Source organism: Phyllobates terribilis, unplaced genomic scaffold, assembly GCF_046119375.1.
Source record: "Phyllobates terribilis strain yellow unplaced genomic scaffold, ASM4611937v1 Scaffold_304__1_contigs__length_2301189, whole genome shotgun sequence".
Classification (NCBI taxonomy): Eukaryota; Metazoa; Chordata; class Amphibia; order Anura; family Dendrobatidae; genus Phyllobates; species Phyllobates terribilis.
Window position 1 is genome coordinate 392,464 of NW_027363064.1, and position 288,358 is coordinate 680,821.

The following is a 288,358-nucleotide window of genomic DNA, read 5'->3' on the forward strand; positions in this document are numbered from 1 at the left end:
CTCCAGTCACCTCCAGAGCTGCACTCACTATTCTGCTGTTACATCATGTTTTATCCGCCAGTCACCTCCAGAGCTGCACTCACTATTCTGCTGTTACATCGTGTCTTATCCTCCAGTCACCTCCAGAGCTACGTCACTATTCTGCTGTTACATCAGGTCTTATCCTCCAGTCACCTCCAGATGTGCACTCACTATTCTGCTGTTACATCGCCTCTTATCCTCCAGAGCTGCACTCATCATTCTGCTGTTACATTGTGTCTTATCCTCCAGTCACCTCCAGAGCTGTAGTCACTATTCTGCTGTTACATCATGTCTTATCCGCCAGCCACCTCCAGAGCTGTAGTCTCTTTTCTGCTGTTAAATCGTGTCTTATCCTCCAGTCACCTCCTGAGCTGTAGTCACTATTCTGCTGTTACATCAGGTCTTATCCTCCTGTCACCTCCAGAGCTGAAGTCACCATTCTGCTGTTACATCATGTGTTATCCTCCAGTCACCTTCAGAGCTACACTATTCTGCTGTTACATAGTGTATTATCCTCCAGCCACCTCCAGAGCTGCAGTCACTATTCTGCTGTTACATCATGTCTTATCCTCCTGTCACCTCCAGAGCTGCAGTCACTATTCTGCTGTTACATCAGGTCTTATCCTCTAGTCACCTCCAGAGCGGCAATCATTATTCTGCTGTTACATCGTGTCTTATCCTCCTGTCACCTCCAGAGCTGCAATCACTATTCTACTGTTACATCCTGTCTTATCCTCCAGTCACCTCCAGAGCTGCACTCACTATTCTGCTGTTACATCATCTATATTCCTCCAGTCACCTCAAGAGCTGCACTCTCTATTCTGCTGTTACTTCATGTCTTATCCTCCAGCCACCTCCAGAGCTGCACTCACTATTCGGCTATTACATCATGTCTTATTCTCCAGTCACCTCCAGAGCTGCAGTCACTATTCTGCTGTTACATGGTGTCTTATCCTCCAGCCACCTCCAGAGCTGCAGTCACTATTCTGCTGTCACATCAGGTCTTATCCTCCACTCACCTTGTGAGCTGCAGTCACTATTCTGCTGTTACATCATGTCTTATCCTCCAGTCACCTCCAGAGCTGCTGTCACTATTCTGCTGTTACATCAGGTCTTATCCTCCATTCACCTCCAGAGATGCACTCACTATTCTGTTACATCGTATCCTATCCTCCAGTCAACTCCAGAGCTGCACTCACTCTTCTGCTTTTAAATCATGTCTTATCCTCCAGCCACCTTCAGAGCTGCACTCACTATTCTGCTGTTACATCGTGTCCTATCCTCCAGTCACCTCCAGAGCTGCACTCACTATTCTGCTGTTACATCGTGTCCTATCCTCCAGTCACCTCCAGAGCTGCAGTCACTATTCTGCTGTTACATGGTGTCTTATCCTCCAGCCACCTCTAGAGCTGCAGTCACTATTCTGCTGTTACATCAGGTCTTATCCTCCACTCACCTCCAGAGCTGCAGTCACTATTCTGCTGCTACATCATGTCTTATCCTCCAGTCACCTCCAGAGCTGCTGTCACTATTCTGCTGTTACATCAGGTCTTATCCTCCATTCACCTCCAGAGATGCACTCACTATTCTACTGTTAAATCGTGTCTTATCCTCCAGTTTCCTCCAGAGCTGAATTCACCATTCTGCTGTTACATCATGTCTTATCCTCCTGTCACCTACAGAGCTGCACTCACCATTCTGCTGTTAAGTCATGTCTTATCTTCCAGTTACCTCCAGAGCTGCAGTCAGTATTCTGTTGTTACATCAGATCTTATCCTCCAGTCACCTCCAGAGCTGCAATCATTATTCTGCTGTTACATCGTGTCTTATCCTCCTGTCACCTCCAGAGCTGCAATCACTATTCCACAGTTACATCATGTCTTATCCTCCAGTCACATCCAGAGCTGCAGTCACTATTCTGCTGTTACATCGTGTCTTATCCTCCAGCCACCTCCAGAGCTGCAGTCACTATTCTGCTGTTACATCAGGTCTTATCCTCCAGTCACCTCCAGAGCTGCTGTCACTATTCTGCTGTTAAATCATGTCTTATCCTCCAGTCACCTCATGAGCTGCAGTCACTATTCTGCTGTTACATCATGTCTTATCCTCCAGTCTCCTCCAGAGCTGCAGTCACTATTCTGCCGTTACATCGTGTCTTATCCTCCAGTCACATCCAGAGCTGCAGTCACTATTCTGCTGTTACATCGTGTCTTATCCTCCAGCCACCTCCAGAGCTGCAGTCACTATTCTGCTGTTACATCAGGTCTTATCCTCCACTAACCTCCAGAGCTGCAGTCACTATTCTGATGTTACATCAGGTCTTATCCTCCAGTCACCTCCAGAGCTGCTGTCACTATTCTGCTGTTAAATCATGTCTTATCCTCCAGTCACCTCATGAGCTGCAGTCACTATTCTGCTGTTACATCGTGTCTTGTCCTCCAGTCACCTCCAGAGCTGCACTCACTATTATGCTGTTACTTCATGTCTTATCCTCCACTCATCTCCAGAGCTGCAGTCAGTATTCTGCTGTTACATCATGTCTTATCCTCCAGTCACCTCCAGAGCTGCACTCACTATTATGCTGTTACTTCATGTCTTATCCTCCAGTCACCTCAAGAGCTGCACTCACTTTTCTGCTGTTACATTGTGTCTTATCCTCCAGTCACCTCAAGAACTGCACTCACTATTCTGCTGTTACCTCATGTCCTATCTACCAGTCACCTCCAGAGCTGCACTGACTATTCTGCTGTTACATCGTGTCTTATCCTCCAGTCACCTCCAGAGCTGCACTCACTATTCTGCTGTTACATCGTGTCTTATACTCCAGTTACCTCCAGAGCTCCTGTCACTATTCTGCTGTTACATCATGTCTTATCCTCCAGTCACCTCCAGAGCTGCACTCACTATTCTGCTGTTACATCATGTCTTATCCTCCAGTCACCTCCAGAGCTACAGTTACTATTCTGCTGTTACATCATCTATTATCCTCCAGCCACCTCCAGAGCTACAGTCACTATTCTACTGTTACATCGTGTATTATCCTCCAGAGCTGAATTCACCATTCTGCTGTTACATCCTGTCTTATCCTCCAGTCACCTCCAGAGCTGCAGTCACTATTCTGCTGTTACATCATCTATATTCCTCCAATCACCTCAAGAGCTGCACTCTCTATTCTACTGTTACATCGTGTCTTATCCTCCAGTTACCTCCAGAGCTGAATTCACCATTCTGCTGTTACATCATGTCTTATCCTCCACTCATCTCCAGAGCTGCAGTCACTATTCTGCTGTTACATCATCTATATTCCTCCAATCACCTCAAGAGCTGCAGTCACTATTCTGCTGTTACATCATGTCTTATCCTCCACTCATCTCCAGAGCTGCAGTCACTATTCTGCTGTTACATCATGTCTTATCCTCCAGTCACCTCCAGAGCTGCACTCACTATTCTGCTGTTACATCGTGTCCTATCCTCCAGTCACCTCCAGAGCTGCACTCACTATTCTGCTGTTACATCAGGTCTTATCCTCCACTCACCTCCAGAGCTGCAGTCACTATTCTGCTGTTACATCATGTCTTATCCTCCAGTCACCTCCAGAGCTGCTGTCACTATTCTGCTGTTACATCAGGTCTTATCCTCCATTCACCTCCAGAGATGCACTCACTATTCTACTGTTACATCGTGTCTTATCCTCCAGTTACCTCCAGAGCTGAATTCACCATTCTGCTGTTACATCATGTCTTATCCTCCAGTCACCTACAGAGCTGCACTCACCATTCTGCTGTTAAATCATTTCTTATCCTCCAGTCACCTCCAGAGCTGCAGTCACTACTCTGCTGTGACATCGTGTCTTATCCTCCTGTCACCTCCAGAGCTGCAATCACTATTCCACTGTTACATCATGTCTTATCCTCCAGTCACCTCCAGAGCTGCACTCACTATTCTGCTGTTACATCGTATCTTATCCTCCAGTCAACTCCAGAGCTGCACTCACTATTCTGCTGTTAAATCATGTCTTATCCTCCAGCCACCTCCAGAGCTGCACTCACTATTCTGCTGTTACATCATGTCTTATCCTCCAGTCTCCTCCAGAGCTGCAGTCACTATTCTGCCGTTACATCGTGTCTTATCCTCCAGTCACCTCCAGAGCTGCAGTCACTATTCTGCTGTTACATCGTGTCTTATCCTCCAGCCACCTCCAGAGCTGCAGTCACTATTCTGCTGTTACATCAGGTCTTATCCTCCAGTCACCTCCAGAGCTGCAGTCACTATTCTGCTGTTACATCATGTCTTATCCTCCAGTCACCTCCAGAGCTGCTCTCACTATTCTGCTGTTACATCATGTTTTATCCGCCAGTCACCTCCAGAGCTGCACTCACTATTCTGCTGTTACATCATGTCTTATCCTCCAGTCACTTCCTGAAGTGCAGTCACTATTCTGCTGTTACATCGTGTCTTATCCTCCAGTCACCTCCAGAGCTGCGTCACTATTCTGCTGTTATATCAGGTCTTATCCTCCAGTCACCTCCAGATCTGCACTCACTATTCTGCTGTTACATCAGGTCTTATCCTCCAGTCACCTCCAGATGTGCACTCACTATTCTGCTGTTACATCGCCTCTTATCCTCCAGTCGCCTCCAGAGCTGTAGTCACTATTCTGCTGTTACATCATGTCTTATCCTCCAGCCACCTCCAGAGCTGTAGTCTCTTTTCTGCTGTTACATAATTTCTTATCCTCCAGCCACCGCCAGAGCTGCAGTCACTATTCTGCTGTTTCATCGTGTCTTATCCTCCAGACACCTCCAGAGCTGTAGTCACTATTCTGCTGTTACATCGTGTCTTATCCTCCAGTCACCTCCTGAGCTGTAGTCTCTATTCTGCTGTTTCATCGTGTCTTATCCTCCTGTCACCTCCAGAGCTGAAGTCACCATTCTGCTGTTAAATCATGTCTTATCCTCCAGTCACCTCCAGAGCTACACTAACTATTCTGCTGTTACATAGTGTATTATCCTCCAGTCACCTCCAGAGCTGCACTCACTATTCTGCTGTTACATCATCTATTATCATCCAGCCACCTCCAGAACTACAGTCACTATTCTACTGTTACATCGTGTATTATCCTCCAGTCACCTCCAGAGCTGAATTCACCATTCTGCTGTTACATCATGTCTTATCTTCCACTCACCTCCAGAGCTGCAGTCACTATTCTGCTGTTACATCATGTCTTATCCTCCAGCCACCTCCAGAGCTGCACTCACTATTCTGCTATTACATCATGTCTTATCCTCCAGTCACCTCCAGAGCTGCTGTCACTATTCTGCCATTACATCGTGTCTTATCCTCCAGTCACCTCCAGAGCTGCAGTCACTATTCTGCTGTTACATGGTGTCATATCCTCCAGCCACCTCCAGAGCTGCTGTCACTCTTCTGCTGTTACATCAGGTCTTATCCTCCATTCACCTCCAGAGATGCACTCACAATTCTCTGTTATATGGTGTCTTATCCTCCAGCCACCTCCAGAGCTGCAATCATTATTCTGCTGTTACATCGTGTCTTATCCTCCTGTCACCTCCAGAGCTGCAATCACTATTCCACTGTTACATCATGTCTTATCCTCCAGTCACCTCCAGAGCTACACTCACTATTCTGCTGTTACATCGTATCTTATCCTCCAGTCAACTCCAGAGCTGCACTCACTATTCTGCTGTTAAATCATGTCTTATCCTCCAGCCACCTTCAGAGCTTCACTCACTATTCTGCTGTTACATCATGTCTTATCCTCCAGTCTCCTCCAGAGCTGCAGTCACTATTCTGCCGTTACATCGTGTCTTATCCTCCAGTCACCTCCAGAGCTGCAGTCACTATTCTGCTGTTACATCGTGTCTTATCCTCCACTCACCTCCAGAGCTGCAGTCACTATTCTGATGTTACATCAGGTCTTATCCTCCAGTCACCTCCAGAGCTGCTGTCACTTTTCTGTTGTTACATCAGGTCTTATACTCCGTTCACCTCCAGAGATGCACTCACTATTCTGCTGTTACATCTTGTCTTATCCTCCAGTCACCTCCAGAGCTGCAGTCACTATTCTGCTGTTACATCGTGTCTTATCCTCCAGTCACCTCAAGAGCTGCAGTCACTATTCTGCTGTTACATCATGTCTTATCTTCCAGTCACCTCATGAGCTGCAGTCACTATTCTGCTGTTACATCGTGTCTTGTCCTCCAGTCATCTCCAGAGCTGCAGTCACTATTCTGCTGTTACATCATGTCTTTTCCTCCAGTCACCTACAGAGCTGCACTCACTATTCTGCTGTTACATCGTGTCCTATCCTCCAGTCTCCTCCAGAGCTGCAGTCACTATTCTGCTGTTACAAGGTGTCTTATCCTCCAGCCACCTCCAGAGCTGCAGTCACTATTCTGCTGTTACATCAGGCCTTATCCTCCACTCACCTCCAGAGCTGCAGTCACTATTCTGCTGCTACATCATGTCTTATCCTCCAGTCACTTCCAGAGCTGCTGTCACTATTCTGCTGTTACATCAGGTCTTATCCTCCATTCACCTCCAGAGATGCACTCACTATTCTACTGTTAAATCGTGTCTTATCCTCCAGTTACCTCTAGAGCTGAATTCACCATTCTGCTGTTACATCATGTCTTATCCTCCAGTCACCTACAGAGCTGCACTCACCATTCTGCTGTTAAGTCATGTCTTATCTTCCAGTTACCTCCAGAGCTGCAGTCACTATTCTGCTGTTACATCAGATCTTATCCTCCAGTCACCTCCAGAGCTGCAATCATTATTCTGCTGTTACATCGTGTCTTATACTCCTGTCACCTCCAGAGCTGCAATCACTATTCCACTGTTACATCATGTCTTATCCTCCAGTCACCTCCAGAGCTGCACTCACTATTCTGCTGTTACATCGTATCTTATCCTCCAGTCAACTCCAGAGCTGCACTCATTATTCTGCTGTTAAATCATGTCTTATCCTCCAGTCTCCTCCAGAGCTGCAGTCACTATTCTGCCGTTACATCGTGTCTTATCCTCCAGTCACCTCCAGAGCTGCAGTCACTATTCTGCTGTTACATCGTGTCTTATCCTCCAGCCACCTCCAGAGCTGCTGTCACTATTCTGTTGTTACATCAGGTCTTATCCTCCGTTCACCTCCAGAGATGCACTCACTATTCTGCTGTTACATCGTGTCTTATCCTCCAGTCACCTCAAGAGCTGCAGTCACTATTCTGCTGTTACATCATGTCTTATCCTCCAGTCACCTCATGAGCTGCATTCACTATTCTGCTGTTACATCGTGTCTTGTCCTCCAGTCACCTCCAGAGCTGCACTCACTATTATGCTGTTACTTCATGTCTTATCCTCCACTCATCTCCAGAGCTGCAGTCACTATTCTGCTGTTACATCATGTCTTATCCTCCAGTCACCTCCAGAGCTGCACTCACTATTCTGCTGTTACATTGTGTCTTATCCTCCAGTAACCTCCAGAGCTGCACTCACTATTCTGCTGTTACATCGTGTCCTATCCTCCAGTCACCTCCAGAGCTGCAGTCACTATTCTGCTGTTACATCATCTATTATCCTCCAGCCACCTCCAGAGCTACAGTCACTATTCTACTGTTACATCGTGTATTATCTTCCAGAGCTGAATTCACCATTCTGCTGTTACATTGTGTCTTATCTTCCTGTCACCTCCAGAGCTGCAGTCACTATTCTGCTGTTACATCGTGTCTTATCCTCCTGTCACCTCCAGAGCTGCAGTCACTATTCTGCTGTTACATCATCTATATTCCTCCAATCACCTCAAAAGCTGCACTCTCTATTCTGCTGTTACATCGTATCTTATTGTCCAGTCAACTCCAGAGCTGCACTCACTATTCTGCTGTTATTTCATGTCTTATCCTTCAGTCACCTCCAGAGCTGCAGTCCCTATTCTGCCGTTACATCGTGTCTTATCCTCCAGTCACCTCCAGAGCTGCAGTCACTATTCTGCTGTTACATCGTGTCTTATCCTCCACTCATCTCCAGAGCTGCAGTCACTATTCTGCTGTTACATCATGTCTTATCCTCCAGTCACCTCCAGAGCTGCACTCACTATTCTGCTGTTACATCGTGTCCTATCCTCCAGTCACCTCCAGAGCTGCAGTCACTATTCTGCTGTTACATCATGTCTTATCCTCCAGTCACCTCCAGAGCTGCTGTCACTATTATGTTGTTACATCGTTTCTTATCCTCCATTCACCTCCAGAGATGCAATCACTGTTCTGCTGTTACATGGTGTCTTATCCTCCAGTCACCTCCAGAGCTGCAGTCACTATTCTGCTATTACTTCATGTCTTATCCTCCAGTCACCTCAAGAGCTGCACTCACTTTTCTGCTGTTGCATTATGTCTTATCCTCCAGTCACATCAAGAACTGCACTCACTATTCTGCTGTTACATCATGTCTTATCCTCCAGTCACCTCCAGATGTGCACTCACTATTCTGCTGTTACATCGCCTCTTATCCTCCAGTCGCCTCCAGAGCTGTAGTCACTATTCTGCTGTTACATCATGTCTTATCCTCCAGCCACCTCCAGAGCTGTAGTCTCTTTTCTGCTGTTACATAATTTCTTATCCTCCAGCCACCGCCAGAGCTGCAGTCACTATTCTGCTGTTTCATCGTGTCTTATCCTCCAGACACCTCCAGAGCTGTAGTCACTATTCTGCTGTTACATCGTATCTTATCCTCCAGTCACCTCCTGAGCTGTAGTCTCTATTCTGCTGTTTCATCGTGTCTTATCCTCCTGTCACCTCCAGAGCTGAAGTCACCATTCTGCTGTTAAATCATGTCTTATCCTCCAGTCACCTCCAGAGCTACACTAACTATTCTGCTGTTACATCATCTATTATCATCCAGCCACCTCCAGAACTACAGTCACTATTCTACTGTTACATCGTGTATTATCCTCCAGTTACCTCCAGAGCTGAATTCACCATTCTGCTGTTACATCATGTCTTATCTTCCAGTCACCTCCAGAGCTGCAGTCACTATTCTGCTGTTACATCAGGTCTTATCCTCTAGTCACCTCCAGAGCGGCAATCATTATTCTGCTGTTACATCGTGTCTTATCCTCCTGTCACCTCCAGAGCTGCAATCACTATTCTACTGTTACATCATCTATATTCCTCCAGTCACCTCAAGAGCTGCACTCTCTATTCTGCTGTTACATCGTGTCTTATCCTCCTGTCACCTCCAGAGCTGCAGTCACTGTTCTGCTGTTACATCATGTCTTATCCTCCAGCCACCTCCAGAGCTGCACTCACTATTCTGCTATTACATCATGTCTTATCCTCCAGTCACCTCCAGAGCTGCAGTCACTATTCTGCCGTTACATCGTGTCTTATCCTCCAGTCACCTCCAGAGCTGCAGTCACTATTCTGCTGTTACATGTTGTCTTATCCTCCAGCCACCTCCAGAGCTGCACTCACTATTCTGCTGTCACATCAGGTCTTATCCTCCACTCACCTCCAGAGCTGCAGTCACTATTCTGCTGTTACATCATGTCTTATCCTCCAGCCACCTCCAGAGCTGCACTCACTATTCTGCTATTACATCATGTCTTATCCTCCAGTCACCTCCAGAGCTGCAGTCACTATTCTGCCATTACATCGTGTCTTATCCTCCAGTCACCTCCAGAGCTGCTGTCACTCTTCTGCTGTTACATCAGGTCTTATCCTCCATTCACCTCTAGAGATGCACTCACAATTCTCTGTTATATGGTGTCTTATCCTCCAGCCACCTCCAGAGCTGCAATCACTATTCTGCTGTTAAATCGTATCTTATCCTCCAGTCAACTCCAGAGCTGCACTCACTATTCTGCTGTTAAATCATGTCTTATCCTCCAGCCACCTTCAGAGCTTCACTCACTATTCTGCTGTTACATCATGTCTTATCCTCCAGTCTCCTCCAGAGCTGCAGTCACTATTCTGCCGTTACATCGTGTCTTATCCTCCAGTCACCTCCAGAGCTGCAGTCACTATTCTGCTGTTACATCGTGTCTTATCCTCCACTCACCTCCAGAGCTGCAGTCACTATTCTGATGTTACATCAGGTCTTATCCTCCAGTCACCTCCAGAGCTGCTGTCACTATTCTGTTGTTACATCAGGTCTTATACTCCGTTCACCTCCAGAGATGCACTCACTATTCTGCTGTTACATCTTGTCTTATCCTCCAGTCACCTACAGAGCTGCACTCACTATTCTGCTGTTACATTGTGTCCTATCCTCCAGTCTCCTCCAGAGCTGCAGTCACTATTCTGCTGTTACAAGGTGTCTTATCCCCCAGCCACCTCCAGAGCTGCAGTCACTATTCTGCTGTTACATCAGGCCTTATCCTCCACTCACCTCCAGAGCTGCAGTCACTATTCTGCTGCTACATCATGTCTTATCCTCCAGTCACTTCCAGAGCTGCTGTCACTATTCTGCTGTTACATCAGGTCTTATCCTCCATTCACCTCCAGAGATGCACTCACTATTCTACTGTTAAATCGTGTCTTATCCTCCAGTTACCTCCAGAGCTGAATTCACCATTCTGCTGTTACATCATGTCTTATCCTCCAGTCACCTACAGAGCTGCACTCACCATTCTGCTGTTAAGTCATGTCTTATCTTCCAGTTACCTCCAGAGCTGCAGTCACTATTCTGCTGTTACATCAGATCTTATCCTCCAGTCACCTCCAGAGCTGCAATCATTATTCTGCTGTTACATCGTGTCTTATACTCCTGTCACCTCCAGAGCTGCAATCACTATTCCACTGTTACATCATGTCTTATCCTCCAGTCACCTCCAGAGCTGCACTCACTATTCTGCTGTTACATCGTATCTTATCCTCCAGTCAACTCCAGAGCTGCACTCATTATTCTGCTGTTAAATCATGTCTTATCCTCCAGTCTCCTCCAGAGCTGCAGTCACTATTCTGCCGTTACATCGTGTCTTATCCTCCAGTCACCTCCAGAGCTGCAGTCACTATTCTGCTGTTACATCGTGTCTTATCCTCCAGCCACCTCCAGAGCTGCTGTCACTATTCTGTTGTTACATCAGGTCTTATCCTCCGTTCACCTCCAGAGATGCACTCACTATTCTGCTGTTACATCGTGTCTTATCCTCCAGTCACCTCAAGAGCTGCAGTCACTATTCTGCTGTTACATCATGTCTTATCCTCCAGTCACCTCATGAGCTGCATTCACTATTCTGCTGTTACATCGTGTCTTGTCCTCCAGTCACCTCCAGAGCTGCACTCACTATTATGCTGTTACTTCATGTCTTATCCTCCACTCATCTCCAGAGCTGCAGTCACTATTCTGCTGTTACATCATGTCTTATCCTCCAGTCACCTCCAGAGCTGCACTCACTATTCTACTGTTACATTGTGTCTTATCCTCCAGTCACCTCCAGAGCTGCACTCACTATTCTGCTGTTACATCGTGTCCTATCCTCCAGTCACCTCCAGAGCTGCAGTCACTATTCTACTGTTACATCGTGTATAATCTTCCAGAGCTGAATTCACCATTCTGCTGTTACATTGTGTCTTATCTTCCTGTCACCTCCAGAGCTGCAGTCACTATTCTGCTGTTACATCGTGTCTTATCCTCCTGTCACCTCCAGAGCTGCAGTCACTATTCTGCTGTTACATCATCTATATTCCTCCAATCACCTCAAAAGCTGCACTCTCTATTCTGCTGTTACATCGTATCTTATTGTCCAGTCAACTCCAGAGCTGCACTCACTATTCTGCTGTTATTTCATGTCTTATCCTTCAGTCACCTCCAGAGCTGCATTCCCTATTCTGCCGTTACATCGTGTCTTATCCTCCAGTCACCTGCAGAGCTGCAGTCACTATTCTGCTGTTCCATCGTGTCTTATCCTCCACTCATCTCCAGAGCTGCACTCACTATTCTGCTGTTACATCATGTCTTATCCTCCAGTCACCTCCAGAGCTGCACTCACTATTCTGCTGTTACATCATGTCTTATCCTCCAGTCACCTCCAGAGCTGCACTCACTATTCTGCTGTTACATCGTGTCCTATCCTCCAGTCACCTCCAGAGCTGCAGTCACTATTCTGCTGTTACATCATGTCTTATCCTCCAGTCACCTCCAGAGCTGCTGTCACTATTCTGTTGTTACATCGTTTCTTATCCTCCATTCACCTCCAGAGATGCAATCACTGTTCTGCTGTTACATGGTGTCTTATCCTCCAGTCACCTCCAGAGCTGCAGTCACTATTCTGCTGTTACATCGTGTCTTGTCCTCCAGTCACCTCCAGAGCTGCACTCACTATTATGCTGTTACTTCATGTCTTATCCTCCAGTCACCTCAAGAGCTGCACTCACTTTTCTGCTGTTGCATTGTGTCTTATCCTCCAGTCACATCAAGAACTGCACTCACTATTCTGCTGTTACATCATGTCTTATCCTCCAGTCACCTCCAGAGCAGCTGTCACTATTCTGTTGTTACATCGTTTCTTATCCTCCATTCACCTCCAGAGCTGCACTCACTATTCTGCTGTTACATCATGTCTTATCCTCCAGTCACCTCCAGAGCTGCAGTCACTATTCTGCTGTTACATCATCTATTATCCTCCAGCCACCTCCAGAGCTACAGTCACTATTCTACTGTTACATCGTGTATTATCTTCCAGAGCTGAATTCACCATTCTGCTGTTACATTGTGTCTTATCTTCCTGTCACCTCCAGAGCTGCAGTCACTATTCTGCTGTTACATCGTGTCTTATCCTCCTGTCACCTCCAGAGCTGCAGTCACTATTCTGCTGTTACATCATCTATATTCCTCCAATCACCTCAAAAGCTGCACTCTCTATTCTGCTGTTACATCGTATCTTATTGTCCAGTCAACTCCAGAGCTGCACTCACTATTCTGCTGTTACATCATGTCTTATCCTTCAGTCACCTCCAGAGCTGCAGTCACTGTTCTGCTGTTACATCATGTCTTATCCTCCAGTTACCTCCAGAGCTGCACTCACTATTCTGCTGTTACATCATGTCTTATCCTCCAGTCATGTCCAGAGCTGCAGTCACTATTCTGCCGTTACATCGTGTCTTATCCTCCAGTCACCTCCAGAGCTGCAGTCACTATTCTGCTGTTACATCGTGTCTTATCCTCCAGCCACTTCCAGAGCTGCAGTCACTATTCTGCTGTTTCATCAGGTCTTATCCTCCACTCACCTCCAGAGCTGCATTCACCATTCTGCTGTTAAATCATGTCTTATCTTCCAGTCACCTCCAGAGCTGCAGTCACTATTCTGCTGTTACATCATGTCTTATCCTCCAGTCACCTCATGAGCTGCAGTCACTATTCTGCTGTTACATCGTGTCTTGTCCTCCAGTCACCTCCAGAGCTGCACTCACTATTCTGCTGTTACATCGTGTCCTATCCTCCAGTCACCTCCAGAGCTGCAATCATTATTCTGCTGTTACATCGTGTCTTATCCTCCTGTCACCTCCAGAGCTGCAATCACTATTCCACTGTTACATCATGTTTTATCCTCCAGTCACCTCCAGAGCTGCACTCACTATTCTGCTGTTACATCGTATCTTATCCTCCAGTCAACTCCAGAGCTGCACTCATTATTCTGCTGTTAAATCATGTCTTATCCTCCAGCCACCTCCAGAGCTGCACTCACTATTCTGCTGTTACATCATGTCTTATCCTCCAGTCTCGCCCAGAGCTGCAGTCACTATTCTGCCGTTACATCGTGTCTTATCCTCCAGTCACCTCCAGAGCTGCAGTCACTATTCTGCCGTTACATCGTGTCTTATCCTCCAGTCACCTCCAGAGCTGCAGTCACTATTCTGCTGTTACATCGTGTCTTATCCTCCAGCCACCTCCAGAGCTGCAGTCACTATTCTGCTGTTACATCAGGTCTTATCCTCCACTCACCTCCAGAGCTGCAGTCACTATTCTGATGTTACATCAGGTCTTATCCTCCAGTCACCTCCAGAGCTGCTGTCACTATTCTGTTGATACATCAGGTCTTATCCTCCGTTCACCTCCAGAGATGCACTCACTATTCTGCCGTTACATCGTGTCTTATCCTCCAGTCACCTCCAGAGCTGCAGTCACTATTCTGCTGTTACATCGTGTCTTGTCCTCCAGTCACCTGCAGAGCTGCACTCACTATTATGCTGTTACTTCATGTCTTATCCTCCACTCATCTCCAGAGCTGCAGTCACTATTCTGCTGTTACATCATGTCCTATCTTCCAGTCACCTCCAGAGATGCAATCACTGTTCTGCTGTTACATGGTGTCTTATCCTCCAGTCACCTCCAGAGCTGCAGTCACTATTCTGCTGTTACATCGTGTCTTGTCCTCCAGTCACCTCCAGAGCTGCACTCACTATTATGCTGTTACTTCATGTCTTATCCTCCAGTCACCTCCAGAGCTGCAGTCACTATTCTGCTGTTACATCATGTCTTATCCTCCAGTCACCTCAAGAGCTGCACTGACTATTCTGCTGTTACATCATGTCTTATCCTCCAGTCACCTCCAGAGCTGCACTCACTATTATGCTGTTACTTCATGTCTTATCCTCCAGTCACCTCAAGAGCTGCACTCACTTTTCTGCTTTTGCATTGTCTTATCCTCCAGTCACCTCAAGAACTGCACTCACTATTCTGCTGTTACATCATGTCTTATCCTCCAGTCACCTCCAGAGCTGCACTCACTATTCTGCTGTTACCTCATGTCTTATCCTCTAGTCACCTCCAGAGCTGCACTGACTATTCTGCTGTTACATCGTGTCTTATCCTCCAGTCACCTCCAGAGCTGCACTCACTATTCTGCTGTTACATTGTGTCTTATACTCCAGTTACCTCCAGAGCTGCTGTCACTATTCTGCTGTTACATCATGTCTTATCCTCCAGTCACCTCCAGAGCTGCAGTCACTATTCTGCTGTTACATCATCTATTATCCTCCAGCCACCTCCAGAGCTACAGTCACTATTCTACTGTTACATCGTGTATTATCCTCCAGAGCTGAATTCACCATTCTGCTGTTACATTGTGTCTTATCTTCCTGTCACCTCCAGAGCTGCAGTCACTATTCTGCTGTTACATCGTGTCTTATCCTCCTGTCACCTCCAGAGCTGCAATCACTATTCTACTGTTACATCCTGTCTTATCCTCCAGTCACCTCCAGAGCTGCAGTCACTATTCTGCTGTTACATCATCTATATTCCTCCAATCACCTCAAAAGCTGCACTCTCTATTCTGCTGTTACATCGTATCTTATTGTCCAGTCAACTCCAGAGCTGCCCTCACTATTCTGCTGTTATTTCATGTCTTATCCTTCAGTCACCTCCAGAGCTGCAGTCACTGTTCTGCTGTTACATCATGTCTTATCCTCCAGCCACCTCCAGAGCTGCACTCACTATTCTGCTGTTACATCATGTCTTATCCTCCAGTCATGTTCAGAGCTGCAGTCACTATTCTGCCGTTACATCGTGTCTTATCCTCCAGTCACCTCCAGAGCTGCATTCACTATTCTGCTGTTACATCGTGTCTTATCCTCCAGCCACCTCCAGAGCTGCAGTCACTATTCTGCTGTTACATCAGGTCTTATCCTCCACTCACCTCCAGAGCTGCACTCACTATTCTGCTGTTACATCATGTCTTATCCTCCAGTCACCTCCAGAGCTGCTGTCACTATTCTGCTGTTACATCAGGTCTTATCCTCCATTCACCTCCAGAGATGCACTCACTATTCTACTGTTACATCGTGTCTTATCCTCCAGTTACCTCCAGAGCTGAATTCACCATTCTGCTGTTAAATCATGTCTTATCCTCCAGTCACCTCATGAGCTGCAGTCACTATTCTGCTGTTACATCGTGTCTTATCCTCCAGTCACCTCCAGAGCTGCACTCACTATTATGCTGTTACTTCATGTCTTATCCTCCACTCATCTCCAGAGCTGCAGTCACTATTCTGCTGTTACATCATGTCTTATCCTCCAGTCACCTCCAGAGCTGCACTCACTATTCTGCTGTTACATCATGTCCTATCCTCCAGTCACCTCCAGAGCTGCAATCATTATTCTGCTGTTACATCGTGTCTTATCCTCCTGTCACCTCCAGAGCTGCAATCACTATTCCACTGTTACATCATGTCTTATCCTCCAGTCACCTCCAGAGCTGCACTCACTATTCTGCTGTTACATCGTATCTTATCCTCCAGTCAACTCCAGAGCTGCACTCATTATTCTGCTGTTAAATCATGTCTTATCCTCCAGCCACCTCCAGAGCTGCACACACTATTCTGCTGTTACATCGTGTCTTATCCTCCAGTCACCTCCAGAGCTGCAGTCACTATTCTGCTGTTACATCGTGTCTTATCCTCCAGCCACCTCCAGAGCTGCAGTCACTATTCTGCTGTTACATCAGGTCTTATCCTCCAGTCACCTCCAGAGCTGCTGTCACTATTCTGTTGTTACATCAGGTCTTATCCTCCGTTCAACTCCAGAGCTGCACTCACTATTCTGCTGTTACATCTTGTCTTATCCTCCAGTCACCTCCAGAGCTGCAGTCACTATTCTGCTGTTACATCGTGTCTTATCCTCCAGTCACCTCAAGAGCTGCAGTCACTATTCTGCTGTTACATCATGTCTTATCCTCCAGTCACCTCATGAGCTGCAGTCACTATTCTGCTGTTACATCGTGTCTTGTCCTCCAGTCACCTCCAGAGCTGCACTCACTATTATGCTGTTACTTCATGTCTTATCCTCCACTCATCTCCAGAGCTGCAGTCACTATTCTGCTGTTACATCATGTCTTATCCTCCAGTCACCTCCAGAGCTGCACTCACTATTCTGCTGTTACATCGTGTCCTATCCTCAAGTCACCTCCAGAGCTGCAGTCACTATTCTGCTGTTACATCATGTCTTATCCTCCATTCACCTCCAGAGCTGCTGTCACTATTCTGTTGTTACATCGTTTCTTATCCTCCATTCACCTCCAGAGATGCAATCACTGTTCTGCTGTTACATGGTGTCTTATCCTCCAGTCACCTCCAGAGCTGCAGTCACTATTCTGCTGTTACATCGTGTCTTGTCCTCCAGTCACCGCCAGAGCTGCACTCACTATTATGCTGTTACTTCATGTCTTATCCTCCAGTCACCTCAAGAGCTGCACTCACTTTTCTGCTGTTGCATTGTGTCTTATCCTCCAGTCACCTCAAGAACTGCACTCACTATTCTGCTGTTACATCGTGTCTTATCCTCCAGTCTCCTCCAGAGCTGCAGTCACTATTCTGCTGTTACATCGTGTCTTATCCTCCAGTCACCTCCAGAGCTGCAATCACTATTCTGCTGTTACATCGTGTCTTATCCTCCAGTCACCTCCAGAGCTGCACTCACTATTCTGCTGTTACATCGTGTCCTTTCCTCCAGTCACCTCCAGAGCTGCAGTCACTATTCTGCTGTTACATCATCTATATTCCTCCAATCACCTCAAAAGCTGCACTCTCTATTCTGCTGTTACATCATATCTTATTGTCCAGTCAACTCCAGAGCTGCACTCACTATTCTGCTGCTTTCATGTCTTATCCTTCAGTCACCTCCAGAGCTGCAGTCACTGTTCTGCTGTTACATCATGTCTTATCCTCCAGCCACCTCCAGAGCTGCACTCACTATTCTGCTGTTACATCATGTCTTATCCTCCAGTCATGTCCAGAGCTGCAGTCACTATTCTGCTGTTACATCAGGTCTTATCCTCCATTCACCTCCAGAGATGCACTCACTATTCTACTGTTACATCGTGTCTTATCCTCCAGTTACCTCCAGAGCTGAATTCACCATTCTGCTGTTAAATCATGTCTTATCTTCCAGTCACCTCCAGAGCTGCAGTCACTATTCTGCTGTTACATCATGTCTTATCCTCCAGTCACCTCATGAGCTGCAGTCACTATTCTGCTGTTACATCGTGTCTTGTCCTCCAGTCACCTCCAGAGCTGCACTCACTATTATGCTGTTGCTTCATGTCTTATCCTCCACTCATCTCCAGAGCTGCAGTCACTATTCTGCTGTTACATCATGTCTTATCCTCCAGTCACCTCCAGAGCTGCACTCACTATTCTGCTGTTACATCGTGTCTTATCCTTCAGTCACCTCCAGAGCTGCAGTCACTATTCTGCTGTTACATGGTGTCTTATCCTCCAGCCACCTCCAGAGCTGCAGTCACTATTCTGCTGTTACATCAGGTCTTATCCTCCACTCACCTCCAGAGCTGCACTCACTATTCTGCTGTTACATCATGTCTTATCCTCCAGCCACCTCCAGAGCTGCACTCACTATTCTGCTATTACATCATGTCTTATCCTCCAGTCACCTCCAGAGCTGCAGTCACTATTCTGCCATTACATCGTGTCTTATCCTCCAGTCACCTCCAGAGCTGCTGTCACTATTCTGCTGTTACATCAGGTCTTATCCTCCAGCCACCTCCAGAGCTGCAGTCACTATTCTGCTGTCACATCAGGTCTTATCCTCCACTCACCTCCAGAGCTGCAGTCACTATTCTGCTGTTACATCATGTCTTATCCTCCAGTCACCACTAGAGATGCACTCACTATTATCTGTTACATGGTGTCTTATCCTCCAGCCACCTCCAGAGCTGCAATCATTATTCTGCTGTTACATCCTGTCTTATCCTCCTGTCACCTCCAGAGCTGCACTCACTATTCTGCTGTTACATCGTATCTTATCCTCCAGTCAACTCCAGAGCTGCACTCACTATTCTGCTGTTACATCGTATCTTATCCTCCAGTCAACTCCAGAGCTGCACTCACTATTCTGCTGTTAAATCATGTCTTATCCTCCAGCCACCTTCAGAGCTGCAGTCACTATTCTGCTGTTACATCATGTCTTATCCTCCAGTCTCCTCCAGAGCTGCAGTCACTATTCTGCCGTTACATCGTGTCTTATCCTCCAGTCACCTCCAGAGCTGCAGTGACTATTCTGCTGTTACATCGTGTCTTATCCTCCAGCCACCTCCAGAGCTGCAGTCAATATTCTGCTGTTACATCAGGTCTTATCCTCCACTCACCTCCAGAGCTGCAGTCACTATTCTGATGTTACATCAGGTCTTATCCTCCAGTCACCTCCAGAGCTGCTGTCACTATTCTGTTGTTACATCAGGTCTTATCCTCCGTTCACCTCCAGAGATGCAGTCACTATTCTGCTGTTACATCTTGTCTTATCCTCCAGTCACCTCCAGAGCTGCAGTCACTATTCTGCTGTTACATGTTGTCTTATCCTCCAGCCACCTCCAGAGCTGCAGTCACTATTCTGCTGTTACATCAGGCCTTATCCTCCACTCACCTCCAGAGCTGCAGTCACTATTCTGCTGCTACATCATGTCTTATCCTCCAGTCACCTCCAGAGCTGCAGTCACTATTCTGCTGCTACATCAGGTCTTATCCTCCATTCACCTCCAGAGATGCACTCAATATTCTACTGTTAAATCGTGTCTTATCCTCCAGTTACCTCCAGAGCTGAATTCACCATTCTGCTGTTACATCATGTCTTATCCTCCAGTCACCTCCAGAGCTGCACTCACTATTATGCTGTTACTTCGTCTTATCCTCCACTCATCTCCAGAGCTGCAGTCACTATTCTGCTGTTACATCATGTCTTATCCTCCAGTCACCTCCAGAGCTGCACTCACTATTCTGCTGTTACATCGTGTCCTATCCTTCAGTCACCTCCAGAGCTGCAGTCACTATTCTGCTGTCACATCAGGTCTTATCCTCCACTCACCTCCAGAGCTGCAGTCACTATTCTGCTGTTACATCATGTCTTATCCTCCAGTTACCTCTAGAGCTGCTGTCACTATTCTGCTGTTACATCAGGTCTTATCCTCCATTCACCTCCAGAGATGCACTCACTATTCTCTGTTACATGGTGTCCTATCCTTCAGTCACCTCCAGAGCTGCACTCACTATTCTGCTGTTACATCGTATCTTATCCTCCAGTCAACTCCAGAGCTGCACTCACTATTCTGCTGTTAAATCATGTCTTATCCTCCAGCCACCTTCAGAGCTGCAGTCACTATTCTGCTGTTACATCATGTCTTATCCTCCAGTCTCCTCCAGAGCTGCAGTCACTATTCTGCCGTTACATCGTGTCTTATCCTCCAGTCACCTCCAGAGCTGCAGTCACTATTCTGCTGTTACATCGTGTCTTATCCTCCAGCCACCTCCAGAGCTGCAGTCAATATTCTGCTGTTACATCATGTCTTATCCTCCAGTCACCTCATGAGCTGCAGTCACTATTCTGCTGTTACATCGTGTCTTATCCTCCAGTCACCTCATGAGCTGCAGTCACTATTCTGCTGTTACATCATGTCTTATCCTCCAGTCACCTCCAGAGCTGCTGTCACTATTCTGTTGTTACATCAGGTCTTATCCTCCGTTCACCTCCAGAGATGCACTCACTATTCTGCTGTTACATCTTGTCTTATCCTCCACTCACCTCCAGAGCTGCAGTCACTATTCTGATGTTACATCAGGTCTTATCCTCCAGTCACCTCCAGAGCTGCTGTCACTATTCTGTTGTTACATCAGGTCTTATCCTCCGTTCACCTCCAGAGATGCACTCACTATTCTGCTGTTACATCTTGTCTTATCCTCCAGTCACCTCCAGAGCTGCAGTCACTATTCTGCTGTTACATCGTGTCTTATCCTCCAGTCAACTCAAGAGCTGCAGTCACTATTCTGCTGTTACATCATGTCTTATCCTCCAGTCACCTCATGAGCTGCAGTCACTATTCTGCTGTTACATCGTGTCTTATCCTCCAGTCACCTCATGAGCTGCAGTCACTATTCTGCTGTTACATCATGTCTTATCCTCCAGTCATCTCCAGAGCTGCAGTCACTATTCTGCTGTTACATCATGTCTTATCCTCCAGTCACCTACAGAGCTGCACTCACTATTCTGCTGTTACATCGTGTCCTATCCTCCAGTCTCCTCCAGAGCTGCAGTCACTATTCTGCTGTTACATGGTGTCTTATCCTCCAGCCACCTCCAGAGCTGCAGTCACTATTCTGCTGTTACATCAGGCCTTATCCTCCACTCACCTCCAGAGCTGCAGTCACTATTCTGCTGCTACATCATGTCTTATCCTCCAGTCACCTCCAGAGCTGCAGTCACTATTCTGCTGCTACATCAGGTCTTATCCTCCATTCACCTCCAGAGATGCACTCACTATTCTGCTGTTACATCATGTCTTATCCTCCAGTCACCTCCAGAGCTGCACTCACTATTCTGCTGTTACATCGTGTCCTATCCTTCAGTCACCTCCAGAGCTGCAGTCACTATTCTGCTGTTACATGGTGTCTTATCCTCCAGCCACCTCCAGAGCTGCAGTCACTATTCTGCTGTTACATCATGTCTTATCCTCCAGCCACCTCCAGAGCTGCAGTCACTATTCTGCTGTTACATGGTGTCTTATCCTCCACTCACCTCCAGAGCTGCACTCACTATTCTGCTGTTACATCATGTCTTATCCTCCAGCCACCTCCAGAGCTGCACTCACTATTCTGCTATTACATCATGTCTTATCCTCCAGTCACCTCCAGAGCTGCAGTCACTATTCTGCCATTACATCGTGTCTTATCCTCCAGTGACCTCCAGAGCTGCAGTCACTATTCTGCTGTTACATGGTGTCTTATCCTCCAGCCACCTCCAGAGCTGCAGTCACTATTCTGCTGTCACATCAGGTCTTATCCTCCACTCACCTCCAGAGCTGCAGTCACTATTCTGCTGTGACATCATGTCTTATCCTCCAGTCACCTCCAGAGCTGCTGTCACTATTCTGCTGTTACATCAGGTCTTATCCTCCATTCACCTCCAGAGATGCACTCACTATTCTCTGTTACATGGTGTCTTATCCTCCAGCCACCTCCAGAGCTGCAATCATTATTCTGCTGTTACATCGTGTCTTATCCTCCAGTCTCCTCAAGAGCTGCAGTCACTATTCTGCTGTTACATCATGTCTTATCCTCCAGTCACCTCATGAGCTGCAGTCACTATTCTGCTGTTACATCGTGTCTTGTCCTCCAGTCACCTCCAGAGCTGCACTCACTATTATGCTGTTACTTCATGTCTTATCCTCCACTCATCTCCAGAGCTGCAGTCACTATTCTGCTGTTACATTGTGTCCTATCCTCCAGTCACCTCCAGAGCTGCAGTCACTATTCTGCTGTTACATCATGTCTTATCCTCCAGTCACCTCCAGAGCTGCTGTCACTATTCTGTTGTTACATCGTTTCTTATCCTTCATTCACCTCCAGAGATGCAATCACTGTTCTGCTGTTACATGGTGTCTTATCCTCCAGTCACCTCCAGAGCTGCAGTCACTATTCTGCTGTTACTTCATGTCTTATCCTCCAGTCACCTCAAGAGCTGCACTCACTTTTCTGCTGTTGCATTGTGTCTTATCCTCCAGTCACCTCCAGAGCTGCACTCACTATTCTGCTGTTACATCGTGTCCTATCCTCCAGTCACCTCCAGAGCTGCAGTCACTATTCTGCTGTTACATCATGTCTTATCCTCCAGTCACCTCATGATCTGCAGTCACTATTCTGCTGTTACATCGTGTCTTGTCCTCCAGTCACCTACAGAGCTGAATTCACCATTCTGCTGTTACAACATGTCTTATCCTCCAGTCACCTCCAGAGCTGCACTCACTATTATGCTGTTACTACATGTCTTATCCTCCACTCATCTCCAGAGCTGCAGTCACTATTCTGCTGTTACATCATGTCTTATCCTCCAGTCACCTCCAGAGCTGCACTCACTATTCTGCTGTTACATCGTGTCCTATCCTTCAGTCACCTCCAGAGCTGCAGTCACTATTCTGCTGTTACATGGTGTCTTATCCTCCAGCCACCTCCAGAGCTGCAGTCACTATTCTGCTGTCACATCAGGTCTTATCCTCCACTCACCTCCAGAGCTGCAGTCACTATTCTGCTGTTACATCAGGTCTTATCTTCCATTCACCTCCAGAGATGCACTCACTATTCTCTGTTACATGGTGTCTTATCCTCCAGCCACCTCCAGAGCTGCAATCATTATTCTGCTGTTACATCGTGTCTTATCCTCCAGTCACCTCAAGAGCTGCAGTCACTATTCTGCTGTTACATCATGTCTTATCCTCCAGTCACCTCATGAGCTGCACTCACTATTATGCTGTTACATGGTGTCTTATCCTCCAGTCACCTCCAGAGATGCAATCACTGTTCTGCTGTTACATGGTGTCTTATCCTCCAGTCACCTCCAGAGCTGCAGTCACTATTCTGCTGTTACATCGTGTCTTGTCCTCCAGTCACCTCCAGAGCTGCACTCACTATTATGCTGTTACTTAATGTCTTATCCTCCAGTCACCTCAAGAGCTGCACTCACTTTTCTGCTGTTGCATTGTGTCTTATCCTCCAGTCACCTCAAGAACTGCACTCACTATTCTGCTGTTACATCATGTCTTATCCTCCAGTCACCTCCAGAGCTGCAATCACTATTCTGCTGTTACATCGTGTCTTATCCTCCAGTCACCTCCAGAGCTGCACTCACTATTCTGCTGTTACATCATGTCTTATCCTCCAGTCACCTCCAGAGCTGCACTCACTATTCTGCTGTTACATCGTGTCCTATCCTCCAGTCACCTCCAGAGCTGCACTCACTATTCTGCTGTTACATCATGTCTTATCCTCCAGTCACCTCCAGAGCTGCTGTCATTATTCTGTTGTTACATCGTTTCTTATCCTCCATTCACCTCCAGAGATGCAATCACTGTTCTGCTGTTACATGGTGTCTTATCCTCCAGTCACCTCCAGAGCTGCAGTCACTATTCTGCTGTTACATCGTGTCTTGTCCTCCAGTCCCCGCCAGAGCTGCACTCACTATTATGCTGTTACTTCATGTCTTATCCTCCAGTCACCTCAAGAGCTGCACTCACTTTTCTGCTGTTGCATTGTGTCTTATCCTCCAGTCACCTCAAGAACTGCACTCACTATTCTGCTGTTACATCATGTCTTATCCTCCAGTCACCTCCAGAGCTGCACTCACTATTCTGCTGTTACCTCATGTCTTATCCTCCAGTCACCTCCAGAGCTGCACTGACTATTCTGCTGTTACATCGTGTCTTATCCTCCAGTCACCTCCAGAGCTGCACTCACTATTCTGCTGTTACATCGTGTCTTATACTCCAGTTACCTCCAGAGCTGTTGTCACTATTCTGCTGTTACATCATGTCTTATCCTCCAGTCACCTCCAGAGCTGCACTCACTATTCTGCTGTTACATCATGTCTTATCCTCCAGTCACCTCCAGAGCTGCAGTCACTATTCTGCTGTTACATCATCTATTATCCTCCAGCCACCTCCAGAGCTACAGTCACTATTCTACTGTTACATCGTGTATTATCCTCCAGAGCTGAATTCACCATTCTGCTGTTACATTGTGTCTTATCTTCCTGTCACCTCCAGAGCTGCAGTCACTATTCTGCTGTTACATCGTGTCTTATCCTCCTGTCACCTCCAGAGCTGCAATCACTATTCTACTGTTACATCCTGTCTTATCCTCCAGTCACCTCCAGAGCTGCAGTCACTATTCTGCTGTTACATCATCTATATTCCTCCAATCACCTCAAAAGCTGCACTCTCTATTCTGCTGTTATATCATATCTTATTGTCCAGTCACCTCCAGAGCTGCAGTCACTGTTCTGCTGTTACATCATGTCTTATCCTCCAGCCACCTCCAGAGCTGCACTCACTATTCTGCTGTTACATTATGTCTTATCCTCCATTCACCTCCAGAGCTGCTGTCACTATTCTGCTGTTACATCAGGTCTTATCCTCCAGTTACCTCCAGAGCTGAATTCACCATTCTGCTGTTAAATCATGTCTTATCTTCCAGTCACCTCCAGAGCTGCAGTCACTATTCTGCTGTTACATCATGTCTTATCCTCCACTCACCTCCAGAGCTGCACTCACTATTCTGCTGTTACATCATGTCTTATCCTCCAGCCACCTCCAGAGCTGCACTCACTATTCTGCTATTACATCATGTCTTATCCTCCAGTCACCTCCAGAGCTGCAGTCGCTATTCTGCCATTACATCGTGTCTTATCCTCCAGTCACCTCCAGAGCTGCAGTCACTATTCTGCTGTTACATGGTGTCTTATCCTCCAGCCACCTCCAGAGCTGCAGTCACTATTCTGCTGTCACATCAGGTCTTATCCTCCACTCACCTCCAGAGCTGCAGTCACTATTCTGCTGTTACATCATGTCTTATCCTCCAGTCACCTCCAGAGCTGCTGTCACTATTCTGCTGTTACATCAGGTCTTATCCTCCATTCACCTCCAGAGATGCACTCACTATTCTCTGTTACATGGTGTCTTATCCTCCAGCCACCTCCAGAGCTGCAATCACTATTCCACTGTTACATCATGTCTTATCCTCCAGTCACCTCCAGAGCTGCACTCACTATTCTGCTGTTACATCGTATCTTATCCTCCAGTCAACTCCAGAGCTGCACTCACTATTCTGCTGTTAAATCATGTCTTATCCTCCAGACACTTTCAGAGCTGCAGTCACTATTCTGCTGTTACATCATGTCTTATCCTCCAGTCACCTCCAGAGCTGCAGTCACTATTCTGCTGTTACATCGTGTCTTATCCTCCAGCCACCTCCAGAGCTGTAGTCAATATTCTGCTGTTACATCAGGTCTTATCCTGCACTCACCTCCAGAGCTGCAGTCACTATTCTGATGTTACATCAGGTCTTATCCTCCAGTCACCTCCAGAGCTGCTGTCACTATTCTGTTGTTACATCAGGTCTTATCCTCCGTTCACCTCCAGAGATGCACTCACTATTCTGCTGTTACATCTTGTCTTATCCTCCAGTCACCTCCAGAGCTGCAGTCACTATTCTGCTGTTACATCGTGTCTTATCCTCCAGTCAACTCAAGAGCTGCAGTCACTTTTCTGCTGTTACATCGTGTCTTGTCCTCCAGTCACCTCCAGAGCTGCAGTCACTATTCTGCTGTTACATCATGTCTTATCCTCCTGTCATCTCCAGAGCTGCAGTCACTATTCTGCTGTTACATCATGTCTTATCCTCCAGTCACCTACAGAGCTGCACTCACTATTCTGCTGCTACATCAGGTCTTATCCTCCATTCACCTCCAGAGATGCACTCAATATTCTACTGTTAAATCGTGTCTTATCCTCCAGTTACCTCCAGAGCTGAATTCACCATTCTGCTGTTACATCATGTCTTATCCTCCAGTCACCTACAGAGCTGCACTCACCATTCTGCTGTTAAGTCATGTCTTATCTTCCAGTTACCTCCAGAGCTGCAGTCACTATTCTGCTGTTAAATCATGTCTTATCCTCCAGCCACCTCCAGAGCTGCACTCACTATTCTGCTGTTACATCGTATCTTATCGTCCAGTCAACTCCAGAGCTGCACTCACTATTCTGCTGTTAAATCATGTCTTATCCTCCAGCCACCTCCAGAGCTGCACTCACTATTCTGCTGTTGCATCATGTCTTATCCTCCAGTCTCCTCCAGAGCTGCAGTCACTATTCTGCCGTTACATCGTGTCTTATCCTCCAGTCACCTCCAGAGCTGTAGTCACTATTCTGCTGTTACATCGTGTCTTATCCTCCAGCCACCTCCAGAGCTGCAGTCACTATTCTGCTGTTACATCAGGTCTTATCCTCCACTCGCCTCCAGAGCTGCAGTCACTATTCTGATGTTACATCAGGTCTTATCCTCCAGTCACCTCCAGAGCTGCTGTCACTATTCTGTTGTTACATCAGGTCTTATCCTCCGTTCACCTCCAGAGATGCACTCACTATTCTGCTGTTACATCTTGTCTTATCCTCCAGTCACCTCCAGAGCTGCAGTCACTATTCTGCTGTTACATCGTGTCTTATCCTCCAGTCACCTCAAGAGCTGCAGTCACTATTCTGCTGTTACATCATGTCTTATCCGCCAGTCACCTCCAGAGCTGCTGTCACTATTCTGTTGTTACATCGTTTCTTATCCTCCATTCACCTCCAGAGCTGCACTCACTATTATGCTGTTACATCGTGTCTTATACTCCAGTTACCTCCAGAGCTGCTGTCACTATTCTGCTGTTACATCGTGTCTTGTCCTCCAGTCACCTCCAGAGCTGCACTCACTATTATGCTGTTACTTCATGTCTTATCCTCCAGTCACCTCAAGAGCTGCACTCTCTTTTCTGCTGTTGCATTGTGTCTTATCCTCCAGTCACCTCCAGAGCTGCAGTCACTATTCTGCTGTTACATCGTGTCTTATCCTCCAGTCAACTCAAGAGCTGCAGTCACTTTTCTGCTGTTACATCGTGTCTTGTCCTCCAGTCACCTCCAGAGCTGCAGTCACTATTCTGCTGTTACATCATGTCTTATCCTCCTGTCATCTCCAGAGCTGCAGTCACTATTCTGCTGTTACATCATGTCTTATCCTCCAGTCACCTACAGAGCTGCACTCACTATTCTGCTGCTACATCAGGTCTTATCCTCCATTCACCTCCAGAGATGCACTCAATATTCTACTGTTAAATCGTGTCTTATCCTCCAGTTACCTCCAGAGCTGAATTCACCATTCTGCTGTTACATCATGTCTTATCCTCCAGTCACCTACAGAGCTGCACTCACCATTCTGCTGTTAAGTCATGTCTTATCTTCCAGTTACCTCCAGAGCTGCAGTCACTATTCTGCTGTTAAATCATGTCTTATCCTCCAGCCACCTCCAGAGCTGCACTCACTATTCTGCTGTTACATCATGTCTTATCCTCCAGTCTCCTCCAGAGCTGCAGTCACTATTCTGCCGTTACATCGTGTCTTATCCTCCAGTCACCTCCAGAGCTGTAGTCACTATTCTGCTGTTACATCGTGTCTTATCCTCCAGCCACCTCCAGAGCTGCAGTCACTATTCTGCTGTTACATCAGGTCTTATCCTCCACTCGCCTCCAGAGCTGCAGTCACTATTCTGATGTTACATCAGGTCTTATCCTCCAGTCACCTCCAGAGCTGCTGTCACTATTCTGTTGTTACATCAGGTCTTATCCTCCGTTCACCTCCAGAGATGCACTCACTATTCTGCTGTTACATCTTGTCTTATCCTCCAGTCACCTCCAGAGCTGCAGTCACTATTCTGCTGTTACATCGTGTCTTATCCTCCAGTCACCTCAAGAGCTGCAGTCACTATTCTGCTGTTACATCATGTCTTATCCGCCAGTCACCTCCAGAGCTGCTGTCACTATTCTGTTGTTACATCGTTTCTTATCCTCCATTCACCTCCAGAGCTGCACTCACTATTATGCTGTTACATCGTGTCTTATACTCCAGTTACCTCCAGAGCTGCTGTCACTATTCTGCTGTTACATCGTGTCTTGTCCTCCAGTCACCTCCAGAGCTGCACTCACTATTATGCTGTTACTTCATGTCTTATCCTCCAGTCACCTCAAGAGCTGCACTCTCTTTTCTGCTGTTGCATTGTGTCTTATCCTCCAGTCACCTCAAGAGATGCAGTCACTATTCTGCTGTTACATCAGGTCTTATCCTCCACTCACCTCCAGATCTGCACTCACTATTCTGCTGTTACATCATGTCTTATCCTCCAGTCACCTCCAGAGCTGCACTCACTATTCTGCTGTTACCTCATGTCCTATCTACCAGTCACCTCCAGAGCTGCACTGACTATTCTGCTGTTACATCGTGTCTTATCCTCCAGTCACCTCCAGAGCTGCACTCACTATTCTGCTGTTACATCGTGTCTTATACTCCAGTTACCTCCAGAGCTGCTGTCACTATTCTGCTGTTATATCATGTCTTACCCTCCAGTCACCTCCAGAGCTGCACTCACTATTCTGCTGTTACATCATGTCTTATCCTCCAGTCACCTCCAGAGCTGCAGTCACTATTCTGCTGTTACATCATCTATTATCCTCCAGCCACCTCCAGAGCTACAGTCACTATTCTACTGTTACATCGTGTATTGTCCTCCAGAGCTGAATTCACCATTCTGCTGTTACATCGTGTCTTATCTTCCTGTCATCTCCAGAGCTGCAGTCACTATTCTGCTGTTACATCAGGTCTTATCCTCCAGTCACCTCCAGAGCTGCAATCATTATTCTGCTGTTACATCGTGACTTATCCTCCTGTCACCTCCAGAGCTGCAATCACTATTCTGCTGTTACATCCTGTCTTATCCTCCAGTCACCTCCAGAGCTGCAGTCACTATTCTGCTGTTACATCATCTTTATTCCTCCAATCACCTCAAGAGCTGCACTCTCTATTCTGCTGTTACATCGTATCTTATTGTCCAGTCAACTCCAGAGCTGCACTCACTATTCTGCTGTTATTTCATGTCTTATCCTTCTGTCACCTCCAGAGCTGCAGTCACTTTTCTGCTGTTACATCATGTCTTATCCTCCAGCCACCTCCAGAGCTGCACTCACTATTCTGCTGTTACATCATGTCTTATCCTCCAGTCATGTCCAGAGCTGCAGTCACTATTCTGCCGTTACATCGTGTCTTATCCTCCAGTCACCTCCAGAGCTGCAGTCACTATTCTGCTGTTATATCAGGTCTTATCCTCCACTCACCTCCAGAGCTGCACTCACTATTCTGCTGTTACATCATGTCTTATCCTCCAGTCACCTCCAGAGCTGCTGTCACTATTCTGCTGTTACATCAGGTCTTATCCTCCATTCACCTCCAGAGATGCACTCACTATTCTACTGTTACATCGTGTCTTATCCTCCAGTTACCTCCAGAGCCGAATTCACCATTCTGCTGTTACATCATGTCTTATCCTCCAGTCTCCTCCAGAGCTGCAGTCACTATTCTGCCGTTACATCGTGTCTTATCCTCCAGTCACCTCCAGAGCTGCAGTCACTATTCTGCTGTTACATCGTGTCTTATCCTCCAGCCACCTCCAGAGCTGCAGTCACTATTCTGCTGTTACATCAGGTCTTATCCTCCACTCACCTCCAGAGCTGCAGTCACTATTCTGATGTTACATCAGGTCTTAACTTCCAGTCACCTCCAGAGCTGCAGTCACTATTCTGCTGTTACATCATGTCTTATCCTCCAGTCACCTCATGAGCTGCAGTCACTATTCTGCTGTTACATCGTGTCTTGTCCTCCAGTCACCTCCAGAGCTGCACTCACTATTCTGCTGTTACATCGTGTCTTATCCTCCAGTCACCTCAAGAGCTGCAGTCACTATTCTGCTGTTACATCATGTCTTATCCTCCAGTCACCTCATGAGCTGCAGTCACTATTCTGCTGTTACATCGTGTCTTGTCCTCCAGTCACCTCCAGAGCTGCACTCACTATTATGCTGTTACTTCATGTCTTATCCTCCACTCATCTCCAGAGCTGCAGTCACTATTCTGCTGTTACATCATGTCTTATCCTCCAGTCACCTCCAGAGCTGCTGTCACTATTCTGTTGTTAAATCGTTTCTTATCCTCCATTCACCTCCAGAGATGCAATCACTGTTCTGCTGTTACATGGTGTCTTATCCTCCAGTCACTTCCAGAGCTGCAGTCACTATTCTGCTGTTACATCGTGTCTTGTCCTCCAGTCACCTCCAGAGCTGCACTCACTATTATGCTGCTACTTCATGTCTTATCCTCCAGTCACCTCAAGAGCTGCACTCACTTTTCTGCTGTTACATTGTGTCTTATCCTCCAGTCACCTCAAGAACTGCACTCACTATTCTGCTGTTACATTGTGTCTTATCTACCAGTCACCTCCAGAGCTGCACTGACTATTCTGCTGTTACATCGTGTCTTATGCTCCAGTCACCTCCAGAGCTGCACTCACTATTCTGCTGTTACATCGTGTCTTATCCCCTTGTCACCTCCAGAGCTGCAGTCACTATTCTGCTGTTACATCGTATCTTATTCTCCAGTCAACTCCAGAGCTGCACTCACTATTCTGCTTTTAAATCATGTCTTATCCTCCAGCCACCTCCAGAGCTGCACTCACTATTCTGCTGTTACATCATGTCTTATCCTCCACTCACCTCCAGAGCTGCAGTCACTATTCTGATGTTACATTAGGTCTTATCCTCCAGTCACCTCCAGAGCTGCTGTCACTATTCTGTTGTTACATCAGGTCTTATCCTCCGTTCACCTCCAGAGATGCACTCACTATTCTGCTGTTACATCTTGTCTTATCCTCCTGTCACCTCCAGAGCTGCAGTCACTATTCTGCTGTTACATCATGTCTTATCCTCCAGTCACCTCATGAGCTGCACTCACTATTCTCCTGTTACATCGGGTCTTGTCCTCCAGTCACCTCCAGAGCTGCACTCACTATTATGCTGTTACTTCATGTCTTATCCTCCACTCATCTCCAGAGCTGCAGTCACTATTCTGCTGTTACATCATGTCCTATCCTCCAGCCACCTCCAGAGCTGCACTCACTATTCTGCTGTTACATCATGTCTTATCCTCCAGTCACCTCCAGAGCTGCAGTCACTATTCTGCCGTTACATCGTGTCTTATCCTCCAGTCACCTCCAGAGCTGCAGTACCTATTCTGCTGTTACATCGTGTCTTATCCTCCAGCCACCTCCAGAGCTGCAGTCACTATTCTGCTGTTACATCGTGTCTTGTCCTCCAGTCACCTCCAGAGCTGCACTCACTAGTATGCTGCTACTTCATGTCTTATCCTCCAGTCACCTCAAGAGCTGCACTCACTTTTCTGCTGTTACATTGTGTCTTATCCTCCAGTCACCTCAAGAACTGCACTCACTATTCTGCTGTTACATCATGTCTTATCCTCCAGTCACCTCCAGAGCTGAACTCACTATTCTGCTGTTACCTCATGTCCTATCTACCAGTCACCTCCAGAGCTGCACTGACTATTCTGCTGTTACATCGTGTCTTATGCTCCAGTCACCTCCAGAGCTGCACTCACTATTCTGCTGTTACATCATGTCTTATCCTCCAGTCACCTCCAGAGCTGCAATCACTATTCTGCTGTTACATCATCTATTATCCTCCAGCCACCTCCAGAGCTGCAGTCACTATTCTGCTGTTACATCAGGTCTTATCCTCCAGTCACCTCCAGAGCTGCAGTCACTATTCTGCTGTTACATCGTATCTTATCGTCCAGTCAACTCCAGAGCTGCACTCACTATTCTGCTGTTACATCGTGTCTTATCCTCCAGCCACCTCCAGAGCTGCAGTCACTATTCTGCTGTTACATCGTGTCTTATCCTCCAGCCACCTCCAGAGCTGCAGTCACTATTCCACTGTTACATCATGTCTTATCCTCCACTCACCTCCAGAGCTGCAGTCACTATTCCACTGTTACATCATGTCTTATCCTCCAGTCACCTCCAGAGCTGCTGTCACTATTCTGTTGTTACATCATGTCTTATCCTCCATTCACCTCCAGAGATGCAATCACTGTTCTGCTGTTACATGGTGTCTTATCCTCCAGTCACCTCCAGAGCTGCAGTCACTATTCTGCTGTTACATCGTGTCTTGTCCTCCAGTCACCTCCAGAGCTGCACTCACTAGTATGCTGCTACTTCATGTCTTATCCTCCAGTCACCTCAAGAGCTGCACTCACTTTTCTGCTGTTGCATTGTGTCTTATCCTCCAGTCACCTCAAGAACTGCACTCACTATTCTGCTGTTACATCATGTCTTATCCTCCAGTCACCTCCAGAGCTGAACTCACTATTCTGCTGTTACCTCATGTCCTATCTACCAGTCACCTCCAGAGCTGCACTGACTATTCTGCTGTTACATCGTGTCTTATGCTCCAGTCACCTCCAGAGCTGCACTCACTATTCTGCTGTTACATCGTGTCTTATACTCCAGTTACCTCCAGAGCTGCTGTCACTATTCTGCTGTTACATCATGTCTTATCCTCCAGTCACCTCCAGAGCTGCACTCACTATTCTGCTGTTACATCATCTATTATCCTCCAGCCACCTCCAGAGCTACAGTCACTATTCTACTGTTACATCGTGTATTATCCTCCAGTTACCTCCAGAGCTGAATTCACCATTCTGCTGTTACATCATGTCTTATCTTCCTGTCACCTCCAGAGCTGCAGTCACTATTCTGCTGTTACATCATCTATATTCCTCCAATCACCTCAAGAGCTGCACTCTCTATTCTGCTGTTACATCGTATCTTATCGTCCAGTCAACTCCAGAGCTGCACTCACTATTCTGCTGTTACTTCATGTCTTATCCTTCAGTCACCTCCAGAGCTGCAGTCACTATTCTGCTGTTACATCGTGTCTTATCCTCCAGCCACCTCCAGAGCTGCAGTCACTATTCTGCTGTTACATCAGGTCTTATCCTCCTCTCACTTCCAGAGCTGCACTCACTATTCTGCTGTTACATCATGTCTTATCCTCCAGTCACCTCCAGAGCTGCAGTCACTATTCTGCTGTTACATCAGGTCTTATCCTCCATTCACTTCCAGAGATGCACTCACTCTTCTACTGTTACATCGTGTCTTATCCTCCAGTTACCTCCAGAGCTGAATTCACCATTCTGCTGTTACATCATGTCTTATCCTCCAGTCACCTACAGAGCTGCACTCACCATTCTGCTGTTAAATCATGTCTTATCTTCCAGTCACCTCCAGAGCTGCAGTCACTATTCTGCTGTTACATCAGGTCTTATCCTCCAGTCACCTCCAGAGCTGCAATCATTATTCTGCTGTTAGATCGTGTCTTATCCCCTTGTCACCTCCAGAGCTGCAATCATTATTCTGCTGTTACATCGTGTCTTATCCCCTTGTCACCTCCAGAGCTGCAATCACTATTCCACTGTTACATCATGTCTTATCCTCCAGTCACCTCCAGAGCTGCACTCACTATTCTGCTGTTACATCGTATCTTATCCTCCAGCCAACTCCAGAGCTGCACTCACTATTCTGCTTTTAAATCATGTCTTATCCTCCAGCCACCTCCAGAGCTGCACTCACTATTCTGCTGTTACATCATGTCTTATCCTCCACTCACCTCCAGAGCTGCAGTCACTATTCTGATGTTACATTAGGTCTTATCCTCCAGTCACCTCCAGAGCTGCTGTCACTATTCTGTTGTTACATCAGGTCTTATCCTCCGTTCACCTCCAGAGATGCACTCACTATTCTGCTGTTACATCTTGTCTTATCCTCCAGTCACCTCCAGAGCTGCAGTCACTATTCTGCTGTTACATCATGTCTTATCCTCCAGTCACCTCATGAGCTGCACTCACTATTCTCCTGTTACATCGGGTCTTGTCCTCCAGTCACCTCCAGAGCTGCACTCACTATTATGCTGTTACTTCATGTCTTATCCTCCACTCATCTCCAGAGCTGCAGTCACTATTCTGCTGTTACATCATGTCCTATCCTCCAGCCACCTCCAGAGCTGCACTCACTATTCTGCTGTTACATCATGTCTTATCCTCCAGTCACCTCCAGAGCTGCAGTCACTATTCTGCCGTTACATCGTGTCTTATCCTCCAGTCACCTCCAGAGCTGCAGTCACTATTCTGCTGTTACATCGTGTCTTATCCTCCAGCCACCTCCAGAGCTGCAGTCACTATTCCACTGTTACATCATGTCTTATCCTCCAGTCACCTCCAGAGCTGCACTCACTATTCTGCTGTTACATCGTATCTTGTCCTCTAGTCAACTCCAGAGCTGCACTCACTATTCTGCTTTTAAATCATGTCTTATCCTCCAGCCACCTCCAGAGCTGCACTCACTATTCTGCTGTTACATCATGTCTTATCCTCCACTCACCTCCAGAGCTGCAGTCACTATTCTGATGTTACATCAGGTCTTATCCTCCAGTCACCTCCAGAGCTGCTGTCACTATTCTGTTGTTACATCAGGTCTTATCCTCCGTTCACCTCCAGAGATGCACTCACTATTCTGCTGTTACATCTTGTCTTATCCTCCAGTCACCTCCAGAGCTGCAGTCACTATTCTGCTGCTACATCGTGTGTTATCCTCCAGTCACCTCAAGAGATGCAGTCACTATTCTGCTGTTACATCATGTCTTATCCTCCAGTCACCTCATGAGCTGCAGTCACTATTCTCCTGTTACATCGTGTCTTGTCCTCCAGTCACCTCCAGAGCTGCAGTCACTATTCTGCTGTTACATCATGTCCTATCCTCCAGTCAACTCCAGAGCTGAAGTCACTATTCTGCTGTTACATCATGTCTTATCCTCCAGTCACCTCCAGAGCTGCTGTCACTATTCTGTTTTTACATCAGGTCTTATCCTCCAGTCACCTCCAGAGATGCAATCACTGTTCTGCTGTTACATGGTGTCTTATCCTCCAGTCACCTCCAGAGATGCAATCACTGTTCTGCTGTTACATGGTGTCTTATCCTCCAGTCACCTCCAGAGCTGCAGTCACTATTCTGCTGTTACATCGTGTCTTGTCCTCCAGTCACCTCCAGAGCTGCACTCACTAGTATGCTGCTACTTCATGTCTTATCCTCCAGTCACCTCAAGAGCTGCACTCACTTTTCTGCTGTTACATTGTGTCTTATCCTCCAGTCACCTCAAGAACTGCACTCACTATTCTGCTGTTACATCATGTCTTATCCTCCAGTCACCTCCAGAGCTGAACTCACTATTCTGCTGTTACCTCATGTCCTATCTACCAGTCACCTCCAGAGCTGCACTGACTATTCTGCTGTTACATCGTGTCTTATGCTCCAGTCACCTCCAGAGCTGCACTCACTATTCTGCTGTTACATCATGTCTTATCCTCCAGTCACCTCCAGAGCTGCAATCACTATTCTGCTGTTACATCATCTATTATCCTCCAGCCACCTCCAGAGCTGCAGTCACTATTCTGCTGTTACATCAGGTCTTATCCTCCAGTCACCTCCAGAGCTGCAGTCACTATTCTGCTGTTACATCGTATCTTATCGTCCAGTCAACTCCAGAGCTGCACTCACTATTCTGCTGTTACTTCATGTCTTATCCTTCAGTCACCTCCAGAGCTGCAGTCACTGTTCTGCTGTAACATCATGTCTTATCCTCCAGCCACCTCCAGAGCTGCACTCACTATTCTGCTGTTACATCATGTCTTATCCTCCAGCCACCTCCAGAGCTGCACTCACTATTCTGCTGTTACATCGTGTCTTATCCTCCAGCCACCTCCAGAGCTGCAGTCACTATTCTGCTGTTACATTAGGTCTTATCCTCCAGTCACTTCCAGAGCTGCTGTCACTGTTCTGTTGTTACATCAGGTCTTATCCTCCGTTCACCTCCAGAGATGCACTCACTATTCTGCTGTTACATCTTGTCTTATCCTCCAGTCACCTCCAGAGCTGCAGTCACTATTCTGCTGCTACATCGTGTGTTATCCTCCAGTCACCTCAAGAGATGCACTCACTATTCTGCTGTTACATCATGTCTTATCCTCCAGTCACCTCATGAGCTGCAGTCACTATTCTCCTGTTACATCGTGTCTTGTCCTCCAGTCACCTCCAGAGCTGCACTCACTATTATGCTGTTACTTCATGTCTTATCCTCCACTCATCTCCAGAGCTGCAGTCACTATTCTGCTGTTACATCAGGTCTTATCCTCCAGTCACCTCCAGAGCTGCAATCACTGTTCTGCTGTTACATGGTGTCTTGTCCTCCAGTCACCTCCAGAGCTGCACTCACTATTATGCTGTTACTTCATGTCTTATCCTCCAGTCACCTCAAGAGCTGCATTCACTTTTCTGCTGTTACATTGGAGGATAAGACACAGTCACCTCCAGAGCTGCACTCACTATTCTGCTGTTACATCGTGTCTTATACTCCAGTTACCTCCAGAGCTGCTGTCACTATTCTGCTGTTACATCAGGTCTTATCCTCCAGTCACCTCCAGAGCTGCAATCATTATTCTGCTGTTACATTGTGTCTTATCCTCCTGTCACCTCCAGAGCTGCAATCACTATTCTACTGTTACATTATGTCTTATCCTCCAGTCACCTCCAGAGCTGCACTCACTATTCTGCTGTTTCATCGTGTCTTATCCTCCAGTCACCTCCAGAGCTGCTGTCACTATTCTGCCGTTACATCGTGTCTTATCCTCCAGTCACCTCCAGAGCTGCAGTCTTATCTACTGTTACATCCTGTCTTATCCTCCATTCCCTCCAGAAATGCACTCCCTATTCTGCTGTTACATCGTGTCTTATCCTCCAGTCACCTCCAGAGCTGCTGTCACTATTCTGCCGTTACATCGTGTCTTATCCTCCAGTCACCTCCAGAGCTGCAGTCTTATCTACTGTTACATCCTGTCTTATCCTCCATTCACCTACAGAGATGCACTCACTATTCTGTTGTTACATCGTGTCTTATCCTCCAGTTGCCTCCAGAGCTGCAGTCACTATTCTGCTGTTACATCATGTCTTATCCTCCAGTCACCTCCAGAGCTGCACTCACTATTCTGCTGTTACATCATGTCCTATCTACCAGTTACCTCCATAGCTGCACTCACTATTCTGCTGTTACATCCAGGGCTGTGGAGTCGGAGTCGTGGAGTCAGAGTTAGTTTTGGTTGGAGTCGGAGTCGGTAGAAATGTACCGACTCCGACTCCAGCTTTAAAAAAATGTATTAATATTTCATAATTGAACTTTCATATGAATTTTATAAATGTTACTTAAATATATATGTTCTATCAAACTATGAACAACAGTGATAAGCAGTTCTGCTGGAGATAGAGACATTTCTTACTTTTTGTGTGTCACTGTTCTCCACTGCCCTTATCTAATCTTATACTTGGTTAACCTCATGCTGCCCCAACCCCCCTACTTACAATGTATGAAACTGAAAGTGAAAATGTGTTGCAAATTCTTAGTAGTAAAGCTCCTCCTCTAGACTAGATGTTTACTAGGTGTGCGTCTTCCAAGCATCTCACAGCTGCTACTCAGAAGAGGAAGACTGTAAGAAGTATAATCCTTTCAACAAACTTTGCATCAGTTAACTGTGAGTACATGAGGAATAACAGTATTACTGACCACTATATCAGTTGTACGACCTGGCAATAATTTTGTACAATTGTTTTTAGGAAAAACAATTGTCATTTGGATTGTGAAACGCAGAATTAAAAACCTGAGAATGTCAAAGAAGCGTCACATTAAATCAGCTGTATTTGAACATTTCACCATCACTCAAGATAGAAAACATTATGTCTGTCAGTGTATGACAAATGATCCAGACGAAAACAAATGCTGTGAAGCCAAGATCAGTGCATATTCAGGCAAAGATAAAAATGCTCCTACCAGAGCTTCTAATCTAAAGAGACATTTACAGTGCTTTCATCCAGAAGTACTGAAAGCAGTGGATGAGAGAGACTGCATCCAAACCAATGAACCAGTGCCCAGCTCTTCCAGCCAAACAAAGGAGCAGAGAACTTTGCAGCCACCATTTGCAAGATATTTTGTCAGTGACAAAGTTACTGTGACAATGACAGTAGATACATTTAAAAAACAGATCATAGAGCTTGTTGTAAAGGATAGTGTGCCTATTTCATTATTTTCACGACCAGCTTTTATGTGTCTGAATGGGGAAATGGCCCGCAAGCTTGGTGTTTCTCTGGAGAGAGAGAGTATTAGAAAATTAGTAATCGAAGAAGCTTTTAAACAAAAGGAAGAACTTAAAAAAAACTCTCAAGGGACGCTTTCTGCTTCTTAAAATGGATGCCTGCACACGTCACAGAGTGAACTATTTTGCCATCAATGTCCGATTTGTTTGTGACAAAAATGAAATAGTTACCAAGACATTGGCAGTAAAAGACACCAAAGCGCATCACACCAGTGAGTTTCTCCAGGTCTTGGTGGAAAAGGTTCTGCAAGACTATGAACTTAAAAAAGAGCAAGTTCTTTCTGTCGTAACTGACAATGCTTCAAATATGATAAGTACTATTAAGCTAATGAATGAGAGTAATGATGGTGACCAGCAGCTAGAAGAACATTCTGGGTCCACAGACACAGAAATGTTTGAAATAGAGGAACACCATATTGTAACTGAGGAGCAAACTGAAGTTGCTTCAGATGAACAGCAACATGATAGTTTAGATGATCTTGTTGAAACTGTGTCAATCCGTTCTTTCATTCATCACATGCGCTGTGTTGTGCGTACGCTACAGCTGGCTATAAGAGACAGTCTGCAAGAAGGACATGCTGCTGCACTGATTGGCAAGGAGAGAAAATTGGCTACTGTTGCCAGAACCCCTAAAGTTGACTCAATTTTGAAGAGACGTGCTGGAAAAGGGGCAATTATTGATCAAGCCACACGATGGGGCAGTACTTACTTAATGATGCAGCGCTTGGTTGAACTGAAAACCTTTCTTGTAGACATGGCTAACCCTCAACTGACGCTAAATGAAAGTCAGTGGAATCAGGTGACTGAGCTGGAAAAATTGCTAGAGCACCCATTTACAGTGATTAAAAAATGACAAGCAGAGGACTTAACTCCAGGTATTTTCTTAAAGGAGTGGAAGAACCTGATGTTTCGCCTGTCCCAAAGAGGAGGGTTAATTGCAAGTGGCATTGCTACATCAATGAAACGGAGAGAGGAGCTACTATTACAAAATACCATTCTTTTGGCAGCTGTTTATGTAGACCCAATGCATCGGATTCTTCTAGATGATCAACAGCTAACTAAAGGAAAAGAAGCTCTGTTTGAAATAGCAGTAAGGATGAAAGGGTTGCAGAACAGTCAGGAGGAACAAGAAGAGCTTGGTCGTCCTGCCACATCTTCACCCTCATCATCAACTGATGAAGAATTTAATTTCGAAAAATATTTGAATCACAAGGACCGTGCAAAGCGTTCCCGCATAGAAGAAGAGTCATCCCCATCAAAGAACACAGCCAGTGCATTTCAGCAGAATTTTTCATGTGCACTAAAAGAAATTGAGAAATTTGACCGTTCATCAAAAATAACAGTGAAACAAGCGATTCCTCTGTATCCTGACATTGTCAGAGATGTTGCCCGAGTGGTTACTGCTTTGCCACCAACCCAAGTTAGTGTAGAGAGGTTGTTCTCTGCTCTCAAAATAATTAGATCAGATTTGAGGGCATCCATGAAGGAGGATCTGACAGAGGCAATACTTTTTCTGAGGACAAATTTATAGATTTCTTCTTATTATCTGCATAACAGTGTTTATTGCGTATTTACTTACAAAAGTTTAGAAAAGTTTATAAAAGTTATTTGCTATATTCTAATTGTATTCTAATAAATATAGTTTTTGCTCTAAGTGGTCTGATTACTTATATGATGGTGAGAAACTGAATAAGCACGATGTTAATATTTTACAACAGTAAATTTATTGTTACGAATTGGCCATTTATGAAGGAGTCGGAACCTGATAAAATCCAGGAGTCGGAGTCGCAACTGTGGCTTACCGACTCCACAGCCCTGGTGAGCACGCAGCCTAAGTCTTCAAAGGTGTTGTCCATGATTAGAAACTTGTGTTTTTTTGTCTAAAAACAGCACCACAACCTGTCTACAGGTTCAGTGTGGTATTGCAGCTCAGCTCCATTTATTTCAGTAGAGCTGAAGTCCAGTGCCAGTCACAATCTATAGACAGATGTGATATTGCTTTTGAAAGAAAACAATAATGTTTTTCTAATCCTGTATGTGAAGATCTGAGGTTGTGGGTTGCAATAATCACCTAGACAAGTTAATGATGCAACAATAGTTTATCTCTTACATCCAAGGTTTTACTACAACTCTAGGTAAATGGCCAAAATACATTGCCCCCAGTGCACAAGATACCCTTCCTGGGGCGCTAGTTCAACTGCCTTTGTACCAGGCGATACTCACTATTTCACCACTTTTGGTTGGCTCACAGATTTCGTATCGCCAACCAGTATAGTTTGTATTCACATTCCTCGCTCCTCCAGACGACAAGATAAAACAATAGAGACACAGGTATCCAGTAGCAACAGTCCTTAAGAAAGTTCATCAAATCCAGACGACAGATTCCACAACTGTAGCATATTTATCCAGCCTAGTGATCAACCGATCTTCAAACTCCATAGGCCATTCATCCATGGGTCCAGGACCTCTGCCTAGATCCTTTCCCTTCAACGTCATTTCACCAACTTCCTAAACATGGGGCTTTTTTTCCTCCCTTCATGGGAGCATTTGAGGGTCATCAGAGAGGTTCACATACAGCAATTTGAATTGGTTTTAAAAATAATATTTTTATTTCATATATTTTCACGTTTTGGATGCAGTTTTTGTTTATGTCCTAGATCATATTTATGTCTTTTTAGCATTGTATAAATAAAGGTTACATTTTATTATTAGATCCCTTTATGATTTCTGACTTTTTGAGACCTCTATATACATTTGACCATTAACCTGCAGATTAACTGCATATCTGCAGGTTAATAGCCTTTCTTTCACGTGACTGGTTCCCTTGTAGGGTTGTCGTATGAATGCAATTCTTAATAATCCCAATCCTGTCTATGCTATATATACCCCTGTCCAGATCTATATTATAAAAGTATACAGTTGACATCTATCTGATGGACACATTTTTTTGCCAAACCTGTTTTCTAGTTCGCCCGTTATATTCATGCTGCAGCGTGGACTTACTTTACAGAGTGTTTTTTATAGCAGCGTGCTTTAGTAGAGGCATTTCCATGGGGATTTTTCACTTGATGTGATATGCATGTAACATTTTACTGTATATGCCGTGCTGCCAATGTGGTTTTCTGTAAAAAGATGTAGTAAATTAATTATTAAAACACTGCGCTACGACAGCCATCAATTAGATCCCATAATGATACAATAACCAGTACAGTTCTATTATCCTCATTAGACAGCGGTGTACACAGTTTATTGTATAGACCTTTGCTGCACAATGGGACAGTGTTCATTTATGTAAAATAATCCATAGATGTGGGACAGGTCCATAGGGATATGTACAAACACCCTCCATATAAATGTGCACATATAAGCTAACACTGCCCCCTACAGCTTCAGTGGCTGATCTCCGGTGCCCACAGGGAATCAGTGCCCGTGTATTGTTAGTAGACTTCCATTGTAGTCTTTATTAACACATCTACAACCCTTTGTATTATTCTGAACCTCCATAGAAGTGAATGGAGAAAGCCTATCATGCACAGCCACTTCTATGTTCATATTAACTAGAGATACAGCCTTATCTCGATAGCTGCGGGGGGCTACAGAGGTGGAGCCAACATCTATTAGCCATTTATGGCTTATTTGGTGGATATATCTGAGAGGGAAATAACCCTTTAATTGGGTTATCCACTACTAGACACCAACTATTGATGGGCCAAGGGAGGTGAGAAAACTAAAAGAAATTGATATCTCCAGACCAGCGCTGCATACCCCACTGGTTACATGAGGTGAACAACCGGTGGGGGCAACGCATGAGTGTTGCAGCTTCTGATTGGTTGCAGCATTCATATTTCATCTAAGCCAGAAGAAGTAGTGCTCACATGACACCCCTGCCTGATGTGGATGTCAGAATAATGGCGGGATACACAACAATGAGTATAAGAGGGCACTGGTTTGGGAGGTGATTTGGGGATTTTTTAATATTTTCCCTTCCTAGGTCCACAAATAAGACCCTACAAGTTCCAGGGAACATAGGTACACAGAACACCCTTTTTGGGCTGTGCATCTTCTCTATATACAGTGGGGAAAAACTAAACTGCTCAAAAAAATAAAGGGAGCACTTAAACAACTGAATATAACTCCAAGTAAATCAAACTTCTGTGAAATCAAACTGTCCACTTAGGAAGCAACACTGATTGACAATCAATTTCACATGCTGTTGTGCAAATGGAATACACAATAGATGGAAATTATTGGCAATTATTAAGACACCCTCAATAAAGGAGTGGTTCTGCAGGTGGGGACCACAGATCACATCTCAGTACCAATGCTTTCTGGCTGATGTTTTGGTCACTTTTGAATGTTGGTTGTGCTTTCACACGCGTGGTAGCATGAGACGGACTCTACAACCCACAGAAGTTGCTCAGGTAGTGCAACTCATCCAACATGGCACATCAATGCAAGCTGTGGCAAGAAGGTTTGCTGCATCTGTCAGCGTAGTGTCCAGAGCCTGGAGGCGCTGCCAGGAGACAGGCCAGTACACCAGGAGACGTGGAGGGGGCCGTAGGAGGGCAACAACCCAGCAGCAGGACCGCTACCTCCGCCTTTGTGCAAGGAGGAGCACTGCCAGAGTCCTTCAAAATGACCTCCAGCAGGCCACAAATGTGCATGTGTCTGCACCAACGGTTTGAAACAGACTCCATGAGGGTGGTATGAGGGCCCGACGTCCACAGATGGGGGTGGTGCTCACAGCCCAACACCGTGAAGGACACTTGGCATTTTCCACAGAACACCAGGATTGGCAAAGTCGCCACTGGCGCCCTGTGCTCTTCATAGATGAAAGCAGGTTCACACTGAGCTCATGCGACAGACGAGACAGAGTCTGGAGATGCCGTGGAGAGCGCATAGTGGGTAAACAACCTTACGCGGTGAAATGAGCTGCATCTGGATCTCGTCCACCTAAAGGGACTGTCAGCACAGAATGACTGTTCAAACTAAGCCCAACTCTCGGTGCTTCGGGGCCAATCATTTATATACACCTTCCCACCTGCTTGTTTTCCCTCTATCCACACCCTCCTCTTCTTTGATTGACAGCTCTGGCTTCATAGAACCAGAGAAGGAAGGAGACAGAGGTAAAACAAGCAGGTGGGAAGGTGTATATAAATGATTGGCCCACGCCGTGATCCATGGAGCGCTTGTACTTGGTTTCAACAGTCATTCTGTGCTGACAGTCCCTTTAAAATCAATGTTTCCCAAACTCCAGTCCCCACGGCCCCCCACAGGTCATGTCTTCAGGATTTCTATAGTATTGCACAGGTGAGAGAATTCCTGATTCCTTGATGATACTTTCATCACATGTGTAATACTGAGGAAATCCTGAAAACCTGACCTGTTGGGGGCCATGAGGACTGGAGTTTGGGAAACACTGCCTTAAATGGAGCGGTGCTGCAGTTTTATTATTCAGCGATTAGCAGGATCCCCCAACAATTTCTTAAGCAATGAGAAAATGCAGTCCCTAATGATGTCCTCTGACAATAAGCGGATCACGGACAGCAGATGCATTGGGTTCTGCATTTCTTGGAGAATGGGATGGGGCAGCTTCTGTCTTCTCAGTGATACAATCAGGAAGGAGATGCAGCGTGAGACAATCCCTGTCTAGATCTTTGATCTGATCATCAATACAGAGGGCTGATTGGTGAAGACAGAGGGAAAGGCTAATAAGATTGTTAAAAAAAACTTAGTTTTTCAGCTGGTACTTCCTCTGGGGTCAGTATGCCAACCTCATTGACTTCATAGCACTTGCCAGAGTGGGCAGACACGATTTATTGCCTTTACACGCGTCACCTCCACACAGGGCGATGCTGGCTACCACGCCTCTGTAGTGATCAAACGTTGAGTCAAACAGCAGGGCTTTAAGAGGGCTGCCCTTTTCAATCTTGGGACTAAAACACAAAAATAAGACATCCTGTTAAGGGGTATAAAGGTAAGTAAACCGCGTTCAGTCCGGGGTGATGAATTCCAAAAGACAAAGTTTATTCTGCCATCACATAACGTTTCGACCTGTTATAGGTCTTTATCAAGTATATACAAAGACATACAGGGATACTGATCCCCCTGGTCAGTGGCCAGAACCCTGTAAATTCCCCTTAAATGGTCCAAAACTGAAACTGTGGGAACAATCGAATCCACTTAGGGTTCAGCAAACTTACAGTCAAGGGTTTGATAAAGTTATCTACACCCTTGTGTCTCCGGAAAGCATGGCGTACGTTCACGTGCTGAAAATGCCGACCAGTGCTGGAGTGAGCGGAGGTCCGCAGCTTGTGACAATCCTGCTGTAGTGAAACTACAAATCCCAGCAGGCTGACGGTCTCTCATCAAGTTATGCTGGGAGTCGCAGTTTCACAAATAGTGCTAGAGGATCCATGTCAGAAATATGAGGCTGCCACTAGGGTTTCTCCCACAAATATGTAATCGGACGTGGAGAAGATCCGCACGTGAATGAGCCATATTCTCTATCTGTGAACATACTACTCTCCTTCACTCAGATTGTAAGTGGTTCTGCAGCGCATCTGTGCAGAGCAAGCTGTCAATCAAAATCCGGGCCAGGTTTACAGCCGTCACCTCCGATATAGTGAGCGGTGCTGTGATCCAAGACTGTAGCCGCTCCGTGCACAACGATGAGTGAAGGCCGGCAGCTGCAGGGAGGAAAGAAGTTAATTTTCTCCCGGTACCTGCATTATCAATAAGGCGGCCGGGCAACATTGTAACAATATTTATCTGCAGATTAACCCTATACCTGCAGGTACATAGCATTTTTCAAGGTGACAGGTTCCCTTTAATAAAGAGAAGATGGATAGAGCCGCATTAGTCCATACTCACGGTGGAAGCCTCCTGACAACTTCTTGAAGAACACTTTCCACATTTGTTCCAAGCTTCGCCGAGATCTAATAGAAATAAACAGAGAAATTAATTTCTTAATACAGTTTAGACCTCGGCTCCAATGAATCACAAGAAATTAAACCTGTTTGAAGCTGACAAGCAATCAAGCCCCTCCGTAAGCCACACAGAACATGGCTACTTATGTCATCTGCAGGTGATTAAAGGAACCTGTCATGTTGAAATGGTATAAGATCTGTAGGGGGATGTTGTAGAGCAGAGAAGTTGATCAGACTGATAGACATATCTGTGGGAAGAGAGTCAGTAAGACTTGCATTTTATGCAGAGAAAGTCCTGCAGTATGTACACTAGTCCAGTGGGCGGTCCTAAGTGATTGACAGTTCCCTGTATGACCATGCAGGCAAAGATAGCTGTCAATCACTAGCATGACCGCCCACTGGACTCATCTATACAAACAGCAGGATTCCACTGAATAAATTGATACAGGAAAAATATTTATCTTTGTACTGTGTTAGCCAGTAGATAGAAGAGTATTTAGATTTGAGAGTCCTCAGTGGTTGATACCTTTTAATGGCTAACGGAAAAGATGGTAACAAATTGCAAGCTTTCCAGACTACTCAGGTCTCAGGTCTGCCTGATGAAGAGGCCTGAGCAGTTTGGAAAGCTTGCAATTTGTTACCATCTTTTCAGTTAGCCATTAAAGGTATCAACCACTGAGGACTCTCAAATCTAATGAATGAATTACAATTTATACTGAATCTTCTCCCACAAACCTATATATTGTTCTGCTCAGTTTCTCATGGGTAAAACCTGTAAGTCTGAATGGGGCTGTAATGTTATTACAATCATGTTGTAATGGGGTTTGGGAGGTGGAACCTCTGAGCAACTATACAAGGGGGCGGTCCTTGTAAGGAAGCGGGTGGCTCCCAGGGAAGACGGGCAGGTAGTCACAGCAAGTGACAGGGACAGTCTCTGGGTAGAAGGGCAGGTAGTCACGGCAAGTGACAGGGACAGTCTCTGGGTAGAAGGGCAGGTAGTCACGACAAGTGACAGAGACAGTCTCTGGGTAGAAGGACAGCAGGCAGGTGGCTGGTGAGCGCTCCCAGGTGAGCAGGCGAGAGTCTCTGGACAGGCAGGTGGTCACGGCAAGTGACGGCAGAGCCTCCAGGTAGACTAGCAGACAGGTAGCAGGTGGACGCTCCCAGTTGAGCGGGCAAGAGTCTCTGGACAGGCATGTGGTCACGGCAAGTGACGACAGAACCTCCAGGTAGACTAGCAGACAGGTAGCAGGTGGACGCTCCCAGTTGAGCGGGCAAGAGTCTCTGGACAGACAGGTGGTCACGGCAAGTGACGGCAGAGCCTCCAGGTAGGCTAGCAGGCAGGTAGCAGGTGAGCGCTCCCAGGTGAGCGGGCAAGAGTCTCTGGACAGGCAGGTGGTCACGGCAAGTGACGGCAGAGCCTCCAGGTAGGCTAGCAGGCAGGTAGCAGGTGAGCGCTCCCAGGTGAGCGGGCAGGCTGGTCCATAGACAGACTGACAGGTGTCGGAAGGCAGACCGTCGGACCGCAGTCTTGCAAGCAGGTAAGCGGATATCAGGCAGGTATCCAGCAGGAATCTGGCAGGTGACTGGCAGGTAACAAGCAGGAATCTGGCAGGTGACTGGCAGGTAACAAGCAGGAATCTGGCAGGTGACTGGCAGGTAACTGGTAACGGGACCTGAGGGCTGAAGCAGAGTGAAGGCTTTGCAACAACATTGCTCGGGCACCTCCATTTTGGAGGAGGTGCCTTATATATGGTGAAGTCCTCCGGCCATTGGCCGGGGACTCCTTAGGACGACGCACGCGGCCCCTTTAAGAGAGGGGGAGCGCGCCCGCGCGCGCACTAAGCACCGTGGCCGGGAAGCAGCGCGCGCTGCCAGCAGAGCGGGAGGAAGACGCTGGGCACGGAGCGGAGAGGTGAGGGGAACAGCATCCCTGCCTAGCAGGAGGCAGGGACGCCGACGCTACAGTACCCCCCCCTTTAGGCCCCCCCTTTTTTAAGCCAGAGAGAAATTTATCAAGGATGAGAGGGGCATGGATGTTCTCCCGGGGCTCCCACATTCTCTCCTCGGGACCAAACCCCTTCCAATCTACCAGAAAAAAGGTTTTTCCTCTTACCCATTTGGTGGCCAGAATGTTCTCTACCTCAAACTCATTCTCAGCGGAAACCGGAGCAGGGGGCGTACCTGTAGACTTGGAAAAAGAGTTAAGTACCACGGGTTTGAGGAGAGATACATGGAAGGAGTTAGGGATCCGTAAGTTGGCCGGGAGTTTCAATTTATAGGCCACCGGATTGATTTGTTTGATAACTTCCAGTGGGCCGATGAACCGAGGCCCTAACTTGTCGGAGGGAATCTTGAGCCGGACATACTTGGACGAGAGCCAGACTTTATCTCCAGGACGGAATTGTGGAGGATCCAGTCGTTTTTTGTCAGCGTGTTTTTTCATCCGCTCGGACGACTGAAGGAGTGCGGATCGGGTACTCTCCCAAATGGAGGAGAATTTGCTAATGAGAGATTCCGCAGCCGGATTGTCCACCGAGGTGGAGACGGGAAATGGGATCCGAGGATGCTGACCGAAGACTACAAAAAACGGGGATTTGGAGGAAGATTCACTCTCGTGATTATTGTAAGAGAATTCAGCCCATGGTAGGAGATCCACCCAGTCCGAATGGTGGGCATTAACGAAGTGCCGGAGGTAACTGGTCAGGATCTGATTGATCCGCTCCACTTGGCCATTGGACTGTGGGTGGTAAGTGGAGGAGAAGTCCAGGGTAACGTCAAGCAGCTTACATGTGGCTCTCCAGAAGCGTGAGGTGAACTGAACCCCACGATCCGACACGATGTGGAGGGGCAGGCCATGGAGACGGAAGATGTGGCGGATAAAGTCTTTAGCCAGTTCGGGTGCAGACGGGAGACCCGGCAGGGGAATGAAGTGCGCCATCTTGGAAAAGCGGTCAGCGACCACCCAAATGACCGTACAACCGGCAGAGACAGGGAGATCCGTTATAAAGTCCATAGCTATATGCTGCCACCAGGCAGCAGGTACTGGAAGAGGAAGGAGGCGACCGGCTGGCAGGTGTCTCGAAACTTTGTTGCGGGCGCAGGACACACAGGCTGAAACAAAGTCTATTACATCCTTGTGCAGGGTAGGCCACCAGTAATGCCGGGTAATAAGCTGGAGGGTCTTTTTCTGACCGGCGTGGCCAGCTAGCTTAGATGAGTGACCCCAGAGTAGGACCTTCTTCCGATCAGGTACTGTTACGAACGTCTTACCGGGACGGAGACGATTTAGATTCACGGGAGCCACCTGCATTACTCTGGCGGGATCAATGATGTGCTTCGGTTCCTCCTCTAGGTCAGACACCAGGAAGGATCGGGACAAGGCGTCAGCTTTGATGTTTTTGTCTGCCGGGCGAAAATGAAGAACGAAATCAAAGCGGGCAAAAAACAAGGACCACTGGGCTTAGCGCGGGTTAAGTCTCTGGGCGCTCTGGAGGTAAGCCAAGTTCTTGTGGTCCGTGTAAATAATTACCGGGTGAAGAGCCCCCTCGAGCAGGTAATGCCACTACTCCAGTGCCAGCTTAATGGCCAATAACTCTCGATCTCCTATAGAATAATTGCGCTCAGAAGAGGAGAAGAGTTTGGAGAAGAAGCCGCAAGTTACCATTCTTCCGGAAGGCGACTTTTGGGTAAGTATCGCTCCGGCTCCAGAGGAGGAGGCGTCAACTTCCAGGAAGAATTGTTTGTTGCCGTCCGGACGATGCAGCACCGGGGCGGAAGAGAAAGCCTGTTTTAAGGAAAGAAAGGCTTCCTCTGCTTCGGGCGGCCATTTTCTGTAATTAGTGCCCTTACTGGTGAGCGCAGAGATTGGGGCAGTCCGGGAAGAGAAGTGCGGTATGAAGAGGCGGTAGTAGTTGGCGAAACCCAGGAACCGCTGAATAGCTTTCAACCCCTCTGGTCGGGCCACTTCTGGATGGCAGACAGTTTCTCAGGATCCATTTGTAGGCCGGTCTGAGAGATTATGTAGCCCAGAAACGGAAGCGAGGTCTGCTCAAAGAGGCACTTCTCATATTTAGCGTAGAGGTGGTTCTGCCTGAGCCTGAGCAGAACCTGACGAACATCCCCCCGGTGTGTGGAGAGATCCGGAGAGAAGACCAAGATGTCGTCCAGGTACACCACTACGCAGGAGTAGAGAAGGTCCCAGAAGATGTCATTGACCAACTCTTGAAAGACGGCGGGAGCGTTACAGAGACCGAAGGGCATTACCAGGTATTCATAGTGGCCGTCCCGGGTGTTGAATGCCGTCTTCCATTCATCCCCCTGACGGATACGGACCAGGTTATACGTCCCATGGAGGTCCAGCTTGGTGAAGATTCTAGCCCCCCTCAGACGGTCAAATAATTCCGGAATGAGCGTAAGGGGGTATTTATTCTTCACCGTGATCTGGTTAAGGCCTCTATAGTCTATACAGGGACGGAGTGAGCTGTCCTTTTTGATGAAGAAGAAGCCTGCTCCCGCCGGGGAATTAGATTTCCGGATGAATCCCCGGGCCAGATTCTCCTCAATATATTCTGACATGGATCGGGTCTCAGCAGCGGACAAAGGGTAAATGCGCCCACGGGGAGGAGTAGCGCCGGGCATCAGGTCGATTCGACAGTCGTATGGTCTATGAGGGGGTAATGTCTCTGCCTGCTTTTTATTAAAGACGTCCGCATACGACCAATAAGGAGCCGGAAGACCAGGTAGATTGGCTGGAGTAGGAGAAGGACGGACAGGATGGACGGGAACTAAGCAAGTCTTATGGCAGTCCTGTCCCCAGCGAAGGACTTCTCCGGTCTGCCAATCAAGCATGGGTGCATGTCTCTGAAGCCAAGGTAGGCCTAATAAGAGGGCGTGAGAGAGTCCAGGCAGAACATGAAAGAAGATGCTCTCAGAGTGCAGCATTCCCACCTGCAGGGTTATGGATTCGGTGATGAGTTGGATGGGATGTGGTAAGAGGCCCCCATCCACGGCAGCGACAGAGAAGGGTACAGCTAGAGGTTTGGTGGGAATACGGTATTTCTCTACCAGAGACTGAGAAATGAGATTTCCGGCAGCTCAAGAGTCAAGTTGGGCTAGTTCAAAATAACGGTTCTCCCCGCAGATGATAGAGACCGACAGCAACAGAGATGGAGAGGGTTTACTCTTGTCTAGGACGACCTCTCTGAGCGATCCTAGACACAGGCGTTTCCCGACCTCTCCGGGCAGGAACGGATCCGGTGCAACTTACTGCCACAGTAGAAGCAGCTCCCCTCGGCTCGGCGTAACTCTTGACGGGTTTTGACCATCTTGGTCTGGTCGACCTGCATAGGCTCAGGTGAGTGCGCCTGGGTAGTAACGGGAGAAGTGACAGGTTTCTGGAAGGTAGGGGCTAGACGTGGAAACCTCCTCTCACGGGTGACCTCTTTGGCGCGCTCCTGGAACCGGATGTCAATCCGGGTGGCAAGTGTTATTAAGTCGTCGAGAGTGGTAGGAATGTCCCGACCGGTGAGTTCATCTTTAATACGGCCGGACAGACCCTCCCAAAAGACAGACACCAGGGCGTCGTTATCCCAGGCCAGCTCCGAAGCAAGGGTACGGAACCGTATGGCGTATTGGCCCACGGAGAGATTTCCTTGACGGAGGCGTAGCAGAGATGATGCGGATGAGGTCTTCCGTTCTGGTTCGTCGAAGACTTTCCGGAAGGCCATGAGAAAGGCTGGCAGGTTGGACACCAGGGGGTCTCCTCTCTCCCATAGAGGATTTAGCCAAGCCAGTGCCTCTCCCGTGAGATGGGACATGATGAAGGCTACTCTGGCTCGGTCGCTGGAAAACTGGTGTGTCAACAGTTCGAAGTGCAGAGTGCACTGGTTAATGAAGCCCTGTGCCTGGCTGGGATCTCTGCCAAAACGAGGAGGGGCGGAGAGGCGGGGACCGGGAAGAGATGCCTTGGTGTTGATGGGCTGCGGCGGTGCTGGGGTAGTAAGTGTGCGAGTGGAGGCAGCTCCCGAAGAGGTAGTCAATGTGTCCAGGCGGGAGTTAACACCACGCAGGTGACTCAGGATGGACTCCTGTTGGGACCTCTGACGGGAAAGTTCATGACATAGGTCCGAGAGCGAGGGAGCTTGGGTGCCACCGGGTTCCATGGCCCGAGCAAACTGTAACGGGTCTGGGAGGTGGAACCTCTGAGCAACTATACAATGGGGCGGTCCTTGTAAGGAAGCGGGTGGCTCCCAGGGAAGACGGGCAGGTAGTCACAGCAAGTGACAGGGACAGTCTCTGGGTAGAAGGGCAGGTAGTCACGGCAAGTGACAGGGACAGTCTCTGGGTAGAAGGGCAGGTAGTCACGGCAAGTGACAGGGACAGTCTCTGGGTAGAAGGGCAGGTAGTCACGGCAAGTGACAGGGACAGTCTCTGGGTAGAAGGACAGCAGGCAGGTGGCTGGTGAGCGCTCCCAGGTGAGCAGGCGAGAGTCTCTGGACAGGCAGGTGGTCACGGCAAGTGACGGCAGAACCTCCAGGTAGACTAGCAGACAGGTAGCAGGTGGATGCTCCCAGGTGAGCGGGCAAGAGTCTCTGGACAGGCAGGTGGTCACGGCAAGTGACGGCAGAGCCTCCAGGTAGACTAGCAGACAGGTAGCAGGTGGACGCTCCCAGTTGAGCGGGCAAGAGTCTCTGGACAGGCAGGTGGTCACGGCAAGTGACGGCAGAGCCTCCAGGTAGACTAGCAGACAGGTAGCAGGTGGACGCTCCCAGTTGAGCGGGCAAGAGTCTCTGGACCGGCAGGTGGTCACGGCAAGTGACGGCAGAGCCTCCAGGTAGGCTAGCAGGCAGGTAGCAGGTGAGCGCTCCCAGGTGAGCGGGCAAGAGTCTCTGGACAGGCAGGTGGTCACGGCAAGTGACGGCAGAGCCTCCAGGTAGGCTAGCAGGCAGGTAGCAGGTGAGCGCTCCCAGGTGAGCGGGCAGGCTGGTCCATAGACAGACTGACAGGTGTCGGAAGGCAGACCGTCGGACCGCAGTCTTGCAAGCAGGTAAGCGGATATCAGGCAGGTATCAAGCAGGAATCTGGCAGGTGACTGGCAGGTAACAAGCAGGAATCTGGCAGGTAACTGGTAACGGGACCTGAGGGCTGAAGCAGAGTGAAGGCTTTGCAACAACATTGCTCGGGCACCTCCATTTTGGAGGAGGTACCTTATATATGGTGAAGTCCTCCGGCCATTGGCCGGGGACTCCTTAGGACGACGCACGCGGCCCCTTTAAGAGAGGGGGAGCGCACCCGCGCGCGCCCTAAGCACCGTGGCCGGGAAGCAGCGTGCGCTGCCAGCAGAGCGGGAGGAAGACGCCGGGCACGGAGCGGAGAGGTGAGGGGAACAGCGTCCCTGCCTAGCAGGAGGCAGGGACGCCGACGCTACACATGTAAACGCAGATCACAAAATCTTTCAGATGATCTTTTTTTTTTAACACTCAAATCCCCTATGGATATTTATGTTTACTAAAGGATTCCTTACCCATTCTTCTGACAGCTCTTCTTTAGGTATGGACACATACCGGCATCCGGCATAAAAACATCTGGAGACTTTTCCTTTTTCTGTGATATTGGATAATCTTGTTCATTTCTAACGCTTTAAATCTTTCAAATTCTTTCCGAAAAATGTATCATAAAGCGACTTCCTCAGGTCAGTTTTGCTTGTGGTTGTGTTACCATTATTTGTGCCAAATGTATCAAAGAGTTGCATGATGTTTGATAAATGTTTATGTAGCACTTCCATCTTTATTTATTCATTTTACTCACTTATATAGCATCAACCTATTCCGATGCGCTTTACAGACATTATCATTGCTGTCCCCATTGGGGCTCACAATCTACATTCCCTATCAGTATGTCTTTGGAGTGTGGGAGGAAACCGACGCAAACATGGGGAGAACATACAAACTTCTTGCAGATGTCATCCTTGGTGGGATTTGAAACCAGGATCCCAGTGCTGCAAAGCACCAATGCTAACCACTGAGCCACCGTGTATCTTTATCCACTGAGCCACCGTGTATCTTTATCCACTTTTAACGTCACCCGTCGTTCTTAGACCTGTGTAGCTTCCCAAGCCCAATTTCTAAAAGTTGCAAGAGTGCTGTAAAATAGGAAGCTGCACATTTTTGCGCAAAAATGATGCGTCACAAAATAGTTTCGTGTTTTTTTAACACCAAAAATTGATGTGAATTCCTCGCTACATTGCCCCTTTTCCAGCCAAATTTTGTAGAAAAAAAAAAAAAAGACAAGGTACAGACAGCGAAGTTAAATTTGCCTACAGGAATGATTTTGATCTGGAGCGCATTGTACCCGGATACAGTCACTAGCAGGAATGTCAACCATCTTCTCAATTTGTTTCTCCACCCTCTCCGGATCTGCATTCTTCAAGTCTATCTAAAAGCAAAAGTATAAATACTAATTATTTATCAAAGCTGGACAAAATCTAGAAACCATATAATAAAACTGGCATAAAATATAGTGCTGAACAAGAGTTTAGGGAGAGATGTACAACTGGCACTGGCCTTTAGAAGGGATTGTGTAATCGCACAAAACTAGCAAAAATGTAAAGTGCCTGTAAAACAAGGAACGTGCAATTTACCTCTTAGTAAAAATCCTATTCTTTCTCAAGAACGGGAGGAATTTTAATTTCATAATTTTTTTTAATCAAATTATTTTTATTGAAAAACTCCAAATACAAATTTTCCATCTTTCAAATAACATACATGACATAGTAATTCCATAGTATAAAACATGAACAAAGTATCTGAACTTCAATTCCCTAACCCACCCTAAACCCAAATCCCAACACTCCAGAGAGAACCATTTTAGAGCAGTTCTAGAATAACGGACTACAGCATTCGTAGAAGGGGGAAGAAGATAAAAAAGTGACTAACAAAGGGATAGCAGCGTTTTAATTTTATCATTTACTGCTTGATGCCTGAGCCGGGAAGTGCACGCTTGAAAACTGTTGCAGGCTGCTGTAATCACAGGACACAAGCAAACAGCATGGCATTTCCTATCAGCAGGGAGGAAGTAAAGGGAACAGTAATGAAAGTCTCCTCCTACTCCGCTCCATAATGAAATGAACAGTGTGCATGCTACAAATGCGATGCATACAGCAAACAATTCATTTTCCATACACAGGTTTTGAGTTGACCACTGGATATACACATGTGTATAACTAATTACCAGAACTGGAAATCGAAAAAAAAGACGAGCAAGTTTGGGGTGAATCCTGCCTTCATTACTGCACAGCCGCTCATAGAGGGATCGGTACTAGGAACAGCAGGAGTGCCGGCGATGTTCACAGATTTACCTGCTGCGGGACTGAAGGAGTCTGATAGTGTTCGGCTCTAAGCTTTTTACCTTGTTTACGACAGGAATAATTGAAAGCTGTGCTTCAAAGGCGAGGAAGAAGTTGGTCACCGTCTGCGCTTGAATACCCTTAAGAGGGGAAAAAATATATATACATATATACAAATACTGAAACATCTAAATGCATTAGAACATCAAACCTGGTGAAGCGGTAAATGACTTGTCCTCCAGGGATACAGGCTACTGTCATTCAGTAATTATTTCATAGGAATTTTACATTTTATGTGATCACCACGCTAGAATGTAAATGATGAAAACACAACACAACTCCTCACCATATGAAGATATTTTGTGTTTTATAGAACAGCATTTCTGTGGAATAACACGACTGATTTACTGTGTATGTGACGCGCCCCCTGGGACATATTCCTTTTTGAGGGGAATACCCGGCACCGGATCAGATGGGGGGTTGTAGTCTCCGAGCGGCTGTGACCCGGCCCCGTGCCCAGGGCGTCAAGCTCAGTGTTATGTGGCAGTCCTACGGATGTTATTAAGAGTTCTTTCCTGCCGACTACGCCAAAGTTGACGCGCCCCCTGGGACATATTCCTTTTTGAGGGGAATACCACTTACTGTCACCTGTCACCTTGCCCCAACTCTGCAATTCCCAATATCAGTCCATGACCTCAATGGGGTCACTATAAAATTCTAAAGAGGACTGGTCATGTCTCTATTAGAAAATAGATAAACTTAGGATAGAAACAATATGAGCATATACCCTGCTATAAGTAAGTAAAAAGCAATAGTGAATATATATAATATAGGGTACTTAGTAAACATGGTTTTTGATTTAAAAAAAGCCATCCCACCCGCACCAAGGTGTACCCAGTCAGTTATGTGAAATATATAATAAAATACACTTTAGTACAATATTAGTGTTTTGTCCCTTTAAATCTGCTGCTACTTCTGTCACCATGGTAACTGCATTCATGCTCAGCCAATAGGATTGCTCGGTTTGAATTTGGGAAAAAAAAAAAGTCCTATATCGTCAGTTTGTTCCTTCTCATCTGAGTGTGAAGACAGACACCTGCGATCAGCGAGAGATTATAGGTATAAGACGTGATATAATATAACGGACGGAGCCACATCCCATCACACGCACTCAGCGACCACAACTGACAGGAGTCAGCACATTTACCAGACAATAAGTTATTATTCCCCAATACATGATACGCTGAGACACCAGTGGGGGGCGCCGCACTCGTTACATCTCCCATCTGGATGGATCCAGCGACGAGATCCTGATATTTCCCCCCAGCTCCGCTCCTCCATAGGGAATGGCCCAGATGCACGCAGAACGGACCGAAGTGTAATACTGCTAGAACTCTGCATGATATCACATCCTCCATATATACCACATAATAAAGGGGTGCTCCCACTGGGACAGGTCATCACCTATCCAGAGATCAGTGATAACTTGTTCCAACTAGACATCCCCTTTAATGGAAGAGATCACATCTCTAACAGTCAATACGCTATTCATTCCCAATCTTCCCTGGCCCCAGTAATGCCCCTGAGTATATCGCCAATATGAGCCAATCATCAAACCCTCTGCTGACTGTTCCCGATGTTTTATAGAGTTTGGAGACGTTGCTACAAGAGAAGATATCAGCGGACACCATGGGGGTGGAGTATTCTGCCAGCGATGGAGCAGGTAGTATCCACCAGTCTGTGATATCTGACCTTCCTCCATATTCTGCTCTTACATGCGTTTCTTCAGCTTTACCCCTTCCCGACATAACCAATTTATGTTTTTTTTATGTTTTTTCCTCCGCTTTTTCCAAGGGCTATAACTTTTTGATATCTGTCCACATAGTGTGAGGTCTTGTTATTTTGTAGGATGAGCTGTCCTTATAAATGACACCATTCATTTACCACATAGTCCTAGAAAACGGGAAAAACATTTCAAGTGCAGTAAAAGTGCGAAAAAAAAAGCCTGACATTGTGTTTCTGGGAACGGTTTTAACGGCGTACATTGTGTGGTAAAAATGACCTGGTAATAGGATCCTACTCCTCAGTGTGATTACAGCAAGACCAAACTTCTCCAATAGTTTTGGCAAAAGAAAAAAACTTTTTTTTGATGCTGTCACCATTTTTTCTGAGACCCGAAACATTTTCAGTTTTCGGGTTGATGGAGCTGTGTGGGGACTTATTTTTTGAAGGGCAAGAGGACTTTATTGATAACATTTTGGGACACATATGTCATGGTCATCGCTTCTTACAGGATTTTCTGCAGTATTGAGGCGAACGAAAAAATGCAATTTTGTCTTTTTGAATTTTTTTCTGTGTTCACTGATCGTTTTTTTTTTTTTATATTTTGATAGATTGTATTTCTCTGAAAGAGACCAAACCACAAAATGTGTATATTTTTATTATCTTTATTTTTAGTGGGAGGTGAGTTGAACGTGTGGGGTTTTAATAAATATATATATACTTTTTTTCACTGTATTTGTATACATCATCTGATTGCTTGTGCTATATACAGCGATACCACAGTAATGCTCCATATAGCAAAACCACGGTCTTCTTTACAGCCCAAATGAAGCTTTATGATGACAGGCACGGAGGCTTCAGCAGACCCCCGGATGTCATAGCAGTCCATCGGCGCCCTATGATCACGTCACAGGAGCGCCGGTGGGCATATGGAACGACGCGTCCCAATGCTGGCGCGCTGTTAATGCTGCTGTTAGAGATTGACAGCAGCACTGAACAGGTTAACAGTGGTGGGCAGATCTTCACTCCACTCGCAGCTGTTAGAGGCAGGTCCTGGTTGTTTGTCACAGCCATTATCTGCCATGTACGCGGCGAGCTGACCCTGCTCCATACACCCGCTACTGACTTATACCATACATGTACGGCAGATGTTGGTAAGGAGTTAAAGCGGTTGTCCAGCTTTGGGGCCATTTTTTTTTACTTTAATGCAAGTATTTGGGGCTAAAATTGATTTCTGTAATTGAGTTTCATTAAAAATGTTGCCTTCTGTAGCATCTGTGCTGCACTGTCTATTGCTGGCTGCAAAATTAGCTAACTGAGAATCTATCAGTGAGCTCCTTAGTCTTAAGGGAGAGTTTGTAGATCTTTAATCTGTTTTTTTTTCCTGAGTGCCTATTAGCTGATCTATGCCCAAAGAAAACACAAAACTTGAATGTGCAGGGAAACAATAAGTCTGTAATAGCCGGTGAAAAACACTTAATGAAACCTAAATGTAAAAAATTACTTTTAGTAGTAAATACATGGACATGAGAAAATATACACTGCTCAAAAAAATAAAGGGAGCACTTAAACAACAGAATATAACTCCAAGTAAATCAAACTGCTGTGAAATCAAACTGTCCACTTAGGAAGCAACACAGATTGACAATCAATTTCACATGCTGTTGTGCAAATGGAAGACAATAGAGGGAAATTATTGGCAATTATCAAGACACACTCAATAAAGGAGTGGTTCTGCAGGTGGAGACCACAGACCATATCTCAGTACCAATGCTTTCTGGCTGATGTTTTGGTCACTTTTGAATGTTGGTTGTGCTTTCACACTCGTGGTAGCATGAAACGGACTCTACAACCCACAGAAGTTGCTCAGGTAGTGCAGCTCATCCAGGATGGCACATCAATGCGAGCTGTGGCAAGAAGGTTTGCTGCGTCTGTCAGCGTAGTTCCAGAGGCTGGAGGCGCTACCAGGAGACAGGCCAGTACACCAGGAGATGTGGAGGGAGCCATAGGAGGGCAACAACCCAGCAGCAGGACCCCTACCTCCGCCTTTGTGCAAGGAGGAACAGGAGGAGCACTTCCAGAGCCATGCAAAATGACCTACAGCAGGCCACAAATGTGCATGTGTCTGCATAAACTGTTAGAAACCGACTCCATGAGAGTGGGATGAGGGCCAGACGTCCACAGATGGGGGTTGTGCCCAATGCCAGACCTCATGTGGCTGGAGAGTGTCAGCAGTTCCTGCAAGATGAACGCATTGAAGCTATGGACTGGCCCGCCCGTTCCCCAGACCTGAATCCCATTGAGCACATCTGGGACATCATGTCTCACTCCATCCACCAACGTCACATTGCACCACAGACTGTCCAGGAGTTGGTGGATGCTTTAGTCCAGGTCTGGGAGGAGATCCCACAGGAGACCATCCGCAACCTCATCAGAAGCATGTCCAGGCATTGTAGGGAGGTTATACAGGCACGTGGAGGCCACACACAATACTGAGCCTCATTTTGACTTGTTTTAAGGACATTACATCAAAATTGGATCAGCCTGTAGTGTGTTTTTCCACTTTAATTTTGGGGGTGACTCCAAATCCAGGCCTCCATTGGTTAATACATTTGATTTCTATTGATGATTTTTGTGTGATTTTGCTGTCAGCACATTCAACTTTGTACAGAACAAAGTATTCAATGAGAATATTTCATTCATTCAGATCTAGGATGTGTTATTTGAGTGTTCCCTTTATTTTTTTGAGCAGTGTGTATATATAATATAAACAATTACTGCAGCTTTAATGCTATTTATTACGTCTCAGGAGGAGGACGGAAGAGGAAGAGGACGGAAGAGGCGGAGGACGGAAGAGATGGAGGACGGAAGAGGCGGAGGATGGAAGAGGAGGAGGACAGAAGAGGAGGAGGACGGAAAAGGAGGAGGACGGAAGAGGAGGAGGATGGAAGAGAAGGAGGACGGAAGAGGCGGAGGATGGAAGAGGCGGAGGATGGAAGAGGCGGAGGACAAAAGAGGCGGAGGACGGAAGAGGGGGAGGACGGAAGAGAAGGAGGACCGAAGAGGAGGAGGACGGAAGATGAGGAGGACGGAAGAGGAGGAGGACGTAAGAGGAAGAGGACGGAAGAGGAGGAGGACGGAAGAGGCGGAGGACAGAAAAGGCGGAGGAAGGAAGAGGCGGAGGACAGAAGAGGCGGAGGACGGAAGAGGCGGAGGACAGAAGAGGAGGAGGACGGAAGAGAAGGAGGACGGAAGAGGAGGAGGATGGAAGAGGAGGAGGACGTAAGAGGAAGAGGACGGAAGAGGAGGAGGACGGAAGTGGAGGAGGATGGAAGAGGAGGAGGACAGAATAGGAGGAGGAGGACAGAACTGCACCTTAAGATCCCTAGGGGGAAAGGGATGGTAGTAATATAGTGGTAGTATATCCATATTAGTGTAATATGAGTAATAATACTAGTGATAATAGTAAGAAAGTAATAAAATAACAGTAGTAATAGTAGTAGGTAGAATAGCAGTGTGATCCAGGGTCCTAGGACTGATCGCCTTTTCTCGGGGTCAAGAAGGAATTTTTCCCCTGTGACACAAATTGGCTGAAGGTGTCCTGGGGTTTTTGCCTTCTTCTGGATCAACACTGTAGGTATAGGGCAGTATTAGTAGTGATAGGAAAGAAGAATAATACTGTAATAAGATAGCACAATGTAATAATAACCATATCAAATAGATTTATAAAAACAAATTAAAATAACTCCAGTAGTACAATAATTAGTGTAATATTATATAACTTCTAATAACATTATTAGGTTTGATCCAGGGTCCTAGGACTGATCGCCTTTTGCCGGGGTCAAGAAGGAATTTTTCCCCTGTGACACAAATTGGCTGAAGGTGTCCTGGGGTTTTTGCCTTCTTCTGGATCAACACTGTAGGTTTAGGGCAGTATTAGTAGTGAAAGGAAAGAAGAATAATACTGTAATAAGATAGCACAATGTAATAATAACCATATCAAATAGATTTATAAAAACAAATTAAAATAACTCCAGTAGTACAATAATTAGTGTAATATTATATAACTTGTAATAACATTATTAGGTTTGATCCAGGGTCCTAGGACTGATCGCCTTTTGCCGGGGTCAAGAAGGAATTTTTCCCCTATGACACAAATTGGCTGAAGGTGTCCTGGGGTTTTTGCCTTCTTCTGGATCAACAGCTTTAGGCATAGGGATTTTAGTAATACCATTATTAGAATCACAAGATTAATAAAAAAAAAATAGAATTACATTTTTTTAATTAGTTTTATAACAGTTACAATTAATTGCATTAATGCAATAATAATAAATAGTAAAAATGGTGGTAATAATAATAATACAAAAAACTAGTCCCAGTTAGTAAGTTAGTGTAATGTTAGTGTAGGGACCCATCTGAAGAGGTCGCCTTGACGTTGGCAGATGGGCTCGCACAATTTGCTCAAAATGTGCGCTAAGAACCTCATATTTCTATGTACAGGAGATCTAGCAGTAATACCATTCAGGAGATAGATATCTGTGTACACACATTCTGTTATATACTTTTGTGCAGCACACAGGGCAGGTATACAGGTACAGGGCGAGAGTGTTACAGTGATATTATAACTCGGCCTTAAGGATAAAATGCTGATAACTACAGATCCTGGAAACACATCCGAAACTAGACCTTGTAAGTAACTGGTTCCCAGCTAGTGGTAAATATGTACAGGGCAGTCCGGTACCAAGACCTGCTCTATAGGACACATTATCATCAGGCAGGTCCTTACAAGATCTGCGGCAGAAGTGTGGCTGTATAACACAGTTCTGCTCCTGCCTCAGCTGCCCACAGTGGAGCCAACCTTGATCCTGGCAGCTTAATCCATTGTATGACACAGTAGGGGGCTTCCACAGCATTTAGGCACTTTAGACAGGAGAGGGAGGCATGATCATGGTGCCAATGAGTTTCTATGGCAGCTGAGATCTAACAATGGACCCCATGACGGCCATCTTACTGCTCCTATTAGACCCCGGCTGAGAAAAGGTCTATGAGGACACCGGTCAGACTTATGTCGCCTGCTCTGCACATATTAGAAATACCTAGGGCTGATTAGTTTGCCATTTGTAAATCTGATCCAGCAGCGCTGGGCTACCACTGACGTGATCAGGGCTATTGAGCTCCTAGATTGGGCAGAGGAGCTCAGTATTCAGCAGGAGCTGGCCGAGGAGAGCAGAGCAACTTGCATGGGGCTACTGCACAAGAAGCAACTCACAAGGTGGAGATTTACCCGGAGATGCTGTGCTCGGGCTGTGATCTGCTGTGCAGGCTGCATAGTAGATGCCTCGAAGGACCCGAACTTCACCCCTAACAGGCACAGCAGAGCTCGGACGGCTGCAAGTGAAAGGAGAGCGGCTGATTAGTAACTGCTGCGTCTCCTGCAGCTCAGATAAGAGCCGCACAGAGCGGGAGTTCAGTAATGATGAATATGGGAAGTGTCCGCCCCTCACATGCCCTATATGCGGCCTCCAGAGGTAGCGCCTCCTCCCACCTTCTCTGCTGGCATGCTCCATTACTTAAAGGGGATGTCTGAAGAAAACAAGTTATCACTTATCCACAGGCTCGGTGATCACTTACTGATCGTGGGGTCTGACCGCTGCGAGCCATCGTCTGATCGGGAAGGAGTGGAAAGTCAGGGATCAACTGCAGCTCCATTCATTCTCTATGGGGCTCCGGAAAAGCCGAGCTCAGCGCTTGAATGCCACATAGGGAATAAATGGAGCGGATCCTGGAGTAATAACATGTCCTCCTCTCCTCAGCTTTCTGTCTGTGTAAGTGGCTCAGCCCTTGTCTCCCCTTCTGCTCCGGCTTCTGTGCTGGTCCTTGTGAGGAAGAGGAAACCCTCTGCCCTTCTGCTCCGGCTTCTGTGCTGGTCCCTGTGAGGAAGAGGAAACCCCCTGCCCTTCCGCTCTCAGTCCTTTGCGACTTTTCACAATCGTTCAGTGCAGGGCCGGCGTCAGCACCCAGCGTACCCGGGCAAGTGCCGGGGCCCTGGAAAATCAGAGGGGCCCACCCAGCCGCCCACTCACTGTCGGGGCCGGGTCCACACACCCACCCGCCCACTCACTATCGGGGCCGGGACCACACACCCACCCGCCCACTCACTGTCGGGGCCGGGCCCACACACCCACCCGCCCACTCACTGTCGGGGCCAGGCCCATACACCCACCCGCCCACTCACTGTCGGGGCCGGGCCCACACACCCACCCGCCTACTCACTGTTGGGGCCGGGCCCACACACCCACCCGCCCACTCACTGTCGGGGCCGGGCCCACACACCCACCCGCCCACTCACTGTCAGGGCCCTGGCCGCATCTTCGGCACCTGTTCAGTGACGCAGGCGCTGCTTGATTGCCGGCACTCCCCCCAGACACGGCCACGCGCTATGCGGCTGTGTCTGCTAGTAATGACGCGGCAGGGTCGACGGCACTGCACCTTTAATTGTGCTTGTGTGTCGCCCCTGCCACGTCATTACTAGCAGACACAGCAGCACAGTGCGCGGCCGTGTCTGGGGGGAGTGCCGGCAATCAAACATCGTCGGAGGTCCTGCACAGATGGGGGGGAGCGACCCGGACCCGACCGCAAGTGGGCCCCTCTGATGGTCCAGGGCCATGATGTCTGTGACATGCCGGGGGCCCTGCACTGCCCCAAACCTGAGGAGCTGCTGGACAGGACACTGGACCGGGGACAGGTGAGTGATGCTTCCCCAATCCCCATATTAAAAATACTTGTAATGGGTCTGTGTGAGCGCATGTACAGTATGTGAATGTCAGTGTGTATGACTGTGTATATAAATTTGTCTGTTTTATATATGTCTTTAAGAATTTGTGTAAAAATGTGTATGTCTGTATGTGTACATATCTGTGTACCATGTGTGCGTGCATGTGTCTGCGTACCATGTGTGCGTGCATGTGTCTGCGTACCGTGTGTGCGTGCATGTGTCTGCGTACCGTGTGTGCGTGCGCGTGTCTGCGTACCGTGTGTGCGTGCATGTGTCTGCGTACCGTGTGTGCGTGCGCGTGTCTGCGTACCGTGTGTGCGTGCGCGTGTCTGCGTACCGTGTGTGCGTGCGCGTGTCTGCGTACCGTGTGTGCGTGCGCGTGTCTGCGTGCCATGTGTGCTTGAGCGTGTCTGCGTACCGTTTGTGCATGTGCATGTCTGCGTACTGTGTGTGCTTGCGCATGTCTGCGTACCGTGTGTGTGCGCATGTCTGCATATGTGAAGGATGAGGTGGCAGGCTGGGCCCTGTGTACTATATATATATTTCTCCGCCGTATCTGTGCATCATGAATCGTGTATGTGTTAAAAGGGCCCACTGAGACTTTTTTGCCCGGGACCCAGAAAAACCTGGAGCCGGCCTTGGCTTAGTGCACCCATTATATGTAATAAGGATCATTCTTCATCCCTTGTCCAGCTTTCATCCCCCCCAGTCTGACCAGCGGACAAGATAATAAACATGTGAGTGGAAGGTTCACAATTATTAGATGTGTTGTGAAAAGTCTCCACAGCATTATCCGGAGAAAACTGCAGGGTGACCGCTTGTGAAACCAGCACAAAATCCAGTGGACAGCGCTTCCCTGCCCCCCGCCGGTCTCTGTATCCTGGCATTCAGCTATTCCATTTGGTGCTTATTCTGGAAGGAAAACAAAAATGTGATGTTCTTACAAAGACGCCTGAAGACGCAGCTTTTCATCATCCATGTTGGGCTGTTGTATGACGTGTGGATTACTCTGCTTGCTGGATTCTTGCATTACCACAAACACTGCCTTTATTTTGTGATTTCTGTGCCGCTTCCCACTTCTATTGGCAGTGTGATATATCAGCACGTGAGGGCTGCCACAATCATGTGTCAATAGGTTATTGCTGGAGCCTGTGATATAGAGACCATCCTGGACCAGGGATGAGTTGGTACAGAAGCACCTAGAGAGGGGGGTACAGGGGCTTCATTTCAATTTTAAACTTGGCTGGATTGTGTTTAGCTACAAGAATGGAAAGTAAAATAATAAAATCTTAATTTTTTTTTTCTATTTGGCAAAATCGTCCATCAGAGGTTTGGCCACTACCGAAAAGTTTTTGATGAACTTACAGTAGTAGCTGGCGAAACCCAAAAAACTTTGTAACGCCTTTAAGTCTTGAATATAATACCAATCCAGTACCGTCCGGACTTTGGCCAGATCCATGCAAAAACGGTGAATGATAAGAACTAACCTTGAATGGAGAACATACATTTCTCTGGTTTGACAAATAATTTATTATCTTTGAGTATCTGTAAGACCTGCCTGACATGTACCTGATGTGACTGGAGGTAAATAAATTAATATGTCATCAAGATTGGTTTGTTATGATCTACCTGCCAGATGACTAAAAATGTCACAGTGTTGAAAGAAAGCGGGAGCATTAGTCAACCCAAATGCCATCACATCTTTTCATAGTGCCCCTCAGGAGTATTGAAGGCCATCTTCCACTCATCTCCTCAATGTGAATGAGATTATAAGCCCCCCTGAGGTCTAGTTTAATCAAATCGTAGGAGCCAAATTTTTTTCTAAAGAGGTCGGGGATGAGAGGGAGAGGATATGCATCCCAGACCGTGATCCGATTAAACTCGCGAAAATCAAGGCGGGGGCGCAACCCCCAGTCTTTTTTTGACAAATAAAAACCCCACTGCAACGGGAGATGAAGAACGTCTTATATGGCCCAATGGTAGACTGACTGACCATGCTGTTCTGAACTGCCACCCTAAGATGGCTTCCCATTATAAACCTACTGTATAAGTGCTCCCTCTAACGGCTTCCTCCACCCACACCCACTACTGGTTCCCCCTACCTTTGGGTTCCCCCCACTCCAGCCAGGGACAGGGCTCAGCAGCTGCACTCTGCATGTTGGATGCAGGTGTTTTGGGGGGTTCCGTGCAGCACTCCCATCTTACCTGAGTGAAGGGAGACACCACACCTCTGGGTGAGGTGCAGTACCGCTGTGGCGACTGAACACTCAGGGGCGCCACATTCCCCCCCCCCGGTAAAACACAGCACGTCCGCGGGCTGGAACAGAGCAAAACCAGGCATAACTGACATGCAAAATTTTTAAGATGCATCCGCATATAAGACCATAAAACAACATTTCTTCCCTTTATGGGAGGCACATTTCTTTTAACGTTACTGGTTACATTATAAAACATCATAAGAGCATTGTCATATAAAACAATTTTCAAGACAGTTCCAGCACCAGGGTGCAACAGTAGCAGCATGAGGAACCCGTCCACAAACCCTCAACGTAGGCCCTGGGCATGGCTGCAAGGCATAGACGATCCAATCCTGGACCTCGTCTTCCGCCACGCCAAACGAGTTTTTGTTCTGAGGTATATTTGTAATTATAAAACCAATAGGATGCACTTTAAGAAGTGCTAAACTATGTACAATGTCAACGTCTGGCTTCTCACAGTCCTCAGCCTGTCAGTCTCTGTACCCTGACGGGTAACTGGGTAGCAAACATGAAGTCAACTGCACCCTTCCGGGCAACTTATGTACAGTCCAGTTAACTAAAACAGTTTAACAGTGGGGCCCCCTCCGGGGGAACCCCTGGTTTCTGCAGGCTGACCCAGCCTGGTCATCAGCCTCAGGCTGCAGGGGGACCAGGGATGGAGCAGCGCCAGCTGCATTTGGGACAGGGACATCACTCCTACCTGCTCCCGTGACTGCGTCAGCTCGGTCTGACACCTCCCGGTCTTTACGCAGCTTCTCTCCACCTCCTCTCCTCTTTCGGGGGCGGTCCCATGGCACTTTGCTGTCGGTCACTCCCTGTGTCGGCCTCCCCGCTTTGACGGACACATCTATGCGGACAGTCACTGTTGCAAGGGGCAGGGCCTGCTTTTGGCGCCATTCTGGGACTCGGCCCACGACGGGAGGTTCCATTCTGTTGTTCTTTAGCACGCACATAATGGCGCCCGTTCTTCTGGGGCGGGCGCCACATTCAAGGCAGAAAACACTTCTTTAGGCGCACATTACCCGCAGATGGCGGGCTGGTCACGTATCCTGTTCGTGACGCCAAGTGGTGACTCGCTGCCCCCTGGGCCGCGGGGCACACGGCAGCCGGGCCTTATGGCTGCTTTGGGGAATATCACGGTGGCTGGCCCGGGGCGGTCAGTTCAAAAGGGATTATTTATAGGATTTGTCATGAAGCCACCTGTGGTGTCTGGTGAGGATCACCAGTGCTGCAACAGTCCTCTGAGGCAGATGTTAGGGCAGCTAGAGATGGAACGGCTCCCCACAGGTGGAGCGGGCCTCAGGGCAGTGTAAATTGATGGAGGGTGCGCTGGGCATTGTAGTGCAGGGAGGGAAATGGCACCAGTGAAGGAATAGACGGAGGCAACTCAGTGCAGTCGTCCAAGATTTTTATTCACAGTTCTTCAGGAAACACACAAGTGCACGTTACAGGTGAAGGCCTCCCACATTGCGCCGTGTTCACCCTGGCAGGGGTTCAATCCTTCCTCAGGAAGTTTAGGAATGCTTGGCAGAACCCCACTTTCTCGTGTTCCTACTTTGACCGTCTTCACACTAGGTCCTTCTCCCTGCTTCCCTGCGCCTGCCCACTCTCAATCCCGCTCGGGTATGCTGTAGTCCTTCCTGTACGTCGGATCCGGGACCAACCTGACCCCCTGGAGATTAGAATGCGGAAACCGATCCCTCTGTCTTCTGACAGATGCGGGGCGTACGGGTGCTGTCCTGCACGCGCCATACCCCTGGGATCCCTTCTTAGAATGGAGCCTACTCCCTGCTCCCCTCCGGGGCCTCTATCCCGGGCCCTTCTTGTGGAGCAGAGCTCCTGCTGAGCCTCTGCTCCCAGACAGTCCTCACTGACCGTCTGTACTGTACTGACTGACCATTCTGTTCTGAACTGCCACCCTAAGATTGCTTCCCATTATATACCTACTGTGTGCTCCTTCTAACTGCTTCCTCCACCCACACCCACTACTGGTTCCCCCTACCTTTGGGTTTCCCCCACTCCAGCCAGGGACAGGGCTCAGCAGCTGCGCTCTGCATGTTGCCCTTCCAGCCGGTCTGAAGCAGTGTAATGTTGGATGCAGTTGTTTTGGGGGGTTCTCTGCAGCACTCCCATCTTACCTGAGTGAAGGGAGACACCACACCTCTGGGTGAGGTGCAGTACCTCTGTGACGACTGAACCCTCAGGGGCGCCACATGCCCACGATGCAGAAATGCTCCGGATTTTTCCTGAGTGTTTCTGCATCTCCCTGGCAGAAAAAACGCATGCAGATTTTACATGCGTTTTTCCTGCCAGGGACAAACGTAAGTGAAGCGTTTTTCACATGCATATCCGCATGCGGGTTGTCAACCGCTTTCCAAGCGATTTTAGCATCACTTGGAAAGTGCTTGACAACTTGGTCACACTATATAAATCCTTGCAACCGGCATGTATTTATATAGTGTGAACAAGTTAATAGTTGAAAAAAAGAATAAAAATGGTAAAAAAAAAAAAAATAGAATTAGACTTACCGGTAATTCTGTTTCTAAGACCCTCCACGACAGCACACCTGGAGGTAGCCTCCCCATCCTAATTAGGGACAGGAAAACAAGATGTTAAATAGCCCCTCCCTGCTACAATCCCCAGTGTTTTCAAAGGACCACACAGTATGAATGCTCTAAATATTTATTAACACTAAGGATTTTTCCAATCAAAGAAATGGAGGGAACTACCCATGCTGTTGTGGAGGGTCTTAGAAACCGAATTACTGGTAAGTCTAATTCTATTTTCTCCAATCCCCTCCATGACAGCACACCTGGAGTAATACCAAAGAATGAATTTTAGGGAGCGACAACAGCCTGAAGGACTTTCCTTCCAAATGCTAAGGCTATGTGCCCACGTTGCATTTATGAAGCAGAAAATTTCTGCTTCATTTCTGCAAGTCCTCTCCCGGAAAAACGCATGCGGAATTCCGCACGCGTTTATCGCGCATTTTTCGCGCGTTTATCACGCGTTTTCCACATGCGGAATTGCCTTGCGTTTTTTATGCATTGGACAAAGGCAATTCTGCTTGCGGAAACTCAAAATTAAATGACATGCTGCGGATTTTTGAACGCAGCATAAACGCTGCGGAAAAATCCGCAGCATGTGCATAGAACTTGCGGAATCCCATTGGGGACCATGGGGTGCGGGTTACCAAGCGTCTTACAAGCGTTTCCGCTGCGGAAATTCCGCATCAAAAACGCTTGAAAAACGCTACGTGGGCACACAGCCTTAGTCTCTATTAGATATTACATCTAGTCTATAATGTTTAGCAAAGGTATGGACAGACGACCATGTAGCTGCCCTGCAAATCTGCTCAATGGATGCACTAGCTTTTTCCGCCCAGGAGACCGACATAGCACTAGTAGAAAGAGCTTTCAAGGATTCCAGAGGAGGCAAATCTTGAACTATGTATGTTTCACAAATTGCTTTCTTAATCCAATTTGCTAGCGTATTTTTGCAATTTTCTTTCCTTTATTGGGGCCTCCATATTGGACAGATAGGTTCTGATCCTTCCTCCAGGTTTCAGTCTGCCTCAAATAGCGGATTATAGTCCTTCTTACATTCAACGCGTGGAATTCTTCTTCCTTGCTATTTGATGGATTTTGACAGAATGACGGAAGAATTATGGGCTGAGACATATGAAAATTAGACGACACTTTAGGTAGAAAAGAAGGATCCAACTGGAGGATGATCCTGTCCTCCAAAATACGACAATAAGTCTCTCTGATAGACAGGGCTTGGATTTCACTCACTCTTCTGGCTGTAGTCAGAGCTATAAGCAATGTCACTTTCCAAGACAATTTGTCTATGTGTGCCTCGGCTATTGGCTCGAAAGGATGCATAGTTAGGCCTTTAAGAACTACGTTGAGATCCCAAGGTGGAACTATTTTAGCTCTTGTTGGAATAATCCGAGAAGCAGCTATCATGAACCTCTTAATCCATCTGTTTTGGGCCAAATCAGCATCAAAATAGGAACTTAAAGGCGAGACTTGGACCTTCAGCGTGCTTGGTCTTAATCCTTTAGACAGACCGTTCTGTAGGAAATCCAAGATTCTGGCCACGTCAGGCCGAAAGGGATCTAATGGACGAGGCTCATACCATAGCTTGAAAGCTTTCTAGATTTTTCCATAGATGGAATTTGTGACTGGTTTTCTGTTTTTCTGCAGTGTATGTGACTCGCCCCCAGGGGTGTCGCGGGGCACCCGGCAGCCGGGCCTAAGACTGCCTGCGGGGATTATCGCGGTGGCTGGCCCAGGGCGGTCAGTGCCAAAAGGAATTATTTGTAGGGAATTTGTCGTGACGCCACCTGTGGTGTCTGGTGATGATCACCAGCGCTGCAACAGTCCTCTGAGGCAGATGTCCCGACAGCTTGAGATGGAACGGCTCCCCACAGGTGGAGCAGGCCTCAGGGCAGTATAAATGATGCAGGTTGCGCTGAGGGTTGTGGTGCAGGGAAAGCGATGGCACAGCAGGAGTAACGGACAGAGACAGGGGATTTGCTTCATTACCTTTACTGGTACAGCTGTTAGGTACGGTCCAGGGTACTCCAGATGAAGGGCGCACTTTTGGACTTCTCCCCAGGGAGCGGTTATAGGGCCTCCTGATCTGTGTCTGTCCCTATGTATGCTCCTGGCCAGCCTGCAACTGGGCCTAGCTTATGTGTCCTGCTTTTACTTCACCTGATGCTCAGAAATAGGACCTCTGGTTGGTAACCACTTTCCCTGGATGTCGGGGCCTTCGTGGTTCCTGATCCTGTGTGTGTCTAGCCTTCAGGTTTGCCAGGGACTTGTAGTCCTCCTGGGATTCCGGTTATCCCCACTGGGTGTAAAGGGTCCCTGCAGGCGCGGACCCGGTGTCCGGTAGATATAAAGGGGTGAGCTTACTGTGCTCCTCTGCCCCCTTGGTTTCACTCCCCTTTTTCTCCTTGCCGTCGGCCACACTCGGGGCCCTCACTACTAGGCAGCTGACGTGCTGCGTCTTCACCGCTATCTGAGCGTCGGCACGCTCTCAGGCTCTCTCTCAGCCTGCCTGCTCTGCTCTGACTCTGAGCACTCACTAATCAACTGAGCTGCCTGGCTCCACCTTCCCTATATATATCCCTATCCGGGCTCCCTCTGCTGGTATGAGGTGGAAGGTAGAGATGTTTGTATGTAGTGAGGGCCTCTTGTGGAGAAATCCATCCATGCACCCTTCTGAGTTCTGTGGCACCAATGCACAGCAGGGCGCCACATTTGGATCACCTGTACTGAGAAGCCTCTGGCTTTTCAGAGGGCAGTCTCAGAAGCCAAGCTGCTAGAGCCAAATTCTGAGGGGCCGGATGGAAAATCTGGCCCTAATGCAGCAGATCGTGGATTCGAGGAAGCATCAATGGATCCTCCATTCTTAGACTGCTCAATGTTCCAAACCATGCTCTTTTTGGCCACATTGGAGCTATTAGGATAGTCTTGACCCCTTCCGACCTGAATTTTTGTAAAGTCCTTGGTATTAACAGAATCAGGGGAAAAGCATTAGCGAGCCCAACTTTCCAAGGGTGAGCGAATGCATCTATCCCTGTTGCTGAATCCTCGAGGTTCAAAGAGAAAAAGGCTCTTACTTTTGCGTTTTCCTGGTTCGCAAACAGGTCCACATCTGGGTATTCCCTCTTTTGAACAATCATCTGAAATATCTTCGAGTTCATGCTCGTCTCCCCTGGATGAATGTCTTTTCTGCTCAGAAGATCTGCATGATAGTTGTCGGAGCCTCTCAGATGCAGAGCCGATAAGGATAGTAGATGATGCTTCGCCCAGTGGAAGATCCTTTCGGAGATCATCTGTAACCTCCTGCTTCTTGTACTTCCCTGATGTCTCAAGTGGGCTACAGTTGTCATATTGTCCGAGTAGACTCTGACATGCGACCCCTGAAGCACAGTATTGGCTGCCCATAGGGTTTCTTCCACCACTTTCATTTCTCTTAAGTTTGAGTACTGCTCTGCTATTTCTTGCGACCAGACCCCGTGGAAGGCCACGTGGGAGACTACTGCTCCCCATCCCCTTTTGCTTGCGTCTGTTTTGACGGATAACAAGGGAAGTTTAATCCATGCTGAACTTTTCTCCAGATTTCCTGGACAGAGCCACCAATTTAAAGATGCTTTCACCTTCTCTGGCAGATGAATTCTGTTGGAGAGGGAACTTGGAGATCTGTCCCAACAGGAAAGGATGTAGTTTTGAAGGACCCTTGAATGCGCTTGAGCCCAAGGTACCGCCTGAATAGATGAGGTCATGGACCCGAGGACGGACATGGCGAATCTTAATGACACTCCGCTCTGGTTCTTTAGTGCATAAACTTTCGACCTCAACTGAATCTGCTTCTCTTTTGGCAGAAAAGAGGCTTGTTGCTGAGAATCCAGGAGAATTCCCAAGAAGGTCTTCCTGGTGGAGGGAATCAGATCTGACTTTTGGTAGTTTATCAACCATCCCAAGGATTCCAGGATCTGGAGGGTCATCTGGAGGTCTCTTTCCAAACTTGAAACCGAGGGAACCATCACCAAAAAATTGTCTAAATATGGCACGATGCAGATATTCAGTTTCCTTAGATAAACCTACTACCTCTGCCATGATCTTTGTAAACAGGCGGGTTGCTGACGAAATGCCGAAGGGGAGTACATTGAATTGAAAATGAAGTACCTCTCGGTTCTGAGTTACAGCAAATCTGAGAAATTTTCTGTAATCCGGATGAATTGGCACGTGGTAGTAAGCCTCTGGCTGGTCTACTGTTGCCACGACAAATCCTTTTCCAATCAACGGAATCGTGGACTTTATCGACTCCATCTTGAACCTTCTGTATTTCACATATTGGTTGAGATGTTTCAGATTAAGGATTATCCTGTAAGAACCTGAGACCTTCCTTAGCAGAAACACCCGAGAATAGTGTCCTTCTCTTTGTTCCATGGATGCACTGGTGAAATGACTCCCGAGTTTTGAAGCTTCTGAAGACCTAACTAGAGATGAGCGTTGTTCGACTCGAACTGTTCGCCAATCTCAAATTCGAGCTGTTTTGGGCGGTGTTCGAGCCGTTCGGCGAACACGAACGATTTGAAAAAAATTCGGCTGTTCGAGGTTATGTTCGATAACTGTTCGTGCACCAAAATCATAACTGGATTTTTTCTCAGTCATGCTGAAAATTAATGTTAATACGCAGTTTGAGTGTACAGCGGGGCGGGGGGAGGGGCAGGGGATGGATCTCTGCAGGAATAATGAAGATCTCCATTTTTCTTTCTCTTTCCCGCATTTACAGTGGGGAGGTGCAGTCTGTCAGCCTATCAGCAGCGCACACACGGAGCGAAGTGCTTTTTTTCACACAAGCAAGGGCATGTGTCATTGGCAGTGTATGTCACATGTCCTTGCCCTATAAGACCCAGCCATTTTCCCCGTCGCCACCATTTTCTCACTGTTGCAGCTGCGTGTTAGACGGCACCGCTGTAGCTGTGTGCGCTATACCTTGTTAATTTAAAGCCAATTTTAGCACAAATCTACAGATAGCTTGGGAGTAGGGAAGAGTTGTGATTGCAGTCCTTTTAAGGACTAGGTTACAGCATTTCCTACGACTTTTATCAGGCAGGTCTGTGCTCTTAAATAGATAGGTTGGGAGTAAAGACTAATTGTAATTGCAGTCCTTTTCAGGACTAAGTTAGATCAGTTCCTATCAGTTTTTGCCAGGCAGGTCTGTGCCAGTGCTCTGCAAGTTTTTTTCACAGCATTTGGCTAAATCTAGCAAAGCTAATCCTTTTTGGCCTATTGCAGAGTGTGTTAGTCAGTGGAGTAGCCTATCTTTGTTGCAAGCTACACCACCTGTGTATAGAATACCATTTTTTTTACTGTACCTAGTGAAGTAAAACCTTTTGGGCATAGCATCATTCTATTAGTCCATCTATACTAACCTCCATCAGGTTGCAAACTGAATATAATTTTTTTCTGCATCTAGCTCTGAAAAAATATTTGGGCTTCTAGCAGTGTGTGGGACTTGTTCTATTAGTCCATCTATACTGACCTCCATCAGGTTGCAAATTGAATATAATTTTTTTCTGCATCTAGCTCTGAAAAAATATTTCGGCTTCTAGCAGTGTGTGGAACTTGTTCTATTAGTCCATCTATACTGACCTCCATCAGGTTGCAAATTCAATATCATTTTTATCTGCATCTAACCCAGCCAATAGTTTTGGCCTAATACCACAGTTTGGCCACTCAGCTCTGCTCGGTTCCCATCCATTGTTTTTTTGTGCAAACAACTCCAGAGTTGTGAATTAGTTAACCACCAAAATGAGTGGAAAAAGGCCTGCTGCTGGTGGAAAGGGGAATAGGCGTGTTGGGAAGGGGAAAAAAGGTTGTGTCTGTGGGGTAGGTGTTAAAGCAACAGTAACATCTGCAGAAGAAAGACCATCTTCCAGCCAAACTAAAATGTCTACTTCTTTTAGCGGACAATGCGATAAGATCCCTTTCTTACGGCCACGCCAATCGCTACAAATTCCAGATGAGGCACAAAAACAGCAGGTGCTTCAATGGATATCAAGTGCTCCTTTAAGTGGGCTCTCCTTCACCTCAACTTCAACATCACAAATACTCCAGTCCTCAGAGGTGTCACCCCAATCGCACTTGCTTCCTCACAGCTCCCAAATCTCCAGCTGCCCGTCTGAGTATGAGGTAGAACAGATGGTTGAGTCTGCAGAGCTGTTTACTCATACTATAGCCTGGGAATCAGAGGTCGTCTCCAGCGCTTCTGTGAATCCAGACGAGGAAATGATCTGCACTGATGCCCAGAATCTTTATGAGTCGGATCCAGGACCAGACGCAGAAGGTTCTGACCATAATGTAGACCCTCATTCCCAAACTGTAACTCCTGTTGGTGGAGACAATGAGGAAGACGATGATGAGACTCAAATACCTGATTGGAGCGACAACTTTAGTTTTTTGTCAGGGCAGGAACAGGTTGGCTCTGAGGACGACGGGTGTGATAACGCACAGGGTGATGATGATGAGGTTGGAGATCCCACTTACTGTCAACCCACAGTCAGCCAGTCGATGAGGTCAGCAGAGGAGGTGGAGGAGGATGCTAGTGACGACGAGGTCAGGTTGCGCCTTCCTGGACAGAGACGTAGTACTGGAAGCACGTCAACAACTGCATCCTCAAACACAACTCTGCCTCTCACCACAAGTCGTGGTGGCTCTTCAGGTCGCATGGGTGCTAAGCCTTGCATAGCCTGGGCATTTTTTCAGATCGATAAAGATGACCCAACTCGTGTTATCTGTAACATTTGTCAGCAAAAGCTAAGTAGAGGCCAAAATATACATAGTTTGAGTACTTCATGCATGAACCGGCACATGGACATGAAGCATAAGTTGCAGTGGGAAGCTCACTGTGCTACAATGCGGCCTAGCCGGCCGGGCCAACCACCGTCTGCCATATCTTGTGCATCCGCGGCCTCTGTGACTGGGGGGACAGCAGTCACACCTGTTTTGGGGCGAAGACCTGCCACCTCTTTACCCGCAACAGCCAGCGTGATTGGCAGGTCATCATTTTCTTTGGAGGTGGTAACACCAGCTGGTGTTGAGCGCTGTCCGACATCGATAGCACCACCTTTGGATCAAGGCAACCTAACATGTCCGCCTGCATCTTCCTCACAGACCGGCAGTTTGCCGGGGACACCCTTATCAACCCCGTCTAAGCACAATAGCCAGCCCTCGGTCCCTCAGATGTGGACAAGTAAAAGACCATTTCCTCCTAGCCATGAGAAAGCTAAGAGGTTGAATTTCACCATCTGCAAGCTCTTGGCTACAGAAATGCTGCCTTTCCGCCTGGTGGACACACAGGATTTTCGAGACCTTATGTCCGTCGCAGTGCCCCAGTACCAGATGCCCAGTCGGCACTACTTCTCAAAGAAAGGTGTGCCTGCGCTCCACCAGCATGTCGCACACAACATCACCGCTTCTTTGAGAAACTCTGTGTGTGACAGGGTGCATTTCACCACAGACACTTGGACGAGTAGGCATGGACAGGGGCGTTACATGTCGCTGACTGGGCACTGGGTAACTATGGTGACAGCAGGACAAGGGGCTGCTGTCCAAGTCTTGCCGTCCCCACGAGTTGTGCGTCAATCCTCTTTATCTCAAAGTTCCTCCACTGCTTCTGCCTCCTCAACCTCCTCTCGGTCCTCCACCTGCACCCAAAGCCTGTCTGGTCATGCCACAAGCTTTCTAACTGTGCAGAAGGGATCCTGCACGCCTCCTTACTATGCTGGCAGAAGGGCTCAACGTCATCAGGCGGTTTTTACTTTGAAATGTCTGGGAAATGTGAGTCACACAGCTGAGGAGTTGTGGTCAGCTCTGGAGAACCAATTTCATGAATGGTTGTCTCCACTGGACCTGAAACCAGGGAAGGCTGTGTGCGACAATGCTGCAAACCTGGGTGCGGCCCTTCGCCGGTCAATGTCACACACGTGCCTTGTATGGCTCACGTGTTGAACCTGGTTGTCCAGCAATTTTTAGCCCACTATCCCGGACTAGATGGCCTTCTGCAGAGGGCACGGTCGCTGTGTGCTCACTTCCGCCGTTCGCATCCCGCAGCTCAGCGACTTACATCTCTACAGAAGTCGTTGGGCCTGCCACTTCACCGGCTAAAATGCGATGTGCCTACCCGGTGGAATTCAACTCTGCACATGTTGCAGCGACTGTGGCAGCACCGACAAGCCCTGGTGCAATACGTTCTGACGTATAGCCTGGGCCAACGAGATCCAGAGGTGGGGCAAATCACGCTGGAGGAGTGGTCTCAGATCAGGGACCTATGCACCCTTCTGCACAGTTTTGAAATGGCGACAAAGATGTTTAGTGCTGACGATGCCATTATCAGCATGAGTATTCCGGTGATTTACATGCTGGAGCACATGTTAAACAGAATTCGGAGTCAGGTGGTGGCACAAGAGGAGGTGGAGGAAGTAGAGGAGGAGGAGTTGTATGCGGAAGGGCTAACATCTGCAAGGTCCAGACGGTCGGCAGCACCAAGGCAGCAGGCATGTGAGGGTGGGGGAGATGGTTTTACCAGGGCGCATGGTAGCAGCCAAACTAGTGAGGAAGGTGCAGGAGCCCAGGAAGAAGTGGAGGACGAACTGATGGAAGACTCATCAGATGAGGGAGACCTTGATCACATTTCTGTTGTGCGAGGTTGGGGGGAGAGGACAGAAGAAGGAAGCATGATTGTTACCTTGCCACCAACACAACAGGGACTTGGTGCTCCTGGATGCGCAACACACATGAGTGCCTTCTTGCTGCGCTACCTGCAACATGACCCTCGAATTGTGAGAATTAGAAATAATCCTGACTACTGGGTTGCCACACTGTTAGATCCCCGGTACAAAAGTAAATTTGCAGAAATTATTCCTGCCATAGAAAGGGATGCACGCATGCAGGAGTATCAGCAGAGACTGTTGCAGAATCTTACATGTGCTTTTCCACAAAACACCAGTGGTGCACGTAGTGAATCTCACAGTTCCAACTTGCCAACCGTGGGACCGTCGAGTGTTCAGCACTCAAACCGTAACAGAACCACAGTATCTGCTGGTAACATCAATTTTGCGGAATAATTTCACCACTTTTTTAGCCCATCCTTTGCAAGGCCACAGGAGACAAGAAGTCTGACACATAGTCAACGCCTAGAGAAGATGGTACAGGAGTATCTCCAAGTAAACATTGAAGCCATGACTGTGTCACTGGACCCTTGCTCTTTTTGGGCTTCCAATCTGGATAAATGGCCGGAGCTAGCCACTTACGCCTTGGAGATCTTGTCATGCCCCGCAGCCAGCGTTCTGTCTGAACGTGTGTTCAGCGCTGCTGGTGGTGTGCTGACAGATAAGCGCACGCGGTTCTCCACTGATAATGTAGACAGACTCAGGTTCATAAAGATGAACAAATCATGGATCCGAAACGACTTTTCTACCCCTGTGTCATCCTGGGGAGAGTAAAAGCTTGATGATTGGTTAAAATCACCTCACCAACCGTTTTAAGCTTTCAAATTACTAATCATGTTTATCTGTATCTTGGCTGGAAAATAATTTGGGCTTTGTAGCAGTGTGCAGCACTGATCCTATTAGGCCATCTATACTAAGCTCCACCAGATTTAAAATTAATAATAATTTTTAGCTGCATCTAGCCCGGAAAATAATTTTGGGGCTCCGAGATGCGCAAGACACATAAGTGCCTTCTTGCTGCACTACCTGCAACATGACCCTCATATTGTCAGAATTCGAAGTAATCCTGACTACTGGGTTGCCACACTCTTAGATCCCCCAAACTTTTCGATCAACCTTTTCATTTTAATAAAGACCAAAAAAATGGTCATTTTTGAAATTATAAGCATTAGCAGGTTATTAGAAACTGAAATCAAACAGTTTTCAACTCAAAACTTTATTCTAGGTGATGTTACATTTGCACATAGGACCCCTTGTTCGAAAGGAGCTTCTGAACTCTCTCGTCCATTGAATTTGTCAGGTTTTGGATGGTTTCTGCTTCAATTGTTTTGCATTGGGACAGAATACCCTCCCAGAGCTGTTGCTTAGATGTGAACTGCCTCCCGCCATCATAGACACTCCTTTTGATGATGCTCCAGAGGTTCTGAATGGGGTAGAGGTCAGGGGAGCATGGGGGTCACACCATAAGTTTGTCCCCTTTTATGCCCATATCAGCCAGAGATGCAGATGTTTTATGTGCAGCATGAGATGGTGCATTATCATGCATAAAAATGATCTTGCTGTGGAATACACGGTTCTTCTTCTTGAACCATGGCAGGAAGTGCTGTTTGAGAAACTCCACATACATTATGGAGTTCATCTTTACCCCTTCAGGGATCCTAAAGGGGCCGACAATCTCTCTCCCCATGATTCCAGCCCAAAACATTACTCCACCTCCTCCTTGTTGGCGCTGTAGCCGTGTTTGCGGGGGGGTGTCCATCAACCAGCCATCCTCCACTCCATCCATCTGGACCATCGAGCGTTGCACGGCACTCATCCGTGAACAAAACAGTTTTGAAATCAGTCTTCATGTAATGTTTGGCCCACTGGAGCCGTTTCTGCTTGTGTGAAGTGGATAGAGGAGGTCGACAGGATGGCGTATGCACAGCTGCAAACCTCTGAAGGACCCTGCATCTTGTTGTTCGGGGGATGTTGGAGGCACCAGCAGCTTCAAAAACTTGTCTGCTACTATGACAAGGCTTTTTTGCCGCTGCTCTTTTAACCTGACGTAATTGCCTGTAGGAAAGAGTCCTTAATTTGTCCTTATCAGCACGCACACGTTGGTACTGTGAATCAGCTACATACTACTTGATTGCCAAGACACTTCATCCTGATCATCGCACAATGTTGATTGTAGTCATGCCTTGACCTAAACACTCCACAATTTCTTGCTTCTCAGCAGCCGACACATCCTTTTTCTTTCCCATTTTGGCAGAAAATGTAGGCTGCTTAATAATGTGGGACAGCCTTCTTAAGTAGTCTTGCCTTTCATTGGACACACCTGCCAAACTAATTAGCACAGGTGTCTGCAATTGCTTACAGTGATATAAAGAGCCCTGACACACATCACCATCAATGAGTTTAACTGACAAACAAGCAAATTCTTCCCTTATCACTCCTAAACACTTTTTGCATAATAATTTGGAACACAGTGTACATGTGCTTTTCCACAAAACACCAGTGGTTCACGTAGTGAATCTTACAGTTCTAACTTGCCAACCGTGGTCTGTATGGAGTTGTTCAATAAAGGGCCCAAAATTAAGATAACATAGATGGGAGAGGTCTCTATGAATAGGAATTCCTAAGTATTTGATACCCTGTGAGGGCCAGGCAAAGGGAAAGTTGGACTGGATGGAATCCTGTATGGATTTGGGGAGGGAGACATCGAGGGCCTCAGACTTCGCTGCATTGATTTTAAAATTTGACCATGTAACAAAGTGATCTATTTCAGCCATAACAGCATGGATGGATATATGTGATTGAGTGATATATACTAGGACATCATCAGCAAATAGAGAGCACTTGTACTCAGTGCCTCCCACCTCAATCCACCTTATATTGGGGTTATGGCGAATTGCTGAGAGCAGGTGCTCCGTCACTAGGATGTATAAGAGAGGGGACAGAGGACATCCCTGCCTTGTCCTATTGGTGATTGTGAAAGGTGATGAAAATGTTCTGATGCACCCCCTGGGACTTGGGACACCCGGAGCCGGACCCTTTTTGGTGGATGCTGGTGGTTGTAGTCTCCGTGGCGGCGACCCGGTTCCGTGGCTCAGGGCGGTCAAACCAGTGGCGGAACTATTTATGTGGTTTTGATGTTTAAATGTCCGACTACGCCACCCGTGGATTGCGGTCAGAGTGAACCGCCGCTGCAGGGCAGACCGCTGAGGCTGGTGTTGTGGGTGCAGCAGAGCGCAGTATAACTCCCCACGGGAGGAGTATAGCCTCAGGGCAGTGTATGCGGAGGATAGGGGTGATGGTGCAGGGCAGGAGCAGTAACGACACGGAGTCAGTGATGCAGTCCAGGGCCTTTACTCACAGTTCTTATTATCCAGACCACGTCTGCAGGTAACGGCTGCCCACGTCATACTGTGCTCACCAGGTGAGGGACTCAGACAACTCCCAGATAACTTTGGAGCGCTTCACAGGACCCCCTTTGTGTGTCCTTTGTCTGGCCTTTCTTACCAACCCTTCTGTCCGGCTGCCTCGGGCCTCCTCTTGGTAAACTTGGCGCCAGTTTCCCTGACCCTATGTGGTGCCTTGCTAGCGGATGTAGTGAGGGGCTGCGCCACATAAAATGTCACAGCCTCCGGTTTCTAGCTGAGGGTCGTTTCCTGCCTCCACTAGTTTCGGGGACCGGTCTCCCCCTTTGGCCTGACCCCTCCACGCAGGTGGATTTGGGCGTGCGGTGGCGACTCGCCCGTCCGCACCCCTGGGATCCCTTCGTTCCTCGTTCCTGGAGCCTTCTCCGCTCCTCTTCCTTCCTTCTCCCTCTTCCAGGCCTGGGCCTCTGTTACTAGGCCCGCCTCCGGAGCAGAGCTCATGCAGAGCCCCTGCTCCCTGTCACTTCTGCTCAGACTTCTCTGCACTGAACTAAGATGGTGCCCACCTTTTATACTCCCTTCTCAATGCACCCAGGAACTGCTTCCTCCCTGCTCCTGCACTACAGGGTTCCCCTTCCTCAGTGTTCCCTCCCCCCACTCCAGCCTGGGACAGGGACTGTCGTGCCCATCTCAGGGGCATATTGGTCGCCCTGCCCCACGGCAATGTGGTGTAATGCATGCAGGTGTAGGGTCCTGATCCACACTCCATCCTTACCTGAGAGTGAGATATCACACCTCTGGGTGAAGTGGAATACCTCTGTAGCAACCGAGCCCTCAGGGTGCTACAGTTCCATTTATCTTCAGCCTAGGTGATGTATTGCGATACAGGGCCGTGATTTTGGCTATAAAAGGGTCCCCTAGACCCCTACCCCAAGCTTTTTAAGAGAATCATATATGACGTGCCAGGAGACTCTATGGAATGCTTTCTCAGCATCCAACGAGAGTATCTAATTACAAATTTTTAACTGCATCTAGCCCAGGAAATACTTTGTGCCTAGTAGCAGTGTCTGCTAGTCAGCGGATTATCCCGGCTGTTAAGCAAGCTACACCACCTGTAGTTTGGACACTTAATTTTTTCAAAGGAAATGCTTCGGGACCACGGGATACTCAGTGAAGAGCATCAGGAGGCACCCCAAGGCATAGGGGCTGGGACTGGCGGTAGGATGCCTTGCGGTGGACAGCCGAGCTCGATCCTTATAAAAGCTTTTTAATTGCAGCAGCTTTAGTGGACGATACTGGAGCTGGAATTACGCGGCTGCTGGCATGAGACTTGCCCTCCAATAGATCCTTGTAAATGGATTTAAAGTGTATTCATTCAAATTAGAGAGACAATTTAAATGAAAAAGCTTAGAGCTGCCTCCACCACAGGGGGGGCTCGCTCGACCCACCAGCGGACAGGCACCAATATTGGGAGAGGGGGGCTGGCCGTCAGGGTTCACCGCGGCTCTGGCACAAACCCGGCGACACGGAGATGGCACGGGCAGGAGCGGACTGGCCGTGTCGGCTTCTCACTTTTTGGATTTTAGAAGGGCATGACATGCCTATATCTGTGTCTCCCCCTCCTTTTACTCCTCCACCTCTTTTCTTTTCGCATGACTATATGTACTTGTCACTTTTCCATGTGTTAGTTGTGTCTTCTGAGCAGTTTGTCAGCTTTTGGACACCTTTGAAGGTGTTTTCTATGTGTTTCTATGTGTTTTTGTTTGCCTGCCATTGGTTTTAACGGTGTTCGAAGGTGTTCGACGAACAGTTCGACGAACAGTTCGGCGAACACACGGGTGTTCGACGAACCGAACCGAACCCGAACACTACGGGGGTGGCTCAGCACTACTGTTGACCCATGTGTGATCGTGACTCATTAGGAAGCATCTGACTTTAATGAACAACTATAACTACGCATGACCTGTTACGGCCAATGTGGTTTCCTACCTGATGGCTTCCCTCTTCCCAACATACCAAGGGATCCCATGATCCCGTCCCTGAAATAAAGACGCTACAACCTGTTATTCGTTGAATAAATTTGGCCGTTTATTAACAAACAACAAATAACAAACAAAATAACAATGAAATATATATATATATATATATATGGAGGGAGGGTTCTTGGAGCTAATAGATGTGGCTTTAAATTAACTTAAAAAATCAACCGCCATGTTACCCTCAGCCGTTCAGCACCAGCTCAAGGGCACCAAAAACTTCCACATTCCGTGAAAGACCAACCAACTAAATGCTCCCCAGGTAAAACCCCGTCCAGAGCCCAGAACCGACTGCCAGATCACCCCCCACTCAATTTAAACGACCTGGAATTTTCCCAATTCCTTCCACCGACAATTCGGTACCAACTCCAAGAACCCCACCCCCCGCCAACCACAAACAGCCCTGAAACCTTAGGCTCGTGAATGCCTCAAAGCTACCAACGCCCTTCAATCCCCTCCTGTATTGCAAGGGCCCAAAGATCGATACCGATATCATTGAGATGAACACCATCCTTCAACCAAAAATTACCAACCCCCGATTCCAACTCAAAGTGCCTAAAACTTATCCCCCCATTCCTTGACACAAAGCTAGACACGGCCCTATTTAATTTCACTCTTGCTCTATTTATACCTTTTTCTGATCTGACCACCCGCCATTTCTTCCTGGGCTCTATATCTGACCAAACCGTCAGAACCCCCGGGAACGAAGTCCACAATCTCAAAAAATCAAAACGGATATCCCGAATTAACTCTCTCACGGGCCTTGCCCCCAAATCGTTCCCTCCCAAATGCACAACCAGAATATCCGGTGTTCTGTCCAATCTTGCCGCTTTATGAAACTCCGACAAAAACCGGCTCCATACCATCTCTCTAAAACCTAGCCACCTTATAACCACTTGTACCCTCGGAAAGCCCAATTGCCTGCCGTCACGCCTTACGTCAGCATGCAGCGCCCCCCAATGCACGTACGAATGTCCGAAAATCCAAGCTAACACGGGAAAGCCACCTAAAAGAATAATAAACAAGCATATTCAACAACTCACAAATGAACAAAGTCCTGCGTTATTTAACGGCGAACATACGTCAAATAACGGTCCGAACTCCACCTTCCAATCCGCTTTATCACCTCCGCCCCCAAACCGCGCCTATCAGCCTCATACACTGTCCCAATCCTAAAGGAATGTGAACCATAAACACCCGGGCTAAGGCCCAACTCTTGCACCCCCTTTTTTAGGACCACTATACACTGGAAACGGGAAAGAAATGACCCGTTGCAATGACGTAACAGTAGGCCGGATCTACACGACCACACTTGCCAATAAACCTCCAAGCACCTTCTTGGACACATCAGAGCCCCGTCCACTCTACCTCAAACGACGCGCTTACCTCTACCCAACTGATCAGTTTTTGCGCGTCTAATCCAAAAATCGATACCCCAGGCCCAGCAACTCGTGTCTTCGGCTAATAAACCTCCCGTCCTATTCCTGCTGGGGGCGACCAACTCGCCTATTCTCATCGCCCCGAAAAAAGCTAAGGAAAAGGCTAACGTAAACAGAGCCGCCTCAAAAGTAGAACAACAAATCCTTTCCAAAACCAGACCTAACCTTTCCAACATACTAAACGTGACTGGCCTACACTTATCCAAACTCTTGCTACCTTTTCGAAAACCTCTAAGTGCCTGCTTGACCAAAAAGGATTTAGTAACATCAGTCAAACACTGTAACTTGAAACCGAATGCGAGCCTAGCAACAAATTTACTAATTCTAGATGCCGACCACCCTAAGTCCGCAGCCTTACCAACCAAAAACAAGACTGCCAACGTCCTATCCTCGTCACTCTCTATCGCCCCCCAATGCGACACCCAAATTACCACAGACAAACGAATCTGGGGGACCTATGAACATAAAATCATCCAGGTAATGAATAACGGACTGCACACCTGCAACATCCCTGACCACTCATTCCAGAAAAGTACTGAAAGTTTCAAACAATGAACATGAAATAGAACCACCCTTAGGCAAACACCTATCTAGGTAATAACCTTTGTTCCAAAAACAACCCAATAGCGGAATGCTAGCCGGGTGAACTGGAAGTAGCCTAAAAGCTGATTCAATGTCAGTTTTCGCTAACAGTGACCCAGGCCCGTACCTACGAACCCATGACACAGCCGCATCAAATGATGTGTATTCAACCGAACATAATTTCGGCGCTATACCGTCATTGACCGAACAACCTTTTGGGTACGACAAATGCCGGATCAGGCAAAATTTATTTGGCTCCTTCTTAGGCACTACCCCCAAAGGAGAAATGATCACGCCTTCAACCGGTAGACTATCAAAAGGCCCCGCCATACGACCTAACTCCACTTCCTTTACCAACTTAACACCGACAACCTCTGGATGCAACAAAGCAGACCTCAAATTCTTAACAGAGAATGGAACCATATGGTCAGGAGGCGGGATCCTGAAACCCTCCAAAAAAACATCATTAATAATCCTGGCCTTCGATTGATCGGGATATCTACTTAGAAAGGGGGCCATCCCTAGCAGATTCACTGGAGTCACCCCCTTGACCGGTACCACACGACATCCTTCCTTTTCCTTTTTTGAAGCATTTTGCAGCCCCATGGGAGCTCCAGTTGCAATGGGAACAAACGTGCTTGAACTTACAGCTGTTCCCTTATTTGCACTGGCCATCATTAAATTGCCAGCACGTTCTCGACTTCTCTTTTCCTCCCTGTGTTCCCTGACTACCTCCCCCCTGTCCCGACGATTGACTCCCGCTTCCCCCGCACCGGTGAAAGGACTGCCCGTATCTAGCAGGGGCCATCACTTTTAACCAAAGGCCAATATCTTTCTGGTCCCACTTAATCTCAGGCTGCACCGCCTTCCTCTGCCTGAATTGCTCGTCGTACCTCAGCCATGTTTATCCCCCGTAAGTACGATGCGCTTCCCCAATCGCGTCTAAGTAACAGAATAGACCCGAGCAATTTTCAGGAACTTTTCCCCAATGACACCGGCCAATATAGCGAATGCTTGAAGCCAATTTGCAAAAGTCTGAGGGATCCTCCTCTTCCTTTTTGCTATTATCCTTCCTCCCCTTGTCTAAATTAAACTTCTCCAAGGGAAGGAGGGAGAAAATTTTGACATATTCTTCACGCCAAATTTTCTCCTTCACTTCTTCCCCAGTGGCCCTTCGAAGCACACATACACCTCACCCTTTGCCCTATCATCCAGCTTCACCGTATCGCCCTTGTCCTTTTCCGTCTGAACCGATACTGAAACGCCCGTAGATGCTACCTCTGTGCCCGCCGCAGCACCTACCGTAACGCAACTGGGTTGCAGCAACACCTCCTGGCCTGGTAACCAAGCTCCTACGGGGGATGGCCTTGCCCCACCCGCTGCACCTCTCTCCATTCTAAGCAAAATCTGTGACATGCTATGCAAAATATCCCTAATCCCCGATACCTCTGCACCCCCGGGACCACCTAAACTCCTCCCCCCTGGCCCTACAAACTGACCACTACCTCCCCTTAGCAAAACAGCCCCTGCGGGCGACAAACAAGACATAGAATCATACTCACGCAGTTGCGCAGGTGCTGTGTTCCCGCCAGCCGGAATTCCTCAGTCCTGACGATCACTTCTTCCGTCACGGTCACTGCTGGAATCGGATCCTTCTGTGTCCATTCGCCACTCAAGGCCCGCGCCCCTGGCCTCTGCGTCACCAGGGGGGACCTGAACAGTCACGGATGCTGCAGACTGGCTTCTCCCCGACGATCGCCTCCCGCCAGACCGTCTTGCACTACTGGATGCAGCTCTGGGCCTCCTCCGGCAACCAGACCCAGACGCACAGGCCTGGACGCTGCCAGGCAGAGCGGTGTCGCTGCCCGCCGCTCCTTCCCTTCCGCGTCGTCCATGTGAGCCAGGCAGCAGTGGTTCCCTGGACTGCTGCCTGCCCGCAGATGCTTGCCTCCCTGGTGTCACATCTCTGAGCTGGCCCACCAGGGATTCGACGGACGCCATTTCTGGGTAAATCACTCTGCTGCTCCTCAGGGAATGGCGGTTTTCCCACACTTTTCCCTATATATGCGCCTCTCCCACTACCCACCCCCCAACTTCCCATTATCCAATCCCCAAGGCTGCCTCATTCAAAAGGGGGGGGGGGGGTGAAACCTCAAGACCAATCCCGGTCATGGGTGGCTTCCCCCTAGCTGTGCTGTCTCCAGCCCCCTCCTTGCTGATAGTTTTTGGTTTGCTTTCTTATTGCCTGTAGCATTTTACAAGATATGGGTATATTCTGTGAAACAGGAGAAGTTTATCTTGGGATATGAGTTTTTGAATGCAAGATTGTTGTAGATATGTGAAAGCTGACATTGATTTTGAATTTAAGGCTGCATTCACACTTTGCTTTTGCAGGGTTTTCTTCGTTTTTTTGTTGCTGCAATCGAGATAGAAATGGCAAAAAAATGCAATGCAGCTGCAACATGTGAACTTTTTTTTTATTTTACTTATAGAGCGTCATTAATTCCACATCTCTTTACAGACATTATCAACACTATCCACATTGGGGGCTAGCAATCTAGATCCCCTATCAATATGTCTTTGGGGTGTGGGAGGAAACTCATGCGAACACGGGGATGTGGAGCCCCTGAGGGTTCGACCGCCACAGGAATGCTGCACTTCTCTAATGGAGTGTAGTGTTCCTCCTCTGAGGTAAGAACAGTGTGATGGTCAGGACCCTTCCTTCACATCCAACACCACACTTCTCCCACCAGAGGGGGCTAGAATGCACTATGTGCTGCCCTCCTGGTTACAGGGAGATTGGGGAACCAAGAGTTAGGGGAACCATTTAGTGGGTGAGGGTGGAGGACTCACATTTTAGTGACACTTTAAATTTCATATTTAGTAAAAAGCCATCTTGGTTCATGGTCTTTTGGGAGGTCCTTTGGTCTTTGATCAGTCTTGTAACTGTGAACACTGTGATCTCCGACCCTGAGTGTGGATCCTGTGTGGACCTGCAGCGGATGGAGACACAGCCCTCGTACCTTGGCCTTGGGACAAGGGGCTGGCTGCAGATGATGAACGTCTCAGCCCGGTCAAGGACCATGACCAAGAAGGCCCGGAGCTTAAGAGTGTAGCTCCATAGCAAATGTATCCCAGGGAAGATGCAGATGGAGCGGTAGACGCCACCTGTCCTCGCCCATCTGATATATTCAGAGGGAGTCCGGCTGCAAGAGGGGTACCGGCCCCCGACACCCGACCTTGCTACTCCACGTCCTGGTCGGGAAAGCCCGGTAGGCCCTGAGGATCCCACCGGGTATCGGAAGGAGCGGAGCTGCCACCCGTACCCTTTTTCTGAGAGGAGCTCAGAGGGAGACCCGGCCTATCCACACACACACAGACGGGAAAGGACCCGGTCTGAAGTCTAGGAAAACTCTGGTGCAGGATCCTGATTTAACACTGGACTTGCTCGGAGGTTGTCGGACCCCCGTCCCTGGTGGCCGCAGAACTCCGCGAGGAGCAGGGAGTCGCCTTCCTTCTGCCATCTCTTATGTGAGTAAAGCCTTGGAAGTTCACCCCTATGGCCTCCGGACTTTCTTTAATCGGCGCTACACCGCACGACACAGACTTTCTAGACTACTACCCCGCCTCCGTCCTGTCTCTCTGCCCTGAGGCCTTGCTCCGCCTGTGGGAAGTAGTAACAACGCCAGCTGCCCTAACACCAGGCCTCAGCGGACTGCGGTAGCGCTGGTGGCCTTCACCAGGTGCCACAGGTGGCGTAGTTGTAATCAGCCACTCAACCCGGATGAGCCCATACCATCCCTTTTAAATTGTGACGGCCCTGAGCACGGAGCGGGTCCGGGCCACGGCTGCACCCCATCTCTCCATCTTAGGACCCGACTCCGAGTCCCCCATCTCCCAGGGTAAAGAAAAGGGCTTCCGAGAAGAGGCGTCACAGGGAGAACATACAAAATCCTACATTCATGCAATAATGAACCCTTTAAAAATGTTTTAAAATATAGCATCAACCACAAGTATTAACTTCTATCTATTTTAAGGGTTATTCCCATCTTCAAAGTCAGGTATAATTGGAAAGCGCTTGTAAAAACAAGCAACTTTCTAATTTACTATTTATTTAATGCGGCTCAAGCTGACAATATAAACTTAGCACATAGACGGGTAGATATATTTAGTGGTACAAATCACTGCCTCTTTTCTTGAGAAACTGAAGTTTAAAGGGAATCTGTCACCTGTTTTTGCTCTGTAATTTGAGAGCAGTATGATGTAGGGGCTGAGAGCCTGATTCCAACGATGTGTCACTTATTGGACTGTGTTTTGCTGTTTCAGTACAATCAGAGTTTTATTAGCAGGAGATTATCACTATAGGACAAGCTGCCCGCATGCCTCCTAGGCCATCCACACACCCCAACATTGAATGGCAGCTTTTTGTCAATATACATTGGCAGCTTTCTGTGTACAATCAGTGGTATGGGCTGGATTACATAGGGCTCAACATTTCAAGGTCCGCTAGACCTTCAGCAGAGAAAATTGTGACCCTATCATAAGTGCTGGACCCAGTAACTAAGTTATACATTGCTGGAATCAGGGTCTCTGTCCCTACATCATGCAGCTGTCACATTACGTAGCAAAAACCTGCTGATAGATTCTCTGTAATCATATATGCTTATTATAGTTCACTGTGCACCCTTAGAGTGGTCTAGAGGCTCAGTGCACCGTTCCGTACACTGGTTTTGCATGCCCCGCCTCCCTCATTAGTGATCGACAGCGCTGCCTTGCCTGGAGCTAGAACTGTCTGCAGAAAAAGCTCAGGCTGACAGTCACCAGTGAGGGTGCAAAATCAGTGGGAGATCGGTTTGCAGAGCCTCTTGGTCACACTAAGGATGCATTAAGCTTCCTAATTTGCTTATTTGATTAAGCTTCAATTACTGCAGAATAGAGGCAGGATTTGGAACTATAGGTGTAATTTTTCGAGTGACTATATCCCCTACAGGGTTTTGTTTTATAATGTCAGATTGGGCTGACAGATTCCCTTTAATATCTGCCCCCTGATAATTAAAATTGCATTTTTTTATTGTTTACTGTTCATAGGCTAAACAGTAGCAGTGGCTAAAGATGCACTTACAAGCTCTTACATAGTGAGCTTGCAAACACGGCACTGAAACTGGACAGGATCTTTGGAACTTGCTATTAGTTCCGATTCTGGCCAGCTTCAGTACCACTGCACTTCTTTAATGCTGCCTCATATAACATCAGGGAGCGCTAGATTCACATCTGGCCTGAACTGTCAATCAAGCAGGAGCGCACTGCTTCTTAGCAAGTAGGTAGCTGTGAGCCTGGAGAGCGGTGCGCTCCCGACAATAAATCACGGGACAAGTTCTTTAATTCAATTTATGTTGTGCACCATTTTATTTGACCAATAAATAACAGATTAGCAGAATTTCGCGTGCTGCTAACACACCCTCCAGGAATGCATTAGGGCAAGCATAACTAGCGGATTGCCAGATATAGTGGTGCTCATCTTGAGATAAAACAGTACAAAATTATGAGCAAAAACAGCATGAAAAACTGAATGAGAGCGGCACTCACAATTGATACGTGAAAATACAGCACAGTATTGTGGTCGTCATATGAGGAGTAGTGTTGAGCATTCCGATACTGAAATATCGGGTATCGGCCGATATTCGCGGTATCGGAATTCCGATACTTAATTCCGATACTATTGCAATATCGTATACCGGAATCGGAAGTTCCCATAATGCAATGAGACATTTTCATTTTATTCAGCCAATGAGGATCCTAAGAAGTGTGGGCACATCCTGTTAGGCATGTAGGCATCTTAACTAATGGCATGGCTGTGATTGGCTGCTGAAATGATGTCATGATGCACTATAAAAGCCACCGCCGCCATTTTGAGCTCACTCTGCTGTGAATTCAGTTAGGGATAGGACGCTGTTGTTCTGAGGGACAGTTTTAGCTACCTATTTGCTCTATACTGCTTTACCCAAGCTACTTTCTAAATCACTGTGCCTTGCAGTGCTAGTGCACAGTTCCCTGTGCTGTTCACCGCTATCTGCAAGGTCTGTGTGTGTGAGTGCAGCTCACCCTGTAGTGTGTGCTTCAGCCAAGTCTGGTTGTAGTGCACTCAGTGTGTGTCACTGCCTCATACATTGTCCTTTATTGCCAATTCATAATTTTTCCTGATATCTCCTATTAGTGTGGTGGTTCCATCTGTATTCAGCTAAATTGGTTCCAAACACACTATATAGGAGTAGATAGAGAATTTTTTTCCGTCTTGCAGCACTAGTGCACAGTGCTCTGCATCTGTACTGTTCACCGCTGTCTGCAAGGTCTGGTGTGTGAGTGCAGCTCACCCTGTAGTGTGTGCTTCAGCCAAGTCTGGTTGTAGTGCACTCAGTGTGTGTCACTGCCTCATACATTGTCCTTTATTGCCAATTCATAATTTTTCCTGATATCTCCTATTAGTGTGGTGGTTCCATCTGTATTCAGCTAAATTGGTTCCAAACACACTATATAGGAGTAGATAGAGAATTTTTTTCCGTCTTGCAGCACTAGTGCACAGTGCTCTGCATCTGTACTGTTCACCGCTGTCTGCAAGGTCTGGTGTGTGAGTGCAGCTCACCCTGTAGTGTGTGCTTCAACCCCGTCTGGTTGTAGTGCACTCAGTGTGTGTCACTGCCTCATACATTGTCCTTTATTGCCAATTCATAATTTTTCCTGATATCTCCTATTAGTGTGGTGGTTCCATCCATATTCAGCTAAATTGATTCCAAACACACTATATAGGAGTAGATAGAGGAGCCTTTCTGCAGCATTGTGCCCTGCAGCCCCAGCCAGATTAGTATTAGCCTATTTTTTGCAGCCTCATCTATTGCATTGTAGGTTACCTTCCTACATTGTAATAGCTACAAAAAGTTTGTGATACTATCGTTATTACATCTTTAGGCACATCCAGTGTCTTTTTGTGACAAAAAAAACCTAAATAAAGTTCACCAAACACTCCACTTTACAGTTGTGTAGGCCACATTAGCTCATATTAAAGTCTAGTCCACACTTTATAAAATTAGTGTTTCTTATACCTGTTAGCAGCTGTTCAGGAATAAGCACACTAAGCCCTTAGTACTTTTCTGCCTATCTTTATCAGTCTACCAAGATGAAGAAGGCAGGGAGTAAGGCATGTGGTCGTGGTCGTGGGCGTGGGCGTGGAGTTTCTGCAGGGAGAGGACGTGAGGATTCTGTGCCTGCAGGGAGAGGACGTGGGGATTCTGTGCCTGCTGCGGGCACCAGTGACTCAGCATCCCCCAGTTTTACCAGGGAACAGTCCTTTATGCGCAGCTTTGTAGGAGCTAGCCGTACCCCACTGCTGCGCGAGGACCAAATTGAAGCCGTTGTCGGATGGATGGCAGCTAACGCATCGACTTCAATTAGTTCCAGATCCTCTCAGGTCCTGAGCACTGAAGAGCACCCATCTGTCTCTTCACCACCTGCCAAATTGCCCAGGCAGTCAGAGAGCCCTGGACAGGAGCCATCTCTACTTCTGTTCTCTGAATCTCTTGGCTTGGAAAGAGGGGGCCAGCCAAGCAGAATTCGAGAATTTGAAGAAGAGGTAGTATGCAGTGATGCGCAACCGTTTTGTCTCTCTGAATCTGAAGAGGCGGGTGGGCCAGTGCCTATGGTCAGCAGCACACCTCAGTACGCATCTGATGATGAGACTCAGGTGCCACTTTCTGGTGCGTACTGTGCTGTCGAGACTACCCAGGAGAAGCAGTTGTTTGAAGAGGGTGGTGTAGATGATGAGGTCCTTGACCCATCATGGCGTGAGGGACAGGAAGGTGGTGGGAGCAGCTCTGAGGAAGAGATTCCCCGAACGGCCCAAAAAGGAGGGAGAGGGAGGGGGCAGACTTGGTTGCCTGTAGCCTCCACTTCGGCACCCATTAGGAGCATGGCTCTTCCAAAATCCAAAGCGGGCGCTCCCAAGACTTGCAGTGCCTGGTCCTTTTTTGACACAGTTGCAGATGACATTTGCTTTGTCAAATGCAAGCTGTGTAATCAGAAGGTGAAAAGAGGGAAAAGTGTCAGCAACCTCAATACCACAAATATGTGGAAACATGTGCGGACCAAGCACGTGGTGGAGTTACACAAACACACTGAAGACCTAGGCCAACCTACAGCGCCACCTACCACCTCTTCAGCTCGTGTTGTAGCCTCTTCCTCCAGCTCACACACAGCTGGTTCGGCTTCCTCACAGGATCGCCATGGAAGAATCTCTGGCACTGTTGTACAGAGACACAGTGTAATTCCACCCACAGCACCACTTTCCCAGTCATCCTCACACTCCCAGGCCAGTCTACAGCCATCGTTAGCACAGGCATGGGAGAAAAGGCGCCCATACTCGGCAAACCACCCCCGAGCACAGGCTCTGAATGCTGGCATTGCTAAACTACTGGCCCTTGAAATGCTATCATTCAGGCTGGTGGAGACTGACACATTCCGTAACTTTATGGCATTGGCAGTCCCACAATACAACGTGCCCAGCCGCTTTTATTTCAGCAGGCAAGCCGTCCCTGCCCTGCAACATCATGTGGAGGGAAAAATTAAACATGCGCTACAAAACGCCGTCAGTAGCAAGGTCCACCTGACCACTGATGCGTGGACCAGTAAGCATGGACAGGGACGATACCTTTCCCTCACTGCCCATTGGGTAAATGTTGTGGAGCCGGGTACAGATCTTGAGAGTGGCGCTGTACGTGTTCTGCCAACTCCAAGGATTGCAGGAATCCAGTCTGTACACATTGACTCCTCCTCATACTCCAGTTCCTCTGAATCAGCGCTGCAGGAGCCGTCACGGTCTACCTCCACATCGACCCGTGAACGGTTACCTGTTATGATGACCGATATGAGCACAGCCGTGGCCAAACGTCAACAGGCCGTATTAAAATTAATTTCTTTGGGGAATCGAAGCCACACAGCGCAGGAGCTCTGGAATGCCATCAAGCAGCAGAGTGACGTGTGGTTTGTGCCAGCGAATCTCCAGCCAGGCATGGTAGTGTGTGACAATGGCCGAAATCTGGTGGCAGCTCTGGGCCTAGGCAACCTCACTCACATCCCATGTCTGGCACATGTGCTCAACTTGGTCGTGCAGAGTTTTTTGAGGGACTATCCGGATCTTGATGCACTGCTTCACAAGGTCCGCATAGAGTGCGCTCACTTGCGGCGTTCCAGCAATGCAAGATCACGCATTGCAGCTCTGCAGCGCCGATTATGTCTTCCGGAACATCGCATCATATGTGACCTACCCACCAGGTGGAATTCAACGTTACATATGTTGGAGAGGTTGTGTGAGCAGCAGGCAGCAGTAATGGAGTACCAGCTGCAGCAGGCGCAAACAAGTCGCAGTGCGCGCCGTTCACACTTCACCACCACTGAGTGGGCCTCTATGAAGGACATTTGCCACGTTTTGCGTGCCTTCGATTATTCCACGCGGATGGCGAGTGCAGATGATGCACTAGTCAGCATGACTATCCCCCTTATCTGCCTGCTTGAAAAAACACTGCAAGCACTAAGGGACGAGGTTTTGGAAGAGGTGGAGGATGAGGAGTCACAAATGCCATCTGCTTCTCTACAGTCTGCGCAACGTGGTTCCTCACAAAGGCCTAGGCAGGGGACACTTTGTGAGGAGGATGAGGAGGAGTCAATGGATGAGGAAGACATCTGTCCAGAGGAGGGAGGTACACAATGCTCTAGTAGTCAGTATCTAGAGCGAGGGTGGGGTGATGCAGAGCAGGCAGAGATCACGCCTCAAGCAGGGGACAGCGTTTCTTGGCCAGTTGGCAGTCTGCAGCACATGGTTGATTTCATGCTGCAGTGCCTCAGAAACGACCGCCGCATCGCCCACATTCTCAACACGGCTGATTATTGGGTGTCCACCCTCCTAGATCCTCGCTACCGGGACAACTTACAAAGCCTCATAACACCATTGAACCGGGAGCGTAAAATGCGGGAGTACCAAGACGCACTGGTGCATTCCATCATGTTCTCCATTCCAACCGAGAGCAGTGCTGCTAGTGCTTTACAAAGCAGCTCAGTGCGTCGAGGCAGTGGAGGAAGCTCTGCACAAAGAGGGAGCAGAAGCAGCGCCTCAGCACAAGGCAAGACCAGTATGGCCGAAATGTGGCAAAGTTTTGTGTCCCCGCCGCCACAAATGTCTACACCATCACAGACAGCTCCAGTCAGCAGGAGGCAACGTTTCCGTCAGATGGTGACAGACTACATGTCTTGCCCTCTTAGTGTACTCCCAGACGGCTCTTCTCCCTTCAAGTTTTGGGTCTGTAAGCTGGATACATGGCCAGAGCTTAGTCAGTATGCACTGGAGGTGCTAGCTTGCCCTGCTGCTAGTGTATTATCGGAACGCGTCTTTAGTGCCGCAGGTGGTGTACTAACAGACCGTCGCATGCGACTATCCTCCGATAACGTTGACCGGCTTACTTTTCTCAAAATGAACAAGGCCTGGATCTCTCATGAATTTGCCAGTCCTCTTCCAGAATAAATAATTGGTTGGCAACAGTATCCAGGTCTCCTGTTCTGTTCATGTTTCTACCACCTGAACTGTAATCCCTGAGCTCCAACACCGCCAGTTGGCGCTCGGAAGTGCCGTCTGCACAGTCAACACTTGCTGCCGTGTTATTGGGGTTCAGTAACGTCAGCTGTTCTCCTGCTGTGCGGACGGCAATTTCTCCTGATTTGTCCACATCCACTGTACTACACATTTTAAAGTTGCTCCAATTACTCCTCTGGCTCCTCTGTTTTCATTCTTATCCCTGGGCTCCAGCACCGCCAGTTGGCGCTCGGAAGTGCTGTCTGCACAGTCAACACTTGCTACCATGTTATTGGGGTTCAGTAACGCCAGCTGTTCCCCTGCTGTGCGGACGGCAATTTCTCCTGCTCTGTCCACATTCTCACTACTACAGATTTTAAAGTTGCTCCAATTACACCTCTGGCTCCTCTGTTTTCATTCTTATCCCTGGGCTCCAGCACCGCCAGTTGGCGCTCGGAAGTGCCGTCTGCACAGTCAACACTTGCTGCGGTGTTATTGGGGTTCGGTAACGTCAGCTGTTCCCCTGCTGTGTTCACGGCAATTTCTCCTGCTCTGTCCATATTCACTGTGCTACTTATTTAAAACTTGCTCCAATTACACCTCTGGCTCCTCCGTTTTTAGTATTTACCCTGGGCTCCAACACCGCCAGTTGGCGCTCGGAAGTGCTGTCTGCACAGTCAACACTTGCTGCCGTGTTATTGGGGTTCAGTAACGTCAGCTGTTCTCCTGCTGTGCGGACGGCAATTTCTCCTGCTTTGTCCACATCCACTGTACTACACATTTTAAAGTTGCTCGAATTACACCTCTGGCTCCTCTGTTTTCATTCTTATCCCTGGGCTCCAGCACCGCCAGTTGGCGCTCGGAAGTGCCGTCTGCACAGTCAACACTTGCTGCCGTGTTATTGGGGTTCAGTAACGTCAGCTGTTCTCCTGCTGTGCGGACGGCAATTTCTCCTGCTTTGTCCACATCCACTGTACTACACATTTTAAAGTTGCTCGAATTACACCTCTGGCTCCTCTGTTTTCATTCTTATCCCTGGGCTCCAGCACCGCCAGTTGGCGCTCGGAAGTGCCGTCTGCACAGTCAACACTTGCTACCATGTTATTGGGGTTCAGTAACGTCAGCTGTTCCCCTGCTGTGTTCACGGCAATTTCTCCTGCTCTGTCCATATTCACTGTGCTACTTATTTAAAACTTGCTCCAATTACACCTCTGGCTCCTCCGTTTTTAGTATTTACCCTGGGCTCCAACACCGCCAGTTGGCGCTCGGAAGTGCTGTCTGCACAGTCAACACTTGCTGCCGTGTTATTGGGGTTCAGTAACGTCAGCTGTTCCCCTGCTGTGCGGACGGCAATTTCTCCTGCTCTGTCCACATTCTCACTACTACAGATTTTAAAGTTGCTCCAATTACACCTCTGGCTCCTCTGTTTTCATTCTTATCCCTGGGCTCCAGCACCGCCAGTTGGCGCTCGGAAGTGCCGTCTGCACAGTCAACACTTGCTGCGGTGTTATTGGGGTTCGGTAACGTCAGCTGTTCCCCTGCTGTGTTCACGGCAATTTCTCCTGCTCTGTCCATATTCACTGTGCTACTTATTTAAAACTTGCTCCAATTACACCTCTGGCTCCTCCGTTTTTAGTATTTACCCTGGGCTCCAACACCGCCAGTTGGCGCTCGGAAGTGCTGTCTGCACAGTCAACACTTGCTGCCGTGTTATTGGGGTTCAGTAACGTCAGCTGTTCTCCTGCTGTGCGGACGGCAATTTCTCCTGCTTTGTCCACATCCACTGTACTACACATTTTAAAGTTGCTCGAATTACACCTCTGGCTCCTCTGTTTTCATTCTTATCCCTGGGCTCCAGCACCGCCAGTTGGCGCTCGGAAGTGCCGTCTGCACAGTCAACACTTGCTGCGGTGTTATTGGGGTTCGGTAACGTCAGCTGTTCCCCTGCTGTGTTCACGGCAATTTCTCCTGCTCTGTCCATATTCACTGTGCTACTTATTTAAAACTTGCTCCAATTACACCTCTGGCTCCTCCGTTTTTAGTATTTACCCTGGGCTCCAATACCGCTACTTGCTGCTCAGAAGTGCCGTCTGCACAGTCAACGCTTGCTCCAGTGTTATTGGGATTCAGTAACGTCAGCTGATCCCCAGCTGTGTGTCCGGCAAATTCTCCTGCTTTGTCCACATCCACTGTAGTACGGATTTAAAACCTCCTCCAAATACACCTCTGGCTCTTCTGTTTTTAGTATTTACCCTGGGCTCCAGCACCGTCAGCTGGTCCTCGGTAGTTCCATTTGCTCTTGTATCTTCTGCTACCCATCCGGGTTCCAGTACCGTCAGCTGGTCCTCGGTAGTTCCATTTGCTCTTGTATCTTCTGCTACCCATCCGGGTTCCAGTACCGTCAGCTGGTTCTCGGCAGTGCCTTTGGATTAGGTGCCTCCTTCTCGGTATCCAAGTTCCACCAACGTCTGCTGGTCCTTGGTAGTGCTTTCTGGCACAGGTACCTCCTGCTTAGTAACCGAGTTCCAGTAACATCAGCTGGTCCTCGGTAGTTCCATTGGCTCTTGTACCTTCTGCTACCCATCCGGGTTCCAGTAACATCAGCTGGTCCTCGGTAGTTCCATTTGCTCTTGTATCTTCTGCTACCCATCCGGGTTCCAGTACCGTCAGCTGGTTCTCGGCAGTGTCTTTGGCACGGGTACTCCCTCCTGCCCAGCCTGGTTCCAGCACGCCAGCTGTTTCCGGGTAGTGTCAACGTCACTTTGCCTCCAATGCGTTGTCCTGTCGTGTTGCGGTCGGGTTAGCCGACTCTATGGTGCCTGCAGTTTAGGTGACTCCTATGTGGGCTGCGGGATCTGGCAATGAAGGCTGGTTCCATAGTGCCAATAGGACAAGCACCCTCTGTAGGACTGTGGGTTTTGGTAACTGCGGCCGGCTCGCGGCCTTGAACTTTTTTTTTACATGGGTACCTTCTGCTACCCATCCGGGTTCCAGTACCGTCAGCTGGTTCTCGGCAGTGCCTTTGGATTAGGTGCCTCCTTCTCGGTATCCAAGTTCCACCAACGTCTGCTGGTCCTTGGTAGTGCTTTCTGGCACAGGTACCTCCTGCTTAGTAACCGAGTTCCAGTAACATCAGCTGGTCCTCGGTAGTTCCATTGGCTCTTGTACCTTCTGCTATCCATCCGGGTTCCAGTACCGTCAGCTGGTCCTCGGTAGTTCCTCAGCTTTCTTGTACCTTCTGCTACATTTCCAAGTTCAAGCTTTTTGAAATGGTTCTTGGTAATCACTCTGGATCTCCCTGACGAGGACCCTGAAGACGAGGACCCTGAAGACCAACCCTAAGAAGACGAGGACCCCGAAGACAATGACCCTGAAGACGAGGACCCTGAAGACCACCCCGAAGAAGACGAGGACCCTGAAGACCACCCCGAAGAAGACGAGGACCCTGAAGACCACCCCGAAGAAGACGAGGACCCCGAAGACGAGGACCCAGAAGACCAACCCGAAGAAGACGAGGACCCCGAAGACGAGGACCCCCGAAGACGACGACCCTGAAGACCACCCCGAAGAAGACCAAGAAGATGACCCTGAAGAAGTTGACCAAGAAGACAAAGAAGAGAAGACAAGCACCAAGATACAGAAAAACAAGAGACAGAAAACCAAGAAGCAGAAATACAAGAAGCTGCAGAACAAAAAGCGGAAGAACATTAAGCATAAGACTAAAAATCAGAGCAAAAGATAATATCTAAATTATAAGCAGAAGATGACTAAGCAGTGTATGGGGGTGAGTCCGTTCCTCCTCGTGGTGCCCCTGGAAAAGACCTGCTGCTGCAGGCCAAACTGAACGCGGACAAATCCTGTTGTAAATCTTTTGTGACGGGCAGAACGAAAGGTGTAATGTCCAACCTTTTATAGATAACAACTACAGGAATGCCTGTCACAAATAAGAATATGATGAAGAAGAAGAATATGAAGAAGATGAAGAAGTAGAATATGAAGAATGTAAAAAAAAGAATAATACGAAGAAGGTGAAGAAGAAGAAGGTGAAGAAGAAGTGGATGAAAAAGATGCTGAGGATGATGAAGGAGAAAGTGTGGGAGAAGTAAAAAAGAAGGTGAAGAGCATGGAAGTAGTGAAACATAAATATCTGACAAAATATAAAAATACTTAACATAGTTAATATTTCCGTAACTCAGAACATAATAAAAAAATATTAATTCCTGCTATTCCATTTGACTGGGCTAAACCTCTATGCCTTTATTGTCTCCCCCACCTCCCCCAATACATTCTACATTATTCTTAGTTGTTTTCCTTCATGTAGAAATAACCTACAAGGAAAGAAAGGGTTTATTTTAATTCCGATATTTATGTCCCATTGACTTGCATTGGTTTCCGGTATCGGAATCGGCGATATCCGATACTTTTTCGGTATCGGTCCGATCCAATCCGATCCGATATTTCCCGATATCGGAAGGTATCGCTCAACACTAATGAGGAGACATAAAGACAGTGCCGGACTGGGGTGCCAAAGGCCCACCAGTAACATTGACTTTGGGGGACCCACTTTTCAACTGCATGCTAATATTACACTACCCTTGTTCACAAATTTACCTATACCTCTATATAATAATAAACTGGGTATTTTGGTGAATGAATGATGGTATGCTGCTTTTTTTCTGTTCCAAGTAAATTATGCCAAGTACTGCCCATATAGTGGAGTTGGGGCCCACCAGAGGATTTCCCTGCTGCCCTATGGGCCAGTCCGAGCCTGAATAAAGAGGAATGTAAGCGACAGCTGTTTCGCATAAACTACACTTCTTTAGGCTCAGCCGGAAAAAGCGTAGTTTACGTGAAACAGCTGTCGCTTATTTATGTCTTTATGTCTCCTCATGTGACAACCACAATAAAGTGCTGTACTTTCATGTACTAGTGGTGAGTGCCGCTCTCATTCAGTTTCAATCTGTTTTTGCTCACCATTTTATTTGCAAATTCTTATGAATGACAGTAAATCACGTCTTATAAAAGCGCTTTGTGTTTTTCAGCCCACTGAAATTGGCATCAGAAACTGTTGGCCAAATGTAAAATTCTGCCTTTTTTTACCATCCTTGGCCATTTATTGGCTGTGTTCTTTTGTGCAAAGAACTGGGTAGATGGGACAGATAATAAGTTGAAATTTCGGCATGTGATGTATTTTAGTCTGTGTTGGTCATCGGTAGCCCAGCAGTTATAGATTAACGTACATCATTACAACTAGAAATCCTATTTATACAAGCAATACATATAAAAACCCAGGATACAATGATTAGAATAGTGTAGAAGCTTCATGGCAGTAGATCACTACGTTGTGGGAAACCTCTGCTCCTGAATGGAGTAAATCTATAACACGAGGCCGATCTCATCATAGAACAGAAGTTCCTCCTGGTTCTTTATATTTCTGGGGAAGTCGACTGAGTACTTATAATACTGATGAAAAGAATAAATGGCCGTGTATAAGACAGAGAAGCTGTTTGACCGTATCCAACTTGAAGAGAAAGAGATGTCACTTAGTTGATAGATTTGTTGCCATATCTGTATTTTATCTGTTAGATGTTGAAGGCTTTGATTCCCTTGTGTCAACTGGAGAGAAACTTAGTCCTCCTACTGCTTCAAGGCCTAAATCCAGCGGGAGACGTCCACCTTCCCAGTCTCTGACGTCGTATGTATGTGCCGCAATTCATGCTCCACACAACTAAATGCTGCTCATGACTAAGGGACGGCCTATAATGCAATCTACAGAAGTGTCCTACAGAATAGGAGACCTGAGCGGCAGGGATCACTTTACACCACTGACAGACCCAGCCTTACACATTCTTCTCATTATTCTGTTTGTCCTGGTTATAAGTCGTCACTCTCCTGAACCCAGCTGGTAAATGTATAGACACGTGCAATTTTCAAGGAGTGTAAAGACTTCTCATGAGTACAGATGCCTTAAAGGGAAGGTGCCATCAAAAAAAAATTTTTTTCAACATTTGCGAAAACGTAAAGTATTATTGTTTTGATTCGTTTCTCCGATATTATCATATTTTTTTAATGGAGTAAAATATGAAAAATAATTTAAAAAGTTTGACATGTTCCACTTTGAAACACTAGGGGGAGCCGCTACTGAAATTTGGCATGAAAACCTTGTGTAGAGCTGGCATGCATTACGACTGCTGAAAATCTGGGCTGGATTTGCTCCATGTCTGATGTCTCCTCCTCCCCTCTCCCTTTCTGGGTGTTTACAAATGGATAAGAGACAATGAAGTTTAGGAATTAGGATCTCTCACAGTGAGGAGCCATTTTGTTGTAGACACAAAGTGATACCAACACACAACTACATGCAGATCCTTATGCAGCAAGGTCTGATATTAGGCTATGTGCCCACTTTGCGTAAATTAAGCAGAAATTTCTGCATCATTTCCGCATCCCCCTGCTGCGGGAAAGCACAAGCCTAATTCACATGCGTTTTCCCGCAAAACACAAGCGCAAATCCAGCGTTTTTGCATGCATTTTAGCATGCACATTGTCAAGAGCTTTCCAAGCGATATTAGCATCACTTGGAAAAGTGCTTGACAGGTTGGTCACACTGCATAGTGCTTGACAAGTGTGACCAACTTTTTACTATTGATGCTGCATATGCATGTAAAAAATAATAAGTCTCCTCACCGCTCCTCCCCGGTAGCTTTGTTCCCATAGATACAGAGCGGCAGGACCTGTGAGGACCTCACGGTCACATGACCGCAGCGTCATCGCAGGCCGTTGCCGCAATGCATCTCTGGGTCCGGAGGCAGCGGCGGTGAGGAGATTGTGGGCTGACAGAGGGTAAGTATATTGATATTTATTATTTTCATTATTTTTTTACAACAGGTTTTATGGTACCTGGGCCTGGAGGTGAGTCTCCTCTCCTCCAGACCCGGGTACCATACACATATTGAAGCGCACAATATACACATGGTGGGCATGGACATACGCATAAGGCGGCGATTACTCCGCGTAACCGCAAAATTAATGGACATGCTACGTGTTTTTACACAGCGATAATACGCAGCATGTGCTCATGACTTGCGTTCTCACATAGGGGACCATGGGGGGCATATATACTAGCGTTTTTCAAGTCTTTGCGCTGCGTAATTTACGTGAAAAAAACTCTTAAACGCTATGTGGGCACACAGCCGTAGACACATAGTGATACCAACACACAACTACATGCAGATCCTTATGCAGCAAGGTCTGATATTAGAGCGTCAGCTCTGCGGCCCAGGCCTGGATATACAGGAGTATATAGTACAGAGCGGTCACTGAGGTCTGATATTAGAGCGTCAGCTCTGCGGCCCAGGCCTGGATATACAGGAGTATATAGTACAGAGCGGTCACTGAGGTCTGATATTAGAGCGTCAGCTCTGCGGCCCAGGCCTGGATATACAGGAGTATATAGTACAGAGCGGTCACTGAGGTCTGATATTAGAGCGTCAGCTCTGCGGCCCAGGCCTGGATATACAGGAGTATATAGTACAGAGCGGTCACTGAGGTCTGATATTAGAGCGTCAGCTCTGCGGCCCAGGCCTGGATATACAGGAGTATATAGTACAGAGCGGTCACTGAGGTCTGATATTAGAGCGTCAGCTCTGCGGCCCAGGCCTGGACTGAATATTGTCCTTGTGTTCTTACTATTTATTTTGTATATAATGTATTTAAATGTTTCAGTTTTATTTAGTAATTTGCATTTTCATTATTAATGCAAATATAAAGGGTCGCTGGTCATGTGACCTCTCATGTTATGGATTAGGTACCAGTGACAAGTAACAGTAGAATAGTGACTGCAGTTCTGGAGGTGACTGAAGGATAAGACGTGCTGTCTTATTCTTCAGTCACCTCCAGATCAGAATTCACTATTCTGTTACATGATGACACAGAATAGTGAGCGCAGCTCTGGAGGTGACTGGAGGATAAGACCAGATGTAACAGCAGAATAGGGAGTGCAGCTCTGGAGGATAAAACCAGATGTAAAACCAGATGTAACAGCAGAATAGTGACCGCAGCTCTGGCAGATAAAACCAGATGTAACAGCAGAATAGTGACCGCAGCTCTGGAGGTGACTGGAGGATAAGACCAGATGTAGCAGCAGAATAGTGACCGCAGCTCTGGAGGATAAGACAAGATGTAACAGCAGAATAGTGAGTGCAGTTCTGGAGGTGACTGAAGGATAAGACCAGATGTAACAGCAGAATAGTGACCGCAGCTCTGGAGGATAAGACAAGATGTAACAGCAGAATAGTGAGTGCAGCTCTGGAGGTGACTGGAGGATAAGACCAGATGTAACAGCAGAATAGTGACCGCAGCTCTGGAGGATAAGACATGATGTAACAGCAGAATAGTGAGTGCAGTTCTGGAGGTGACTGGAGGATAAGACCAGATGTAACAAAAAATGAATACAAAAAAAACAAAACTGCGGCACCTTCACTTTAATGCTGTGAAAATAAGAAGGAAGCTGGGGATGGAGGAAACTCAAATGGTCCCAAAGGGTAGACTATAATAAAAAGCGCAACACAGCACTTAGCTAACATATTAGTGTTGTTCTCTAGTCAATTCATTTTCACTAAAGAAGGGGGCTGGAGGCAAGGAACCTAGATGGAAGCCCCACATGACCGGGAGGGGACAGGAGGGTGTAATTTGAACTTAAAAGGATAGGGATTGGATATAGGTTGAAGGGCGGGCATTTGAGGGGGGGGGGGTAGATAAAGCAGAAAGGGTGGGGTGAGAAACGGTCAGTTCAGAGAAGAAAGCATTGGAAAAGTCCCAGAGACAAGACCATTGGAGAAAGTCCTTTTGTGTGAAGACACTTACCAAGAATATGGAAACTGTAGATTCCTTGAGCGCAAGACTGAGGGAGGCTGCAAGATCCAGAAGTGGAGGGTGGCTGGAGTCCCAGCTGTCTGGATTGCTGGGGAGTGATGGGGCAGAAGCACCTCCATCGAGATCTGGAAGGGCCAGCAGGAGGACGAGGCCCCCCGTTAGGATTTCTCCGGACACGGTTAGTGCGGGCAGCAGGCGCAGGCCGCGGAGCCCCTCAGGGGACCCTGCGTCCGGTGAGCGTGTTGTTGGAACTCCCCGTCAGCGTGCCCGCCGCGGCAGGAATCCGCCTAGCCGCCCTGCGGGCTCCATCTGCAGTGTATCGCAGTCCTCAACTGAAAGAACCCGGTCGGCTGTGCTGCGGCCTGCTCCGGTGTCACGCCGCAATACCAGGGCCCGGGCCGCGCCAAAAGCAATGCCCACGATACAGCCACGTCAGCTTCCGGTGGGCGGGACATCACCGGAAGTGCTAGCAACGTCACTTCTGGAACCGGCATCACGTGACGGGGCTACTTCGGAAGTCTTCGACGGAGATATGCACACGCCCCCCAGTTCAAGAAAAGGCACCAATTCAAAGCGCCGTGACCACAGAGGACGCGTAGCGGGGGGAGCAGCAGAAGGATCATTTGCACGGCAGGTACACGTGGCGATGCTCCAGTCGGGGTGCCTGCTAGAAACAATGGGACAGGGATGCAGCAGCAGAATTTCACGGGCAGGCAGCGGCAATTTGAAGATCTGCTGCCTGGCTCGATGCAACACATTCAAGGCGGTGGAGCGGCGGGCATTAGCACTGGGATGCCTGGCAGTCAAACTTGGAACACGACAGGCCGGACACGAGAGTCGGGGTCTGGAAATCAAGGAAGGTCACGGACGGCAGGAAGGACCAGAGCCAGGATTGACTGAGGATGAGCAGCGGAGACGGCGGCGAGTGCTCAGGTCCCCCCTGGTGACGAGGAGGACAGGGGCGCGGGCCTTGCGCTGCAGCAGGAGTCGGACGGATCGGAGAGTGGGGAGGATAGAGGTGAATCCAGGCGTCGGCAGGACACAGGAATTTTGGCTGGCAGGGACACAGCACCTGCGCAGCTGGGTGAGTTTGCTTCTATGTCTTGTTTGTCGCCCGCTGGGTCATTACTGTATGAGGGAGTTGATAGGCAGTCGGCGGGGCCCAGCGGGCAAAATATTAGGGGAGGTTGCGGGTCTGATATAATGGGTCTTAGAGACATTTTGTTTAATATGTCGCAATTTTTGGCTAGAATAGATAGTGGGGGGAGTTAATCAGGGTGGATTGGCATCCGCGGCAGCGACGTGGGTGCCTAGTCAACCGGTGTCTTTGCAGGTGGGAAGCGAGATGGGCAGGTCGGGGGTCAGTGCAGGCATTATACCTTCTGGGGTATCGGTTTGTGTGCAGACAGAAAAGGACAAGGCGGATAATGTAAGACTGGGCGATAGGGCAAAAGGGGAAGTTTATGTGTGCTTTGAGGGGCCGTTGGGGGCACACCTAAAAAAAGAGGTAAAGGAAAAAATTTGGCGGGATGAGTACGTAGAGATTTTTTCCCTTCTTCCATTGGAAAAGTTTAACCTGGATAAGGGAAAAAGGGATGAGAGTAGAAAAGAGGAGGAGGAGAAGCGTAGGTGGAGGTTGATTCCTCAGACGTTTGTAAATTGGTTACAGGCTTTCGCAATATTGGCTAGTGTTATTGGGGAGAAAGCTCCTGATAATTGCTCAGGCTTATTCTGCTAGCTTGATGCTATCGGGGAGGCCCAGAGGACTTACGGGGGTCAGGCGTGGTTAAGATATGATGAGCAATTTCGGCAGAGAAAAGCAGTCCGACCGGAGATCAGATGGGATCAGAAAGACATTGGGTTGTGGTTGAGGGTTATGGCTCCAGTGAGGTATGGGCAGTCCTTTCACGGGAACAACAGTAGCGGGAATCAATCAGCGGGACATGGGGGAGGTAGTAAGGGGGCGCAAAACATTAAAAAGGAAGCGGGAACTTGCTGGCAATTTAATGATGGCCAATGCAAGTACGGGAACTCCTGTAAATTCAAGTATGTGTGCTCCCATTGTAATGGAAGCTCACATAGAGCATCAAAATGCTTTAAGAGAGGAAAAGGAAAGCCGTCGGTGGTTACCGGTCAAGGGGGTTACTCCGGTGAGGGTTCACGCGATGGCCCCCTTTCTAAATAGGTATCCGGATCAGTTGAAGGCTAAAGTTATTGAGGATGGGTTTTTGGATGGTTTTAGAATACCAGCTCCTGATCATGTAGTCCCTTTTTCGGTTAAAAATTTAATGTCGGCTCACCGTTATCCAGAGGTGGTTAAGACGAAGTTAGCTAAAGAGGTTGAATTGGGCAGGATGGCGGGACCGTTTCAGGAATTGCCTAGCAACAAGGTGATTATTTCACCGTTAGGAGTTGTGCCCAAGAAAGAGGTGAATAAGTTTCGCTTGATTCAGCATTTGTCATACCCTAAAGGGCTTTCAGTGAATGATGGCATTGCGCAGGAGTTGTGTTCGGTCCAATATACATCTTTTGATGCGGCGGCACAATGGGTACGGAGGTATGGGCCAGGCTCGTTGCTAGCTAAGACTGATATTGAGTCTGCTTTTAGGTTGTTGCCAGTTCACCCGGATAGCATCCCGTTGTTGGGATGTTTTTGGGAAGGGGAGTATTATGTTGATAGATGTTTGCCAATGGGTTGTTCAATTTCGTGTTCTTTGTTTGAAACTTTCAGTAGTTTTTTGGAATGGGTAGTGAAGGACCTGGCTTCTGTGAAGTCGGTCATTCATTATTTGGACGACTTCTTGTTTATAGGTCCCCCGCAATCATTGTTGTGTAGGAATTTGTTAGGTACTATGGAGTGGGAGGCAGAGCATTTTAGCGTACCTTTGGCAGTAGAAAAGACGGAAGGCCCTTGCACAACCCTAAGTTTCCTGGACATTGTAATTGATACTGAAAGGATGGAGTGTCGGTTACCAGATGATAAATTGATTTTGCTTAAACAGGAGGTCGATAGGATCGGGAGATTGCGCAAGGTGACACTGAAGGAGTTACAGTCACTGTTAGGGCGTTTGAATTTTGCAGGCAGGATTTTGCCAATGGGTAGAATATTTTGTCGCAGGTTGGCTGGAGCAACAGCAGGAGTGCGGGCTCCGCATCATTTTATTCGCTTAAATAAAGAACACAAGGAGGATCTGAAAGTTTGGAAGTTGTTTCTGCAAAATTATAACAGAAGATCGTTAATACAGGAGGAGTTTTTGAACAGTTATGATTGTGAGATATTTACGGATGCTGCAGGAGGTGCTGGTTATGGGGCATACTGGAAAGGGCGGTGCAGTGTAGGTGAGTGGCCGAATTTGTGGAAAGAGAGGGGTCTTACGAGGAACTTGGCATTTTTGGAGTTGTTTCCTATTGTTGTGGCGGTGAATATTTGGGGGGAGTGTTTTGCCAACAGGAGAATTCGGTTTCACTGCGATAACATGGGAGTTGTATCGGTCATCAACAGTTTGTTGGCCTTGTCGCCGCCTGTGATTAGGTTGCTGAGGGAACTTGTACTTTGTTGTCTTAAGTTGAATGCTTGGATTACAGCAGTCCATGTGCCAGGTGTAAAAAATTCCATAGCAGATGCCTTGTCTCGTTTTCAGTGGGATCGTTTTCGGGCACTAGCACCAGAGGCAGAGGACGTGGGTCAAGAATGCCCTTCGCGGTTATGGCAGATGGTTATGGAGGAGTGGGACGGTTAATACAAGAGTCTATCACAAGGCAGACCTGGGCATCATACGAGGCATCGTTGCGAGTATGGCAAAGTTGGATTCGGGAGTGGGGTGGAGTGGAGAGTGAGGTAGATAGAGAGACGGCTGTGTTGTTTCTGCTGGGAAAGGGCGGCAAAGAGCGGATAGTCGATTTCAAAAGTTGGCAAGTTTGTGGCAGGATTAGCATTTGGTTTTAAATTGCTGGGTACGAAGGATGTTACGAAGGCCTTTTTGGTGAAGCAAGCTTTGAAGGGCTTTAGGAAAGGAGGTAAAGTGTTGGATAAACGTAGGCCGGTAACCTTTAGTATCTTGGAACGTTTGGGTTTGGTAATGGATAGGATTTGTTGTTCATTTTTCGAGGCCACATTGTTTAGATTGGCTTTTGCTTTGGCATTTTTTGGTGCACTAAGGGTAGGTGAATTGGTGGCACTAAGCAAGAATAAGGTTGGGGGTTTGTTTGCTGAGGATATGAGCGGTCGAGATGGGGGCATTGAATTTTGGATAAGACGGGGGATGACAGATCAATTGGGCAGAGGAAAACGTGTGGTCTTAGGTGAGGTTAAGGGATCTTTGGTTTGTCCTAGGACATGTTTAATGGCTTACTGGCAGGTTTGGTCAGGGAGGAAGGGCCCATTATTGTGTCATGAAAATGGTGAATTTTTATCGCGTTTCCAGTTTATAGCAGTGTTTAAGAAGGGTATTGCTGAGTTGGGCCTTAGCCCTGAGGTATATGGGTCACATTCCTTCAGAATTGGCGCGTCATCGGAAGCGGATGGTTTGGGGTTAGGCAAGGAAGTGATAAAACGCATTGGGAGATGGAGTTCCGATCGATACCTGTCTTATGTAAGGAATTAGGCATTCGGTCTAATGTAATTATCTTTTGGTTTTAAATATTTTTGGTTGTCTTGTTGCAGGTGGAGTCCCGTTGTTAGTGTGGATTATGGGGCACTCTTTTGTCCACTGGGGGGCACTGCGGGCGGACGTGAGGCCCGACGGTAGGCAATTGGGCTTCAGCCGAGAGCAAGCCATGGTTCTGTGGTTGGGTTTCCGAGGGATGGTGTGGAGAAGAGTACTGCCAGAGTTCCATAAAGCAGCTCATTTGGATCGGGCATCGGATATTTTAGTGCTGCACATGGGAGGGAATGATTTGGGGGCTCGACCGGTCAGGGAATTGATGAGGGACATTAAAATTGATCTTTTAAGGCTATGGAGATCGTTTCCTGAGGTGTTGACTGTTTGGTCTGAGGTGGTGCCCAGAAAAACATGGAGGGAGGCCAGATCATTGAAGGGAATTAATAGGGCACGTATAAAGTTGAACAGAGCCATATCAGCTTTTGTTAACAGGAATGGGGGAGTAAGCGTACGGCATCTTGATCTGGAAGCGGGAGTTGGAGAATTTTGGGCAAAGGATGGCGTGCATTTGAATGATATACGCATCGATTTATGGGCATTGGCCATACAAGGCGGGATTGAAAGGGCTTTGGCGGTGTTGGGGCGCTCACGAGCCTGAGGTGGTCAGGGCTGTTCGTTTGTGGCGGGGGAGGGGGGGGGGGTTGTGGCCAAATTCATCCAAAGAGAAAATTACAGGTGCAGTGTTTTATTTGGTATGGGTGAAAAGGGGAGGGGGAATGTGAACCATGGAACCCGGGTTGGCCGTACATGGTCAAGAAGGGGGCTGGAGGCAAGGAACCTAGATGGAAGCCCCACATGACCGGGAGGGGACAGGAGGGTGTAATTTGAACTTAAAAGAATAAGGATTGGATATAGGTTGAGGGGCGGGCATTTGAGGGGGGCGTAGATAAAGCAGAAAGGGTGGGGTGAGAAACGGTCAGTTCAGAGAAGAAAGCATTGGAAAAGTCCCACCCACCCCTTTTTTCGGTTGTTTGTTAGTTTCTTTTAAATTGCATTGGAAAAGGGCGGGTTTTGTAGGAAGAAGAACAGGGAGGTCTAATAATTAGGGTGTATTAGGAGGGGTTTTATATATATATATATATCTATATATATATATATAAAAATTTTAGTGATGTGTTAAGATGTCTTTGTCACAGTGGCTGGCGGGGGGGGTTGGGGTTCTTGGAGTTGGCACGGAAGTGTCGGTAAAAAAGGAGATTATCAAGTTACAGGCATTGGCTTGATTAAGGGGGGTGATCTGGCATTTTGGTTTTGGGGGCTCTGGACGGGGTTTTACCCTTGGAGCTTTTGGTGCCCTTGAGCTGGCGTGGTACGGCTGAGGGTAACATGGTGGTTCAAGTACAGTTTGGTTTATGCCAGATCAATTTTTTAACTCCAAGAACCCTTACCCTTGTTATTATAATGTTTATATGTTTAATATTGTTGTTTGTTAATAAAACGGCCGCTGTGGCCAAATTTATCCAAAGAGAAAATTACAGGTGCAGTGTTTTATTTGGTATGGGTGAAAAGGGGAGGGGGAATGTGAACAATGGAACCCGGGTTGGCCGTACACGGTCAAGAGTCTCTTTATAGCTGTGCTGGTAAGAATGGAGATGGCTGGCTTATTACGCATCTTCTTGTCATGTAGGAAATATTGTTACATTCAGTATACTTTTATTCACTACGATCTTTTGTAGTCCTCCCTTTCCAGTCCTGATTTCTTTGACTCTCCAAGTCCAGAAGATGACAAGGATGATATCAATCACCTGTCACAGAGACCTATAGACTCATCCAAGAAAGCCCCACGTAGTCTTACATCACAGGTAAGTAAGGGGAGCGTGCTCTCTGTTGTGGATCAATACAATTAGGACTGGGAGGGTTAAAAGTCAATGTGTAATCTTACCATGGAGGAAAGGTGTAGATGATCCATGCTTATCGGGGAGTATAGCAATATAGCTGCCTACTGTAGCTGCTCTATTTCCTGCTGCGCTGATGGTCCCTAATGTCACGGGTGTACTCTCTTCCCTTATAAAAGCTAAATAAGTAATTGTGGGAAAACCTTTTTCTAGAAGTAGATTTTTACCATTTTATCATAGATTGCATGCTTTAAGGCATTGTCCAACTTGACTAAGTTATTACCCATACATGGAATGGTGATAATTTGTTGATTAGAAATTATCAAAAAGATTTGTAGGACCCTAGTCCAGCTGCCATATTGGTAGTCCATGGCTGCCAGAGCAGAGCCCTGTGAACCTCCTCCTACCTGCTGGTGTTCCCAGTGTCTCTTCTGATCCGTAGGCCTGGCTCACTGTCATTGTTCTGGTACAACGCACACATGACACTTAGCCAGGCCTGCCGATCAGAACAAGTGACGCGCCCCCTGGGACATATTCCTTTTTGAGGGGAATACCCGGCACCGGATCAGATGGGGGGTTGTAGTCTCCGAGCGGCTGTGACCCGGTCCCGTGCCCAGGGCGTCAAGCTCAGTGTTATGTGGCAGTCTTTACTGATGTTATTAAAGTTCGTTTTGTCGACTACGCCACCCGTTGTGATGCGGTCACTGTGGCCGCCGCTGCTGCTGGGTCCGCTGAGGCTGATGGTGGGTGCGCAGCTTGGTGGGATAACCCCCAACGGGAAGGGTATAGCCTCAGAGGGGACAGGCGCAGAGGATGGGGGTTGTGGTGGTGCGGTGCAGCCGGTAATGATGACAGACTCGGGTTGTGCAGTTAAGGGTCTTTACTTACTGCAGTTGTTATACGGGTCACTCTAGCTCCAAGTGACCACCCGAGCCGTGCTGCGACCACCAGGTCCTGGATCCGGCCAACCCCCAAACAAGTCCGGAGCGTGGCCCTGAGCTCTCTCTCTCTCTGTCCTCTCTTCAGCCGTCCCCACCAGTGATTCACCTAAATCCAGCTCCCTCGGGCCTTCTGTTGGGCAACCTTTGGCCTCAGGTTCCCTGACCCTCCGTGTGGTGTGCCTTCAGGGTGAATGTAGTGGGTGACCGTGACAGACACTGCCCACGGTCTCCGGTCTCTGGCTGGGGAATGTCTTTACCCCCACCAGCTTGGGTTCCGGTACCCTTCTGCTGACTCCTCACCCGGTGTTCTTATTTGGGTTCTTGGGTCCCTTCTTTGTCCCCCCTCTGGGTCTTTCTGCACTCCACTCTCTCTCCAGGGCTGTTGTTTCTTTCTCTCTCTTGCTGCAGGCTTGTCCTCTGCATCTGACTTCCTCTCTGCGTCTGACCCTGATCTTTGATGGTGCCCACCTTATATACACCCTCTATGTGTGAGCTCAGGTGACCAGCACCCAATGAGCTCCTAACACTACCCAGACTGCTCCCCCTATCTGCCCCTACACTACATGGGATGTTCCTCCCCCCTCCCACTCCAGCCAGGAACAGGCTCGGTCGCACCTGCACATTTCTAAGTGGGAGTGCCGTCGGCCTGCTCCTCTGGAATGGGATGTATGTAGTGCATGCAGTCTATCTGAGCTCAGTTCCACACTCCTTCCTTACCCGGGAGTGGAATATCACACCTCTGGGTTGAGGTGCAATACTCCTGTAGCAGCCGAATCCTCAGGGTGCTACACAAGCACCAGGGATCCTGGCCGTTAAAAGGAGGTTCACAGAGCTCTGCTCCGGCAGCCATTGACTACTGAAGTAGTCGTTGAACAAGGATCCCGCAAATCTTTTTGATCATCTCTATTGCAGATTGCTTGAGGTCCCACTGCTGTGATTACCACACTCTCAAGATATGAGCACAGCACCACTCCATTCATTGTCTGTGGAACTCTGGCAGGCCATAGAAATTGAATGGAGCAGCAGTGCACATGCACAGCCATCATTCAAATCCTGTACATAGGTGGTAACTTGCTACTTGGGACAACTCCTTCAAAGGAATTATCCTACAAACGAGGTGCGGACATATCATTGGTGCAACCTATGGGGCCGCACAGGGGCCCAAGAGATAAGGGGGCCCATTTCTACCTCCAAAGCAGGTGCAATTTTGCATTCTTAGGAGCTCTTGGACTGCAAAGGGCCCATATATTGTTCTTGTACCCGGGCCCTTTTCTGTCTGTATACACCAGTGCTACAAACAACAGGTGATTATATGATGATGCAGGGTCCAACTGCTGGGAGTCCCACCAATCCTGAGGACTGTATTTCACATGTGAATGGAGCATTAGGGCATATGCATGACCGCCGCTCTGTTGACTGCCTATGGCACAGGTGGTCACACATACTGCTGTTCCACAAAACCATAGAAGTGAATGGAGCTGTGGTCACACACTGTGGTGCACTGCTGCTCCATATTGCAGAAATAAGACCCCTGTTCTCATGACTGGTGGAGGTCCCAGTGAACAGACCCCCAGTAATCTTACATTTATCCCCTATCTAATAGATAGCTTATGCTGCATTAGCCAAGTCAGCTCTGTACCATCTATGGGGGTCACTGTATACATTAGAATATTAAATGAAAGTGTTTTTTTTGTGTTTTTTTTCTCTTTAATCAGAGCATTGCCTATGACTGAGCTGTAATTGTGGCTGCAGTTGTGCCTGCATTTTCTTAATATCTTTCAATAATGAAGACCACCTAATAGCACATATAATACCGCTGTATTTAGGCAATGATTTACCAGCATATGGGAAATATTCATTTATGATTACTACATGTGTTCTTTTAATAATAACAGTTTTCTGTACATATTCAGTGTATTCCTGTCTTGTAGGTACCAGAGAACAGAGCTGCATTGCCCCCCAAACCAGGAGGCTTGATTTCAAGTGTTAGTTTCTCACACGGCGCTCCTGGAGCCCCATCAGCATTTCACATTGTCACCTCAAGTAGTCACAGGTCAAACTCTCCGTCCTTTGGTAGCTCCGATGCAAGACACACAGTTGAGCATGGCCAGTCATCACTAGAAGAGCTGCAGGCACAAGTCAAGGAGCTTCGAAGCATCATTGAGACAATGAAGGACCAGCAAAAGTAAGCTTTATTATACCAGATGCCGGCAGCCGGGAATTAAAGGACTTGTTCTGATTTAATGTTTTTGTGTAAAGTTTCAAAAATGTCATGGATGACTTTTTTATAATGTGCAAACCAAATGAATGGCTATCATGTCATACATAGATAGCCCGAGTCCACAAGATGGAGAGCCACTGCTTGTCAGGGCTCAAAAAAGAGGTTCCCTGGAGGTTGTCCTCTCTAACAGGTTTTCCTGATGAAAGAAACTCTTAAAATGTCATGATACATTGTATTATTTATGGAGTATTTGTTTATTAATAATTAATCCATACCATTTTTTCCCTCAGCGTGAATTCAGTCGGAGCTTATTTTCATCAGATCGGTGCTAAGAGACACTATAATTGTCACAGTCAGTGATTTCCATCTGGCTAAAAGAAGAATGTGCAAAAGACGAAAAACAAATCTGCAATTATGTTCAAAATATCAATTTAGCAGAGAATAGGAAGTAATTAACACAAACTATTCACACTCATCTAATAACAGCCTGTAATGGATGTTATAAGACTTCATTCAGCACATTGGAAGCAGACAATTTTGCTATACGTTCAGAAAATGGACCTTTTCTCTAGATGGATCTAAAGGTGCAGTGAGCAAATGTACAGCCATATACTTAGGTCCATTTACTATTAGCTTCCAGCATTAAAAGAAATGAGTTGAGATGCTGTTTATGACAGGGCAGAATAAAGCCTCAGACTGTGTGACTATATGACTATATTTTTGCTATAGTTTTTCATACTTTTTACATTTAGTACATCCCAGTTTGCAAGTTCCGTGAATGTACCTATCTTTCTTCTGCTGGTATATAGTGAGATCCACTGGGAATCTAAAACATTGGGACAGTGCTCTAAGAGGAGAAAAAGAAAAATGAGATCTTGTACAGTACAAGGTGTAGAAAAGGGCTCCCCAACCTGTGGCTCGCAGACCTATAATGTGTGGCTCGCGGCTGTGTGTCAGCTTGTTGCCTTAGCACCATGTCTAACAAACAGATATGAAGAGCAGGTCTCTAGTTCCTGACGTTTGTGGATAACCCCATACAGAAGAGCAGGTCTAGATGCACATATATAAGAGGTTGTCCACTACTAGGACAACCCTTTATCACTCTGAATGTTTGCCCTCGTTAAAATAAAAACCCCTGTCCTCACCTCCCGTGCTGGCGCAGTTCCAGTGGTGTCGGCACTCACGTTCTGGGGCTCTCGTGCGGTTATGTCACGTGAGCCCTGCACCATATCAATACTGGTGTCCTAGTCCTAGTAGTGGACAACCCCTTTAAGAGTTGGAGAGATAAATGAAGTCTGGAGATGAGACTGGAGATAAGATGATACTGCTAGTTAAAGGGTTGCTTGAAGTTGGATGCAATAATGTGGTGGGAGTGCCTGCTGCGAGAATACCGAATATGAGTGCGGTGAGAACCCCTGTATGTAAGCACACTGCCTTGGTTTTATTTCTATGGGGAAGTTCTGGCTGTTATTATACCAGTAATGGGGCTCTGGGTGTAACTACTGTGGGATAGGGAGCGGGATCTGGATGTCACTAGTCGGGGGGCTCTGGTTGTTGCTCATGACCCTCTCTCAGAGCTGAATGCGATTCCCAAGGTAAGAAATGTTGGGGATCACTGATCTAGAATTACTCAGGCCTGAGTGCAAAGGGGGGGTAGATTTCTTGATGGTAGTGACTGTAGACGTCACTATGGTGGAGCATTTGGGACAGACTAGTTCTTTCTTGGTAGTGAAATTCTGGGATGCATGATATATTATAATCTATACAATCTGTGAGTTCTATTTGCCAACGATAGGTAGCACCAAAGTAATTAATTTCAATAATTTAAATGGATGGTCAGTGGAACAAAAACGTCTTTATATTTAGTGCCATATTAAAATGCGAGAAGGATGGAGTAAATTGAAATATAAGACAGTGGAGTCTCTTGGCTAATGTGATGTAGTGTCTGAAGCAGGTCGTATAGTCACTGAGCATATCACCAGACCAGCAATAAGGAGCCTGGTGTATCTGGCAGCAGAGTAGAGGAGATGATAGGGTAGCACATGTAACTATGGCACAGCAGGGATTGACCTAGGTGTGATTATAGTGGACGCACATAAATACATAACTGATTGGTTCAGTTGATTCTCACTTGGTTGCCTGAGTCTCTCCTGGAGATGAATACTGTGTCGCATCTCCTCCTAGGGATCCAGTACAATCATCATAGTGGGTAATCCTTTTGTGGACTGTCACTGCCATGTCTCCTCAGAACCTGCCCCCTTGGGTATTTCCAGCCTCAGAGGTCTCGCAAGCCAAACAAACCAAACTCCAACCCAAAGATGAAGGGTTTTTTAGGTGGTAGGTGTAGGTTGTACCACTGGTATCTTGCAATGGGGTGAGAGCTCAACTATGAATTTGAGGCTTCAGCATCAGAATTATTCAGATCCTGTCCAGACTAGGCTTGAAACATTGGTCCATGCGTAAGCAGTAAATTCATGGGCTCTATGCTTAAACATATGTAGGCCTAGGATTATTAAGAGGCTCGATGTGGAACCCAGGATGATGTGTCCACATCAGCTGACTGTTATTTTTTTATATATATTTGTTTTTTTTGCAAATGAGCATTTGTCATCTGAACATTTGTTGCTTTTCTGGTGAACATTTGTCTGTGTCCAATATAAGCACAGGGTGATATATTAGATGAAAATTATCTGAAAATAAGATGCTTCTCCCTATGTATTATTCAGTATATGCAAAGAAGACTGTGAAATAGATAATCTGTGGAGCACATATCATCTCAGATCTCAGCACAGCTTACCCCAAGCAGTATTTCAGGAGTCAGATTCCTACTCAAACTATTTGGTTATTCGGATTCTCCACATGTTTCATTGTCCTTGTTCTTCACTTTGCCGCCTTTTAAAGTATAGTTTAGTATACTCGAGGTTACCCCAGAAAATTAATTCCATCGTTCTTGTATTTTTATTTTAGAAAAGAAATAAAACAATTACTGTCCGAGCTGGATGAAGAAAAGAAGATTCGTCTTCGATTACAGGTACACAATATTTGACTTGAAGCCCTTCCGAAATAGTAGTTTGGAAATGTATGCTGTAGTTGTGCTCTGACCACAGGTTCCAGTGATATGATAAAAGTCTGAAATTCTCAGAGTCCTGTTAGTACATCATCAATCATAGGCTTACTCATTAAAACGGTGTAAAGAAAATCCAGTTGTCTTTTTTCAATAATATACTTTTTATTAAGGGATGTTTTACAAAAGAAGGGAAAGGGAAAATAAAATATGATAAAGACAGTATAGTAGTATTACAACAGTTACATCATCCTAACAAAACTTTTAACTTGGAGGAAAAATCTGGAAAAGGATAGCCGGAGAGGAAGAAAGGAAAGAAAGGAAGGAAAGAGAGAGAGGAATGGGATGGGGAAAAAAGGGAAGGACGAATGAGGAAAACAGGGGAAAGGGAGGTGAAAACAAAATAGATCATCTATAGTATAAATCCTTGTTATGGCATCACAGGATTTCAGTTTAATTATGTTAAAATAATAAATGATTTGTATACTTTCTGGCTAAAAGATGTTATTTGTTTGGAGAGGTATTCTTATTCAGGGAAAAGTATCCAGTATCCAGATCCAGAAAGACCATATAGAATAGTATTTCTTAAGAGAGCTGTTTCTTAACGCATAGGAATGTTCTAAAGAATTGTGAACTAACATCTTATCTATAATTTCTGAGATAGTAGGAACATTAACTGACTTCCATTTAGATTCAATAAGTAGCTTTGTTATAGCCAATATATGAATGGAAATATGTTTTATCTTCTGTGGGAGTAAATTTGAGTCAAGAGATAGAAGGGCTAGTTGTGGTGAAATATTAACTGTAGAGTTGTTGATTTTATTCAACAATTTAAAGATCTCTTTCCATATTAATGCAGCTTTAGAACATGTCCAAAAGATATGAAATACCGTATTTTTCGGACTATAAGACGCACCGGACCATAAGATGCACCTAGGTTTTAGAGGAGGAAAAAAAAAAATTAAGCAAAAAATGTGTTCATGATGCACTTTTAAGGGGGAGGGGGTCTTCTGCTGACACTGGTATAGGGGTAATGTTCCCCAATTCTGACAATATCCCCCATCCTGGTATATATGTCTCTCCCCTTCCTTTTATACGTGGTCCCCATCCCCATCCTGGTATGCCTGGCATCCCTCCATCCTGGTATGCATGGCACCCCTCATCCCTATCCTGGTATGCATGGCACCCCTCATCCCTGTCCTGGTATGCATGGCACCCCTCATCCCTGTCCTGGTATGCATGGCACCCCTCATCCCTGTCCTGGTATGCATGGCACCCCTAATCCCTATCCTGGTATGCATGGCACCCCTAATCCCTATCCTGGTATGAATGGCACAGCAATCCCCATCCTGATATGCATGGCACCCCTAATCCCTATCCTGGTATGCATGGCACCCCTCATCCTTATTTTGGTATGTATGGCCCCTCATTCTAATCCTGGTATGTATGGCCCCCTCATCTTTATCCTGTTATGTATGCCGCCCTCAGCGTTATCCTGGTATGTATGGCCCCCTCATATTTATCTTGTTATGTATGGCCCCCTCATATTTATCCTGTTATGTATGCCCCCCTCATCCTTACCCTGGTATGTATGGCCCCCTCATCCTTACCCTGGTATGTATGGCCCCCTCATCCTTACCCTGGTATGTATGGCCCCCTCATCCTTATCCTAGTATGCATGGTACCCCTAATCCCTATCATGCTGCACATTAAAAAAAAAACACTCCTACTCACCTTTCTTCTCTCCTCCAGCGCTTCATCCTGCCTGCCCACTCTGATCTCTCCATGTGAGCCACGCATGGCGTCACTACCATGCGCAAGGAGAGATCAGCTGCCGGAAGTCACTGCTCCCAATGCCGGTACTGTGTGCACGGGGAGCAGTGACTTCATGCTCCTTCATAGCCGACACACAGCGTAGCCGCGCTGCGGCTCCTGCTGCTGCCGGGCTACCGCGTGATCCTGCTTATTAAAGGGCATGAATATTCACCCCCTCTCCATGCCCATGGGCGTGGAGAGAGGTTGAATATTCATGCCCTTTAACAGCGAGCACAGGCAATTCTGGCAACAGCAGGAGCAGCGCTGCGTCTATACTGTGTGCTGCTAGTAAGGAGCGTGGGGAGCACTGAATATTCATTTTCTTTAGCAGCGGGGACAATGTAGGCTGCAGCGGGCGGCTGCTGCCTCCTGTTCCCCGCTCCTCCACCGCTGCTGCTCCCCCCACACCCCACATATATATACAACCCCCCCCTCCAACATTTGGACTATAAGACGCACCCCCCATTTTCCTCCAAAATTTTGGAGGAAAAAAGGGCTTCTTATAGTCCGAAAAATACGGTAAGTTGGCTTTTTGTCCACAGTATCTCCAACATGAATCAGAGTAGTCCACAAAGGCTTTCTTTAGTCTGGCTGTACAATTCCTCTTCTGGAAGATTATGAAAAGTTTTTAGGGAGAGGAAGTCTATCATTGATTCGTTTTCTGCTATTTTCTGCTTTGAATAATAATATTCGCTTCAGAAGAAGCCTGGATATTTGGTAGGGCAATTCCCCCTTTTATTTTTGAATAGTAACATTTTTGCAATTCTCTGAAACTTTTTTTGCCATCTATAATTTGACAGTTGTTTATGAAGAGATTTAATCCATATTTCTGGGACTAGGATAGGAATTGTTCTGAAAATATATTGTAATTTTGGTAGTATAATCATTTTGTAGATAGTAATCCTACTCATCCACGAAGTGTTAGATTTATCATAGTTGCCAATGCTTATTTGGATTTGCTTTTGCAATATGTTTAAGTTCTCATCTAGGATTTTATGTAAAAGGTTAGTGAATTTGATTCCAAAATAGCGATTATGGGATTTTTCCATTAATTTTGTAAATTGATAATCTAAGAAAAAAATTAACATTTTTGATTTTTTTGGCATTTATTTTATAATTGGAAACCGCTGAAATTTCTTTGATATTTTGGGTAATAACTCTTAGTGAGTTGATAGCGTCAGTAATGGAAATGAACGTGTCAACCGCAAATAAACTAATTTCATGTTGTCTAAAATTAAGTGGGATTCCCTTTATGAGGTCGTTGGTTCTGGTAATTTCAGCAAAGGGTTCCATTATGAGATCAAATAAGGGTGGAGATAATGGACTTCCCTGACGTTTACCATTAGTAATAGTAAAGGTTTTAGAGAGTAAATTGTTAATTTGGATCTTTGCTGAAGGGCATGAATAAAGAGCAGTAATAGTTTTAAGAATTTGTTCTTGAAATCCAAATTCGTTTAAAGTGGCGACCATGAAATCCCAGTTGATGCGAACAAATGTCTTTTCGGCTTCTAAAGATAGTAGTATGGAAGACAATTTTTGTTTTTCCACATATATAAGTAAATTTAAAAGTCTTCTTGTGTCATCTGAGGCTTGTCTTCCCTTAATAAAACCCTACTTTATCAGAATGAATTAGTATAGGCATAATTTTGTTTAATCTTTCAGATATTAGCTTAGCGTATATTTTCAATGTCTGTATTTAGAAGAGATATCGGCCTTTGGTTCGACATCTCCTCAGAATTACTATTTTGTTTAGGTATAACAACAATGGTGGCTATTAGGGATTCATTTGAGAATAGGCCATTGTTGGTCGTTTGATATAACAGAAGTTAGGGGGTTAGAGAGATGATGTCTAAATAATTTATAATATTCGGTGGGTATTCATCAAGTCCGGGGGATTTATTTTCCTGCAATTTCTTGATGTCAATATCAGTTTTGTTAGTAGAGAAAGGGGAATTTAATCATTTAATTTGCTCTGAGTTTAATTGCGGGAGTTCTTCTGAAAGGAAATTATTTATTCATTTAATATTTAATTGGGTAGTTTCTTTGTCGTCTTTCAGATTGTATAGGGAAGAATAAAATGTAGCAAATTGTTCCACTATAGCTTGCGGGTGTATGTAGTTGATTCCATCTTGGATTTAAGTTCAGCTCTAAGACTTATTATGGCAAAGTGAGTTTTTTTCCGTCGGATTTTGTTGTTGTTTTGCCACTGCCTTGCTAATCTTTTGGGTGATTTTTTTTATATATTTTCTTTTGTTTTCCTTTTGTGTTGTGCATTGAGTTGGATAAGGATCCCTCTAAGTACTGCCTTATGGACATCTCAAATACTAGTATTTGCGCAATAAAATAATGATGTAGCCACTTATGGTTAGACCTTTAAAATGAATTTACTCTGAGGGTCTACTTTTCTTCCTTGTTCTGGATTGTGACCATTCTCGGACATATTCCGTCCGTCCTTTGGGTCTTGAATAAGGTTGGCTTTTCCATTGAAGAAGACTATGAGTCTAGCAGAAAAACACCACTATACGAAATGTTATTCGCTCTTAAGATGCTAGTTATGCCAGCAAAGGATTTTCCTAGCATATCTCTTTTGAGAAGTCCAGAAATATTTTTATTGACTGGTAAGGAGGAGGTAGATATTAATTTTTCTTTAGATAGTCCAGAAGGCGACCGGTCCTTAGTCTGGAAGAAATGTATTCTCGCAATTGCTTCTCTTGAAGTGTCTCCTGACAGAAAACTAGGTTTTGGTAGCCTATGGGCTCTGTCTGTTGTCAGTTCTGCATTAGGAACCGATGGTAGTGTTTTATATATTAAGTCTTTAATATATGGAACCATTTGTGACGGGGAAACATTCTCAAGTATTCCCCTAAATTTTAGATTGTTCCGCCTGTTGCGGTCCTCTAAATCTGTAAGTTTTAATTTTAATGTTTTAACTTTGCTTTTAAGTAAACAATGATCCTTTTCCAAAGCGTATTGTGTGCCAGATATGGGGATTTTACTTTTTTATTTGTGTCATTGATTTTCTGATTAATATCTTTTCAGTATTGCATTTAGGCTTTGGAATCCATTGACCATAATTATGTTCAGCTGTTGAATGAAAGATGAATGGAGGTCTAGCAAGTATTTTTCTGATGGAGAAAGATTAACAGGTTTCTCTTTTATTAAAATTGTGTTTGCGTTGTCACTATATCTATTAATGGGTATCAGAATAGGAGACATATCAGGAGAAGTTGTATGGTCCCTTTTAGGTCTATGTTTAGAGGGGGTCAAATTGGGAGATATGTCCACTGAACCATCATCTGTTTCAGATGAGTGTAAGTCCTTTTTATTATCATTGTTACCCTTTATGCCACTTGCCTGCTTCTTTCCTTTATTCCTTGTATGAGATCCACCTAATGTGAACGATGTGTCCATATTAATAGGGGCAGTACGGGAAGTATATGTAATAATATTATCAGACAGTTCCTCATCTTTGCCTGTCATCATTTATCTTGGAGCTGCGCTGTATGCTCAGTATCCAGAAGCTCTGCTATTAAACAGCGTGATTGCGGCGCGTTGCTAGTGTCTGTCAAGAGGGGATTCTCCAAGTGCAGGGACTTCTCCTGAGCTGGTAAGTAGCCCGGCTTCTGAATGACATTGGCGCTGCCCGCTCTGTTGCTGGCACGGCGCTCCGTGTCATTAGTGAGGCGTGCGGTGCTGCTCCGGGGTAGAGGGAGTTTACTCACTGCTGCTCTTCAGTGATTCCTGTCAGCGCTGGGCTTTTGCTTCCCACGGTGAGTTCCTTTCTTTTTACCTCAGGTGGAGGTAGTGGTCCCATTGGATCTTGATGGTGGGCCTCAGAGGTGGGTCCAGGACTATCTTGAAGGTCCAGGGGGTTCTTCTTTTCTTTGTACAAGAAACAGTTGTTGCTCTAAACATTCTCTATCCATTTTTATTCCAGATGGATGTCAATGAAATTAAGAAATCTCTACAATCCAAATGAGAACAATGGACATGTCACAGCCCACATCAGAAGTCCTACAATCATGAACTTTTCTTCCCTCCAAGGCCAAAATACTTTTGGTGCCAAACGATCTAAAATTTGCCTCAAACGCGACAAGCACAACAGCCGTTCACCTACCAAGGACGCCCTGGTGACTTTTCTAGCTCTCACCCACGTGAATATCGGTGGACTCCACGTTGTGCTCAAGTGTTCCTCCTCGAAACTGCGCATGAAGGAAACTCCGGCAGTTTTACTTCAGAGTGGTACTTTTTTATGATATTTTTCCATGAATAAAGAGTATTTCCAATTGTCTGTTTACAAGCTTTATAATTTTATGGTTGTTTTTTCTTTCCTTTTTTATTACGTCTTATATCTTGGATTTTCTGAAATCTCTGTGCAGCTGAGTAACCCTTTCCTGTCCTTTCTGTTACCTTCTGAGACATACTATATGGGTTTGGATCTCTGACTGGAAACGTTCATGTGCAAAGTACTGTTCATACAATGTGATGAAACGCTTTGCTTTTCACTGTACTTTACGAATGTGTTCCCTAAGAGAGAAAAGTATGGCGTTTACAGATAATTTGTGCCTTTTTTTAATTCTTGATTCCTGCAGAAACATAGTAGTTACAAGTTGGCCCTAACTACACTGGTGATCGGACCGGCCAGACGAAGCTTGTAGGGTAAGAACGCCCTTCTCCGGACGTCACCTGAGACAGGAGGTTCATAGGACTATTATAATAATAGAAAATGCAATAAAATAACTTAAAAATAAACTTTATCATTTAGGAAGTACGGTTACATTTATTTTAAAGAGACAGGATGCAAATTAAAAATACAAAAAAAAACGATTATCATTCTAGTAATGGAGGAAGAATTATAGATTTATGCTAAAAGTAAAATAAAGATGCAAATGGTTGGTGAGAAATAAGTGACCACATTGAATATTTCTTTAGATTCAGTAGTAATGGAATTCTAATTGGACAATACTTTACAATAGTTAAGTATGCATTACAAGGGATCGTAAATGTATTTTAGGATAGGGCTTTGGATTAGTTTACATTATCTTTCCAAGTAATGAAATAATAAGAAGCAATGAAGAAAGACAATGATTGTGAAAGCCAAGGCGTCCCTTGTTTACAAGCAGCTGAGATTTCTGAATTTCACTCTAGTGGTGACGTTTGGTACTGCGTGCAGCGTATTTGAAGCCACTGGATAGAGTACAACAGAGACCTCTAGTGGTACAAATTGTAAAAGACATGTTATACGAATGACTATATTTTTAATTGCATAGTGCGCAAATGTTTAAATCAAAAACAGCAATATAAGTATATACTGTATTGATGTCCAACATGTTATAGAAAAAATGTATAACAAAACCCAAAAATAAGCATTAATAATCATATTCGTAGACAAACTGGTTAAGATTCTACTCAAAATAGCTTCTTGTGTTGGAGGCGACAATTGTGTGGAGTATCGGTGTTGCCATGAGGTCGGTTGCTGCACTTGTATTATTAGACTTGCCTCTTTAGGTTGCAAGAATGAAGAAGATGCTGAATATGTCTCATTTTCTGTCATCCTCGAGTGAACGCAAGTGGGAAAGTATAGAAGACAAATCTAATGTGACATGTCTCTCCCATATTTATATGTGACGTTGCCCTTTCTCAAGCTGCACCCCACATGGGGTCTAAGAATCAGGACAAACCCCTAGAAATCTGGGTGCTTGAGTGTTGTATGTATATATACAATAAAATGTCTTTAATTCAGCTTTGATGGGACCTGAGAGGTGACAGATGAACTAATACACTGGATTATTGGACTGCCATGTATATGTTGTGGATGAACTCTACCTAGAGAATCTCTAGGAAGAAAGTCCAATGTACAGGTCAGATGCCAGATAATCAGAACTTCTGGACTATCGGATGCCCGATTAAAGGGATTTTGTTGTATGTATATATTTCATCATTTGTATGTAAAGTTAATGTGCAACCAAGTGATCTCAGTGAGAGCAGTGCATGGGGTTATAAGGAATTGGTGACGTTTATATAGATGTGACCCATTTTGTATATCACGGTATAACGACGCACTGGTTTTTGCCGTCACTCGCTGTTTCCGTAATTGGCAAATACCACAAGTCAGTGCAGACGATGTGAAGAGGTGGAAGATGACATTACTGCTGAGAGAGTTACGCTAGTTTCTCATAGCATGGAATGAATGTCCCATCATTACAACATGTTATACTTACAGGAACGTCATTGTGTTACCAGTGTATGTTCCTTATTATAAGTTACCACTTCACTGTCATTTATACTCATCACCCAAAACTAAGTGTGAATTATGTTTTACATTTTTTGCTCCCCTTTTCCTATTTTGAGCAAATAAAAATACAGTCTCTTGGCTCGTACAATCGATTCCCTGCATATTTAGTGATGCTGTTTTTAACTTGGATTTTGATAATATCTCTGGTATTTATGTCTTGTCACTTGCCACTCTGTTGTAAGCTTCATAATGAAACAGAATGTTTTTTATATGGATGTGCTGTCATTGTGTGATTTATTTCTTCCATGAGCCGTGATGTGTCCAAATAGAATATCCAAACTATTCAGAAAGTGGCCGGACAAGGGGATTTGGAGGATGGTTACTAATGCAAAATGTAGATGATAGATAGATTAACAAAAAAAGGAGCTGGAAAAGCATAAAGAAAGGCTCCAGCACACAGACTGCAACCCACCAAGCTATGGCACATAAGTCAGCGAAAAAGAGGGTAGCACTTTATAGAAAATTACATCAAAAATGGTGTATTTATTGGCCCATGTGAACAGGTGGAAATGCTTCAGCTCAAAAGCAAGTGGATTTTCAACGTAACTAAACAAGCCTCATCGGGTCTAAGAAATCTATGTAATAATGTGAACAGCTTGTATTGTGGAGTCTGCTCCACTTCAGAGTTATCACATATATTGGGAATAACCCTTTCCCGTCTAAGGTAGTTTTCACCTTCCTGACCAGGCCAAATTTTTTAAACCAATGTGCTATTTTATGTGGTAATAATTTTTTTTTTGACACGTTGTATTTTATGTTAGTGGTAGATTTAGGTTAATATGATTGGCATTTATATTAAAGAAATAGAAATTTGATGCATATATTTTGAAAAAATCTCCATTTTTGAACTTTGAAATTTTTATGTCCCTAAAAACTTTATTTTTGTGCCATACTGCAGAATTTTTTTAAATAAATAACATTTACCATATGTCTACATTAAATACGCTCTATTTTTAACTGATATTTTTTTGTTAGGATTTTTTATAAGGGTTAAAAGTTTAGCAGTAATTTTTCTTTTTCTCAATGAGATTTCCAAACTCTCTTTTTTTAGGGGCCCTTTACACATTTGAAGTGATTTTGAGGGGCCTATGTCACGTGTACCCCTCAAGATATTCAAAACTGTATTGAGAAATTTTGTATACCCCACAGGGCTTCATGCTGTTAAATGAAAAATTACTTTTTATGCACAAAAATGTTACTTTAGCTCCCAATTTTGTCATTTCAGTAACGGAGCAGAAGAAAATAGACAATTAATTTTGGGCCAACACCCCACATGTGGCTGGAAGATACTTTTTGGATAAACGGCAGGGCTTGAAAGGCAAGGAGCAAAATTTTACATTGGAGCACAATTTTGGCTGGAATAGATTCCATATGCCATGTCACATTTGCAGAGCTCCTGAGGTGCCCAAAGAACGGAAAGCCCCTAGAAAAGGCCCCATGTTAGTTACTGCATTCCTCAAGGAATTCAACTAAGGGTATGCTGGCCATTTTAGATCCAAAGATGCTTCACAAAAGTTTATAACATTGGAACAAGAAAAATGTTTTCTATGAAAATGTTACTTTAGCCCCAAATGTCTCAGTACACTGAAATCCCATAAGAGGCTGAAACCTATTTTTGGGGCCCATAGCTGGGTTCAGAAGGAAAGGAGCGCTATTTGGCCTTTGTTAAGCTATTTTGGAAGAGATAGACTATAAACATCATGTTACATTTGCGGAGCTCCTGAAGTGCTAAAATCCAAAACCTCCCACAATTACCCAAATTATAAAAACTACACCCACTATGAATTCATTTAGGGGTGGGGTGAGCATCTTGAACCCACAGGCATTTCAGAGAATTTTATAACACTAGGCTGTGAAAAAGAAAAAAAAAGTTTTTTTCCACTAAGATGTTGAAGAAGCCACAAATTTTCATTTTTACAAGGGTAACGTTGAGTACATCAATACTCCATATGTGGTCGGAGACTACTCTTTGGGCTCAGAAGGGAAGAAGCGCTATAAAACTTTTGGCTCACAATTTTACCTGGAATAGATTGCAGATGACATGTCACATTTCAAGAGCCCATAAGGTGAGAAACCCACAAAAACTCCCATAATTGAACCCATTTTGGAAACTGTATCCCTCAAGGAATTCATTTCTGGGTGTAGTGAGCATCTTAAGCCGGGTGACAAGTCACTAAACACTTGGAGGTGAAATTGAAGGATGACATTTTTTCAACCAAAATGTTGGTTTAGCCCCAACGTTTTGCAAGGATGACAAGAAAAATTGGACCCTATAAATCATAATACAATTTTCTCCTGAAAATACAAATCTCCAGTATGTGGCCAGAATGGTTTGGGGTGCCATGTCACATCAGCAGAACGCCTGATGTACCAGAAAAGCAGAAACCCCCAAAGTGACCACATTTAAAAAAAAAAACTGTACCCTTCAATGAATTTAGAGGTATAGTGCACATGTTGACACCACATGTGTTTCACTGAATTTTATTAATTTATCAGCAGGAGATTATCACAGCCTGACTAGGTCTCATGTGCAGGCCAGTCAGGTTAATCTGTGTAACCCCGCCCCTACCACTGATTGGCAGTTTTCTGAAACTGTACAGTGTACATAGGAAGCTGCCAATCAGCGGTGGGGGAGGGGTTACATCGAGCTCAGCATTTATAGCGCTGCTATATCAACAGCAGATAAAGCATGGATTATATCAAAACTGTACCAAGCAGTCCAGTCAGTGATACATTGCTTGAATCAGGCTTTCTTGCTCTATATTATGCTGCTTTCAGATTACATAGCAAAAACCTGCCGTCAGATTCCCTTTAATAGTATATATAAGTAATAAGTTGCTTGTAAACTAAAATTTGGTTATACTTTTTTGTTGGTGCCTTAAGTTTTATTCAGTTGAGGCTTCTCTGTGTACATTTAGAAGCACATTCATTTAGACTGGCGTTACGCACATAAGTTTTAATGAAGGGGCTTGCTGGAGTACAATGTGCCTTATTCATTAAGTAGAGTATGACTCTTCATGGACTAGGTGTATCTGATAACCAGCATGCGCTGTAGCCAAACGTGTCCTCCAATTAGTGACTGGAGTACACTTCTGGAGTAAGTTACACCACTAGAGTGGCATAATGTATCATGATTTGAGTAGCCGCGCCCCGTCCATATCCTGCACATTCTATCTCATAATAGTGGAGCTGGCGTTTATGCTAAACATTGCAACTTATTAAGGAGTAGTGATGAGCGAGCACTAAAATGCTCGGGTTCTAGTTGCTCGAATCAAGCAAATTGGAATGCTCGAGTGCTCGACCCCAGCAATGAGCCTAATTTAAGTCTATGGGAAACTCGAGCATTTTTTCGGTGGCACCCCCTCCACCCCGGAGGTCTGCAGGGGGCCAAAAACTGTCCATGCTCAAATGGCATGGGAACAGCATGGGGAAGACCCCTGGAAGCATCTCTGACTCCCAGGTCACTGCTGTGAACAATGTTGTCAGAGTATTACCCCACTTTTACGGATTCACAATGAAACATACAAAAACTAAACCAAAATGGATTTTCGTGGGAAAAATGTCAAGGAACATCCTTTCCAAGGTAATGACTTGTATATAAGGCAAAATAAATAACCAAAAACAAAAATGCTCCTCAATGCGCCCTTGTGAATAGCTTAACTGACACACTGCTACAAACTGTAAATGGAAGACAATATTTTACACGCTCGCTACAAATGGCTGGATTTGTACCGCAGTTATATGTGATATGTCTGATGGACGCCTACTGTTTTAAATAGCGGGCTTGTAGTTTCCTATTATTCACAGCGACCACGTGTGAATAGCTTCACTGACAAACTGCTACAAACTGTAAATGAAGGATAATATTTTCCACGTTCACTACACATTTCTGAATTTTTATCGCTGTAATATGGGATCACGTCTGATGATGGAAAAGATCTGGCTGTATTCTGCAGTGCTAACAAGCAAATGGAGAAGTAAAATGGTGTACTCTGGATTGCTTTTTTAAGCAAATGATCAGGATTAACATAAAAAAAAATAGCTCTGGCCCCTGATATCTGGGGCTATGTCTACGGATATCTGTAACAGCAGGAGCAGACAGAACGTGCAGTGGACCCTCTTGTGCTGTGTACACTGCCACAAACCCTGCCTGCCTGCCTAACTCGTGCTATCAGGATTAATATATGCAGCTGGATTAGTCCTCAGAAGAACTGTTAGTTCAGATGGATATATATATATACATACTCCTGGAGTACCACTACCTATATGTAACTATTACACCGCCAATTCTCTCCCTCACACAGCAGGACCTCTCCTTACTCTGCCTGTTTCCGGGATAGGCTTTGATGAGCATAGCGGCGCCCGGTCTTATATAGACTCGATGACGCTATTCGGCCAGCCAATCACTGTAATGCCACAACCAACATGGCTACGACATTACAGTGTGTGGCAAACAATCCCTGCATGGTCATTGGCTCTCTAAAGAGAGCCAAACATGCATGGCGGGGAACAGAGCTCCCGCCCGAGCAACCCCGAAAATACTCGCCGAGCATGTCGAGCAGGGTGATGCTCAGGCGAGTACCGAGCAGTGGTGAGCACGCTCGCTCATCACTGTTAAGGAGTTTTACACAATTTCAACATAAACCCCTTAATGAATCAAGCCCTTAGTCTATATAAGGGTTGTCCACTACTAGGACTAACCCTTCTCAATTACTGTTTCCACAAAGTAAAGTAATAGCAGCTATACTCACCTCCGGTGGTGGCGCCATTCCAGCTGGATCACTGAGGGGCTCCTGCAGGAACTGAGCAGTCAATGTCTTTGATCCTAGCTGTTATCTTTAATTTACCTCTTTGATGCCGCAACCTATAGTAACAGTGGCATCTAGGTTGTTAAATAAAGTTAGGGGGCTTTCTTAGTCAATAAACCTACACAATGGCCCCCACAGCTGCAATGTTAAATCATGCCTCGCAGCATCGCGCAATGAAGCAACCAGGTTCACGTTCTGTATAGGGACTAAAATAAAAAAAGTAAAACAATAAAATAAAATGTTTATAAAAAAAATAACATACATCCCTGTTCTTTGATGTGGACTTGGGAACTGAGCTGGCAGATGACGGCTGTGTTATTCAGCTATCATCTGCTTCTAACAGTAGTGAATGGAGGGAAGCTCCACCTGCGGCTGCTACACCCCCCCAGCATCTTAGTGCACGCTGCCTTAGATCTTATCTTTATGGCACAAGGTAATGGAAATCTTTGACAATGACGATATCTTTTATAATGTAACCTCTGAATCTATTGTCTATTATTACCTTTTCTTGTTACATGTTATACCTACTATTGTCACTGACTTACCTTATAAGGTTATTACCTTGAAAGCCACATGTTATACCTACCTTTGCTATCAATGCTCCTTATGTGAAGGTACCTTTTGATACGATCTATGCTTGGTTTTTTACCATTATATTACCTGGCCGGCAGCTTACACTCACATTTGTGATACAATCTATGCTGGTTTAGGGATGTTAGTCTCCTTGCAGGATCTTTACCATCTCATCCTGCCTCTGTAGCTGTCCTCTCCTATCCCCAACCCCTCCCCTCCTTTCCTTATTTATTGTCTTTGTATAACTTTAAATATCATTCAATAAAATTTATATTTTATGATACAAAATCGCTTTTATGTCATTTTGGGTCTACCAACAGGCGGATTGAGATACAAATTGTTATGATCTGCTACAGAGACTAAGGAAAGACAGGAGATCTGTCCCTACAATAGAACTAAACTAGATCCCTACGATGTAACGGGGAACCTGATCCTGCGATCAGACCCGCTAAAGTCCTCGGCTAGTCTGTACGAAGACCTATAGATGTGAGGGAGGTATCCCTACAAGAACTAGGGACTGGGATAAGTTGGACACCTCCTAGCAGAAATAGTAGCAGTCAAAGACAAACACACAACAAAAAGCATAGAGGTCAGAAGACCTAGCAAAACTAACAGAGAACGGCAACAGAGCACCAAGCTAGCTCAAGAGTAGTAAATACAATGAAGTCCAGCAAGGCAAGGAGGGCGGAGCCGGATTAAATAGTGACCAGCAAACTCAAAAAAACCTAACAGGAGAGTTCTAACAGTACCCCCTCTTCTAAGAGGATCCTCCGGATCCCCTAGGCCCAGGCTTACCAGGAAACCTCCTGTGAAACGCTCTGACAAGTCTGGAAGCAGAAACATCATCCGCCCTCACCCATGAGTTATCCTCAGGTCCTAAACCCTTCCAAGCGACGAGATACTGCAAACTCCCTCTATACTGTCTAGAATTTAGGATGCGGGAAATTTCATATTCCCCGTCCTCCACCACCGGAGAAACAGTGGCAGAGGCGTCACCATCCGACACATCAGCTTTTTTCAATAGAGAAACATGAAACACCGGGTTAATCTTCCAGGACGTAGGAACCTCCAACCTAACAGCAGATTGGTTAACTATCTGAAGCACCTTAAAGGGCCCTACGAACTTGGGACCCAATTTTTTAGAAGGAATCCTCAATCGCAGATTCTTAGAGGACAACCAAACCATGTCACCAACAGCAAACAAAACCTCTTGCCGTTTCCTATCAAAGTACCTCTTAGATTTTTTGTTAGCCTCCTGAAGATTACCACGCACATCCGTCCAAACTCTCTCCAAATCACCGGAAAAGCTCTCCTCCTCAGGCACAGCCGAAACCAATTTGGAGAATGACCCAAAAGACGGATGTCTCCCAGAACAACAAAAAAAAGGCGAACACCCAGCAGAAGAGGATGTATGGTTGTTAAGAGCAAATTCAGCAAGTGGCAGAAACTCAGACCACCCCTCTTGATTGTCTGCCACAAAACAACGCAAGAACTGCTCAACATCCTGGTTCTTCCTTTCAGTCTGGCCATTAGACTCAGGATGATATCCGGATGAAAACGACAAATGAACTCCCAACCTGTCACAAAAGGCACGCCAAAAACGAGCCACGAACTGAGGTCCCCTATCAGAAACAATGTCAGTAGGAACACCATGTAGTCTGACAATTTCCTTGACAAAAGCCTTAGCGAGTGTCTTAGCGCAGGGCAGTTTGATGAAGGGAACCAAGTGACACATCTTGCTAAAACGGTCCACGACCACCCAGATGACCGTGAAACCTTCAGAGGGGGGAAGGTCAGTAATAAAGTCCATAGCCAGATGTGTCCAAGGTGCACTAGGAACCTCCAGAGGGCAAAGCAACCCCGCAGCAGGAGCATGCGAAGACTTGGATCTTGCACACACAGTACATTGGCGCACCCACTTAATGACTTCCTTCTGCCATCCAGGCCACCAAAAACTGCGACCCACAAGTCTCTTGGTCTCAGAAATTCCTGGATGACCTGCCAACCGAGACTCATGACACTCAACAAACAAATCTCTCCTAAAGGTCCTAGGCACAAACAACCTCCCATGGGGAGTGTTAGATAGGGCATTCTCCTGATCTTTAAGAATCTCATCCTCCAAAACGGAGTCCAAAGCAGCAATCACAACACCTTCTTGTAAAATGGTCTCCTCTTCCTCCTCAACACCGACCATGGGAGAAAAGCTGCGAGACAAAGCATCCGCTTTAACATTCTTGGTACCCGGGATGTAAGTAACGGAAAAATTAAACCACGAGAAAAAAAGTGCCCACCTAGCCTGACGGGCATTCAAGCGCTTGGCAGCATCAAGATAGATCAGATTTTTATGATCAGTGAAAACCTGAATGGGAAATTCAGCACCTTCCAAGAGGTGACGCCAGTGTTCAAATGCGAGTTTAATCGCCAGCAATTCCCGATTACCAATATCGTAATTAAGATCAGCCTCAGAAAATTTCTTTGAAAAAAAGGCACAGGGATGTACTCCATCCTTGTTTTCCTGAGACAACACCGCACCGACCCCCACCGAAGAAGCATCAACCTCAACCAAAAACGGCTTAGTCACATCAGGCTGCATAAGGATGGGAGCAGAGGTGAACCTCTCCTTTAGAAACACAAAAGCTTCAATGGCCTCAGAAGTCCACTGAACCGCATTAGCACCTTTCCTGGTGAGATCGGTCAGTGGTTTGACAATAATAGAAAAAATTTTTATGAATTTTCTGTAATAATTGGCGAAACCCAAAAACCTCTGTATCGATTTCAAACCAATAGGCCTAGGCCATTCCTGCACAGCTTGAACTTTAACCGGGTCCATCTCAAAACCTTCACTGGAGATAATGTAGCCCAAAAAACTAATTCTCTGTACAGCGAACTCACATTTCTCCAGCTTAGCAAAAAGTGAATTGTCCATTAATAACTGTAATACCTCACGTACGCTCCGCCAATGAGACTCCAGATCAGGCGAATAAATCAGAATGTCATCCAAATACACAACCACATTTTTGCCGATTAAAGGTCTAAGGATGTCATTAATAAGATTCTGAAAAAATGCTGGAGCATTGGTAAGACCAAAAGGCATAACCAGGTTCTCAAAATGACCCACAGGAGTGTTAAAAGCAGTCTTCCATTCATCACCCTCCTTCATGCGCAACAAATTGTATGCCCCCCGGAGATCAATTTTAGAGAACCACTTGGCCCCCACTAACTGGTTAAATAAATCAGGAATCAATGGCAGTGGGTAAGGATTGCGTACAGTAATTTTATTAATCTCACGAAAGTCCAGACTAGGACGTAAACCGCCATCTTTCTTTTTTACAAAATAAAATCCAACAGCCACAGGAGACTTGGAAGGCCTAATGTGACCGGCGGCCAAGCTTGTCTGTATGTATTCCTCCAAAGCCTTTCTCTCAGGAATAGTCAGATTAAATAAACGACTTTTAGGAAGAGTCGCTCCAGGGACAAATTCAATGGTACAATCATAGTCTCTATGGGGAGGCAAAATTTGCGACTCCTCCTCAGAAAAAACTCTCCAAAAATCCTGAATAGGTACAGGTAATTCCCCTTTTTCCACAGCAGCAATGCGCCCATTACAACACTTGTCATAACACTTAGGGCTCCAGGACTTAATTTCATTGGTAGACCAATCCAATACAGGATTGTGCAATTTTAACCAGGGTAACCCCAATATTACTGGAGAAGGCAAATTATCCAATACCACCAAATCCAAATTCTCTTGATGAATACCATTAATAGTGAGGGGAAATTCACAGACCTTGTGAGTAACACTCTTCAAGGGAGAGCCATCAACAGAAACCACAGAAATAGGGGATGACAAAGTTTTAGGTTCTAATCTAAGTTTTTCCAAGAATCCCCCATCAATCACATTCAGAGTAGAACCACAATCCAAAAATACCCGAAATTCAATGAATTCATCCTGAGCAGCAGTAGTGGCAGATAGGAATACTCCCTTAGAATTTAAACAGGCAATACGGGCATGACTGACCATTTTTTTTTCTTTCTTCATACGAAGCACACAGCTCTTAATAAAATGACCAAGATTTCCGCAATAGAAGCACAAGCCTTCAGAAAGCCTGCGGTCTTTTTCCTGAGAGCGGGGTGCCATCGCCCCAATCTCCATCGGCTCTCCATTGTCAGCACAGACCCTCTCAAGACTCGGAGTTGACATAGCAGAGGATTTGCTTTCATTAATCCTTGCACGAAGTCTCCTGTCCACCCGTATAGCTAATTGCATTGCCTCCTGCAAGTTTCCAGGTGTGGGATAAGCAATCAGTAAATCCTTAACCCTTTCACCTAGCCCTGCAAGAAACAAGCTTTTCAAAGCTGAATCGTTCCACCCCACCTGGGCAGACCACCGACGGAAGTGAGAACAATATTTTTCCACATTACCCGATCCCTGCCTCAAACGTCTTAATTCAGACTCAGCAGATGAGACACGATCAGGATCATCGTACAACAAACACAAAGCAGAAAAAAAACTATCCACTGATCTAAAGCACGGATCACTAGGTTGGAGAGAGAAGGCCCATCCCTGAGGATCTTTGCGCAAAAGTGACATTATGAACCCTATGCGCTGTGACTCATCACCAGAGGATCCGGGTCTCAAACGAAAATACAATAAACAAGCATTTTTAAAAGAAAAAAAATCTTGTTGTTCGCCAAAAAATAAATCAGGCAGACGTACCTTTGGTTCAACAAAATGTGCTCCAGGACAGCTACTCACGTGTTGTTGGAGCTTGACCACCTCCAGAGAGAGTCCCTGCAAGCGTTGAGCCAAATCTTGAACCGAGACCATGATGGAAAACTGGAGGTCTTTCCTTAGAGAAAATTTTTTTTTTTTTTTTTTTTTTTTCTTTTAGGGCTGGACTTACTGTTATGATCTGCTACAGAGACTAAGGAAAGACAGGAGATCTGTCCCTACAATAGAACTAAACTAGATCCCTACGATGTAACGGGGAACCTGATCCTGCGATCAGACCCGCTAAAGTCCTCGGCTAGTCTGTACGAAGACCTATAGGTGTGAGGGAGGTATCCCTACAAGAACTAGGGACTGGGATAAGTTGGACGCCTCCTAGCAGAAATAGTAGCAGTCAAAGACAAACACACAACAAAAAGCATAGAGGTCAGAAGACCTAGCAAAACTAACAGAGAACGGCAACAGAGCACCAAGCTAGCTCAAGAGTAGTAAATACAATGAAGTCCAGCAAGGCAAGGAGGGCGGAGCCGGATTAAATAGGCAAAAATGGTCATGTGGCCAGCAAACTCAAAAAAACCTAACAGGAGAGTTCTAACACAAATAGAGGAGATTCTACCCCTATATTTAACCTCTTCTTCCCAAAATAGTTTACACGTAGGGTTGCCATGACAGCCTTGGGTCTGCTGAACACGCCAGTGCTTGTCATGACAGTACTCCTTTGAACACCAGCCTATGGAGAGTAGGAGACTGTGATTTTTGATATATAAAGAAGCAGGGCTGTCATGAGGAATTTCAGCACCCCATTCTGGCAAAATTTTCGAGCCCCCTTGAAACTCCACCCCAGCTCCGCCTCCATCTCTTGAATCTTCCACACTCCCACCACCCAATCTTGGAAAAACTCCACTTCTGCACCACGTCCTTACCAATCACACATTAACAGTTCCCATCAAACACTATATCACATACATAGCCAGCAGCTTTTGTTTTGGCCAAAAGATTTTTTAAGCCTGCCACCACGACAAGGTAGACTCCTTTGGCAGGGCCCTACTCTACTCTAACCTATTAAACATTTCTTAAAATATCCAATTCTCTGTTTAGTGATATTTTCTTTATTTTTCTTTAAGGGAATGTGTCACATACATTTTTAAACTAATTGAAATCAGATTGTGATAATTTTTTATAATCTGTATTTCTGATTGCAGATTATTGTATTCTGTTTTCTGTACATTTATGGAAGCTGCTCTCTTGCCTATTTGGAGATATGGACATTAGACATTATAGGGGACTCTATGTATTTCCTTGGGACAGTTTTCTTTACATGTTCTTATATTTAGTGACATGCAGATGTCATTGTGCAGGAAAGGGGAAAAGGTGAGCTGTGACACTACCTAATGTGAATGTTGGATTCTGTTATCTCTCATTGTAATCCTGCTTGTTATAATAATGAGGTGACTGATGAAAAGGGATCTCTTCTGGATGTGTCAGTCTATTAGAAAAGCAGTTTCTGAATATTTATTATTTTGTGATATAAGGGGTGACAAACTTTAAAGTAAATTCTTCCAAAACTTTAAGCTATGATTAAAAGGATTGGCCATTTTCTGGTTATTGTTGACCAATGTGTTTGAGATGATGATAAGGCACTTACTAATATGGCCTTTCTTGAATTTTGGCACTAAATATGAGATATGGGAAATAGAAATATAGTCTATGTTGAATTTTGTCACTAAGTGCCTTTTATTCCTCTCACAAACACATTGGTTAACAATAACCAGAGAGTGGTCAATGCCCTTAACATAAAAGCTTCGGAACACATTCCCACTAAACATTTCGCTCTTTTTCATAAGAGTCATTTAGTTAAATCCTTTGGTCAATTATGTAAAGTGCAAATTATAGTGTCAGTAACAAAACAAACAGAAAACAAAACAATGACAAGATGTATAACCAATTAATACAATGAAAATAAGGTCATTTTGTGAGGTCAGGAAAATGCAATATAAAAACAACAAACAGTATTGCACACGATCTAAGGAACTGAACCATAATAATAAAAATGTATTTCCATAAATCTAAGAACAACAGACAATAGTGCACTCTATCCTTAGAACTGAGCCCTAATAATAAATGGGTATTCCCATCTGGGGCACTGATAGTACATCGCTGGGTCAGTCAGGTGCAGGTCCCACAACTGAAACATTACTAACTGATCTGTTACATCTCTCTAATACTAGGACTTTGGGTCAGTAATCCGGCAGTCAGGCTAGGATACTCATCCATAATACAGGGGAACATTCATGGCATAAATACACTAATGTAAAACTGGCTGCAATGTAGAAGATGTGAAGATGCAAATTGACATATGTGGAACAGGCAGTCGTCTTACCTTCTGGTTAGCAAAATCATTAATCAGGTCTTTAATATTCAGGCGTCTGGAGAGCTCATGCTCAATTGATAGAAGGGCTAGGCTGTTCAACCGTTATTCTGTCATTGTAGGACGCAGATAGTTCTTTACCAATGAGAGATTGCTAAATGCTATCTGTACTTCTGCTACTGAAAGTGGTAGGATGCTAAAAATTCTGAGTGCAATACACACCTCTCCATATATTCCTTGAAGCTTGAATTTGTAGATGGCGTTTAGTAAATCCAGTGGACCCATATTTTCTGTAAATGTACCTTCATAAACTTTCCGAAGATGTTGCAGCTCAGAAAGTAACGATGATGTTTAGATCCTTAGGGTATGCAGAGATCAATTCTTCAGTGGATGCCACCAGATTTTTTTTCACTAATTGTCCTCACCTTAAGAGCTGGAGCAAACAACTTGCAGACATATTCCATTGATCTGAGGCTCTGGTGAAAATGAGAAATTATAGTGTCCATTGCCACAAGAAGGCCATTAGCTTTGAAGTGCTCTTCAGGATTTGCAGCTTCATGATGCTTTGACTTTCTTTGGCACTATTGTTGAGCATTCAATAGGTCCTTTGCAATCTGGAATCTGCTACCAAACCAGCTTCAGAAAGCAGAGTGGGACACTTTTCCCTGAGTAATATCGTTTCTTCAGAGAGAGGTTTAATGTTGGCAGCTCCAACTTCCAAAAGAGACAGATCTAGATTGTAGTATTTTTTTTCTCTCCTCAAAAGTCGTAAGAACTTTTACCCAAAATGTTGCTAAAATCACTGCCCTGAAAGACAAAAAATAGTCTTAGACATCTTCAGCTTCTGAATGTGCATCATTTGTAAGTTTTCCGTAAGAAAGAACTTCATCAAAAAACTTCAAAATGCTTGGCAGCCTCTATTCTTGAGCTCCACCGGGTGTCACTTAGACCATGTAAAGGCCTTCCAACTGCATCAAGTTGGAAGACCGTTGCTAAACAGAATGTATAGCCGGTTTAGGCTTCCAAAAAAGTCTTCATTTCAGGACAGCTTGCAACAGCATGAACACCCACAAAGTTTATACAATGGGCAGTACAAAGACAAAAGAGAGCCCTTGGAAATTTCACTAGAATTTTGGCCCTTACACCTTTAATCCTACCAGACATGTTTGCTCCTTTATCATATACCTGGCCTCTGCAGTTTTTAGGTCAATGGCATGCTCATTCAGTCTTGATATAACCATGTCCTCAATTTCTTCTCGTGTCTTCTGAAAAAAAAATGTATGTCTCTCTGGAGACATACCTCAAAAGTACAACGCTCTGTTCAGTGCGTGAGACATCTGAAGTAGCATCACAAATAAAAATAAATAGCTTCTTTCCTATCTGAAAATATGGCATCCAGGACATGTTTTCTATAAATATTTATAAATTTATTTTGTATTGTCCAAGATAGATAATGAGCTGGAATTTTTTTGCTTTTCTTGACTAACCTTGAATTTTCTAGATGCTCTTTTAGTACACTGTCATATTGTGACAGGATTTCCAAAGTTCCAAGAAAATTGCCGTTATGTAGATCTCAAATTCTCTGCAATATTCCCCTGAAAGCCATGTTGCATTAACCTAATTGCAGTGTCGCATCCAAAAGTCTTTCTAGAAGAGTCACGAGCTTCTCCGCTTCCTTCGCTAAACTTCATTGCATCTCAAAGTCAACAGCATGGCCACCTAGGGCATTTTGGAGGGTTCTCCAACTCCAGTAGTGCTTCCTGTTCTGTGCAATATGTTCATGCTCTGGTAACTTGAGGTACAGGCGATTCCATTTGAAAACCAAAGGATTAAAACCTTCTTTACGATAAAGTCTGCTCCCAGTCTTGATTCTCTGATCAACAGAAAATGCCATGCACGCTACACAATACATTGCTTTCTTACTTGGGCTCCATGTTAGCCAATCCCTGAAAAAATGTTCACGCCCATTAGATGACTTGGCATATAGGAGAAAGTCACTAAAAGAACGGTCATCAACATCCTTAGGCAGAGATTGTACTATCTGCTTCAATACTTCGTTATTAGAAAGCCCTGAAAATACAATCTTCTCCCTTTCCTTGTCCATGATGACATCTGGCCACATTGCTGGGTCTTTCCAATCGATTTCTTCTCCTTGTAATGTTACATGAATGCACTCCTCTGAAGAAAACGACTCTGTGTAGTAGAGGCGAGAGAGCCTTTAAGAGAACTCTTACATGATGCTTCAAAGATGGAGGGAGATTGCCATCTGCTGTCCAGACACAGTCAAGCGGAACCAAGATATACAAGAAAAGTTGAAGAGAGAGCAGATTTAGATGCTGGACCCGGTCAGGTGACTTCCAGGAAGGAGTTCCTGGAGATAAGAGGCCAGCGCGCCAAGCCTGAGGAGTTTTTGGCGCCAAGCAGCAGAGAGGAGCTGACGTGCTCCCTGCATGCTGAGAAGACCTGCGTGGCAGGCCTAAGCCGGAGGCCTGCCAGGTGCCATAGCCGGGCAGCGGTGGATGAGCTCCGGATCCCTCACAGATGTGACCCAAGTGCTGTACGTACTGAGGAGAGTCGGAACCTGCTTGCGGTGCTGAGTGAGTTTGCGGAACCCGACGTCGCCCGCCGACAGACGAGATCTGGACCCCCCTATCCCCGGCTTGAGAGACTGCCTCCAACGGCCAGGAAGAGAGGAGTTGAGAGACTGCTGAGCCAGGAAAGTCACGCCAGTGAAAGCAGAAGAGCTGCATACGTGAACAGGGCCGTCACTTCATCTGTTCACTCACGGTACCGGGGCCAGTTGGGTTTAGGTACTCAGGTTGGGAGGGGAACAGTTGGGGCGGAAGAAGCTAAACTTGCTTTAATTGATTTTGTCCGGAAAAGACTTGCGGCCTAGCGGGAATAACCGGTGACCCCCACTAGAGCCATATACAGAGATAAAGAACTGACGTGGTGACTCCCCTGACTGGGTGCACCACATTACTTTGAGAGACTTCGTATTTTGCTAATATTTCAAATTACCGTTCAATACCCTTGTTGCTATCCCCTTGCTCAAAATACCTGTTTTATATATACATAAACTGTTTATAATCATCTCTGACTGTCCCTGCCTTGTGTCTCTGTGCGTTGCATTCCGGCAACTGCATTACATCTGCACTTTGGCAGCAAGATTGTCCTTCATATACATGTTCTAAAATGGAACATGACCATGAAGGCATTGGCTCTTCTTCCATCTCCATAAAAACAGTGGGAGGGAGCATTTTGTGAGAAGGACTCTTTGGTGACATGGTACTGGACCGTGTTTCCGCAGATTCTTCTGTTACTGCACCAGTTGGCATAGCTGCACCCTCTTTTTACAAGTGGGTGTGTGCGTGCACCTCATCACTTTGGGGCTCTCAACTCCTATTGTGCCGCAAGAACCAGGGTGCACCGGCAGCTTGGGAACAAAGAGCGGGTCAGCAGTGTCTGACGTCACTGATGTCAGATGAGGCCAGCCCACTCTGCTGCGGCCATACAGTGTAAGTAGCTGCGGCTGTGAGTGACTGGGGCCCAGATCTTAATAAAGCCGACGCGGCTTCAGTCACTGCTCAGTACATAGTAATCGGCTGCTCTAACCGCGCACCGGCACTGACTGACAGTGTAAAATGTTCTGCGTATAGCTATGATTATAATGGAGTGCAGATATTGTGGTGCATATACTTACCGCCAGTTTATGAGTAGATCTGCTGACTCCTTTATCTTCGATGTCTTCCATTGGGATCCGCTGTCAACTTTATGCTCAGCTGCATAAAAAAAAAATCCGGCCTCCTTCCTCCCCTTAATAGCCGGCCATCACACACCTTTTCCCAACACCCATGACAGCTTTTTCATGAGTGTGAGGAAATCTTACTACCGGTAATGGTAAAAATGATCATAGACATGTGCAATGATGTTTGTTTAAAAAAAAAAATCCGGCCTCCTCCTCCCCTTAATAGCCGGCCATCGCACACCATGTTATTTCTTCTCAGCCCAAGACAGCACCGAAAGATGGAGCTGTCATGAGCAAGAGGAAAATCCAATTACCGGTTAGTGTAAAAAGTTCTGCACATGTCTATGATTATAGTGAAGCGCAGGTGTTGTGGCGCTTATACTTACCGCCAGCATATGAGTAGATCTGCTGGCATCTCTTTCTTCCACTGGGATCCACTGTCATCTTTATGCTCACCTGTAAAAAAAAAAAAAAAAAAAAAAAATCCGGCCTCCTTCCTCCCCTTAATAGCCGGCCATCACACACCTTTTCCCAACACCCATGACAGCTTTTTCATGAGTGTGAGGAAATCTTACTACCGGTAATGGTAAAAATGATCATAGACATGTGCAATGATGTTTGTTTAAAAAAAAAATCCGGCCTCCTTCCTCCCCTTAATAGCCGGCCATCGCACACCATGTTATTTCTTCTCAGCCCAAGACAGCACCGAAAGATGGAGCTGTCATGAGCAAGAAGAAACCCAATTACCGGTTAGTGTAAAAAGTTCTGCACATGTCTATGATTATAGTGAAGCGCAGGTGTTGTGGCGCTTATACTTACCGCCAGCATATGATTACAATATCTGGCTTCTCCATCTTTAAAGTCTGTCTTTGGGGTCCCTCAGTGTTGTGTCCATGGTTATCTTCATTCCAGCAGTTTTTCCAGATGATCAGTGATGTTCACTCTTCGGTTCTTCAAGGTCTTCTGGAGGCTGAGGAAGACAGCTCGCTCTGGTGACTATGGAGCTGGTGTCTTGTCAAGGGTTTCCATGTTGACAAAAGAAAATCCCTTGAACATGGCCTGGTCCTTTGCTGATAGAGGTGACTTTTTGGCCTCCGCTGCTTCTAATTTCTCCAGATGGTGTGGTCGAGAACGGTGATGAGCTTTAGTTGGCTATAAAACAAAAAAAGAATCATAACATTAAGAATATGACTTTTTATCACATTCCTGGTTTTAAACTGCACTAAAATTACCAAAATCTTAATCCTTCTGGAGAAGGATGATGTCCACATTAACTTGAAAGTGAAAAGTGAAATGATCTGAACCATCAGACCAGGACCAGCAGCTCTGGATGATGTTGGTTTAACAATGTTAGTGTCAGCGGTAAATAATACTCAACAGAAAGTCAACACCAAAAAATGATAGAAACAACTATCAGCTTTCAATAAGTGTTCTCTACCCATCATTGTTTCCCCTATGCAGAGATGATGGTGCAATGTGATCTGGACATATACTTACTACAGGGATGTGTGGTGGAGGCACTTTCAGGGCTTCCACAGAGACCCAGTCAATACACTGGAAAAACACCTGCTCTCTGATGTTACCATGGACTCCTAAGCGTCTGGCTGGATCTTTCTGTAGGAGCTAAAAACAATAAAGTAAAACCCATGAAGGTAAGTGGTAGAGACAATAAAACATTCTCACGACATCACCATTTAAATGAATATTATACAACCCCTAGTACTAATAACTTGGAGTTATACTGACCTGTTTAATGATGTCATCAATGCCGGAGGATGCCTCATCGAGTGTCAGATGGAACGTACACTCACTGGTAACCATATCTTTTAAGATGACACCAAAAGAATACCAGTCTACACCGGCGTTATACTCCTTGCCAGGAAAAATCTATCATGGAAGAGAGAACAGAAAGGTCAAAATGTTAACACCCCATGGACTATAATTTTTGTGAAAATTAAATAGGAAAGCACTATTGTCTGCACCTCAGGAGCCATGTAGCCCGGTGTTCCAGCGTATTCGGTGGCTGTTCGGTCTCCATGCATGTTGTCAATTGCGAGACCGAAATCTGTGATCTTAATATGGCCCGTTTCAGCCACCAGGATGTTCTCGGGCTTGAGGTCTCTGTGGATGACGCCCTTGGAGTGGAGGTACTGGATTCCACAGACCAGTTCAGCGGCATAGAATCTGACAAAAAGACATGAATGAGTGTAGCTTCCCGAGGAGAAGACAAGAAACACCAAGATCCAGCCAATATTATCTACATGATCAACCAGAACAAGATGACTATATACAGGACATACAACAAATCCTGCCAGATCCCACTGATGAATAATGAAGCCACTCAGGTTTCTGTCGCTGCAGTCTACAATATTTTTGATATAAAAAGCACCAGAACCCAAAGGCATATAATACAGCACCGAAGTGAACAGAACCAACCCTAGACATTTATGTACAGTTATGATCAGGATTGTAGGTAACATAAAATGTACCTTGCGCTGGGGATGTCAAGCCGCCCCTTCGTCAGTAGGAAGGTGTTAAAGTCCCCGCAGCTCACGTATTCCAGACCAAGCAGCACATAGCGCTGTAGCACAGAAAAACGTATAAGTATATTTATATGCAGGTAAAGTTGCCAAAAGATTACAATATCTACACACATATTACAGAATAGGTCAGTATAACTATAGGCAACAGGATAAATGGAAGGTTGATAGTATACATTTCCCATTTAAGAGGGATTACATTTCAGATGTCCCAACATTTTTTCAATGTTCTAGCTGACGACCATATGAGGCACCTCTAATGACAAATGACACCTTAGGGATCATAATGATGCTCCTGTGGAGGGTTATTTAAATATGCGGTTATGTATAATGATTTTCTTTAGAGTGGCATACGGAGATTTAAAGGACTGCTGTACATTTTGTTCAATTAATATTCAATGTAATTTTATTTCAGACATTTACAGGGGGTGCCCTGTTATTACTGAGGCTCGGGTCAAGCATGGTGCCAGTCAGAGGTTTACTGCCTCAGAGGGGTTTTACTGCAGGGGGATATTTACTGCCTGGGGGGTATATTTACTGCTTGTAGGGGGGGTATTTGCTGTGTGTGTGAGGGCATTTACTGTGTGTGTGAGTGCATTTACTGTGTGTGGGGTTGGTGCAGACACAGTATGGTTAGTGGGGGGATGAGTGTGGACATAGTATGAGGAGCAAGGGGAAAATGTATGCGGACACAGTATTGGGAGCGAGTGTCATGGGTGTGTCAGAGGTGACAGACAGTCGCCCTGCAGTTGGTTGCAGGAGATCTCTACATTTGGCATTACAGACAACTTGCTAGAGGCTGGCTGTCTCTAGGACCCAGCGGCTACCTCCCTCTGGCTAATTATCTCCCTCGTGTGGGTGTATAATTAACTGCTGTGTCTGAGAGGGAGGTGCCGGCGATATTCATTACTACTTGTGAGGCTTTAGCAAGAGCAGTACTTCATCCTCTCTGGAGCTTGAGGCCGTGTGTTCATTTGTCTGGAGTCGTCTAAAGCTAAGAATCTGGGCTCCCTTTTACTTTTCCTTTTGTGTTGCACTAGTCTTTCCCACACCAGGCACGACATTATCACCGGCCGAGCACGTTTTGAAAAGGAAAAAAAAAATCTGCCTTTTTTTTTTCTTTCTCTGTGTTTTTGGGCGTGGACCTTTTTTTTTTCCTTTCTCCCTACGTACGGGTTCAGTTGCAGAGCTCGCAGAGCAGTTTCACAGTCTGCCTCTGGAGGTGAATGACTTCAGCTGTGAGGTTTAGCAGCAGCATCAGCGGTTACAGGTCGCCAATCTGAAGGTCTCTGCAGGTAGGCCGGTCCAGCCTGAACCCAAGGTTGTCCTCCTGGACAGGTTTTCAGGAGGTAGGGATACGTTTTTTTGTATTTAAGGAGGCATGCAAATTATACTTTAAACTTCATCCTTACTCCTCTAGTAATGAGGAGCTACAGATTGGTATTGTGATATCTCTATTACAGGGAGATCCTCAGTCATGGGCGTTTTCTTTACCGCAGGACTCTGTTTGTCTCCAGTCTGTGGAGGGGTTTTTCGAGGCTCTGGCCCTCAATTATGATGACCTTGACCGAGTCGCCTTGGCTGAGTCTAGGCTACGTCGCCTTAAGCAGGGAAATAGGTCAGTGGAAACATTCAGTTCGGAATTCCGCAGATGGGCAACGGATTCCAAATGGAATGACTCAGCCCTTAGAAGTCAATTTTGTAAGGAGCTTACTGAAAGGTTGAAAGATGCCTTGGCAGTATATGAAACCCCTCAGTCCTTGGAGGCTGCCATGTCTTTGGCCATACGTCTTGATAGACGCCTTCGGGATTGACAGGTGAGACCACCTTCTCCGGGGCCTTCTTGTTGGGGTTGTGTATCTCTGCCAGGGGAGCGGTCTGGGGGTGAACCAGTATTGGGGGAGGTGGAAGAACCCATGCAGTAAGGGGGTGTATCTGCATCATACATCTCCCCGGAGATTCACAAGAAAAAAGGCATTGTTTTTTTTGTGGGGAAAATATTTCTCTGTTTGCTGACAGTGGAGCCGGAGTCATCATTTTGGATGCTGAGTTTGTGAAAACTCATGGTCTTGTTTGCTGTACTTTAGATAAACCTATTTCCATTTTCGCCATCAACTCGATGACCCTTGCAGAGAGAGCATTTACTCAGATTGTACATAATGTAAAAGTGAGTGTGGGGTCAGTTCATTGTGAAATCATCCCTTGCTATGTTCTGGACAATCTTCCCACACTGATTGTCTTGGGTATCCCTTGGCTTGTTAAACATAATCCGTTGGTTGATTGGAAAACTGGGGAGATTATTGAATGGGGAGATTACTGCCATGACAACTGTCTAGATATTTCCCTTGCTACTGTCTCTACGGAAATATTACCTGCTTTTCTGTCTGGTTTTGAGGATGTTTTTTCTGAGAGGGGATGTCAGGATTTGCCCCCTCATCTTGCTTATGACTGTCCTATTAACCTGACCCCCGGAGCTAAACTACCGAAGTCCAGACTGTATAATCTTTCTGGCCCTGAGAGACAAGCCATGAAGGATTTCATTGCGGAAAGTCTGGAGAAGGGACATATCAGACCCTCATCTTAGCCCGTGGCTACAGGTTTCTTTGTGAAGAAAAAAGATGGCGGTCTACGTCCCTGTTTAGATTTCCAGGAATTAAATGAAATTACCATCCATGATCCATACCCTCTTCCTCTGATTCCTGATTTGTTCAGCCAGGTTGTGGGAGCTAACGTATTCTCCAAGTTGGATTTAAGGGGAGCCTACAACCTGGTTAGAATCAGAGAAGGGGACGGATGGAAAACAGCGTTCAATACCCCGGAAGGACATTTCGAGAGTCTGGTTATGCCTTTTGGTTTGGCCAATGCACCTGCGGTATTCCAGAATTTCATAAATGATATTTTCCATCATTTGATAGGGAGGTTTGTGGTGGTCTATCTGGACGATATTTTGCTTTACTCCACTGATTTTGAGACTCATCAGGGGCATGTTAAACAGGTACTCCAGATATTAAGGGATAGCAAACTTTAAGCCAGACTAGAAAAATGTGTTTTCGCTGTTCAGGAGGTGCAGTTTTTGGGGTACTTGTTGTCATCTTCGGATTTTCGGATGGATCCGGAGAAGATCCGTGCAGTCCTTGACTGGGAACGTCCCGAGAACCTGAAGGCTCTACAACGTTTTCTGGGCTTTACTAATTTTTACCGGAAATTCATCCAGAATCACTCTGTTACTGTGAAACCCCTTACTGACATGACTAAGAAGGGGTCTGATTTTTCCAAATGGTCGGATTCTTCCATCCAGGCTTTTTCTTCCTTAAAGAATCATTTTGCCACTGCACCTATACTCATTCAACCCGATGTTTCTCAACTCTTTATTGATGTGTCTGATGTCGGGGTTGGGGCTGTGTTGTCTCAGGATTCGTCCCCTGGTAAATGGCGTCCATGCGCCTTCTTTTCTAAAAAAAATGTCTTCGGCTGAGAGAAATTATGACGTGGGTAATAGGGAACTTTTGGCGATCAAATTGGCGTTCGATGAATAGCGACATTGGATGGAGGGGGCTGTCCATCCTATTACTGTTATTACTGACCATAAGAACGTGTCATATATCCAGTCAGCTAAACGTCTCAACCGTAGGCAAGCCAGATGGTCCATGTTTTTTACTAGGTTCAATTTTGTTGTCACTTTTCATCCAGAGGTCAAAAATGTCAAGGCTGATGCTTTGTCCCAGAGTTTCACTGGTGGTGGTGACCATGAGAACCCTGCCGCGATATTACAGAAAGGTGTATTCATTTCGGCACTTTATCCTGAACTGGAGGGTGAGGTGCTGGAGGCACAGGGGGACGCCCCTGCCTCCTGCCCTTCAGGAAAGTTATTTGTACCATCCAATCTGCGCTGCAAAGTAATTAAGGAACATCATAACTCTGTGCTTTCTGGGCATCTAGGTGGTAAGGCAACGGTAGACCTCCTCGCTAGTCGTTTTTGGTGGCCGGGGTTGCATCAGGATGTAATTGAACACGTAGCTGCTTGTAGTATTTGCACGCGTTCTAAGGTTTCGCATACCCATCCGTCTGGTACTCTTCTTCCGCTACCTATCCCTAGTAGGCCATGGACACAATTGTCCATGGATTTTATTACTGACCTACTGGTTTCTGCAGGCAAAACGGTGGATTTGGTGGTAGTAGATAGGTTCAGTAAAATGGTTTATTTTGTCGCATTGCCTGCACTTCCAAATGCCAATACACTTGTTCAGGTGTTCATAAATGAGATTGTGAAGCTTCATGGGGTTTCCTCCCATGTGGTGTCAGATCGGGGGACCCAGTTTGTTTCCATGTTCTGGAGGGCATTCTGTTCTCGACTGGTGGTGCAGCTGTCCTTTTCCTCTGCCTTCCACCCTTAGTCGAATGGACAGACCGAGCGTGTCAATCAGAATTTGGAGACCTACCTCAGGTGTTTCGTTTCCGAAAATCAGGAGGATTGGGCATCCTACCTACCGCTGGCAGAATTTGCCATTAATAATCATCGTCAAGAATCCACTGGCATGTCACTGTTCTTCGGTGCATACGGTTATCGCCCACAGTTTGATACCTTTAGTGGGGGAGAAGCTTCAGGAGTTCCTAAGGAGGAACGGTTTGCTTCATTGCTCTCCTCAGTATGGCAGGGTGTGCTGAGTAATTTAAAGATCATGGGAGACAGGTATAAATGTATGGCTAACAGAAAAAGCTTGCAAGGTCCGGACCTGAATGTGAATGACTTTGTGTGGTTGCCTACCAGGAATATAAGATTGAAAGTTCCTTCTTGGAAGCTGGGACCTAGGTTTATTGGTCCCTATAAAATAACCGCCGTCATTAACCCAGCAGCGTTTCGTCTTGAACTTCCTCAGGCCCTTAAATTCCACAACGTGTTCCATAGGCCCTTACTTAAAAAACATGTGGAACTTCTTGAACCCTCGCCTCTACCACCGCCCCCAGTAATGGTTGATGTTAATTTGGAGTTCCAGATTTCGAGGATTGTAGATTCTCGTGTCCAACGTCATTCTCTACAATACTTGGTGCACTGGAAAGGCTATGGTCCAGAGGAGAGGATGTGGGTTTCAGCATCAGAGGTGAACGCTCCCAGATTGGTTCGCTCATTTCACACCTCTTTTCCTGAGAAACTCGGTCCTGAGTGCCAGGAGGCCACTCGTAGAGGGGGGGGTACTGTCACGGGTGTGTCAGAGGTGACAGACAGTCGCCCTGCAGTTGGTTGCAGGAGATCTCTACGTTTGGCATTACAGACATCTTGTTAGAGGCTGGCTGTCTCTAGGACCCAGCGACTACCTCCCTCTGGCTAATTAGCTCCCTGGGCTGGGTGTATAAATACCTGGTGTGTCTGAGAGGGAGGTGCCAGCGATATTCATTACGACTTGTGAGGCTTTAGCAAGAGCAGTACTTCGTCCTCTCTGGAGCTTGAGGCCATGTGTGCATTTGTCTGGAGTCGTCAAAAGCTAAGCAATATCCCCCTGTTTGACTACCCTTGTTGTCTATAGAGTTTAGTGGAGATCTACTAGTGCTCATCTCCTCCCGTCCCTAGCCTTAGCCATACGCCAGGGAAAGTCAGGGCGAGGCACCCGTGTAGCGATTGATGAAGAGCCAATATAGGGAGGGTAGTTGAGACAGGGTGACACTAGACCAGACTAGCAGGTCTCCCCTTCCCCCTTTTCCCTAGAGTCTGGACTCCCTTTCCCTTTTCCCTTTGTGTTGCACTAGACTTTCCCACACCTGGCGTGACAGTGAGGGTGATGGGATGGGTTCAGACACAGTTTGTGGAGTTGAGGAGATGTGTGAGGAGGCAGTATTGTTTAGTGGGAGGGTAAATGTATGAGGAGGAAGGGGTAAATGTGTGAGGAGACTATTGAGGGGAATAGTGAGAGGAGACAGTAAGGGGGGGATAAAAGTGTGAGTGGGCACAGAATAGAGACTGAGTAGTGTAGGGGGTACCATAGGGGGACAGTGTAAGAGCACAGCCAGGAGGGGACAGTATACCAAGGAGGGGATGAGCAGTGTGATGAGAAGGCACAGAATAGAGATTGAGTAGTTGGGGGTAAGCATTGGGGAACAGTGTAAGGACATAGCCAGGAAGAGATTGTAAGCCAAGGAGGGGGAGAGTATGGTGCAGGGGCATAGTATAGACACTGGGCCCTATAAGGGGGACACAGTGTGAGAGGACAGTGTGAAGAAGGGGCCCAGTATGGAAAGGAGAGTGCAGTGTACAGAGCATGTACCATAGGAGGGACAGTGTGGGGGTGATAATTCATGCCTGGAATATAGTGAGGGGCAATTATTTATTCAGGGGTTCAGCATAGGACACATATTTTTATTCAGGAGCATTATAATGCCATTGTTATCTTTAAGGGCATCGTGTGGGATGTGCTGCAGAAGATCAGAGAAGATAGAAGTCTGCAGAGACGAGCTTTGGATGAGAAAACTCATCATGGAGTCTGGACAAGATGAAGAAGAAAAGAAAGAGAACGACTAGAAACAACATCATCTATAAGGTACCTGGATGTAAATGTTATTTGTGATTCTAACTCAGAACTGATTCTCATATTTTTATTTATGTTAGAAGCATTAAAAGGATTGTCCAAGTTTGTGGTGAGTCAGCAGTCACTCTATGTGACTGCAGGCTTCTGAATTCTAACAGTGCACTGCACACTGTCAGGATTTTCTTGTGCTGGCGATTTTCATACATGCGGTCACATGCCGACTAGACATGTGTGGCCTAACTCAATGAAAATGAATTGAGTGAGGATGGATACGTCTAGTCAGAATGTGGCCAGAAGTATACAAATCGCATACTTGTGCAAGGGAGACTCCTAAAAGTGTGTACTGCATGTGCTGTGGCTGCAGACTTTCATCTCAAACCTGAACAAACCCTTTAATTATAAAATGAAGCCCTGTAGCATGCCAATCCTAACAGTGTGTAATATACTCACTGTCAGGACTCAGCTCTGCTTGCAGGTTCCAGCAGTCATCACACAGTCACTTCACTCATATGTGAGCAGGGGAGGGCTGGGTCAGGGGGTAGAGGGGCATATGCCCCCTGGGCCGGTCATTAAGCAGCTGATTAAGGCCACTGGTGGGTTGATGCTGTTGTATACAGTAAGTGCAGGCCGGTGGCATCACAGTGGAGCAAACACGTCCACTGAATGGTGTGTGCGTCCGTCTGCTGAAGTAGAGGGAGCGTGGCTGCATCTTCTTACTGATGGAGAGGAGCATGTGGGCGGGACAGACAGGGGGCATCTGTGAGTAGGAACTTCAGCTCTCTGTGTGGTGAGGAGATGGCAGGACGCTGCTCACCTGCTGATAAATACAGGGCCGGGACCTGTATTGTGTGGGGTCCTGGATTGTGTCTGTGGCCGATCTGATGATTTCCCCTGAGATTTATTGCAGGAGTCTGAACCCTCAGGGTCGCTCTGTCAGTGCCAGCTCATCGGCTCCAGCGTCATCAGATCCACAGGAAAGTTCAGTCTGCTGCAATAAATCTCTGTCCCTATACCTCAGAGTGACCAGAGACACAATACAGAATCCTGCACTGGACTGATCAACCCTGAGTATGGATACTGGACATCACATGTTATATACAGGTGCTTCTCACAAAATTAAAATATCATCAAAAATGTAATTTATTTCAGTTTTTTCAATGCAAAAAGTGAAACTCATATATTAAATAGAGTCATTGCAAACAGAGTGATCTATTTCAAGTGTTTATTTCTGTTAATGTTGATGATTATGGATTACAGCCAATGAAAACACAAAAGTCATTATCTCAGTAAATTAGAATAATTAACGAAAAAACACCTGCAAAGGCTTCCTAAGCGTTTAAAAAGATCCCTTAGTCTGTTTCAGTAGGCTCCACAATCATGCGGCAGACTGCAGACTTGACAGATGTCCAGAAGGCAGTCATTGACACACTCCACAAGGAGGGTAAGCCATAAAAGGTCATTGCTAAAGAAACTGGCTGTTCACAGAGTGCTGTATCCAAGCATATTAATGGAAAGTTGAGTGGAAGGAAAAAGTGTGGTAGAAAAAGGTGCACAAACAACCGGGATAACCACAGCCTTGAAAGGATTGTTAAAAAAAGGCCATTCAAAAATTATTGAATCACTGTGTATCACTGTGCTTGATTGGCAGCAAACTCTCCTGACTTTAACCCCATAGAGAATCTATGGGGTATTGTCAGGAGGAAGATGAGACCCCAGACCCAACAATGCAGACGAGCTGTAGGCTGCTATCAGCACAACCTGGGCTTCCATAACACCTCAGCAGTACCAGAGGCTGATCGCCTCCATGCCTTGCCGCATTGATGCAGTAATTGATGCAAAAGGAGCCCCGACCAAGTATTGAGGGCTTTTACTGAACATACATTTCAGTAGGCCAATATTTCGGATTTTAAAAACATTACAACATTTTTCAAGCTGGTGTTATATAGTATTCTAATTTACTGAGATAATGACTTTTGTGTTTTCATCGGCTGTAAGCCATAATCATCAACATTAACAGAAATAAATGTGGCACCCCAGGGGTCTGGTTTTCCACAGTAATGTAATGTTATGTCTGAGAGCAGGTGGGAGGTCCTTTGGTCAGGGATCCTGTGCATGCCACACCTCCTGCCCAGTCTTGGGAGGGGAAGAACTTCCCCTGTATAAACCCGGGGCTGAGGCAGGGTGAGTCAGACAAGGAGAGTGGAGACAAGAAGCAGCATAGGAAACAGCAGAGTTCCAAGGAGTCAGGGGCTGGCAGCTGCAGCGCTCGCCCTGACTAAGAAGATTCTTTACCGGACCCGGAGTCCGAGGCTGTGGGGACTAACTTCTACCCAGCAGCAGAATCCGTCAGGCAGGGGATTTCAGGTCCTCTGGCCCAGAAGCCCGAAGGCACGGTCACACGCGTGGGACCAGCACCGCCATCGTGGAGCGGAAGCCATTAGAAGGCCCCGAGTCACCGGCCATACGGGTGAGCACCACACGGTACACTCAGGGACGTGGGCTACTTACATCAGCTTCTAGCAAGGTAGCCAGAAGAGTACAGTCAGTTTGTGAGGCCTACAACTACGCCTGGCCAGGGGAGATCCCATCTGCTCAAAGACTGACCAGGCCCCGTTTGCTAGCAAGTACTCCGGGAGGGTCTATTGTTGTTACCAGTAAAGACCCTGAACTACACCGTACCGTCTCTGAGTGGTTCCTGCTACCCCATCATCCACGTCGGCTGCCCTGAATCCATACCCCTCCCGTTGGGGGTTATACTATCACGCTGCACAATCCTACCACCGGCCTCAGCGGTCTGCCCTGCAGCAGCAGCTCCCTGGCTGCACTCAACGGGTGGCGTAGTCATCAACTATTTACTACTAATAGACTGCCGTCTAGTTTGACTCCCTGGGCACGGACCGGGTCACCGCCACGAGACTACAACCCTCCACTGATCCGGCTCCGGGTAGGCTCCCGCATGCGCAACGCAGCGCGACACAGGCCCAGGGGCGCGTCAACTTTGGCGTAGTCGGCAGGATTTCGTGCCCGCAACCACCGGGTACTGCGTGCCTGAAAAGCAAAGACTGTTCAAACTTACCAGTGGTGAAGATTCCCGCTATCCGTGGAGGTTTCCCGCCATCCGGCGCCATCTTCTACCTTCTTCCCGCCATCGGTGAAGTTTCCCGCCATCCGGCGCCATCTTCGGCCTTCTTCCCGCCATCCGTGGAGTTTTCCCGCCGTTGGACGCCATCTTGGGGACGCCGCGCGGGAAGAATAGGGGCGTGGACTCCGAAAGCGCGCGAGAACTGAAGCCCCGCCTCACGTCCGGACGTTGCGTAAGGTCCTGGAAGGAGCCCAGCAGACGCCGACGTCACAGGAGCGCGACGGAAGGTCCTCAACCCTGACGATCCACTGCGGAGCCGCGGCCTACGGAAGAGGATCATCGCAAGGTAGGCCACGGTCCACTAGGGGGGAGGAAGATGTCGGATACGGAGGAGAGCTTCACTGCCCCAACCCCCGCCAGCGCTACCGCTGCTGCAGTTATGCCCTTCACCATGCCCTATATCCCGGGAGCAGCTTGGCTACCCCAGTATTCAGGGGAGTCACATACCCTGCATGACTTTAGAGAAAAGCTGGATAGCCTCTTCCAGGTGTACCCCCTCACAGAAGAGCAAAAAGTGAGCATCCTGGTGGCCCAACTAACCGGGGCAGCCAAAAGGGAAGTAAAATCCTGGCCACCTGGGAGGAAGACTGTCGCAGGGATACTAACCCGGCTGAAGGACACCTTTGATACCCGCACCTCAGCCGAGATTAAGCTTAGATTCTACGGGTGCAAACAGCGGGCACATGAGAGTATAAGGGACTATGCACTAAACCTACAAGAGGCCCTGAGGGCCATAAAGCAGACCGACCCTGATGGGGTGGGAAACGAGGACAGGCTGTTGACTGAACAATTTATAGAGGGTTTATATTGCAATGCCCACCGAACCCAGTTGCGGGCAATGGCCTTACAGGATCCCCATCTGGACTTTGCACAGTTCAAGGACAGAGCCATCCGGGTGCTCCGAGAACCGGCACCAGGTGGCGTTGTGACCCACAGACGCCCCACTACCACTTACTACCAGGAGGCGGCGCCCTTGTCAGCAGGGCCTGTGGGAGCTGATGCGCAGGCTTTGGACAATGACCCGGCTCCAGACCTACACCATCAGGTCCAAGAGCTAGCTAAGAGCGTTGCTGCGCTAACCCGAACTGTGCAGTCTTTACAGGTTTCCACCCCAGGGAAGATCCAGCTGGCATCCGGACCGGAGGACATCCCGTGGCGTCGACCAAGGAGGACCCCACCGGCCAGAGGAAGACCCAGTGACCGATACAGCGAGGACGGACGACCCATCTGCCGCCGCTGCAATCAACCCGGACATATGGAAAGGTACTGTTCTTTAAACGGGCACAACCTGGGGTAGAGGGCCAACCCCCAGGAAAAAGATCACCAGGCCCATCGAACTGGCGCGACAGATATGTGGGAGGACGTCCAGTCTTGCCTGTGGTACTGGATGGCATTCCCATGAGTGCCCTACTGGATACCGGGTCACAGGTCACCACCATCCCGTACGTGCTCTTCAAGCAGTACTGGAATGACTCGGATATTACCCACTACCCTGACGACGACTTGAGTATCATCGCCAGCAATGGCCAGCCCGTGCCACAGATCGGATTTAAGGAGGTGGCCCTCAAAATCGGTAGAGTCGAACTGGCCGCACAGGGACTGATCATTGTAGATATTGATAAACATGAGAGTCACCCAAAAATAACTCTAGGAACTAACGTAATTGAAAATTGTCTTGCAGAGGTGATTTTCCTTTTACAGCAGGTTGCCAAGAACGCCAGCTCCGGCGAGCAGCGGGTGCTCCAGAAAGAGATCCGGGCACTGATGCAACGGCAACAAGTGGAACTCTCCGGCGGTGAGATTGGTAGCGTAAGAATGTGTGACCCTTTTCCTATTGCCATGCCCCCAAAAAGTGAAATGATGATTTGGTGCCGGGCAGCTATTGGTCTGAGAGGAAGAGATTACCAGGCAATGGTAGAACCAGTTTACTCAGACAGTAGGCCCACCATTTTGACAGCACGGGGGGTGGTCAATGTACGCCATGGGAGGGTGCCCATTCGCATAATAAATATCGGGGAGAGGGAAGTGTACTTGCCCCGGTATGCCACGCTAGCCAAATTATATACCACTAATCAAAATTCTATACAATCTGTGGAACCCTTGCCTCCATCTCACCCGGAGGAAGGTAACGGCTCTAAGAAAGACATGGAGGACTGGTGTCAGCAACTACATTTGGGTACTGATTCCACTCCCTCACATCAGAAACAAGGAGTCTATCGGGTGGTTCAAGAGTATGAGAGAGTGTTTAGTAAACACCCGTTAGACTTCGGGCGAGTCAAGGGGGTAGAACACCGCATCCCCACGGGAGATCATCCTCCCATAAAAGAGAGGTATCGACCCGTACCCCCTGCACATTACCAACACGCCAAGGGGATGCTTAGAGACATGAAGGAGGCTGGGGTAATCCGGGATAGCTGTAGCCCCTGGGCAGCCCCACTAGTTTTAGTCAAAAAGAAAGACAACACCATGAGGATGTGTGTAGATTACCGGAAAATCAACCGTATCACACACAAGGATGCGTACCCCTTACCAAGGATAGAGGAGTCATTGGCTGCTTTAAGATCTGCTAACTTCTTCTCTACCTTGGATCTCACTAGCGGGTACTGGCAGGTTCCTGTAGCAGAGGCGGACCGGGAGAAGACCGCATTTACCACCCCGATGGGACTTAGTGAGTTCACCTGCATGCCGTTCGGACTCTGCAACGCCCCAGGAACCTTCCAACGATTAATGGAGTGCTGTCTGGGCCACAGAAACTTCGAGACGGTCCTGTTGTACCTGGACGATGTCATCGTATACTCCAAAACTTATGAGGACCACCTGAAACACCTGGCGGAGGTGTTCGAAGCTCTGGCGAGTTACGGCCTAAAGGTGAAACCCTCCAAGTGTCACCTCCTGAAACCAAAGGTGCAATACCTGGGACACGTGGTGAGCGCTGACGGAGTGGCTCCCGACCCCGATAAGATCACCGCAATTAAGGGATGGCCAAGCCCCTCCAGAGTAAAAGAAGTGCGGCAGTTCCTAGGGTTGGTAGGCTACTACCGAAGGTTTATTCCCGGTTTCACCAAAAAGGCAGCGCCTATGCAGGACCTCCTGATAGGCCAGTCCCGGAAGGCCAAGAACCAGAAGCCGCCCTTCAAATGGGAAGAGCTAGAAGAAGAGTCCTTCCGCCAGCTGAAGATGGCCCTCACGGGGGATGAAATCTTGGCGTACCCAGACTATAGCCAGCCCTTCATCCTCTACACCGACGCCAGTAACATCGGGCTAGGAGCCGTACTATCCCAGATTCAGCAGGGGAGAGAACGAGTGATCTCCTATGCCAGCCGAAAACTGCGACCCACCGAAAGGAACCCCGAGAATTACAGCTCATTTAAGCTAGAGTTCCTGGCCGTGGTATGGGCAGTCACCGAGCGCTTTAGGCATTACCTCGCTTCTTCCCGGTTCACCGTATACACGGATAACAACCCGTTGATACACCTGGACACGGCAAGACTCGGTGCCCTGGAGCAGAGGTGGATGGCCCGTCTGTCCAACTACGAGTTCACAATCAAATACCGGGCAGGACGCTCCAATACTAACGCGGATGCCCTGTCCAGGATGCCCAACCTGCCGGACGAAGGAGAAGATCCGGAGGGACTGGAAGAAGTTGAACTCCCTGCGTTCCACCGTCATGGGACTATCCAGTATTCCCACCGGGTAAGGGGTAAACAGGCTGCTACGTTGAACCCCTTACCCCACTACAACTGGGCGGAAACGCAAGACAGCGACCCTGCCGTCCGACTGGTGAAGGAGATGCTGACTCGGCCGGAGGCTCGACTTGAACCAGACGCTCCGGAGGAAGCCAAACAACTATGGGCGGAGAAGAGTCGACTATTCCTTTACAAGGGGAAGTTGTGCCGCAGAATGGTCAACTCCCGGACGCATGAACTACTCTGGCAAGTAGTGGTGCCACGAAGAGACGCAGCCATGGTGATGGAGGCATACCACGACGGAGCTGGACACTTCGGGTGGAAAAAGCTGGAGTTCCTGCTGCGCGAGCGGTTCCACTGGGTAGGCATGAGGGGAACCATCGAGAAGTGGTGCAGAGACTGTGGCCCGTGCAATCTGAGAAGGAAGGACCGGGCCAGCCAGAAGACTCCCCTGCAGTCCATCGTCACCCGGCAACCGTTGGAACTGGTAGCCTTGGATCATGTAAAACTGACCCCAAGCAGAAGTGGCTACGTCTACGCGTTAACCATCGTGGATCATTACTCCCGGTTCTTGGTTGTCGTCCCCGTCAAGGACTTAACGGCTCAAACAGCAGCTAGAGCCTTCCAGCAGCACTTCTGCCGTCCACACGGGTACCCGGACCAAGTGCTGACGGACCAGGGACCTGCCTTTGAAGCGGAGGTCTTCCAGGAATTCTGCAATCTGTATGGCTGCCGGAAGATAAGGACGACACCCTACCATCCGCAAACTAATGGACTTTGTGAAAAAATGAACCAGGTGGTAATGGATCTGCTAAAAACATTGCCCCTGGAAGAACGCAGTCTGTGGCCTGAGAAGTTGCCCGATCTGGTGGACCTATACAACCACATCCCGGTAGGTTCCACCAACTGTACCCCGGCTTACCTAATGAGGGCGAGACCTGGTAAGTTACCTGTTGACCTGGAAATGGGAGTCCTGACACCTGAGGACACTTCACCAGAAACAGACTGGGACACAGAGAGGCAGCAGCAGTACCGGAGAGTACAAGAGAGCGTGGAGCGAAGTCTCTGTCAGGCTAGGGAAAGACAAGAGAAGACTTACAACCAGTATGCTCCCGCTGTTCCCCTGGTACCCGGAGAGCAGGTCTTGAAGAGGAAAAGACGGCTCCACAAGTTGGATGACCAGTGGGAGGAGGACCCGTACACCGTACTGCCCTCAAGCCACGAGAACCCGAAGGTCTGTACCATCAGTAAAGACGGAGGGGAAACCACAGCCATTGTATCCCGGGACCACCTGAAGAAGTGTCCCGAACAACTGAGGAACCCTGAAGAGGAACAAGAAGACCATCGACCCGTGGAAGAAAGGGAAGATATGGTTAGTACCGTGCTCGGGGACTTCCCTCAGTCTTGGACTCAAGTCAATGGTGCAGTTGTGGTACCCGTACTCACCTTCCTCCAACCATCATCCCAAGAACCTACGGAGCAACGGGTAGAGCTGGAAGAACAGCCGGTCCAGGAGGCAGAAGACTCCACACAAGCAGAACAGGAGAATCAACCCTCTGCTTATAGTGAGCCTGCCGTACCCCTAGTGAGACAAAGAGCCGGTAGACAGCTGCCCAGTTTACCCTTGACAGCTCCTACACCCTGTAGTTCAGGGCCAGACAGTCAGCTCCGTAGGTCCACTCGGGCCACTAGAGGCCAGTTACCCGCACGCTGGAGAATTTAAAGTGTATAAATTGTTTTATTTATGTTTTTCTGTGTATTGTTGCTTGTGAATAATTTTGTGTTTCCAGTTGTTTTTAGGAAACCTTGGTGGATTTACCGGGAATCCTTGTATATAGTTGGAGCGTAACCCAGGATGGACTAGAGACTGTTAAGGACTCGGGGTAGGACAGACCCCTACCTGGTTACGTCTCCCTGTGTTGGTGAAATGGACACCTTTGCTTTTCTTCAAAGACTGCACCCGGTTGCGGACACGCCAAACCATCTTATGTGTTTTTCTTATTGTGTTGTTATTGTTATACTTTGTTATGTTTTTTCTAAATGTGTTTAGTCCCGGAGTACTAAATTTCACTAGGGGGGAATGTGGCACCCCAGGGGTCTGGTTTTCCACAGTAATGTAATGTTATGTCTGAGAGCAGGTGGGAGGTCCTTTGGTCAGGGATCCTGTGCATGCCACACCTCCTGCCCAGTCTTGGGAGGGGAAGAACTTCCCCTGTATAAACCCGGGGCTGAGGCAGGGTGAGTCAGACAAGGAGAGTGGAGACAAGAAGCAGCATAGGAAACAGCAGAGTTCCAAGGAGTCAGGGGCTGGCAGCTGCAGCGCTCGCCCTGACTAAGAAGATTCTTTACCGGACCCGGAGTCCGAGGCTGTGGGGACTAACTTCTACCCAGCAGCAGAATCCGTCAGGCAGGGGATTTCAGGTCCTCTGGCCCAGAAGCCCGAAGGCACGGTCACACGCGTGGGACCAGCACCGCCATCGTGGAGCGGAAGCCATTAGAAGGCCCCGAGTCACCGGCCATACGGGTGAGCACCACACGGTACACTCAGGGACGTGGGCTACTTACATCAGCTTCTAGCAAGGTAGCCAGAAGAGTACAGTCAGTTTGTGAGGCCTACAACTACGCCTGGCCAGGGGAGATCCCATCTGCTCAAAGACTGACCAGGCCCCGTTTGCTAGCAAGTACTCCGGGAGGGTCTATTGTTGTTACCAGTAAAGACCCTGAACTACACCGTACCGTCTCTGAGTGGTTCCTGCTACCCCATCATCCACGTCGGCTGCCCTGAATCCATACCCCTCCCGTTGGGGGTTATACTATCACGCTGCACAATCCTACCACCGGCCTCAGCGGTCTGCCCTGCAGCAGCAGCTCCCTGGCTGCACTCAACGGGTGGCGTAGTCATCAACTATTTACTACTAATAGACTGCCGTCTAGTTTGACTCCCTGGGCACGGACCGGGTCACCGCCACGAGACTACAACCCTCCACTGATCCGGCTCCGGGTAGGCTCCCGCATGCGCAACGCAGCGCGACACAGGCCCAGGGGCGCGTCATAAACACTTGCAATAGATCACTCTGTGTGTAATTGACGCGCCCCCTGGGCCATATTCTTTAGGGGAATACCCGGAGCCGGATCAGATGGGGGTTGTAGTCTCCGAGTGGCTGTGACCCGGTCCGTGCCCAGGGTGTCAAGCTCAGAGTATGTGGCAGTCCTACAGATGTTACAAAGTTCGTTATGTCGACTACGCCACCCGTTGGATTGCGGTCACTACGGCCGCCGCTGCAGCAGGGTCCGCTGAGGCTGATGGTGTTGGTGCAGCTTTAGATAGTATAACCCCCAACGGGAGGGGTATGGCCTCAGGGGGTCAGGTGCAGAGGATGGGGGTTGTGGTGGTGCAGCGTAGATGATAATTAAAGACAGAGTCGGGTTGTGCAGTTCAGGATGTTTACTTACTGCAGATATTCCGGTCACTCCGGCCTTGAGTGACCACCCGAGCCGTGCTGCGTCCACCAGGTCCTGGATTCAGCCAACCCCCAAGCAAGTCCGGAGCGTGTCCCTGAGCCCTCCTTCTTGTCCTTTCTTCTGGCCGTCCCCACCAGGGATCCACCTAGGTCCAGCTCCCTCGGGCCTTCTGTTGGGAGACCCTTGGCCTTGGGTTCCCTGACCCTACACGTGGTTTGCCTTCAGGGTAGATGTGGTGGGTGGCCGTGGCAGATCCTGCCCACGGCCTCCGGTCTCTGGCTGGGGTATGCTTTAGCCCCCACCAGTTTGGGATCCGGTACCCTATTGCCAACTCTTCACCCTAGGTTTGTATGTGGGTTCTCAGAGTTCTTTCTTGTTTCCCCCCTCTGGGTCTCTCTTTCTCTCCTCTCTCTCTCTGGGGCTGCTCTGCTCTCTGCTCTCTTCCACTGCTTCTCACAGACTGACTCCTCTGCAAAGACTGACTGACTGACCCTGATCTTAGATGGTGCCCACCTTAAATACTCCCTCTATGTGTGAGCTCAGGTGACCAGCACCCAATGAGCTCCTAACTTTACCCAGGCTGCTCCCCCTATCTGCCCCTACACTACTGGGATGTACCACCCCCCTCCCACTCCAGCCAGGAACAGACTCGGTCGTACCTGCACATTTCTAAGTGGGAGTACCGTTGGTCTGTTCCTCGGAAATGGGATGTGTGTAGTGCATGCAGCTTTCTGAGCTCAGTTCCACACTCCATCCTTACCCGGGAGTGGAATATCACACCTCTGGGTTGAGGTGCAATACCCCTGTAGCAGCCGAATCCTCAGGGTGCTACATAATGACTCTATATAATATAGGAGTTTCACTTTTTGTATTGAAGAACTGAAGTAAATTAAATTTTTGATGATATTCTAATTTTGTGAGAACACTTGTACAGTATATCCTGTGCCAGGTGCAGGAATGATCAGTCCAGTGCATAGTTCATTGTATATCTTTGCACATAGTATACCACTATAGTATAAAGAATAATACAGACATCAGCTGTTATACAGTATACACATTGTGATATATCTGTATAAACATGCAGCAATGTATATACTGTATAAGTCATATATTATCCTGTGTGTTAGGACCTGTGCACACATTGCAAAATTATGACAGATTTTTCTTAACATATTCGTCACAAAACTTGAAGGGCAAAATATCTGCAGCATGTAAATTTTTTAAGTATTTTTGCTGCAGATTTCACCCATACTAATGAGTGGTGAAAAATCTGCAATAAAAACGCAAGTAAAAAAAACACATCAAAAACGTGTCTACTATATGCAGCATTTTTTCTGCCAAGAGATGCAGAAAGGGTGCAGAAGTTTCTGCACCAAATACTTAAAGCACCACTCCAGCATTTTTTTATTGCATTGCTGGAGTGGTGCTTTAAATGTAAGTCCCCTGCCCCCTGTCTGATACCCACCTGTAGCCTTCATCAGTTTTCGACACCGCGCCCGTTTGTTTCCTGTGAAAAGTGACCTGCTTGCAGCTCCTGTATTTCAAGGAGTGCGCTGGAGGTCACAACTTAATACAAGTCTATGTGAGCCTCGTTCTGGCTCTCATAGACCTGTATTGAGAGCTTGTGACGTAACTTCTGACTTCCGGACACTCAGAAGCTGCACTCACAAGATGGCGCCGCTGGACCGGAGCGGTGTTGAAAACCGGGGAAGATGCTGGAGGAAGAGTATATGACCAGGGGCAGGGGGCTTACACTTAAAGCGCCACTCCAGTGCTGAGAACAAACAAACGCTGGAGTGGTGCTTAAACGTGTGCACATACCCTTATACTTTGTGTACAGACATGAGATGTTATACAGTATACACACTGTCAGATATATGAATATACATACAACAATGTGTATCCTGTATAACATCTGATGTTTGTATAACAGTACTATATGCAAGTAATATATTATTCTGTATGTGCTAGCCCTCTTTCACACGTCCTGATATTTCCTGTACTGGACAAAACAGTACCGGAGATGTCCGTGTCTCCCTGTGTGGCATACGTGTGGCAACCATGTGCTGCCCATATGCCACAGCAGGAACACACGTACCGGCGCCTGGGAATCAGCGGTATAGTTAGCACTGTTCCCAAGCGATGGGTGATGGAGGCAGCTCTCATCATTGTCCCCTGCTGGCGCTGAGATCAGCGCGAACAAGGGACAATGTTGAGAGTTGTATTCTGCCCCCACTGTCTACAACAAGTGTAAAAATAAGAATAAAATTAAAAACACATTATAAAATCACAGTAAACGATCTATATACACTGCTCAAAAAAATAAAGGGAAAACTCAAATAATACATCCTAGATCTGAATGAAATAAAATATTCTCATTGAATACTTTTTTCTGTACAAAGTTGAATGTGCTGACAACAAAATCACACAAAAATCATCAATAGAAATCAAATGTATTAACCAATGGAGGCCTGGATTTGGAGTCACCCCCAAAATTAAAGTGGAAAAACACACTACAGGCTGATCCAATTTTGATGTAATGTCCTTTAAACAAGTCAAAATGAGGGTCAGTATTGTGTGTGGCCTCCACGTACCTGAATGACCTCCCTACAATGCCTGGGCATGCTCCTGATGAGCTTGCGGATGGTCTTCTGCTGGATCTCCTCCCAGACCTGGACTAAAGCATCCGCCAACTCCTGGACAGTCTGTGGTGCAATGTCACGTTGGTGGATGGAGCGAGACATGATGTCCCAGATGTGCTCAATCGGATTCAGGTCTGGGGAACGGGCGGGCCAGTCCATAGCTTCAATGACTTCATCGTGCAGGAACTGCTGACACACTCCAGCCACATGAGGTCTGGCATTGTCTTGCATTTGGAGGAACCGAGGGCCAACTGCACCAGCATATGGTCTCACAAGGGGTCTGAGGATCTCATCTCGGTACCTAATGGCAGTCAGGCTACCTCTGGCGAGCACATGGAAGGCTGTGCGGCCCTCCAAAGAAATGCCACCTCACACCATTACTGACCCATTACCAAACCGGTCATGCTGAAGGATGTTGCAGGCAGCAGATCGCTCTCCACTGCGTCTCCAGACTCTGTCACGTCTGTCACATGTGCTCAGTGTGAACCTGCTTTCATCTGTGAAGAGCATAGGACTCCAGTGGCGACTTTGCCAATCCAGGTGTTCTGTGGCATTTCTTTGGAGGGCCGCACAGCCCTTCATGTGCTCGCCAGAGGTAGCCTGACTGCCATTAGGTACCGAGATGAGATCCTCAGACCCCTTGTGAGACCATATGCTGGTGCAGTTGGCCCTGGGTTCCTCCAAATGCAAGACAATGCCAGACCTCATGTGGCTGGAGTGTGTCAGCAGTTCCTGCACGATGAAGTCATTGAAGTTATGGACTGGCCCGCCCGTTCCCGAGACCTGAATACGATTGAGCACATCTGGGACATCATGTCTCGCTCCATCCAACAACATCACGTTGCACCACAGACTGTTCAGGAGTTGGCGGATGTGTGGCACCCCAGGGGTCTGGTTACCACAGTAATAGAGATATTATGTCTGAGAGCAAGTGGGAGGTTTCTCTGGTCAGGAGCCCTAAACATGCAACACGGCCCACCCAGACCTGGGAGGGGAGGAATCTGCCCTTATAAACTGGGTCTGGGGCGGGATTAGGCAGTGAAGCTGCAGACAGAGACAGAGCCTGCAGAACAAGCAGAGCAGTCAGAGCCTGGAGAGGGAAAGTGAGAACAGGAGCTCTGTAGGAGCAGCAGCAGAAGACCAGGGGCTGTGAGCAGAGATATAGTTCGCCCTGGCTGAAGTTACTAAAACCGGACACAGGAGTCCGAGGCTGTGGGGACTGATATATACCCAGCAGCAGAAACCAGCCGGCAGGGGATTCCAGGTCCTCTGGCCATAGAAGCCCGGAGGCTCAGTCACAAAGAAGGGACCAGCGCCGCCATCCAGGAGCGGAGGCTAACAGAAGGCCCCAAGTCGCCAGCCATACGGGTGAGCACCACACGGTATACTCAGGGACGTGGGCTACTTGTAACCGCTGACAGCAAGGTAGCCAGGAAGAGTGCAGATAAACGGGGAGGCCTACAACTCCACCTGGCCAGGGGAACTCCTGCTTGCTCGCAGACTGACCAGGCCCCTTATACTAGCCAGTACTTCCGGGAGGGTCTGCCTTGTACCATCAGTAAAGACCCTGAACTGCACCTCACGTCTCTGTGATTCCTTGCCGCACCAGCACCATTAGCACTGGTACCCTCACACCATCACTCCCATCATCTCACACTAGCTGCCCTGAGGCAATACTTCTCCCGTGGGGAGTTATCCCATACTCGGCTGCGCAAACAACATCAGCCTCAGCGGTCGGCAGCGCAGCGGCGGTCCCCACTGACCGCAATCCACGGGTGGCGTAGTCGGACATTTGCTATACATTAAGACTGCCACTGGTTTGACCACCATGGGCACGGACCGGGTCACCGCCACACGGAGACTACAACCCCCAGCATCCTACAACAGGCCCGGTTCCGGGTTCCCCTGCACAGCACAGGCCCAGGGGGCGCGTCAACTTTGGCGTAGTCGGCAGGATTTCGTGCCCGCAACCACCGGGTACTGCGTGCCTGAAAAAGACTTTTGAACTTACCTGTGGTGAACTTTCCCGCCGTCCGGAGTCGTTTCCCGCCATCCGGAGCCGATTCCCGCCATCAGACGCCATCTTGGACCGTTTCCCACCGTCTTCTGCCTTCTTCCCGCCATCCGCAGCTGATTACCGCCATCAGATGCCATCTTGGACCGTTTCCCGCCGTCTTCTGCCTTCTTCCCGCCATCCGCAGCTGCTTCCCGCCTTCGGACGCCATCTTCGGGACGCCGCACAGGAAGAAGAGGGGCGTGGACGCCGAAAGCGCGCGAGATCCGAAGCTCCGCCCCACGCTCCGCCCCACGCAAGGTCCTGGAAGGGGGGAAGAGCGACGCTGACGTCATCGGAGCGCGACGCCAGGTCCTCCACCCCGACGATCGACTGCGGAGCTGCGGCCTACGGAAGAAGGGCATCGCAAGGTAGGTCACGGTCCACTAGGGGGGAAGGAGGATGCCGGACACCGAGGGGAGCTCCACTGCCACAGCCACCGCCAGCGCAACCGCTGCTGCGGTCATGCCCTTCACCATGCCCTATATCCCGGGGGCAACCTGGCTACCCCAGTACTCAGGGGAGTCACATACCCTAAATGACTTTAGAGAAAGACTGGATAGCCTCTTCCAGGTGTACCCCCTCACAGAAGAGCAAAAAGTGAGCATCCTGGTGGCCCAATTAATCGGGGCAGCGCAAAGGGAGGTAAAGTCCTGGCCACCTGGGAGGAAGAGGACTGTCAGAGAGATACTAGCCCGGCTGAAAGACACATTTGACACCCGAACCTCAGCCGAGATAAAACTAAGATTTTATGGGTGCAAACAACGGGCACATGAAAGTATAAGAGACTATGCTCTAAACCTACAAGAGGCCCTGAGAGCCATTAAGCAGGCAGACCCTGACAGCGTGGGAAATGAAGATAAGCTGTTGACTGAACAATTTATTGAGGGTCTACTGTGCAATGCCCACCGAACCCAGTTGCGGGCAATGGCCTTACAGGACCCTGACCTGGACTTTGCACAGTTCAAGGACAGAGCCATCCGGGTGCTCCGAGAACCGGCACCAGGTGGCGCTGTGACCCACAGGCGCCCTGCTATCACTTACCACCAGGAGACGGCGCCCTTGTCTGCAGGGTCTGTGGGAGCTGATGCGCAGGCTTTGAACAATGACCCGGCAACAGACCTGCACCATCAGGTCCAAGAGCTGACTAAGAGCGTTGCTGCGCTAACCAGAACTGTGCAGTCTTTACAGGTCTCTTCTCCAGGAAAGATCCAGCTGGCATCCGGACCGGAGGATGTCCCGTGGCGCCGACTGAGGAGGACCCCACCAGCCAGAGGAAGACCCAGCGACAGATACAACGAGGACGGACGACCCATCTGCCGCCGCTGCAATCAACCTGGACATGTGGCAAGGTACTGTCATTTAAACGGGCACAACCTGGGGTAGAGGGCCAACCCCCAGGCATAAGACCATCAGGCCCATCAAACTGGCGTCATAAATACGTAGGGGGGCGTCCAATCTTGCCTGTGGTACTGGATGGCATTCCTATGAGTGCCCTACTAGACACTGGGTCACAGGTGACCACCATCCCGTACGTGCTCTTTAAGCAGTACTGGAATGACTCGGACATAACCCGCTACCCAGATGACGACCTGAGCATCATTGCCAGCAATGGTCAGCCCGTGCCGCAGGTGGGATTCAAAGAGGTGACCATTAAGATCGGTAAAGTCGAACTGGCGGCACAAGGACTGATTATAGTGGACATAGACCGTCATGAGAGTCACACTAGAATAACCTTGGGAACTAATGTGATTGAAAATTGTCTTGCAGAGGTGATTCTCATTTTACAGCAGGTTGCCAAGAACGCCAGTTCTGGCCAGCAGCGTGTGCTCCAAAATGAGATCCGGGCACTGATGAAGCGGCAACAGGTGGAACTATCTGGTGGTGAGATAGGTAGCGTGAGAATGTGTGACCCGTTCCCTATTGCCATGCCCCCAAAAAGTGAGATGATGATTTGGTGCCGGGCAGCCATTGGTCTAAGAGGTAGAGACTACCAAGCAATGGTAGAACCCGTCTACTCAGACAGTAGGCCCACCATTTTGACAGCACGGGGGGTGGTCGATGTACGCCATGGGAGGGTGCCCGTTCGCATCATAAATATCGGGGAGAGAGAAGTATACCTGCCCCGGTATGCCACGCTAGCCAAATTGTTCACCATAAACCAGAATTCTGTACAGGCCGTGGAACCCTTGCCTCCATCTCAACCAGAGGAAGGTAACGGCTCTAAGAAACCAATGGAGGACTGGTGTCAGCAACTGCATTTGGGTACTGACTCCACTCCTTCACACCAGAAACAGAGAGTCTATTGGGTGGTTCGAGAGTACGAGAGAGTGTTTAGTAAACACCCGCTAGACTTCGGGCGAGTAAAGGGGGTAGAACACCACATACCCACGGGAGACCATCCTCCCATAAAGGAGAGATACCGACCCGTACCCCCGGCACACTACCAACACGCCAAGGGGATGCTTAGAGACATGAAGGAGGCTGGGGTAATCAGGGACAGCTGTAGCCCCTGGGCAGCTCCACTAGTCTTAGTGAAAAAGAAAGACAACACCATGAGAATGTGTGTAGACTATAGGAAGGTCAACCGTATCACACACAAAGATGCGTACCCGTTACCAAGGATAGAAGAGTCCTTAGCTGTATTAAAATCTGCTAACTTCTTCTCTACTTTGGATCTCACTAGCGGGTACTGGCAGGTTCCTGTAGCAGAGGTGGACCGGGAGAAGACCGCATTCACCACCCCGATGGGTCTCAGCGAATTTAACTGTATGCCGTTCGGGCTCTGCAACGCACCAGGAACCTTCCAACGGTTGATGGAATGCTGTCTGGGACACCGGATCTTCAAGACGGTCCTGTTATACCTGGACGATGTCATCGTCTATTCCAAGACCTACGAGGACCACCTGAAACACCTGGCAGAAGTGTTTGAAGCTCTGGCAAACTACGGCCTAAAAGTGAAACCCTCCAAGTGTCACCTCCTGAAACCAAAGGTGCAGTACCTGGGACACGTGGTGAGTGCTGACGGAGTGGCTCCCGACCGTGATAAGATCACCGTGATTAAGGACTGGCCAAGACCCTCCAGCATAAAGGAAGTGCGGCAGTTCCTCGGGTTGGTAGGCTACTACCGAAGATTCATTCCCGGTTTCACCAAAATGGCAGCCCCTATGCAGGACCTCCTGATAGGTCAATCTCGGAAAGCCAAAAACCAGAAGCCGCCCTTCAGGTGGGAAAAGCTGGAAGAGGAGTCCTTTTGCCAGCTGAAGATGGCCCTCACGGGGGATGAAATCCTGGCATATCCAGACTACAGCCAGCCCTTTATCCTCCACACGAACGCAAGCAACATCGGGCTAGGAGCCGTACTGTCCCAGATCCAGCAAGGGAAAGAACGGGTAATCGCTTACGCCAGCCGAAAGCTACGGTCCACGGAGAGGAACCCTGAGAATTATAGCTCATTCAAGCTGGAATTCCTGGCAGTAGTGTGGACAGTGACCGAACGTTTCAAGCATTACCTTGCCTCCTCCAAATTCACCGTGTACACGGATAACAACCCGTTGACACACTTGGACACTGCAAGGCTCGGTGCCCTGGAACAGAGATGGATGGCCCGCCTGTCCAACTTTGAATTCACCATCAAATACCGGGCAGGACGCTCAAATGCCAACGCGGATGCCCTGTCTAGAATGCCGAACTTACCGGACGTAGGGGAAGATCCAGAAGATCTGGAAGAAGTCGAGCTCCCTGCGTTCCACCGTCATGGGATTACCCTGTATTCCCACCGTGTGAAGGACAGGCGCTCCGTGACGTTCAATCCCTTGCCCCACTACAACTAGGCGGAGACGCAAGACAGTGATCCCGCAGTCCGTTTGGTGAAGGAAATGCTGACCCAGGCCGATGCCAGTCTTGACCCAGACGCTCCGGAGGAGACCAAGCAACTGTGGAAGGAGAAAAATAAGCTGTTCCTCTACAGGGAGAAGCTGTGCCGGAGAATGGTTAACTCTCGAACACATGAGTTGACCTGGCAGGTAGTGGTCCCAAGACGAGATGCGGCTATGGTTCTGGAGGCATACCACAACGGAGCAGGGCATTTCGGATGGAAGAAGCTGGAGTTCTTGTTGCGTGAACGGTTCTACTGGGTAGGCATGAGAGGAGCCATCGAGAGGTGGTGCAGAGACTGTGGCCCGTGCCACCTGAGAAGAAAAGACCGTGCCAGCCAGAAGACTCCCCTGCAGCACATCATCACCAGACAGCCACTGGAACTGGTAGCCCTGGACCATGTGAAACTGGCTCCAAGCAGATCTGGGTATGTCTACGCCCTCACAATCGTAGATCATTACTCACAGTTCCTGGTGGTGGTCCCGGTCAAGGACTTAACGGCTCAAACAGCAGCTAGAGCCTTCCAGCAGCACTTCTGCCGTCCACACGGGTACCCGGACCAAGTGCTGACAGACCAAGGACCAGCCTTTGAAGCGGAGGTCTTCCAGGAGTTCTGCAACCTGTATGGCTGCAAGAAGATAAGAACAACGCCCTATCACCCTCAAACCAATGGACTCTGCGAGAAGATGAACCAGGTGGTGATAGATCTGCTAAAAACATTGCCCCTGGAAGAACGCAGTCTGTGGCCTGAGAAACTGCCCGATCTGGTGGACCTGTATAACCACATCCCTGTAGGTTCCACCAACCGCGGCTTACCTTATGAGAGCAAGACCTGGTAAGCTGCCTATTGACCTGGATATGGGAGTCCTGACGCCTGAGGACACCTCGCCAGAGGCAGACTGGGATACAGAACGACAGCAGCAGTATCGGAAAGTACAGGAGAGCGTCGAGCGAAGTCTGTCTCAAGCTAGAGAGAGGCAAGAGAAGACTTATAACCAGTATGCTCCCGCTGTTCCCCTGGTACCTGGAGAGCAGGTCTTGAAGAGGAAGAGGCGGCTCCACAAGTTGGACGACCAGTGGGAGAAGGACCCGTACACCGTACTGCCATCAAGCCATGAGAACCCAAAAATCTGCGTAATCAGTAAGGATGGAGGAGAAACCACAGCCATTGTCTCCAGAGACCACCTGAAGAAGTGTCCCGAGCAGCTGCAAAGCCCTGAAGAAGATCAAGAAAACCCTCAACCCGCAGAGGAAAGGGAAGGAATGATCAGTACCGTACTCGGAGACTTCCCCCGGTCTTGGACACAAGTAAACGGCGCTGTCGTGGTACCCGTCCTCACCTTTCTCCAGCCAGTCCCGCAAGTGCCTACAGAGGAACCGGTAGAGCTGGAAGAGCAGCCGGCCCAAGAGGCAGAAGAGTCCACACCAGCAGTACAGGAGGATCAACCCTCTGCTAGTAGTGAGCCTGCCGTGCCCCTAGTGAGCCAAAGAGTGCGCAGACAGCTGCCCAGCTTACCTACAACCTCCCCTACACCCTGTAGTGCAGAACCAGTTAGTGAGCTCCGTAGGTCCACTAGAGTCACTAGAGGTCAGATGCCCGCTCGCTGGAGAATCTAAACTAATGCACTGTGAATTTATCTGTTAACTGTTTATGGTTTATGTTTGTTGCCTGTTACTAATTATGTTTCTCAGTTACCCTGCAGATTTATTTGGACTAACAGGTTATGGACACTGGATAACCGGAACAGTTTTGTAGATAGTTGCACCTTGGTGCCTCTTGCGAAGATGGTCGCAGAAGAGAAAACCTGTCTGGCGTGGCCTCCTTGCGGCCCAAAGTAGTTAGTCTACCCTTGCAGCCACGCCCAAGGCCAACGCAAGGGGTTTGCTTTGGACAGGTCCCCTACTTCGCTTAAAGTTTCACCTTGGGTGACATAGACACCCCCTTGTTTTACAAACTTCACCTTGGGTGATATGGACACCCGGTTGCGGACACGCCGTGACCCCTACAGACTAAAGTTTATTTTAAATATGTTGTCTTGTTATTGTTATACCCTGTATTTATGTTTCTTTAAAAAAAAAAATGTGTTTAGTCCCGGAGTACTAAAATTTACTAGGGGGGAATGTGGCACCCCAGGGGTCTGGTTACCACAGTAATAGAGATATTATGTCTGAGAGCAAGTGGGAGGTTTCTCTGGTCAGGAGCCCTAAACATGCAACACGGTCCACCCAGACCTGGGAGGGGAGGAATCTGCCCTTATAAACTGGGTCTGGGGCGGGATTAGGCAGTGAAGCTGCAGACAAAGACAGAGCCTGCAGAACAAGCAGAGCAGTCAGAGCCTGGAGAGGGAAAGTGAGAACAGGAGCTCTGTAGGAGCAGCAGCAGAAGGCCAGGGGCTGTGAGCAGAGATATAGCTCGCCCTGGCTGAAGTTACTAAAACCGGACACAGGAGTCCGAGGCTGTGGGGACTGATATATACCCAGCAGCAGAAACCAGCCGGCAGGGGATTCCAGGTCCTCTGGCCATAGAAGCCCGGAGGCTCAGTCACAAAGAAGGGACCAGCGCCGCCATCCAGGAGCGGAGGCTAACAGAAGGCCCCAAGTCACCAGCCATACGGGTGAGCACCACACGGTATACTCAGGGACGTGGGCTACTTGTAACCGCTGACAGCAAGGTAGCCAGGAAGAGTGCAGATAAACGGGGAGGCCTACAACTCCACCTGGCCAGGGGAACTCCTGCTTGCTCGCAGACTGACCAGGCCCCTTATACTAGCCAGTACTCCCGGGAGGGTCTGCCTTGTACCATCAGTAAAGACCCTGAACTGCACCTCACGTCTCTGTGATTCCTTGCCGCACCAGCACCATTAGCACTGGGACCCTCACACCATCACTCCCATCATCTCTCACATTAGCTGCCCTGAGGCAATACTTCTCCCGTGGGGAGTTATCCCATACTCGGCTGCGCAAACAACATCAGCCTCAGCGGTCGGCAGCGCAGCGGCGGTCCCCACTGACCGCAATCCACGGGTGGCGTAGTCGGACATTTGCTATACATTAAGACTGCCACTGGTTTGACCACCCTGGGCATGGACCGGGTCACCGCCACACGGAGACTACAACCCCCAGCATCCTACAACAGGCCCGATTCCGGGTTCCCCTGCACAGCACAGGCCCAGGGGGCGCGTCAGATGCTTTAGTCCAGGTCTGGGAGGAGATCCCACAGGAGACCATCCGCAACCTCATCAGGAGCATGCCCAGGCGTTGTAGGGTGGTCATACAGGCACGTGGAGGCCACACACAATACTGAGCCTCATCTTGACTTGTTTTAAGGACATTACATCAAAGTTGGATCAGCCTGTAGTATGTTTTTCCACTTTAATTTTGGGGGTGACTCCAAATCCAGGCCTCCATTGGTTAATAAATTTGATTTCCATTGATGATTTTTGTGTGATTTTGTTGTCAGCACATTCAACTTTGTACAGAACAAATTATTCAATGAGAATATTTCATTCATTCAGATCTAGGATGTGTTATTTGAGTGTTCCCTTTATATTTTTGAGCAGTGTAGTTACGGTACCAACCAATCTAACAATTCACAGAGCTCGTACCTCTTCAAGACAAATTCTAAAATATAACTTTTAATATCTGTATTAAAATATTGACAGCCATAAAATAACAAACCACAACATCAGTGCACAATAAGAGGAGGGGATAGTGCCTCACCCTATTTAGGCCCTATTTCACCCTACCTTGCCGCGGAGGTTGCCACCCTATTTTCCTGTGCAATGGCGCCCCCGCTCAACGATGACTCTCCCTGGGATCCCTATAACACCCTATATTGACGGCCAGTGGGGTACAGGGATTCTTAGTGGAGAACACACAGTTTCTTGTGACAAATGGAAACAATGCAAAAAATACTCAAAAAGTTTTTATATATCTGCAGCCCTGATCAGTACAGTTTGACCACAGATACAGAAGGGTGCATGAATATAATCAAAGCGCATAACATGGATCAATTTTTAAAATCTTTTTTGCTTGCTCGAAATCATGCCACATAGAAGGATAAATCTTAAAGTGCACTACTTAATTTCCATGACATGGACAGAGGATCCATCTACTATATAATCGGCTTATCCCGTCTGTCTGTCTGTCCAGGAAATCCCGTGTCGCTAATTGGTCCGGCCACGGCCAATCAGCGACGCGGGATTTCAGAACAAGATGGCGGCTGTTAGCGGCTCATCTGCCGCATGGAGGTCAGCGGCGATGCAGCCGGGAGATGACCTGCGCTAGCCGGTCATCTCCCGGCTGCTCGCAGCAGAAGTACCCAGACCGGCGGCCAAGGCGGTGCCGCACCCCCCCTTCACACTTGCCGTCGGGAGATCAGCGGCCCTAGCCGCTGATCTCCCTACGGTAGCCGCATGGAGGTCAGCGGCGATGTAGCTGGAAGTACCGGATGTAGCCGGAGGTCAGCTGCTCGCTGCGGAAGTACCCGCACAGGCAGCGCCGCTCCCCGGTCCTCACTAGCACAAACTTCATTAGGGGCCCCGGGAGGATGCATTAGGGGTTAATTTAAAGTAGTGCACAACCCATTTAAACACTGCTTCGCTGATTAGTCGCGCCCGGTCGGCCGCATACATATTCTAGAATACCCGATGCATTAGAATCGGGCCACCGTCTAGTTTCAAGATAATACTCAATGCCCGATCAGTTTATATATAGCTCACGATCTCAGTTAATAAATTGTCCTGGACCAGGGATCCATTTAATACAAATAAATATTGCTTAGTAGATGTAACCACAATTAAATGCCCAAATAGCTCAAGGCAATTCATATGTAGCTCATGGCCACTGTTTAACTGTCATGAATCAAAATATATTACCAAATCTATACATATATGACTTAATGCCTCCACAACTAAGATTACATGTCATGAATGAAAATATATCGTGCATATATGACTCAATGCCTGTACAACTCAACGCGTTTCCCCTTTCTATGTGGCATGATTTAGAGCAAACAAGATTTTAAAAATTGATCCATGTTATGCGCTTTGATTATATTCATGCAGCCTTCTGTATCTGTGGTCAAATTGTACTGATCAGGGCTGCAGATATATAAAAACTTTTTGAGCATTTTTTGCATTGTTTCTATTTGTCACAAGAAACTGTGTGTTCTCCACTAAGAATCCCTGTACCCCACTGGCCGTCAATATAGGGTGTTATAGGGATCCCAGGGAGAGTCATCGTTGAGCGGGGGTGCCATTGCGCAGGAAAATAGGGTGCCAACCTCCGCGGTAAGGTAGGGTGAGATAGGGCCTAAATAGGGTGAGGCACTATCCCCTCCTCTTATTGTGCACTGATGTTGTGGTTTGTTATTTTATGGCTGTCAATATTTGAATACAGATATTAAAAGTTATATTTTAGAATTTGTATGGAAGAGGTACTAGCTCTAAAAACACATTATACTCACTACTCACCTGTCCAAAGTTGAAATAATCCAGTGTCCCACGCTGTAATCCATCTGACCGACATTTCTTCATCAGTGTGATCGGTAGCTTGAGGCGACCGCACGCGCTGAGGAGCAGAGGAGAATGACTCTCTGCAGCGAGCGGACCCCTGAACTGCTCTGAGCTTAGTGAGTGACAGGACACTGGTCAGTGAACTCAGCGCAGTTCAGGGGCCCGCTCGCTGCAGCGAGTCATTCTCCTCTCCTCCTAAGCCATCGATCACGCTGATGAACAAATGTCGGTTAGATGGATTACATCATGGAACACTGGATTATTTCAACTTCGGACAGGTGAGTATAATGTGTTTTTTATTTTATTCTTATTTTTACACTTGTTGGAGACAGAAGGAGCAGAATACTACTCTTAACATTGTCCCCTGCTGGCTGATCTCAGCGCAACCAGGGGACAATGATGAGAGATGCCTCCAGCATCCGGCACTTCGTAACAGCGCTAACTGTACGCTGATTCCCAGGCGCCGGTATGTGTCATACTTATGACACACAGATGTGTGCGCGTGTGTTGGACATCTTCGACCCGTACGGTGTGCAAAAAATGGACATTTCAGCATGTTTTGCCTACGGACACATGGTCCGTGGAAACACAGTGACATGTGCACAGGCACATTAATTTAATGGGTCTACATGTGTAAGTGTCTCCAGTTCGCGTGAAAACTGTCACCACACGTACCGGACACACTGACGTGTGAATGAGGCCTTATACTTTGCGTACAGACATATGGTGTCTGTTCACATTGTGTATCACACACCAGTCACATATTCCTCTGTATACTGTATGCAACATACTAAGTGCACAGACATTAGATATTATATATAGATAATATGTGATAGTGTAATATCTGATGTCTGTTGTCATACTATAATATATACCAGACATATATCCTGTATACTGTATGTGCAATACTGATATATACTGGTATATACAGCATAATAAGTTAGTCATATATAATATACTTTTACCCGTTTCATGTTGTTGAGTTCAATTGTGACTTGCTTGAGTGTGTAGATTTGCAAAAAAACACAAACAAAAAAAAGCGACATTTCTAGGTAACTCTGTAGTACCCCTATACTTGTGTGACCACCATTACTCCTGGCATAGGTTTTTCTCAGGGGTGTAGAACAGCACAGCGTACCTTGCTTTACTGCACCTCTAAAAGCGTGTGCGCTGCCTAAAGCTAGTCATACATAAGGCTAGGTAACACTGACTAGTGCAGTGTATGGCTCTGCAGAGCGCAGCCTCTCAATTCCTTCTGTGGTTTTTCTAATGTGCACTCGTTTAGCTAATGCTTAGATTTTAACAAGAACAACCACCTTAAGGTATGTGCACACGTTGCCTTTGTGCTGCAGTTTCACCACTTTTTTGCTGCAAAAAACGCAGCAAAGTGATTGAGATATCTGAAATCTCATGCACACGTTGCTTATTTCTTAATTGCAGATTTGAAGTAGTTTCATATCTGCTGCATGTCCATTCTTTCAGTGTTTTCCCCCATTCCAATGAGTGGAGAAAAACGCATAAAAAACTTCAGCAAAAACGTGTGGATTTTATGCAGCGGTTTTTCTGCCAATGGACACATTTTTGGTGCAGAAACATCTGCAGCAAATACTTAACGTGTGCATATAACCTTAAGTTCTGTGCAAACATTCAGGATTTGCAGCAGAAAATTCTGTTGCAAATCCTGATGTCTTGGCAGGGAAAACACTTCATAAAATACACCTGTTTTTGCCTCGTTTTTTACTTGCATTTTTGTTGCGTATTTTTCCTCACTCATTAGCATGGGTGAAAAAAGCTGCAAGAATTGACATGCTTCAGGTTTGAATCTGATGCAAATCTGCTAGGAAAAAAATAAGCGATGTCTGCATTCACTTTGCTGGGACAGCAAAACGTTGCATATTTTCAGTGCCAAATTTGTGCTGAAAAAAATGCATCAAACATGCAACATTTGCACATGACTTTAAACAAAATTTGCACCACATTTTTAAATGTATCTAGGTCTACTACAAAGAAAGGACATAACCAGAGGTGAGCGGATCGATATGTGGGACTCTGGTCCAGCATTCAGTTAATTGATACCTGGCTGCTGAATCTCTAATCTGACATCACTTGTGGGGGCGACACTTGTCTAATTTTTTACTTACAATGTGTAATGACAGTGCACTCTGTTACCGTCTCATTACTTCTGACCACAGCTGGTGAGAGAGCGCATTGTCACTGTGCACTGAGAAGATGGCTGACTCTAACCGCATGCTAAGTGCATAGTGGGTGTATATAGATTGGACTAGGACTACGTTTCCTAGCATACACTGCATCCTTGAACTTCCTGTTTCCCTAGATGTGGTTTTATGTGGCTGCCGGGGAATACAGTTTCGTACTTGACAGGGAGATGTGGGAGACAGAAGTGTAATATTGTTATTACATAGGGGTGTGGTGAAGATTAGCATTGTGTACGGGGTGGAGAGCGGAGCTACAAGTCCCAGCATGCAGGCAGCTCTGTCATCATGCAAGTACAGTAGGAAGGGGTTAGTATATAGAGAGGGGCTATAATGTGCTGTTATTTACCGGGTAGGATCGGGCACTACAAGTCCCAGCAGCTCTGTCATCAGGCAAATGGAAGTAGGAAAGGGTATGGCACTACAAGTACTATTACTTTTTTGTACTTTTTGTCATCATTAGTATTAACATAGTCTTAGTGAGGAATAAGGATTACAAGTCTCAGCATTTGGGGGCTTGCACAGGGTAGGAGGTCATGTTGGGGGCTTTCAAAGGGAAGGGGGTCATGTTGAGAGACTTGCACAGGGTAGGATGTAATGTTGGGGGCTTGCACAGGAAAAGGGTCATTTGGGGGCTTGCACAGGGATTTCTCTGCCATATCTGTGGGTCACGTATCATGGTATGTGTTAAAGGAGCCCACTGAGACTCTTTGGCCCGGGACCTGCGGAAACCTGGAGCCAGCCCTGGGAATAAGAAATGGTAAATGGGTGTGGCCAGGGGCACGGCCAAATTTGCCGATCTGTCCTTCTTTCTCTTCTTCCAAAGTTGGGAGGTATGCCTGTACACACCTGTTTTCTGTTTGGAAGTGACGGTCAGTCTTTTGATATTCATATTTCTATATTGTGCACTGACATTAGATCATATATGCCCTGGACTGATCCTGCACCGACTACAAGACATCACTTTGTAGAGATGGCGGTATATATATATAATCTGTGTTGTCCTGTAGTCGGTGCAGGATCAGTCTTGGGCAGGGGTCTTTATAGTCAGGTCTGCAGGGTCTCTATCTCGGGTCCGATGTGATTTGAACATTCATACAGATGAGGGGCGATAACCTCACACTGACAGCGCGACCCCAACCTGCATGAAGGGTCCATCTGCTACAATAAATCTTTCTGATCATCAGCAGAACGTCCATAGATCACATTCAGGATCCGGCCTCTGGACTTGTCAGGAGGTGAACAGCGTCCTGCCACTTCCACACTCTACAAAAAGCATAAATCTCCTGTCCCAGCGCTATCCGGAGCTCAGACTTATAGGAATCAAAGATGTCTGCTCTCCGGTACTGCTCAGCGGCTGAAGCTTCTCTCCGGCAGGCAGAAGAATGTGAGCAGTGCCTGCTGTGCTGCGCTGCAGACGCCCGGCCGGCACATGTACACATTTACATATACAGGGCCGCCCTGCGTTCTCTAAAGCAGCAGATGGCTGGGCGGCCCTCAACAGCTGCTCGGTGGCCGGCCCGGTGAGCATGTGCCCCTCTGCCCCCTGGCCCAGCCTGCCCCTGCTCAATATAATACCATTTTTTCCATTAGTTGGTTAAGTTAGAAGAAGTTTCACTCAAAGACAGTGGATTTGGTACTTTATTACAGTATATTCATACATAGAAAACATGGTGACGGAAAAAAAAGTGACCCCAAGTACATAACATTGTCCCACCATTAATTAAAAAAACTTTATTAAGATACAGATAATACTTGTATACAAAAATAACACATTTTCAAATTGTATATAAAGTGCACAAAAGTCAATAGCCCTGACATATAGTGTACACAGGGTCCCCCACATGGTATACACAAAATACAATGTCATCCAGGAAATAACAAACATTAAATACATTTAATCTATTCTGAAATCCCATGTCTATACAAGATAATAATATGCAAAATTATAGTGTCAAAGAAATGGCATAGAGTCCAAAAAAAACATATCAACACATTTTACTTAATACAAAAAATTTCCTTCAGAGCAATGTATAAGTCATATCAAGAAGGTGATGACGGCAGGAAGAGGTTCTGCAGCAGCAGGTTGAATATTACAAAGAATATCGAGCCTCTTTTGTAACAGCCCTGATCACAGAGTGGATATAAATGTCCATAGACTACTACATGGCATTGATGCCTACAAACGAGATAATGCCCAGCTAATACTGTAAATGATACAAATATTACCAGTCACCCAATTAGAATCATGAGGTCCGGGGGAAGTGAATTTTTACAGGTCATTGACCTCTGTGATTACATCTGATATTTTCAATAATTTAAAGTGTGGGGGACATTGGGCCTCATTAATAAATCTGCCTACTAGAAAACTAGTTACCCATACTAACCAATTAGAGATCAGCTAAGATTGTTTTAACTGACCTGGAAAAGTAAAAGCTTTTAATAAATGATTCCCAATGTACCGCGCTCCACAATGAATTATATTAATAACAGTAGGGGCCACAATATCCCATGTGTATAAGTGTCACATTAACCTTATATTCTGTGGTTACCTTGGGACATGCTACATTGAGATGTAAGAAGATGATATCAGTGGGGTCCATGAGGCAGAGCAGTGTGTGGTACGTGTGACATTTCCTAATATCCAGCAATCAATACTGTACCTTGGTCTGGAATGCAAAGTCTGCGTGGACAAGGAAGGGGCTCCCAGATGCCAGCTGTAAAACCCGTCGCTCCACCATCACACGCTCATCACCTTCAGCAAGCAGGGCTCTTTTGCCGATGATCTTAACAGCAAAATGTTTGCGGGTAGATGAATCTTCCGCCAGCAGGACCGTCCCAAAACTTCCCTGGCCAAGCACATGATGGAATAATAATCTCCTCTTGATGGTATCAGTATCAGAGACTGTGCTTTTGGAGCCGGTTGGCCGAACACCGCTGCTTCCTTCAGCTTCTTCAGCTTTCTGGTTTAGATCCATGGCTTTCTGTCCTGATGTAATCCTTCTTCTTTTCTTCTCCTTTCTGTCCCCCGATGAGATGAAGATGGCTCCTCTCTTCTTGGCTCCCATCATCTGACTTTCTACCTCCTCCTTTTCTTCCACTTCCTCTTTCTTCTGGACTGGTTGTTTGACTGAAGACTTCCTCTCATCATCAGATGTGTCATGGGAAGGTCTTCCAGTCTTCAGTCCGTCTCTCCTCACCACGTTCTCCTCTACTACTTCTTTCTTCTGGACTGGTGGTTTTGTCCTGTTGACTGAAGACTTCCTCTCATCATCAGATGTGTCATGGGAAGGTCTTCCAGTCTTCAGTCCTTCTCTCCTCACCACGTTCTCCTCTACTACTTCTTTCTTCTGGACTGGTGCTTTTGTCCTGTTGACTGAAGACTTCCTCTCATCATCAGATGTGTCATGGGAAGGTCTTCCAGTCTTCAGTCCTTCTCTCCTCACCACGTTCTCCTCTACTACTTCTTTCTTCTGGACTGGTGGTTTTGTCCTGTTGACTGAAGACTTCCTCTCATCATCAGATGTGTCATGGGAAGGTCTTCCAGTCTTCACTCCTTCTCTCCTCACCACAATCTCCTCCTCTTTTGCATCCATATTATTGCTTTGCTTTGGGTCAGACGACATCTCCTCCACTGTCGCTGGGCAATTCCAACTGTCTCTTCCAACTGTCACTCAGTGCAATTCATATGGAATCATCATGCATGCACCACCGCTGGTCATGTGATCACACACTGATGGCACACTGATCACACACTATGGCACACTGATGACAGTAATGGCACACTGATAACACACTGATAACATTAATGGCACACTGATTACACACTAATGATACTGATGACACACTGATCACACACTATGGCACACTGATGACATTAATGGTACACTGATCACACTCTAATGATACTGATGACACACTGATCACACACTGATCGCACACTGATGGCACACTGATCACACACTATGGCACACTGATCACATACCAATGACATTAATGGCACACTGATCACACACGGATGACACACTGATCACACACTGATTACACACTGATGACACACTGATGGCACACTGATCACACACTGATGACACACTGATGACATTAATGGCACACTGATCACACACTGATGACACTCTGGTCGCACACTGATCACACACTGATGGCACACTGATCACACACTATGGTACACTGATGACAGTAATATCACACTGATCGCACACTGATGACACACTGATGACATTAATTGCACACTGATTACACACTAATGATACTGATGACACACTGATGGCACACTGATCACACACTGATGACACACTGATGGCACACTGATGACATTAATGGCTCACTGATCACACACTAATGATACTGATGACACACTGATGGCACACTGATCACACACTGATGACACACTGATGACATTAATGTCACACTGATTACACACTAATGATACTGATGACACACTGATGGCACACTGATCACACACTGATGACACACTGATGGCACACTGATGACATTAATGGCTCACTGATCACACACTAATGATACTGATGACACACTGATGGCACACTGATCACACACTGATGGCACACTGATCACGCACTATGACACACTGATGACATTAATGGCACACTGATCACACACTGATGACACATTGATCGTACACTGATGGCACACTGATCATACACTATGACACACTGATCGCACACTGATGGCACACTGATGACATTAATGGCACACTGATCACACACTGATGGCACACTGATCACACACCAATGATATTAATGGCACACTGATGGCACACTGATCACACACGGATGACACACTGATCACACACGGATGACACACTGATCACACACTGATGGCACACTGATCACACACTGATGACTTTAATGGCACACTGATCACACACTGATCACACACTGATGGCACACTGATCGCACAGTGATGGCACACTGATGACATTAATGGCACACTGATCACACACTGATGGCACACTGATCACACACCAATGATATTAATGGCACACTGATGGCACACTGATCACACACGGATGACACACTGATCACACACGGATGACACACTGATCACACACTGATGGCACACTGATCACACACTGATGACTTTAATGGCACACTGATCACACACTGATCACACACTGATGGCACACTGATCGCACACTGATCATACCCTATGACACACTAATGACACTGGTGACACACTGATCGCACACTGATGGCACACTGATCATACACTATGACACAATAATGACACTGGTGACACACTGATCGCACACTGATTGCAAACTGATCACACACTGATGGCTCACTGATGACATTAATGGCACACTGATCACATACTGATGGCACACTGATCACACACCAATGACATTAATGGCACACTGATGGCACACTGATCACACATGGATGACACACTGATTACACACTGATGACACACTGATCACACACTGATGACACACCAATGACATTAATGGCACAGTGATGGCACACTGATCACACACGGATGACACACTGATGACACACTGATGACACACTGATGGCACACTGATGGCACGCTGATCACACTATGGCACACTGATCACACACTGATGACACATTGATCACACACTGATCACACACTGATGACACACTGATCACACACTGATGACACACGGATGGCACACTGATCACACACGGATGACACACTGATCACACACTGATGACACACTGATCACACACTATGGCACACTGATCGCACACTGATGGCACACTGATCGCACACTGATCACACACTGATTGCACACTGATGACACACTGATGGCACACTGATCGCACACTGATGGCACACTGATCACACTATGGTACACTGATCACACACTGATGACACACTGATCGCACACTGATCACACACTGATTGCACACTGATGTCATTAATGGCCTAAGTGCAAGAACCCCAACAAGGACCTGTGATGACTTTGATTTGGATGTCAGAATTGATAGAATCCCTTTAATTTAACTTCTAAATTCCAAATTCCAATAATGTTTTGCAGGATAATCTCCACCAGCTTTGATCTTACTTTGCCTGTCACTTTACTTGCCAACACATTATACTGTGCCACTTACGGCTGGACTTATATTTTGTGACTTGTAAAGTGTATAATACCTCGGTGATGATTCGGGGGGCCGGCTCCATGCTGTTTTATAAGGACTGTGTGCAATCATTTAACACTCTGGCATTGTTGCTATTGACCTGTTGACCCATGGGTGATCGTGACTCATTAGGAAGCATCTGACTTTAATGAACAACTATAACTACGCATGACCTGTTACGCCCAATGTGGTTTCCTACCTGATGGCTTCCCTCTTCCCAACATACCAAGGGATCCCATGATCCCGTCCCTGAAATAAAGACTCTACAACCTGTTATTCGTTGAATAAATTTGGCCACAGCGGCCGTTTATTAACAAACAACAAATAACAAACAAAATAACAATGGAATATATATATATATATATATATATATATATATGGAGGGAGGGTTCTTGGAGCTAATAGATCTGGCTTTAAATTAACTTAAAAAATCAACCGCCATGTTACCCTCAGCCGTTCAGCACCAGCTCAAGGGCACCAAAAACTTCCACATTCCGTGAAAGACCAACCAACTAAATGCTCTCGAGGTAAAGCCCCGTCCAGAGCCCAGAACCGACTGCCAGATCACCCCCCACTCAATTTAAACGACCTGGAATTTTCCCAATTCCTTCCACCGACAATTCGGTACCAACTCCAAGAACCCCACCCCCCGCCAACCACAAACAGCCCTGAAACCTTAGGCTCGTGAGTGCCCCAAAGCTACCAACACCCTTCAATCCCCTCCTGTATTGCAAGGGCCCAAAGATCAATACCGATATCATTGAGATGAACACCGTCCTTCAACCAAAAATTACCAACCCCCGATTCCAACTCAAAGTGCCTAAAACTTATCCCCCCATTCCTTGACACAAAGCTAGACACGGCCCTATTTAATTTCACTCTTGCTCTATTTATACCTTTTTCTGATCTGACCACCCGCCATTTCTTCCTGGGCTCTATATCTGACCAAACCGTCAGAACCCCCGGGAACGAAGTCCACAATCTCAAAAAATCAAAACGGATATCCCGAATTAACTCTCTCACGGGCCTTGCCCCCAAATCGTTCCCTCACAACTGCACAACCAGAATATCCGGTGTTCTGTCCAATCTGGCCGCTTTATGAAACTCCGACAAAAAACGGCTCCATACCATCCCTCTAAAACCTAGCCCCCTTATAACCACTTGTACCCTCGGAAAGCCCAACTGCCTACCGTCACGCCTTACGTCAGCATGCAGCGCCCCCCAATGCACGTACGAATGTCCGAAAATCCAAGCTAACACGGGGAAGCCACCTAAAAGAATAATAAACAAGCATATTCAACAACTCACAAATGAACAAAGTCCTGCGTTATTTAACGGCGAACATACGTCAAATAACGGTCCGAACTCCACCTTCCAATCCGCTTTATCACCTCCGCCCCCAAACCGCGCCTATCAGCCTCATACACTGCGCCAATCCTAAAGGAATGTGAACCATAAACACCCGGGCTAAGGCCCAACTCCTGCACCCCCTTTTTTAGGACCACTATACACTGGAAACGGGAAAGAAATGACCCGTTGCAATGACGTAACAGTAGGCCGGATCTACACGACCACACTTGCCAATAAACCTCCAAGCACCTTCTTGGACACATCAGAGCCCCGTCCACTCTACCTCAAACGACGCGCTTACCTCTACCCAACTGATCAGTTTTTGCGCGTCTAATCCAAAAATCGATACCCCAGGCCCAGCAACTCGTGTCTTCGGCTAATAAACCTCCCGCCCTATTCCTGCTGGGGGCGACCAACTCGCCTACTCTCATCGCCCCAAAAAAAGCTAAGGAAAAGGCTAACGTAAACAGAGCCGCCTCAAAAGTAGAACAACAAATCCTTTCCAAAACCAGACCTAACCTTTCCAACATACTAAACGTGACTGGCCTACGCTTATCCAAACTCTTGCTACCTTTTCGAAAACCTCTAAGTGCCTGATTGACCAAAAAGGATTTAGTAACATCAGTCAAACCCTGTAACTTGAAATTGAATGCGAGCCCAGCAACAAATTTACTAATTCTAGATGCCGACCACCCTAAGTCCGCAGCCTTACCAACCAAAAACAAGACTGCCAACGTCCTATCCTCGTCACTCTCTATCGCCCCCCAATGCGACACCCAAGTTACCACAGACAAACGAATCTGGGGGACCTATGAACAAAAAATCATCCAGGTAATGAATAACGGACTGCACACCTGCAACATCCCTGACCACCCATTCCAGAAAAGTACTGAAAGTTTCAAACAATGAACATGAAATAGAACAACCCATAGGCAAACACCTATCTAGGTAATAACCTTTGTTCCAAAAACAACCCAATAGCGGAATGCTAGCCGGGTGAACCGGAAGTAGCCTAAAAGCTGATTCAATGTCAGTTTTCACTAACAGTGACCCAGGCCCGTACCTACGAACCCATGACACAGCCGCATCAAATGATGTGTATTCAACTGAACATAATTCCGGCGCTATACCGTCATTGACCGAACAACCTTTTGGGTACGACAAATGCCGGATCAGGCGAAATTTATTTGGCTCCTTCTTAGGCACTACCCCCAAAGGAGAAATGATCACGCCTTCAACCGGTAGACTATCAAAAGGCCCTGCCATACGACCTAACTCAACTTCCTTTACTAACTTAACACCGACAACCTCTGAATGCAACAAAGCAGACCTCAAATTCTTAACAGAAAAAGGAACCGTATGGTCAGGAGGCGGGATCCTGAAACCCTCCAAAAAACCATCATTAATAATCCTGGCCTTCGATTGATCGGGATATCTACTTAGAAAGGGGGCCATCCCTAGCAGATTCACTGGAGTCACCCCCTTGACCGGTACCCACGACATCCTTCCTTTTCCTTTTTTGAAGCATTTTGCAGCCCCATGGGAGCTCCAGTTGCAATGGGAACAAACGTGCTTGAACTTACAGCCGTTCTCTTATTTGCACTAGCCATCATTAAATTGCCAGAACGTTCCCGACTTTTCTTTTCCTCCCTGTGCTCCCTGACTACCTCCCCCCTGTCCCGACGATTGACTCCCGCTTCCCCCGCTCCGGTGAAAGGACTGCCCGTATCTAGCAGGGGCCATCACTTTTAACCAAAGGCCAATATCTTTCTGGTCCCACTTAATCTCAGGCCGCACCGCCTTCCTGTGCCTGAATTGCTCGTCGTACCTCAGCCATGTTTGTCCCCCGTAAGTACGATGCGCTTCCCCAATCGCTTCTAAGTAACAGAATAGACAATTTTCAGGAAACTTTTCCCCAATGACACCAGCCAATATAGCGAATGCTTGAAGCCAATTTGCAAAAGTCTGAGGGATCAAGCGCCACCTGCGCTTCTCCTCCTCTTCCTTTTTGCTATTATCCTTCCTCCCCTTGTCTAAATTAAACTTCTCCAAGGGAAGGAGGGAGAAAATTTCGACATATTCATCACGCCAAATTTTCTCCTTCACCTCTTTTTTTAAATGTGCCCCCAGTGGCCCCTCGAAGCACACATACACCTCACCCTTTGCCCTATCATCCAGCTTCACCGTATCGCCCTTGTCCTTTTCCGTCTGAACCGATACTGAAACGCCCGTAGATGCTACCTCTGTGCCCGCCGCAGACCCTACCGTAACGCAACTGGGTTGCAGCAACACCTCCTGGCCTGGTAACCAAGCTCCTACGGGGGATGGACTTGCCCCACCCGCTGCACCGCTCTCCATTCTAAGCAAAATCTGTGACATGCTATGCAAGATATCCCTAATCCCCGATACCTCTGCACCCCCGGGACCACCTAAACTCCTCCCCCCTGGCCCTACAAACTGACCGCTACCTCCCCTTAGCAAAACAGCCCCTGCGGGCGACAAACAAGACATAGAATCATACTCACGCAGTTGCGCAGGTGCTGTGTCCCCGCCAGCCGGAATTCCTGAGTCCTGACGATCACCTCTTCCGTCACGATCACTCCTGGAATCGGATCCTTCTGTGTCCATTCGCCACTCAAGGCCCGCGCCCCTGGCCTCCGCGTCACCAGGGGGACCTGAATGGTCACGGATGCTGCAGACTGGCTTCTCCCTGACGATCGCCTCCCGCCAGACCGTCTTGCACTCCTGGATGCAGCTCTGGGCCTCCTCCGGCAACCAGACCCAGACGCACAGGCCTGGACGCTGCCAGGCAGAGCGGTGTCGCTACCCGCCGCTCCTTCCCTTCCGCGTCGTCCATGTGAGCCAGGCAGCAGTGGTTCCCTGGACTGCTGCCTGCCCGCAGATGCTTGCCTCCCTGGTGTCATGGCGACGTCTCTGAGCTGGCCCACCAGGGATTCGACGGACGCCATTTCTGGGTAAATCACTCTGCTGCTCCTCAGGGAATGGCGGTTTTCCCACACTTTTCCCTATATATGCGCCTCTCCCACTACCCACCCCCCAACTTCCCATTATCCAATCCCCAAGGCTGCCTCATTCAAAAGGGGGGGGGGGGTGAAACCTCCAGACCAATCCCGGTCATGGGTGGCTTCCCCCTAGCTGTGCTGTCTCCAGCCCCCTCCTTGCTGATAGTTTTTGGTTTGCTTTCTTATTGCCTGTAGCATTTTACAAGATATGGGTATATTCTGTGAAACAGGAGAAGTTTATCTTGGGATATGAGTTTTTGAATGCAAGATTGTTGTAGATATGTGAAAGCTGACATTGATTTTGAATTTAAGGCTGCATTCACACTTTGCTTTTGCAGGGTTTTCTTCGTTTTTTTGTTGCTGCAATCGAGATAGAAATGGCAAAAAAATGCAATGCAGCTGCAACATGTGAACTTTTTTTTTATTTTACTTATAGAGCGTCATTAATTCCACAGCTCTTTACAGACATTATCAACACTATCCACATTGGGGGCTAGCAATCTAGATCCCCTATCAATATGTCTTTGGGGTGTGGGAGGAAACCCATGCGAACACGGGGATGTGGCGCCCCTGAGGGTTCGACCGCCACAGGAATGCTGCACTTCTCTAATGGAGTGTAGTGTTCCTCCTCTGAGGTAAGAACAGTGTGATGGTCAGGACCCTTCCTTCACATCCAACACCACACTTCTCCCACCAGAGGGGGCTAGAATGCACTATGTGCTGCCCTCCTGGTTACAGGGAGATTGGGGAACCAAGAGTTAGGGGAACCATTTAGTGGGTGAGGGTGGAGGACTCACATTTTAGTGACACTTTAAATTTCATATTTAATAAAAAGCCATCTTGGTTCATGGTCTTTTGGGAGGTCCTTTGGTCTTTGATCAGTCTTGGAACTGTGAACACTGTGATCTCCCACCCTGAGTGTGGATCCTGTGTGGACCTGCAGCGGATGGAGACACAGCCCTCGTACCTTGGCCTTGGGACGAGGGGCTGGCTGGAGATGATGAACGTCTCAGCCCGGTCAAGGACCATGACCAAGAAGGCCCGGAGCTTAAGAGTGTAGCTCCATAGCAAATGGATCCTAGGGAGGATGCAGACGGAGCGGTAGACGCCACCTGTCCTCGCCCACCTGATATTTTCAGAGGGATTCCGGCTGCAAGAGGGGTACCGGCCCCCGACACCCGACCTTGCTACTCCACGTCCTGGTCGGTAAGCCCGGTAGGCCCTGAGGATCCCACCGGGTATCGGAAGGAGCGGAGCTGCCACCCGTACCCTTTTTCTGAGAGGAGCTCAGAGGGAGACCCGGCCTATCCACACACACACAGACGGGAAAGGACCCGGTCTGAAGTCTAGGAAAACTCTGGTGCAGAATCCTGATTTAACACTGGACTTGCTCGGAGGTTGTCGGACCCCCGTCCCTGGTGGCCGCAGAACTCCGCGAGGAGCAGGGAGTCGCCTTCCTTCTGCCATCTCTTATGTGAGTAAAGCCTTGGAAGTTCACCCCTATGGCCTCCGGACTTTCTTTAATCGGCGCTACACCGCACGACACAGACTTTCTAGACTACTACCCCGCCTCCGTCCTGTCTCTCTGCCCTGAGGCCTTGCTCCGCCTGTGGGGAGTAGTAACAACGCCAGCTGCCCTAACACCAGGCCTCAGCGGACTGCGGTAGCGCTGGTGGCCTTCACCAGGTGCCACAGGTGGCGTAGTTGTAATCAGCCACTCAACCCGGATGAGCCCATACCATCCCTTTTAAATTGTGACGGCCCTGAGCACGGAGCGGGTCCGGGCCACGGCTGCACCCCATCTCTCCATCTTAGGACCCGACTCCGAGTCCCCCATCTCCCAGGGTAAAGAAAAGGGCTTCCGAGAAGAGGCGTCACAGGGAGAACATACAAAATCCTACATTCATGCAATAATGAACCCTTTAAAAATGTTTTAAAATATAGCATCAACCACAAGTATTAACTTCTATCTATTTTAAGGGTTATTCCCATCTTCAAAGTCAGGTATAATTGGAAAGCGCTTGTAAAAACAAGCAACTTTCTAATTTACTATTTATTTAATGCGGCTCAAGCTGACAATATAAACTTAGCACATAGACGGGTAGATATATTTAGTGGTACAAATCACTGCCTCTTTTCTTGAGAAACTGAAGTTTAAAGGGAATCTGTCACCTGTTTTTGCTCTGTAATTTGAGAGCAGTATGATGTAGGGGCTGAGAGCCTGATTCCAACGATGTGTCACTTACTGGACTGTGTTTTGCTGTTTCAGTACAGAGTTTTATCAGCAGGAGATTATCACTATAGGACAAGCTGCCCGCATGCCTCCTAGGCCATCCACACACCCCAACATTGAATGGCAGCTTTTTGTCAATATACATTGGCAGCTTTCTGTGTACAATCAGTGGTATGGGCTGGATTACATAGGGCTCAACATTTCAAGGTCTGCTAGACCTTTAGCAGAGAAAATTTGGACTCTATCATAAGTGCTGGACCCAGTAACTAAGTTATACATTGCTGGAATCAGGGTCTCTGTTCCTACATCATGCGGCTGTCACATTACGTAGCAAAAACCTGCTGATAGATTCTCTGTAATCATATATGCTTATTATAGTTCACTGTGCACCCTTAGAGTGGTCTAGAGGCTCAGTGCACCGTTCCGTACACTGGTTTTGCATGCCCCGCCTCCCTCATTAGTGATCGACAGCGCTGCCTTGCCTGGAGCTAGAACTGTCTGCAGAAAAAGCTCAGGCTGACAGTCACCAGTGAGGGTGCAAAATCAGTGGGAGATCGGTTTGCAGAGCCTCTTGGTCACACTAAGGATGCATCAAGCTTCCTAATTTGCTTATTTGATTAAGCTTCAATTACTGCAGAATAGAGGCAGGATTTGGAACTATAGGTGTAATTTTTCGAGTGACTATATCCCCTACAGGGTTTTGTTTTATAATGTCAGATTGGGCTGACAGATTCCCTTTAATATCTGCCCCCTGATAATTAAAAGTGCATTTTTTTATTGTTTACTGTTCATAGCCTAGACAGTAGCAGTGGCTAAAGATGCATTTACAAGCTCTTACATAGTGAGCTTGCAAGCACTGCACTGAAACTGGACAGGATCTTTGGAACTTGCTATTAGTTCCGATTCTGGCCAGCTTCAGTACCACTGCACTTCTTTAATGCTGCCTCATATAACATCAGGGAGCGCTAGATTCACATCTGGCCTGAACTGTCAATCAAGCAGGAGCGCACTGCTTCTTAGCAAGTAGGTAGCTGTGAGCCTGGAGAGCGGTGCGCTCCTGAAAATAAATCACGAGACAAGCCCTTTAATTCAATTTATGTTGTGCACCATTTTATTTGACCAATAAATAACAGATTAGCAGAATTTCGGGTGCTGCTAACACACCCTCCAGGAATGCATTAGGGCAAGCATAACTAGCGGATTGCCAGATATAGTGGTGCTCATCTTGAGATAAAACAGTACAAAATTATGAGCAAAAACAGCATGAAAAACTGAATGAGAGCGGCACTCACAATTGATACGTGAAAATACAGCACTGTATTGTGGTCGTCATATGAGGAGACATAAAGACAGTGCCGGACTGGGGTGCCAAAGGCCCACCAGTAACATTGACTTTGGGGGACCCACTTTTCAACTGCATGCAAATATTACACTACCCTTGTTCACAAATTTACCTATACCTCTATATAATAATAAACTGGGTATTTTGGTGAATGAATGATGGTATGCTGCTTTTTTTCTGTTCCAAGTGAATTATGCCAAGTACTGCCCATATAGTGGAGTTGGGGCCCACCAGAGGATTTCCCTGCTGCCCTATGGGCCAGTCCGAGCCTGAATAAAGAGGAATGTAAGCGACAGCTGTTTCGCATAAACTACACTTCTTCAGGCTCAGCCGGAAAAAGCGTAGTTTACGTGAAACAGCTGTCGCTTATTTATGTCTTTATGTCTCCTCATGTGACAACCACAATAAAGTGCTGTACTTTCATGTACTAGTGGTGAGTGCCGCTCTCATTCAGTTTCAATCTGTTTTTGCTCACCATTTTATTTGCAAATTCTTATGAATGACAGTAAATCACGTCTTATAAAAGTGCTTTGTGGTTTTTAGCCCACTGAAATTGGCATCAGAAACTGTTGGCCAAATGTAAAATTCTGCCTTTTTTTACCATCCTTGGCCATTTATTGGCTGTGTTCTTTTGTGCAAAGAACTGGGTAGATGGGACAGATAATAAGTTGAAATTTCGGCATGTGATGTATTTTAGTCTGTGTTGGTCATCGGTAGCCCAGCAGTTATAGATTAACGTACATCATTACAACTAGAAATCCTATTTATACAAGCAATACATATAAAAACCCAGGATACAATGATTAGAATAGTGTAGAAGCTTCATGGCAGTAGATCACTACGTTGTGGGAAACCTCTGCTCCTGAATGGAGTAAATCTATAACACGAGGCCGATCTCATCATAGAACAGAAGTTCCTCCTGGTTCTTTATATTTCTGGGGAAGTCGACTGAGTACTTATAATACTGATGAAAAGAATAAATGCCCGTGTATAAGACAGAGAAGCTGTTTGACCGTATCCAACTTGAAGAGAAAGAGATGTCACTTAGTTGATAGATTTGTTGCCATATCTGTATTTTATCTGTTAGATGTTGAAGGCTTTGATTCCCTTGTGTCAACTGGAGAGAAACTTAGTCCTCCTACTGCTTCAAGGCCTAAATCCAGCGGGAGACGTCCACCTTCCCAGTCTCTGACGTCGTATGTATGTGCCGCAATTCATGCTCCACACAACTAAATGCTGCTCATGACTAAGGGACGGCCTATAATGCAATCTACAGAAGTGTCCTACAGAATAGGAGACCTGAGCGGCAGGGATCACTTTACACCACTGACAGACCCAGCCTGATACATTCTTCTCATTATTCTGTTTGTCCTGGTTATAAGTCGTCACTCTCCTGAACCCAGCTGGTAAATGTATAGACACGTGCAATTTTCAAGGAGTGTAAAGACTTCTCATGAGTACAGATGCCTTAAAGGGAAGGTGCCATCAAAAAAAAATGTTTTTCAACATTTGCGAAAACGTAAAGTATTATTGTTTTGATTCGTTTCTCCAATATTATCATATTTTTTTAATGGAGTAAAATATGAAAAATAATTTAAAAACTTTGACATGTTCCACTTTGAAACACTAGGGGGAGCCGCTACTGAAATTTGGCATGAAAACCTTGTGTAGAGCTGGCATGCATTACGACTGCTGAAAATCTGGGCTGGATTTGCTCCATGTCTGATGTCTCCTCCTCCCCCCTCCCTTTCTGGGTGTTTACAAATGGATAAGAGACAATGAAGTTTAGGAATTAGGATCTCTCACAGTGAGGAGCCATTTTGTTGTAGACACAAAGTGATACCAACACACAACTAATGCAGATCCTTATGCAGCAAGGTCTGATATTAGGCTATGTGCCCACTTTGCGTAAATTAAGCAGAAATTTCTGCATCATTTCCGCATCCCCCTGCTGCGGGAAAGCACAAGCCTAATTCACATGCGTTTTCCCGCAAAACACAAGCGCAAATCCAGCGTTTTTGCATGCATTTTAGCATGCACATTGTCAAGAGCTTTCCAAGCGATATTAGCATCACTTGGAAAAGTGCTTGACAGGTTGGTCACACTGCATAGTGCTTGACAAGTGTGACCAACTTTTTACTATTGATGCTGCATATGCATGTAAAAAATAATAAGTCTCCTCACCGCTCCTCCCCGGTAGCTTTGTTCCCATAGATACAGAGCGGCAGGACCTGTGAGGACCTCACGGTCACATGACCGCAGCGTCATCGCAGGCCATTGCCGCAATGCATCTCTGGGTCCGGAGGCAGCGGCGGTGAGGAGATTGTGGGCTGACAGAGGGTAAGTATATTGATATTTATTATTTTCATTATTTTTTTACAACAGGTTTTATGGTACCTGGGCCTGGAGGTGAGTCTCCCCTCCTCCAGACCCGGGTACCATACACATATTGAAGCGCACAATATACACATGGTGGGCATGGACATACGCATAAGGCGGCGATTACACCGCGTAACCGCAAAATTAATGGACATGCTACGTGTTTTTACGCAGTGATAATACGCAGCATGTGCTCATGACTTGCGTTCTCACATAGGGGACCATGGGGGGCATATATACTAGCGTTTTTCAAGTGTTTGCGCTGCGTAATTTACGTGAAAAAAACTCTTAAACGCTATGTGGGCGCACAGCCGTAGACACATAGTGATACCAACACACAACTACATGCAGATCCTTATGCAGCAAGGTCTGATATTAGAGCGTCAGCTCTGCGGCCCAGGCCTGGATATACAGGAGTATATAGTACAGAGCGGTCACTGAGGTCTGATATTAGAGCGTCAGCTCTGCGGCCCAGGCCTGGACTGAATATTGTCCTTGTGTTCTTACTATTTATTTTGTATATAATGTATTTAAATGTTTCAGTTTTATTTAGTAATTTGCATTTTCATTATTAATGCAAATATAAAGGGTCGCTGGTCATGTGACCTCTCATGTTATGGATTAGGTACCAGTGACAAGTAACAGTAGAATAGTGACTGCAGCTCTGGAGGTGACTGGAGGATAAGACGTGCTGTCTTATTCTTCAGTCACCTCCAGATCAGAATTCACTATTCTGTTACATGATGACACAGAATAGTGAGCGCAGCTCTGGAGGTGACTGGAGGATAAGACCAGATGTAACAGCAGAATAGGGAGTGCAGCTCTGGAGGATAAAACCAGATGTAACAGCAGAATAGTGACCGCAGCTCTGGCAGATAAAACAAGATGTAACAGCAGAATAGTGACCGTAGCTCTGGAGGATAAAACCAGATGTAACAGCAGAATAGTGACCGCAGCTCTGGAGGATAAGACCAGATGTAACAGCAGAATAGTGAGTGCAGTTCTGGAGGATAAGACAAGATGTAACAGCAGAATAGTGAGTGCAGTTCTGGAGGTGACTGGAGGATAAGACCAGATGTAACAGCAGAATAGTGACCGCAGCTCTGGAGGATAAAACCAGATGTAACAGCAGAATAGTGACCGCAGCTCTGGCAGATAAAACCAGATGTAAGAGCAGAATAGTGACCGCAGCTCTGGAGGTGACTGGAGGATAAGACCAGATGTAACAGCAGAATAGTGACCGCAGCTCTGGAGGATAAGACCAGATGTAACAGCAGAATAGTGAGTGCAGTTCTGGAGGATAAGATAAGATGTAACAGCAGAATAGTGACCGCAGCTCTGGAGGATAAAACCAGATGTAACAGCAGAATAGTGACCGCAGCTCTGGCAGATAAAACCAGATGTAAGAGCAGAATAGTGACCGCAGCTCTGGAGGTGACTGGAGGATAAGACCAGATGTAACAGCAGAATAGTGACCGCAGCTCTGGAAGATAAGACCAGATGTAACAGCAGAATAGTGACCGCAGCTCTGGAGGATAAGACCAGATGTAACAGCAGAATAGTGACCGCAGCTCTGGAGGATAAAACCAGATGTAACAGCAGAATAGTGACCGCAGCTCTGGCAGATAAAACCAGATGTAAGAGCAGAATAGTGACCGCAGCTCTGGAGGTGACTGGAGGATAAGACCAGATGTAACAGCAGAATAGTGACCGCAGCTCTGGAGGATAAGACAAGATGTAACAGCAGAATAGTGAGTGCAGTTCTGGAGGATAAGACAAGATGTAACAGCAGAATAGTGACCGTAGCTCTGGCAGATAAAACCAGATGTAAGAGCAGAATAGTGACCGCAGCTCTGGAGGTGACTGGAGGATAAGACCAGATGTAACAGCAGAATAGTGACCGCAGCTCTGGAGGATAAGACCAGATGTAACAGCAGAATAGTGAGTGCAGTTCTGGAGGATAAGATAAGATGTAACAGCAGAATAGTGACCGCAGCTCTGGAGGATAAAACCAGATGTAACAGCAGAATAGTGACCGCAGCTCTGGCAGATAAAACCAGATGTAAGAGCAGAATAGTGACCGCAGCTCTGGAGGTGACTGGAGGATAAGACCAGATGTAACAGCAGAATAGTGACCGCAGCTCTGGAAGATAAGACCAGATGTAACAGCAGAATAGTGACCGCAGCTCTGGAGGATAAGACCAGATGTAACAGCAGAATAGTGACCGCAGCTCTGGAGGATAAAACCAGATGTAACAGCAGAATAGTGACCGCAGCTCTGGCAGATAAAACCAGATGTAAGAGCAGAATAGTGACCGCAGCTCTGGAGGTGACTGGAGGATAAGACCAGATGTAACAGCAGAATAGTGACCGCAGCTCTGGAGGATAAGACAAGATGTAACAGCAGAATAGTGAGTGCAGTTCTGGAGGATAAGACAAGATGTAACAGCAGAATAGTGACCGCAGCTCTGGCAGATAAAACCAGATGTAAGAGCAGAATAGTGACCGCAGCTCTGGAGGTGACTGGAGGATAAGACCAGATGTAACAGCAGAATAGTGACCGCAGCTCTGGAGGATAAGACAAGATGTAACAGCAGAATAGTGAGTGCAGTTCTGGAGGATAAGACCAGATGTAACAGCAGAATAGTGACCGCAGCTCTGGAGGATAAAACCAGATGTAACAGCAGAATAGTGACCGCAGCTCTGGCAGATAAAACCAGATGGAGGGTGTAATTTGAACTTAAAAGGATAGGGATTGGATATAGGTTGAAGGGCGGGCATTTGAGGGGGGGGGATAGATAAAGCAGAAAGGGTGGGGTGAGAAACGGTCAGTTCAGAGAAGAAAGCATTGGAAAAGTCCCACCCACCCACCCACCCCTTTTTTCGGTTGTTTGTTAGTTTCTTTTAAATTGCATTGGAAAAGGGCGGCTTTTGTAGGAAGAAGAACAGGAAGGTCTAATTAATAGGGTGTATTAGGAGGGGTTATATATATGTATATTAAAAAAAAAATTTTTAGTGATGTGTTAAGATGTCTTTGTCGCAGTGGCTGGCGGGGGGGGGTTGGGGTTCTTGGAGTTGGCACGGAAGTGTCGGTAAAAAAGGAGATTATCAAGTTACAGGCATTGGCTTGATTAAGGGGGGTGATCTGGCATTTTGGTTTTGGGGGCTCTGGACGGGGTTTTACCCTGGGAGCTTTTGGTGCCCTTGAGCTGGTGTGGTACGGCTGAGGGTAACATGGTGGTTCAAGTACTGTTTGGTTTATGCCAGATCAATTTTTTAACTCCAAGAACCCTTACCCTTGTTATTATAATGTTTATATGTTTAATATTGTTGTTTGTTAATAAAACGGCCGCTGTGGCCAAATTTATCCAAAGAGAAAATTACAGGTGCTGTGTTTTATTTGGTATGGGTGAAAAGGGGAGGGGGAATGTGAACAATGGAACCCGGGTTGGCCGTACACGGTCAAGAGTCTCTTTATAGCTGTGCTGGTAAGAATGGAGATGGCTGGCTTATTACGCATCTTCTTGTCATGTAGGAAATATTGCTACATTCAGTATACTTTTATTCACTACGATCTTTTGTAGTCCTCCCTTTCCAGTCCTGATTTCTTTGACTCTCCAAGTCCAGACGATGACAAGGATGATATCAATCACCTGTCACAGAGACCTATAGACTCATCCAAGAAAGCCCCACGTAGTCTTACATCACAGGTAAGTAAGGGGAGCGTGCTCTCTGTTGTGGATCAATACAATTAGGACTGGGAGGGTTAAAAGTCAATGTGTAATCTTACCATGGAGGAAAGGCGTAGATGATCCATGCTTATCGGGGAGTATAGCAATATAGCTGCCTACTGTAGCTGCTCTATTTCCTGTTGCGCTGATGGTCCCTAATGTCACGGGTGTACTCTCTTCCCTTATAAAAGCTAAATAAGTAATTGTGGGAAAACCTTTTTCTAGAAGTAGATTTTTACCAGTTTATCATAGATTGCATCCTTTAAGGTATTGTCCAACTTGACTAAGTTATTACCCATACATAGAATGGTGATAATTTGTTGATTAGAAATTATGAAAAAGATTTGTAGGACCCTAGTCCAGCTGCCATATTGGTAGTCCATGGCTGCCAGAGCAGAGCCCTGTGAACCTCCTCCTACCTGCTGGTGTTCCCAGTGTCTCTTCTGATCCGTAGGCCTGGCTCACTGTCATTGTGTAACGGGTCTGGGAGGCGGAACCTCTGAGCTACTATACAAGGGGGCGGTCCTTGTAAGGGAGCGGGTGGCGACCAGGGAAGACGGGCAGGCAGTCACAGCAGGTGACCGGGACAGTCTCTGAGTGAACGGGCTGGAGGTCACGGCAAGTGACCGGGGCAGTCTCTGGATGAACGGGCAGGAGGTCACGGCAAGTGACCGGGGCAGTCTCTGGATGAACGGGCAGGAGGTCACGGCAAGTGACCGGGGCAGTCTCTGGGTAAAGGGTAGGTACGACCTGTGATGGCAGAGCCTCCAGGTAGGCTAGCAGGCAGATGGTAGATGTGTGCTCCCAGGTGAGCAAGCGAGAGTCTCTGGAATGGCAGGTGGTCACAGCACGTGACGGCGGAGCCTCCAGGTAGGCTAGCAGGCAGGTAACAGGTGTGCGCTCCCAGGTGAGCGGGCAGGAGTCTCTGGAATGGCAGGTGGTCACAGCACGTTACGGCGGAGCCTCCAGGTAGGCTAGCAGGCAGGTAGCAGATGTGCGCTCCCAGGTGAGCGGGCAAGCTGGTCCATAGACAGACTGACAGGAGTTGGAGGGCAGACCGTCGGACCTCAGGCTAGCAGGCAGGTAGCAGAGGAGCGCTCCCAGGTGAGCGGGCAAGCTGGTCCTTAGACAGACTGACAGGAGTCGGACCTCAGGCTAGCAGGAAGGTAAGCAGAATATCAGGCAGGAATCAGACAGCAAACTGGCAGGAATCTGGCAGGTAACTGGCAACGGGACCTGAGGGCTGAAGCAGAGTAGTGAACAGTGCAACAACATTGCTCGGGCACCTCCATTTTGGAGGAGGTGCCTTATATATGGTGAAGTCCTCCGGCCATTGGCCGGGGACTCCTTAGGACGGCGCGCGCGGCCCCTTTAAGAGGGAGGGAGCGCGCGCGCGCCCTAAGCACAGTGGCCGGGAAGGAGCGCGCGCTGCCAGCAGAGCGGGAGGAGGACGCCGGGCTCGGAGCAGAGGGGTGAGGGGAACAGCGTCCCTGCCTAGCAGAGGGCAGGGACGCCGGCGCTACAGTACCCCCCTCCTTTAGGCCCCCCCTTTTTTAAGCCAGAGAGAAATTTAGCTAGGATGAGAGGGGCATGGATGTTCTCCCGGGGCTCCCATGTTCTCTCCTCAGGACCAAACCCCTTCCAATCTACTAGAAAAAAGGTCTTCCCTCTTACCCTTTTGGTGGCCAGAATGTTCTCTACCTCAAACTCGTTTTCAGCGGAAACCGGAGCAGGAGGCGTACCTGTAGACTTGGAAAAAGAGTTAAGTACCACAGGTTTGAGGAGAGATACATGGAAGGAGTTAGGGATCCGCAAGTTGGCCGGGAGTTTCAATTTATAGGCCACCGGGTTGATCTGACTGATGACCTCCAGAGGACCGATGAACCGAGGCCCTAACTTATAGGAAGGAATCTTGAGCCGGACATACTTGGACGAGAGCCAGACCTTATCCCCTGGACGGAATTGAGGAGGATCCAGACGTTTTTTGTCAGCATGTCTTTTCATACGCTCGGATGAAAGAAGGAGTGCGGATCGGGTACTCTCCCATATGGAGGAAAATTTGTTAACAAGAGATTCCGCAGCCGGATTGTCCACCGAGGTGGAGACGGGAAATGGGATCCGAGGATGCTGACCGAAGACAACAAAAAACGGGGATTTGGAGGAAGATTCGCTCTCGTGATTGTTGTAAGAAAATTCGGCCCATGGCAGGAGATCCACCCAGTCTGAATGGTGGGCATTAACGAAGTGCCGGAGGTAACTGGTCAGGTTCTGATTGATCCGCTCCACTTGACCATTAGATTGTGGGTGGTAAGCGGAGGAGAAGTCCAGGGTGACGTCTAGCAGTTTACAAGTGGCTCTCCAGAAGCGTGAGGTGAACTGTACCCCACGATCCGACACGATGTGGAGGGGCAGGCCATGAAGACGGAAGATGTGGCGGATAAAGTCTTTAGCCAGCTCGGGTGCAGACGGGAGGCCTGGCAGGGGAACGAAATGAGCCATCTTGGAAAAGCGGTCAGCGACCACCCAAATGACCGTACAACCGGCAGAGACGGGGAGATCAGTTATAAAGTCCATTGCTATATGCTGCCAGGGGGCAGCAGGTACTGGGAGCGGAAGGAGGCGACCGGCTGGCAGATGTCTCGGAACCTTGTTGCGGCCGCAGGACACACAGGCAGAAACAAAGTCTATTACGTCCTTGTGCAGGGTAGGCCACCAGTAGTGCCGGGTAATAAGCTGGAGGGTCTTTTTCTGACCGGCGTGGCCAGCTAGTTTAGACGAGTGACCCCAGTGTAGGATCTTCTCCCGATCAGGTACTGATACGAACGTCTTACCGGGAGGGAGACGATTTAGACTCACGGGAGCCACCTGCATTACTCTGGCGGGATCGATGATGTGTTTCGGTTCCTCCTCGAGATCAGACACCAGAAAGGATCGGGACAAGGCGTCCGCCTTGATGTTTTTGTCAGCCGGGCGAAAATGAAGAATAAAATCAAAGCGAGCAAAAAACAAGGACCACCGAGCTTGGCGCGGGTTAAGTCTCTGGGCATGCTGGAGGTAAGCCAAGTTCTTGTGGTCAGTGTAAATTATTACTGGGTGAAGAGCCCCTTCGAGCAGGTAACGCCACTCCTCCAATGCCAGCTTGATGGCCAATAACTCTCGATCTCCTATGGAATAGTTGCGCTCAGAAGAGGAAAAGAGTTTGGAGAAGAAGCCACAAGTTACCATTCTCCCGGAAGATGATTTTTGGGTAAGTACCGCTCCGGCTCCAGAGGAGGAGGCGTCAACCTCCAGGAAGAACTGCTTGTTGCCATCTGGGCGATGCAGCACCGGGGCGGAAGAGAAGGCCTGTTTTAAGGAAAGAAAGGCCTCCTCTGCTTCGGGCGGCCACTCTCTGGGATTAGTGCCCTTACGAGTGAGCGCGGAAATTGGGGCAGTCCGGGAAGAGAAGTGCGGTATGAAGAGGCGGTAGTAGTTGGCGAAGCCCAGGAACCGCTGGATGGCCTTCAACCCCTCCGGTCGGGGCCATTTCTCGATGGCAGACAGCTTCTCTGGATCCATTCGAAGGCCGGTCTGAGAAATAATGTAGCCCAAAAACGGAAGCGAGGTCTGCTCAAAGAGGCACTTCTCATATTTAGCGAAGAGGTGATTCTGCCTGAGCCTGAGCAGGACCTGACGAACGTCTCTCCGGTGAGTCTGGAGATCCGGAGAGAAGACCAAGATGTCGTCCAGGTACACCACTACGCAGGAGTAGAGAAGGTCCCGGAAGATGTCATTGACCAACTCTTGTAAGACGGCAGGAGCGTTACAGAGACCAAAGGGCATTACCAGATATTCATAGTGGCCGTCCCGGGTGTTGAATGCAGTCTTCCATTCATCCCCTTGACGGATACGGACCAGGTTGTACGCCCCACGGAGGTCCAGTTTGGTGAAGATTCTAGCCCCCCTCAGACGATCAAATAATTCTGGAATGAGCGGAAGGGGGTACTTATTCTTCACCGTGATCTGGTTAAGGCCTCTATAGTCTATACAGGGACGGAGAGAGCCGTCCTTCTTTTTTACGAAAAAGAAGCCTGCTCCTGCCGGGGAGGTAGATTTCCGGATGAATCCCCTGGCCAAATTCTCCTCAATATATTCGGACATCGACCGGGTCTCAGCAGCGGACAATAGGTAAATACGCCCACGGGGAGGCGTAGTACCGGGTAACAGGTCGATAGGACAGTCGTATGGTCTATGAGAGGGTAATGTCTCTGCCTCCTTTTTATTAAAGACATCAGCAAATGACCAATAGGGAATCGGAAGTCCAGGTAGATTAGTTGGGGTAGGAGAAGGACGGGCGGGATGAACAGGAACCAAACAAGTCTTATGACAGTCCTGTCCCCAGCGAAGGACTTCTCCGGTCTGCCAGTCAAGCACGGGTGCATGTCTCTGGAGCCAAGGTAGACCTAGTAAGAGGGCGTGAGAGAGTCCAGGCAGAACATGAAAAGAGATGCTCTCAGAATGCAGCATTCCCACCTGCAGAGTTACGGATTCGGTGATGACTTGGATGGGACGTGGTAAGAGGCCCCCATCCACAGCAGCGACAGATAATGGTATAGCCAGAGGTTTGGTGGGAATGCGGTATTTTTCTACCAGGGACTGTGAAATAAGATTCCCGGCCGCTCCAGAATCAAGTTGGGCTAGTTTGAAATAACGATTCTCCCCGCAGATAATTGAGACTGACAGCAGCAGAGATGGAGAGGATTTATTCTTGTCTAGGTCGACCTCTCTGAGCGAACCTAGACACAGGCGTTTCCCGACCTCTCCAGGCAGGTACGGATCCGGTGCTCCTTACTGCCACAGTAGAAGCAGCTCCCCTCGGCACGGCGTAAGTCCTGACGGGTTTTGACCATCTTGGTCTCCCTCAGGAGAGTGTACCTGGGGAGAAACGGAGGGAGTGACGGATCTCTGAAAAGTAGGAGCTAGACGTGGAAACCTCCTCTCACGGGTGACTTCTTTGGCACGCTCCTGGAACCGTAGGTCAATCCGGGTGGCAAGAGTTATTAGGTCATCGAGAGTGGTAGGAATGTCTCGACCGGCAAGTTCATCTTTAATACGGCCGGACAGACCCTCCCAGAAGACAGATACCAGAGCGTCGTTATCCCAGGCCAGCTCCGAGGCAAGGGTACGGAACCGTATGGCATATTGGCCCACGGTGAGACTTCCCTGACGGAGGCGTAGCAGAGATGATGCGGATGAGGTCTTCCGTCCAGGTTCGTCGAAGATTTTCTGGAAAGCCGTGAGAAAGGCAGGCAAGTCGGACACCAGGGGGTCTCCTCTCTCCCATAGAGGATTTAGCCAGGCCAGGGCCTCCCCGGTGAGATGGGACATGATGAAGGCAATTTTGGCCCAGTCGGAGTTAAACTGGTGGGACAGGAGTTCAAAGTGCAGGGTGCACTGATTTATAAAGCCCCGAGCCTGAGCGGAGTCGCCTCCGAAGCGAGGAGGTGCAGAAAGCCGGGGTCCGGGGTAGGATACCATAGTATTGGTGGGCAGCGGAGCTGCTGGATTGCGAGTCATGGCTCTGGCGGTGGTTGCTGGTGGAGCAGTCAGAGTGTCCAGGCGAGTATTGACATTCCGCAGGTGACCCAGGATGGACTCCTGTTGGGACCTCTGACGGGACAGTTCATGACACAGGTCCGAGAGTGAGGGAGCTTGGGTGCCACCGGGTTCCATGGCCCGAGCAAACTGTAACGGGTCTGGGAGGCGGAACCTCTGAGCTACTATACAAGGGGGCGGTCCTTGTAAGGGAGCGGGTGGCGACCAGGGAAGACGGGCAGGCAGTCACAGCAGGTGACCGGGACAGTCTCTGAGTGAACGGGCTGGAGGTCACGGCAAGTGACCGGGACAGTCTCTGGATGAACGGGCAGGAGGTCACGGCAAGTGACCGGGGCAGTCTCTGGATGAACGGGCAGGAGGTCACGGCAAGTGACCGGGGCAGTCTCTGGGTAAAGGGTAGGTACGACCTGTGATGGCAGAGCCTCCAGGTAGGCTAGCAGGCAGATGGTAGATGTGTGCTCCCAGGTGAGCAAGCGAGAGTCTCTGGAATGGCAGGTGGTCACAGCACGTGACGGCGGAGCCTCCAGGTAGGCTAGCAGGCAGGTAACAGGTGTGCGCTCCCAGGTGAGCGGGCAGGAGTCTCTGGAATGGCAGGTGGTCACAGCACGTGACGGCGGAGCCTCCAGGTAGGCTAGCAGGCAGGTAGCAGGTGTGCGCTCCCAGGTGAGCGGGCAGGAGTCTCTGGAATGGCAGGTGGTCACAGCACGTGACGGCGGAGCCTCCAGGTAGGCTAGCAGGCAGGTAGCAGATGTGCGCTCCCAGGTGAGCGGGCAAGCTGGTCCATAGACAGACTGACAGGAGTTGGAGGGCAGACCGTCGGACCTCAGACTAGCAGGCAGGTAGCAGAGGAGCGCTCCCAGGTGGGCGGGCAAGCTGGTCCTTAGACAGACTGACAGGAGTCGGTAGGCAGACCGTCGGACCTCAGGCTAGCAGGCAGGTAAGCAGAATATCAGGCAGGAATCAGACAGCAAACTGGCAGGAATCTGGCAGGTAACTTTCAACGGGACCTGAGGGCTGAAGCAGAGTAGTGAACAGTGCAACAACATTGCTCGGGCACCTCCATTTTGGAGGAGGTGCCTTATATATGGTGAAGTCCTCCGGCCATTGGCCGGGGACTCCTTAGGACGGCGCGCGCGGCCCCTTTAAGAGGGAGGGAGCGCGCGCCCTAAGCACAGTGGCCGGGAAGGAGCGCGCTCTGCCAGCAGAGCGGGAGGAGGACGCCGGGCTCGGAGCAGAGGGGTGAGGGGAACAGCGTCCCTGCCTAGCAGAGGGCAGGGACGCCGGCGCTACACATTGTTCTGGTACAACGCACACATGACGCTTAGCCAGGCCTGCCGATCAGAACAAGCACCAGGGATCCTGGCAGTTAAAAGGAGGTTCACAGAGCTCTGCTCCGGCGGCCATTGACTACTGAAGTAGTCGTTGAACAAGGATCATATCTATTGCAGATTGCTTGAGGTCCCACTGCTGTGATTACCACACTCTCAAGATATGAGCACAGCACCACTCCATTCATTGTCTGTGGAACTCTGGCAGGCCATAGAAATTGAATGGAGCAGCAGTGCACATGCACAGCCATCACTCAAATCCTGTACATAGGTGGTAACTTGCTACTTGGGACAACTCCTTCAAAGGAATTGTCCTACAAACGAGGTGCGGACATATCATTGGTGCAACCTATGGGGCCGCACAGGGGCCCAAGAGATAAGGGGGCCCATTTCTACCTCCAAAGCAGGTGCAATTTTGCATTCTTAGGAGCTCTTGGACTGCAAAGGGCCCATATATTGTTCTTGTACCCGGGCCCTTTTCTGTCTGTATACACCAGTGCTACAAACAACAGGTGATTATATGATGATGCAGGGTCCAACTGCTGGGAGTCCCACCAATCCTGAGGACTGTATTTCACATGTGAATGGAGCATTAGGGCATATGCATGACCGCCGCTCTGTTGACTGCCTATGGCACAGGTGGTCACACATACTGCTGTTCCACAAAACCATAGAAGTGAATGGAGCTGTGGTCACACACTGTGGTGCACTGCTGCTCCATATTGCAGAAATAAGACCCCTGTTCTCATGACTGGTGGAGGTCCCAGCGAACAGACCCCCAGTAATCTTACATTTATCCCCTATCTAATAGATAGCTTATGCTGCATTAGCCAAGTCAGCTCTGTACCATCTATGGGGGTCACTGTATACATTAGAATATTAAATGAAAGTGGATTTTTTTGTGTTTTTTTTCTCTTTAGTCAGAGCATTGCCTATGACTGAGCTGTAATTGTGGCTGCAGTTGTGCCTGCATTTTCTTAATATCTTTCAATAATGAAGACCACCTAATAGCACATATAATACCGCTGTATTTAGGCAATGATTTACCAGCATATGGGAAATATTCATTTATGATTACTACATGTGTCCTTTTAATAATAATAGTTTTCTGTACATATTCAGTGTATTCCTGTCTTGTAGGTACCAGAGAACAGAGCTGCATTGCCCCCCAAACCAGGAGGCTTGATTTCAAGTGTTAGTTTCTCACACGGCGCTCCTGGAGCCCCATCAGCATTTCACATTGTCACCTCAAGTAGTCACAGGTCAAACTCTCCGTCCTTTGGTAGCTCCGATGCAAGACACACAGTTGAGCATGGCCAGTCATCACTAGAAGAGCTGCAGGCACAAGTCAAGGAGCTTCGAAGCATCATTGAGACAATGAAGGACCAGCAAAAGTAAGCTTTATTATACCAGATGCCGGCAGCCGGGAATTAAAGGACTTGTTCTGATTTAATATTTTTATGTAAAGTTTCAAAAATGTCATGGATGACTTTTTTATAATGTGCAAACCAAATGAATGGCTATCATGTCATACATAGATAGCCCGAGTTCACAAGATGGAGAGCCACTGCTTGTCAGGGCTCAAAAAAGAGGTTCCCTGGAGGTTGTCCTCTCTAACAGGTTTTCCTGATGAAAGAAACTCTTAAAATGTCATGATACATTGTATTATTTATGGAGTATTTGTTTATTAATAATTAATCCATACCATTTTTTCTCTGAGCGTGAATTCAGTCGGAGCTTATTTTCATCAGATCGGTGCTAAGAGACACTATAATTGTCACAGTCAGTGATTTCCATCTGGCTAAAAGAAGAATGTGCAAAAGACGAAAAACAAATCTGCAATTATGTTCAAAATATCAATTTAGCAGAGAATAGGAAGTAATTAACACAAACTATTCACACTCATCTAATAACAGCCTGTAATGGATGTTATAAGACTTCATTCAGCACATTGGAAGCAGACAATTTTGCTATACGTTCAGAAAATGGACCTTTTCTCTAAATGGATCTAAAGGTGCAGTGAGCAAATGTACAGCCATATACTTAGGTCCATTTACTATTAGCTTCCAGCATTAAAAGAAATGAGTTGAGATGCTGTTTATGACAGGGCAGAATAAAGCCTCAGACTGTGTGACTATATGATTATGTAGCACCCTGAGGATTCGGCTGCTACAGGGGTATTGCACCTCAAGCCAGAGGTGTGATATTCCACTCCCGGGTAAGGATGGAGTGTGGAACTGAGCTCAGTTAGCTGCATGCACTACACACATCCCATTTCCGAGGGACAGACCGATGGTACTCCCACTAGAGAAATGTGCAGGTACGACAGTGTCTGTTCCTGGCTGGAGTGGGAGGGGGGTGGAACATCCCAGTAGTGTAGGGGCAGATAGGGGGAGCAGCCTGGGTAAAGCTAGGAGCTCATTGGGTGCTGGTCACCTGAGCTCACACATAGAGGGAGTATATAAGGTGGGAACCATCTTAGATCAGGGTCAGTCTGTGAGACGTCAGTCTTTTGTAGAGGTTTGGTCAGTCTGAGAGAGCCTGAGAAGCAGAGAGAGAGGAGAAAGAAGGACCCAGAAGGGGGAGAAGAGGGAACTCCAAGAACCCAAAATTAGATCAGAGGGTGAAGAGTTGGCAACAGGGTACCGGATCCCAAGCTGGTGGAGGCTACAGCACACCTTAGCCAGAGACCGGAGGTCGTGGGCAGGATCTGCCACGACCACCCACTAAATCCACCCGGAAGGCAAACCAAGAATAGGGTCAGGGAACCCAGAGACAAGGGTTTACCAACAAGAGGCCCGAGGGAGCCGGACTTAGGTGGATCCCTGGTGGGGAAGGCCAGAGAGAAGGACAAGTCAGAAAGGGAGCTCAGGACCACGCTCCAGAATCACCTGGGGGTTGGCCGAGTCCAAGACCTGGTGGACGCAGCACGGCTCGGGCGGTCACTTAAGGCCAGAGTGACCACAAGAACAGCAGTAAGTAAAAACCCTGAACTGCACAGCCCGGCTCGGAGTCTTCTTAACATCCACACTGCACCACCACTACCACCATCCTCTACACCTGACCCCCTGAGGCTATACCCCTCCCGTTGGGGGTTATACTACCAGAGCTGCACAAGCACCACCAGCCTCAGCGGACCCTGCTGCAGCGGCGGCCGTATTGACCGCAAATCAACGGGTGGCGTAGTCGACACAAAGAACACTAATAACATCTGTAAGGACTGCCACACACTGAGCTTGACACCCTGGGCACGGACCGGGTCACCGCCACTCGGAGACTACAACCCCCATCTGATCCGGCTCCGGGTATCCCCCAAACAACACTGGCCCAGGGGGCGCGTCAATTATATTTTTGCTATAGTTTTTCATACTTTTTTACATTTAGTACATCACAGTTTGCAAGTTCCGTGAATGTACCTATCTTTCTTCTGCTCCTATATAGTGAGATCCACTGGGAATCTAAAACATTGGGACAATGCTCTAAGAGGAGAAAAAGAAAAATGAGATCTTGTACAGTACAAGGTGTAGAAAAGGGCTCCCCAACCTGTGGCTCGCAGACCTATAATGTGTGGCTCGCGGCTGTGTGTCAGCTTGTTGCCTTAGCACCATGTCTAACAAACAGATATGAAGAGCAGGTCTCTAGTTCCTGACGTTTGTGAATAACCCCATACAGAAGAGCAGGTCTAGATGCTCATATATAAGAGGTTGTCCACTACTAGGACAACCCTTTATCACTCTGAATGTTTGCCCTCGTTAAAATAAAAACCCCTGTCCTCACCTCCCGTGCTGGCGCAGTTCCAGTGGTGTCCGCACTCACGTTCTGGGGCTCTCGTGCGGTTATGTCACGTGAGCCCTGCACCATATCAATACTGGTGTCCTAGTCCTAGTAGTGGACAACCCCTTTAAGAGTTGGAGAGATAAATGAAGTCTGGAGATGAGACTGGAGATAAGATGATACTGCTAGTTAAAGGGTTGCTTGAAGTTGGATGCAATAATGTGGTGGGAGTGCCTGCTGCGAGAATACCGAATATGAGTGCGGTGAGAACCCCTGTATGTAAACACACTGCCTTGGTTTTATTTCTATGGGGAAGTTCTGGCTGTTATTATACCAGTAATGGGGCTCTGGATGTAACTACTGTGGGATAGGGAGCGGGATCTGGATGTCACTAGTCGGGGGGCTCTGGATGTTGCTCATGACCCTCTCTCAGAGCTGAATGCGATTCCCAAGGTAAGAAATGTTGGGGATCACTGATCTAGAATTACTCAGGCCTGAGTGCAAAGGGGGGGTAGATTTCTTGATGGTAGTGACTGTAGACGTCCCTATGGTGGAGCATTTGGGACAGACTAGTTCTTTCTTGGTAGTGAAATTCTGGGATGCATGATATATTATAATCTATGCAATCTGTGAGTTCTATTTGCCAACGATAGGTAGCACCAAAGTAATTAATTTCAATAATTTAAATGGATGGTCAGTGGAACAAAAACGTCTTTATATTTAGTGCCATATTAAAATGCGAGAAGGATGGAGTAAATTGAAATATAAGACAGTGGAGTCTCTTGGCTAATGTGATGTAGTGTCTGAAGCAGGTCGTATAGTCACTGAGCATATCACCAGACCAGCAATAAGGAGCCTGGTGTATCTGGCAGCAGAGTAGAGGAGATGATAGGGTAGCACATGTAACTATGGCACAGCAGGGATTGACCTAGGTGTGATTATAGTGGACGCACATAAATACATAACTGATTGGTTCAGTTGATTCTCACTTGGTTGCCTGAGTCTCTCCTGGAGATGAATACTGTGTCGCATCTCCTCCTAGGGATCCAGTACAATCATCATAGTGGGTAATCCTTTTGTGGACTGTCACTGCCATGTCTCCTCAGAACCTGCCCCCTTGGGTATTTCCAGCCTCAGAGGTCTCGCAAGCCAAACAAACCAAACTCCAACCCAAAGATGAAGGGTTTTTTAGGTGGTAGGTATAGGTTGTACCACTGGTATCTTGCAATGGGGTGAGAGCTCAACTATGAATTTGAGGCTTCAGCATCAGAATTATTCAGATCCTGTCCAGACTAGGCTTGAAACATTGGTCCATGCGTAAGCAGTAAATTCATGGGCTCTATGCTTAAACATATGTAGGCCTAGGATTATTAAGAGGCTCGATGTGGAACCCAGGATGATGTGTCCACATCAGCTGACTGTTTTTTTTTATATATATTTGTTTTTTTTGCAAATGAGCATTTGTCATCTGAACATTTGTTGCTTTTCTGGTGAACATTTGTCTGTGTCCAATATAAGCACAGGGTGATATATTAGATGAAAATTATCTGAAAATAAGATGCTTCTCTCTATGTATTATTCAGTATATGCAAATAAGACTGTGAAATAGATAATCTGTGGAGCACATATCATCTCAGATCTCAGCACAGCTTACCCCAAGCAGTATTTCAGGAGTCAGATTCCTACTCAAACTATTTGGTTATTCGGATTCTCCACATGTTTCATTGTCCTTGTTCTTCACTTTGCTGCCTTTTAAAGTATAGTTTAGTATACTCGAGGTTACCCCAGAAAATTAATTCCATCGTTCTTGTATTTTTATTTTAGAAAAGAAATAAAACAATTACTGTCCGAGCTGGATGAAGAAAAGAAGATTCGTCTTCGATTACAGGTACACAATATTTGACTTGAAGCCCTTCCGAAATAGTAGTTTGGAAATGTATGCTGTAGTTGTGCTCTGACCGCAGGTTCCAGTGATATGATAAAAGTCTGAAATTCTCAGAGTCCTGTTAGTACATCATCAATCATAGGCTTACTCATTAAAACGGTGTAAAGAAAATCCAGTTGTCTTTTTTCAATAATATACTTTTTATTAAGGGATGTTTTACAAAAGAAGGGAAAGGGAAAATAAAATATGATAAAGACAGTATAGTAGTATTACAACAGTTACATCATCCTAACAAAACTTTTAACTTGGAGGAAAAATCTGGAAAAGGATAGCCGGAGAGGAAGAAAGGAAAGAAAGGAAGGAAAGGGAGAGAGGAATGGGATGGGGAAAAAAGGGAAGGATGAATGAGGAAAACAGGGGAAAGGGAGGTGAAAACAAAATAGATCATCTATAGTATAAATCCTTGTTATGGCATCACAGGATTTCAGTTTAATTATGTTAAAATAATAAATGATTTGTATACTTTCTGGCTAAAAGATGTTATTTGTTTGGAGAGGTATTCTTATTCAGGGAAAAGTATCCAGTATCCAGATCCAGAAAGACCATATAGAATAGTATTTCTTAAGAGAGCTGTTTCTTAACGCATAGGAATGTTCTAAAGAATTGTGAACTAACATTTTATCTATAATTTCTGAGATAGTAGGAACATTAACTGACTTCCATTTAGATTCAATAAGTAGCTTTGTTATAGCCAATATATGAATGGAAATATGTTTTATCTTCTGTGGGAGTAAATTTGAGTCAAGAGATAGAAGGGCTAGTTGTGGTGAAATATTAACTGTAGAGTTGTTGATTTTATTCAACAATTTAAAGATCTCTTTCCATATTAATGCAGCTTTAGAACATGTCCAAAAGATATGAAATACCGTATTTTTCGGACTATAAGACGCACCGGACCATAAGATGCACCTAGGTTTTAGAGGAGGAAAAAAAAAATAATTAAGCAAAAAATGTGTTCATGATGCACTTTCAAGGGGGAGGGGTTCTTCTGCTGACACTGGTATAGGGGTAATGTCCCCCAATTCTGACAATATCCCCCATCCTGGTATATATGTCTCTCCCCTTCCTTTTATACGTGGTCCCCATCCCCATCCTGGTATGCCTCACATCCCTCCATCCTGGTATGCATGGCACCCCTCATCCTTATCCTGGTATGTATGGCACCCCTCATTCCTGTCCTGGTATGCATGGCACCCCTCATCCCTGTCCTGGTATGCATGGCACCCCTAATCCCTATCCTGTTATGCATGGCACCCCTCATCCCTATCCTGGTATGCATGGCACCCCTCATCCCTATCCTGGTATGCATGACACCCATAATCCCTATCCTGGTATGCATGGCACCCCTAATCCCTATCCTGGTATGAATGGCACAGCAATCCCCATCCTGGTATGCATGGCACAGCAATCCCCATCCTGGTATGCATGGCACCCCTAATCCCTATCCTGGTATGCATGGCACCCCTCATCCTTATCGTGGTATGTATGGCCCCTCATTCTAATCCTGGTATGTATGGCCCCCTCATCTTTATCCTGTTATGTATGCCGCCCTCAGTGTTATCCTGGTATGTATGGCCCCCTCATCTTTATCTTGTTATGTATGGCCCCCTCATCTTTATCCTGTTATGTATGCCCCCCTCAGCATTACCCTGGTATGTATGACCCCCTCATCCTTACCCTGGTATGTATGGCCCCCTCATCCTTACCCTGGTATGTATGGCCCCCTCATCCTTATCCTAGTATGCGTGGTCCCCCTAATCCCTATCATGCTGCACATTAAAAAAAAACCTCTCCTACTCACCTTTCTTCTCTCCTCCAGCGCTTCGTCCTGCCTGCCCACACTGATCTCTCCATGTGAGCCGCGCATGGCGTCACTACCATGTGCAAGGAGAGATCAGCTGCCGGAAGTCACTGCTCGCAATGCCGGTAGTGTGTGCACGGGGAGCAGTGACTTCATGCTCCTTCATAGCCGACACACATCGTAGCCGCGCTGCGGCTCCTGCTGCTGCCGGGCTACCGCGTGTGCCCGCTTATTAAAGGGCATAAATATTCACCCCATCTCCATGCCCATGGGCGTGGAGAGAGGTTGAATATTCATGCCCTTTAACAGCGGGCACAGGCGATTCCGGCAACAGCAGGAGCCTCGCTGCGGCTACACTGTGTGCTGCTATTAAGGAGCGTGGGGAGCACTGAATATTCATTTTCTTTAGCAGCGGGGACAATGTAGGCTGCAGCGGGCGGTTGCTGACTCCTGTTCCCCGCTCCTTCACCGCTACTGCTCCCCCCACACCCCACATATATATACACCCCCCCCCCCTTCAACATTCGGACTATAAGACGCACCCCCCATTTTCCTCCAAAATTTTGGAGGAAAAAAGGCCTTCTTATAGTCCGAAAAATACGGTAAGTTGGTTTTTTGTCCACAGTATCTCCAACATGAATCAGAGTAGTCCACAAAGGCTTTCTTTAGTCTGGCTGTACAATTCCTCTTCTGGAAGATTATGAAAAGTTTTTAGGGAGACGAAGTCTATAATTGATTCGTTTAAAGTGGCGACCATGAAATCCCAGTTGATGCGAACAAATGTCTTTTCGGCTTCTAAAGATAGTAGTATGGAAGACAATTTTTGTTTTTCCACATATATAAGTAAATTTAAAAGTCTTCTTGTGTCATCTGAGGCTTGTCTTCCCTTAATGAAACCCTACTTTATCAGAATGAATTAGTATAGGCATAATTTTAATGAATCTTTCAGATATTAGCTTAGCGTATATTTTCAATGTCTGTATTTAGAAGAGAATCGGCCTTTGGTTCGACATCTCCTCAGAATTACTATTTTGTTTAGGTATAACAACAATGGTGGCTATTAGGGATTCATTTGAGAATAGGCCATTGTTGGTCGCTTGATATAACAGAAGTTAGGGGGTAGAGAGATGATGTCTAAATAATTTATAATATTCGGTGGGTATTCATCAAGTCCAGGGGATTTATTTTCCGGCAATTTCTTGATGGCAATATCAGTTTTGTTAGTAGAGAAAGGGGAATTTAATCATTTAATTTGCTCTTAGTTTAATTGCGGGAGTTCTTCTGAAAGGAAATTATTTATTCATTTAATATTTAATTGGGTAGTTTCTTTATCGTCTTTCAGATTGTATAGGGAAGAATAAAATGTAGCAAATTGTTCCACTATAGCTTGCGGGTGTATGTAGTTGATTCCATCTTGGATTTAAGTTCAGCTCTAAGACTTATTATGGCAAAGTGAGTTTTTTTCCGTCGGATTTTGTTGTTGTTTTGCCACTGCCTTGCTAATCTTTTGGGTGATTTTTTTTATATATTTTCTTTTGTTTTCCTTTTGTGTTGTGCATTGAGTTGGATAAGGATCCCTCTAAGTACTGCCTTATGGACATCTCAAATACTAGTATTTGCGCAATAAAATAATGATGTAGCCACTTATGGTTAGACCTTTAAAATGAATTTACTCTGAGGGTCTACTTTTCTTCCTTGTTCTGGATTGTGACCATTCTCGGACATATTCCGTCCGTCCTTTGGGTCTTGAATAAGGTTGGCTTTTCCATTGAAGAAGACTATGAGTCTAGCAGAAAAACACCACTATACGAAATGTTATTCGCTCTTAAGATGCTAGTTATGCCAGCAAAGGATTTTCCTAGCATATCTCTTTTGAGAAGTCCAGAAATATTTTTATTGACTGGTAAGGAGGAGGTAGATATTAATTTTTCTTTAGATAGTCCAGAAGGCGACCGGTCCTTAGTCTGGAAGAAATGTATTCTCGCAATCGCTTCTCTTGAAGTGTCTCCTGACAGAAAACTAGGTTTTGGTAGCCTATGGGCTCTGTCTGTTGTCAGTTCTGCATTAGGAACCGATGGTAGTGTTTTATATATTAAGTCTTTAATATATGGAGCCATTTGTGACGGGGAAACATTCTCAAGTATTCCCCTAAATTTTAGATTGTTCCGCCTGTTGCGGTCCTCTAAATCTGTAAGTTTTAATTTTAATGTTTTAACTTCGCTTTTAAGTAAACAATGATCCTTTTCCAAAGCGTATTGTGTGCCAGATATGGGGATTTTACTTTTTTATTTGTGTCGTTGATTTTCTGATTAATATCTTTTCAGTATTGTATTTAGGCTTTGGAATCCATTGACCATAATTATGTTCAGTTGTTGAATGAAAGATGAATGGAGGTCTAGCAAGTATTTTTCTCATGGAGAAAGATTTAATAAAAGAGAAACCTGTTAAATTGTGTTTGCGTTGTCACTATATCTATTAATGGGTATCAGAATAGGAGACATATCAGGAGAAGTTGTATGGTCCCTTTTAGGTCTATGTTTAGAGGGGGTCAAATTGGGAGATATGTCCTCTGAACCATCATCTGTTTCAGATGAGTGTAAGTCCTTTTTATTATCATTGTTACCCTTTATGCCACTTGCCTGCTTCTTTCCTTTATTCCTTGTATGAGATCCACCTAATGTGAACGATGTGTCCATATTAATAGGGGCAGTACGGGAAGTATATGTAATAATATTATCAGACAGTTCCTCATCTTTGCCTGTCATCATTTATCTTGGAGCTGCGCTGTATGCTCAGTATCCAGAAGCTCTGCTATTAAACAGCGTGATTGCGGCCGTTGCTAGTGTCTGTCAAGAGGGGATTCTCCAAGTGCAGGGACTTCTCCTGAGCTGGTAAGTAGCCCGGCTTCTGAATGACATTGGCGCTGCCCGCTCTGTTGCTGGCACGGCGCTCCGTGTCATTAGTGAGGCGTGCGGTGCTGCTCCGGGGTAGAGGGAGTTTACTCACTGCTGCTCTTCAGTGATTCCTGTCAGCGCTGGGCTTTTGCTTCCCACGGTGAGTTCCTTTCTTTTTACCTCAGGTGGAGGTAGTGGTCCCATTGGATCTTGATGGTGGGCCTCAGAGGTGGGTCCAGGACTATCTTGAAGGTCCAGGGGGTTCTTCTTTTCTTTGTACAAGAAACAGTTGTTGCTCTAAACATTCTCTATCCATTTTTATTCCAGATGGATGTCAATGAAATTAAGAAATCTCTACAATCCAAATGAGAACAATGGACATGTCACAGCCCACATCAGAAGTCCTACAATCATGAACGTTTCTTCCCTCCAAGGCCAAAATACGTTTGGTGCCAAACGATCTAAAATTTGCCTCAAACGCGACAAGCACACCAGCCGTTCACCTACCAAGGACGCCCTGGTGACTTTTCTAGCTCTCACCCACGTGAATATCGGTGGACTCCACGTTGTGCTCAAGTGTTCCTCCTCGAAACTGCGCATGAAGGAAACTCCGGCAGTTTTACTTCAGAGTGGTACTTTTTTATGATATTTTTCCATGAATAAAGAGTATTTCCAATTGTCTGTTTACAAGCTTTATAATTTTATGGTTGTTTTTTCTTTCCTTTTTTATTACGTCTTTTATCTTGGATTTTCTGAAATCTCTGTGCAGCTGAGTAACCCTTTCCTGTCCTTTCTGTTACCTTCTGAGACATACTATATGGGTTTGGATCTCTGACTGGAAACGTTCATGTGCAAAGTACTGTTCATACAATGTGATGAAACGCTTTGCTTTTCACTGTACTTTATGAATGTGTTCCCTAAGAGAGAAAAGTATGGCGTTTACAGATAATTTGTGCCTTTTTTAATTCTTGATTCCTGCAGAAACATAGTAGTTACAAGTTGGCCCTAACTACACTGGTGATCGGACCGGCCAGACGAAGCTTGTAGGGTAAGAACGCCCTTCTCCGGACGTCACCTGAGACAGGAGGTTCATAGGACTATTATAATAATAGAAAATGCAATAAAATAACTTAAAAATAAACTTTATCATTTAGGAAATACGGTTACATTTATTTTAAAGAGACAGGATGCAAATTAAAAATACAAAAAAAAACGATTATCATTCTAGTAATGGAGGAAGAATTATAGATTTATGCTAAAAGTAAAATAAAGATGCAAATGGTTGGTGAGAAATAAGTGACCACATTGAATATTTCTTTAGATTCAGTAGTAATGGAATTCTAATTGGACAATACTTTACAATAGTTAAGTATGCATTACAAGGGATCGTAAATGTATTTTAGGATAGGGCTTTGGATTAGTTTACATTATCTTTCCATGTAATGAAATAATAAGAAGCAATGAAGAAAGACAATGATTTTGAAAGCCAAGGCGTCCCTTGTTTACAAGCAGCTGAGATTTCTGAATTTCACTCTAGTGGTGACGTTTGGTACTGCGTGCAGCGTATTTGAAGCCACTGGATAGAGTACAACAGAGACCTCTAGTGGTACAAATTGTAAAAGACATGTTATACGAATGACTATACTTTTAATTGCATGGTGCGCAAATGTTTAAATCAAAAACCGCAATATAAGTATATACTGTATTGATGTCCAACATGTTATAGAAAAAATGTATAACAAAGCCCAAAAATAAGCATTAATAATCATATTCGTAGACAAACTGGTTAAGATTCTACTCAAAATAGCTTCTTGTGTTGGAGGCGACAATTGTGTGGATTATCGGTGTTGCCATGAGGTCGGTTGCTGCACTTGTATTATTAGACTTGCCTCTTTAGGTTGCAAGAATGAAGAAGATGCTGAATATGTCTCATTTTCTGTCATCCTCGAGTGAACGCAGATGGGAAAGTATAGAAGATAAATCTAATGTGACATGTCTCTCCCATATTTATATGTGACGTTGCCCTTTCTCAAGCTGCACCCCACATGGGGTCTAAGAATCAGGACAAATACCTAGAAATCTGGGTGCTTGAGTGTTGTATGTATATATACAATAAAATGTCTTTAATTCAGCTTTGATGGGACCTGAGAGGTGACAGATGAACTAATACACTGGATTATTGGACTGCCATGTATATGTTGTGGATGAACTCTACCTAGAGAATCTCTAGGAACAAAGTCCAATGTACAGGTCAGATGCCAGATAATCAGAACTTCTGGACTATCGGATGCCCGATTAAAGGGATTTTGTTGTATGTATATATTTAATAATTTGTATGTAAAGTTAATGTGCAACCAAGTGATCTCAGTGAGAGCAGTGCATGGGGTTATAAGGAATTGGTGACATTTATATAGATGTAACCCATTTTGTATATCACGGTATAACGACGCACTGGTTTTTGCCGTCACTCGCTGTTTCCGTAATTGGCAAATACCACAAGTCAGTGCAGACGATGTGAAGAGGTGGAAGATGACATTACTGCTGAGAGAGTTACGCTAGTTTGTCATAGCATGGAATGAATGTCCCATCATTACAACATGTTATACTTACAGGAACGTCATTGTGTTACCAGTGTATGTTTCTTATTATAAGTTACCACTTCACTGTAATTTATACTCATCACTAGTGTTGAGCATTCCGATACTGAAATATCGGGTATCGGCCGATATTCGCGGTATCGGAATTCCGATACTTAATTCCGATACTTTTACAATATCGAATACTGGAATCGGAAGTTCCCATAATGCCTGCGCTCTGCAGTGTCTCTGAAGGATGACAAGCTGGATGGCAGCGCTCAGCTGAGATCCAGCCTGTCATCAGAATGCCATCCAAGTGTGAGAGAATTCTCCTGATTGTTTAAAAGCCGGCGGGCGGTAAAAAGCCGCCGGCTTTTAAACAATCACACAGCCCCATACTGCTTCCCCGCAGCCTCCCACCCCGATCCTCCGCTCCCCTCGCCACCTCCCATCCCGATCGTAAGTTAGGACCGGGCGGGGAGCGCAGCACCAAGGAGCGGGGAGCGAAGGACCCGGGCGGGGAAGCCGGCAGTGAAAAGACTTCACCGCCGGCTTTCCCGTTCTGTGCTGCGCTTTCCCGCCGGTTATTTCAAATGAACAGCTGAGGTATCAGGTGATGCTGATCAGCTGTTCATTTGAAGTTGCCGCGTTGCCCTCAGAGGGTTCATGTGAGTTCATGCTTGACTGCATTGCATGAACTCACATGAACTTTCCCACGGTCGCACAGGTCAGCCTCACCTCCCAGACCCGTCATGATTGGTGTGTGTGGGTGTCTGTGCGATGTGTGCGGGTGTGCGCGATGTGTGCGGTGTCTGTGCGATGTGTGCGGTGTCTGTGCGATGTGTGCGGTGTCTGTGCGAGCAGGCAGACATAGGCCGATGTGACACTACTACTCCCATCGGCCTATGTCTGTCCCCCGTCCACTCCTGCCAGCAGGATCAGCTCGATGGGAGCAGTAGTTCCCATCAGCCTGATCCTGCTATATAAATTGCCCTACTGTGTCCCCAATAAATGTTAAATACATGTCATTGGTGGCCAGTGGTTACCTAAAAGAAATTAGTTCATACATTACCTGTCCCCGCCGAACGCCACCTAAAATAAAGTAAAAAATAAAAAACTACACCTATACTCACCTAGACACCTAATTCCCCGAAGCCATCGATCTCCTGTAATAAAATATAAAATAATAAACCACAACCTTATCCTTACCCCTCCGTAGTAGTCCACGAGTGTCCCACGAAGATCTCCAGTTTAGAGCAGCCACATAGAATGTGACCGCTCTGAACCGCTGCCGCCGCTAGAGTGATGAGGCCGTAAAGCAGCCCCGTCACTGCATAAGCGGGTTCGCCGGAGTTCAGGCAGCGCTGCTCCGGTTAGCTGCTTTACGGCCCTGCTGTATCGTGAGAAATTCCCACGGTACAGCAGTGCCGTAAAGGAGGTCTCCAGAGCTGCGCTGCCTGAATGCACTCCGGTGACCTCAGTCAGTGGCTCCCGCTGCCGGGAGCGGACGTGTTCCCGGCAGCGTGAGCTTACAGCAGCCATGCACAGCTGTCACCATCTCCAGATGTGACAGCTGTGCATGGGAGATCAGCGCAGGAACGTGGACAGGTAACTATTTTTTTTTTATAGTAAACTAAGAATTAAATAAAATGGTCTGTTTTATTTCAAATAAATTATTTTTTTCTGGGTGTAGTGTGTTTTTTCTTTTTAACACTTTGTAGGTTAGTAATGGGGGTGTCTTATAGACGCCCATCATTACTAACCTGGGCTTCATGGCAGCTGGCGCTGACATGAACCCCAGCCCTATTACCCCACTGCCACCGCACCAGGGCAGCGTGGAAGAGCGAGGCTAAGTGCCAGAATTGGCGCATCCTATGGATGCGCCATTTCTGGGGCGGCTGACGGCTGGTGTTTCTAGCCTGGGAGGGGGCCAATATTCATGGCACCCTTCCTGGGCTATTAATATCAGCCCCCAGCTGTCTGCCTAGCCTTTGCTAGCTATTAAAATAGGGGGGACCCCACGTCATTTTTTTGGGGGGGTCCCCCATTTTAATAGCTAGTAAAGGGTAGGTATTCAGCTGGGGGCTGATATTAGTTGCCCGGGAAGCTCCGTGGGTATTACCCCCTTCCCAGGCTTCAAACATCTTCCCCAGCCGTCTGCTTAACCTCCGCTAGAGACTAAAATTATGGGGGATCCCACGCCAATTTTTTTTTAAATAAATCCTTTATTTTAACACTAAATGACATTTGATGAGTTAATAAAGATGCAGTCCCTAAATTATTATCTATTTTTTAATTAATTTTTCCCAAAAATTTTGACGTGGGCTTTGCCATATTTTTGTATGCCAGCCAGGTACAGCATCCAGCTTCTATGAACGCGCCATTTTCCGGGGCGGCTGCGGACTGCAATTTGCAGCGGGTGGGGCCCAGAAAGCTTGGGTCTCCCTGCGCTGCGGATTCCAGCCCCCAGCTGCCTAGTTGTACCTGGCTGGACACACAAATATAGTGAGAAGCCCCACGTATTTTTTTTTTAAATTATTTCATGAAATTCATGAAATAATAAAGAAAAAAAGGGCTTCCCTATATTGTTGTGTCCGGCCAGGTACAAATAGGCAGCTGGTGGTTGGGGGCAGCCCGTTCCTGCCTGCTGTACCTGGCTGGACACAAATATAGTGCAAAGCCCCACGTCAATTTTTTTTTAATTATTTCAGGAAATTCATGAAATAATTAAAAAAAAATTGATGTGGGGCTGCGTCCTATATTTGTGTCCAGCCAGGTACAGCAGGCAGGAACGGGCTGCCCCCAACCACCAGCTGCCTATTTGTACCTGGCCGGACACGACAATATAGGGAAGCCCTTTTTTTAAAAAATTATTTCATGAAATAATTAAAAAAAAATTGACGTGGAGCTTCGCACTATATTTGTGTCCAGCCAGGTACAGCAGGCAGGAACGGGCTGCCCCCAACCACCAGCTGCCTATTTGTACCTGGCCGGACACAACAATATAGGGAAGCCCTTTTTTTCTTAATTATTTCATGATTTTCATGAAATAATTTAAAAAAAAAATACGTGGAGCTTCGCCCTATTTTTGTGTCGAGCCAGGTACAACTAGGCAGCTGGGGGCTGGAATCTGCAGCGCAGGGAGGCCCAAGCTTTCTGGGCCACCCCCGCTGCAAATTGCAGTCCGCAGCCGCCCCGGAAAATGGCGCGTTCATAGAAGCGCCATCTTCTGGCGCTGTACCCAACTCATCCAGGGCCCTGGTGCGCTGGCTCACTGGGTAATAAAGGGGTTAAGGCCAGCATGGCATTAACAGCTGGCCATAAGCACGAAATTATTGGGGTAACGCCATTATTAGACAAGACCGCCATGAATTTCTAGTAAAGTATTTAAAAAAAACACAACACCCAGAATAAAGTCCTTTAATTGAAATAAAGACACAATTCTTTATTGTTCTAAATTAAACTATACTTACCATCACGCCCATTCCAGCTGAAGCCAACGATCTCCTGCAATAAAAGAAAAATAATAAACCAACCTCATCCTTACCTTCCCATGGATCCCAGGACAGCTTCAGCTCTGCTACATCGAGATGACAGGCTGGACCGCAGCAGAACGCTGCCATCCAGCCTGTCATCCCGCAGACACTGAGAAGCGCAGGCTTGCTTGCGCTCCTTAGTGTCTCTCTGTGACGGCATAAAGATGAGCCGAGTTCATGTCCAATGAACTCAGCTCACCTCATGCACGTCACTGACAGCGTGGGAAAATTCTCCTGCACTCAGCGCTTCAGCGTGAGAATTCTCCCACGCTGTCAGTGACGTACATGAAGTGAGCTGAGTTCATTAGACATGAGCTCACCTCATGCACGTCACTGACAGCGTGGGGAAATTCTCACGCTGAAGCGCTGAGTGCAGGAGAATTTTCCCACGCTGTCAGTGACGTGCATGAGGTGAGGTCATGTCCAATGAACTCGGCTCACCTCATGCACGTCACTGACAGCGTGGGAAAATTCTCCTGCACTCAGCGCTTCAGCGTGAGAATTCTCCCACGCTGTCAGTGACGTGCATGAGGTGAGCCGAGTTCATTGTCGGCTCATCTGGATGCCGTCACAGAGAGACACTGAGGAGCGCAAGCATGCCTGCGCTTCTCAGTGTCTGCGGGATGACAGGCTGGATGGCAGCGTTCTGCTGCGGTCCAGCCTGTCATCTCAAGGTAGCAGAGTTGGAGCCGTCGTGGGATCCATGGGAAGGTAAGGATGATGTTGGTTTATTATTTTTCTTTTATTGCAGGAGATCGTTGGCTTCAGCTGGAATGGGCGTGACTGTAAGTATGGTTTAATTTAGAACAATAAAGAATTGTGTGTTTATTTCAATTAAAGGACTTTATTCTGGGTGTTTGTGGGTTTTTTTAACTTTCACTATGGGGTTAGTAATGGGGGTGTCTTATAGACGCCTCTCCATTACTAACCTGGGCTTGATGTCAGCTGGCATTATAAGCTGACATCAACCCCAGTCCTATTTCCCCACTGCCACCGCTACAGGGCAGTGGGAAGAGCGAGGCTAAGTGCCAGAATTGGCGCATCCTATGGATGCGCCATTTCTGGGGCGGCTGACTGCTGGTGTTTCTAGCCTGGGAGGGGGCCAATATTCATGGCTCCCTTCCTGGGCTATTAATATCAGCCCCCAGCTGTCTGCCTAGCCTTTGCTAGCTATTAAAATAGGGGGGACCCCACGTCATTTTTTTGGGGGGGTCCCCCATTTTAATAGCTAGTAAGGGCTAGGTATTCAGCTGGGGGCTGATATTAGTAGCCTGGGAAGCTCCGTGGGTATTACCCCCTTCCCAGGCTTCAAACATCTGCCCCAGCTGTCTGCTTAACCTCCGCTAGAGACTAAAATTAAGGGGAACCCCACGCCAATTTTTTTTAAAATAAATCCTTTATTTTAACACTAAATGACAAGTACAGTAATCAACACTGTCACTGTACTTCATATATATGTGACTGACATGTTTCTATCTATCTAATCTATGTGTGATTCTCTATTCTTTCTATTCTAAATTGTCGGGTACAGATGCCGAATTGCCGGCCGGCTTTTTTAAAGAGACGGTGCATGAAAACACTATTATTTTTTTAAATAAATCCTTTACACTAAATGACAAGTACAGTAATCAACACTGTCACTGTACTTCATATATATGTGACTGACATGTTTCTATCTATCTAATCTATGTGTGATGCTCTATTCTTTCTGTTATAAATTGTCGGGTACCGGTGTATGCCGCTGATGAATTGCCGGCTTTTCATGTAATACATTCTACATTATTCTTAGTTGTTTTACTTCATGTAGAATTAACCTACAAGGAAAGAAAGGGTTTATTTTCATTCCGATATTAGTGTCCCATTGACTTGCATTGGTTTCCGGTATCGGAATCGACGATATCCGATACTTTTTGAGTATCGGTCCGATCCAATCCGATACGATATTTTCTGATATCGGAAGGTATCGCTCAACACTACTCATCACCCAAAACTAAGTGTGAATTATGTTTTACATTTTTTGCTCCCCTTCTTCTTGAGCAAATAAAAATACAGTCTCTTGGCTCGTACAATCGATTCCCTGCATATTTAGTGATGTTGTTTTTAACTTGGATTTTGATAATATCTCTGGTATTTATGTCTTGTCACTTGCCACTCTGTTGTAAGCTTCATAATGAAACAGAATGTTTTTATATGGATGTGCTGTCATTGTGTGATTTATTTTTTCCATGAGCCGTGATGTGTCCAAATAGAATATCCAAACTATTCAGAAAGTGGCCGGACAAGGGGATTTGGAGGATGGTTACTAATGCAAAATGTAGATGATAGATAGATTAACAAAAAAAGGAGCTGGAAAAGCATAAAGAAAGGCTCCAGCACACAGACTGCAACCCACCAAGCTATGGCACATAAGTCAGCGAAAAAGAGGGTAGCACTTTATAGAAAATTACATCAAAAATGGTGTATTTATTGGCCCGTGTGAACAGGTGGAAATGCTTCAGCTCAAAAGCAAGTGGATTTTCAACGTAACTAAACAAGCCTCATCGGGTCTAAGAAATCTATGTAATAATGTGAACAGCTTGTATTGTGGAGTCTGCTCCACTTCAGAGTTATCACATATATTGGGAATAACCCTTTCCCGTCTAAGGTAGTTTTCACCTTCCTGACCAGGCCAAATTTTTTAAACCAATGTGCTATTTTATGTGGTAATAATTTTTTTCTTGACACGTTGTATTTTATGTTAGTGGTAGATTTAGGTTAATATGATTGGCATTTATATTAAAGAAATAGAAATTTGATGCATATATTTTGAAAAAATCTCCATTTTTGAACTTTGAAATTTTTATGTCCCTAAAAACTTTATTTTTGTGCCATACTGCAGAATTTTTTTAAATAAATAACATTTACCATATGTCTACTTTAAATACGCTCTATTTTTAATTGATATTTTTTTGTTAGGATTTTTTATAAGGGTTAAAAGTTTAGCAGTAATTTTTCTTTTTCTCAATGAGATTTCCAAACTCTCTTTTTTTAGGGGCCCTTTACACATTTGAAGTGATTTTGAGGGGCCTATGTCACGTGTACCCCTCAAGATATTCAAAACTGTATTGAGAAATTTTGTATACCCCACAGGGCTTCATGCTGTTAAATGAAAAATTACTTTTTATGCACAAAAATGTTACTTTAGCTCCCAATTTTGTCATTTCAGTAATGGAGCAGAAGAAAATAGACAATTAATTTTGGGCCAACACCCCTACAGTGTACATAGGAAGCTGCCAATCAGCGGTGGGGGAGGGGATACATCGAGCTCAGCATTTATAGCGCTGCTATATTAACAGCAGATAAAGCATGGATTATATCAAAACTGTACCAAGCAGTCCAGTCAGTGATACATTGCTTGAATCAGGCTTTCTTGTTCTATATTATGCTGCTTTCAGATTACATAGCAAAAACCTGCCGTCAGATTCCCTTTAATAGTGTATATAAGTAATAAGTTGCTTGTAAACTAAAATTTGGTTATACTTTTTTGTTGGTGCCTTAAGTTTTATTCAGTTGAGGTTTCTCTGTGTACATTTAGAATCACATTCATTTAGACTGGCGTTACGCACATAAGTTTTAATGAAGGGGCTTGCTGGAGTACAATGTGCCTTATTCATTAAGTAGAGTATGACTCTTCATGGACTAGGTGTATCTGATAACCAGCATGCGCTGTAGCCAAACGTGTCCTCCAATTAGTGACTGGAGTACACTTCTGGAGTAAGTTACACCACTAGAGTGGCATAATGTATCATGATTTGAGTAGCCGCGCCCCGTCCATATCCTGCACATTCTATCTCATAATAGTGGAGCTGGCGTTTATGCTAAACATTGCAACTTATTAAGGAGTAGTGATGAGCGAGCACTAAAATGCTCGGGTACTAGTTGCTCGAATCGAGCAAATTGGAATGCTCGAGTGCTCGACCCCAGCAACGAGCCCAATTTAAGTCTATGGGAAAATCGAGCATTTTTTCGGCGGCACCCCCTCCACCCCGGAGGTCTGCAGGGGGCCAAAAACTGTCCAAATCAATAGGAACAGTGCTCAAATGGCATGGGAACAGCATGGGGAAGACCCCTGGAAGCATCTCTGACTCTCAGGTCACTGCTGTGAACAATGTTGTCAGAGTATTACCCCACTTTTACGGATTCACAATGAAACATACAAAAACTAAACCAAAATGGATTTTCGTGGGAAAAATGTCAAGGAACATCCTTTCCAAGGTAATTGACGCACCCCCTGGGCCATATTCTTTAGGGGAATACCCGGAGCCGGATCAGATGGGGGTTGTAGTCTCCGAGTGGCTGTGACCCGGTCCGTGCCCAGGGTGTCAAGCTCAGAGTATGTGGCAGTCCTACAGATGTTACAAAGTTCTTTATGTCGACTACGCCACCCGTTGGATTGCGGTCACTACGGCCGCCGCTGCAGCAGGGTCCGCTGAGGCTGATGGTGTTGGTGCAGCTTTAGATAGTATAACCCCCAACGGGAGGGGTATGGCCTCAGGGGGTCAGGTGCAGAGGATGGGGGTTGTGGTGGTGCAGCGTAGATGATAAGTAAAGACAGAGTCGGGTTGTGCAGTTCAGGGTGTTTACTTACTGCAGATATTCCGGTCACTCCGGCCTTGAGTGACCACCCGAGCCGTGCTGCGTCCACCAGGTCCTGGATTCAGCCAACCCCCAAGCAAGTCCGGAGCGTGTCCCTGAGCCCTCCTTCTTGTCCTTTCTTCTGGCCGTCCCCACCAGGGATCCACCTAGGTCCAGCTCCCTCGGGCCTTCTGTTGGGAGACCCTTGGCCTTGGGTTCCCTGACCCTACACGTGGTTTGCCTTCAGGGTGGATGTGGTGGGTGGCCGTGGCAGATCCTGCCCACGGCCTCCGGTCTCTGGCTGAGGTATGCTTTAGCCCCCACCAGTTTGGGATCCGGTACCCTATTGCCAACTCTTCACCCTAGGGTTGTACTCGGGTTCTCAGAGTTCCTTCTGTCTCCCCCTCTGGGTCTTTCTTGCTCCACTCTCACTCTCTCTGGGGCTGCTCTGCTCCTCTGCTCTCTTCAGGTTACACTCTGACAGACTGACCCTGATCTTAGATGGTGCCCACCTTAAATACTCCCTCTATGTGTGAGCTCAGGTGACCAGCACCCAATGAGCTCCTAACTTTACCCAGGCTGCTCCCCCTATCTGCCCCTACACTACTGGGATGTACCACCCCCCCTCCCACTCCAGCCAGGAACAGACTCGGTCGTACCTGCACATTTCTAAGTGGGAGTACCGTTGGTCTGTTCCTCGGAAATGGGATGTGTGTAGTGCATGCAGCTTTCTGAGCTCAGATCCACACTCCATCCTTACCCGGGAGTGGAATACCACACCTCTGGTTGAGGTGCAATACCCCTGTAGCAGCCGAATCCTCAGGGTGCTACATTCCCCCCTGGTAAATCACAGCACGTCCTCGGGCTGTAAGATATAAAAACATCCAAAACATACAATTTTTTTTTTTTTCATAAACAACATAATAAAACATATAAAACATCATAAAACTTTTCATATAAAACTTTCTCGTAGACTTCTCTTGCTTCTAGCTCCTCCTCCGGACACTGTGCAACGTGTGCCTGGGAAAAATGCAACAGTTTCTCTAGAAAAATGGTTTTCCTATAAAACCGGTAGGGGGCGCTTTAGGAAGCGCAACTATATACAAGGGGATATGGCCGCTCTCAGTCCTCGGCCAGGTATTTAGGAAAGGGATGACCGCTCTCAGTCCTCGGTCAGAGGGATTAAGGGAAATACGGGTAACAGTTCAATTCGCTGGTCCCAACGGGGACTATAATAGCAGCAACGGTTCACTGTGCCCCGACGGGCAACTATATACAGCTTCTACTCCGCTGTACTCAACGACGACGTCCTCCTGCTCTTTCTTTGTGATTCACTTTAGCTTCAGACCCGTCCGGGTCCTCTTGCTCCTCTTCACACCGCAGCTCCTCCTCCGTCAGGCGATGCACATTGAGGGCGTAGGGTCCTTTGGCACACTTGTGCCGGGTGAAGGTGACCTCGTCCCCTATATACAGGTCACGTCCTCTGTGTCCCTCCGGTAGGTGGGACTCAACGTCTCTTCTTGTCACGAAGACGTCGCCTGGGGTGCGGTGATCTCGGATGAAGCCCCACCCGTGCTGCATATTGAACTTTATCACAGTCCCGATGGTACGGGGACCATGCGCTGCACGGGGGTTTCTCCTGGTCCGGCTCTTCTGCTCCGCGCTCCTTATTTGGGCTTGTTGTTCCCGGACCCGCCTCTCTCTCCGCTCCCTCTCAAAGACCTCGAGCTGCTGGCGGCAGCACTCTGCACGCTCCGCTGCAGCTGCCCGAGTCTCCTGAGTGAACCCCATGAGGTCTTCTCCGGTGGGGTCCCACTCAAACTGCGCTTCTGCTAGCGGGGGCGAGATCCTCTTTACGGGCTTTGGAACCGGAATCAGGGGTTCGTCTAGGGGTCTCTCTTTCCGGAGTCGGGGATGGTGAAACTCCGGTGGCCATATGAAGGGCTGCCCATCCGGGCACGTATGCTGGGCGAACAGGTCCTCACCCAGGTGCGGTACTTTAGGTGTTATGGGCGCCGTGGTAGTGGCACCCGGGTTGCCCAGGCCTTGCGGCCAGGCCTGGGGCACCTGAAAAGTGAAGGGCACCGTAAGGACGGCGGCGCCCTGGGCTACTTGGCCCTGCGACCAGGCCGGTGGCTCCGCGGAGGTAGGGGGCGCTGTTGGTATTGCGGCGCCCGGGGGTACTAGGCCTTGCGACCAGGCTGGTGGTACTTCCTGCTTGGTCACGCTCGGGGTCGAGGCGTGTGACGTCACAGGGGTCGCGGCTGCGGCTTCCGGTTGTGGCCTAGTCTGCGGCGGTGACGTTGCAGCGACGGGCACGGCAGGGGATACTTCGGGCTCTGCGACGGGGAGCTGGGGCAGGTACGCGGTTTCCCGGTTTGGGGTAGAGACGTCCCCTTTACCTGCCTCCCTTCGTTCGGCTCCCTTCTCGGCGCCGTCTCCGGCCTTCAGTCCTCCTGCGCCATCCTCAGAGGCGGTCTGTCTCCTCGTCTCGGGTGGCGTGCTCCGCTGACGAGTTCTTGTCTGCTGGACCATCTCACGGCTCCATTCTGCTAACGTCTCTCGCTGCACCCGGGCCATCCTCCGTGCGAGGCCCTCCAGCGCAGTCTGTGCACACTCCCGATCTCGGGGGAGCTGTGCCAGGACCTCCACTAAGCCTAGTGGGGTCGTTGCTTCTAGCAGGCTCCTGACCAACGGGTCGGTGCTGCTCTGCTCTCCTCCCGTTGTCTCCAGCAGGCTCCTGGCCAGCGGGCCGGTGCTGCTCTGCTCTTCTTCCATCTCCGGGTAAGCTTCTTCTGGACTCAGCTCTAGGCTTCTTGTCTCCGGGTGCGCTCTCTCCAGACTGCTCCAGGCTACACCCATCTTTGTTCTCTTCTTCTCAGTCCTCCCACTTCGAGGGCGGTCCCGGGGCCACTTGGTGATTGTCAGCTCCAGGGGCAGTTCTTTCACGCTGACAGACACCTCTAGCATCACAGTCTCTGTTGGTGGGGGCGGTTTCCACTTTTGGCGCCATTTTCGGTCCTGGCCCACGATGGGAGGTGGCCTCTTGCCACCCTCTGGCACGCCCATAATGGCGTCCGCTCTTCCAAGGCGGGAAACCTTTGGAAATGGCGGGAATCGTCTCCCAGTGGCGGGAAACTCTGCAGATGGCGGGAAAAAGCTGTTAATGGCGGACAACCGGCGGGAAACGACCTGTGATGGGGTCCGATGGCGGGGACCCTCCGGAACCGGCAGGAGACTTCTTTTTGAGGTAAACTTGTTCTTTTCTTCAGGCACGCAGTACCCGGGTGTTGCGGGCACGTTATCCTGCCGACTACGCCAAAGTTGACGCACCCCCTGGGCCATATTCTTTAGGGGAATACCCGGAGCCGGATCAGATGGGGGTTGTAGTCTCCGAGTGGCTGTGACCCGGTCCGTGCCCAGGGTGTCAAGCTCAGAGTATGTGGCAGTCCTACAGATGTTACAAAGTTCTTTATGTCGACTACGCCACCCGTTGGATTGCGGTCACTACGGCCGCCGCTGCAGCAGGGTCCGCTGAGGCTGATGGTGTTGGTGCAGCTTTAGATAGTATAACCCCCAACGGGAGGGGTATGGCCTCAGGGGGTCAGGTGCAGAGGATGGGGGTTGTGGTGGTGCAGCGTAGATGATAAGTAAAGACAGAGTCGGGTTGTGCAGTTCAGGGTGTTTACTTACTGCAGATATTCCGGTCACTCCGGCCTTGAGTGACCACCCGAGCCGTGCTGCGTCCACCAGGTCCTGGATTCAGCCAACCCCCAAGCAAGTCCGGAGCGTGTCCCTGAGCCCTCCTTCTTGTCCTTTCTTCTGGCCGTCCCCACCAGGGATCCACCTAGGTCCAGCTCCCTCGGGCCTTCTGTTGGGAGACCCTTGGCCTTGGGTTCCCTGACCCTACACGTGGTTTGCCTTCAGGGTGGATGTGGTGGGTGGCCGTGGCAGATCCTGCCCACGGCCTCCGGTCTCTGGCTGAGGTATGCTTTAGCCCCCACCAGTTTGGGATCCGGTACCCTATTGCCAACTCTTCACCCTAGGGTTGTACTCGGGTTCTCAGAGTTCCTTCTGTCTCCCCCTCTGGGTCTTTCTTGCTCCACTCTCACTCTCTCTGGGGCTGCTCTGCTCCTCTGCTCTCTTCAGGTTACACTCTGACAGACTGACCCTGATCTTAGATGGTGCCCACCTTAAATACTCTCTCTATGTGTGAGCTCAGGTGACCAGCACCCAATGAGCTCCTAACTTTACCCAGGCTGCTCCCCCTATCTGCCCCTACACTACTGGGATGTACCACCCCCCCTCCCACTCCAGCCAGGAACAGACTCGGTCGTACCTGCACATTTCTAAGTGGGAGTACCGTTGGTCTGTTCCTCGGAAATGGGATGTGTGTAGTGCATGCAGCTTTCTGAGCTCAGATCCACACTCCATCCTTACCCGGGAGTGGAATACCACACCTCTGGTTGAGGTGCAATACCCCTGTAGCAGCCGAATCCTCAGGGTGCTACATTATGACTTGTATATAAGGCAAAATAAATAACCAAAAACAAAAATGCTCCTCAATGCGCCCTTGTGAATAGCTTCACTGACACACTGCTACAAACTGTAAATGGAAGACAATATTTTACACGCTCGCTACAAATGGCTGGATTTGTACCGCAGTTATATGTGATATGTCTGATGGACGCCTACTGTTTTAAATAGCGGGCTTGTAGTTTCCTATTATTCACAGCGACCACGTGTGAATAGCTTCACTGACAAACTGCTACAAACTGTAAATGAAGGATAATATTTTCCACGTTCACTACAAATTTCTGAATTTTTATCGCTGTAATATGGGATCACGTCTGATGATGGAAAAGATCTGGCTGTATTCTGCAGTGCTAACAAGCAAATGGAGAAGTAAAATGGTGTACTCTGGATTGCTTTTTTAAGCAAATGATCAGGATTAACATAAAAAAAAAATAGCTCTGGCCCCTGATATCTGGGGCTATGTCTACGGATATCTGTAACAGCAGGAGCAGACAGAACGTGCAGTGGACCCTCTTGTGCTGTGTACACTGCCACAAACCCTGCCTGCCTGCCTAACTCGTGCTATCAGGATTAATATATGCAGCTGGATTAGTCCTCAGAAGAACTGTTAGTTCAGATGGATATATATATATACATACTCCTGGAGTACCACTACCTATATGTAACTATTACACCGCCAATTCTCTCCCTCACACAGCAGGACCTCTCCTTACTCTGCCTGTTTGCGGGATAGGCTTTGATGAGCATAGCGGCGCCCGGTCTTATATAGACTCGATGACGCTATTCGGCCAGCCAATCACTGTAATGCCACAACCAACATGGCTACGACATTACAGTGTGTGGCAAACAATCCCTGCATGGTCATTGGCTCTCTAAAGAGAGCCAAACATGCATGGCGGGGAACAGAGCTCCCGCCCGAGCAACCCCGAAAATACTCGCCGAGCATGTCGAGCAGGGTGATGCTCAGGCGAGTACCGAGCAGTGGTGAGCACGCTCGCTCATCACTGTTAAGGAGTTTTACACAATTCCAACATAAACCCCTTAATGAATCAAGCCCTTAGTCTATATAAGGGTTGTCCACTACTAGGACCAACCCTTCTCAATTACTGTTTCCACGAAGTAAAGTAATAGCAGCTATACTCACCTCCGGTGGTGGCGCCATTCCAGCTGGATCACTGAGGGGCTCCTGCAGGAACTGAGCAGTCAATGTCTTTGATCCTAGCTGTTATCTTTAATTTACCTCTTTGATGCCACAACCTATAGTAACAGTGGCATCTAGGTTGCTAAATAAAGTTAGGGGGCTTTCTTAGTCAATAAACCTACACAATGGCCCCCACAGCTGCAATGTTAAATCATGCCTCGCAGCATCGCGCAATGAAGCAACCAGGTTCACGTTCTGTATAGGGACTAAAATAAAAAAAGTAAAACAATAAAATAAAATGTTTATAAAAAAAATAACATACATCCCTGTTCTTTGATGTGGACTTGGGAACTGAGCTGGCAGATGACGGCTGTGTTATTCAGCTATCATCTGCTTCTAACAGTAGTGAATGGAGGGAAGCTCCACCTGCGGCTGCTACACCCCCCCAGCATCTTAGTGCACGCTGCCTTAGATCTTATCTTTATGGCACAAGGTAATGGAAATCTTTGACAATGACGATATCTTTTATAATGTAACCTCTGAATCTATTGTCTATTATTACCTTTTCTTGTTACATGTTATACCTACTATTGTCACTGACTTACCTTATAAGGTTATTACCTTGAAAGCACATGTTATACCTACCTTTGCTATCAATGCTCCTTATGTGAAGGTACCTTTTGATACGATCTATGCTTGGTTTTTTACCATTATATTACCTGGCCGGCAGCTTACACTCACATTTGTGATACAATCTATGCTGGTTTAGGGATGTTAGTCTCCTTGCAGGATCTTTACCATCTCATCCTGCCTCTGTAGCTGTCCTCTCCTATCCCCAACTCCTCCCCTCCTTTCCTTATTTATTGTCTTTGTATAACTTTAAATATCATTCAATAAAATTTATATTTTATGATACAAAATCCCTTTTATGTCATTTTGGGTCTACCAACAGGCGGATTAAGATACAAATAGGGGAGATTCTCCCCCTATATTTAACCTCTTCTTCCCAAAATAGATGACACGTAGGGTTGCCTTGACAGCCTTGGGTCTGCTGAACACGCCAGTGCTTGTCATGACAGTACTCCTTTGAACACCAGCCTATGGAGAGTAGGAGACTGTGATTTTTGATATATAAAGAAGCAGGGCTGTCATCAGGAATTTCAGCACCCCATTCTGGCAAAATTTTCGAGCCCCCTTGAAACTCCACCCCAGCTCCGCCTCCATCTCTTGAATCTTCCACACTCCCACCACCCAATCTTGGAAAAACTCCACTTCTGCACCACGTCCTTACCAATCACACATTAACAGTTCCCATCAAACACTATATCACATACATAGCCAGCAGCTTTTGTTTTGGCCAAAAGATTTTTTAAGCCTGCCACCACGACAAGGTAGACTCCTTTGGCAGGGCCCTACTCTACTCTAACCTATTAAACATTTCTTAAAATATCCAATACTCTGTTTAGTGATATTTTTCTTTATTTTTCTTTAAGGGAATGTGTCACATACATTTTTAAACTAATTGAAATCAGATTGTGATAATTTTTTATAATCTGTATTTCTGATTGCAGATTATTGTATTCTGTTTTCTGTACATTTATGGAAGCTGCTCTCTTGCCTATTTGGAGATATGGACATTAGACATTATAGGGGACTCTATGTATTTCCTTGGGACAGTTTTCTTTACATGTTCTTATATTTAGTGACATGCAGATGTCATTGTGCAGGAAAGGGGAAGAGGTGAGCTGTGACACTACCTAATGTGAATGGTGGATTCTGTTATCTCTCATTGTAATCCTGCTTGTTATAATAATGAGGTGACTGATGAAAAGGGATCTCTTCTGGATGTGTCAGTCTATTAGAAAAGCAGTTTCTGAATATTTATTATTTTGTGATATAAGGGGTGACAAACTTTAAAGTAAATTCTTCCAAAACTTTAAGCTATGATTAAAAGGATTGGCCATTTTCTGGTTATTGTTGACCAATGTGTTTGAGAGGATGATAAGGCACTTACTAATATGGCCTTTCTTGAATTTTGGCACTAAATATGAGATATGGGAAATAGAAATATAGTCTATGTTGAATTTTGTCACTAAGTGCCTTTTATTCCTCTCACAAACACATTGGTTAACAATAACCAGAGAGTGGTCAATGCCCTTAACATAAAAGCTTTGGAACACATTCCCACTAAACATTTCGCTCTTTTTCATAAGAGTCATTTAGTTAAATCCTTTGGTCAATTATGTAAAGTGCAAATTATAGTGTCAGTAACAAAACAAACAGAAAACAAAACAATGACAAGATGTATAACCAATTAATACAATGAAAATAAGGTCATTTTGTGAGGTCAGGAAAATGCAATATAAAAACAACAAACAGAACCATAATAATAAAGATGTATTTCCATAAATCTAAGAACAACAGACAATAGTGCACTCTATCCTTAGAACTGAGCCCTAATAATAAATGGGTATTCCCATCTGGGGCACTGATAGTACATCGCTGGGTCAGTCAGGTGCAGGTCCCACAACTGAAACATTACTAACTGATCTGTTACATCTCTCTAATACTAGGACTTTGGGTCAGTAATCCGGCAGTCAGGCTAGGATACTCATCCATAATACAGGGGAACATTCATGGCATAAATACACTAATGTAAAACTGGCTGCAATGTGGAAGATGTGAAGATGCAAATTGACATATGTGGAACAGGCAGTCGTCTTACCTTCTGGTTAGCAAAATCATTAATCAGGTCTTTAATATTCAGGCGTCTGGAGAGCTCATGCTCAATTGATAGAAGGGCTAGGCTGTTCAACCGTTATTCTGTCATTGTAGGACGCAGATAGTTCTTTACCAATGAGAGATTGCTAAATGCTATCTGTACTTCTGCTACTGAAAGTGGTAGGATGCTAAAAATTCTGAGTGCAATACACACCTCTCCATATATTCCTTGAAGCTTGAATTTGTAGATGGCGTTTAGTAAATCCAGTGGACCCATATTTTCTGTAAATGTACCTTCATAAACTTTCCGAAGATGTTGCAGCTCAGAAAGTAACGATGATGTTTAGATCCTTAGGGTATGCAGAGATCAATTCTTCAGTGGATGCCACCAGATTTTTTTTCACTAATTGTCCTCACCTTAAGAGCTGGAGCAAACAACTTGCAGACATATTCCATTGATCTGAGGCGCTGGTGAAAATGAGAAATTATAGTGTCCATTGCCACAAGAAGGCCATTAGCTTTGAAGTGCTCTTCAGGATTTGCAGCTTCATGATGCTTTGACTTTCTTTGGCACTATTGTTGAGCATTCAATAGGTCCTTTGCAATCTGGAATCTGCTACCAAACCAGCTTCAGAAAGCAGAGTGGGACACTTTTCCCTGAGTAATATCGTTTCTTCAGAGAGAGGTTTAAGGTTGGCAGCTCCAACTTCCAAAAGAGACAGATCTAGATTGTAGTATTTTTTTTCTCTCAAAAGTCGTAAGAACTTTTACCCAAAATGTTGCTAAAATCACTGCCCTGAAAGACAAAAAATAGTCTTGGACATCTTCAGCTTCTGAATGTGCATCATTTGTAAGTTTTCCGTAAGAAAGAACTTCATCAAGAAACTTCAAAATGCTTGGCAGCCTCTATTCTTGAGCTCCACCGGGTGTCACTTAGACCAGGGTTCCCCAACTCCAGTCCTCAAGGCCCACCAACAGGTCATGTTTTCAGGATTTCCTTAGTATTGCACAGGTGATGTAACTATTGCCTGTGCTGATGATGGAATTATCACCTGTGCAATACTAAGGAAATCCTGAAAACATGACCTGTTGGTGGGCCTTGAGGACTGGAGTTGGGGAACCCTGACTTAGACCATGTAAAGGCCTTCCAACTGCATCAAGTTGGAAGACCGTTGCTAAACAGAATGTATAGCCGGTTTAGGCTTCCAAAAAAGTCTTCATTTCAGGACAGCTTGCAACAGCATGAACACCCACAAAGTTTATAGAATGGGCAGTACAAAGACAAAAGAGAGCCCTTGGAAATTTCACTAGAATTTTGGCCCTTACACCTTTAATCCTACCAGACATGTTTGCTCCTTTATCATATACCTGGCCTCTGCAGTTTTTAGGTCAATGGCATGCTCATTCAGTCTTGATATAACCATGTCCTCAATTTCTTCTCGTGTCTTCTGAAAAAAAAATGTATGTCTCTCTGGAGACGTACCTCAAAAGTACAACGCTCTGTTCAGTGCGTGAGACATCTGAAGTAGCATCACAAATAAAAATAAATAGCTTCTTTCCTATCTGAAAATATGGCATCCAGGACATGTTTTCTATAAATATTTATAAATTTATTTTGTATTGTCCAAGATAGATAATGAGCTGGAATTTTTTTGCTTTTTTGACTAACCTTGAATTTTCTAGATGCTCTTTTAGTACACTGTCATATTGTGATTTCCAAAGTTCCAAGAAAATTGCCGTTATGTAGATCTCAAATTCTCTGCAATATTCCCCTGAAAGCCATGTTGCATTAACCTAATTGCAGTGTCGCATCCAAAAGTCTTTCTAGAAGAGTCACGAGCTTCTCCGCTTCCTTCGCTAAACTTCATTGCATCTCAAAGTCAACAGCATGGCCACCTAGGGCATTTTGGAGGGTTCTCCAACTCCAGTAGTGCTTCCTGTTCTGTGCAATATCTTCATGCTCTGGTAACTTGAGGTACAGGCGATTCCATTTGAAAACCAAAGGATTAAAACCTTCTTTCCGATAAAGTCTGCTCCCAGTCTTGATTCTCTGATCAACAGAAAATGCCATGCACGCTACACAATACATTGCTTTCTTACTTGGGCTCCATGTTAGCCAATCCCTGAAAAAATGTTCATGCCCATTAGATGACTTGGCATATAGGAGAAAGTCACTAAAAGAACGGTCATCAACATCCTTAGGCAGAGATTGTACTATCTGCTTCAATACTTCGTTATTAGAAAGCCCTGAAAATACAATCTTCTCCCTTTCCTTGTCCATGATGACATCTGGCCACATTGCTGGGTCTTTCCAATCGATTTCTTCTCCTTGTAATGTTACATGAATGCACTCCTCTGAAGAAAACGACTCTGTGTAGTAGAGGCGAGAGAGCCTTTAAGAGAACTCTTACATGATGCTTCAAAGATGGAGAGAGATTGCCATCTGCTGTCCAGACACAGTCAAGCGGAACCAAGATATACAAGAGAAGTTGAAGAGAGAGCAGATTTAGATGCTGGACCCGGTCAGGTGACTTCCAGGAAGGAGTTCCTGGAGATAAGAGGCCAGCGCGCCAAGCCTGAGGAGTTTTTGGCGCCAAGCAGCAGAGAGGAGCAGACGTGCTCCCTGCATGCTGAGAAGACCTGCGTGGCAGGCCTAAGCCGGAGGCCTGCCAGGTGCCATAGCCGGGCAGCGGTGGATGAGCTCCGGATCCCTCACAGATGTGACCCAAGTGCTGTACCTACTGAGGAGAGTCGGAACCTGCTTGCGGTGCTGAGTGAGTTCGCGGAACCCGACGTCGCCCGCCGACAGACGAGATCTGGACCCCCCTATCCCCGGCTTGAGAGACTGCCTCCAACGGCCAGGAAGAGAGGAGTTGAGAGACTGCTGAGCCAGGAAAGTCACGCCAGTAAAAGCAGAAGAGCTGCATACGTGAACAGGGCCGTCACTTCTTCTGTTCACTCACGGTACCGGGGCCAGTTGGGTTTAGGTACTCAGGTTGGGAGGGGAACAGTTGGGGCGGAAGAAGCTAAACTTGCTTTAATTGATTTTGTCCGGAAAAGACTTGCGGCCTAGCGGGAATAACCGGTGACCCCCACTAGAGCCATATACAGAGATAAAGAACTGACGTGGTGACTCCCCTGACTGGGTGCACTACATTACTTTGAGAGACTTCGTATTTTGCTAATATTTCAAATTACCGTTCAATACCCTTGTTGCTATCCCCTTGCTCAAAATACCTGTTTTATATATACATTAACTGTTTATAATCATCTCTGACTGTCCCTGCCTTGTGTCTCTGTGCGTTGCATTCCGGCAACTGCATTACATCTGCACTTTGGCAGCAAGATTGTCCTTCATATACATGTTCTAAAATGGAACATGACCATGAAGGCACTGGCTCTTCTTCCATCTCCATAAAAACAGTGGGAGGGAGCATTTTGTGAGAAGGACTCTTTGGTGACATGGTACTGGACCGTGTTTCCGCAGATTCTTCTGTTACTGCACCAGTTGGCATAGCTGCACCCTCTTTTTACAAGTGGGTGTGTGCGTGCACCTCATCACTTTGGGGCTCTCAACTCCTATTATGCCGCAAGAACCAGGGTGCGCCGGCAGCTTGGGAACAAAGAGCGGGTCGGCAGTGTCTGACGTCACTGATGTCAGATGAGGCCAGCCCACTCTGCTGCGGCCATACAGTGTAAGTAGCTGCGGCTGTGAGTGACTGGGGCCCAGATCTTAATAAAGCCGACGCGGCTTCAGTCACTGCTCAGTACATAGTAATCGGCTGCTCTAACCGCGCACTGGCACTGACTGACAGTGTAAAATGTTCTGCGTATAGCTATGATTATAATGGAGTGCAGATATTGTGGTGCATATACTTACCGCCAGTTTATGAGTAGATCTGCTGACTCCTTTATCTTCGATGTCTTCCATTGGGATCCGCTGTCAACTTGATGCTCAGCTGCATAAAAAAAAAATCCGGCCTCCTTCCTCCCCTTAATAGCCGGCCATCACACACCTTTTCCCAACACCCATGACAGCTTTTTCATGAGTGTGAGGAAATCTTACTACCGGTAATGGTAAAAATGATCATAGACATGTGCAATGATGTTTGTTTAAAAAAAAAAATCCGGCCTCCTCCTCCCCTTAATAGCCGGCCATCGCACACCATGTTATTTCTTCTCAGCCCAAGACAGCACCGAAAGATGGAGCTGTCATGAGCAAGAAGAAACCCAATTACCAATTAGTGTAAAAAGTTCTGCACATGTCTATGATTATAGTGAAGCGCAGGTGTTGTGGCGCTTATACTTACCGCCAGCATATGAGTAGATCTGCTGGCATCTCTTTCTTCCACTGGGATCCACTGTCATCTTTATGCTCACCTGTAAAAAAAAAAAAAAAAAAAAAATCCGGCCTCCTTCCTCCCCTTAATAGCCGGCCATCACACACCTTTTCCCAACACCCATGACAGCTTTTTCATGAGTGTGAGGAAATCTTACTACCGGTAATGGTAAAAATGATCATAGACATGTGCAATGATGTTTGTTTAAAAAAAAAATCCGGCCTCCTTCCTCCCCTTAATAGCCGGCCATCGCACACCATGTTATTTCTTCTCAGCCCAAGACAGCACCGAAAGATGGAGCTGTCATGAGCAAGAAGAAACCCAATTACCGGTTAGTGTAAAAAGTTCTGCACATGTCTATGATTATAGTGAAGCGCAGGTGTTGTGGCGCTTATACTTACCGCCAGCATATGATTACAATATCTGGCTTCTCCATCTTTAGAGTCTGTCTTTGGGGTCCCTCAGTGATGTGTCCATGGTTATCTTCATTCCAGCAGTTTTTCCAGATGATCAGTGATGTTCACTCTTCGGTTCTTCAAGGTCTTCTGGAGGCTGAGGAAGACAGCTCGCTCTGGTGACTATGGAGCTGGTGTCTTGTCAAGGGTTTCCATGTTGACAAAAGAAAATCCCTTGAACATGGCCTGGTCCTTTGCTGATAGAGGTGACTTTTTGGCCTCCGCTGCTTCTAATTTCTCCAGATGGTGTGGTCGAGAACGGTGATGAGCTTTAGTTGGCTATAAAACAAAAAAAGAATCATAACATTAAGAATATGACTTTTTATCACATTCCTGGTTTTAAACTGCACTAAAATTACCAAAATCTTAATCCTTCTGGAGAAGGATGATGTCCACATTAACTTGAAAGTGAAAAGTGAAATGATCTGAACCATCAGACCAGGACCAGCAGCTCTGGATGATGTTGGTTTAACAATGTTAGTGTCAGCGGTAAATAATACTCAACAGAAAGTCAACACCAAAAAATGATAGAAACAACTATCAGCTTTCAATAAGTGTTCTCTACCCATCATTGTTTCCCCTATGCAGAGATGATGGTGCAATGTGATCTGGACATATACTTACTACAGGGATGTGTGGTGGAGGCACTTTCAGGGCTTCCACAGAGACCCAGTCAATACACTGGAAAAACACCTGCTCTCTGATGTTACCATGGACTCCTAAGCGTCTGGCTGGATCTTTCTGTAGGAGCTAAAAACAATAAAGTAAAACCCATGAAGGTAAGTGGTAGAGACAATAAAACATTCTCACGACATCACCATTTAAATGAATATTATACAACCCCTAGTACTAATAACTTGGAGTTATACTGACCTGTTTAATGATGTCATCAATGCCGGAGGATGCCTCATCGAGTGTCAGATGGAACGTACACTCACTGGTAACCATATCTTTTAAGATGACACCAAAAGAATACCAGTCTACTCCGGCGTTATACTCCTTGCCAGGAAAAATCTATCATGGAAGAGAGAACAGAAAGGTCAAAATGTTAACACCCCATGGACTATAATTTTTGTGAAAATTAAATAGGAAAGCACTATTGTCTGCACCTCAGGAGCCATGTAGCCCGGTGTTCCAGCGTATTCGGTGGCTGTTCGGTCTCCATGCATGTTGTCAATTGCGAGACCGAAATCTGTGATCTTAATATGGCCCGTTTCAGCCACCAGGATGTTCTCGGGCTTGAGGTCTCTGTGGATGACGCCCTTGGAGTGGAGGTACTGGATTCCACAGACCAGTTCAGCGGCATAGAATCTGACAGAAAGACATGAATGAGTGTAGCTTCCCGAGGAGAAGACAAGAAACACCAAGATCCAGCCAATATTATCTACATGATCAACCAGAACAAGATGACTATATACAGAACATACAACAAATCCTGCCAGATCCCACTGATGAATAATGAAGCCACTCAGGTTTCTGTCGCTGCAGTCTACAATATTTTTGATATAAAAAGCACCAGAACCCAAAGGCATATAATACAGCACCGAAGTGAACAGAACCAACCCTAGACATTTATGTACAGTTATAATCAGGATTGTAGGTAACATAAAATGTACCTTGCGCTGGGGATGTCAAGCCGCCCCTTCGTCAGTAGGAAGGTGTTAAAGTCCCCGCAGCTCACGTATTCCAGACCAAGCAGCACATAGCGCTGTAGCACAGAAAAACGTATAAGTATATTTATATGCAGGTAAAGTTGCCAAAAGATTACAATATCTACACACATACTACAGAATAGGTCAGTATAACTATAGGCAACAGGATAAATGGAAGGTTGATAGTATACATTTCCCATTTAAGAGGGATTACATTTCAGATGTCCCAACATTTTTTCAATGTTCTAGCTGACGACCATATGAGGCACCTCTAATGACAAATGACACCTTAGGGATCATAATTGTGCTCCTGTGGAGGGTTATTTAAATATGCGGTTATGTATAATGATTTTCTTTAGAGTGGCATACGGAGATTTAAAGGACTGCTGTACATTTTGTTTAATTAATATTCAATGTAATTTTATTTCAGACATTTACAGGGGATGCCCTGTTATTACTGAGGCTCGGGTCAAGCATGGTGCCAGTCAGAGGTTTACTGCCTCAGAGGGGTTTTACTGCAGGGGGATATTTACTGCCTGGGGGGTGTATTTACTGCTTGTAGGGGGGGTATTTGCTGTGTGTGTGAGGGCATTTACTGTGTGTGTGAGTGCATTTACTGTGTGTGGGGTTGGTGCAGACACAGTATGGTTAGTGGGGGGATGAGTGTGGACATAGTATGAGGAGCAAGGGGAAAATGTATGCGGACACAGTATTGGGAGCGAGTGTCATGGGTGTGTCAGAGGTGACAGACAGTCGCCCTGCAGTTGGTTGCAGGAAATCTCTACATTTGGCATTACAGACAACTCGCTAGAGGCTGGCTGTCTCTAGGACCCAGCGGCTACCTCCCTCTGGCTAATTATCTCCCTCGTGTGGGTGTATAATTAACTGCTGTGTCTGAGAGGGAGGTGCCGGCGATATTCATTACTACTTGTGAGGCTTTAGCAAGAGCAGTACTTCATCCTCTCTGGAGCTTGAGGCCGTGTGTTCATTTGTCTGGAGTCGTCTAAAGCTAAGAATCTGGGCTCCCTTTTCCTTTTGTGTTGCACTAGTCTTTCCCACACCAGGCACGACATTATCACCGGCCGAGCACGTTTTGAAAAGGAAAAAAAAAATCTGCCTTTTTTTTTTCTTTCTCTGTGTGTTTTTGGGCGTGGACCTTTTTTTTTTCCTTTCTCCCTACGTACGGGTTCAGTTGCAGAGCTCGCAGAGCAGTTTCACAGTCTGCCTCTGGAGGTGAATGACTTCCGCTGTGAGGCTTAGCAGCAGCATTAGCGGTTACAGGTCGCCAATCTGAAGGTCTCTGCAGGTAGGCCGGTCCAGCCTGAACCCAAGGTTGTCCTCCTGGACAGGTTTTCAGGAGGTAGGGATACGTTTTTTTGTATTTAAGGAGGCATGCAAATTATACTTTAAACTTCATCCTTACTCCACTAGTAATGAGGAGCTACGGATTGGTATTGTGATATCTCTATTACAGGGAGATCCTCAGTCATGGGCGTTTTCTTTACCGCAGGACTCTGTTTGTGTCCAGTCTGTGGAGGGGTTTTTCGAGGCTCTGGCCCTCATTTATGATGACCTTGACCGAGTCGCCTTGGCTGAGTCTAGGCTACGTCGCCTTAAGCAGGGAAATAGGTCAGTGGAAACATTCAGTTCGGAATTCCGCAGATGGGCAACGGATTCCAAATGGAATGACTCAGCCCTTAGAAGTCAATTTTGTAAGGAGCTTACTGAAAGGTTGAAAGATGCCTTGGCAGTATATGAAACCCCTCAGTCCTTGGAGGCTGCCATGTCTTTGGCCATACGTCTTGATAAACGCCTTCGGGATTGACAGGTGAGACCACCTTCTCCGGGGCCTTCTTGTTGGGGTTGTGTATCTCTGCCAGGGGAGCGGTCTGGGGGTGAACCAGTATTGGGGGAGGTGGAAGAACCCATGCAGTAAGGGGGTGTATCTGCATCATACATCTCCCCGGAGATTCACAAGAAAAAAGGCATGTTTTTTTTTGTGGGGAAAAAATTTCTCTGTTTGCTGACAGTGGAGCCGGAGTCATCATTTTGGATGCTGAGTTTGTGAAAACTCATGGTCTTGTTTGCTGTACTTTAGATAAACCTATTTCCATATTCGCCATCAACTCGATGACCCTTGCAAAGAGAGCATTTACTCAGATTGTACATAATGTAAAAGTGAGTGTGGGGTCAGTTCATTGTGAAATCATCCCTTGCTATGTTCTGGACAATCTTCCCACACTGATTGTCTTGGGTATCCCTTGGCTTGTTAAACATAATCCGTTGGTTGATTGGAAAACTGGGGAGATTATTGAATGGGGAGATTACTGCCATGACAACTGTCTAGATATTTCCCTTGCTACTGTCTCTACGGAAATATTACCTGCTTTTCTGTCTGGTTTTGAGGATGTTTTTTCTGAGAGGGGATGTCAGGATTTGCCCCCTCATCTTGCTTATGACTGTCCTATTAACCTGACCCCCGGAGCTAAACTACCTAAGTCCAGACTGTATAATCTTTCTGGCCCTGAGAGACAAGCCATGAAGGATTTCATTGCGGAAAGTCTGGAGAAGGGACATATCAGACCCTCATCTTAGCCCGTGGCTACAGGTTTCTTTGTGAAGAAAAAAGATGGCGGTCTACGTCCCTGTTTAGATTTCCAGGAATTAAATCAAATTACCATCCATGATCCATACCCTCTTCCTCTGATTCCTGATTTGTTCAGCCAGGTTGTGGGAGCTAAGGTATTCTCCAAGTTGGATTTAAGGGGAGCCTACAACCTGGTTAGAATCAGAGAAGGGGACGGATAGAAAACAGCGTTCAATACCCCGGAAGGACATTTCGAGAGTCTGGTTATGCCTTTTGGTTTGGCCAATGCACCTGCGGTATTCCAGAATTTCATAAATGATATTTTCCATCATTTGATAGGGAGGTTTGTGGTGGTCTATCTGGACGATATTTTGCTTTACTCCACTGATTTTGAGACTCATCAGGGGCATGTTAAGCAGGTACTCCAGATATTAAGGGATAGCAAACTTTAAGCCAGACTAGAAAAATGTGTTTTCGCTGTTCAGGAGGTGCAGTTTTTGGGGTACTTGTTGTCATCTTCGAATTTTCGGATGGATCCGGACAAGATCCGTGCAGTCCTTGACTGGGAACGTCCCGAGAACCTGAAGGCTCTACAACGTTTTCTGGGCTTTACTAATTTTTACCGGAAATTCATCCAGAATCACTCTGTTACTGTGAAACCCCTTACTGACATGACTAAGAAGGGGTCTGATTTTTCCAAATGGTCGGATTCTTCCATCCAGGCTTTTTCTTCCTTAAAGAATCATTTTGCCACTGCACCTATACTCATTCAACCCAATGTTTCTCAACTCTTTATTGATGTGTCTGATGTCGGGGTTGGGGCTGTGTTGTCTCAGGATTCGTCCCCTGGTAAATGGCGTCCATGCGCCTTCTTTTCTAAAAAAAATGTCTTCGGCTGAGAGAAATTATGACGTGGGTAATAGGGAACTTTTGGCGATCAAATTGGCGTTCGATGAATAGCGACATTGGATGGAGGGGGCTGTCCATCCTATTACTGTTATTACTGACCATAAGAACGTGTCATATATCCAGTCAGCTAAACGTCTCAACCGTAGGCAAGCCAGATGGTCCATGTTTTTTACTAGGTTCAATTTTGTTGTCACTTTTCATCCAGAGGTCAAAAATGTCAAGGCTGATGCTTTGTCCCAGAGTTTCACTGGTGGTGGTGACCATGAGAACCCTGCCGCGATATTACAGAAAGGTGTATTCATTTCGGCACTTTATCCTGAACTGGAGGGTGAGGTGCTGGAGGCACAGGGGGACGCCCCTGCCTCCTGCCCTTCAGGAAAGTTATTTGTACCATCCAATCTGCGCTGCAAAGTAATTAAGGAACATCATAACTCTGTGCTTTCTGGGCATCTAGGTGGTAAGGCAACGGTAGACCTCCTCGCTAGTCGTTTTTGGTGGCCGGGTTGCATCAGGATGTAATTGAACACGTAGCTGCTTGTAGTATTTGCACGCGTTCTAAGGTTTCGCATACCCATCCGTCTGGTACTCTTCTTCCGCTACCTATCCCTAGTAGGCCATGGACACAATTGTCCATGGATTTTATTACTGACCTACTGGTTTCTGCAGGCAAAACGGTGGATTTGGTGGTACTAGATAGGTTCAGTAAAATGGTTTATTTTGTCGCATTGCCTGCACTTCCAAATGCCAATACACTTGTTCAGGTGTTCATAAATGAGATTGTGAAGCTTCATGGGGTTTCCTCCCATGTGGTGTCAGATCGGGGGACCCAGTTTGTTTCCATGTTCTGGAGGGCATTCTGTTCTCGACTGGTGGTGCAGCTGTCCTTTTCCTCTGCCTTCCACCCTTAGTCGAATGGACAGACCGAGCGTGTCAATCAGAATTTGGAGACCTACCTCAGGTGTTTCGTTTCCGAAAATCAGGAGGATTGGGCATCCTACCTACCGCTGGCAGAATTTGCCATTAATAATCATCGTCAAGAATCCACTGGCATGTCACTGTTCTTCGGTGCATACGGTTATCGCCCACAGTTTGATACCTTTAGTGGGGGAGAAGCTTCAGGAGTTCCTAAGGAGGAACGGTTTGCTTCATCGCTCTCCTCAGTATGGCAGGGTGTGCTGAGTAATTTAAAGATCATGGGAGACAGGTATAAATGTATGGCTAACAGAAAAAGCTTGCAAGGTCCGGACCTGAATGTGAATGACTTTGTGTGGTTGCCTACCAGGAATATAAGATTGAAAGTTCCTTCTTGGAAGCTGGGACCTAGGTTTATTGGTCCCTATAAAATAACCGCCGTCATTAACCCAGCAGCGTTTCGTCTTGAACTTCCTCAGGCCCTTAAATTCTACAACGTGTTCCATAGGCCCTTACTTAAAAAACATGTGGAACTTCTTGAACCCTCGCCTCTACCACCGCCCCCAGTAATGGTTGATGTTAATTTGGAGTTCCAGATTTCGAGGATTGTAGATTCTCGTGTCCAACGTCATTCTCTACAATACTTGGTGCACTGGAAAGGCTATGGTCCAGAGGAGAGGATGTGGGTTTCAGCATCAGAGGTGAACGCTCCCAGATTGGTTCGCTCATTTCACACCTCTTTTCCTGAGAAACTCGGTCCTGAGTGCCAGGAGGCCACTCGTAGAGGGGGGGGTACTGTCACGGGTGTGTCAGAGGTGACAGACAGTCGCCCTGCAGTTGGTTGCAGGAGATCTCAACGTTTGGCATTACAGACATCTTGTTAGAGGCTGGCTGTCTCTAGGACCCCGCGACTACCTCCCTCTGGCTAATTAGCTCGCTGGGCTGGGTGTATAAATACCTGGTGTGTCTGAGAGGGAGGTGCCAGCGATATTCATTACGACTTGTGAGGCTTTAGCAAGAGCAGTACTTCGTCCTCTCTGGAGCTTGAGGCCATGTGTGCATTTGTCTGGAGTCGTCAAAAGCTAAGCAATATCCCCCTGTTTGACTACCCTTGTTGTCTATAGAGTTTAGTGGAGATCTACTAGTGCTCATCTCCTCCCGTCCCTAGCCTTAGCCATACGCCAGGGAAAGTCAGGGCGAGGCACCCGTGTAGCGATTGATGAAGAGCCAATATAGGGAGGGTAGTTGAGACAAGGTGACACTAGACCAGACTAGCAGGTCTCCCCTTCCCCCTTTTCCCTAGAGTCTGGACTCCCTTTCCCTTTTCCCTTTGTGTTGCACTAGACTTTCCCACACCTGGCGTGACAGTGAGGGTGATGGGATGGGTTCAGACACAGTTTGGGGAGTTGAGGAGATGTGTGAGGAGGCAGTATTGTTTAGTGGGAGGGTAAATGTATGAGGAGGAAGGGGTAAATGTGTGAGGAGACTATTGAGGGGAATAGTGCGAGGAGACAGTAAGGGGGGGATAAAAGTGTGAGTGGGCACAGAATAGAGACTGAGTAGTGTAGGGGGTACCATAGGGGGACAGTGTAAGAGCACAGCCAGGAGGGGACAGTATACCAAGGAGGGGATGAGCAGTGTGATGAGAAGGCACAGAATAGAGATTGAGTAGTTGGGGGTAAGCATTGGGGAACAGTGTAAGGACATAGCCAGGAAGAGATTGTAAGCCAAGGAGGGGGAGAGTATGGTGCAGGGGCATAGTATAGACACTGGGCCCTATAAGGGGGACACAGTGTGAGAGGACAGTGTGAAGAAGGGGCCCAGTATGGAAAGGAGAGTGCAGTGTACAGAGCATGTACCATAGGAGGGACAGTGTGGGGGTGATAATTCATGCCGGGAATATAGTGAGGGGCAATTATTTATTCAGGGGTTCAGCATAGGACACATATTTTTATTCAGGAGCATTATAATGCCATTGTTATCTTTAAGGGCATCGTGTGGGATGTGCTGCAGAAGATCAGAGAAGATAGAAGTCTGCAGAGACGAGCTTTGGATGAGAAAACTCATCATGGAGTCTGGACAAGATGAAGAAGAAAAGAAAGAGAACGACTAGAAACAACATCATCTATAAGGTACCTGGATGTAAATGTTATTTGTGATACTAACTCAGTACTGATTCTCATATTTTTATTTATGTTAGAAGCATTAAAAGGATTGTCCAAGTTTGTGGTGAGTCAGCAGTCACTCTATGTGACTGCAGGCTTCTGAATTCTAACAGTGCACTGCACACTGTCAGGATTTTCTTGTGCCGGCGATTTTCATACATGCGGTCACATGCCGACTAGACATGTGTGGCCTAACTCAATGAAAATGAATTGAGTGAGGATGGATACGTCTAGTCAGAATGTGGCCAGAAGTATACAAATCGCATACTTGTGCAAGGGAGACTCCTAAAAGTGTGTACTGCATGTGCTGTGACTGCAGACTTTCATCTCAAACCTGAACAAACCCTTTAATTATAAAATGAAGCCCTGTAGCATGCCAATCCTAACAGTGTGTAATATACTCACTGTCAGGATTCAGCTCTGCTTGCAGGTTCCAGCAGTCATCACACAGTCACTTCACTCATATGTGAGCAGGGGAGGGCTGGGTCAGGGGGTAGAGGGGCATATGCCCCCTGGGCCGGTCATTAAGCAGCTGATTAAGGCCACTGGTGGGTTGATGCTGTTGTATACAGTAAGTGCAGGCCGGTCGCATCACAGTGGAGCAAACACGTCCACTGAATGGTGTGTGCGTCCGTCTGCTGAAGTAGAGGGAGTGTGGCTGCATCTTCTTACTGATGGAGAGGAGCATGTGGGCGGGACAGACAGGGGGCATCTGTGAGTACGAACTTCAGCTCTCTGTGTGGTGAGGAGATGGCAGGACGCTGCTCACCTGCTGATAAATACAGGGCCGGGACCTGTATTGTGTGGGGTCCTGGATTGTGTCTGTGGCCGCTCTGATGATTTCCCCTGAGATTTATTGCAGGAGTCTGAACCCTCAGGGTCGCTCTGTCAGTGCCAGCTCATCGGCTCCAGCGTCATCAGATCCACAGGAAAGTTCAGTCTGCTGCAATAAATCTCTGTCCCTATACCTCAGAGTGACCAGAGACACAATACAGAATCCTGCACTGGACTGATCAACCCTGAGTATGGATACTGGACATCACATGTTATATACAGGTGCTTCTCACAAAATTAAAATATCATCAAAAATGTAATTTATTTCAGTTTTTCAATGCAAAAAGTGAAACTCATATATTAAATAGAGTCATTGCAAACAGAGTGATCTATTTCAAGTGTTTATTTCTGTTAATGTTGATGATTATGGATTACAGTCAATGAAAACACAAAAGTCATTATCTCAGTAAATTAGAAAAAACACCTGCAAAGGCTTCCTAAGCGTTTAAAAAGATCCCTTAGTCTGTTTCAGTAGGCTCCACAATCATGCGGAAGACTGCAGACTTGACAGATGTCCAGAAGGCAGTCATTGACACACTCCACAAGGAGGGTAAGCCATAAAAGGTCATTGCTAAAGAAACTGGCTGTTCACAGAGTGCTGTATCCAAGTATATTAATGGAAAGTTGAGTGGAAGGAAAAAGTGTGGTAGAAAAAGGTGCACAAACAACCGGGATAACCACAGCCTTGAAAGGATTGTTAAAAAAAGGCCATTCAAAAATTTGGGTGAGATTCACAAGGAGTGGACTGCTGCTGGAGTCATTGCTTCAAGAGCCACCACACACAGATGTATCCAGAACATGGGCTACAAGTGTTGCATTCCTTGTGTCAAGCCACTCATGACCAATAGACAACGCCAGAAGCATCTTACCTGGGCCAAGGAAAAAAAGACCTGGACTGTTGCTCAGTGGTCCAAGGTATAGTTTTCAGATTAAAGTAAATTTTGCATTTCTTTTGGAAATCAAGGTCCCAGAGTCTGGAGGAAGAGTGGAGAGGCCACAATCCAAGCTGCTTGAGGTCTAGTGTGAAGTCTCCACAATCAGTGATGGTTTGGGGAGCCATGTCATCTGCTGGTGTAGGTCCACTGTGTTTTATCAAGACCAAAGTCAGCGCAGCCGTCTACCAGGACATTTTACAGCACTTCATGCTTCCCTCTGCCGACAAGCTTTTTGGAGATGGAAATGTCATTCTCCAGCAGGACTTGGCCCCTGTCCACACTGCCAAAAGTACCAATACCTGGTTTACAAACAATAGTATCACTGTGCTTGATTGACCAGCAAACTCGCCTGACCTTAACCCCATAGAGAATCTATTATAGAGAATCTAAGGGGTATTGTCAGGAGGAAGATGAGACACCAGACCCAACAATGCAGACGAGCTGTAGGCTGCTATCAGCACAACCTGGGCTTCCATAACACCTCAGCAGTACCAGAGGCTGATCGCCTCCATGCCACATTGCCGCATTGATGCAGTAATTGATGCCAAAGGAGCCCCGACCAAGTATTGTGTGCATTTACTGAACATACATTTCAGTAGGCCAATATTTCGGATTTTAAAAACATTAAAACATTTTTCAAGCTGGTGTTATATAGTATTCTAATTTACTGAGATAATGACTTTTGTGGTTTCATCGGCTGTAATCCATAATCATCAACATTAACATAAATAAACACTTGCAATAGATCACTCTGTGTGTAATGACTCTATATAATATATGAGTTTCACTTTTTGTATTGAAGAACTGAAGTAAATTACATTTTTGATGATATTCTAATTTTGTGAGAAGCACTTGTATAGTATATCCTGTGCCAGGTGCAGGAATGATCAGTCCAGTGCATAGTTCATTGTATATCTTTGCACATAGTATACCACTATAGTATAAAGAATAATACAGACATCAGCTGTTATACAGTATACACATTGTGATATATCTGTATAAACATGCAGCAATGTATATACTGTATAAGTCATATATTATCCTGTGTGTTAGGACCTGTGCACACATTGCAAAATTATGACAGATTTTTCTTAACATATTCGTCACAAAACTTGAAGGGCAAAATATCTGCAGCATGTAAATTTTTTAAGTATTTTTGCTGCAGATTTCACCCATACTAATGAGTGTTGAAAAATCTGCAATAAAAACGCAAGTAAAAAAAACACATCAAAAACGTGTCTACTATATGCAGCATTTTTTCTGCCAAGAGATGCAGAAAGGGTGCAGAAGTTTCTGCACCAAATACTTAAAGCACCACTCCAGCATTTTTTTATTGCATTGCTGGAGTGGTGCTTTAAATGTAAGTCCCCTGCCCCCTGTCTGATACCCACCTGTAGCCTTCATCAGTTTTCGACACCGCGCCCGTTTGTTTCCTGTGAAAAGTAACCTGCTTGCAGCTCCTGTATTTCAAGGAGTGCGCTGGAGGTCACAACTTAATACAAGTCTATGTGAGCCTCGTTCTGGCTCTCATAGACCTGTATTGAGAGCTTGTGACGTAACTTCTGACTTCCGGACACTCAGAAGCTGCACTCACAAGATGGCGCCGCTGGACCGGAGCGGTGTTGAAAACCGGGGAAGATGCTGGAGGATGAGTATATGACCAGGGGCAGGGGGCTTACACTTAAAGCGCCACTCCAGTGCTGAGAACAAGCAAACGCTGGAGTGGTGCTTAAACGTGTGCACATACCCTTATACTTTGTGTACAGACATGAGATGTTATACAGTATACACACTGTCAGATATATGAATATACATACAACAATGTGTATCCTGTATAACATCTGATGTTTGTATAACAGTACTATATGCAAGTAATATATTATTCTGTATGTGCTAGCCCTCTTTCACACGTCCTGATATTTCCTGTACTGGAAAAAAACAGTACCGGAGATGTCCGTGTCTCCCTGTGTGGCATACGTGTGGCAACCATGTGCTGCCCATATGCCACAGCAGGAACACACGTACCGGCGCCTGGGAATCAGCGGTATAGTTAGCACTGTTCCCAAGCGATGGGTGATGGAGGCAGCTCTCATCATTGTCCCCTGCTGGCGCTGAGATCAGCGCGAACAAGGGACAATGTTGAGAGTTGTATTCTGCCCCCGCTGTCTACAACAAGTGTAAAAATAAGAATAAAATTAAAAACACATTATAAAATCACAGTAAACAATCTATATACACTGCTCAAAAAAATAAAGGGAAAACTCAAATAACACATCCTAGATCTGAATGAAATGAAATATTCTCATTGAATACTTTTTTCTGTACAAAGTTGAATGTGCTGACAACAAAATCACACAAAAATCATCAATAGAAATCAAATGTATTAACCAATGGAGGCCTGGATTTGGAGTCACCCCCAAAATTAAAGTGGAAAAACACACTACAGGCTGATCCAATTTTGATGTAATGTCCTTTAAACAAGTCAAAATGAGGGTCAGTATTGTGTGTGGCCTCCACGTACCTGAATGACCTCCCTACAATGCCTGGGCATGCTCCTGATGAGCTTGCGGATGGTCTTCTGCTGGATCTCCTCCCAGACCTGGACTAAAGCATCTGCCAACTCCTGGACAGTCTGTGGTGCAATGTGACGTTGGTGGATGGAGCGAGACATGATGTCCCAGATGTGCTCAATCGGATTCAGGTCTGGGGAACGGGCGGGCCAGTCCATAGCGTCAATGACTTCATCGTGCAGGAACTGCTGACACACTCCAGCCACATGAGGTCTGGCATTGTCTTGCATTTGGAGGAACCGAGGGCCAACTGCACCAGCATATGGTCTCACAAGGGGTCTGAGGATCTCATCTCGGTACCTAATGGCAGTCAGGCTACCTCTGGCGAGCACATGGAAGGCTGTTTCAGATTCAGATCTAGGATGTGTTATTTGAGTGTTCCCTTTATATTTTTGAGCAGTGTAGTTACGGTACCAACAAATCTAACAATTCACAGAGCTCGTACCTCTTCAAGACAAATTCTAAAATATAACTTTTAATATCTGTATTAAAATATTGACAGCCATAAAATAACAAACCACAACATCAGTGCACAATAAGAGGAGGGGATAGTGCCTCACCCTATTTAGGCCCTATTTCACCCTACCTTGCCGCGGAGGTTGGCACCCTATTTTCCTGTGCAATGGCGCCCCCGCTCAACGATGACTCTCCCTGGGATCCCTATAACACCCTATATTGACGGCCAGTGGGGTACAGGGATTCTTAGTGGAGAACACACAGTTTCTTGTGACAAATAGAAACAATGCAAAAAATACTCAAAAAGTTTTTATATATCTGTAGCCCTGATCAGTACAATTTGACCACAGATACAGAAGGCTGCATGAATATAATCAAAGCGCATAACATGGATCAATTTTTAAAATCTTTTTTGCTTGCTCGAAATCATGCCACATAGAAGGATAAATCTTAAAGTGCACTACTTAATTTCCATGACATGGACAGAGGATCCATCTACTATATAATCGGCTTATCCCGTCTGTCTGTCTGTCCAGGAAATCCCGTGTCGCTAATTGGTCCGGCCACGGCCAATCAGCGACGCGGGATTTCAGAACAAGATGGCGGCTGTTAGCGGCTCATCTGCCGCATGGAGGTCAGCAGCGATGCAGCCGGGAGATGACCGGCGCTAGCCGGTCATCTCCCGGCTGCTCGCAGCAGAAGTACCCAGACCGGCGGCCAAGGCGGCGCCGCACCCCTCCTTCACACTTGCCGTCGGGAGATCAGGGGCCCTAGCCGCTGATCTGCCTACTGTAGCCGCATGGAGGTCAGCGCAATGTAGCCGGAAGTACCGGATGTAGCCGGAGGTCAGCTGCTCGCTGCGGAAGTACCCGCACAGGCAGCGCCGCTCCCCGGTCCTCACTAGCACAGAATTCATTAGGGGCCCCCGGGAGGATGCATTGGGGGGTTAATTTAAAGTAGTGCACAACCCATTTAAACACTGCTTCGCTGATTAGTCGCGCCCGGTCGGCCGCATACATATTCTAGAATACCCGATGCATTAGAATCGGGCCACCGTCTAGTTTCAAGATAATACTCAATGCCCGATCAGTTTATATATAGCTCATGATCTCAGTTAATAAATTGTCCTGGACCAGGGATCCATTTAATACAAATAAATATTGCTTAGTAGATGTAACCACAATTAAATGCCCAAATAGCTCAAGGCAATTCATATGTAGCTCATGGCCACTGTTTAACTGTCATGAATCAAAATATATTACCAAATCTATACATATATGACTTAATGCCTCCACAACTAAGATTACATGTCATGAATGAAAATATATCGTGCATATATGACTCAATGCCTGTACAACTCAACACGTTTCCCCTTTTATGTGGCATGATTTAGAGCAAACAAGATTTTAAAAATTGATCCATGTTATGCGCTTTGATTATATTCATGCAGCCTTCTGTATCTGTGGTCAAATTGTACTGATCAGGGCTGCAGATATATAAAAACTTTTTGAGCATTTTTTGCATTGTTTCTATTTGTCACAAGAAACTGTGTGTTCTCCACTAAGAATCCCTGTACCCCACTGGCCGTCAATATAGGGTGTTATAGGGATCCCAGGGAGAGTCATCGTTGAGCGGGGGCGCCATTGTACAGGAAAATAGGGTGCCAACCTCCGCGGCAAGGTAGGGTGAGATAGGGCCTAAATAGGGTGAGGCACTATCCCCTCCTCTTATTGTGCACTGATGTTGTGGTTTGTTATTTTATGGCTGTCAATATTTTAATACAGATATTAAAAGTTGTATTTTATAATTTGCATGGAAGAGGTACGAGCTCTAAAAACGCATTATACTCACTACTCACCTGTCCAAAGTTGAAATAATCCAGTGTCCCACGCTGTAATCCATCTGACCGACATTTCTTCATCAGTGTGATCGGTAGCTTGAGGCGACCGCACGCGCTGAGGAGCAGAGGAGAATGACTCTCTGCAGCGAGCGGACCCCTGAACTGCGCTGAGCTTAGTGAGTGACAGGACACTGGTCAGTGAACTCGCTGCAGCGAGTCATTCTCCTCTGCTCCTCAGCATGTGTGATCGCCTTAAGCCATCGATCACGCTGATGAACAAATGTCGGTTAGATGGATTACATCGTGGAACACTGGATTATTTCAACTTCGGACAGGTGAGTATAATGTGTTTTTTATTTTATTCTTATTTTTACACTTGTTGGAGACAGAAGGAGCAGAATACTACTCTTAACATTGTCCCCTGCTGGCTGATCTCAGCGCAAGCAGGGGACAATGATGAGAGATGCCTCCAGCATCCGGCACTTCGTAACAGCGCTAACTGTACGCTGATTCCCAGGCGCCGGTACGTGTCATACTTATGACACACAGATGTGCGCGCGTGTGTTGGACATCTTCCGACCCGTACGGTGTGCAAAAAATGGACATTTCAGCATGTTTTGCCTACGGACACATGGTCCGTGGAAACACACTGACATGTGCACAGGCACATTCATTTAATGGGTCTACATGTGTAAGTGTCTCCAGTTCGTGTGAAAACTGTCACCACACGTACCGGAGACACGTGTGAATGAGGCCTTATACTTTGCGCACAGACATATGGTGTCTGTTCACATTGTATATCACACACCAGTCACATATTCCTCTGTATACTGTATGCAACATACTAAGTGCACAGACATTAGATATTATATATAGATAATATGTGATAGTGTAATATCTGATGTCTGTTGTCATACTATAATATATACCAGACATATATCCTGTATACTGTATGTGCAATACTGATATATACTGGTATATACAGCATAATAAGTTAGTCATATATAATATACTTTTACCCGTTTCATGTTGTTGAGTTCAATTGTGACTTGCTTGAGTGTGTAGATTTGCAAAAAAACACAAACAAAAAAAAAGCCACATTTCTAGGTAACTCTGTAGTACCCCTATACTTGTGTGACCACCATTACTCCTGGCATAGGTTTTTCTCAGGGGTGTAGAACAGCACAGCGTACCTTGCTTTACTGCACCTCTAAAAGCGTGTGCGCTGCCTAAAGCTAGTCATAAGGCTAGGTAACACTGACTAGTGCAGTGTATGGCTCTGCAGAGCGCAGCCTCTCAATTCCTTCTGTGGTTTTTCTAATGTGCACTCGTTTAGCTAATGCTTAGATTTTAACAAAAACAACCACCTTAAGGTATGTGCACACGTTGCCTTTGTGCTGCGGTTTCCCCACTTTTTTGCTGCAAAAAACGCAGCAAAGTGATTGAGATATCTGAAATCTCATGCACACGTTGCTTATTTCTTAATTACAGATTTGAAGTAGTTTCATATCTGCTGCATGTCCATTCTTTCAGTGTTTTCCCCCATTCCAATGAGTGGAGAAAAACGCATAAAAAACTTCAGCAAAAACGTGTGGATTTTATGCAGCGGTTTTCCTGCCAATGGACACATTTTTGGTGCAGAAACATCTGCAGCAAATACTTAACGTGTGCATATAACCTTAAGTTCTGTGCAAACATTCAGGATTTGCAGCAGAAAATTCTGTTGCAAATCCTGATGTCTTGGCAGGGAAAACTCTTCATAAAATACACCTGTTTTTGCCTCGTTTTTTACTTGCATTTTTGTTGCGTATTTTTCCTCACTCATTAGCATGGGTGAAAAAAGCTGCAAGAATTGAAATGCTTCAGATTTGAATCTGATGCAAATCTGCTAGGAAAAAAATAAGCGATGTCTGCATTCACTTTGCTGGGACAACAAAACGTTGCATATTTTCAGTGCCAAATTTGTGCTGAAAAAAATGCATCAAACATGCAACGTTTGCACGTGACTTTAAACAAAATTTGCACCACATTTTTAAATGTATCTAGGTCTACTACAAAGAAAGGACATAACCAGAGGTGAGCGGATCGATATGTGAGACTCTGGTCCAGCATTCAGTTAATTGATACCTGGCTGCTGAATCTCTTATCTGACATCACTTGTGGGGGCGACAATGGTCTAATTTTTTACTTACAATGTGTAATGACAGTGCACTCTGTTACCGTCTCATTACTTCTGACCACAGCTGGTGAGAGAGCGCATTGTCACTGTGCACTGAGAAGATGGCTGACTCTAACCGCATGCTAAGTGCATAGTGGGTGTATATAGATTGGACTAGGACTACGTTTCCTAGCATACACTGCATCCTTGAACTTCCTGTTTCCCTAGATGTGGTTTTATGTGGCTGCCGGGGAATACAGTTTCGTACTTGACAGGGAGATGTGGGAGACAGAAGTGTAATATTGTTATTACATAGGGGTGTGGTGAAGATTAGGGGTGGAGAGCAGAGCTACAAGTCCCAGCATGCAGGCAGCTCTGTCATCATGCAAGTACAGTAGGAAGGGGTTAGTATATAGAGAGGGGCTATAATGTGCTGTTATTTACCGGGTAGGATCGGGCACTACAAGTCCCAGCAGCTCTGTCATCAGGCAAATGGAAGTAGGAAAGGGTATGGCACTACAAGTACTATTACTTTTTTGTACTTTTTGTCATCATTAGTATTAACATAGTCTTAGTGAGGAATAAGGATTACAAGTCTCAGCATTTGGGGGCTTGCACAGGGTAGGAGGTCATGTTGGGGGCTTTCAAAGGGAAGGGGGTCATGTTGAGAGACTTGCACAGGGTAGGATGTAATGTTGGGGGCTTGCACAGGAAAAGGGTCATTTGGGGGCTTGCACAGGGATTTCTCTGCCATATCTGTGGGTCACGTATCATGGTATGTGTTAAAGGAGCCCACTGAGACTCTTTGGCCCGGGACCTGCGAAAACCTGGAGCCAGCCCTGGGAATAAGAAATGGTAAATGGGTGTGGCCAGGGGCACGGCCAAATTTGCCGATCTGTCCTTCTTTCTCTTCTTCCAAAGTTGGGAGGTATGCCTGTACACACCTGTTTTCTGTTTGGAAGTGACGGTCAGTCTTTTGATATTCATATTTCTATATTGTGCACTGACATTAGATCATATAGGCCCTGGACTGATCCTGCACCAACTACAAGACATCACTTTGTAGAGATGGCGGTATATATATATATAATCTGTGTTGTCCTGTAGTCGGTGCAGGATCAGTCTTGGGCAGGGGTCTTTATAGTCAGGTCTGCAGGGTCTCTATCTCGGGTCCGATGTGATTTGAACATTCATACAGATGAGGGGCGATAACCTCACACTGACAGCGCGACCCCAACCTGCATGAAGGGTCCATCTGCTACAATAAATCTTTCTGATCATCAGCAGAACGTCCATAGATCACATTCAGGATCCGGCCTCTGGACTTGTCAGGAGGTGAACAGCGTCCTGCCACTTCCACACTCTACAAAAAGCATAAATCTCCTGTCCCAGCGCTATCCGGAGCTCAGACTTATAGGAATCAAAGATGTCTGCTCTCCGGTACTGCTCAGCGGCTGAAGCTTCTCTCCGGCAGGCAGAAGAATGTGAGCAGTGCCTGCTGTGCTGCGCTGCAGACGCCCGGCCGGCACATGTACACATTTACATATACAGGGCCGCCCTGCGTTCTCTAAAGCAGCTGATGGCTGGGCGGCCCTCAACAGCTGCTTGGTGGCCGGCCCGGTGATCATGTGCCCCTCTGCCCCCTGGCCCAGCCTGCCCCTGCTCAATATAATACCATTTTTTCCATTAGTTGGTTAAGTTAGAAGAAGTTTCACTCAAAGACAGTGGATTTGGTACTTTATTACAGTATATTCATACATAGAAAACATGGTGACGGAAAAAAAAGTGACCCCAAGTACATAACATTGTCCCACCATTAATTAAAAAAACTTTATTAAGATACAGATAATACTTGTATACAAAAATAACACATTTTCAAATTGTATATAAAGTGCACAAAAGTCAATAGCCCTGACATATAGTGTACACAGGGTCCCCCACATGGTATACACAAAATACAATGTCATCCAGGAAATAACAAACATTAAATACATTTAATCTATTCTGAAATCCCATGTCTATACAAGATAATAATATGCAAAATTATAGTGTCAAAGAAATGGCATAGAGTCCAAAAAAAACATATCAACACATTTTACTTTATACAAAAAATTTCCTTCAGAGCAATGTATAAGTCATATCAAGAAGGTGATGACGGCAGGAAGAGGTTCTGCAGCAGCAGGTTGAATATTACAAAGAATATCGAGCCTCTTTTGTAACAGCCCTGATCACAGAGTGGATATAAATGTCCATAGACTACTACATGGCATTGATGCCTACAAACGAGATAATGCCCAGCTAATACTGTAAATGATACAAATATTACCAGTCACCCAATTAGAATCATGAGGTCCGGGGGAAGTGAATTTTACAGGTCATTGACCTCTGTGATTACATCTGATATTTTCAATAATTTATAGTGTGGGGTACATTGGGCCTCATTAATAAATCTGCCTACTAGAAAACTAGTTACCCATACTAACCAATTAGAGATCAGCTAAGATTGTTTTAACTGACCTGGAAAAGTAAAAGCTTTTAATAAATGATTCCCAATGTACCGCGCCCCACAATGAATTATATTAATAACAGTAGGGGCCACAATATCCCATGTGTATAAGTGTCACATTAACCTTATATTCTGTGGTTACCTTGGGACATGCTACATTGAGATGTAAGAAGATGATATCAGTGGGGTCCATGAGGCAGAGCAGTGTGTGGTACGTGTGACATTTCCTAATATCCAGCAATCGATACTGTACCTTGGTCTGGAATGCAAAGTCTGCGTGGACAAGGAAGGGGCTCCCAGATGCCAGCTGTAAAACCCGTCGCTCCACCATCACACGCTCATCACCTTCAGCAAGCAGGGCTCTTTTGCCGATGATCTTAACAGCAAAATGTTTGCGGGTAGATGAATCTTCCGCCAGCAGGACCGTCCCAAAACTTCCCTGGCCAAGCACATGATGGAATAATAATCTCCTCTTGATGGTATCAGTATCAGAGACTGTGCTTTTGGAGCCGGTTGGCCGAACACCGCTGCTTCCTTCAGCTTCTTCAGCTTTCTGGTTTAGATCCATGGCTTTCTGTCCTGATGTAATCCTTCTTCTTTTCTTCTCCTTTTTGTCCCCCGATGAGATGAAGATGGCTCCTCTCTTCTTGGCTCCCATCATCTGACTTTCTACCTCCTCCTTTTCTTCCACTTCCTCTTTCTTCTGGACTGGTTGTTTGACTGAAGACTTCCTCTCATCATCAGATGTGTCATGGGAAGGTCTTCCAGTCTTCAGTCCTTCTCTCCTCACCACGTTCTCCTCTACTTCTTCTTTCTTCTGGACTGGTGGTTTTGTCCTGTTGACTGAAGACTTCCTCTCATCATCAGAGGTGTCATGGGAAGGTCTTCCAGTCTTCACTCCTTCTCTCCTCACCACAATCTCCTCCTCTTTTGCATCCATATTATTGCTTTGCTTTGGGTCAGACGACATCTCCTCCACTGTCGCTGGGGAATTCCAACTGTCACTTCCAACTGTCACTCAGTGCAATTCATATGGAATCATCATACATGCACCACCGCTGGTCATGTGATCACACACTGATGGCACGCTGATGACAGTAATGGCACACTGATAACACACTGATAACATTAATGGCACACTGATTACACACTAATCACACACTATGGCACACTGATGGCACACTGATGACATTAATGGTACACTGATCACACTCTAATGATACTGATGACACACTGATGACACACTATGACATTAATGGCACACTGATCACACACTGATGGCACACTGATCACACACTATGGCACACTGATGGCAGTAATGGTACACTGATCACACTCTAATGATATTGATGACACACTGATCACACACTGATGACACACTGATCGCACACTATGGCACACTGATGACAGTAATGGCACACTGATAACACACTGATAACATTAATGGCACACTGATTACACACTAATGATACTGATGACACACTGATCACACACTATGGCACACTGATGACATTAATGGCACACTGATCACACTCTAATGATACTGATGAAACACTGATGACATTAATGGCACACTGATCACACTCTAATGATACTGATGACACACTGATGACATTAATGGCACACTGATCACACTCTAATGATACTGATGACACACTGATGACACACTGATCACACACTATGACATTAATGGCACACTGATCACACACTGATGGCACACTGATCACACACTGATGGCACACTAATGACACTGATGACACACTGATCGCACAGTGATGGCACACTAATGACATTAATGGCACACTGATCACACACTGATCACACACCAATGATATTAATGGCACACTAATGGCACACTGATCACACACGGATGACACACTGATCACAAACTGATGACATTAATGGCACACTGATCACACACCAATGACATTAATGGCACACTGATCACACACGGATGACACACTGATCACACACTGATGACATTAATGGCACACTGATGGCACACTGATCCTACACTATGACACACTAATGACACTGGTGACACACTGATCGCACACTGATGACATTAATGGCACACTGATCACACACTGATGACATTAATGGCACACTGATCACACACTGATGACATTAATGGCACACTGATCACACACCAATGACACACTGATCACACACTGATGACATTAATGACACACTGATGACACACTGATGACACACTGATGACAGTAATATCACACTGATCGCACACTGATGACATTAATTGCACACTGATTACACACTAATGATACTGATGCAAAACCTACAAAAGACAAAAATATATCTCATACCCTACCATCATTAAATATAAATGTAAAGCAAAGTTGCATAATAAATATAGGGTACTTAGTGAACTATTTTTGATCAAAAAAGTATACAAGCCGTCCCACCAGCGGCAAGGTGACCCTAAATTGGGACGGTACCTATACTGCCTATATTAAAAACCTTACTGTATATCAAAGTTGAAGTAATGCATATAAAAGGGTAGACAAATAGGACCGGGTCCCAACTCCAGACCACCTAGGCCCGTGGTAAGCTACATATATACTAATCAGCTCAACAAAGGGGATGCCACGCCCTTAAATTGCACAGAATGCAAACAAGACAAGAAACCAAGCAATGTGAACTGAGGTCTAAGATGGTAGACATGCAAGAAATAGGAGCATGTTCACACTAGCAAAAAGAAGCAAAACCTACAAAAGACAAAAATATATCTCATACCCTACCATCATTAAATATAAATGTAAAGCAACTTCAACTTTGATATACAGTAAGGTTTTTAATATAGGCAGTATAGGTACCGTCCCAATTTAGGGTCACCTTGCCGCTGGTGGGACGGCTTGTATACTTTTTTTGATCAAAAATAGTTCACTAAGTACCCTATATTTATTATGCAACTTTGCTTTACATTTATATTTAATGATGGTAGGGTATGAGATATATTTTTGTCTTTTGTAGGTTTTGCTTCTTTTTGCTAGTGTGAACATGCTCCTATTTCTTGCATGTCTACCATCTTAGACCTCAGTTCACATTGCTTGGTTACTAATGATACTGATGACACACTGATGGCACACTGATCACACACTGATGACACACTGATGGCACACTGATGACATTAATGGCTCACTGATCACACACTAATGATACTGATGACACACTGATGGCACACTGATCACACACTGATGACACACTGATGACATTAATGTCACACTGATTACACACTAATGATACTGATGACACACTGATGGCACACTGATCACACACTGATGACACACTGATGGCACACTGATGACATTAATGGCTCACTGATCACACACTAATGATACTGATGACACACTGATGGCACACTGATCACGCACTATGACACACTGATGACATTAATGGCACACTGATCACACACTGATGACACATTGATCGTACACTGATGGCACACTGATCATACACTATGACACACTAATGACACTGATGACACACTGATCGCACAGTGATGGCACACTGATGGCACACTGATGACATTAATGGCACACTGATCACACACTGATGGCACACTGATCACACACCAATGATATTAATGGCACACTGATGGCACACTGATCACACACGGATGACACACTGATCACACACGGATGACACACTGATCACACACTGATGGCACACTGATCACACACTGATGACTTTAATGGCACACTGATCACACACTGATCACACACTGATGGCACACTTATCGCACACTGATCGCACACTGATCATACCCTATGACACACTAATGACACTGGTGACACACTGATCGCACACTGATGGCACACTGATCATACACTATGACACAATAATGACACTGGTGACACACTGATCGCACACTGATTGCAAACTGATCACACACTGATGGCTCACTGATGACATTAATGGCACACTGATCACATACTGATGGCACACTGATCACACACCAATGACATTAATGGCACACTGATGGCACACTGATCACACATGGATGACACACTGATTACACACTGATGACACACTGATCACACACTGATGACACACCAATGACATTAATGGCACAGTGATGGCACACTGATCACACACGGATAACACACTGATGACACACTGATGACACACTGATGGCACACTGATGGCACACTGATGGCACATTGATCACACACTGATCACACACTGATGACACACTGATCACACACTGATGACACACGGATGGCACACTGATCACACACGGATGACACACTGATCACACACTGATGACACACTGATCACACATTATGGCACACTGATCGCACACTGATGGCACACTGATCGCACACTGATCACACACTGATTGCACACTGATGACACACTGATGGCACACTGATCACACTATGGTACACTGATCACACACTGATGACACACTGATCGCACACTGATCACACACTGATTGCACACTGATGTCATTAATGGCCTAAGTGCAAGAACCCCAACAAGGACCTGTGATGACTTTGATTTGGATGTCAGAATTGATAGAATCCCTTTAATTTAACTTCTAAATTCCAATAATGTTTTGCAGGATAATCTCCACCAGCTTTGATCTTACTTTGCCTGTCACTTTACTTGCCAACACATTATACTGTGCCACTTACGGCTGGACTTATATTTTGTGACTTGTAAAGTGTATAATACCTCGGTGATGATTCGGGGGGCCGGCTCCATGCTGTTTTATAAGGACTGTGTGCAATCATTTAACACTCTGACATTGTTGCTATTGACCTGTTGACCCATGGGTGATCGTGACTCATTAGGAAGCATCTGACTTTAATGAACAACTATAACTACGCATGACCTGTTATGGCCAATGTGGTTTCCTACCTGATGGCTTCCCTCTTCCCAACATACCAAGGGATCCCATGATCCCGTCCCTGAAATAAAGACTCTACAACCTGTTATTCGTTGAATAAATTTGGCCACAGCGGCCGTTTATTAACAAACAACAAATAACAAACAAAATAACAATGGAATATATATATATATATATATATATATATATATATATATATGGAGGGAGGGTTCTTGGAGCTAATAGATCTGGCTTTAAATTAACTTAAAAAATCAACCGCCATGTTACCCTCAGCCGTTCAGCACCAGCTCAAGGGCACCAAAAACTTCCACATTCCGTGAAAGACCAACCAACTAAATGCTCTCGAGGTAAAGCCCCGTCCAGAGCCCAGAACCGACTGCCAGATCACCCCCCACTCAATTTAAAAGACCTGGAATTTTCCCAATTCCTTCCACCGACAATTCGGTACCAACTCCAAGAACCCCACCCCCCGCCAACCACAAACAGCCCTGAAACCTTAGGCTCGTGAGTGCCCCAAAGCTACCAACACCCTTCAATCCCCTCCTGTATTGCAAGGGCCCAAAGATCAATACCGATATCATTGAGATGAACACCGTCCTTCAACCAAAAATTACCAACCCCCGATTCCAACTCAAAGTGCCTAAAACTTATCCCACCATTCCTTGACACAAAGCTAGACACGGCCCTATTTAATTTCACTCTTGCTCTATTTATACCTTTTTCTGATCTGACCACCCGCCATTTCTTCCTGGGCTCTATATCTGACCAAACCGTCAGAACCCCCGGGAACGAAGTCCACAATCTCAAAAAATCAAAACGGATATCCCGAATTAACTCTCTCACGGGCCTTGCCCCCAAATCGTTCCGTCCCAACTGCACAACCAGAATATCCGGTGTTCTGTCCAATCTGGCCGCTTTATGAAACTCCGACAAAAAACGGCTCCATACCATCCCTCTAAAACCTAGCCACCTTATAACCATTTGTACCCTCGGAAAGCCCAACTGCCTACCGTGACGCCTTACGTCAGCATGCAGCGCCCCCCAATGCACGTACGAATGTCCGAAAATCCAAGCTAACACGGGAAAGCCACATATTGCAGAAATAAGACCCCTGTTCTCATGACTGGTGGAGGTCCCAGCGAACAGACCCCCAGTAATCTTACATTTATCCCCTATCTAATAGATAGCTTATGCTGCATTAGCCAAGTCAGCTCTGTACCATCTATGGGGGTCACTGTATACATTAGAATATTAAATGAAAGTGTTTTTTTGTGTTTTTCTTCTCTTTAATCAGAGCATTGCCTATGATTGAGCTGTAATTGTGGCTGCAGTTGTGCCTGCATTTTCTTAATATCTTTCAATAATGAAGACCACCTAATAGCACATATAATACCGCTGTATTTAGGCAATGATTTACCAGCATATGGGAAATATTCATTTATGATTACTACATGTGTTCTTTTAATAATAACAGTTTTCTGTACATATTCAGTGTATTCCTGTCTTGTAGGTACCAGAGAACAGAGCTGCATTGCCCCCCAAACCAGGAGGCTTGATTCCAAGTGTTAGTTTCTCACACGGCGCTCCTGGAGCCCCATCAGCATTTCACATTGTCACCTCAAGTAGTCACAGGTCAAACTCTCCGTCCTTTGGTAGCTCCGATGCAAGACACACAGTTGAGCATGGCCAGTCATCACTAGAAGAGCTGCAGGCACAAGTCAAGGAGCTTCGAAGCATCATTGAGACAATGAAGGACCAGCAAAAGTAAGCTTTATTATACCAGATGCCGGCAGCCGGGAATTAAAGGACTTGTTCTGATTTAATGTTTTTGTGTAAAGTTTCAAAAATGTCATGGATGACTTTTTTATAATGTGCAAACCAAATGAATGGCTATCATGTCATACATAGATAGCCCGAGTCCACAAGATGGAGAGCCGCTGCTTGTCAGGGCTCAAAAAAGAGGTTCCCTGGAGGTTGTCCTCTCTAACAGGTTTTCCTGATGAAAGAAACTCTTAAAATGTCATGATACATTGTATTATTTATGGAGTATTTGTTTATTTCATCGCCTTAATAATTAATCCATACCATTTTTTCTCTGAGCGTGAATTCAGTCGAAGCTTATTTTCATCAGATCGGTGCTAAGAGACACTATAATTGTCACAGTCAGTGATTTCCATCTGGCTAAAAGAAGAATGTGCAAAAGACGAAAAACAAATCTGCAATTATGTTCAAAATATCAATTTAGCAGAGAATAGGAAGTAATTAACACAAACTATTCACACTCATCTAATAACAGCCTGTAATGGATGTTATAAGACTTCATTCAGCACATTGGAAGCAGACAATTTTGCTATACGTTCAGAAAATGGACCTTTTCTCTAGATGGATCTAAAGGTGCAGTGAGCAAATGTACAGCCATATACTTAGGTCCATTTACTATTAGCTTCCAGCATTAAAAGAAATGAGTTGAGATGCTGTTTATGACAGGGCAGAATAAAGCCTCAGACTGTGTGACTATATGACTATATTTTTGCTATAGTTTTTCATACTTTTTTACATTTAGTACATCCCAGTTTGCAAGTTCCGTGAATGTACCTATCTTTCTTCTGCTGGTATATAGTGAGATCCACTGGGAATCTAAAACATTGGGACAATGCTCTAAGAGGAGAAAAAGAAAAATGAGATCTTGTACAGTACAAGGTGTAGAAAAGGGCTCCCCAACCTGTGGCTCGCAGACCTATAATGTGTGGCTCGCGGCTGTGTGTCAGCTTGTTGCCTTAGCACCATGTCTAACAAACAGATATGAAGAGCAGGTCTCTAGTTCCTGACGTTTGTGAATAGCCCCATACAGAAGAGCAGGTCTAGATGCACATATATAAGAGGTTGTCCACTACTAGGACAACCCTTTATCACTCTGAATGTTTGCCCTCGTTAAAATAAAAACCCCTGTCCTCACCTCCCGTGCTGGCGCAGTTCCAGTGGTGTCGGCACTCACGTTCTGGGGCTCTCGTGCGGTTATGTCACGTGAGCCCTGCATCATATAAATACTGGTGTCCTAGTCCTAGTAGTGGACAACCCCTTTAAGAGTTGGAGAGATAAATGAAGTCTGGAGATGAGACTGGAGATAAGATGATACTGCTAGTTAAAGGGTTGCTTGAAGTTGGATGCAATAATGTGGTGGGAGTGCCTGCTGCGAGAATACCGAATATGAGTGCGGTGAGAACCCCTGTATGTAAGCACACTGCCTTGGTTTTATTTCTATGGGGAAGTTCTGGCTGTTATTATACCAGTAATGGGGCTCTGGGAGTATCTACTGTGGGATAGGGAGCGGGATCTGGATGTCACTAGTCGGGGGGCTCTGGTTGTTGCTCATGACCCTCTTTCAGAGCTGAATGCGATTCCCAAGGTAAGAAATGTTGGGGATCACTGATCTAGAATAACTCAGGCCTGAGTGCAAAGGGGGGGTAGATTTCTTGATGGTAGTGACTGTAGACGTCACTATGGTGGAGCATTTGGGACAGACTAGTTCTTTCTTGGTAGTGAAATTCTGGGATGCATGATATATTATAATCTATACAATCTGTGAGTTCTATTTGCCAACGATAGGTAGCACCAAAGTAATTAATTTCAATAATTTAAATGGATGGTCAGTGGAACAAAAACGTCTTTATATTTAGTGCCATATTAAAATGCGAGAAGGATGGAGTAAATTGAAATATAAGACAGTGGAGTCTCTTGGCTAATGTGATGTAGTGTCTGAAGCAGGTCGTATAGTCACTGAGCATATCACCAGAGCAGCAATAAGGAGCCTGGTGTATCTGGCAGCAGAGTAGAGGAGATGATAGGGTAGCACATGTAACTATGGCACAGCAGGGATTGACCTAGGTGTGATTATAGTGGACGCACATAAATACATAACTGATTGGTTCAGTTGATTCTCACTTGGTTGCCTGAGTCTCTCCTGGAGATGAATACTGTGTCGCATCTCCTCCTAGGGATCCAGTACAATCATCATAGTGGGTAATCCTTTTGTGGACTGTCACTGCCATGTCTCCTCAGAACCTGCCCCCTTGGGTATTTCCAGCCTCAGAGATCTCGCAAGCCAAACAAACCAAACTCCAACCCAAAGATGAAGGGTTTTTTAGGTGGTAGGTGTAGGTTGTACCACTGGTATCTTGCTATGGGGTGAGAGCTCAACTATGAATTTGAGGCTTCAGCATCAGAATTATTCAGATCCTGTCCAGACTAGGCTTGAAACATTGGTCCATGCGTAAGCAGTAAATTCATGGGCTCTATGCTTAAACATATGTAGGCCTAGGATTATTAAGAGGCTCGATGTGGAACCCAGGATGATGTGTCCACATCAGCTGACTGTTATTTTTTTATATATATTTGTTTTTTTTGCAAATGAGCATTTGTCATCTGAACATTTGTTCCTTTTCTGGTAACATTTGTCTGTGTCCAATATAAGCACAGGGTGATATATTAGATGAAAATTATCTGAAAATAAGATGCTTCTCCCTATGTATTATTCAGTATATGCAAAGAAGACTGTGAAATAGATAATCTGTGGAGCACATATCATCTCAGATCTCAGCACAGCTTACCCCAAGCAGTATTTCAGGAGTCAGATTCCTACTCAAACTATTTGGTTATTCGGATTCTCCACATGTTTCATTGTCCTTGTTCTTCACTTTGCTGCCTTTTAAAGTATAGTTTAGTATACTCGAGGTTACCCCAGAAAATTAATTCCATCGTTCTTGTATTTTTATTTTAGAAAAGAAATAAAACAATTACTGTCCGAGCTGGATGAAGAAAAGAAGATTCGTCTTCGATTACAGGTACACAATATTTGACTTGAAGCCCTTCCGAAATAGTAGTTTGGAAATGTATGCTGTAGTTGTGCTCTGACCACAGGTTCCAGTGATATGATAAAAGTCTGAAATTCTCAGAGTCCTGTTAGTACATCATCAATCATAGGCTTACTCATTAAAACGGTGTAAAGAAAATCCAGTTGTCTTTTTTCAATAATATACTTTTTATTAAGGGATGTTTTACAAAAGAAGGGAAAGGGAAAATAAAATATGATAAAGACAGTATAGTAGTATTACAACAGTTACATCATCCTAACAAAACTTTTAACTTGGAGGAAAAATCTGGAAAAGGATAGCCGGAGAGGAAGAAAGGAAAGAAAGGAAGGAAAGGGAGAGAGGAATGGGATGGGGAAAAAAGGGAAGGACGAATGAGGAAAACAGGGGAAAGGGAGGTGAAAACAAAATAGATCATCTATAGTATAAATCCTTGTTATGGCATCACAGGATTTCAGTTTAATTATGTTAAAATAATAAATGATTTGTATACTTTCTGGCTAAAAGATGTTATTTGTTTGGAGAGGTATTCTTATTCAGGGAAAAGTATCCAGTATCCAGATCCAGAAAGACCATATAGAATAGTATTTCTTAAGAGAGCTGTTGCTTAACGCATAGGAATGTTCTAAAGAATTGTGAACTAACATCTTATCTATAATTTCTGAGATAGTAGGAACATTAACTGACTTCCATTTAGATTCAATAAGTAGCTTTGTTATAGCCAATATATGAATGGAAATATGTTTTATCTTCTGTGGGAGTAAATTTGAGTCAAGAGATAGAAGGGCTAGTTGTGGTGAAATATTAACTGTAGAGTTGTTGATTTTATTCAACAATTTAAAGATCTCTTTCCATATTAATGCAGCTTTAGAACATGTCCAAAAGATATGAAATACCGTATTTTTCGGACTATAAGACGCACCGGACCATAAGATGCACCTAGGTTTTAGAGGAGGAAAAAAAAAAAAAATTAAGCAAAAAATGTGTTCATGATGCACTTTTAAGGGGGAGGGGGTCTTCTGCTGACACTGGTATAGGGGTAATGTTCCCCAATTCTGACAATATCCCCCATCCTGGTATATATGTCTCTCCCCTTCCTTTTATACGTGGTCCCCATCCCCATCCTGGTATGCCTGGCATCCCTCCATCCTGGTATGCATGGCACCCCTCATCCCTATCCTGGTATGCATGGCACCCCTCATCCCTGTCCTGGTATGCATGGCACCCCTCATCCCTGTCCTGGTATGCATGGCACCCCTAATCCCTATCCTGGTATGCATGGCACCCCTAATCCCTATCCTGGTATGAATGGCACAGCAATCCCCATCCTGATATGCATGGCACCCCTAATCCCTATCCTGGTATGCATGGCACCCCTCATCCTTATTTTGGTATGTATGGCCCCTCATTCTAATCCTGGTATGTATGGCCCCCTCATCTTTATCCTGTTATGTATGCCGCCCTCAGCGTTATCCTGGTATGTATGGCCCCCTCATATTTATCTTGTTATGTATGGCCCCCTCATATTTATCCTGTTATGTATGCCCCCCTCATCCTTACCCTGGTATGTATGGCCCCCTCATCCTTACCCTGGTATGTATGGCCCCCTCATCCTTACCCTGGTATGTATGGCCCCCTCATCCTTATCCTAGTATGCATGGTACCCCTAATCCCTATCATGCTGCACATTAAAAAAAAAACACTCCTACTCACCTTTCTTCTCTCCTCCAGCGCTTCATCCTGCCTGCCCACTCTGATCTCTCCATGTGAGCCACGCATGGCGTCACTACCATGCGCAAGGAGAGATCAGCTGCCGGAAGTCACTGCTCCCAATGCCGGTACTGTGTGCACGGGGAGCAGTGACTTCATGCTCCTTCATAGCCGACACACAGCGTAGCCGCGCTGCGGCTCCTGCTGCTGCCGGGCTACCGCGTGATCCTGCTTATTAAAGGGCATGAATATTCACCCCCTCTCCATGCCCATGGGCGTGGAGAGAGGTTGAATATTCATGCCCTTTAACAGCGAGCACAGGCAATTCTGGCAACAGCAGGAGCAGCGCTGCGTCTATACTGTGTGCTGCTATTAAGGAGCGTGGGGAGCACTGAATATTCATTTTCTTTAGCAGCGGGGACAATGTAGGCTGCAGCGGGCGGCTGCTGCCTCCTGTTCCCCGCTCCTCCACCGCTGCTGCTCCCCCCACACCCCACATATATATACAACCCCCCCCCTCCAACATTTGGACTATAAGACGCACCCCCCATTTTCCTCCAAAATTTTGGAGGAAAAAAGGGCTTCTTATAGTCCGAAAAATACGGTAAGTTGGCTTTTTGTCCACAGTATCTCCAACATGAATCAGAGTAGTCCACAAAGGCTTTCTTTAGTCTGGCTGTACAATTCCTCTTCTGGAAGATTATGAAAAGTTTTTAGGGAGAGGAAGTCTATAATTGATTCGTTTTCTGCTATTTTCTGCTTTGAATAATAATATTCGCTTCAGAAGAAGCCTGTATATTTGGTAGGGCAATTCCCCCTTTTATTTTTGAATAGTAACATTTTTGCAATTCTCTGAAACTTTTTTTGCCATCTATAATTTGACAGTTGTTTATGAAGAGATTTAATCCATATTTCTGGGACTAGGATAGGAATTGTTCTGAAAATATATTGTAATTTTGGTAGTATAATCATTTTGTAGATAGTAATCCTACTCATCCACGAAGTGTTAGATTTATCATAGTTGCCAATGCTTATTTGGATTTGCTTTTGCAATATGTTTAAGTTCTCATCTAGGATTTTATGTAAAAGGTTAGTGAATTTGATTCCAAAATAGCGATTATGGGATTTTTCCATTAATTTTGTAAATTGATAATCTAAGAAAAAAATTAACATTTTTGATTTTTTTGGCATTTATTTTATAATTGGAAACCGCTGAAATTTCTTTGATATTTTGGGTAATAACTCTTAGTGAGTTGACAGCGTCAGTAATGGAAATGAACGTGTCAACCGCAAATAAACTAATTTCATGTTGTCTAAAATTAAGTGGGATTCCCTTTATGAGGTCGTTGGTTCTGGTAATTTCAGCAAAGGGTTCCATTATGAGATCAAATAAGGGTGAAGATAATGGACTTCCCTGACGTTTACCATTAGTAATAGTAAAGGTTTTAGAGAGTAAATTGTTAATTTGGATCTTTGCTGAAGGGCATGAATAAAGAGCAGTAATAGTTTTAAGAATTTGTTCTTGAAATCCAAATTCGTTTAAAGTGGCGACCGTGAAATCCCAGTTGATGCGAACAAATGTCTTTTCGGCTTCTAAAGATAGTAGTATGGAAGACAATTTTTGTTTTTCCACATATATAAGTAAATTTAAAAGTCTTCTTGTGTCATCTGAGGCTTGTCTTCCCTTAATAAAACCCTACTTTATCAGAATGAATTAGTATAGGCATAATTTTAATGAATCTTTCAGATATTAGCTTAGCGTATATTTTCAATGTCTGTATTTAGAAGAGATATCGGCCTTTGGTTCGACATCTCCTCAGAATTACTATTTTGTTTAGGTATAACAACAATGGTGGCTATTCGGGATTCATTTGAGAATAGGCCATTGTTGGTCGCTTGATATAACAGAAGTTAGGGGGTTAGAGAGATGATGTCTAAATAATTTATAATATTCGGTGGGTATTCATCAAGTCCGGGGGATTTATTTTCCTGCAATTTCTTGATGTCAATATCAGTTTTGTTAGTAGAGAAAGGGGAATTTAATCATTTAATTTGCTCTGAGTTTAATTGCGGGAGTTCTTCTGAAAGGAAATTATTTATTCATTTAATATTTAATTGGGTAGTTTCTTTATCGTCTTTCAGATTGTATAGGGAAGAATAAAATGTAGCAAATTGTTCCACTATAGCTTGCGGGTGTATGTAGTTGATTCCATCTTGGATTTAAGTTCAGCTCTAAGACTTATTATGGCAAAGTGAGTTTTTTTCCGTCGGATTTTGTTGTTGTTTTGCCACTGCCTTGCTAATCTTTTGGGTGATTTTTTTTATATATTTTCTTTTGTTTTCCTTTTGTGTTGTGCATTGAGTTGGATAAGGATCCCTCTAAGTACTGCCTTATGGACATCTCAAATACTAGTATTTGCGCAATAAAATAATGATGTAGCCACTTATGGTTAGACCTTTAAAATGAATTTACTCTGAGGGGTGTACTTTTCTTCCTTGTTCTGGATTGTGACCATTCTCGGACATATTCCGTCCGTCCTTTGGGTCTTGAATAAGGTTGGCTTTTCCATTGAAGAAGACTATGAGTCTAGCAGAAAAACACCACTATACGAAATGTTATTCGCTCTTAAGATGCTAGTTATGCCAGCAAAGGATTTTCCTAGCATATCTCTTTTGAGAAGTCCAGAAATATTTTTATTGACTGGTAAGGAGGAGGTAGATATTAATTTTTCTTTAGATAGTCCAGAAGGCGACCGGTCCTTAGTCTGGAAGAAATGTATTCTCGCAATCGCTTCTCTTGAAGTGTCTCCTGACAGAAAACTAGGTTTTGGTAGCCTATGGGCTCTGTCTGTTGTCAGTTCTGCATTAGGAACCGATGGTAGTGTTTTATATATTAAGTCTTTAATATATGGAGCCATTTGTGACGGGGAAACATTCTCAAGTATTCCCCTAAATTTTAGATTGTTCCGCCTGTTGCGGTCCTCTAAATCTGTAAGTTTTAATTTTAATGTTTTAACTTCGCTTTTAAGTAAACAATGATCCTTTTCCAAAGCGTATTGTGTGCCAGATATGGGGATTTTACTTTTTTATTTGTGTCGTTGATTTTCTGATTAATATCTTTTCAGTATTGTATTTAGGCTTTGGAATCCATTGACCATAATTATGTTCAGTTGTTGAATGAAAGATGAATGGAGGTCTAGCAAGTATTTTTCTGATGGAGAAAGATTAACAGGTTTCTCTTTTATTAAAATTGTGTTTGTGTTGTCACTATATCTATTAATGGGTATCAGAATAGGAGACATATCAGGAGAAGTTGTATGGTCCCTTTTAGCTCTATGTTTAGAGGGGGTCAAATTGGGAGATATGTCCTCTGAACCATCATCTGTTTCAGATGAGTGTAAGTCCTTTTTATTATCATTGTTACCCTTTATGCCACTTGCCTGCTTCTTTCCTTTATTCCTTGTATGAGATCCACCTAATGTGAACGATGTGTCCATATTAATAGGGGCAGTACGGGAAGTATATGTAATAATATTATCAGACAGTTCCTCATCTTTGCCTGTCATCATTTATCTTGGAGCTGCGCTGTATGCTCAGTATCCAGAAGCTCTGCTATTAAACAGCGTGATTGCGGCGCGTTGCTAGTGTCTGTCAAGAGGGGATTCTCCACGTGCAGGGACTTCTCCTGAGCTGGTAAGTAGCCCGGCTTCTGAATGACATTGGCGCTGCCCGCTCTGTTGCTGGCACGGCGCTCCGTGTCATTAGTGAGGCGTGCGGTGCTGCTCCGGGGTAGAGGGAGTTTACTCACTGCTGCTCTTCAGTGATTCCTGTCAGCGCTGGGCTTTTGCTTCCCACGGTGAGTTCCTTTCTTTTTACCTCAGGTGGAGGTAGTGGTCCCATTGGATCTTGATGGTGGGCCTCAGAGGTGGGTCCAGGACTATCTTGAAGGTCCAGGGGGTTCTTCTTTTCTTTGTACAAGAAACAGTTGTTGCTCTAAACATTCTCTATCCATTTTTATTCCAGATGGATGTCAATGAAATTAAGAAATCTCTACAATCCAAATGAGAACAATGGACATGTCACAGCCCACATCAGAAGTCCTACAATCATGAACTTTTCTTCCCTCCAAGGCCAAAATACTTTTGGTGCCAAACGATCTAAAATTTGCCTCAAACGCGACAAGCACAACAGCCGTTCACCTACCAAGGACGCCCTGGTGACTTTTCTAGCTCTCACCCACGTGAATATCGGTGGACTCCACGTTGTGCTCAAGTGTTCCTCCTCGAAACTGCGCATGAAGGAAACTCCGGCAGTTTTACTTCAGAGTGGTACTTTTTTATGATATTTTTCCATGAATAAAGAGTATTTCCAATTGTCTGTTTACAAGCTTTATAATTTTATGGTTGTTTTTTCTTTCCTTTTTCATTACGTCTTTTATCTTGGATTTTCTGAAATCTCTGTGCAGCTGAGTAACCCTTTCCTGTCCTTTCTGTTACCTTCTGAGACATACTATATGGGTTTGGATCTCTGACTGGAAACGTTCATGTGCAAAGTACTGTTCATACAATGTGATGAAACGCTTTGCTTTTCACTGAACTTTACGAATGTGTTCCCTAAGAGAGAAAAGTATGGCGTTTACAGATAATTTGTGCCTTTTTTTAATTCTTGATTCCTGCAGAAACATAGTAGTTACAAGTTGGCCCTAACTACATTGGTGATCGGACCGGCCAGACGAAGCTTGTAGGGTAAGAACGCCCTTCTCCGGACGTCACCTGAGACAGGAGGTTCATAGGACTATTATAATAATAGAAAATGCAATAAAATAACTTAAAAATAAACTTTATCATTTAGGAAGTACGGTTACATTTATTTTAAAGAGACAGGATGCAAATTAAAAATACAAAAAAACGATTATCATTCTAGTAATGGAGGAAGAATTATAGATTTATGCTAAAAGTAAAATAAAGATGCAAATGGTTGGTGAGAAATAAGTGACCACATTGAATATACCGTTATTCTGTCATTGTAGGACGCAGATAGTTCTTTACCAATGAGAGATTGCTAAATGCTATCTGTACTTCTGCTACTGAAAGTGGTAGGATGCTAAAAATTCTGAGTGCAATACACACCTCTCCATATATTCCTTGAAGCTTGAATTTGTAGATGGCGTTTAGTAAATCCAGTGGACCCATATTTTCTGTAAATGTACCTTCATAAACTTTCCGAAGATGTTGCAGCTCAGAAAGTAACGATGATGTTTAGATCCTTAGGGTATGCAGAGATCAATTCTTCAGTGGATGCCACCAGATTTTTTTTCACTAATTGTCCTCACCTTAAGAGCTGGAGCAAACAACTTGCAGACATATTCCATTGATCTGAGGCGCTGGTGAAAATGAGAAATTATAGTGTCCATTGCCACAAGAAGGCCATTAGCTTTGAAGTGCTCTTCAGGATTTGCAGCTTCATGATGCTTTGACTTTCTTTGGCACTATTGTTGAGCATTCAATAGGTCCTTTGCAATCTGGAATCTGCTACCAAACCAGCTTCAGAAAGCAGAGTGGGACACTTTTCCCTGAGTAATATCGTTTCTTCAGAGAGAGGTTTAAGGTTGGCAGCTCCAACTTCCAAAAGAGACAGATCTAGATTGTAGTATTTTTTTTCTCTCAAAAGTCGTAAGAACTTTTACCCAAAATGTTGCTAAAATCACTGCCCTGAAAGACAAAAAATAGTCTTGGACATCTTCAGCTTCTGAATGTGCATCATTTGTAAGTTTTCCGTAAGAAAGAACTTCATCAAGAAACTTCAAAATGCTTGGCAGCCTCTATTCTTGAGCTCCACCGGGTGTCACTTAGACCATGTAAAGGCCTTCCAACTGCATCAAGTTGGAAGACCGTTGCTAAACAGAATGTATAGCCGGTTTAGGCTTCCAAAAAAGTCTTCATTTCAGGACAGCTTGCAACAGCATGAACACCCACAAAGTTTATAGAATGGGCAGTACAAAGACAAAAGAGAGCCCTTGGAAATTTCACTAGAATTTTGGCCCTTACACCTTTAATCCTACCAGACATGTTTGCTCCTTTATCATATACCTGGCCTCTGCAGTTTTTAGGTCAATGGCATGCTCATTCAGTCTTGATATAACCATGTCCTCAATTTCTTCTCGTGTCTTCTGAAAAAAAAATGTATGTCTCTCTGGAGACATACCTCAAAAGTACAACGCTCTGTTCAGTGCGTGAGACATCTGAAGTAGCATCACAAATAAAAATAAATAGCTTCTTTCCTATCTGAAAATATGGCATCCAGGACATGTTTTCTATAAATATTTATAAATTTATTTTGTATTGTCCAAGATAGATAATGAGCTGGAATTTTTTTGCTTTTCTTGACTAACCTTGAATTTTCTAGATGCTCTTTTAGTACACTGTCATATTGTGACAGGATTTCCAAAGTTCCAAGAAAATTGCCGTTATGTAGATCTCAAATTCTCTGCAATATTCCCCTGAAAGCCATGTTGCATTAACCTAATTGCAGTGTCGCATCCAAAAGTCTTTCTAGAAGAGTCACGAGCTTCTCCGCTTCCTTCGCTAAACTTCATTGCATCTCAAAGTCAACAGCATGGCCACCTAGGGCATTTTGGAGTGTTCTCCAACTCCAGTAGTGCTTCCTGTTCTGTGCAATATGTTCATGCTCTGGTAACTTGAGGTACAGGCGATTCCATTTGAAAACCAAAGGATTAAAACCTTCTTTCCGATAAAGTCTGCTCCCAGTCTTGATTCTCTGATCAACAGAAAATGCCATGCACGCTACACAATACATTGCTTTCTTACTTGGGCTCCATGTTAGCCAATCCCTGAAAAAATGTTCATGCCCATTAGATGACTTGGCATATAGGAGAAAGTCACTAAAAGAACGGTCATCAACATCCTTAGGCAGAGATTGTACTATCTGCTTCAATACTTCGTTATTAGAAAGCCCTGAAAATACAATCTTCTCCCTTTCCTTGTCCATGATGACATCTGGCCACATTGCTGGGTCTTTCCAATCGATTTCTTCTCCTTGTAATGTTACATGAATGCACTCCTCTGAAGAAAACGACTCTGTGTAGTAGAGGCGAGAGAGCCTTTAAGAGAACTCTTACATGATGCTTCAAAGATGGAGAGAGATTGCCATCTGCTGTCCAGACACAGTCAAGCGGAACCAAGATATACAAGAGAAGTTGAAGAGAGAGCAGATTTAGATGCTGGACCCGGTCAGGTGACTTCCAGGAAGGAGTTCCTGGAGATAAGAGGCCAGCGCGCCAAGCCTGAGGAGTTTTTGGCGCCAAGCAGCAGAGAGGAGCAGACGTGCTCCCTGCATGCTGAGAAGACCTGCGTGGCAGGCCTAAGCCGGAGGCCTGCCAGGTGCCATAGCCGGGCAGCGGTGGATGAGCTCCGGATCCCTCACAGATGTGACCCAAGTGCTGTACCTACTGAGGAGAGTCGAAACCTGCTTGCGGTGCTGAGTGAGTTCGCGGAACCCGACGTCGCCCGCCGACAGACGAGATCTGGACCCCCCTATCCCCGGCTTGAGAGACTGCCTCCAACGGCCAGGAAGAGAGGAGTTGAGAGACTGCTGAGCCAGTAAAGTCACGCCAGTGAAAGCAGAAGAGCTGCATACGTGAACAGGGCCGTCACTTCTTCTGTTCACTCACGGTACCGGGGCCAGTTGGGTTTAGGTACTCAGGTTGGGAGGAGAACAGTTGGGGCGGAAGAAGCTAAACTTGCTTTAATTGATTTTGTCCGGAAAAGACTTGCAGCCTAGCGGGAATAACCGGTGACCCCCACTAGAGCCATATACAGAGATAAAGAACTGACGTGGTGACTCCCCTGACTGGGTGCACCACATTACTTTGAGAGACTTCGTATTTTGCTAATATTTCAAATTACCGTTCAATACCCTTGTTGCTATCCCCTTGCTCAAAATACCTGTTTTATATATACATAAACTGTTTATAATCATCTCTGACTGTCCCTGCCTTGTGTCTCTGTGCGTTGCATTCCGGCAACTGCATTACATCTGCACTTTGGCAGCAAGATTGTCCTTCATATACATGTTCTAAAATGGAACATGACCATGAAGGCATTGGCTCTTCTTCCATCTCCATAAAAACAGTGGGAGGGAGCATTTTGTGAGAAGGACTCTTTGGTGACATGGTACTGGACCGTGTTTCCGCAGATTCTTCTGTTACTGCACCAGTTGGCATAGCTGCACCCTCTTTTTACAAGTGGGTGTGTGCGTGCACCTCATCACTTTGGGGCTCTCAACTCCTATTGTGCCGCAAGAACCAGGGTGCGCCGGCAGCTTGGGAACAAAGAGCGGGTCGGCAGTGTCTGACGTCACTGATGTCAGATGAGGCCAGCCCACTCTGCTGCGGCCATACAGTGTAAGTAGCTGCGGCTGTGAGTGACTGGGGCCCAGATCTTAATAAAGCCGACGCGGCTTCAGTCACTGCTCAGTACATAGTAATCGGCTGCTCTAACCGCGCACTGGCACTGACTGACAGTGTAAAATGTTCTGCGTATAGCTATGATTATAATGGAGTGCAGATATTGTGGTGCATATACTTACCGCCAGTTTATGAGTAGATCTGCTGACTCCTTTATCTTCGATGTCTTCCATTGGGATCCGCTGTCAACTTTATGCTCAGCTGCATAAAAAAAAAAATCCGGCCTCCTTCCTCCCCTTAATAGCTGGCCATCACACACCTTTTCCCAACACCCATGACAGCTTTTTCATGAGTGTGAGGAAATCTTACTACCGGTAATGGTAAAAATGATCATAGACATGTGCAATGATGTTTGTTTAAAAAAAAAAATCCGGCCTCCTCCTCCCCTTAATAGCCGGCCATCGCACACCATGTTATTTCTTCTCAGCCCAAGACAGCACCGAAAGATGGAGCTGTCATGAGCAAGAAGAAACCCAATTACCGGTTAGTGTAAAAAGTTCTGCACATGTCTATGATTATAGTGAAGCGCAGGTGTTGTGGCGCTTATACTTACCGCCAGCATATGAGTAGATCTGCTGGCATCTCTTTCTTCCACTGGGATCCACTGTCATCTTTATGCTCACCTGTAAAAAAAAAAAAAAAAAAAAAAAATCCGGCCTCCTTCCTCCCCTTAATAGCCGGCCATCACACACCTTTTCCCAACACCCATGACAGCTTTTTCATGAGTGTGAGGAAATCTTACTACCGGTAATGGTAAAAATGATCATAGACATGTGCAATGATGTTTGTTTAAAAAAAAAATCCGGCCTCCTTCCTCCCCTTAATAGCCGGCCATCGCACACCATGTTATTTCTTCTCAGCCCAAGACAGCACCGAAAGATGGAGCTGTCATGAGCAAGAAGAAACCCAATTACCGGTTAGTGTAAAAAGTTCTGCACATGTCTATGATTATAGTGAAGCGCAGGTGTTGTGGCGCTTATACTTACTGCCAGCATATGATTACAATATCTGGCTTCTCCATCTTTAGAGTCTGTCTTTGGGGTCCCTCAGTGTTGTGTCCATGGTTATCTTCATTCCAGCAGTTTTTCCAGATGATCAGTGATGTTCACTCTTCGGTTCTTCAAGGTCTTCTGGAGGCTGAGGAAGACAGCTCGCTCTGGTGACTATGGAGCTGGTGTCTTGTCAAGGGTTTCCATGTTGACAAAAGAAAATCCCTTGAACATGGCCTGGTCCTTTGCTGATAGAGGTGACTTTTTGGCCTCCGCTGCTTCTAATTTCTCCAGATGGTGTGGTCGAGAACGGTGATGAGCTTTAGTTGGCTATAAAACAAAAAAAGAATCATAACATTAAGAATATGACTTTTTATCACATTCCTGGTTTTAAACTGCACTAAAATTACCAAAATCTTAATCCTTCTGGAGAAGGATGATGTCCACATTAACTTGAAAGTGAAAAGTGAAATGATCTGAACCATCAGACCAGGACCAGCAGCTCTGGATGATGTTGGTTTAACAATGTTAGTGTCAGCGGTAAATAATACTCAACAGAAAGTCAACACCAAAAAATGATAGAAACAACTATCAGCTTTCAATAAGTGTTCTCTACCCATCATTGTTTCCCCTATGCAGAGATGATGGTGCAATGTGATCTGGACATATACTTACTACAGGGATGTGTGGTGGAGGCACTTTCAGGGCTTCCACAGAGACCCAGTCAATACACTGGAAAAACACCTGCTCTCTGATGTTACCATGGACTCCTAAGCGTCTGGCTGGATCTTTCTGTAGGAGCTAAAAACAATAAAGTAAAACCCATGAAGGTAAGTGGTAGAGACAATAAAACATTCTCACGACATCACCATTTAAATGAATATTATACAACCCCTAGTACTAATAACTTGGAATTATACTGACCTGTTTAATGATGTCATCAATGCCGGAGGATGCCTCATCGAGTGTCAGATGGAACGTACACTCACTGGTAACCATATCTTTTAAGATGACTCCAAAAGAATACCAGTCTACTCCGGCGTTATACTCCTTGCCAGGAAAAATCTATCATGGAAGAGAGAACAGAAAGGTCAAAATGTTAACACCCCATGGACTATAATTTTTGTGAAAATTAAATAGGAAAGCACTATTGTCTGCACCTCAGGAGCCATGTAGCCCGGTGTTCCAGCGTATTCGGTGGCTGTTCGGTCTCCATGCATGTTGTCAATTGCGAGACCGAAATCTGTGATCTTAATATGGCCCGTTTCAGCCACCAGGATGTTCTCGGGCTTGAGGTCTCTGTGGATGACGCCCTTGGAGTGGAGGTACTGGATTCCACAGACCAGTTCAGCGGCATAGAATCTGACAGAAAGACATGAATGAGTGTAGCTTCCCGAGGAGAAGACAAGAAACACCAAGATCCAGCCAATATTATCTACATGATCAACCAGAACAAGATGACTATATACAGGACATACAACAAATCCTGCCAGATCCCACTGATGAATAATGAAGCCACTCAGGTTTCTGTCGCTGCAGTCTACAATATTTTTGATATAAAAAGCACCAGAACCCAAAGGCATATAATACAGCACCGAAGTGAGCAGAACCAACCCTAGACATTTATGTACAGTTATGATCAGGATTGTAGGTAACATAAAATGTACCTTGCGCTGGGGATGTCAAGCCGCCCCTTCGTCAGTAGGAAGGTGTTAAAGTCCCCGCAGCTCACGTATTCCAGACCAAGCAGCACATAGCGCTGTAGCACAGAAAAACGTATAAGTATATTTATATGCAGGTAAAGTTGCCAAAAGATTACAATATCTACACACATATTACAGAATAGGTCAGTATAACTATAGGCAACAGGATAAATGGAAGGTTGATAGTATACATTTCCCATTTAAGAGGGATTACATTTCAGATGTCCCAACATTTTTTCAATGTTCTAGCTGACGACCATATGAGGCATCTCTAATGACAAATGACACCTTAGGGATCATAATTGTGCTCCTGTGGAGGGTTATTTAAATATGCGGTTATGTATAATGATTTTCTTTAGAGTGGCATACGGAGATTTAAAGGACTGCTGTACATTTTGTTCAATTAATATTCAATGTAATTTTATTTCAGACATTTACAGGGGGTGCCCTGTTATTACTGAGGCTCGGGTCAAGCATGGTGCCAGTCAGAGGTTTACTGCCTCAGAGGGGTTTTACTGCAGGGGGATATTTACTGCCTGGGGGGTGTATTTACTGCTTGTAGGGGGGTATTTGCTGTGTGTGTGAGGGCATTTACTGTGTGTGTGAGTGCATTTACTGTGTGTGGGGTTGGTGCAGACACAGTATGGTTAGTGGGGGGATGAGTGTGGACATAGTATGAGGAGCAAGGGGAAAATGTATGCGGACACAGTATTGAGAGCGAGTGTCATGGGTGTGTAGCACCCTGAGGATTCGGCTGCTACAGGGGTATTGCACCTCAACCCAGAGGTGTGGTATTCCACTCCCGGGTAAGGATGGAGTATGGAACTGAGCTTAGTAGGCTGCATGCACTACATACATCCCATTTCCGGGGGACAGAACAACGGTACTCCCACCAGTATATGTGCAGGTACGACAGCGTCTGTCCCTGGCTGGAGTGGGAGTGGGGGTGGAACATCCCAGTAGTGTAGGGGCAGATAGGGGGAGTAGTCTGGGTAAATGTAGGAGCTCATTGGGTGCTGGTCACCTGAGCTCACACATAGAGGGAGTATATAAGGTGGGCACCATCTTAGGACAGGGTCAGTCAGCCAGTCAGTCAGTCTGTGAGTCAGCAGTAACTCCAGGAGAGGAGAAGGAAGAGGGACCCAGAGGCGCAGGACGAGAGGGGACCCCAAGAGCCCGTATGAGAACTGATAAGGGTGAAGGGTCAGCAAAAGGGTACCGGATCCCAAGCTGGCGGAGGCAAAAGCAAACCTTAGCCAGGAACCGGAGGTCGTGGGCAAGATTTGCCACGACCCTCACCAAATCCACCAGAATGGTACACCGAGCATAGGGTCAGGGAAGCCAGAGAAGGTTCAACCACCAAGAGACCCGAGGGAGCCGGACACAGGTGGATCCCTGGTGGGAACGGCCAGAGAGAGAGAAGAAGGGAGCTCAGGACCATACTCAGGAATTGCCCGGGAGTTGACCGAGTCCCGCACCTGGTGGACGCAGCACGGCTTGGGTGGTCACTGCTGTACAGAGTGACCCGAGCAACACCAGTGAGTAAAAACCCTGAACTGCATTTCATGCCTAGGAGTCTCCTTGCTGCACCTTCACAACCACCATCCTCCACGTCTGACCCCCTGAGGCTATACCCCTCCCGTTGGGGGTTATACTACCACAGCTGCACACACACCACCAGCCTCAGCGGACCATCCTGCAGCGGCGGCCTTTTGACCGCAAATCAACGGGTGGCGTAGTCGACACTAAGAACATCTACAAGGACTGCCGCACACTGAGTTTGACACCCTGGGCACGGACCGGGTCACAGCCAGTCGGAGACTACAACCCCCATCTGATCCGGCTCCGGGTATCCCTAACAACATGGCCCAGGGGGCGCGTCAACTTTGGCGTAGTCGGCAGGATCACATGCCCGCAACCACCGGGTACTGCGTGCCTGAAGAAAAATTCGCAATTACCTCAAAACGAAGTCTCCCGCCAATTCCAGAGGGTCCCCGCCATCGGACGCCATCTCGGATCGGTTCCCGCCATTTGCCCGTCATCTGCAGTCTTTTCCCGCCATCTGCAGTGTTTCCCGCCACTGGGAAGCGATTCCCGCCATCAGAGAAGATTTCCCGCCTTGGCAGAGCGGACGCCATTATGGGCGTGCCAAAGGATGGCAAGAGGACACCTCCCATCGTGGGCCAGGACCGAAAATGACGCCAAAAGTGGAAACCGCCCCCACCAGCAGAGACTGTGATGATTGATATGTCCATCAGCGTGAGGGAACTGCCCCTGGAACTGGCAATCACAAAGTTGCCCCAGGACGACCCCCAATGTGGGCGGATACAGAACAAAAGAGTGAAGATGGGAGCAGCTTGGAAGAGTCTAGAGAGAACACACCCGGAGATGGAGGGAGAGTCAGGCAGCACCGACCCAGTGGTCAGGAGCCTGTTGCAGGCCGCCACTCCAGAAGGCCTGCTGGAGATCCTGGCGCAGCTCCCCGGAGATCGGGAGCGTGCACAGACCGCGCTGGAGGGCCTAGCACGAAGGATGGCCCGGGTGCAGCAGGAAACACTGGCGGAGTGGACCCGAGAGATGGCCCGGCAGGCTGGAGCCCGCCAGCGAAGCATGCCACCCGCAGCGAGGAGCAAGTCCACTTCTGAGGACGGCGAAGGATGGACGACGGCCGGAGACGACGCCGCGGAGGGAGCCGAAGAGATGAAGGCAGGTAATGGGGACGACAACATCCCGTGCCCAGAAGCCGTAAACCTGCCCCAGCTCCCCGTCGCAGAGCCCGAAGCCCCACTCACCGTTCCCGTAGCCGCTGCGTCATCGCTCCAAGCTAGGCCTCAAGCGGCCGGAGCCGCGGCCACGCCCCCTGTGACGTCACGCGCCTCAACCCTGAGCGCGGCCAAGCAGGAAGCGCCACCGGCCTGGTCGCAGGGCCGAGTACCCCCGGGCGCAGCCGTCTTCACTGTGCCCTCTACCACCATCATGCCACCGGCCTGGTCGCTGGGCCAAGTAACCCCGGGCGCCGCCGTCTTCACGGTGCCCTTCACCTTCAGGGTGCCCCAGGCCTGGTCGCAAGGCCTGGTGAACCCGGGCGCCATTACCACCACCGCGCCCTCAACTTCCACAGTGCCACACCTGGGTGAAGACACCTGCCCGGATGGGCAGCCCCCTGTGTGGCCACCGGAGTACCACCATCCCCGACTCCGGAAAGAAAGACCCCTGGATGAGCCCCTGATCCCGGCTCCGGCGCCCGCCAAGATCACTCCACTCTCGTTGGAGGAAGCCCAGTTCGAGTGGGACTTTACCGGTGAGGACATAATGGGATTCACTGAGGAGACCCGGGCGGCCGCAGCTGAGCGTGCGGAGTGCTGCCGGCAGCAGTTAGAGGTCTTCGACAGAGAGAGGAAAGAGAGGCGGGTCCGCGAGGAGCGGCTGCAAGTAAAGAGTGCAGAACAAAAGAGCCGGACCCGAAGGAACCCCCGTGCAGCCCACGGTCCCCGTGCCACCGGGACTGTAATTAAATTCCAGTTGCAGCACGGTTGGGGCTTCATCAGAGACCATCACACCCCCGGCGACGTCTTCGTGACCAGAAGAGATGTCGAGTCCCACCTACCGGGGGGACACAGAGGTCGTGACCTATACCTGGGTGATGAGGTCACCTTCACCCGGCATCAGTGCGCCAAGGGCCCGTATGCCCTGCATGTGCATAGACTGACTGAGGAGGAGCTACGGGGTGAGGAGGATCAAGAGGACCCGGACGGGTCTAAATATTACCCTCAGCCAAGAGCACACCGCCACTGATGAACTGTAAATAGAATATGTAAATAGTTACCCGTGTGGGTACAAAAACTGCTGCTACCAAAGTGTAGTCCCCGTCGGGACCAGCAAGTGAATACCCATGTGTCCCTATCCCCTAACAGGCTGAGGACTGTGAACAGCCATTCCTTTTCCCCACTGGCCGAGGACTGAGAGCGGCCATATTCCCCTTTGTACATAGTTGCGCTTTCTAAGGCGCCCCCTACTGGTTTTGTAAGGAACTGTGTTTTTCCAGAAGAGACTGTTGCACTTTACCCGGTCACAAGTTGCACCGTGGCCGGAGGAACAAGAAGGTTTATATGAAAAGTTTTATGCTGCTGATAATGTTTATATGTTTTATATGTTTATGTTATGAAAAAAAAATTGTATGTTTCTGGATGTTTTTATTCTTTTACAGCCCGAGGACGTGCTGTGATTTACCAGGGGGGAATGTAGCACCCTGAGGATTCGGCTGCTACAGGGGTATTGCACCTCAACCCAGAGGTGTGGTATTCCACTCCCGGGTAAGGATGGAGTATGGAACTGAGCTTAGTAGGCTGCATGCACTACATACATCCCATTTCCGGGGGACAGAACAACGGTACTCCCACCAGTATATGTGCAGGTATGACAGCGTCTGTCCCTGGCTGGAGTGGGAGGGGGGTGGAACATCCCAGTAGTGTAGGGGCAGATAGGGGGAGTAGTCTGGGTAAATGTAGGAGCTCATTGGGTGCTGGTCACCTGAGCTCACACATAGAGGGAGTATATAAGGTGGGCATCATCTTAGGACAGGGTCAGTCAGCCAGTCAGTCAGTCTGTGAGTCAGCAGTAACTCCAGGAGAGGAGAAGGAAGAGGGACCCAGAGGCGCAGGACGAGAGGGGACCCCAAGAGCCCGTATGAGAACTGATAAGGGTGAAGGGTCGGCAAAAGGGTACCGGATCCCAAGCTGGCGGAGGCAAAAGCAAACCTTAGCCAGGAACCGGAGGTCGTGGGCAAGATTTGCCACGACCCTCACCAAATCCACCAGAATGGCACACCGAGCATAGGGTCAGGGAAGCCAGAGAAGGTTCAACCACCAAGAGACCCGAGGGAGCCGGACACAGGTGGATCCCTGGTGGGAACGGCCAGAGAGAGAGAAGAAGGGAGCTCAGGACCATACTCAGGAATTGCCCGGGAGTTGACCGAGTCCCGCACCTGGTGGACGCAGCACGGCTTGGGTGGTCACTGCTGTACAGAGTGACCCGAGCAACACCAGTGAGTAAAAACCCTGAACTGCATTTCATGCCTCTGAGTCTCCTTGCTGCACCTTCACAACCACCATCCTCCACGTCTGACCCCCTGAGGCTATACCCCTCCCGTTGGGGGTTATACTACCACAGCTGCACACACACCACCAGCCTCAGCGGACCATCCTGCAGCGGCGGCCTTTTGACCGCAAATCAACGGGTGGCGTAGTCAACACTAAGAACATCTGCAAGGACTGCCGCACACTGAGTTTGACACCCTGGGCACGGACCGGGTCACAGCCACTCGGAGACTACAACCCCCATCTGATCCGGCTCCGGGTATCCCTAACAACATGGCCCAGGGGGCGCGTCAGGTGTGTCAGAGGTGACAGACAGTCGCCCTGCAGTTGGTTGCAGGAGATCTCTACATTTGGCATTACAGACAACTTGCTAGAGGATGGCTGTCTGTAGGACCCAGCGGCTACCTCCCTCTGGCTAATTATCTTCCTCGTGTGGGTGTATAATTAACTGCTGTGTCTTAGAGGGAGGTGCCGGCGATATTCATTACTACTTGTGAGGCTTTAGCAAGAGCAGTACTTCATCCTCTCTGGAGCTTGAGGCCGTGTGTTCATTTGTCTGGAGTCGTCTAAAGCTAAGAATCTGGGCTCCCTTTTACTTTTCCTTTTGTGTTGCACTAGTCTTTCCCACACCAGGCACGACATTATCACCGGCCGAGCACGTTTTGAAAAGGAAAAAAAAAATCTGCCTTTTTTTTTTCTTTCTCTGTGTGTTTTTGGGCATGGACCTTTTTTTTTTCCTTTCTCCCTTCGTACGGGTTCAGTTGCAGAGCTCGCAGAGCAGTTTCACAGTCTGTCTCTGGAGGTGAATGACTTCCGCTGTGAGGTTTAGCAGCAGCATCAGCGGTTACAGGTCGCCAATCTGAGGGTCTCTGCAGGTAGGCCGGTCCAGCCTGAACCCAAGGTTGTCCTCCTGGACAGGTTTTCAGGAGGTAGGGATACGTTTTTTTGTATTTAAGGAGGCATGCAAATTATACTTTAAACTTCATCCTTACTCCTCTAGTAATGAGGAGCTACGGATTGGTATTGTGATATCTCTATTACAGGGAGATCCTCAGTCATGGGCGTTTTCTTTACCGCAGGACTCTGTTTGTCTCCAGTCTGTGGAGGGGTTTTTCGAGGCTCTGGCCCTCATTTATGATGACCTTGACCGAGTCGCCTTGGCTGAGTCTAGGCTACGTCGCCTTAAGCAGGGAAATAGGTCAGTGGAAACATTCAGTTCGGAATTCCGCAGATGGGCAACGGATTCCAAATGGAATGACTCAGCCCTTAGAAGTCAATTTTGTAAGGAGCTTACTGAAAGGTTGAAAGATGCCTTGGCAGTATATGAAACCCCTCAGTCCTTGGAGGCTGCCATGTCTTTGGCCATACGTCTTGATAGACGCCTTCGGGATTGACAGGTGAGACCACCTTCTCCAGGGCCTTCTAGTTGGGGTTGTGTATCCCTGCCAGGGGAGCGGTCTGGGGGTGAACCAGTATTGGGGGAGGTGGAAGAACCCATGCAGTAAGGGGGTGTATCTGCATCATACATCTCCCCGGAGATTCACAAGAAAAAAGGCATGTTTTTTTTTGTGGGGAAAAAATTTCTGTGTTTGCTGACAGTGGAGCCGGAGTCATCATTTTGGATGCTGAGTTTGTGAAAACTCATGGTCTTGTTTGCTGTACTTTAGATAAACCTATTTCCATTTTCGCCATCAACTCGGCGACCCTTGCAGAGAGAGCATTTACTCAGATTGTACATAATGTAAAAGTGAGTGTGGGGTCAGTTCATTGTGAAATCATCCCTTGCTATGTTCTGGACAATCTTCCCACACTGATTGTCTTGGATATCCCTTGGCTTGTTAAACATAATCCGTTGGTTGATTGGAAAACTGGGGAGATTATTGAATGGGGAGATTACTGCCATGAGAACTGTCTAGATATTTCCCTTGCTACTGTCTCTACGGAAATATTACCTGCTTTTCTGTCTGGTTTTGAGGATGTTTTTTCTGAGAGGGGATGTCAGGATTTGCCCCCTCATCGTGCTTATGACTGTCCTATTAACCTGACCCCCGGAGCTAAACTACCGAAGTCCAGACTGTATAATCTTTCTGGCCCTGAGAGACAAGCCATGAAGGATTTCATTGCGGAAAGTCTGGAGAAGGGACATATCAGACCCTCATCTTAGCCCGTGGCTACAGGTTTCTTTGTGAAGAAAAAAGATGGCGGTCTACGTCCCTGTTTAGATTTCCAGGAATTAAATCAAATTACCATCCATGATCCATACCCTCTTCCTCTGATTCCTGATTTGTTCAGCCAGGTTGTGGGAGCTAAGGTATTCTCCAAGTTGGATTTAAGGGGAGCCTACAACCTGGTTAGAATCAGAGAAGGGGACGGATGGAAAACAGCGTTCAATACCCCGGAAGGACATTTCGAGAGTCTGGTTATGCCTTTTGGTTTGGCCAATGCACCTGCGGTATTCCAGAATTTCATAAATGATATTTTCCATCATTTGATAGGGAGGTTTGTGGTGGTCTATCTGGACGATATTTTGCTTTACTCCACTGATTTTGAGACTCATCAGGGGCATGTTAAGCAGGTACTCCAGATATTAAGGGATAGCAAACTTTAAGCCAGACTAGAAAAATGTGTTTTCGCTGTTCAGGAGGTGCAGTTTTTGGGGTACTTGTTGTCATCTTCGGATTTTCGGATGGATCCGGAGAAGATCCGTGCAGTCCTTGACTGGGAACGTCCAGAGAACCTGAAGGCTCTACAACGTTTTCTGGGCTTTACTAATTTTTACCGGAAATTCATCCAGAATCACTCTGTTACTGTGAAACCCCTTACTGACATGACTAAGAAGGGGTCTAATTTTTCCAAATGGTCGGATTCTTCCATCCAGGCTTTTTCTTCCTTAAAGAATCATTTTGCCACTGCACCTATACTCATTCAACCCAATGTTTCTCAACTCTTTATTGATGTGTCTGATATCGGGGTTGGGGCTGTGTTGTCTCAGGAT

The 288,358-nt window shown here is 46.5% G+C and overlaps 3 protein-coding genes across 3 annotated transcripts; all 3 read left to right on the top strand.

Moving 5' to 3' along the window:
* The first annotated feature begins 100,557 nt into the window (after positions 1-100,557).
* LOC141220805 (SH3 domain-containing kinase-binding protein 1-like) lies at positions 100,558-122,465 on the top strand. The gene is made up of 6 exons (XM_073666407.1): positions 100,558-100,591; positions 100,665-100,777; positions 110,287-110,412; positions 113,318-113,571; positions 116,575-116,638; positions 122,424-122,465. The coding sequence occupies exons 1-6, from the start codon at positions 100,558-100,560 to the stop codon at positions 122,463-122,465; spliced, it is 633 nt and encodes a 210-aa protein (XP_073522508.1).
* Positions 122,466-123,570: 1,105 nt separating this feature from the next.
* Positions 123,571-214,565, top strand: LOC141220807 (SH3 domain-containing kinase-binding protein 1-like). Its single transcript, XM_073666408.1, has 7 exons — positions 123,571-123,646; positions 191,837-191,949; positions 193,135-193,158; positions 196,713-196,838; positions 204,923-205,176; positions 209,381-209,444; positions 214,524-214,565. Exons 1-7 carry the CDS (start codon positions 123,571-123,573, stop codon positions 214,563-214,565), a joined length of 699 nt encoding a protein of 232 aa, XP_073522509.1.
* Positions 214,566-238,888: 24,323 nt separating this feature from the next.
* Positions 238,889-273,155, top strand: LOC141220808 (SH3 domain-containing kinase-binding protein 1-like). The gene is made up of 4 exons (XM_073666409.1): positions 238,889-238,894; positions 264,023-264,276; positions 267,290-267,353; positions 273,114-273,155. Exons 1-4 carry the CDS (start codon positions 238,889-238,891, stop codon positions 273,153-273,155), a joined length of 366 nt encoding a protein of 121 aa, XP_073522510.1.
* The last annotated feature ends 15,203 nt before the right edge of the window (positions 273,156-288,358 follow it).

Excerpts from the sequence above, each read along its gene's own strand:
- LOC141220805 (XM_073666407.1), top strand. The coding sequence starts at position 100,558 with ATGGCCGTGTATAAGACAGAGAAGCTGTTTGACC. Across the intron at positions 100,592-100,664 it reads GACAGAGAAGCTGTTTGACC|ATGTTGAAGGCTTTGATTCC; the intron begins GTATCCAACTTG and ends TTTATCTGTTAG. Across the intron at positions 100,778-110,286 it reads CCCAGTCTCTGACGTCGTAT|TCCTCCCTTTCCAGTCCTGA; the intron begins GTATGTGCCGCA and ends GATCTTTTGTAG.
- LOC141220807 (XM_073666408.1), top strand. The coding sequence starts at position 123,571 with ATGATTGTGAAAGCCAAGGCGTCCCTTGTTTACAAGCAGCTGAGATTT. Across the intron at positions 191,950-193,134 it reads CCCAGTCTCTGACGTCGTAT|GTTTTATGGTACCTGGGCCT; the intron begins GTATGTGCCGCA and ends TTTTTACAACAG. Across the intron at positions 196,839-204,922 it reads CACGTAGTCTTACATCACAG|GTACCAGAGAACAGAGCTGC; the intron begins GTAAGTAAGGGG and ends CCTGTCTTGTAG.
- LOC141220808 (XM_073666409.1), top strand. Across the intron at positions 264,277-267,289 it reads ACAATGAAGGACCAGCAAAA|AAAAGAAATAAAACAATTAC; the intron begins GTAAGCTTTATT and ends TTTTTATTTTAG. Across the intron at positions 267,354-273,113 it reads AGATTCGTCTTCGATTACAG|ATGGATGTCAATGAAATTAA; the intron begins GTACACAATATT and ends TTTTTATTCCAG.